A 288,358-nucleotide genomic window follows, 5' to 3' on the forward strand; every position below is an offset into this window, starting at 1 on the left:
GGGGGAGGGGGCCAAGGACACTTGGGCCTAGTGCAAGGGGGCTTCATCGACACTCGTGGTCTTCCATCCCCTCGAGTTACCTAGTGGCCATGCCCAGTATCCCCAACAGGAACGTTGCTCCAATACCGTAAAGAACAAGAATGGAAGGTTTTCGATATTTGGGCCATACGAGAGCTTGGAAAGAGCATATTTTTAACCAGTGAGTGTTGATTTCCCCAGACACACACAAACCAATGAAAAATATTTCCATCAATAATAGATGAAATGTACAACTAGACAAAGTAAGAGAAATTCTGCTTGAGAACTTAGAGTTTGATTTAACTGGGCAGTGAGGCACAAGACCATGTAAGTGACTTGACCGCAGTCACTCTGGAGGGCTGGCTAATCTGAGAGTTGAACCCAGATCCCTGGCCACTAAACTCTCCTGTGTACAAGGATGCCCATCCTGTACTCAGTCAAGCTGTCTCACCAACACCTACTTGCCTGGCTTTTCCTCATAAGTAGACTACATTTCTGTAGTCTGTTGGAGGGAGTGGCTCCTCCCCCTCTGGGTCTGTGGGCAGCAATCTGCCCCACTACGTCTCTGGAGGTCGCCTGATGTGGGGAATCAGCGGGGCGATGGGAGACGTCAGCTCGGGCCTGTGATCAGGGCCGAACAACAAACACAGTTACAGAGCTGAGCCCCTGGTTGAGGCAGCAAAGAGTCTCTGTCTCAGGCCTGCACTCATGCTGAGCGGCAAACAGTCGGGCCTCCTAGCTCTGGCAGAGGGCCGACAAGCACCAGCTTCTTGCCTAAGAGAGGGGGAGACAGACACCCACTCCACTGGCGTGGCAGGGAAGACACTGGCTTACCCACTCCACTGCGTCCTGGCCCAAGGCCCTAGCAATGGCAGAGCGGTCTGCCACTGGGTCAGTGGGGATCCTGACCGCGGCACGCTGCCTCACTTGCTGGCAGCATTGCAGCCAGATTGGGGTCAGCTACCCCGGGGCACTTCCCAACTCCCCCTCCAGACATACCTGGCTCTGCAGAGGGTCATCAGGGAAGAAGGCCTCTGTCAGCACCTGCAGCTCCTCCATGCTCAGGTCTGTAAATGGCCCTGGTCAGCCCTCAGCACCCTTGGGGTCTGCAGCAGCCTCCCAGCTCAGGAGCTCGCAGCAGCTATCTGGCTTCTCTGGCAGCTACCTCCAAACTGAGATCTCCGGCCCGCCTTTTGTACTTCCGGTCCCACCCACTAACTGCCAGCAGGAGGGTTGAGTGTGGTGTGGCTCCGCCCACCAGGGTTCAATAAGGGGCTCCTCCCCTTCCGGGTCTGTGGGCGACTAATCCGCCACACTATGATCTCCCAGACAATGATGCGATGTCAATCATCTTGCACACACACCTGCTGGGCTTACATTGCCCTTAACTCCAGTATCTATTTGGAGAGTCACTCTGTGTTTATTTATTTCCAGTATCAAACCAATTTTTTGTACACAACCCCTTGGCTGTGAAAGTGTACTGTGACCCAGCAAAGAGCTCTGTTTCTGCCTCACTGCTTTCTTCTTCAACTATATGCTTTTATATGGGGGTACCTATATATTTGCAATTTGCATACAAAGCAACACACCTTTGCAATATGGTTGCATTTAATGGCCCTTTGGCGACTGCCAATAGCAAAAATCCCCAACTGCTGGAGACGGGACACTACATGAGACAGGCTTTGAGTTACTACAGAGAATTCCTTCCCAGGTGTCTGGCCGGTGGGTCTTGCCTATGTGCTTAGGGTCTAACTGATCGCCAGATTTGGAGTCAGGAAGGAATTTTCCCATAGGTCAGATTGGCAGAGACCCTGTGGGTTTTTCACTTCCTCTGCAGCATGGGGCACAGGTCACTTGCAGATTTAAACTAGAGTAAATGGTGGATTCTCTGTAACTTGAAGTCTTTAAACCATGATTTGAGGACTTCAGTAACTTCAGCCAGAGGTTAGGGGTCTATTTACTCCTGAGGGCAATCTGCACCAAAAAATTAAAAATTCTGCACCTAAATAAATAAATAAATAAAAATTCTGCACACACTATTTTAAAATTCTGCAAATTTTATTTGTCAAATAAATGTGAAGGCTCCAGCAAGGCACTGGGGAGCACAGGCCACTGGCTGCACAGAGGTAGGAGATCACAGTGCAGATCCCGCCCCAGGGACACAGAATCAGCTGTGAGGCTGCACCTAACCCTGACACAGTGCAAGGACTGGACCTGCCCCAGAACCACCCCAGGGCCCTGCCCCTCCATGCCAGGTGCACCAGGTGTGGGCAGGCAGGCTCAGCAAGGCAAGATCCAAGTGTGGAGGGGTTTAGTGTGGGAGGATCCAGGTGTGGGTTGAAAGGGTTTTGTGTGGGGCAATCTGGGTGTGGGCAACTCAGTGGGGGATCTGGGTGTAGGGGGGATCTTGATGCACAGGGGCTTGTTGGGGGGTTCTGGGTGCAACAGTAATGGGACTCTGTGGGGGGGTCCAGGTGAAGGTGGTTGGGGCTTGGTAGGGTGGAGATCTGGATGCTGGTGGCTTGTCTGGGTGGTCCAGGTGCAGGAGGAGTGGGGGTCATGGGGGGGTTGTAAGTGGGGGAGGTGAGGCTCGGCAGGAGGGTCTGGATATGAGGGGATCTGGATGCACGGCGGTTGGGTGAATGAGGGAACAGCTCCCTGTACAGGGATCCCTCCCTCTGCAGCTGAAGAGCAATGGGTGCAGGAAGGGGGTGGGGAGAGTTTTCAGAGCTTCCTGCAGCCAGGGGAGAAATCTGGGGGTGGATCTGACCTGGCTCTGGATGCTGCACAGGGGAAGAGGAAGTCCTTTCCTCTCCATCCCAGCTGGGACTAGCAGCTGAGCCTGGTGCAGGATAGGAGCCACCAGCTGGTTCTTCCCTAGTCCCACCTCATGCCCCACAGTGATTTGCCTCTCTGCCAGCTGCCCTGGGCCCCTGAAACATACTGCTGGAGAGGGTCACATGATAACTCTTGTGGCTTCCCTTTGCTTCCCCGTCAGAAAGTCATTTTGCTGCAAGGAAGCAAAAAATCTGCGGGGGACAAATTCTGCGCATGTGCAGTGACACAGAATTCCCTCCAGGAGTATCTATTACAGGAGTGGATGAGTTCTGTGCCCTGCAATGTGTAGGAGGTCAGACTCGATGATCATGATGGTCCCTCATGACCCTAAAGTGTATGAGTCTATAATTCATGTACAACACTGCAGACCTATGGCTGGACACCTTTGTGTTGATTGCGTCCACGTTTCCCGCAAACAAAGCTAGTCTCTAGTCTGTGGCCTAGTGGACAAAGCACTGGATTGGAACTATATCACTCAGGGGTGTGGATTTTTCACCTCCCTGGTTTCCATTCCCTGCATTACCACTAGCCTGGTTGGATGACCTTGGGCAAGTCACTTTCCCACTCTGTGCCTCAGTTTCCCCATCTGTAAAACTGGGATAATGAAACCAACCTTCATAAAGTATGTTGAGATCTGCTGATGAAAAGCACCATACATGAGTGAGGTATCATTATTCCATCGCTATGCTTCGGTGTGCATTTTTACTTGGAGGTGCTTCTTTCTAATACTCACTTGGGAAACAGGGGAGCCCTGCAAACATCCACTGGCCTTATCTTCCATCCTGATTTTACAGAGGTGTTTCTTTTACTTTTTTTTCTTTATAATAAAAATTCTGTTTTTAAGAATCTGATTGGGGTTTTTAGTGTCCTAAAAACCCCAGGGTCTGGTCTGTGCTCACCTTGTTTACTCTGAAGCCTCCCCAGGAAAGGGGGTGAAGGGGTTTGGGGGGATATTTTGGAGAAACAGGAACTCCAAGTGGTGCTTTTCCTAAATCTTTGTCTAACTCGGTGATGGCAGCAGTACCGTCCAAGGACAAGGAAGAATTTGTGCCTTGGGGACGTTTTTGACCTAAGCTGGTAGAGATAAGCATAGGGGGTCTTTCATGCGGGTCCCCACATCTGTACCCCAGAGTTCAGAGAGGGGAAGGAACCCTGACATGAGCGGTTAAAAAACCAAATTGCCTTGTTAAAAAATATGCTGAGCTCCGCACACCCTGCCCTGGACCGGAGAAAGGCTGGTGCTGGTCAAGACTGAACAAGCCCATCCCTTCAGCAAAGGGTTCGGAAACGTCCTAACCCACTCGAGTCCTCCAATGAACCCTCCAGCAGGACCAGGGCAGATTTTACACTCCTAGAGCTCCTAAGGGAAAAAAGAAGCTACATTTCTCCCCGCCTCTGTCTCTTGGGGTAGGTCTTCACCACAGTCAGGGGGTGTGACTGCAGCACAGAGACCCATACCTGAGCTAACTTTGATCTAGCTAGCATGGAGACCAATAGCAGTGAAGCTGCAGCAGCATGGACTTCAGCGTGGGCTGCACACGCCCACCCGGGACCCTGGGTATGTACTGAGGTGGCTAGCTAGCTACGTCCCCTTACACAGGGTTTTTTAAACACAGGCCTTATACGTGCAGAACTCGGAGGTTTAACCCAACTCAGACAGCAACTGCCTGCCTGATCCAGCTCTCTGCCTGCCAGCCCATCAGCCCATTCTCTCTTACAGACAGCAGTCTAGTGTGAATCCCTCCCGCTTCCCTCCACGGGAGCTGTATCCCCCACATCCCTAAATACACTGATTCTCTGGGCTGGCAAGCGTGACAGGTTATTGTTGGAAAAGAAAACCCTAGTGCTCCATTCCCCTCTCGCTTGCGCTGATTTTACAGCAGTGTCACCCCATTGCATTCAGCAGAGCAACTCCTGATTTACACCCAGAGACCCCAGCCCCGGGTGGAACCCTTGGCTTGAGTCTGAACATGACTGCGCTGTTTGCTGAGAGTCCGGCCGCGAGCAGGAGGGAAGGTAGGGATCAGAGATGCTGTTCCTTTAAGAAATTCTAAAGCCAGCTCTGGAAGGTTCTTGTTATTCCATGGCTCTGGCACAGCAACCCTCTCCCCCCGCCCGCCCCGAGTCCCAGCTGTATAAATGAAGCTCTGGTGAGCTGGTGGGCGTCCCTCACTCTGTAGCCAGCAGCGCAGGAAGCAGCTCTGCTCTCCTACTGACGGGTACTGTGTGCAGTGCCGACAGGGGCAGCATCCATAACAAAGATGCTCGTGGTTTGGCTGTTGCTGTCAGTGGGCCTGGCCCGGGCGGCTCTGAGGAGCACAGCCCACCTCAGGAGGGCCAACGACAGGAACAGCAGATGCATCTACTCTTTCGTAGTCCCCAGCCTGAATGAGGCCAGCTGTCCAGAACCGGGCCAGGCAACGTCAGCCATGTGGGAACTCCAGAGGGAGAGCAACGCACAGCGCTCGGAGCTGGAGTCAGCCAAGGCCAGGCTGAGCCTCCTGGAGAACTTGGTGACCCAGCTGCACGTGGCGCTGGGTGCAGGGGGCTCCTCTGCTTCCACCGTGGAGCTCCAGAGAGAGCTGGACAGGCTGAGGATGGAAAGAGCTCAGCAGGAGTCTCAAGTCAGCAGGCTGGAGGCTGCCTACAGCACCCTTGGGCAGGAGAAGTCCTTCCTGGAAGAGGAGAAGAGGCGACTGGAGCAGGAAAAAGCTGAGCTGGGAAGGAGGCTGGAGAGCAGCACCCAGGAGATAGCTCAGCTGAGGACCAGCCAACATCACCAGGTCAGCGAGGCACCCGCCCAGGACTCCCAGCAAGGCTCCCAAGAAGGTAAGATTCATGGGAACTTACCCAGTCTCACACTGAGTTTCCCTTACTCCTGGTTCACCCACATGGCCTTGCTGTCTCCTTTGCAGCAAAGGATGCCCATACAAAGTCTGCACCTGGATGTGTGTGACTGTCCCTTGGAGCGTACAGTTGGGGTGTGGGAAATAAGTCTCCCTTGCCTAGATTCCTGTCCTTAGACCATTGTCTGGAAGGGAAAGGATGATGGTTAATGCTCTGGACTGGGAGCCAGGAGACCTGGCATCAATTACCAGCTCTGCCACAGACTTTCTGGCACATCACTTAATCTATTTCCCATTCTTTGTCTCCTCCACTGGGACGGTAGACTCTCTGGGGCAGGGGTCGTCACGCTGCATGAAACTAACCCAACGGGGTTGTGAGCCCCTTTGGAGCTTCCAGCTGCTCCAGCAGCAACAATCAACAGCAAGAGACTCCAGGGGGCCACCTCCGCAAGAGGGCTGAGGCTCTAGTTAGAGATAGGCCCAGACGCCCCCACATTTTGAGGGAGTTCAGACCCAGATCTGAACTTAGTGGCCAGAGCCCATCTCATGCTGCAGAGAAGGGGAAGGGTTACAGTATGCACGCACAGTCCCTCGGCTGCAGCCAAGCACCCCAACAAGCTGGCTCCAACAGACAGACATCCAGAAACACCTTTCTTTGGCATTCCCTCTGCTGTGCCTTTGTGCAGGTGTCCGTCTGTCTGTCCCTGCCCTGGGGACTATATCCTAAGCTGTAGTGTTGCTTTCTCCCCCATCTCTATCTCCCCAATGTACTTAGTTCACCATTGCCCTTCCAATTCCTTTCCCCTTCCACCAGCAGGAGAGGACCCATTCTTGTGCTAAGCAGTCTGGGACACATGGGATTAATGGAGCTGGGAGCCAGCAGGCTACAATTCTTACCTGAGATGGGAGCTATGGGACAGACACCCTATGTGCAAGTGTCTTGGGCATTTAACAGAGAAACCCTGCTGCAGGGCAGAGAAGAACATTGCAACCTCAGTGAGACCCCGATTCCTTCCTGTGAACATGCGGAGCCTTGCATGGGTGGTGGGTATATAGGCCAGGGGAGGCTAAGCCTCCCCTGGCACAGCCATCGCCGCACCACCCTGCTGCCGGACACCTGGGCTGTGGTGGCCCTGCTTATTTTCCCTCCCTGCTGGGAATGGGCTTCTGCTGGAAGTTTTTTCTTATTTATTATGTGCCATGCAGTTTCCCCAGGCGGCTGAGAAGGTGGTATCTGCTACTCAGCTTCCCGGGTCCCTTGGACTCCCCAGGGAAATTACTGATGAACCTGGACACTGAGTAGCAGATACCGCCTCCTCAGCCGCCCAGGAACCTGCATGGTGCATATAAAAGCTCAGTGTTCTTTGCCCGCTGCTGCCTGGCTGCTCCTCTCCACCACTCCACCCCCTTCTCCAGAGGTCCCCGCCCGCCGCCGGTTCCTCCTCTCCACTTGGCCCCCTCCCTGTTCAGCCCGCTCACTGCTGCTTGCTGCGTCCTCCTCTCCCCACCCCCCCACTTCCCCTCCTGCCGCTGCTCAAGTGGGGAGGTGGGGGGAGGTGAGGAGGGATGCATATGGCGAGCAGTGCTGGGGGGGCCGAGTGGGGAGGAGGGGGGAAGGAGGAAAGGAGGGATGCACATGGTGAGCAGGGAGGGGACCGAGCAGGGGAGGGCAGGGGAGGGCAGAGTGTGGGTGTGGCTGCAAGCGGAAGAGGAGGGACGGGGAGGTAGCCTCCGGCAGGGGAAGCTTCACCCACTGCCCATGGAGTCTTGGGATGGGGGCAGTGACTTCCCAGTTTCCAGATACCCCCAAAAGGGGAAGTGCTGGAACTGCAGTGCAGGTCGGAGCAGCCCTACAGGGGCCTTAACTTGCATCCCAGCTGTAGCAACTCTCCCATGGGTTGTGTCTCCTGATGATAACTGGGGCATAGGAAAGCCCACAGGTGCTGATTTTTGTTTTTGCTGGTCTTATTGGAAACCTGGGAGGTGGGTGGGCATAAACCCACCCACTTCTAAAGGCCCCTCCCCCAGCCTAGCGGGAGGGACCACTGGACCCAGGGACCAAGTAAATGTGGGGGACAACTACTGAAAAACCGGGGTTGGAGTGAAGGTCAGAGGTTCAAAAAACAGATACCGGATGGGGACACCGAGCAGAGAACTCTGGACAGCGCCCACTGCTCCTCAAAGCTGTCAAGGGAGCCAGTGGATGCTGCCCAGTGGAAACTCTGCCCGGATGCGTGAGACTAGGGAGGAACGGAAATAGGCCCCGCAGTCGCAGAGCACCCCCTCATCCAACATCCTCCTCCTGGTATTATAGATGGAAACTTTGGCCACGGCCAAGAGGAGGTTGACGAGGAGGTCTCGTGAATTCGTGGGGCCACAGATAGGGTGTGCAAAGAGGAACAAGTGTGGGGAGAAGTGCAGCCAGAACCTCAACAAGAGATTCTGGAGGAGCCAGAATAGGGCTGCAACCTGGCGCATTCGAGATAGGCGTGCGCCAAGTTCTCCCTCACGCCGCAAAAGGGGCAGGCCTCGGGTAAAGGGGTGAACTGCACCACATGCACACCCGGGCTCACGGCTCCATGAAGGAGCTGCCAACCGATGTCCCTGGAGGGCTGTGGGACCAAGGTGGAATAAAGGCTGGCCCACCGGGGTTCCTCACCCTCTTTAGGTGGAAGATAGTCCTGCCATTTGGTGTCGGGACGGGATGCGAGGGTGAGGAAGTGTACTTTGTGGAGCACGAGCGTGTACAGATGGTTTCTGGGCGCAGTTCGAAACCGGACCGGCTGCAGGGTATGCAGCCGGCTTGGAGTGTGGAAATGGGGAGGCCTCGGGGGCTTGCAGAACAGGGGCCCAAGAAAAATGTCCGGAGGGCCAGGGGTGAGGGGTGGGCGGGGAGTGCCCTCTTGCAGGGTTTGCCACAGGAAAACGAGAGAATCAGGTGACAAGGTGGCCTTCACCTCCTGGAGTACGCGCCTAGGGGTCGGAAGGGTGGAAAGTCCCATGCATCGTCCGAGCACGCAGTGCTCCACCCAGTCCCCCCGTCGTAGTCCAGGAGGTCTCCGACTCTGGTGGTTTCTGCCAGGACCAACCTCCAACACACCGAGGGAGACTCCGCCACCTGCACACATAGATCGAGGTTGTGTAGCAGGGGCTCCGTGAGGAGGTCCGCCCCCTCGGTGGCCACAAAGGATCTGGTGGCCGAAGAAAGCGTCCAGGTCCGGAGGAGGTCGTGGTAGAAGACCGGCAGCTCGGAGAGGTCTCGCGGAAGACCTCTCGGATGGAGAAAAAAGAGCTGCCGGTCATATCGGAGCCCTTGGAGGCGGCAGAGGAAGGCGTGTGCCAACATGCTCCATGCCAGACTGCCTGCACCATAAAGGAGCCTCTGCAGGGCCTGGAGGCGGAAGACATGGACCTGGCTGCGCAAGCAAACCAGGCCCTGTCCTCCCTCCTTCAGGGGAAGACTCAGGACCCCTGCAGAGACTCAGTGCAGCCCCAGCCAGAAGAACTCCAGAGCCATCCTCTGGAGCCTGGCCAGGATCCTCTGGGCTGGGCTCAGGGTGTTGAGCCGGTGCCAGAGCATGGAGAGGACTAGCTGGTTTTTGCTGGTGGGTGTGCCTCTCCGCCTCCTCCCTGCCCGTGCGAGTGGTGGGCAGGGCCTCAGTAGGGTTTCCAACTTTCTACTGGCACAACACCAAACACCCTAGTCCTGCCCCTGCCCCAAGGTCCCACCCCTGCCTCGCCCCTTCCCAGAAGCCCCACGCCCACTCACTACATTCCCCCTCCCTTGGTGGCTCATCTCCCTCCCTTTCACTGGGCTGGGGCCGGGGTGCGGGAGAGGGTGAGGGCTCTAAATGGGGGTGTGGGCTCTGGGGTGAGGCCAGAAATGAGGGGTGCAGGAGGGGGCTCCAGGCTGGGGGGTGGGGATGAGGGATTCAGAATGCAGGAGGGGGCTGCGGGTTGAGGCAGGGGGTTGGAGTGCAGGAGTGAGTGAGGGCTCTAGGGTGCAGCCGGGGATGAAGGGTTCAGGGTGTGGGAGGGGGCTCTGGTTTCCAGCCAATGGGAGTGCAGAGCCGGTGCTCGGGGCGGGGGCAGCATGCAGAGCACTGTGGCTCTCCTGCCTAGGAGCCGAACCTGCTCGCTACTTCCAGGGCGCAGGGACTAGGGACTAGCCTGCCTTAGTGCCACAGCACTGCTGACCGGACTTTCGACTGGGTGTTCCAGTTGAAAACTGGACACCTGGTCACCCTAGGCCTCAGGGAGGAAGAAGCTAAGTGGGGGCAGGGCCTCAGGGTGGAGGGAGGGTGGGGCCTTGAGGCAAAGATGCTAAGCGGGGGGCGGGCCTCAGGGCGGAGCAGCTCAGTGTGGGTGGAGCCTCGGAATGGAAAGAGGCTGAGCGAGGACAAGGGCTTGGGGCAGAGCACAGGTGGAGCAGGGGGCGGGGCCAGGGGCGGGGCCACAGTCCAGGCATTGGGGCGCACAGAAAATTAATGCAGCCGTGCAGGTGCTGAGCACTACCTATTTTTTTTTTCAAGTGGGTGCTTGAGCCTGGAGCACCCACGGGGTCAGTGCCTATGGGAAAGCCTCAGCCATGCCATCCACAGACACCCCACCCCAGCCCCTGACATGCCTCCCACACCAGAGGATCCTGTAGGAGGGATGCACATAGCCAGCCACAGCAGCTGTGCCCTCCCCCATACAGGGATATTCCCAAGCAGGCCCTTAGGGCTGCTTTGCAGCCTCTGCCCAAAAGGGCTGAAAGAAATCACCCCGAGAGCGAGTCCTGTCACTCTGCAGACTCAGATTCTGCTGCACCTGTCCCACTGCAGGTATCTGAGATGCCCAGTCCTGCTCAGCCACACTTTCCACTCCGTGACATAATGCCCAGACATTAGGCACTCTAACGGGTCAACCACAGATGAGGAGCTGCCGCACGCTGCCCTTCCTGACAAGGGACACACAGGGCTCCCACACAGACAAAGGCCAACACAAACTCAGTGGCCACTTCTGAAGATTTGACCGGAACCTGAACACAAATCAGTACGGCACTCGGAATACAGCTATAGACCCAAATGTTTTTAAATGTGTGCTACACCTCTAAATGTTGAGGAGGGGCAGCTGCCATTTTGTGTTTCTGTTCAGCGGCAGAGTGTTACTGAGCAGACTGATGTGTGCTCTCCGTCTCCTCTGGAGATCTTGCTTGTTTCCTTAATCTGAATAAGAGAGTCTCCAAGGCAGAGAAACACACATGTTGTTTTGTGGCTAGGAAAATGCAGGGGGTTATCCCCTCAGCTGGGATAGATGGAAGGAGCTTGGTTGATTTACACCAGCTCATGGTCCAGCTCCCTCTATTTCCCCACATCCAGCGATGCCCCCAGAAGTGTCACCCAAGGCACCAATCCACCACTCTGCCATCACAGGAACTATTGTAAAGTGTCTCATCTTCAGCTCTGCTGGGCAAATACAGAATTGCTGCCTCATCTCAGGGCTCCTGAGATGTCGAACACCCACCCATAAGCCATAGGCACCTTTAAATGAAGTTACACCACAACGTACATTTCTCCCTGCAGCCATTTCTAGCTTAGAACTTGGCTGAGCCAAGAGGGGATAGTCAAGAGCAGCCCTGAATGCTTAGTAGATGGATCCCTGGTTGCAAAGTAGAAAACACCCAGCGAGAAAGAAGACCATGCTGCCCTGTCCAGTGATTAAAGTGTTCTGACACTCGACTGGCCCATTGTCCTGCTACACCTCTCTCTGGGGCCATGTTCTAAGGGTTTCCCTTACAACCAGGCCTGAACAGAACCCTTGAATCCCAGCCTCCCCCCCTCCCCCCCAGCTTTGGGGAGAGGGGCACTTAAAATCTGTTCCGGCCCCTGATCGGAACAGAGCAAAGTGCTGAGGGTTTCTTAGCATCTCTGTTCTGGCCAATGGAGTTAATTCATTCTGGGAAGGAGACTGGCTGCAGGGCTGGGTGGCTGTGGGTCCGTCAGGCTCCATTAACCTCTCAGCATGGCACAAGGAAGTGCAACCACGCTCCAGAGCGATCACGTCCGGGGGGGGGGAGGGCGGCAGGGGTGGATGTACCAGCCTGGACACCCCTTAGCACTGTACTGAGTCATGTGACCTGACAGCAGCCCCTCACAGCCCTTCTGGCCCATGGAGTCATTCCAGTCAGTGACTTGACTGTACTGAGAGTGAGGCAGGGGAAGGAGACAGCGAATCCCTGGGAAACTCCTTTACTCCAAGAAGTCGGCCACTTGTTTCCTCTCGTGGCTTAGACACGCCCCAGGATAGGACACCCCTCTTCCTCTCCCACGGACCCGGCTGAGGTTCAGTGCCCATACCTTTCTAGCCAGCTGTCACTGCTGTTTGCATATATATCACCCCAATAACTCAGCCCAAAAGGCGTCTCAAGTGGATTTAGGGAGCCCCTGAGCTAGCATGGCCCTCGAAGGCAGAGAACTCCACACATACCAGGAGGCAAAGTATGATGAAGCCCTACCCACTGCCATGGTAGAGGGCTGCACTCCTGCACCCCTAATGCAGACTGGTGTCTGCAACGCCCCTGCTCTCTTATCAAACCACATGCCCTGCACTGTTTCGAGCGCTTCTGGCACCAGGCACAACAGGAGGCTGCTCGCCCTGCCTTGCTTTCACACTGAGCGCCTGGTGCAATACCACCTGCCCGCCCAGAGGAGGCACTCTCCTCCTGAGTGACAGCTCCCATGGGCTCAGAGGGGTGAAACCTGCACACCAGGGTGACTTTAGCCCAGGACATTAGTTAGGTGTGCAGGAGTCTGGCTTACCTCTCTGGCGTGGCTCTGCTTCCATTGCCCTCGGAGGACAGTCGCCATCTCCCTTTCCACAGCACACCCAGGCAGCTCTTTTGACTTCCTGGGCCCTTTCCTGGAGAAGAGTCTTGCGCCTTTGTCCTCCCCAAGGGTCTGCCCTGGCTTCCCACCTCAATACAGGAGAGCAAAGGGGGGGCTTCCTCTCCCCCTCTTTGGAAGCCCCTACATGGGACCTCCCCCACTTAAGATCAGTTAAACATATTAGGCCTCAAACCCACCCCACTTCTCTAGCTCATGCTCTTTCCTTCGCTTGCTTTCACTCCTCCCTCTTCGGAGCCCCCATCCTCTAGACCAGGGTTTCTCAAACTTCATTGCACCACGACCCCCTTCTGACAACAAAAATTACTCCATGACCCCAGGAAGGGGGATTGAAGCCTCAGCCCTCCTACCCCAGGCAGCGGGGCCGAAGCCCAAGCCCCACCGCCCTGCGGGGGAGGGGGCAAAGCTTGAGGTCTGTAGCCCTGGGCAGGTGGGGCTGGAACCTGAACCCAGCTGCCCAGGGCTGAATCCGTCTGGCTTCAGCTTCCACCCTGGGTAGGGGGCTCGGACTTGGCTTCAGTCCTAGGCCCCGGCGAGTCTAACACCAGCCCTGATGATCCCCTTAAAACAGGGTCCCAACCCACTTTGGGGTCCCAACCCACACTTTGAGAACCGCTGCTCTAGGCCTTCTTTCTCTGGCCCTTTCCACTCATTTTCCAACTCATCCCCTTCCCGGACTGGCCACACAGCCCCTACTGACCCCTATCAGGGAACTTCTTGCCCAAAACACCAACCACATCCAACAGTTATCCCCACTCTCAAACTCCCAACACTGCCTGAGCAGAAAAAAGCTCTTTTATAGCCTCATCCAATTTCCCAGCAGGTCTTGCTGTTGCCTAGCATCCCATACTTCCTCTGAGAACTACAAGCCCCAGAATTCCCTTGGCCTGGGCTGTCAGGCAGCCAGGCTGTAACTGATCTGAGCTTCCTAAAGGGCCGCAAGGGCCTGCTAACAGCAGCAAAATAAAAAAAACTTTATTTCCACTTTATCCCCTCTTAACTGTCCCTGCACCGTCTGAAAACCAAACACACATTGGCCTTGCTGGGCTAGCAGTTAGGCACCTTGCATCCTCTTCTGTTGTTCTGGGGCTGTGCCTGCATGCCTCCCCAACTCTCAGGACGAGGGCAGGTAATTGAGAGTGGAGATTGAACCCAGGGGGCCTCAGGAGTTGCAAAGCACAACCCTTGACTAGCTGAGCTAAAGCCCCAGCTCTGTTAGCTCAAGGCTAGTAGCTGATTCATAAATCCCTGTGTAGTCCAGCCACTAGAGGGGGACAGAGAGCCAGAAAGATGGGCTCCTCCCACAATGGAGCGCAATGGTGCAGGTCTCTGGTAACGATGGACACAGGATACTGAGAATCGGAGTCCACTCAGTGTCCACAAAGCCCAGCTAAACCCTGTGGTGGTGGTGGTGGGGGTAGAGGAGACCCCCTGCTCCTTCTGTAGGCGGGGCAGGATTTTCACTCAGCACTGAGATGGAACCCTGCTGCTAAGTGGGCTCTGTTCAGCTTTTCACACTGGTGCTGGCGAGATATCCATTTACTCCTGTGCCATCATAGCTCAGGGCTGAATGGGTTGACCTGTGGCCCGAGGAGGAATCAGCAAAGATGGGCCCCTGGCCCATAACACCACCGCCACTTGTCAGACTAAACCTTTGGGTGGCTCCAGTTAGCGGGCAGTTCTCTTCCAACACTGTAGGAGGCACTGTGGTCAAGAGGGAAATGCCAATATTTTGCTGGCCAAAAGGATTGGCAAACCTGAGCCAGCCCCTGAAAACAGCTCTCTGTTCAGTGGGTCTTTTTAGGGCCTGCAGAATTGAGTTTGACTCATTTATAGGGAGGAACCAGCTGTGAAACGGAGATCTATGTTTAGTCAGCACACGCGCACGCAAACACTTTGGTGATGTATAGGCCCTTCTCTAATACCCCCGTGTAAAATTATTCTCCATGGCCACAAGTCACTTAAGTACAGGCCTAATTTCAAACACACAGATAGTCTCATTGATCTCAATGGATTACTCACATGCTTAAAGTTAGGCACATGCTTATGTACCCTGCCTACTTGGGGCTCACGTGGCCAAAAGAATGAAAAATCCAGGCTCTTTGGCTGTACTTTGTAGAGAGCCTGTGGAATGATTGCTTTTAAAACTACAGGGCAAGTGTATTTCCTCTCCCTGCTGCAAATCTGGGTTCATTTTCTGGAAAACAGGTGTCGGTCAATTTGTCCCAGGGCCAATTCTGAAATACCTGCAGCTGGAGTCAGCTACTGCTAATGAGCCCCTAGGGAGGTTTTCCAGCCCTAAAGCAATGCCAGGCATAAAGCAGGAGGGTGAACTATGCAGAAATGAGTTAGTTGTAAGTGTGTGATTTTCCCTTCAAGGGAAGCTGAAAGTACAACTGTGATGCATGGCCAGAAAGGGTTAAACATCCTGCAAAATAAATAACCCTCAAAAGATATATGGGGAGATAACTTTTGTGTATTTACATATATATGCGGAGGATCCACAATGTAATCAACAGTCCCTATGCTGTATTCTGATAGTTCCGAGATCAAAAGAACATCCTAGTATTTAAATAAATTGTGAACACAGGATATCTCGGTATTCATCTCTCTTTGAAATGTACTGTGAATGGTGGAAGAACAAGCAAATTGCCTTATGTTAATTCTAAAGCTACAGTGATGGACCTCCTTCAAAGTCATTCTAATTATCTTTTGTTCCTGGAGGAACTCCCAACTTGTCAAAGAGGGCATGAAATTGTATAAAAGATCCTTGGGTCCTGATTCTGTCATCTCCAATCTGCTTAAGCTTCATCTGGGGAAGTTTGAGATGCAAGACTGAGGTCCCAGTTATGCTGGTACGCCCTGAATATGATATTTGGACATTGGACTATAACCTATGAACTGACTTCTAAAAAGGAACTCTTTGCAACTACAAAGCTCACCATCTCTGCTATCAATCTAAACCTCAATGTATAATCTTTTAACCATTCTCGCTCTCTTTTGTTTTTTAATAAATTTTAGTTTAGTTAATAAGTATTGGCTGTAGCGTGTGTTTGGGTAAGATCTGAAACATTCATTAACCTGGGAGGTAATATGTCCGATCCTTTGGGATTGGTAGAACCTTTTCTTTTATATGATGAAATAAGATTTACAGAAATGTTCATCATATTTGACGTGGGTACCTGGATGGAGGCCTGAAGCTGGATCACTTTAAGGGAACTGTGTTGTTTGGACTTCTGAGTAACCAGTAAGGTAATAAAGAAGCTGTTTTATGCTGGCTTGGTAAATCTAAGTACTGGAATATCCACCAGCTTGATGGGGATTGTCTGCCCCATTCTTCGCAGTTCACCCTAATTGAGTGACCATAGCTGGCCCCCACTAGAACCCCAGTCACAACAACACTTTGCCAAGCATTAGAATTAAACAGTGAATTGTGAGAAGTCATGACTGTCAGACTCATAACTATGGCGTCTTGCATTTACACTGAATAGCTCCTTTCATCCCAAAGCGCTGGCCCGACATCTGATGCTAAAAGCCCTCAGCGACGGCCTAACTCTGCTCCAGTGGGAGTTTTAAAATCCACCCCTGCAACTTGTCAGATCTCTGTTTGAAATCTCATTGTATGCTGAGCAGGCCCTGGCAGTGCGAGCTGAAGCGATTGGTTCAAAAGGCCGAGTAGCCCGTGGTGGTTTGCCATGGCTTTCTCTGCCCCTTGGATTTCCAGCATGGCTTAGTTAAAACAGTTTATGATGTGTAATAAATAGCTGGACCTGACCTGTCAGCTGGAATTCTCCATGTAATGCGGGAGACATTATCCAAGTTGATAGGCTCCCAGTGTTACCTGTATTAAAGATAATATGATATAGAATCATAGAATATCAGGGTTGGAAGGGACCTCAGGAGGTCATCTAGGCCAACCCCCTGCTCAAAGCAGGAACAATCCCCAACTATAACATTCATCCAGGGGGGAACAAGGGTCACTGCAACATGCTTACGATTAGAATCACGTTCCTCTGGGACCCTGTAAGAGGAACCCCAAGGTACTAGATTTTGCTACAGCTGTACAGCCCTGCTCCTTTCCCTACTGCCCTTCCTTGCTGAGTCTGCCTTGAGTCCCCTGGCCAGCAAGACACCAGTTAGCTCCAATGCGCTGCCTTGTCTCACAAATGGAGCACACAGGCTCAGTGGACAGAATGAAAGAGAAACCGAGGACACTGCTGGTGGTGTACAGTGAGTTGGATTTATGCGGTTAACGAGCCTTGACCTTGTCCTGAAAATGACTTTCCGAAGGAAGGAAAGACCCGCCCTTCCCACTGCCGTGCCCCAGTGCCCGCTGACATTAAGCGGGAATCTGAAGAGAGTTAAATGTTTGTTTTACACAGAAGCAAAGGCTTCAGGCTTTTTTGAAGCCACTGCATGATCATTCTCTACCAGCGAGCAGAAATAGGGGAGCTATCCGATACTCCTGCCAGTAGCCGGTAAGGATTTTGAAGGACACTGCATCTAGACCTCAGCAGCAGGGTAAAACCGTAACAAGCATCCACAAAGCCAGACACACCTGCAGTAAACACACCATCTTGGCTGCAAGCAGAACTTTCACTGCAAAGGCAAATGGTGTTTGCAGACCAACAGAGTGGCTTCCCTAGCCTGCACTGAAGGTGGGTAAAGAATAGTGTTTGCAAAGGGCTGGGCACGGTGTGACAGACCCACAGGGAAACATTACGGAGCACAAGGCGTGGGCACATATACCACCAAGCCGTTGGAGAATAGAGTTAGTGGCCTGGTCCGGGACAGGCGCTCTACTGTAATACACAATGTACAGCACCTAGCGCAGTGGGATGCTGGTCAACAACTGGCACTCCTAGGTGCTATCGTAATACACCAAATAAATAATGTACAGCTGTTATCACACATGCGGCCTTGGGGTGCGATTGACGCTCTTAGATGCTAGGATAATACAACTAAATAATAACTGCTTATTATCCCAGGACAGGGCAGGTCTTGGAGTGATGGGGAGAGGCCATTTTGGCCAGCCAAGCATGGGTTGGGCTGGACGAGGAGACCTTTACGGGGACAGATTTCTCCCTCCTCCCCCACCTATTATGGGGTTCTAACATTAGCATCCAGTGTTGGCGTTGCTACGTGGGGGGCAGAGGGGGAGCAGTGCTTGGATTCAAAGAAAGCCTGCTCCCTAGCTCCCAGGACATAAGGCAGAAACGTGCTGACCTGCCTACCTTGCCATGCTAATGGCAGGGCTAGTGGATTGCTGAGTGCATGTGAAAGAGAGTGCGCGTGATCATTTGTGCAACTGTGCTTGTGCCCAGCTGAAAGGGCATGTCCGGCCATGCCCAGGAGCGTGTACACACCCTTCTACACTCTGCCAAGCCACATCCTCACCCTGTTCCTGTCACCACCCTCACCGTGTCTATTCCCATCCCTCCCTGCAGTTTCCAAGTGGGATCTGGAGAGTTTTGACTATCAGGAGCTGAAATCTGAGCTGACGGAGGTGCCCGCTTCCAGTGACTTCGAGGAGCACCCCTCCCCCAGCCACCCTGCCACTGGGGACACGGCCACCGGTACAAAGATCACCTTGATGCCTTTCCTTCCTTGCGGGTTCATAGAGCTAGGCCTCATCCTTCTAGCACCATCGCAACAGATACTTTTCTTCTGCCCCCGCCCCCCATCACCTTCACTCCCAGCACCAGGGGAAGAGCCTAGCTGTGGAATCTTCTCTGCCTCTCACCTCCTTTATTTGGTTCTATTTCATCAGTGCTTCTTACTATGCCTCCTTCTCTCGCCCCACTTCCCCACCTTGCCCTGGCCAGCCTGTCCATCCTGACCTTTGCCGAACCCCAAGCCATCCAGGCAAGGGTATTGCCACCTGGTGCCAGACCCAAGAATGGAGTTCAAACCCCTGCTCCAGCAGCCAGACTGACTGTGCGCACCTCCAGACCATGAGCACAGGCTGGAATCTGGCTAGCCGCAGGTCTGCCCCCACGGCAGAGAAGGGAGCAGGGCTGAACTTGTCCTCTGGAAACGACAGTCTCTTTTGGCCAACTTTCTCAGGCACTCACTGACTATTTCCTTAGGCAGCCCCCAAACAACTACACCCGAGAGGACTCCAAATACAAAATTCAGAGCCAGGTCTGCATGCCCACCACTCTGCAATTCAGGGCCACTCGTAACCTGGGGGTCAGGCCCATCTCTAAGTAATAAAGCTTAGTACAGAACATATGGGGATTTCCCCCTAGCTCTAAGAGCTAATAGAATCAGGAGGCTGCTCTTAAAATGAGGTCATCAGGGGTGCCATGCCATGTTTCCTTCTGGTTAAGCAACAAACTGTGAGCTCGAATCACTTTTCTTTGATTAGCCCATCCCTGCTGTGCTGCCATCTCTTGTGATTTCTCACACACTTTGGCATTTTCCCAAAAGCCCCAGCTCCTGTAGGCGTGGGATTGCACGAGCAGCTCAGCTTTACTTTAAATACAAGTAAATTGCATGGCAGTGGAGAAAGGCTTGAAAAGGTGAAGTGAGAGCCTGCAAAAGGCCCAGAAACCCACAGGCAAAGAGGAAGCAGCCACAAATGTTATTTAAAACCATAATCTCATGATTATGGAGGGTCAGACTCAGGATTTTGGAATCCGCTGGGTTGGCGATACTGAAAATGCCCTTATGGCCCATGTGCAATGGAAACAAGCCCTGGCTTCAGCTTTGGTGTCACACCACAATGGACCTCCACCAAGACGGGGCGGGCACTGTCCACAGCTATGTCAGCACCATTGCTGGAAGGGGGTCACTGACCTGTTTCTTAATCCCAGAGGTAGAGCAATGGAAGGGATGGTGCTGGTTGGGTGGCTTGTAGCTAAGCGCTCTGCATTGGAACACTGGAGGCCTGGGGTCCATTCCCAGCCCCAGTTCACCAACCTGTGCCTGGTGCTGTTAGACAGAGTATGACAGGGGAAGAGGGAAGGCCTCCTGCTGCTTGTAAACCACCTCTTTGGCCATCGAAAGGAACACCCCAGTGAAGTCCAGCTACGGAAGGGTGGTAGCAGATGGTGGACAGGAGAATTGTTAAAACACCCTCTGAACTTGCTTCTCATTGACTTAGTTCATTGTGGCCAAAGACTCCTACGTTTTCTGGGCTGGTTTCCTGTAACTGTTTTCCTCCGTGCCGGTGCTTTATACGTTGTCCATCTAGGCCCTGCAACCCAGCCTCTGCCTTCCAGAAATAGAGCAGGGCCCCAGGACATTCCTACCCTTGGCTTCTGACTTCCACTGGCTGGACATCAGGAGCCATTTCTAAAACTAGGATTTAGCAGCTGACACTCTCTGCAGCGGCCTCATCAGATCAGAGTTCATATTACGGATTCTCCCTCATCCTACCTGAAATGGGTCATCCCCAAGTGGGTCTATTAAAAAAGCTGAGGTCCCACTTGAAAGACCAAGACATTCATCTCTTTTTTCATCTTAACCACATTATGAAAACCTTTAAATATCACCAGGGCAAAAAAGTCTGTGCTGTGAAATCCCCTTCCAAACTATTCACCTCCTTTCTTTCCTTCTCTCTTCACAGAGTGATCATTCCTTCTTCTTCTCTTCCTTTTCCTCAGCTCTTTTTTCTCCTTGTCCTCTCCTCTTTTTTCTGTCTGCCTGCACTACCCGGAGGAACATAGCCTAGGCCAGTGGTTCCGAAACTTGTTCCATTGCTTGTGCAGGGAAAGCTCCTGGCGGGCCAGGCCGGTTTACCTGCCGCGTCCGCAGGTGCAGCCGATCGCGGCTCCCAGTGGCCGCGGTTCGCTGCTCCAGGCCAATGGGAGCTGTTGGAAGCGGCGCGGGCCAAGGGACGTACTGGCCACAGCTTCCAGCAGCTCCCATTGGCCTGGAGCAGCGAACCGCGGCCAGTGGGAGCCGTAATCGGCTGCACCTGCGGACGCGGCAGGTAAACCGGCCCGGCCCGCCAGGAGCTTTCCCTGCACAAGCGGCGGAACAAGTTTGGGAACCACTGGCCTAAGCAATGCTGGTGTGTTGACGAGTGCTGGAAGGCTGCTGTTGGTAAATTGAGGGGGGGGGGGATCTCCTCCATCAGCTTCATGGAATTATTTACTTACTTAGAATCCAGTAAATGATCTTTCCTGCTAGTTATTGCTGGGTTAATGCAGTATGAGTGTGTTAGAATCCAGTAAATGATCTTTCCTGCTAGTTATTGCTGGGTTAATGCAGTATGAGTGTGGTTTTCATGGATTTTAGCCTTTCGGTAGGAAATCTGCCACTGGTGACAGACAGAAAATAACTGAAGGTCTTTTTCTCAACCCTTTGCCCCCCCCCCTTTTTTCTTCCTTGAGCAGGGTGCGGACAGCTGGTCTGGGTGGGGGAACCCGTGACCTTCCGCAGGGCTGAGACTATCGCTGGCAAGTATGGGGTGTGGATGAGGGATCCAGAGCCTGTTCCCCCCTACACCCCCGAGACCACTTGGAGAGTTGATGCCATTGGCACTGACATCCGCCAGGTCTTTGAATACGATGACTCTGATCAGTTCATGAAGGGCTATCCCTCCAAGGTCCACATCCTGCCCTGGTCCATGGAGAGCACCGGAGCCATCGTATACAGGGGATCCCTGTACTTCCAGCGGCGCAAGTCCAGAATGGTGGCCAAGTACGACCTGAAGACAGAAACGATCACAGTCCAAAAGGACATCCCCAGTGCTGGCTACCATGGCCAATTCCCCTATTCCTGGGGGGGGTACACAGACATTGACCTAGCTGTCGATGAGATGGGGCTGTGGGTGACATACAGCACAGACAAGGCCAAAGGGGCCATCATCCTCTCCAAATTGGATCCAGAGACCCTGGAGGTTGAGCAGACTTGGAAAACCAACATCCGCAAACAAGCTGTGGCCAACTCCTTTATGATCTGTGGCACCTTGTACACCATCAGTAGCTACTCAGCCCCAGATGCCACGGTCAACTTTTCCTACCATACAGCCACCAGCACCAGCGAGCCACTGAGCATCCGCTTCGAGAACCGCTATGGGTACAGCAGCATGGTGGACTACAACCCCACAGAGAGAAAGCTCTTCGCTTGGGACAATTTCAACATGGTCACCTATGACATCAGACTCTCCAGGCTATGAGGAGCCTCAGGGCGGGAGGAGGACACGCCACGCTCATTGCTAACTAGCTGCTCGTGGGTTAGGGGCAAGTCTAGCCAGCTGTCAATCTCATACACTCACTCTTCCTATTCTTCCTGAGCTTTCCTTGGACTCAGCCCTGAGCCCCTTACTCAGGCAGAGTGCTCATTGAGCTGGGCAAAGACTCCAGGCTTGGCCCTAGATCAGAGGTTCCTATTCTGAGAGCACTGGTGGGGCTTAAATAACAATAGAGTGGGAATAACCTTGTGCCACTTGGGAACATACATGCAATAGGTGTTACAGCCCTGTTGTCGCTCCCCTTGCCTCTCTCTGAATTACACATGGGATTAATTTGGACAATATAGGAAAAAAAAAAACGAAACAAGTTGTTAAGGGTTATGCAACATTTGGAATGTGTGGGCCAACTGCACAGGGATAGATCTAGAATGACTAAATTTGCCTGCACCCTTGGCTAAAAGACACAGATTCCAGCCAAGCAGACCAAACTGTTCACAGCAAGAGGCAGATAATATTTTAGGGGAGGGAGGTGGCTGGGTACCACCTTCACAGAATGGCTAATAAAAACCCAGTGACTATCAGCAAACCATATTCCTGCCCAGCATCAGCTGAGACAAGGGGAATGTGCTGAGCAGTCAACACCGGGCATTAGCCAAGGCAGCATTGACAGGAGGAGATTGTGCAAAGTTGTATCATGCCCAGATTCAGTAGGAGAACATCAAGGCCTAAAGACCTAGCTCCAACACCCAAATAAGCCAATGAAAAGACTCCAGCTGACTTCACTGGGCTTCAGATTGGGTCCTTAGTGGGTTGACTTGGCAGAGGCAGGGGTGTCTCAGAAATGTGCTGCAGGAGTTAAAAATTACTAGAAATCCCGGGTAGTGGGCGCCCTGCAAGAGAGCTTTCAGCTGCTGTGTATAAACCCTTTAATTGCCAGCCTCTCTCCTCCTAAGCACAGTGCATGCGTCATCAGGACCACGCTTCCCTTGGGAGCCAACCAGCCACCTCTACAGATTATCATGAGCAGAGAACGTGGGAGAAGACCGGAACTCACCCAGCTTGGTATCTCTGCAGCGTAAGCAGCCTCTCTGCAGCTGCAATTGACCAGTAGCTAAAGCAGGAGTCAAAGATGGGCCCAAGCTGCAGAGAGGTGAGGTCCAATGATCCACACCTCACTTAAGCATAGGGCTGGTCTGCTCTAGGGGCTTTGAGTCTGTTCAACGTCTCACACAGTTACACAATAGTCATTGAGCATGCAGGGCTCCGGCCGAACTAGCCCCCTACCTGCAAGAAACATGGCCGCTTCAGCTCCCCTTCCATAAAAGACAAAAATGAAGCAAGACTTGTTTAACACAATTCTGTTAAGTCATTAGACATTATAGCAAAATAAATGTAAGGAGGGTTGTTGTTCATGAACAACGGGATCCTAGAATTTAGGGCATGATCTCAAACCCACTGAAGTCAATGGAAAGTCTCCCATTGACTCCAGTGAGCAATAGAACAGATCTCTATTTATCCCAGACTATGGTTATTAACTCAGAATGAGAAGCATCATCTAACTGTTCTTGCTGTTTCTAGCTTTCAATCCAGACAACTCCACTGATTACACTGTACCTTAGACACCCTTTGGGATAGGCATGGCATTAGATCAGGTATGGCTAAGCATACAGCTGTTTTTAAGAACACACACATTTAGTATATAAATCCTGTAGCTGGCTTGGTTTTTCTGTTTGTTTTAAAAGCCTAATCTATGCAGGTTGCATTGAAGCCTCGTGGATGAAAGTGAAGGTCTGATGTGCTGATGATTACGTGGAAGTAGTCTGTGATAATAATCGATAATAAACCCTCTCCCCCCACAACAATCCACAGTGGCAGCTTCTTGTTTGCAGATTTTTCATTTCACTGCAACATGCTGGAGGGAATTCCAGGCTACAGGAAACTATAGGCCACCTTTCCAAGAGAGTTCAGTCCCAGCAAACAGGGCTCAATTTTCAGGAGCTCAGTTCCCATTTATGCACTAAAATAAGAGGCCTGGTTTCTAATTTAAGCTCTTCCACAGGCTTGCTGGGTGACTTTGCTGGGTCACTTCCCTGCTCTGTGCCTCAGTTTCCCATCTGGAAAATGGGAATGATGATATTGACTACCTTTATTAAGGTCAGTAGATAAGAGCTAGGTATTACTATTATTAAAGCCAAGGGGAACTTTGCCATTGACTTCAATGGAGCCAGGATTTCATCTACTGAATAAATATCACCATGACTACAAAAACAAATGCCACTGTAGAATAAGGGGAGGCAGAGAAATGGAAAGATTTGCAGCCATTAGTAGAGAGCTGACTGATTACAGAAAAGCTGGGAAACCAACATTAGCTGGTTTAAAAATATCTAATTGATTACCTTTTACAGTCAATAGAATATATGTTAGCTGTAACCTCTAACTGATGGTGCCTCAGATCATCTGTATTTGATTATCTTGAGGGGATGGAAAGAAATAACTTGCATCAGCCCTTTCAGTATAAAAAGGTCTAAATCAGCATTAAATCTTGGAAAGTTGCATGTTAACACATCTCTCTACATCACCCGGGAGCAAACCACCTCTTTGAGCATGGGAGCTAAACCCAGCATTTCTGGACAGCCTCTGGCTGAGAGCAGGACTGACAGAATCTTGTTTTGCATCTATGGGCATAGCCTCACTGCAGCCCAGCCCCGAGCAACCCCACTGCAAAGCCATACCCAGTTACTGCATTCTCACTGCAGCTACATTCCCCTGGGCATGGCGCTAGGGCATCTGGGGCACATCCCATGAGTCTTTGTGCTGCATTAAGTGGGCTGCTATTTGTCCTGGGGAATTGTGGGAGAACTTGTCTGCCCTTTATGTGGTTTTAAGCTTCCCTTGGTCTGAGTAGGCTTCAGCATGGCCTCTTCTTTGGCCTCTCTGACACCCCTTCATGGAAGAGAGACCCTGTGGCCCAGCTGCCCTAGGCCCCCAGGACCTATGCTGCCCCCCAAGACACCCCAGTAACATAAGCACACCATTTGCCCGAGCTCCATCCGACTCTGGTTTACCGTTTACCCCTTCAGGGACGCACTGTAGTGGAAGCAAATAGAGCCAGGCTTGGCCTAAGGACCTCTCACCCAAATGCACACTTTACTCAGACAGAGCACAGACCATCTAGAAACCAACCCACACCTGAATTCCCTGCCCTGCATTCTAGCTCCCCCGCTTCCCTTGTGAGACTGGGAGGGAGGGAGAGGGAAGTCAGATTCTCTCTCTCCAGCCATTTCACCACCTCACCTGCTCAAGCTGGGGGGAGCTGCTGCAGCAGAGGGGGAGAGGGAGAGAGAAAGAGACATTGACAGAGACAGACACACACATCCTTTTATGAAGTTCTTATCCCCTATCATGTGATTCCCCGCTCAGCCTCATCAGGCAGTTGGAGTCTCCCAGCCCATGATTATTTGGTTACTAGCCCACCTAGCAGAATCTGTTCTCTCCATCTGGCCAGCTTTTTTCCCAAGGAGGCTTCCATTTGAATAGAAGACCATTGAAGTTTAATGACCCTGCATCATGGCTGCAAGAATTTCTCCTGAGGGTTTTAGCTCACTCTGGAGGCTATAGAGCCAAGGGGAAGGCACAGAGGGGTTTGACAATTGGTTTGGATATAATTACATGCAAAGTTCATAATATTCAACAGAAGCCATAAGTTGTATGTAGGTCCCTCTCCCCAACTCTCCTCAGGTACTTAGCCCCAGAAGAGTGTGAGGGTGTTTGCTAGCTTGGGGAAGCTGCCCCCTGCCGGTACGGTCAGCTGTGTACCAGCTCTTGCTGGTATGTAGTACCGGACCATACCAGTTTACTTTCACTTCTGTCTGTACCAAATGACTGGCAGCTAGCTAATGTGAGGGCAATTTCTAAAAAAGGCTCCAGAGGTGATCCCAGCAATTACAGGCCAGTAAGCCTAACTTCAATACCAGGCAAATTGGTTGAAACTATAGTAAAGAAGAGAACTGTCAGACACATAGATGAACATGGTTTGTTAGGGAAGAGTCAACATGGTTTTTGTAAAGGGAAATCATGCCTCACCAATCTACTAGAATTCTTTTGGTGGGCGGGGGGGGGGTGTCAACAAGCGTGTGGACAAGGGGGATCCAATGGATATAGTGTTCTTAGATTTTCAGAAAGCTTTTGACGAGGTCACTCACTAAAGGCTCTTAAGCAAAGTAAGCTGTTATGGGATAAGAGGGAAGGTCCTCTCATGGATCGGTAACTTGTTAAAGATAGGGAACAAAGGGTAGGAATAAATGTTCAGTTTTCAGAATGGAGAGCTGTAAACAGGGGTGTCATCCAGAGGTCTGTACTGGGACCAGTCCTGTTCCCATATTCATAAATGATCTGGAAAAAGGGGTAAACAGTGATGTGGCAAAATTTGCAGATGATACAAAACTACTCAAGCTAGTTAAGTCCAAAGCAGACTGTGAAGAGTTACAAAGGGACCTCACAAAACTGCAGATGAAATTCAATGTTGATAAATGCAAAGTAATGCACATTGGAAAACATAATCCCAACTATATATATAAAACAATGGGGTCTAAATTAGCGGTTACCTCTAAAGAAAGATCTGGGAGTCATTGGGGATAGCTCTCTGAAAAACATCCATTCAATTTGCAGCAGCCATCAAAAAAGCTAACAATGTTGGGAATCATTAGGAATAGGATAGATAAATCCATGGTACGCCCACATTTATGTGCAGATGTAGTTGCCCCATCTTACAAAAAAAAACAAACCCAAAAAACGAATTGGAAAAGTTACGGAAAAAGGCAACAAAAATTATTAGGGGTATGGAACGGCTTCCATATGAGGAGAGATTAATAAGACTGGAACATTTCAGGTTGGAAAAGAGAACTACAGGGGGATATGATAGAGGTCTATAAAATCATGACTGGTGTAGAGAAAGTAGATAAGGAAGTGGTGTTTACTACTTCTCATAACACAAGAACTAGGGGTCACCAAATGACATTAATAGGCAGCAGGTTTAAAAGAAACCGAAGGAAGAATTTTTGCACACAACACACAGTCAACCTGTGGAACTCTTTGCCAGAGGATGTTGTGAAGGCCAAGACTATAACAGGGTTCAAAAAAGAACGAGAAATTCATGGAGGATCGGTCCATCAATGGCTACTAGCCAGGATGGGCAGGGATGGTATCCCTAGCCTCGGTTTGCTAGTAGTTGGGAATGTGCAACAGGGGATGGATCACTTGATGATTCCCTGTTCTGTTCATTCCCTCTGGGGCACTGTTGGAAGACAGGATACTGGGTTAGATGGAGCTTTGGTCTGACCCAGTATGGACGTTATGTTCTTGAACAACCTGAGTAAGAACAATGGACAAATATGATTCTAGGAGCTGACCTGAAAGAGCCCAGGTTTATACCAGGCTCTACCACTGACCTGCTGAGAGCTGGGATGCGTAACTGCACCTCCCTCTGGCTGTTTCTCTTGCCACCTGTCTGATTATGTCTAGATGGTAGGCTCTTTGGGACAGATACTATCTTGTGTTCCTACAGCACCTTCCACAACAGGGCCTTTAGGCGCTGCTATAACGCCAGCAATCAGCAGTTCTGCTTTCCTGCTGCAGCAGCTCAGACATGCTACAGCGCACTGTTGCTAGGCAGCTCTTTATTGGGGAAGGTCTGAGCTGGATGCACTCTACCACAGGACATTTGATTTGCCTTCTCAGCAGGCTCTCCAGCCTACGAAGCGAGTCAGTCTCCACATTCCTCAGGCAGCCGGCTAGGTCTCAGGGCAGCCATCAACTGGAGATGGGGGAGGTGGCGGCGGGAGAGTGGCAAGAGGAGAGGGGACTCCGGAGAGAGTGCATTCCAAGTAGGTTACATAGGGGCCAGCATCCATCAGGCTGGGCCTCTTCACCACTCCTCCTCCTTTCCCATTGTAGTGCATGATCCTGGCAGCAGAAAGAGTGAACAGCAGGACTCATGGCAAGAGCCAGGGGGAACCACCACTGACACATCCTAGCTCTTATCTTTATCCCCAGGTTACAGCTGGGGAAACTGAGGCACAGAAGGGCAGTGACCCAGCAGAGCACTGCCTTCAATACCCCTTATGAACAATTAGTTCCTGCCTAAGCCCACCTTTCTGCCTAAGGCTCCCCACGAAGAGGGAGGTTTGCTTTACCTGTGAAGGTCTTTGGATGACCAGCTAGACAGTCTCCCCATTCTCTCCCTCCACCCTTGATCTTTCCAGTCAGGCAGGCCAGTTAAGTTGGAGTGGTTGGTGTCACCTCCAGCTAGACTGCACCAGTGGGCTGGGGCCAGAACATGGGCTGCAAAGACAGCAGGGGAATGGTCATACCTCAAATGAGTGGTGAAGAGTCTCATGGAGACACATCACTGTATAGCGTGAAGCTGGGAATACCCCCGATATCTCCACCCCTGGAACCTCAAGTTTGGGACCAAGTGACTAGATCCAGGCAGAGTCTGATTTTCAGCTATCGTTCCATAGTTTTGGGCTGTTCCACATCATTCAAATTCAATGGAGACCAGCTTCTGGCCCTGTTTATACGGCCAAGGAGCCACGGTGCTGCCCTCAGACATGTCCCCAAGTGCCATTCCCAGTAGAGTTCAGACACTGTGGTCCAGGTTTTGTCCTGACTCCTGCAAACTGCCCTGCTGACTTCAGTGGAGTTGTATGGGAAGAACGTAGCCTGCAATCTTTAGCCCTCCAGCCCATTGGTAAATGTGGCTAACCATTGACCTCAAATGGAGGAGGGAGTAGGGTGACCAGATGTCCTGATTTTATAGGGACAGTCCCGATATTTGGGGCTTTTTCTTATATAGGCTCCTATTACTCCTCACCCCCATCCCAATTTTTCACACTTGCTATCCGGTCAGCCTAGGAGGGAGGTCCGATTCCCTAGTCAGAATAAGTTGTTTTGCCTTGGTAGCACAGAGGTACTAAAGTTTGCCTATCAGAGTTGGGCCCCCAGCTTCTTGGGCCTGTTCCTTTAGCTGGTTAGTTACCCAGGGATCACCAAATGGACAGAAGTACAAGTTTTGCACAAGGTCAACTCTTCCACCCTCTCTACAACAGCTGTACCATGCTAGTGCCCAGATCCTGCAGCGACAGGTAGGTTAGAAATAGCTGCAGATCTCCCAGTAGCTCCTCTTGCCCTTTATTGGAAGGCAACTGTCACCCAGGGAACAACCAAAGACAAATCAAATCCTTTTGACCAATTGCACATTCAGCTCCTTCCTCTGGCCCAAGCCTGGAGATGCAGGTATGCTTCCATACATACCGTTGGCACATGGTCGATCTGCGGCCCAGCATAACCATAGTGAAGTCCTTGTAAGGGATGGTGCTGCCTGTGTTCCCTGTGATTTCCTGGACCAGCGCCTTGAGCTCCAAGGGGTTTTGGAAAACCCCAAACTCCTGCAGTATCCTGCTCATCGTTGGATAGTCTGAAACAACACCAGACTCAGATATGGTCTGTATCACATGATCACAGGGGTTAGAGATGGAAGAGACCTATTTGGTCATTTACCACATCCCCCTTCCCATCGCTGCTCCAGAACTGGTTCTGCATTACTCAGATGTGGGCCTGGAGAGTTTTGAGCAGCATCTACATTGAGCATAAGCCCAGAAGAAACAGCAGGGGTGGTTTTAGGTAGGTGCTTTACAATGAAGGAGAGAGCACTACAGAGTAGTTTCGGTGTTACTGGATTCCTTAGTCTAAGGAGTCAAAGCAATCTGATATAGTCTTCCAATCTGGGTAGTCCCCTAAAGGCTTTAAGCAAATAGAGTGCAACTTGAACTCCAAGGTATCTACTCCCCACTTTTCACCCACAGGTTAAGGCTAGACCTTTGAAGGTGGCATGATCTCCCTCTCTGGTTCTAACACATCCTTCAAGTTCACGATTGTTTTTGTGGGAAAGAATGGGACTGTATATGTACTTCATGCATGTAGAGAGGCCATGCTCTCAGTCATCCAGGAGAGGCCATGTTCTTAGTCATCCAGGATTAGTCTACTGAAATGCAAAAGCACCATGGGCAGTGGGGGGTGGTGGAGAATTTCAGATTCAGCAATAGGAAGTTGTATAAGTGTGCAGCTATAGCAGAGACTTTGGGACTGGCTACATCTCAGAGAGGCATACCAACCTCATGTGTGAGGACAAAGGCAGCCCACTGCCACCCCCTCAAAAGTGCCTCTTGAAAGTAGGTGGGAAATGACTCATTACCAATAAGTCTTGCATCAGCTAGTCAAGGAAGCCATCCAGCAAGTACCTGAGCATGGCTTCAAAGTTCTTCCCATCTCAGGGCACCAGGCATTTTTCTCCCTTGTTAAGAAGCATTAAGGGACCCACTGGCACAGGAGAGCTGGGGGACCCACCTTTGTGCCCCTAGGATGGTAGCTGCCAGCCTCACCATTCAGTTACCATCAGCATGAGTGCTAAACCCTAAGCACCAGAGACCTGATTCTCTGGCACCAAGTGATATCTAGTTCTGGGGGAGGAGGAAGACTGAGGCAGGCAGTGGGATAGACTTAAGGTGCCCATGGGCACAAATAACCACCATTGGCATATTCTGCTTCCACACAGGGAGTGAGTATGGGGGGGAAGGGATCTTCTTGTGAAGGTCCAATGAGCTGCCTAGGGCCCCCACCCCTGTGAAACATGGGGATGTTCACTATTCTTGGATTCCACCAACACATGGACACATCAAACCCCAATAGTTGGGAGTGCAGCAGATGGGCCTTCAGATCTGGTCTGGCAGAGGAGGAGGAGGGAAGCAGCAGTCACAAGCAAAGAGTTAAGTGACAATTTACCAATTTCTCCTGTGCTTGTGGCATCATATCCCATAAACATGCCTAGGAGAGAGAGAAGAGTCATCATCCTGCCTACCAAGACTGAGTGCAGCATCAACTCATTGATTTACAGCAGTAGCCATTCTGCACGCATGTCCACGGTGACTGCCTCGTCACCTGCAGCGCCAACGTCCCCCACGCTCTGCAGGGGCCTGGCCGAAGAACGGGAGCTGTTTTCCCCAGGCTAGAGTCACTTAGTTCAAAATTTCTCAAGGGATTTTTTTTTTTTTTTACCCCAAAAAAGGTTTTTTGTCCCCTGCCTCTCTTGCCACTGAAAGAAGAAGCCTGGCTTCACGTACACTATTTTCGTTTTTAAAGGCTAGATTTGACCCAGTGGCATCTGTAGGTCACGAATCAATTCAAACATAGCTCTTCAGGAGCATTCCCTCAGATTAGTTGGCTTCGCTCTCAAGTGTTTGATAATTTCATCTAGGCCTCTTTGATAACAAGAGCCAGATCCTGAGCTGGGATAAGCCAGCAATCAGCAGAACGGTGCCAGTTCACAGCAAATGAGGAACTGGCCCAAAGGCTGTGATGCCCCCACATCACCAGCACTTGCCAACTCAACAGTGAAGTTATTTTAACCAGGGGATAAAATCACGGTCTGCATTTGGCTTGTTCAATCTCAAGTCACCAGTTCCCCAGCGAGCAGGGTATGGCATTGGGGGCCAATCTCAACACAGGCTCTGTAGGTATTGACTAGTTCTTGGAGGGAGGGGAGTGGGATTAGAAGAGCATTTTGCACCAATCATTACACCTCCTGCTGCTTTAGCAATGTTCTCCCCTCCCCCAAGCCCAAACACTCAGCTGCATTTTTAGGGCATTAAACCATTTCCTTCTCAGCTCCATTCTCCCTGGGACAGACTCACCCTTCAGCTGATCAAGCTTTGCCTGTAGATTTGGAATGTCTCGAAATGGTTCATCAGCCAGGTACTCCTGTCCGGGCAAGAGAGATGAGTTGGTCACCAGATCTGGCAATAGCTCATGTTAAGCAATGAGCAAATATCAGCACTCATGTAGGGGGCCATGGTGAAAACCTATCCAGGTGTCCTCTGGATCAGTCTATTTCAGTCCGGGGTATGCCATCTACCAGGACTCCTTCAGCCTGAACTCCAGCACCCCCTGCTATGCCAGGCCAGCTGTGAAATGCCACAGGCTGAAAATTTTTTAGCCATGAAGAGACTCCACACAAATACCTGGAATTACTATGAGGAATAATGACAAATTACAAAACTTTCTTCCTTGTGTTCTCCTGCTCTAGCCATTGGAAACTAACCACCACATGCTTCCCAGCTCATTGGCCCTGAGTTATCCCAAACCTCCCAGGGCTCAGTTAAGTTTGATGTAAGATTTCACTTTGCTTTTAGTCTTGCTCCCCCTTTTCAACCCAGCGGCAAGTCAAAGTTCAGGGGCCTGCCCCCCCCCTCCAAGGGCATTCTAGAGGCAAACAGAAATTGACAGAGTCTGGCATTTTCTTGGACACAATCTTGTTTATTTACAAGGAATGTAGAAAGTCCTGCTTCTCTAAATGCAGAAGGGACCAAAATCAGGGGAGAACTTCCTTGCTTACAGGCCAATTCTCTTTATCCAGCCCCAGAAGCTCTCACTAGCATCTTGCAGGGTCATGCACTGTGCTTGTCCTTCCATCTCCCCCAGGGGCCAGGCCCAGCTGGTCCTGCAGAGTGTCTCTCAGGCAGAGATGGGGGAACTGAACCTGGGTATCCCATGTTCCAGGTGACTGCTCTAACCCCTGAGCTAAAAGTTGGGGTCCTCTTCTAGCCAGATTTGGCCAGGACCCGATGGGATAGGTGGCATCTGGGCACACCTTCCAGATCAGGCCCCACAGGTAAGAGAGGCAGAGGACCACCTCCCTTCTCTCAGTCTGTGCCTCGTATTAGCGCTCTAGGCATCCAGGTACCCACAGAGAGGCAGCAGCGCAGGCATCAAGGGAACTTCCCCCTGAAAATTCAGGTACCAAGTGAGTTCAGGCACCTGCAGGGTTTGGCAGCAGCCAAGTGGGGGTTTTGTGGACTGCAGAGGCACCCAAATACCATTGTGGATCTGAGCCTAAATGACTTGCCCAACACGGCACAGGAAGTCAGTGACAGAGTGAGGGATTGAACCCAGGTCTCCCCATTCCCAGCCTTGAGCCCTACCCACTCAACTATCTTTCCTTTTCGGCCCCAGTTCCTACATCCCCCTTTATATCTGGCATTTGTGAGAGCTTAACATGAAGGGGGATCCATTAGACAGCCTCAGCTTCATAGATAACCTTATTATTTTACATGAGGAGAGCAGGGAGGTGATTTGACCTCTGTGCACATGGCATTTGTGAGAGCAGACCCAGAATATTGTTTGCAGTTGTGGGGGCCACATTTTAAAGAGGACATGGAAGTGTTGGAGAGGGTGCCAAAGAGAGCCACAAAAATGAGTCAAGGGCTGAAGAAAACACATGGTTAGACCTGTGTCCCTATTTCCAAATGGGAAGAGTCTGGCTCCAGCTGCCAGCCACTGCGTCTTGTTCTGCCTTTCTTGATTAGATTAAACAGCTCCGTAGTCCCTGGCGTTTTCTCCCAAGGAAGGTGCTTAGGCACTGTAATCAGGTCACCTCTTAACCATCGTTTTGATCAGTTAAAAACAGTGAGAGATGGAAGAGCTCAATCAAAGGAGGGTTAACAACCACTAGAACAAACTCCCAAGGGAAGGGGCAAAGCCTCCACTTCTGGTAGTCTAGCTGCATTTCTGGAGGAGATGCTGCAGCCATACAAGTTCATGGCTCAATATTGGGGGAACCGTGGGAAATCTAAGGACCCAATAAAAGGCCAGAATAGATCACCCAATGGTCCCTGCTGGCCTTGAGTGCTGTGAAATGGGAGAGAAGGCCTGTCACTTTAAGAGGCTGTGGACTAGGAAGGCAGCTCATGGCAATGGGCCTGAAGCCACGCCCCACTCCTCTGGAAGGCCACCCACGCTTTGGGAACATCTGGATGCCGTCTGAATGGCAGGACTTGGGCCCATTCCTTATTACCAGCATACACCTCCACTAGGGCTCATTCCCCCATTATACAGAGAGACCAGCACAGCAGCAGACCACAGCAGAGCCTCATTTCATGCATGTGGAGGCTTCTTGCGGCTGCTAACAGTGCTCATTTACCAGCTTTCCAACAAAGTCACTTGGGGAGCAGGGCTTCCATGAACAATGTTGGTACAGAAGTAAAACTTCGCCGAGCTCACAGCTAGCCAACAGCTGTGTTTCTATTGCTGACTGCCTCACAGGTCAATAATGGAGCATGAAATGGTGTGAGCCAATTAGAGCACATATGCAAATATCTGCATCCTGATTGGCTTAAAGTCAATTTTCTACTCATCGCTAGCATTTCTAGGGCCTCCTCTACCAGAATAGCTAATGCTAACTTTCTGGACCATGAACTTTGCCTCCTAATGTATTGGTTATAGCTCCTGGGGACAAGGAAGCTACATCACAATGCGGTGAAGAATGTATTCAGAACCTACATAATACAGAGAGACTCAATTCCACTCTCATTTACACCAGCCAGAGTTACTCCAGGGTAAGAGAAAGTAGAATCAAGTCTTTTTCTTGGCTTCACTTCATGATTTGCTTTCCCTCAAGGTGTCTATTGACATTAGCCAGTACATATGCTTTTGTTTAATAAATCTTCTGGTGTATTACAGTTGAGAAGAGACAATAATTAACAGATGTGTATAAACGGGGTGACATGAGCTGGCATGGCATCAATGAGAATTCTACTAGCATATGGGAGAGCACGAAAGGTTTTTTTTTGGTGCTAGAGATTAGCTGAAATCTCTTGGCAAGCAGTTCATGTGCTTTCTACATTATCTAAAATGTATCTTAGCACAAGAAGATTGCAGAGAAATTCCCTCAGGAAGATAATCTTAATGAAATAGGATTTTTTTTTTTTGGGAGAGTGAATTTTTATCTTACCTTACTGTCACAAAGTTGATGACAAAAAGGCAAAATACAGACCACTTTATCATAGTCTGAAGACTCAGGAGTCCTTGATTTCATCTACTTTTTGTTTGTTGGTTTGTTTTTTATTATTAAATCTTGTGTTCCTTATATAAAGGAAGTACATGGTAAAAGCTAGAAAATTTACTGCACCTACCTTGTTAACTAGACAAAATTCTTTCTCCTGTTTCTCCTGCATGTCATGATCCTTTGCTACAATACATACATGAGAGAAAATTTAAAAAAAACAAAGCCTAAAAAATGTTAAAACCCAACAGAAAATTTAGTTTTTACCAGCCATTTTTTCCTTGCAAAAGAACGAACAACTCTGTTAGCTTAACTGAGCACCCTCCCCTTTATACACTTCAGTAGCTGGCTTGACTTTGGCCTGGGCTAATTGGAGGGATTTGCCTAGTTGAAAGGCAGCTGTCACATTAAGCATGCCAGAGTTAAACTGAGGCAACTGAGAATAACAGAAGCAGGGGGGACTAGGCCCTTAGCATGATGCATATCAGCTGTTTGCTCTTCATGGGTTGCAGTGTTGTAGGGTCCCAAGATATCAGAGCGACAAGGGGGTCACTTAACTCACATAATTGTGTACTTGGTTATGGAAGAGTGACTAGCTCTGGCTAGTAGAGGGGCATCTGAGAGATACTTTAAAAACATTGCAGGGGGTTTTATCATTTAAAGCATGCGCGTGAAATGTTGGGACATAGCTGCAGTGTGTGTTCGGGCTAACAGGGGTAGGGTACGGAGGCTGGGAGAGGACAGCATTCAGTGGGCTGTTAGTGGAAAACTCCTTGCATGTCAGGCAGCGGAGCAGCTATTGCTTTGTCTGTTAAGCTCTGCCTGGGTTAGGAGGGCTGGTTATACTCCAGAGGCACCAGCCAAAGATCAAGGCAGCAGCAGAGCGCTAGTTGCTGTACAAATACATAGTAAGAGACAATTGCTGCCCTGGAGAGCTGCTGTAGACAGACATCACCAGCAGGAGGCAGGGCTGCACAGAGGGATTCTGGGGGCCCAGGGCAAAATCTGAACCTGAGGATCCCCACCCTTCCCAGAATATTACCACTGAGGTGGGAACTGCAGCTCTGTCATTAACACCCACCCACCTATCAGAATGATCACAAGGAATGTTGGTTGGATCTCGTCGGTGCGATGCTGTGTTGGGAGCTCGCACAGGTGCGTGACAGAGGCCCAGCCAGAAGGCAGTTTTGGGCAAGCGGCGTGCAAAGCCCCACAATGCAGACCGGGGGCCAATCCCTGCTCTCAGTCGCTGCAGGGTAAATCGGGAGTAGCGTGGGGGACATCAGCGATGCTGCTCCGGAGGTACACAGGTGTGGCTCAGAGCCGGGGCTGGGATGTCATGACTTTACCATGTGATGAGGGGCTCAGAACCTTCTGCCACACGTGTTGTGGAGGGAGCTGACAGCTTGGACTGGAGCAAGCGGTAGAGAGAACACCTGTCAGTCTGGGAGGGCAGCTGTGTGGCATTTGGGTCTCCGCAGCCCCTCGCGTGGGGTGAGTTCGTTTCTGTTCTGTTGTTACCAGGGAGAAATCAGCTAGGGCCAGTGTGGCGAGCAAGGGGTGATACAGCGGCCCCAGCATCAATGCTCTTAGGGGGTAAAAATCCCCAGACCCACTAAGTCACACTCACCGCCAGGAAATCTCTCTCTTTGGGGCCAGGATGCGCTTCACAAGGGTCAGTAGTTAGCTGCACCCACGCTAAACACTACAGAAAGCCATAGCTAGGGGAGGCTGGGGAGGTGCAGGGTACAAAGGGTTAATGATGCAGTTTAGAGCCAAAGGAAGGTTCAGTGTGTTCCCTGCATGGAGGTGGCTGGGCCCTGTGCTGGCAGAACGTCCCTGTCTCCAGAAGGAGGCTGGAGCATGGATGAGGTCTATGAGGCTGCTAGTGCTGTGTTGAGGTGGGTTTGATCCCACCGATGAGCTGCATAGGGGGATAATGGCAGAGGTGGTGAGACCTTTTCTTGGGGAACGTGGGGCAGTTCCAGAGCAAGATGTGAGCAGAGGGGTGGGGACTGTGTTTCCCGAGAGATTAGAGTGTTCCACGAGCTAAGGAAGTAGGAAGGCACGTGTCTTTTCAATCCCACCCATTCAAAGGAAGAGGCAGGCATGGCTGGATCCTACCCTGGGAAGACAGCAGAGCAGTCCATGCCATAGTCTGAATAGCCCCAGACTGACTGGTGAGTCATTACCCTATCCTGAGGTCCCACATATTCTACGATACCAGCAAATATTGCTTAGCAAAGCCAGAAAGGGCGTGGAGGCAGACAGGCCTGGTTCTCCACTTGCCTGCCTAGTGCATGGGGTCAGCATGCAGCTCTTTTAGCTGTGGTGTGGAGAATGCCTCCTGGGCTCACCTTGCAGACCCACCTGAGCTGGGATGAGAAGGGGACTGGTGCCTTGTAACACAACTGGCCTGAGCTGTGCTCTGGCCTGGGCGTGGGGTGCACGCACGGTGCTGGGTAGGGAGTAGAGCATGTACATTTCTGTGCAGGGAGATGGGGATACGCCCCGACTGGCATGTGAAACTCCAGCAGGCCATACTCTCTCTCTCTCTGCATGCTGGGGGCTTGGCCATTCAGGGCAGCGAGGTGGAAACAGACCCTCGGAAGTGCCGCGTGACCCATTTCTCTTTCCCCCCACAGGCCGGGGAGCAAGGAGCTGAGACGCAGACGTGAGCTGATCACGGCGGTGAGGGACGGAGGGCGATGCACTGGGACACCTGCCATGGTTCCCCCTGGTCCGGGTCCCGCCAGCCATGCTGCCTCCTCCCGGGACCCAGGTTCCTCCCTGCGAGCGCTGGGGAAACAGCCTCCATTGCCCAGCAGATTCACGCTTCACCCGCTGGGCCGCAGGACATGCCCTCACCGGGAGCTGCTGGCTCAGGTTGACCGGAGTCCCACTTCCCCTGTCCCTGCAAGCTGTGCTCTCTACAACCGGCCCCTGAATACACCCCCTCTGGTGGGGCCATGGGCTCAAGTCATGGCGAGGCCCATGCCTCCCGCTGCAGGAAGTCGCTTTGTCTACTCCATGGCCAGGCCTGCGCCCACATTGTCCCACGTGGATCAGAGCTGTACGCCTCCTCTCTCCACCAGCTGGGCCTTCTACTCCAGGAATCAGAGCTTGTCCCCTCCCTGGGAGCCGACGGAGCGAGCTAAGCAGAGCCCCGCACTGCCTGTGCCCAGATGCTACGCGGTGTACTCCATGGACAGGAGCTCAGCGCCTTACCTGGCCCCGGGGGCTCCAGCTGGCCGGAGCCCTGCTCTGCCTCTGCCCAGGACTTATGCTGTTTACTCTCTCGAGCGGACCTTGTTTTCTCACCTGGACTCCTCAGTGCAGCCTGGGCTGGGATCCTCTTCTGTCCCAGTCAGCTGTGCTGTTTATTCCATGGACAGCCCGTCTCCCAGCCCAGCCCCACTAGCTCAGCCTTCTCCCGACTCCCCTCTATTCCCACCGCTTCTGCTGGCGGTGTACTCTGCAGGCCAGAGGTGCTGTCCCCCTCACCTGGAACTGCTCTCGCAGATTGACCGCAGCTGCACTCCCCCGGTCCCAGCCAGCTGTGCTGTCTACTCTCGGGACGCTCCACTCGATCCTTTGCCCGGATGGCTTGCGCCAAGCACTTAGCCCGGGGGGCCGTGCCGGCTAATCGCTGGAGCAGCACCTGGCTCCTCAGCTAGACCCGTCAGTTCCCATTCCTCTGACTCACCAGGCTTCCTTCCTGCCCTTCTGTCCTGACCTGGCCCAGGCTCCCCTGGCCATGTGGCACCGTGCACAGCCTGCAGTTCCCCTCCCAGAGGGACTTTCCTCACCTCCTGATGCAACTCTCCTGCTTCAACCTCAGCACCTCAGAATAAAGCAAGAGCAGCTTGCCAGTGGGCTCCACTGCCTCTCGGGTGTTCTCGGTCTCCCACAGGGTGCTGGCGGGGCCCACACTGGATCCTAAGCTTCTAGTGATCCACGGAACAGGGCAAACGAACCAGGTCTTCTGCCCCCTCCCCGCCCTTCTAATGGCCTCATCCCGACCTAGCAGGGCCACAAGAGGGTCACGCTGTTGCCAGGTCCCAGTCAGTCCTTAGGTGTCTCTGCTGGGGAAGCACCAGGTGTGCCGTGGGGTTAGTGATGTGACCGCCTGGCCCGCAGAGATAAATAGAACTCGGAGCCATCACTGCATTTCACCCAGGGCCCCGAATGCAGAGCAGCTGGGGGTGATGGGGGGCTTGACTGCCCGGGGCTGGATTTCGAACAATGGCCTAAGGGAGAATGGCTCCCTAAGCTAGCAAGGCCTTCGACAAGGCCTCCAACACACCTGGCGTAATATCCGCCCAGATGCTTTGCCAGTCCTGTACGCCTCAATCGGCTCCCTAGTTAGAGGTGTTACAGTAGCCCAGTAAGCCACATAAGGGGGTCTTTTCCCACTGGCAGAGTGCCCCAAGATAAAGTTATGGCAGGAGGTGAAAATGGAGAAGGGAGGAGTGTGAGAACGGAGAAGGCCTCAAGGGAGAAGGAGAACTAGGGGCATGGCCACTGGTTGGGCTAAAATAACGGCGATTCAGAGAGTTTCTAGGTGAACCGTTGCCCTCTACTGAATTGAAACAGAACTGTCCAGTGGATATCATAGACCATGTACTGCTAGACATGAACAAATGGAGATTCTCCCTTGAGCGGAGGTGGTGGGGACGGGGGCATGATTTTAGAGCAAACAGGCCTGAGGCCTAACAGTGCTGCAGCTGTGAAGTTTCAAGCAATTGCAGTGACCTCTCTGCAATTACTTGCTGGCAACAGATCCACTGCAGTAGCCAAGACAAACCTTTGCCCCCCAAATGGCTCGAGTGCTGAAGCTGCGTGAGCCATCACAAATGTTTGGGTGACTTTTTGGAACCTCTGCACAGCTTAGGGCCAATTCAGAGACAGGTTTTACACTGGTTTTTTGGATGCAGTTATGCTGGTACGGCCAGGTAACTGATGGGAACTAGCAATCGCGACACCAGCACCTGTAAGGCAGCGTTGCTGCGTCCCCAGTAAGGTTTCCAAGCTGACGTAGGTCAATCAGTACAAACACTGGCTCTGTCTCCACTGCATTGCAAACCCGGGTCTGGACAATTGCTGGACCTCACCGCTATGCTAATGCGTCCACACTGCACTGTGAAGCCTTTCTGACTCGAGTCTGTGGTTTGAGCTGTGTCCCTACTGCAAAATGACAGGGCTTGGACCTGAATCTTGGCACAACTCAGGCTCTGACACCCCACCTCACCAGCAGGAACCCAGTCAGGCTGATTTGCGTGTGGACGGAAGTCAGACTTAGGCTCAAACCTGAATCAGAACCCACACTTGATGTGCAGTGCAGACATACCCTCTGTGTCTAAAGCAGCCCTTCATTTCTTTTGGCAACAGGAATTCTCAGGTCCCAAAGATTTCCAGCCTGGCCCCTAGCTTGGCTCAGCATCTTCTGGTGCCAGTCAGCTGGCTGCTCACAGCCAATTGCTTGGACCTGGAGACTGTATTGAGGGGTGCAAGCAGAACAGATGGCTTTTCTACCTGCTAAGATACTTCCAGGGCCCCCACAACCCACAGTATCTGAGTGTCTATCTTTAACGTATTTCCTCTCACATCATCCCTGTGAGGTAGAACAGTACTGTTATCCCCTTTTGAAAGCCAGGGACCAAGGCACAGACACCCCAAGGCCTGGATCCTCAAAGGTATTTCGCACCTAATGCTCAACTGGAGGGTTAGGTACCTACCTAGCTCAGGGCCTGGGCCTTAGTGATTGACCCAGCAAGAGACATTGTGGCCTACTGCTGGTGCTGCAACCCACGGGAAGCCTGTTGCCAAGCCAGCAATTGAGCCTTTGTCTCCCTAACTAGAATGTGATCCTTCCTCACTCTAGAAGACTTGAACTCACCATACAATAGTGCTGCTCAGGTTCAAAGGCCGCAGCCTGTGGCCAGGAGCCACTCAGTTACTGTTGCTAAGCCCACACAATTAGATTTACTGCCATACTTGGGAGTCTCTTCCCTAGATCTGGTTTCTGACTCTTTAGCCTGACAAACCCCAGCTCCTGCAATGGGAACGCATCTCAAGGTCTATCACTGTGCAGGAGCAATAACTGCTTTGTTCAGCAAGGGTCCCTACACCACAGCAACCAGCAGAGTAAATGTACAGCAAACTGGCAAACCTGCAAGGGTAGAGATTTGCAATGTCAAGAGGCCTCCACTTCCTGGGATCACTATACAGAGTTGCTTTGCACTCCTATGTACTACCCACCATGTCTAGTTGGCAGCCGGTGTCAAGTGGAGTGCCCCAAGGGTCGGTCCTGGGGCCGGTTTTGTTCAATATCTTCATAAATGATCTGGAGGATGGTGTGGATTGCACTCTCAGCAAATTTGTGGATGATACTAAACTGGGAGGAGTGGTAGATACGCTGGAGGGCAGGGATAGGATACAGAGGGACCTAGACAAATTGGAGGATTGGGCCAAAAGAAACCTGATGAGGTTCAATAAGGATAAGTGCAGAGTCCTGCACTTAGGACGGAAGAACCCAACGCACAGCTACAGACTAGGGACCAAATGGCTAGGCAGCAGTTCTGCGGAAAAGGACCTAGGGGTGACAGTGGACGAGAAGCTGGATATGAGTCAGCAGTGTGCCCTTGTTGCCAAGGCGGCCAATGGCATTTTGGGATGTATAAGTAGGGGCATAGCGAGCAGATCCCCTACCTGTTAAAATCACACCACTGTTAAACCAGTCACACTCTTAAAGCTATGCCAGCAAATGCCTAGTGTAGACTCAGTTGTATTGACAGAAGTCCCTTTGCCAGCATAGCTTTTTTTTTTTTTTTTTTTTTTCGGGTGGGAGCTTCATTTGCAAAAATACTTTCTTTGCCCATATAAGCTATGTCTCAACAAGGAGGGTTTGTGGGTATAACTGCACTGGGCAAACCCTTTTGTATGGAGACAAGGCCTTTGGTCTCCTAAGAATCTGCAATGACAGGATTTTTAATCTGATCGTTTGTGACCACGGTTGCTTGCAATCCCCATGGCTGAACAGGACATACCCACTTACATATGTTTCAAAGGTGTAAGTAGCAGGAGGAAGAGCTGTAGTACACCACTCCTCTTTTTGTCTGCTGGTTATTGCATCTTTAGCCCCTACTGCTGTAGGCCTACTGAAGTGCTGGCTCTTCTTGTCAGTAACATGCCCCTCTTTCAGCGCTCTGCATAGGCTAAACTTCCTGCTTCTACTTTAACTCTTTCCAAGCCATTGCCTTCAGTCTGGGTCCTTTTGGGTACAGGGAAGACCAATCCTTCCATACACTTTCCCCTGGTACCCCAACATGGTGTAACAGAACAGGCCATCAGCTTCTGCAAAAGCAGCTGCTGAAATCTTGCTATTGGCTTATTTCTTAATTTTGCAGTTTGGTCACATTCTTCGGAGGCCATGGGCAGTAAGATAAATCGATACATTTTCAGGTAATTGGTATGAAGCAAGGGCACACTCTAGTGGCCAGTTAAAGAACATACACATATGTTTAACTAATTTACTATCATTTTAGGGATGCATTCCCAACCATTTCACTTAATTACCTTGTGTTTCAGATACTAGTTCCATCTGGCTGTCTGCAATGGAGGGAAGGATGTTGCAACTTGCAGGGTAAGGGGGATGAACATCTTGGCAGTCAGACACCATGCTGAAGACTACATTAGAAACACTAAGAATGAACAAAGCTTCTGGGTTTAAAGTGAATATTTGCTTTATACTCCTAGCAAGGGCTTCCAAAGGTGTCATCCAATGGCACATTTTCATGCATTTAAGGTAGATTGTGTAGTGGCGAACTGGCTGCCGGAATGTAGAAAACCTTCATATTACAGCAGCTTGGGGAAATGATGTAAGTAATGTAGTTGGAATTTTTGTACTTTTTACTAGTCTTGAACATGTGTTTATATCGCGACCCTCTCCTGCTTGAGCTGGCAAATCATGATCTTGTGTTTAATAGTCCGTCACTATGAATATGACTGCAGTATTTGGATGACCACAACTGTCGTTATAAACATGTGATGACCTGATCTCTATGGCAGTCAAAGGAATTCTCCCCTCCTATTTTACTCCATGAAGTGGACAATTGCCCAGAAGCATTATGGGAGATTTACTTCATGCTCTTAAGCATCAGATATTAGCCAGTGCTGGAGGCAAGATACATGAAATGATAAACTAAGAGTCTGATCCAGTATGGCTAAACTATGTCCCATTAGCTCTTCACTGTAGGATTAATAGGAGAGAAATGTACTGTGAGGGAGGCAAGCCTTGTTGACCATATATAAGTTGTTTTAGAAATTCAACTGCTATAAGTTTTCTTCTTAAAGCATAACGTATGCCATCCATACAGCAAGAGTGATACTTCACACATTCTTTTTTGCCTGTAAGCATGTAGACTAATGGTTTATAAAATTACCAGGATACTTTATTTAGAGAATATTTTATTAGTTTCTGTAATCAAACCCATGTAAATAAGACCTTACATATTTAATACAGTATTACCCCTGTACAAATGGAAAAAAAATTAAGTTGAACATTTCTAGACCAATATGGCTGTTAATTTCTGTACAATGCCAACTCACAGTACAAGTGGGATACTTTTTTCCAAAGTTGACATCACAGCTAAAGTTTCCAAAAATTCAAATTATATATATATTTATATAAAAAGATAACCAATAGCAATTCACTAGGCATCAATAGCAGCAACAGCCTTTCCAGCTTCTGCAGTCATCTGAACAAAATTATACACATTAGACTTTCAGCATACTTCCTTCCAGAAAGTAAAAAAACAAAAAATCCCAGAAAAAAACAGCAAATTCTGTTATTGATGTGGTACCTGGTGCCTTTTATTAGCTTCTCAATCATTGTCTGGGAAAAAAACATTATTAAAAACAGCTCTGGTATAGCACAGTCACTACTACATATCATAAGCAGGTACAGGATATCTTACATTCACAGAAGTATCATACAGTACTGTCCTACAGCTATAATAGAGGATACAATTAAAAAGGCATTATTTGACTTGATTCTACTTTCCAGCACACAGTGGGCAAGGAGGTGCGATGCAGCTCTGACCTAACAATGCACCTTTTTAAGATAAGGTTCTCTTTACTCTGATAAAGTTTCTCTTTAATCTAGCAGCACAGTTCTAAGTGCTCATTGCTCTACACAGACAAAAGCTGGAAACTGGTTAAAGACTACTGGCTTCATATACGGATAGCCAAACAGAGGTGAACAGAACTCATTTGACTATTAATGCAATTAGGCTTTTAAATCCAAGGGGTGAATGTCTGAGGCGGTGTGGGTATAGAGAGTAGCCTGTGTGCCAAGCGACACTTTACTGTCGTGATCTAAGTACATCATCATATCAAACAAAAGCAACAGCAGTCAAACACTGCCTTTTCAGGGAAATTTGACACAATGTTGATGTCACTAATTGTGTTCTATTACTTTAGATGCCATGTGGTGAAGGATAAACTACTCTATGTGACTTGCCAATTATATTAATTCCCATTTTTTTATTGCGAAACAGCAGCCTCTCAAGTCACTAAAAAAAAATAAAAATAAACACACCTTACTCTGTCCAGCACTGTCTTCAGACTGCATGATCGGAGAGAGACAGCTTATAAAAGATGAAATAGCAGCTGAAGAACAGCAGAGCATGAATAAAAGTGTTCACCCTCCCAGTTCTTCAGCCATCTTCTCCCCTGCTGTGCTATTTCCCATTATGTATCTGGATGGCATATAGATGTGTATGTCAATATACGCACATACACTCCACCAAAAGCAGACTTCATGCTATATTAGAGAAGCTGCAAGCCCAAAGAGACAGAGCGTTATTGGACTTGCAGCTGTTTATGTCTGTCAATGCCAGTAGCGTCTATCTTCCTTTATACTGTTTGGCGCCATGAAGGGATAGAAGACTACTGTTTTGCCCTTTGGGCTACAGGTTCACGCTGTTGCCCCCCACCCCCTCAGCATCATAGAAACACAGCCTTTAAGATTTTGTTTCTTCTGTCTTGATTGCCTGAGGTTTGATTGGTCCAGTTCTAACAGGTTTTGTGGTGACAGCAGGTGCAGGGGCAGGCTTTTCCTCCACTTTGTCCTGGCAGACCCCCGAGGAGTCCGTCATTGCCTCAGCAGGTTTGCTTCCACTTTCGTCCACTTTTTGAGCTTTGCCTCCTATTGGTTTGCTCGGTTGTTGCTGCTCAGAGAAAAACCTGTGTGTGGACTGAAGAACCTCTGCTCTCTGCTTCGCCTTAAAGAAGGGAAAACACACATTTACTGATAGAACGTTAAGCTAAAGGTATTTATTTCTTGTAGGAGTTACATTTTAAAAAGTTTCATAACCAATCAGATCGATCACGATCTCCCCAAAGGGCAACATCTTGCTGCTTTTAGTTTCTTCCCCAGGCACCCCTGGGCTTGAAAATGCTTCTCAATATAAAAATTAAGTGTAGTGTTATGCCCAATCTTCCCTTGCCCTTCCTGCAGCTATTTCTAAACACCTTTCCCATCTGGGTACACTTGGAAACATTTTGCTGACCTAGATCCCACTAACTCTAAGTCCAAGATCTATTTTTAGGGAATGTTTAGAAACTGTGAAAACTGCAAAAAAAAATCTTCAATTATAAATAAGTGTTAGACATCATAACAACATGCAAGCCCTTAATGTAAGGGCTCCTAGTACACCCCCCTACCCTTCCAGCCTTGTTTGATGCTGGGGACTTTGACATTGTCACCTACTTGCTCTAGCACTGTTGTGACTCTGTCAGTACTAACAAGGGTTGTACAAGTGCAGACCAGCTGCCAGCTTTTTGCCATTGCATCCTCTAGACTTGTTCTGAGCACGGTTATGTGATCGTGGCAAAAACATTGGCAACTGGCCTACACCAACCATCCCACTGTCACTAGAGCAACAGTGGGAGAATTTCAGAAAGTCTACAGTGCCAATATAGCCACAATATCCTGATTCAAATTCTCCCCACACCCCTCACAATACACAGAAGCTGCTGCCTAGGTTGAGTTAATGACTGTTTCTCTCAGGCTATATACACACTACAGCTTAAGTCAGTATAAGCTATGTCGCTCCGGGGTATGAACAAGCCACCATCCTGAGCGACATTAAATTACCATCTTACTGTGGACAGCAGGGGAGCTTCTTCCAACTGACACAGCTACCGCCGCTCGCGTGGGCTGGAGCAATTAAGTCGGTGCGAGAGTTCTCTGCCATTGGCTTAGAGAGTCTGCACTAACAGCGCTACGGCGATAGACTCAGTTACCGCCATTTTCCCAGGCTTGCAAGGTATGTAATTTAAGCCACTTGGTTACATGGTGCAAACTGCAACTTTACCCTTGCTCCTTTCTCTGTAAGGAATAGTACTATGCCGACTAATGGCATGATTATATAACCCTTCGTCACACTGAGCAGCACTCATACAAAAGCCCACTAAAGTCAAGGGACTGCTCATGGAAGTGCCACTCAACTCCAGTAGGAGTTGCACTCCTCAGGCCCTCTGCAAGCAAGTCCACTGTACAACAGAAAAGTAATATGCTATCAAGAATGCTATGCATTTATAAGCAGGACACCAAAGCACTTGGAACATGAATTAAGCCTCAATACTCCCGTGGATAGGTATTCTATCGATTTTCCCTCGGTGTAAGAATTGGAAAACAATCTGAGAATCCCAGCCCCCAGTCTACTCTACTGTAATGACTAACCAACTTTTCATGCAATTAATACAACAAACATTAATATTTATTAGTGATGGACCAACAGACTGTGGAAATAGTTGCATTTTAAACGAAGCAGCATGCGGACTTAAAAACTCCTCTGTGCAGATTTGTCTGTTAGCTAAATCAGGATGTCTGAATGCTTTAATCACAAGTGACAAGGAATGAATGTGAAATAATTTAAAGAATGCATATGGGGAGGTACAGAAAACAAGACTATGTAAGATTTATGCTTGCTGTCTTTTGAGGGCAAACTCAGATGTGACTGGCCTAATTAAGGATCAAATTTTATAGATAGATTAAGAACTAATCAATTACGGATAACATTAAGTCTAATTTGTTAGAAGTTTGGAGTAGCTGTATCCCTAACAAGTAATTATTTACAAACTAAAAATATCTACAATTTAAGTGAAGGGCAGTGAAAGTAACATCTCCCCAAATGCCTAATTTTTTTTTGAAAAGCTTGTTACATTATTTCTACACCCAGACACTGAAAGTGGCAACACAACTGAAGAAGAGTTCCTTTCGACGAAGCGCTATCCACATTGGTAACCGATTCTGCAGAATACAGGCAGATGTGTAAAGTGTATTATAATCTTACGGTGTCCCCACACAGACTCCCTGTGCCATTGCATCTGCTTCAGGAAATAATATCTTGCCTCATCATGAAGGGTCCCAAAGTGCTTTACAAGTTTTTGTGTGTATATATATATATATATATATATAATATGTATGATTCACATAATCTACTACTGAAATGCAGCCACCTCTTGGGTGGAATATGCCAGCTGTTTAAACAGTTTATAACAGGAACTGAGAAACAGTATATCCAGTTAAAACTACAGGTAAAATATATTTTGGCCACATCACCAAAACTGGAAGTTGGCCAGTACACTAGGGGCTCATCTGGCTACATCCCCCTGCCCAAAAAAGGGTTTAAGAGACCTTGGGTTTTACATCTCATTCAAAAGATGCAGTCTCCTGAAGCCTAAACTTCAGATTTCCCTCAAGAATGATAATGGTTTTATGGAGCCACTGGTCACAAAACCACCTGAGAATGGAAGCCTGCTGCCAATCACTATAGTTGCAATTCTTAAAAAAAAAAAAAAAGGTGGTGGGGGGGGGGGGGGGGGGCTAGTTTTAGGTTTTAGTCTGTACTAAGACATTAAAGGCCTGGATAAAGCAGTTAAGGGTCCAGAGGCTTCTTAAGACATGGTTCATAGACACATTCTTGCCCTATGAGCTGTCAAGACTGAACTGGTGTTAACAGCACCGCTGTTCAAAATACTAACCTTTACGTCTTGTTCAGCCTTCATCGTAGCCTGGGCCTGATTGCCTCTGACTCCAGATAGTGATACACAAGGACCTCTGGCCACATGCTGTAAACGAGGGTGGCTCATAAGGCCTGTGGTCAGCTGAGGTGGCATCTGACTAGCCAGTGCCATTGGCGGCCTCTGAACAGGCGCTGGGAAGGTGTTAGTATGTGGGGCTCTTACCAATGGAGGGATCAGGTTAGGCTGAGAGAGGATCTAAGTGGGGGAAAAACAACAACAACAAAAAACATTTAGCCATTAGAAAACTGCCAACCAGATCATATGTTGGCTTTTCCTTAGAGGGGGAAAAACATGCCTGCTCTGCCATTAAACTAATGCCAAGAAAGTAGGGGGATTTTTTTTCTCTGTTAAAACAGGCCATGCTTGGACTCCAGGAAAAACAGAACCCCCAAGATGATGCTGTTGTGCTTAAAGTTGCACTCACAACTCAAAATTCTACTAAAAAAAGGGGAAAAATACCCCCCCCCAAATTAAGACATGTTACAAACCCTAGCAAGGCAGCACCTAAGGACATCACTAGTGAGAAAGAGTTCTCCCTGCATCTGGCAGCATTTAGTGAACCCTTCAATCAAAAAAACCCAGACACGCAGATCCTTAAGTCAAACACTGAAACCAAACAGACGAATCCCAAAGAGTACTTATCCACAGCATATATCATTTTCTCTCTAGTGGCTCAATGATATCCAGTTATAATCTGGAACAGTTACCTTTTTTAGGTGTTCACTGGAATATTTGAAAAAAACCCATACTTTGGATCACTTCAGAACTGCATCTCAGACAAACGACTAGGAATCTGCTGAAGTTTTTAGAATCTTAAATATGCACTGGGACCCTTCGGAGATACGGAGTCCCCCAATCCCCCTCTAGTAGGGTGTATAGAAATGAGGTTATCTGGAGCTGTGTGGGGAAGCCTGCAAGGCACCTACCTGTACTAGAACTACTCAATCTAGTGCTATTAAGTGCCTCACTTTCAGATGCGCAGATGTCCCTGAAAATTAAAATGCATGAAACACCAGAAAACCTGCATTAACTTGCAAGGCTGAAGACAAGTCTGCTTTAACTTGAATTCAGTTGCTTGATAAACAACATTCTTTATTAAATTGAGGGCTTATACTTTTAACCCATCAAAATAAAAACAGAGCCCACAGGTGAGTAGAGTTATAAAGTCACAGGATTAACTGAGGTGTAGAAAAGCAAGTTTGCTTTCAGGAAGCCATCAGTTTCCCACCTGGGGAGCGAATTGTGCAGGAAATGGCTGTGTCATTCTCACAGCAGCAGCTGCTGACTGAAACTGCTTCTGGTAGACAATGCTGTTCATTTTATTGGACTGGTTGTTAGGACTTGCAGAAGCGGCCCTTGAAAAGAAACCAACACCAATTAGAATCAAGACATTGCTATCACCACAAGGATGCTTTTGTAATTAGCACTTCCAAGCTGAAATCTGAGCTCAAAGGAAAACTACCATCAGATACCCCCTAGCAACTACCATTAGGATCCTCAAGGCAAATGAAGCCAGAACGGTAGCAAGTTAACATGGCAACCCCAAGGGGAAACAGTTGAGAGTCAGAATTACTGAACAAAATGAGCAACAGAACACAGAAGGAAAGTAAGTGTTTTGGTCAAAGACTTTACCTGGTGCCCCCACCATAAACGATCTCAGACTCAGTAAGCAAGACTGTTTGCTGTGTATGTCTAGGCCCCCTTGTTTGCTGTGTGGGGCCAGGCTCCCCCCCCCCTTTTTTTTTTGCCCATTCCACTCCTTTTGTATTGTCTGATTCAGATCCTAAGCTTTTCAGCACCAGGACCTGTGACATGCACCAAGCACACATGCAGGACAGTTGATGCTCCCTAATTGTTTCCATTCTGACCCCCTCTCTTGCTCATAGATTTCTTTTGTTTTCAGGCTGAAGTTTTCCAGGTGTAGGATGCATTTTTTTAGTTTTTGTGAGAAGAAAAACCATGTCCCTCCATTACAATTTTTTTCTGTAACGTTTCGAACAGCGAAGCCAAAACAGATGAAGTCTGAAAGTTGATTTTTTGAGAGTGCAACAGCCTTCACTGAGGAGTAGTGCATGGTCTCGATCATGAGGAAATGGGGTTTGATTTGCTTTAAATATCATGTATTAAACATGCGCAATATATTTTTGTTAAGATTACTACATGAGCACTGATGCAGTGCGTGTGCGCGCGCACAGCTAAACTAAGTCACCCGAATTGTTATTAGTTTAAGTCAATTTATTCCTACAATTTTCAACCTGAACAAGTTTAAATTATTACGACTCGGTGGCTCTCTGGAATCTTCCAGCTCATCTGCCCCAACTGCACGCTGGCCCAATGAAGATGAGTAGGCCCGAGGCCCTTCATCAATATACCTCGGGATCTGCTAAGGTGTGCAGGAGAAGGGATCTCTGTAGCAGACCATAAAGTGCATGGGACAGGCATTTCAGTAATTCCTCAAATATTTCCTGATTGCTGATTTTACACATTAACTGCCTTTTCTTTTGCTCTTTTTAATATTTTCTCCCTCCTCACCCCATCAAAATCTTCTTGCAATGAAAAATTGGAATTTCCATTCAAAATCTGTATTAAACACTGAAGTAGTACACGTCAAGGGATATTGTCAACTCGAACAGTCCATTTTCTAACTACAGAAGGTACAAAATTTTCAGTCCAATTACCATAGTGGAAAGAAGCTACTCAGATTTAGATGGTTTAATTTGCATATCTGAGAACACTGCGTAGCTAGTATTTTCTCCTTTGTATAAAACAACCAGTTTCTATCTTGCTGAAAAGACCTTAAGCGAAGCAGGGAACTGAAAATCTGTTGAGAATCTCTCCCCTCTATCAGAAGGTTTCAGGAAATAATATTAAAAAACCGGTCGAACAGAAACTGGAATTATTCAATAAAAATCAGAAATGTCAAAATTAAAGTTGCACTTTAAGCCTTCATCACTGAATGCTTTTAATTTAGTAGGCACATGCTCAAACACAGTACTACACACATTTCCCCCTAGAATCTTAGGATACACATGAACTATTAAATCAATAATTGTGTAAGTATAAGACAAAAAGATTACTAACATGATGCTGAACATTAGACTCCTAAACTTCTAGGAAAAAATTATGGTAGTACTGTATTTAATACAATATAATTGAAGACCATCTTAAATGCACACATACAGGGGGAAGAACAAGTGTGTGCATACGCACTTAGCTTTGCCATTTCCCAATTCAGTACGTAACTATGCAATAATATACATACATTTCTAGCCTTGATGCAGTCAAAACTCCCAAGCCTCTCAATGGGAGTTTTGTCTGCTTCAGAACTGCAGGGTCTGTCAGATGAGTAAGGATAGACAATTACAAAGATACAGGCAATGAATCAGTACTGTAATCACAATTTTTTTTATTTCTGAATAAAAACAAATTACCTTATGTGTTATACAAAAAAAGAAAGCAGAAATGCTCTTCGCACAAAACCCTAAAACATTCCCAGACAACTGATTCTGTACATAAGAATCTTAACACAATTATTGTCATCTAATAGAACATTAAGCTTCAGTGACTGAAACCAAACAGGGATTTTGGAAGCGAAGAAGAGACTATATATAAGGTTAATTACCTGCCCACTAAATTTCAGCTATCTTGATGTCAACAAGCAATGTACCAACATGTGTTGATGCATTCAGAACCTGTATAGCCACAATATTAAACAACAAAAAAAACCTAGAAATGATTTGAGACTATTTAAAAAAAATCCAAGTAGTTAGATATTAAGGGTACATTGAGACTAAGTGGGCCCCATTCAGAACCAGACTTCTGCCCTTACAGGCCATACATTCAGCAAAGATCTAGGTACTAGCACATGCCTGCGTTAACACTAGTAACATTAGATTATGTGAATGCTTGGGACTAAGATATACTTATTTCAAGGACACAATCAGAACATGTCAATACAAAAATGCTTTGAGGATGTTCACCAATTGACATAACATTCGGGATCCACCTGAGCTCTTACGTTGTATTCAGGGGGAAAACCACAGTCAAGTCAAATGGATCAGCTCACAGAAATATAACCTCCTGTTAAAATAAAGCTCACAAAACACTAAGGGCTGATACAGGTGAGATGTCCACATTGTGCAAAAGTGAATTTGAATTACAATTCATTTGTAGTCTTCATAGGCAATGTATGTTTACATTCCTCTGAAATCTTCAGAACGTTCTAGCTCTATGTCTGCATTGTGGGTTTTTAAAAACTTTTTAGTGCCTGCAAGTCATTGCCACCTCAGTTTCTGAAAATACACTCTTCTCCTTAACTCCACATGAAGTCAGTCCGGGTTACAATACAATCTATTTCAGGCCCCAGTAACTGGGGAAAACAACAAACCCTTTCCAGAACCAAAACCTCTTCCTCTCCTGGAAGTGTAATGGAGAGGTAGAATCTGAAGTCATTACAATCTTCATCCCCTGTATGTTGAAGGAGCCAAAAATCCTACTGGTTTTTATGAATCTCCAAATTTTCACATACCGGAAGATTAGTATGAAATAAAGAGGATCCTCTCCTTTCGCTACTTTTGAAATCTCTGGCCTGATGCAATACCAATTAGTGTAGGATTTCTTAAATTCAATTGTTCAGATGGCCAATAAAAACTCCTACAAAGTACTTCAGATTTTTCACTAACTCCTAGTAGCCATAGAGGATTACAGTATGTCTGGTTTTCTAGCCTTTTCTACTCTATTAAAGGCTTTTCCCTCAGGTAGCATTGTGAGCCGTCTCAAAAAGTTGTGTGCCAGCAACATACATCTCAATGTTACTAAATTTTCCTGCAAAATCTGCTACACTTTTTCATATATCAGCCAAATAAACCTGCAAGCCAGTCTATATACTAATTTCAGAGTTTAAGAACAGTTTGTAAATCCTGCACTGAAGCATAAGACTCCATCAGAATTGCTGTCACTAGGTTTACTTTCTAAGGCATGGGGTTTTAAGAAAGGCTTTAGTTTATGCCCTAGGTAATGACTACAATCTTCAGTGCAGGTAAGACTTCTACCCTTAAACAGAATAACTTCTAAAACCTATCACAGTGCCATCCCAAAGTCTTTTCACCACTACGCTCCCTGGAATCACTTCTAAAAACTGTTCAGTTATATTTCAATTTCATTCACAAATTAAAAAAAATAAACTTCATGTTTCGGGGTAGTACCCTTCTGGCATAACCGTTAGCAGACCTGATGACATACTGTAATGCTGCTTCTGCTGTGCTAAGCTAGTTGATTGTTTAAGCGTTATCATTTTGAAGTATTCATAGCCTTCCCCCTCATCCCCATTAACATTCATCTCTTTCAAAGAATTGATTGCTCATGCATGAGCAAACAGCTAGTTACAATACTTAATACAGAACTGATTTTATATGAAATTCTGGGCTTAAAAAGGCTCATTTACCGGAAAGGACTGGAGGTTGGAGTGGTGCTTCTACCAGTAACTGGTGGAGTTCCTGGTTTAACATCAATGCCGCTTCCAAAGGCCTTAAGATCCATTTCTGACATCTGGAGAAAAATTATTAACAGCAGTTTAGCCCACATGCATCACTTGTGGTTTAACCCAAATGCATCACTTATAAGGACAACCACAAATGACCCATTCTATTAAGGCTGCTATTACAATGGAAAAAAACTAGCTTGCAAAACTATCTACTTGCAACCTAAGAACATCGAAGCACATGGCTGTCCTTCCCTGCATGCAATTACTCCACATGACAGGGAAAGAGGTTACTCACTCTGTGCAGTAACTGTAGTTTGAGATGTGTCTCCCTATCAAAGCTCCAACTTTAGGTAAGCATGTGCCCTATGCGTCTTCAATTAGAGATTTTCATTAGCAGTGTCCAATCAGCCTGTGCACACGCTACTGACTTCCTCAAGCCCCATGCTGAGGCTAGATCAGGCTGTATGGGTGAACCGCCTTCAGTTCCTTCTCCATTGCTGAGTCTCAAAAGGAGACTTTGAAGAAGGAAAGGAGGATGGGTAATGGAGCACCCAGAGGGGGACACATCTCAAAAACTAACAGGTTTCAGAGTAGCAGCCGTGTTAGTCTGTATTCGCAAAAAGAAAAGGAGTAGTTGTGGCACCTTAGAGATTAACAAACTTATTTGAGCATAAGCTTTCGTGAGCTACATAACAGTTACTGCACAGAGTGAGTAACCTCTAAGTACTGTCCCTATGAGTGCTCAACTTCAGATGGAGCAGTAGCCCCATCAGGTGGTGGGAGCTTCAGAGTCAAGTCAATTACAGAGGAAAGAAATGCATTGCCAACTGCTGCATCAGATCTGGAGGCATCGATTAAGGCAGAGCGTCTGGAGAAGGTATGTGCCGAAGACCATGTAGCAGCTCTGCAGACTTTAGCGACTGGGACATTTTTAAGTAGATGTAGATTGTCATCTTGTTGAGTTAGCTGACACCCCAATAGGAGGTTGAGATGTTGACAGCAGTGTAACAAGTTGTATGTACCCAGAAATCCATTTTGAAAGCCTTTGGGTAGAAAGAGCAGAGCATTTTAATCTGTTTGCAAACTAAACCAACCGTTAATGGAGTTACTAAATGGTTTAGTCCAAGGGTGGCCAACCTGGGCCTGAGAAGGAGCCAGAATTTACGGACGTACATTGCCAAAGAGCCACAGTAATAAGTCAGCAGCCCCCATCAGCTCCCCTACCCCACTCCCAGCTCCTCCCACCCACTGGCAGCCCCACCGATCACCAGCACCTCTTCCTCCCTCCCTACACCTCCCGATCAGGAGCCTGGGGGCGGGGAGGAGCAAGGGCACTGTAGGCTCAGGGGAAGGGTCAGGAATGGGTGGAGTGGGGGCAGAGCCAGAGGCTGAGCAGCGAGCACCCCTGGCACACTGGAAAGTTGGCACCTGTAGCTCCAGCCCCAGAATCTGTGCCTATACAAGGAGCCACATATTAAACTTCAGAAGAGCCGCATGTGGCTCCAGAACCACAGCTTGGCCACCCCTGGTTTAGTCCTACATACATAGAAGGATAACGCTCTTCTGACATCTAGAGTATGGAGCAGTCTCCACAATGGACTTGAGGTTTCTGAAAGAACACTGTCAGGTAAATGATCTGATTCAGATGAAACTCAGAAGACACTTTAGGAAGGAACCTGGAATGCAGATGTAAGGAAACCTCATCCTTGTAGAAAACTGTGAAAGGAGGATTTGCCATTAAGGCCCCATCTCTCTGACTCTGCGGGCCGAGGTAATAGCAACCAGGAAGCCTGTTTTCATAGAGAAATTTGATAAGGAGCAGGTTGCCATCAGTTAGAGGGAGAATTTAAGACTTAAGAACCAAATTAAAGTTTCCAAACAGGAGTATGGACTTTCACTGGTGGAAAGAGATTTCCCAGGCCTTCCATGAACCTTGCAGGTGTTGGCTGAGCAAACAGGCAGAACCCCTCAATAGTGGTATGAAAGGCTGTTAAAAGCTGCCAGAAAAATCTTGAGAGAACTAAGTTACAGCCCTGTTTTCTTTAGATGGAGCAGGTACTCTAGAAAAAGAGGAGTGGGGCAGAATGTGGGACTATCTCCTGGAGTTCACACCAGTGACTAAATAGTCTCCACTTGTGAAGGCAAGTATTTTTGGTAGTATCTTTCCTACTATTTAATATGTGCGGTACCTCTGCAAAACAGAACAGCTCTAGCCCTATGAACCATCAAGGAGCCACGCCTTGAAGTGAAGAATGCTCAGATTGGGATGCAACAGTCCTGAGAAAGGAGCTGAGGTGTGATTGGGAGATTTGTCATCATACAGTGAGCTAGATGAAACAGGTAAGTAAACCATGCTTGCCTTGACCACATCAGGGCTTAGAATGACTCCGATCCTCTCCTGTTTGATTTTGTTAACCATTCTGAGGATCAAACGCATCCCTCAGAGGCTTGGGACCTAAACTCCCCCTTGAATAAAACAGGTGGCATTTTCTTTTTGTAGCTGTTGTTAAAACATCCACTTCTGGAAATCCCCAAATCTGAAAAATGTCAACCAGGTTCTGGAGGTTCAGCTCCCACTCATAGTCTTGGCGGATGCTCTCAGCAGGTATTTTTCTCCTTGATGTTTTGTCTGCATGGAAGATACATTGCTGGGATTCCTCTGTGATGTTTTATGTACCCAGTTCCAATACCTTATTGCTTCGGGACCGAAGGAAAGATCTTGTTCCTCCCTGCCAAATGATTTAGAACATGCAGGCCATGTTGTCCATCATAACCCTGATAGATCTGTGCCTGATGAGAGGCAGAAAATGAAGGCACGTACTCTGACTGCTTTGAGCTCCAGTAAGTTGATATGAAGGATGGTTTCTTGGGTGACCATTTGCCCTGTATTGTGAGAGCACCACGTGTGCCCCAGTGTTCCCTCTAATTTTTCCCACCCACATGCAGAATGAATTTTATGTGCACCAATAGGAAGGTGATGTGTCACACATCACCTTCGTATTGGTGCACATAACAAAATTCATGTGGTGGGGGTGGGGCTGGGGGTTCAGAGTGTGGGAGAGGACTCTGGGCTGGGGCAGAGGGCTTCGGGATGCAGGAGAGTGCTCCAGGGCTATGGCGGGGGGGGGGGGGGGGGTGGGGTGGGGTGGGGGGGGAGGGAGAGGGGGACGGATGGACGACTCCTCCCCAGCTCTCTCTCCCTGCAGCAGCATGGGAGCTCTGGGGCTGCAGAATAGGCAGCCCTCCCACAGCTGGTCCAGGCTGGGAGAGGGTTAGCCCAGGCCACGCTGCCCCGGCTGTGCCTGGGTCAGGCCACAACAGCTGTGCCTAGGCCCAATCTGGCCACACCACCCTGGCAGGCCTGGGCACCCCGGCTGGTCCAGGCCGCAGGCTGAGTTGGAGGAGGGGTGCCCCGGCAGCAGCAGGTCTCTGGGTAGGTTCCCTGAGCAAATGCGCATCCACGCAGCTTACAGGGAACTTAGATGTGCCCCCATCCTAACAGAGATATATCCATGGTTATGGTTACGGTTACTGCTGGTGTCCACTGAAGAAAAGAAATCCCTGCCCCTACCATTTCAATGAATGTTCCACCAGTCTGGGGAATGAGTCACCTGCTGGGGAACTGACACCTTTTTGTCCAGGCTGTGTGTGTTTGGCGGGTAAGCTGATCTGAGCCACCCCGGCAACAGCAAAGCTGTAATCTCGCATGTTCTGTCACAAAGGTGCAAACTGCCATGTGAACAGGGAATTGAAGACAGTTTCAAAATGAAGTCTGGGGGCTCCCTGCAATAACTCTGAAAAGGTCTGATAATGTCACAAATCTGTCCATGGGAAGGAAGGCTCTGGCTGCTAAAGAATCCAAGGATGCTCCTATAAATTGTAGGTTCTGAACAGGAGCTGGTGTACAGTTTTCCACATTCAACTGCAGACCCAAGTCTAAGAACAGGGAAAGCATTTCGCTGTGGCAGATGACACCTCTTGGTACGACTAACCCTTGAGCAGTCAGTCATCAAAGTAGGGGAGTACGATTGCCTGACTATGCAGGTCGACAGCCATCACCGATAGAACTTTTGAAAACCTTCAGAGCCGAACAAGAACACCTGATACCGAAAACGATCCTCACCTACCACAAAATGCAGGAACCTTCTGTAGGATGAGCGTATTGGTCAAGGGCCAAAAACCAACCCCCTGAATTTAGAGAAGGAATTATAGCTGCCAGAGAATCACCATCCTGAACTTCTGAGGCTTCACGAGTTGGTTTAGGAATCTTAGATCTAGGATTGGTCTCCACCCTCCATTTTAATTTGGTACAAGTAAATAGCTCAGTAGAAGCCTCTCCTCCATGTTGACCGGGGACAAGTTCTATTGCTCCTGAACAAAGAAGGGAGCTTATTTCCTGTCTGAACAGCAACTCATGAGAGGAGTCCATAAAGAGGGATGGAGAAGTGGAATGAGGAGGCTGGAGGTAAGTAAAATGGATGGTGTGGCATGAGGATATTTCCATCACCCATTTGTCCAAGGCGATATACTCCCATGCTGGTTGGAAATGGGAGAATTGGTCTCCAAATGGATGGAGGTGAGCAAAACATCGTAGTTGGCAAGTGAACGGAAGTGGGGGCTTCAACCGTTAACCATCCCGTCAAAACAGCCACTTTGATGATGAAGACTTCTCCGTAGACACATCGGTTTTGTTAGAAGGTCTCTTTCTTTGGAAGCTGTCTCTCTCTAAGAGTTGGTCACTGAAACCTGGAGAATCGCATCAGACCATGTCTTTGAACCGTTCCTGATCTACTAAACTTCCTTTGGTTTGCAAGTGTAGACACCTAATGAGTGTAACGTGGCCCCACAATCCTTAAGGGTACACAATGACACATTGGTATTTTCCGCAAACAAACTGAGTCCATCAAATGGAAAGTTCTTTATCATATTCTGGACTTCTCTGGGGAAGCCAGATAGCTGTAAACCAGGAAGCCCTAATCATCACCATTGCCATAAAGATACAGTGGGCTGTGCTATCTGCAGCATCCAGAGCTGCCTAAAGAGATGTTCAGGCTAGTAACTGTCCCTCAGCCACTGTGGCCTGAAACTGGTCCCTTTGGTCCAGTGGAAGTGTTCAATAACCAATGCAAACTGTTTATATATTATGTAGTTGTATTTTGCCATCAGCACATGGTAATTTACAATACACATCTGTAGGGCTGCCAATTAATAGGATTTTCTCTCAAGCAGGTCTAGGTGTTTCTGGTCTCAATCGTATGGGGTGGACTTATGACGATGTTGCTTGCCCAGTTCATTAATTGCATCAACCACAGCGAGTTCTTATTTTCCCACCCTCCACCTAACTCTGAGTCCTTAATGGACATGTAATTTTTTTTGAAAAATCGGTCCTCTTACACATTGCCACTTCTGTAGCCGGGGTTTGCCAAATGGTTTTCACAGGTTCCAGGAGAGCCTTGTTGATAGGAAGGACAATTCTGGATGGTGTCGCAGACGACAGAGTATACAACGTCTGGTGTTGGTATTATCAGTAGAGATTCTGTTACCCGCCTAGCGAGATCAAAGTCATCTGCCATAGATGAAGCAGGAGGCACTGCAGCTTCAACTGGACAAGATGACAAAATGGTAGCTTTAGGAGTGGCTTCTTCATCTGCCCTCGTTTCTTGGGCTTCAAATGTTTTCTCCTGTTGCTGGGGAGGAGAAGCTTGAGCCTCCCTACCATCCCAATAGGAGAGGGTTGGAGCCCCAGAGAACTACCTGCAAGAAGCTGCCCAGGGATCCCAATCTGGCCACTGAGGACCACAAGCAGGAGGGAGTGGCATCCAGGGTTGCTCTCATCAGGAGTGGTGAGGTCCTTGAGTATCATCCCTCACCTCTGAGAAAGGGGGTATTGGAGGAACTCTCTGCCTCCACGGTACCGAGCCTCAAGGACATCATCTCTGAGGATGTGGACCTAGTCAGGCAACAAGGTCTTTTTGAGGGGGGTTCCTTGGGAGGCGAATTAGAGCTCCTCTTCTTAGAATGTTCATAGGAGGACTGAGAATCTCCCTTTTCTGGGAGACTGCTGTGCATAGGTCAAAGGGGCCACTGAGGAACAACGTACGGGGGGGTGATCTGGCTCTGAAGCAGGGCAAAGGGAATGCTCCATCAGCAGCAGTCAGCCTGGTTTCTTGGTTCTTCCAAGCCTTAGATCTGAGGGCTAAACAAAAGTTACACTTCTGAGGGAAGTGCAATTCTCCCAGGCAGCAAAGGCACTTTGAGTATCCATTGTTGATTGGAATAGCCTCTCCACATGAGAGGCAAAGTTTAAACCCCAGTGACCTGGGGCATGCCCTGCACAGAGAGGATTCCCCAGAGGAAAAGAATTTTTTTTAAAAACACAAACTACCACTACAAACTAAAAACTAGCTAGCTAAATTGGGAAAAACAAGCACAGAAAAAGCGGACGCAAATACCATGCAGACACGCTAAGGTCCATCTCAGACTGAAGGGGGTGAGAAGAAACTGAGGATGGTTTGCTTATACAGCCTGAGACAGCCCTGGTGTGGGGCACGAGGATATCAAAGGCGCATGAGTGGGCTGAATGGACACTGCTAATGAAAATCCCCCATCGAAGGCATGTGGGGTACACAGGCACCTGAAAGCGGAGCACCCATAAGGACACTATTCAAAGAACAATTGCTTATTTGAAGTTACCGCACAGGATTTCCAACTCCAGTCTTCAGCTTCCTGTGTGTAGGAAAAGGATTCCTGACCTAGCTTAAGTTTTTGGCCTTCAGAATCTTAGTTGAGCATGACCTTTTCCCACCTCTACTCAGGTACCGTGCAGACCAACAGCCAGTATCCTAAGCATCTATACTCTAGTCAGAATTGTTCAAAAATGAAGACATCAAATAAGCCATTGATGGAAATAAACCAGAAAAGAATGTACACGACCACATCTAAAAGGGTAAAGAAAACAGAGAAGCAATATGTCACCTCAACAGCACAATCCCCAGACTTAGAGTGGAACAATGGATAAATGTGAATCTTGTGTGATATCTTCAAAACAGCAGAATTACAAAGACAGTCTCTAAAAGGAAATTATTATCAGCACTTTATTCCCATGGCTGGGAACTGAACAGTTTGAGGGAAGTATTGGAATAAAGCCAGACAATCGCTACACGCAGTACGCGAAGAAAAGCCCCGTCAATGTCTAACAGCAGGGCTAGAACGAGTTATTTTTGTATGCACAAATGTGAGGCACAAAACAAAAATAATAAATCTGTAATAGCTATTTCCAATACACCTGTTGCCATGGTACCCAACAAGCAGGGGATGCTGTCAGTGCCTCTTTAAAAAAAAATTAAGGTTTCAAAAACTGACCAACTCTAAAAAAAAAAAAAAAGACAGTTGCCTTCTCCATAACTGGTGTTCTTCGAGATGTGTTGCTCATGTCCATTCCACATTAGGTGTGCGTGCTCACGTGCACTGGTGCCAGAAGTTTTCCCCCTAGCAGTACCCGTAGGGGTGCGCCCCTAGTGACCCCTGGAGTGGTGCCTCTATGACGCGGTATAAGGGGTGCTGTGTACCCCCCCCACCCTCAGTTTCTTCTTGCCAGACAACTCCGACAGAGGGGAAGGAGGACGGGATGTGGAATGGACATGAGCAACATATCTCGAAGAACACAGTTACAGAAAAGGTAACTGTCTTTTCTTCTTCGACTGATTGCTCATGCGCATTCCACAATAGGTGATTCCAAGCTATATCTACTGGAGGTGGATAGGAGTTCACAGTCTCTCGGGACGGAGTACAGCCCTGCCGAACTTGGCGTCTTCCCTGGTTTGAGAGACCATCGCGTAATGCGAAGTGAATGTGTGAACGGAAGACCACGTGGCAGCCCTGCAAATGTCCTGAATGGGGACATGGGCTAAAAAGGCAGCCGACGAGGCTTGCGCCCTAGTCGAGCGTGCCCTCACAATCGACAGCGGGGCGATTCCCGCTAGGTCGTAACAAGTACGGATACATGAGGTGATCCAGTTGGAGAGCCACTGAGTGGAGATCGGCTGACACCTCGTCCTTTCGGCTGAGGCAATGAACAGCTGCAAAGACTTCCTGAACGGCTTAGTCCATTCCAGATAAAAGCCAGAGCCTGTCTCACATCCAGCATGTGGGGGTGGCACTCCTCACTGGACGCATGGGGCTTGAGACAGAGGACCGGCAGGAAGATGTCCTGACCCATGTGGTAGGTGGAGACCACCTTGGGGAGGAGCAAAGGATGTGGTCAGAGCTGGAACTTATCCTTATGGAACACCGTGTATGGGGACTCAGAGGTCAAGGCCCTGAGTTTCGAGACCCGTCTAGCTGACATGATCGCCACCAGGAAGGCTACCTTCCAGGAGAGGTGCAACCAGGAGCATGTAGCTAGCGGCTCAAAAGGGGATCCGTCAACTGGGCCAGCACCAAGTTCAGGTCCCACTGTGGGACTGGGGGCCTAACGTACGGGAAGAGACTATCCAATCCCTTAAGAAATTGGCCAGTCATAACAAGGGAGAATACCGTGTGCCCCTGCACCGGCAGGTGGAAGGCCGATATGGCTGCCAGGTGCACCTTGTCGGACAGGGCACTAGGCCTTGGGCTTTAAGGTGAAGGAGGTAGTCTAAAATGAGTTGGATTGGAGCAGCCACGGGTGAAATGCCCTGCTCAGCTGCCCACTGGGAAAACCGAGACCACTTCGCCAAGTAGGCCTGATGCGTGGAGGGCTGCTTGCTTTCAAGAGGACGCGCTGAACCCCTTCTGAGCACGTCCTTCCCTCCTGGACTAACCACTGAGCAGCCATGCTGTGAGGTGGAGTGCCGCTAGGTTGGGATGGAGGAGGCGGCCCTGGGAGAGCAGGTCCAGGTGGGATGGCAATGGCCACGGCGGGGTGACTGCCAGGCTCATGAGGGTCCTGTATCAATGCTGCCTGGGCCACGGCGTGGCAATCAGAAGGACCAGGGCCTTGTCCGTTTTTATCTTCTCCAAGACCTTGCCGATCAGTGGGATCGGGGGGAAGGCATAGAGAAGCTGGCCCAACCAGTATAGGAGGAAGGCATCAGAGATGGTGCCCACTCCCAACCCCCACTCTGGAGCAGAAATGGGGACACCGGCGGTTCTGCCAAGTCGTGAACAGGTCCACCTGGGGAGTTCTCCACTCTTGGAAAATCCTGTGCACCACCGTGGAGTGTAGTGACCACTCGTGCTGAGAGGAGAAATCTCGGCTCAGAGTTCCGCCCGTGAGTTCTGGGCGCCCGGTAAGTGGTGGGCCTGTAGGCAAATGTCGTGGGCTATACAGAAGTCCCACAGCCTGAGGGCTTCCTGGCACAGAGAAGACAAATGGGCCCCCGCCTTGCCTGCTGATGTAAAACATCAAGGCCATGTTGTCTGTGAGAACTCTGACCACTTTGCCCTTCGGATGAGAGTGGAAGGCCATGCACACCAGCCGGACTGCGCTGAGTTCCGGACTGCCCTGAGTTTATATGCAGGGCAAGATCCTGAGCGGACCACAGACCTTGGGTCTGAATGTTCCCCACATGGGCTCCCCAACCCAGGTACGATGGGTCCAGCTCCACCAAGGGGGGGGCCTGCGGGAAGGACCACCATCGTAGGGAGGCGATCACCGTCTTGGGCACAGTGAGGACTTTGTCCATCCTGTCTCTGGACTGGGAGAACACGGAGGCCAACCAGAGCTGGAGGGGCCACATCCTGAATCTGGTGTGGCGAACCACATATGTACATGCTGACATGTGACCCTGTCTATGAGCCCTCTCAGGGTCTCAAATCTGTCTGGTGGGAGGGAGGCCCTGGTCGATTCCATGTCCAGGACTGCCCCGATAAACTCTATGTGCTGCACCAGGACTAACGTGGACTTGGTGTCATTTACCAACAGGCCCAGGGTGGTGCACGTAGACAGGAGGAGCGCCATGTGATCCCACACCTGTGAACTGGAGCTGCCCTTGACCAGCCAGTCGTCCAGAGAGGCGAGATCTGAACCCCACGATGTCTGAGGTAGGCTGCCACCACAGACATGCACTTTGTGAATACCCTGGGAGCAATGGACAGGCCAAATGGGAGGACCGTAAATTGGTAGTGCTCCTGCCCAACTGTGAAATGGAGGAAACGCCTGCGTCCCTTGAATATACGAATGTGGAAATACGCATGCTGCAGATTGAGGGTGGCGTACCAGTCCCCGGCATCCAGGGGGGATGATGGAGGCCAAAGAGACTGCGAAACTTGAGCTTTACCATGTACTGGTTCAGGCCCCACAGGTCCAGGATGGGCGTGGGCTCCCCTTTGGCCTTTGGGATAAAGAAATAGTGGGAGTAGTACCCCTTGTGTTTGAACTCTGTTGGCACCACTTCTAAGCCAAGGAGCTGCCCCACCTCCTGCTCGAGCAGGGCCTTGTGAGTGGGGTACCCCAGGAGGGATGGGGATGGAGGGTGGTTGGGCGGGGTAGAGGTAAACTGAAGGGTGTAGCCCTGGGAGACGGTGTTGAGGACTCAATTGTCCGAAGTCAGCCGCAACCACTCTGGGAGAAAAAGCACACAAGCTGGGGAAGGGAAGCTTTACTGTGGGTGGATCTTTGGTATGAACTGGTAAATGGCCCCTGGGCGTCCTGTCAAAACTGACGCTTCCCCACCTGTTTACCATTGGAGGGCAGACCGGGACCGCCTCTGCGGGCATTTCTTATAGTCCTTTGACTTTTTATAAGGGGGCTCATATTTAGAGTGGATGGCCTGGGTGGGAGCCTGCTGAGGCTTAAACTTGGTCCTGGCTGGAGCTGGGATGTAGAGGCCAAGTATCTTAAACGTTGTGCGGGAATCTTTCAGGCCGTGCAATTTCATGTCTGTCTGTTCTGCAAACAGGGCCTTGCCATCGAATGGAAGGTCCTGCAAGAAGTTCTGTGCCTCACGGGACAGTCCAGACAGCAGAAGCAATGATGCCCTCCTCATGGACATCACGGAAGCCATAGACCTTGCACCCGTATCCGCGGCATCCGACGTTGCCTGCAGGGTTGCCCTGGCAGCCGCTGTGCCCTCCTCCACCAGAATTTTGAACTCCTTCTTGTCACGCTCCTGGAGAAAGTCCTCAAATTTGGGTAGAGCGCCCCACAAATTGAACTCATACTGACCCATGAGGGCCTGATGGTTCACCACCCTTAACTGGAAACTTGAGGACGAATAAACCTCTCCCCCAAGTAAGTCCAGCCTCCTTGAGTCTTATTTTTCAGAGTAGGGGCTGGTTGGCCCTGCCTCTCCCTGTGTTTGATCCACTCAACCACGAGGGAGTTGGGGGCAGGGTGGGTGTACAGGTATTCATGCCCCTTGGTGGGCACAAAGTACTTCCGTTCCACCCTTTTAGAGACGGGGGGCAAGGAAGCTGAGGTTTGCCACAAAGCGTTTGAAATTTTTGCCACCCCTTCGTGGAGTGGGAGGGGCCACCCTGCCCAGTGCTGAGGCTGAGAGGACACTGAAGAGGGAGTGTGAGGGTTCCTCCACCTCCTCGGTCTGAAGTTTGAGGCTTGATGACACCTTTTTCAATAGTTCCTGGTGGGCTTTAGAGTCCTCCTGTGGAACAGGGGGAGGAGGGGCCGTAATTGCCTCATCAGGGAGGATGAGAATGCAGTACTCTGTGTGTCCACCGGTACCGGAGGTCTCACCACATGGTCACCCTCCGGGTGCGGAACCAAAGATGCATGCCCCATTGACTCCTTTCTGGGAGGCTGGGAAAGGGAGGCCGACTCTCTCTCCAAGGCTCCGGCCCCCAAGCGAGCCACCACCGGCTGCGTCTGAGGCCACAGGGCACACTGGTGCCACGGTGCCAGCCCAGGAGCCAGCGGCCACTGCACCTGCTGTGGAACCGGCGGAGCAGGCTGTTCAGCCTGACTAGCCTGTCCTATCAACTGATGACTACAAAGGGAGGCCGGGCTGGCATATGACCTGCCGCTGTGCCTGGACCAGGAGGAGTGGTGGAGTCGGGAACAGTGCCGACCACGAGACCATGATCCCGACATGGAGGAGTGTTTCCACTGGTAGCAGCTGCTCTGTGATTGGCTCCGGCAGGCAGATCCGTGATAGCGAAGTGCCGGTGGATCAAGGCCTGGGACTGCATGAGCAGTGCTGCAGCGGGGTCTTGGAGAGAGACAAAGAACAGGAACGGCACCGATGCCCATATCGCGATGGACTACGGTAGCCTCTCAGAGACTAGGACCTCCGGTGCCATCTCTCCCGGTCTCGACGAGGCCTGCTCCCCTTGCAAGGTCTATGGTCCCTCAAGGCGGAGCAATGCTTAGAACCAGTCAGTCATAACCCAGCCAGACAACCTGGTGGGGGTCAACAGGGACCAGCGAGGATTGTGCATGGGGTTGTTGCTGAGCGGTGAACGGTGTTGGGAACATTCCTTTGACTGTTAATGGTACCGACCAGGCGGTGATTGTGGAGATCCAAGTGGTGGCTTGCTCTGGACCGGGGAGACAACAGTGGCGGTGCCTCTGGTACCAGCAGAAACAATGTCCTGGGCCATCTGCAGGGCCTCCGGTGTGGAGGGCACCTGGACATCCAGGGAGGCCTGCGCCAAGTGGGCCGGGCTACTCCGCTCAACCTGAGTGGGAGGCCTGGAGGCCGACGGAGACCGAGAACTGCCCAATGTGGGTGCATTCATCCAGCCCATACTACTTTAACTTGCTGACAAGAATACTGTGGGAGACCGTGTCAAAAGCTTTGCTAAAGTCAAGAACCAATACATCCACTGCTTTCCCTTCATCCACAGAACCAGTAATCTCATCATAGAAGGTGATTAGATTAGTCAGGCATGACCTTCCCTTGGTGAATCCATGCTGACTGTTCCTGATCACTTTCCTCTCCTCAAAGTGCTTCAGGATTGATTCCTTGAGGACCTGCTCCATGATTTTTCCGGGGACTGAGGTGAAGCTGTCTGGCCTGTAGTTCCCAGGATCCTCGTCCTTCCCTTTTTAAAAGATGGGCACTACATTAGCCTTTTTCCAGTTGTCCGGGACTTCCCCCGATTGCCATGAGTTTTCTAAGATAATGACCAATGGCTCTGCAATCACAGCTGTCAACTCCTTTAGCACTCTCAGATGCAACGCATTCGGCCCCATGGATTTGTGCACGTTCAGCTTTTCTAAATAGTCCCTAACCACTTCTTTCTCCACAGAAGGCTGGCCGCCTACTCCCCATGCTGCGTTGCCCAGCGCAGCAGTCTGGGAGCTGACCTTGTTCGTGAAGACAGAGGCAAAAAAAGCATTGAGTACATTAGCTTTTTCCACATCCTCTGTCACTAGGTTGCCTCCCTCATTCAGTAAGGGGCCCACACTTTCCTTGGCTTTCTTCTTGTTGCCAACATACCTGAAGAAACCCTTCTTGTTACTCTTAACATCTCTTGCTAGCTGCAGCTCCCGGTGCGATTTGGCCCTCCTGATTTCATTCCTACATGCCCGAGCAATATTTTTATACTCTTCCCTGGTCATTTGTCCAAGCTTCCACTTCTTGTAAGCTTCTTTTTTATGTTTAAGATCCACAAGGATTTCACTGTTAAGCCAAGCTGGTCGCCTGCCATATTTACTATTCTTTCGACACATTGGGATGGTTTGTCCCTGTAACCTCAATAAGGATTCTTTAAAATACAGCCAGCTCTCCTGGACTCCTTTCCCCCTCATGTTATTCTCCCAGGGGATCCTGCCCATCAGTTCCCTGAGAGAGTCGAAGTCTGCTTTCCTGAAGTCCAGGGTCCGTATTCTGCTGCTTACCTTTCTTCCCTGTGTCAGATCCTGAACTCGACCAACTCGTGGTCACTGCCTCCCAGATTCCCATCCACTTTTGCTTCCCCTACTAATTCTTCCCGGTTTGCGAGCAGCACGTCAAGAAAAGCTCTCCCCCTAGTTGGCTCCTCCAGCACTTGCGCCAGGAAATTGTCCCCTACATTTTCCAAAAACTTCCTGGATTGTCTGTTCACCGCTGTAGTGCTCTCCCAGCAGATATCAGGATGATTAAAGTTGCCCATGAGAACCAGGGCATGCGATCTAGTAGCTTCTGCAAGTTGCCGGAAGAAAGCCTCATCCACCTCATCCCCCTGATCCGGTGGTCTATAGCAGACTCCCACCACTACATCACTCTTGTTGCTCACACTTCTAAACTTAATCCAGAGACACTCAGGTTTTTCTACCGTTTCATACTGGAGCTCTGAGCAGTCATACTGCTCTTACATACAATGCTACTCTCCCACCTTTTCTGCCCTACCTGTCCTTCCTATCTGTCTGGTGATGTTCTCCTCCTAATACAGCGTGGCAAGAAAATCCTCCGAATATTAATGACTAACTTGTTGAACTGGAGATATTTATGAAGTCATTGGGAGGTGAACTATCTGCTTTAATTACCTTTGGTAAATGAAATAACCAAACAATCATTCATTTTCTGATAGAGCTGTAAAACTTATCTGAAAAGTTTTCAAAATAAATCACTGTTTAAAAATGTATAGTGTGTACCTTCTAAAAATGAAACCTACATCTATCTCCGAGTTGTGAAGAATATGTATTAAGGTTGTAACAACAAGAATGCACTTTTATGTAGAAATCCATGATTAAATTGAGTCTTCCTGACCAGCGATTTAAATCAGATCCACCCTGGCAGGCTAGCTGAAAACTCAATGCTTTTCAAAAATGCTCACGTTTGTGGTGGTTGTGGAAAGAGGGTTGGATACTTTGCTTTTTGCAGTTGTGAACTGAAGCCCCAGAAGAGGCACTGCCAGCACCAGGAATTCCGTCAAAGTGAATACTGTTCCTCCCTTCCTTCTATAGTATGTGGTAAGTGAGGTACAATGCACTTACCGCTCAACAGAACATAACCTTAATTTCCTTCATCTTTTCTAAATTTGTCCCCATCTGATTTCCAGAGATAAATTCCTTCAGCACTACCACTCTCCTTGTCACTGAGGTTCATAAGCTGAAGGTCATCTTTGAATTCCCCCTTCTTCACACAGAACATATCCCAAACCAGTAATTTCTTCTACAATATTTTAAAGATCTGCAATTCCTCATAATCCCAACAGCCAAAACATGAATTAGTGGGCTGATCATTTACTCTTGATTACTGAAACCCCCTCTTCTCTCATCTCCCAATTCTGGCCCCACTATTCAAAAAGCACCTAAAGTTTTACTCACCCAATCTGCCCCTTTTAATGGCTCCTCCCTTCCTATTGCATTGTTTAGTTTTCTCCTCTCCTTCAAAGCTCCAGAGAACTCAACCTGACCACATATAAACTCAAATCTTACCCCACAGCTCCCGAACCCTCTGATCTACCAATACCACACTCATGCCCTCTTTGTCTGTTTCTGCCCACTTATGTGCCATTTTCTGCACTGTTCCCGATGTATGGAAATGCCCTCATATGCCAAGCCATCATCATCTTATTAAAATCCCTCTAAGATTAACTTATTTCAAAATGCCACGAGAAGGAAGTTAATAATAAAAAACCTTGGTTGAGCCACCAAGGTACAGCCAGGGTTTAAAGTGCCCTACCTCCACATGCCTTTCCAGCTATTTGCTATCCTACCCGCTTTTTGTCACACCATGTTTAAAACTAAATTTTAAGATCTGGACAGGGATCTCAGTTCTTAAAAAAGAAAACCCTGTCAACATGCTCACAACACTGCTGGATGCTGTAAAAATAGTGTACATTAGTAATGGAACACTTTCATTATTGCACTCTGGGTTTAAACACATAATTACCTTTCCAGTAGCCGCAATCATGCTGTGCTGAGTTCCTGCAGGGATCAATCCTCTGAAAGGCTGGTTTACTTGTGCAGGCCTAGTCAGATTTTGAGCCTGAGCCTGTGGTGGGGCATGCTGCAGTGGAGGCTGTAGGGACTGGGGTAGAGCAATTAGTGGCTGTCCTGTGGATCCAAAGTTGGGCAAAGAAAGCTGCGAGCCTGGTAAAGGTACAGTCACCTGGAGACAATAAGGAAATATCAGTACCACAGTACAAGCTTAATTACTTAACTATATCAAGATGGCTTTGACATTAAATTATATTCAGACTAAATTATATTTCAGATTAAATTGTATTTCTCTTAATTAGTGAAACTATCACCCAGAGGGATGCAGGCAAATCATCTCTTAATTTGTTAGAGACTTTATAATTAGTTCTTAATGCATTTGGATACGTGAACTTCAGAAACAGTTACAAATGCATCAAATTATAGGCTGGATCCTAACTGTACCATCATTTCAACAGCACTTCACAGTAATAAAGTAAATTAAACTCAACTGATAATTACAAGATAGTTACAAAAATGGCAATTTTTCGTCAAACACCTCAAATGACCAAGCTGGCTGCTGGGTATTGAGGTTAGACTTTACTTGCCAAAGAGTACACAGAAATGGAGTTTTAAGATTAAAAACAGAAATGGTGGACTGTACTATCCAACCACCTATGACACCTCCTTGTATTAACAGGGGTCACTGTAACCAAATGTGAACACTAACTGCTGGATGGAAGTGATGAGGACTTGAAAATATTAGATAGTCAAGTAATTATGTTAGTTTTGACATCTCCTAATCTGTTTGTATGATGCACAATCATGAACCCCTCTCCCATCACACACGAAAAATGTTTTGAGGGCCTCTAAAAGACTGACAATATTCTTTGTTCCTTCATTCAGTGAGTCAAGTTTAAACCAAAATTTACTGTAAGCAGCATAATATTGGTTACAAGTAGCTATTTCACCAGAACATCTGAAAACATTAAACAAATATGCATAATTTTGACCTCTAAAGTCTTTCATTTGGAGGGGATAACAACTTTTTAAGATGCTTCTAATCTACCAGACGATGGATTTTCCACTGTGTTTCAATAGGATTTAAAATATTACTCAGTTTTTGGAGGTCTCCCTCATTCATACGGTTAATGTTTGACAGACTTGTCATAAAATAGCCAATTGTTTGCATATGTTACAAATAAGTGTTAGGAACAGTTTATAAAAATCTAAACCTTAAGTTGTCAAAATGTGAGCCACTAAATGGTACTAGATTTGCAACATCCTACAGTGCTTGCACAAGACAAAATCAAAACAATTTTTTCTAATATAATCTTAAATTACTTGGAAATACTCTGGCACCACTTAAACTTCAAAACTGGGAAGTGCTACAGAGCTACAGGTTAAGACTAGATATACACATAAGTATGACAGACAACTGTGCAAACTATCAACTTTGCATATTTGGGGTACACATTTGGAAATGTGACTGGTCTCATAGGTTTCAGCTAGTCAGTGATGAGCCATATGCCATCATTAGCAAACAGGCTATTTTGTTTGTCTGTTTTCTAAATGCTGTAATTACTTGGCTCTCTGTGAAAGTGCTATTACCTCTGACTTGCCCCCACGAAAGAGAGCAGATACTTGTATTACTTAACTGTTATGTAGGGTGTTGCTTCTTTCATCATTAGAGCAGGGGTTCTCAAACTGGGGGTAGGGACCCCTCAGGGGGTCGCGAGGTTATTACATTGGGGGGGGGGGGGAGTGGCGGGGCGTCACAATCTGTCAGCCTCCACCCCAAACCCAGCTTTGCCTCCAGCATTTATAATGGTGTTAAATATATAAAAAAGGTTTTTTTTAATTTATAAGGGGGGCGGGGTCGCATTCAGAGGCATGCTATGTGAAAAGTCACCAGTACAAAAGTTTGAGAACTACTGCACTAGAGAGACAAGGGTGTAGGAAAAAACTCTTTTGCTACTTAGACTTAAGTCATTAATATGAACTTGTATATCACTTTATTTTCTTGCAACTTGTGTCTCACTATGGTGGCTCTATTCCGCCAATTCTCAGGTATAGGATCATGATCATAATATCTTTATTTCCCTACTTTTAAGTATACATCAGAAAAAAAAACAGTCCATAAAATTAATAAAAAGAAATGCAATTTAGGAAATTTACCATGCCATAGTTTACCTGCTGAAGAGCACTGGGAGACTGAGCTGTATTATAGAAATTGCTCTGGCCAGGCTGTTGAACCTGTCCAGAATATAGACTTGAAGCCTGGGTGAGAGTAGCTCTGGCCTAGAAAGAAAGAATGACAAATTGCAATAGGATACTATTAAATTACTATCAATAACCAGGATTACTAAATGTTAAGAGCATGGAAATTTATTCTGGATTTAAAGTCAGTTCAATTCCAAAATTGCTACAGCATAAGAAGTTGGAAAATTAGAGACATTTCAAATTTGTGATGAAGCATCCATTTCTGTTTAAAACCATCCAAACACAGGACAGTGTCTTTACTGAAAAGTCAAGCCTTTATGTTTGTAAGCTGCAGAAGTATCCTCGAACTACACAGTTTGTTACAAGTGAATTGGAATGTTGGGGCACAAAACAGATTGCCTGGTAAAGATGGTGAAAAGGAACCATTAAGATTTCCTGTAATCTTGCATCAATGCTACCTAGATATTATAGAGCTGGGCATATCAGAATACAGATGAAACCCGATATTACAAAGGTCTTGGGATTTCATAAATTTCAGTTTAAATACAAATTTCAGTTAACAGATATGGATATTTGGCATCTCATCTATCGAAGATGGTTAGAAGCAGGTCTGAATAATATAGAGCCCCAAAGACTGCATTTTATAGTATTAAGGTAACAGAAAATTCCTCCAGTGTTCTTTACATCCTATCATTACTTGTTCCAATAAGTGATACAGACCTCAACTTGAAAAAAAAATTCTAACCTGGAGAAGATGAGTATCAATGAGCTGAGAGCCTCCTAGTCCTGAAGCTTGACCAAGCTGATGCTCATACAAGATGGGAATAGGCTGAGTGTTAGAAGTCTGCTGAAATGCAAGACTTGATTGTGCCTTGGCAAGTTCCTGGTGCTGCACTGCTGGGAAGTTGTGTAAGGCTGTGCCAGACAGAACTACTGGCGATGGTTGAGACAGACCACTTTGCATAAAAGCTTGCTGTGATCTACAAAAGAATAAGTTGTGTTATTAGGCTTTAGTTTGCATTACAGATACAATATATGAGAAACTGCCTTTGAAATTTAATACACAAATATATAATATTAAGAACAGAACTAGACCTTTATCGGCATTAAAATCAGAGAGCCAGATATTCAAAATGGCTGCACACACAACACATCCCATTGAAGACCGTATGAGCTGCTAGCTACTACATGTATGGGAAGTCAACTAAACTTCATATCTGAAAAAATATTTTATAAGTTATTTTAGTTTCTTTAGTATTAAAGTATATTAAACTATTTTAAGTTATATGAAAAATGTTGAAATTAATTGCACTGCCACATGTGAAATCTGTCTGCTTCTAGTTTTCAGTCTTTGTCCTGTAGCATCAGGCAGAGGGAAGTACTACAGAGTTTAGTAGCAGCACCTGAACATGAAAAAGTGTTTGGTTCTCTTGACCACAGATGACCCTAAGTACATTAATGCTGACTCCATAATACTTACCTGCTTAGTCGCTGGGTATCAATGGGTATTTTTAACAATGAATGTTTGGTATTATCTGAGACATTGACTGCTGGGAACAAGGTCCTTAATATTTAAATTGATATTTGGTTTCCTTGCACATTCTTCCCATACTACTCATTCTGGGTTTTCACACAGGAATACAGCAAAGCACTACCTAAAAGCCTCTCAGCCAGCAGTCAAAGACTAGAGGCTGCTTTCTTAGCTCATCTGGAAAAATCTGCCTTAGTTTTAGGCACAGGAGGGAGTCTCACTATTATGAACAGCTTAGAAACTGCAGAATAGGAATTCCACTCCTGTGCATACAGGGCTCAACTCAGCTTCATTAATGTCAATACAAAAGGCTCCCAATGAAACGCTAAGAGAGGCAAGAGAATCAGTTGTGAATGAAAGGATTTGTGGACACTGAATGTTAGTGTAATCTTTCAAATCTACTCTACAGAGTCTACTACCAATAGCCGCTGTCTCATGTTGACCACAACAGCACCCAAGGTTCTTTTGATTAAGCCATGTACGTGAAGGCTAACTTTCAATTTCCATGGAAGTTTTCAACAACATTCTGCTTGTCACAGAATTAGTGACATTTTGAATATGTGGAATTTTTGAAGGGGTAAAAAGGGTGAGAAAATAAAATGTATAATGAACTCTGGCTGGCAAGTTAACTAGGGAGAGCCCATAGTATTTCTAACCAGTAGCAGGTTTTACTTTTTTAGGTCATCCACTGGTCCTTAAGTTTTGTAGCTCATTTTAAGTCGAATCTCTATTACTGGATCTCACGTCTGAATTCACAAACTAACAAGGATTTTAAAGTTGCTATTAGACTTCAATGTTGGTCTGAAAAAGTGGGAGTGGTGAAAGAAAGGAATACTACAATGGACTGATCTAATTTGTTGCTTTTCCTTACTAAAGCTAAAACATTTACCTATAAGGTTGTAAGGAGGAGTTGAACAATTCCTGAGCCTGGGAAACAGCAGGTGCTGCTCCTAAACTCAGTTGGGCTTGGTGTTGTCCTTGTAGAGGTGCATAGATGGGGATGGGAATCTGCTGAACTGAAGTGGGCTGTAACAAAAATAAATAATTAAATAGTCAAGTGTAGAAACTGTCACATAAAAATCCTGGTAGCTGAAAACTGCCAATTCAAAACCATTAAGGAAAAAAAATGTACCTAACGTGCAATGGGATTTATAAAGCAATTAAAAGAGATTAAGAAGTAGTTTGACGTCAAACACAAAGGCTATACAGTGAACACATGACAACTTTCTAAACTGAAAGATAACTTAACTGAAGAGTTGACAGATTTACCATTTCCAAATAAGTTGTAGAAAGATATCACAGTTCATTTCTTGCTGAGGCAATGAACAGCTATTTAAAAGTTAATTTCCATCTAAAAATTTGTTATGATACAAACTTTAGACATTTGATTCTGATGACCAACAATAAAACTGAGAAAAAAACCCCAAAAATCATGCTCAAGAAATTCAGAACCATTACGCATGTGCAGTTGCTGTAATATAGCAGCGAATGAGAAGTCAGAGTGCGTGATGATAGCTGAGCAAAATATCTGTAGTATATTTATTAAACGTAGGCCATTCAGCTGTTACTTTTTTAAAAAATTGGCAAACATTTAATCTATGGACTACATGCTGCATTCTTAATACTTGATCTTTATTACTCATACTCTGAGCAACTTTAGTCAGATATTCCATGTGACCTGAGCACTATTTTTTTTACAAACCAGTACCGTAAGTCACTTGGACTTGATTCTCTCAGGCAGATGGATGGAGTACTTTAGAAAGTTAGCAGGAGATAAATCTAGGAGATCTAAAACACTTTTAAACCTTTTCCTTTACTCTTCTACAAGAGCTTTATATTTTTGACCTATATGTGGATCCCAGATTTAAAAACACCTAGATTCCTTCCTGATAGAAACTGACCATCACAATAGATTTATTGACTATTTACAGCAGAGTTCACATTCACTTTTCTTGTTACATACATGAGAATTACTGCATTTATGTGCACAGGTTTTCTTTATGCAGACAGCTGGTACACTTCATTAACTAGTTCACTTATTAAATTTCCTTAGTACCAAACTTTTGGCTATGGCTTTCAATAGTACGCAGAATAGGAACTCTGAGTTAGCAGACAAAGACAACAAGACCCAATGACAGGAAGTCAATCTAGAAGAATTCAAACTGGGAATGAGGGGAACCAACCACTGGAACAAATTACAAAAGGAGCTGGCTAATATATCATAATTGGAATTCTTTAAACAGAGGCTGGACCACTTTCTAAATGATATGTTCTGATTCACCCACAAGTTACTGGACTCATTAGTGTTCTTCCCTACTATTATGTAAGCAAACAACGTCCTCAACTGCAGGAAGGAAAACCATAGTGAGCGCTTCTGGTGTGAACATATATAGTCTTGTATGAAGCAGTACATTTCTGAGAACACAGGCTTCTACTGGAATACTGTTATAAAGAAATCTTTGTTCACATGAATGTTGACTGAAAGACCATAAAAGGCTGTGTACATGGTCAAACTGAACTATGATAGATTGCATTTCACTCCCAATGTAATTTAGTATTTACAGATCTCTTTCCCTCCTGCAACTATCAGGTCCACTCAAGTTATAACAGCTTTACAATGAAGGTTCAGTAAGATGAATCCCCAAATACCTGTGAAAGTCCTGGTTGAAAACCTTGCTGTTGAGCCAAGGAAGGTGGAGCCAGACGTGCATGCTGAGTGCTGAATAAGTGGCTTGTGTCCATGTAGAAAGCTGGGATCTGAGCTGCAGGACCTCAGGAAAATATGAAAATTAGTGTCTGAATGTAAAACATTTTCCTTCTGGGCAGATTTCCAAGTAGTGCTGGAACTGCAGCCAGAGAGGACATTTTCTATTTCATATTTACAAGTTAGATTAACTATTTGCCTGACTGTTAGCATTGGGGGTGGAGATCTGATGTGAGAAGAGATTTTCAGTGAGCTAGCGAACATGAGAGTTTTGTGAGGGAGTTCTCCAGGTGAAGGAGCAGCAACTACATGACCCTTGGGGTAAGTCTATTTTGTGTTTGCTTGCTTGAAGTTTACAGTGTGGTCTGTTTGGGGACTGTGTGCTGACCCTAGCAGCCTGCTAGGAAGGCTGAGAGCTTCCTAAGGAAGCTCTAGCCTGCCATCCTTGGATCCCTCATCCCTTCAGAATCTCTTGACAAGGGGGCAGAGCAAACTCATGGAAAACAGGGGTTTAAAAAGCCAGCACATAAGTGACCGGAGGAGCTAGTGAACAAGAGAAGTAAAGGGGACTTTTACAAGGGAGTTGAGAGAAAGAACATGAAGTCCAGATACATCTTATAAACATCCTTTAAACTTGGGCCAATAAAGCCTGCTCCCCCACAACCCCCCAAAAAACAAAACAAAAAAAACCCCATACAAGAGTACAAAGAATGTAGGCAGAAGTCCAGCTGCAGAGTGGGCTATCCAGTATATTGCCCTGAATGGAGCAGGTACAATTACCTGCCTTCTAGGCAGGTGGCATTAGCATGCATTTGGTGTAAGGAGCTCCTGGCTCTCAGAGATCAAGTACAGGCTCTTGAGACCAGAGTGGCTGAACTGAAGTAGCTAAGGGAGACAGATGTACATAGATGAGACTTTCTGGCTCCCTCCTGTCTGACAGCCTCTGGGCTGTTGAGAAGGATTAAAGTCTCAAAAGAGGAAAATTATCCCACAGTTGGGACTCTCCTTCCAGATGATGTCATGGTATTCTCTCACACGGAGGACACCTGATAAGAAGAAATAGGTAATAGAAATGAGGGCTTGGATTATTAGAAATATCGATAGTTGGGCTTTTGATGGGAGAACTGCGTGGTGAATTGCTTGCTGGATGTGAAGGCTGCAGATCTCTAGAGACATCTAGACAGATGTATGGGCAGTGCTGGGGAGGAGATGGTAGTCATGGTACATGACAAAAACTTCAAATCCAGACTCCAGCGAGAAACTGCTGAATTGGAATTCATTTGCAAATTGGATACAATTAACTTAGGCTTGAATAGAGACTGGGAGTGGCTAAGTCATTATGCAAGGTAGCGTATTTCCCCTTGTTTTTTCCTCCCCCCCTCCCCCTCCCCCCCAGACGTTCTGGTTAAACTTGGATTTATGCTGGAAATGGCCCACCTTGATTATCATACACATTGTAAGGAGAGTGGTCACTTTGGATAAGCTATTACCAGCAGGAGAGTGAGTTTGTGTGTGGTTTTTGGAAAAAGGGGGGAAGGGGGGTCAGAAAACCTGGATTTGTGCTGGAAATTGCCCACCTTGATTACCATACACATTGTAAGGAGAGTGATCACTTTAGATAAGCTATTACCAGCAGGAGAGTGGGGTGGGAGGAGGTATTGTTTCATGGTCTCTGTGTATATAATGTCTTCTGCAGTTTCCACAGTATGCATCTGATGAAGTGAGCTGTAGCTCACAAAAGCTTATGCTCAAATAAATTGGTTAGTCTCTAAGGTGCCACAAGTACTCCTTTTCTTTTTATGGTACATGTAGATACCAATGAAATAGGGAAAGGTACGAGAGAAGTCCTAGAGGCCACATATACGCCATGGTTGCATTCTCTGAAATTCTACTTCCATGCCCAGGCCAGTTAGGCAGAACTATAGTGTCTCAATGCGTGGATGAGACGATAGCGTTGGAAGGAGGGATTCAGGCTTATTAGGAACTGGGAAACTTTTAGGGAAAGGAAGAGTCTACAGAGGAAGGATGGGCTCCACCTAAACCAGAACAGAATCAGACTGCTGGTATGTGAAATTTAAGATTGTAGAGGATTTTCTAAACTAAGGGCTGGGTGAAAGCTGACCGGTACAAAGGAGCACATCATTCAGACAGACACATCCCCTAGAGGACGATTTATTAAAGGAGATTTTCTATATCCTAGTAAAGAGGAGAGGACAGATGTCAATAAAGTACAGGTAGGAGCTGAAGAGAAACAAACAGCCATACGAAAAAGAGATCCATTCAATTACTCACCTTGAAGGCAAACACCTAAATATTAACACATTTTATAAGTGCTCATACACAAATGCTAGAAGTCTAAATATTAAGATGGATGAACTTGACTACCTGATATTAAGTGAGGATACTGACATAACACGCACCGTAGAAACTTGCAGAATTATGATAATCAATGGGACATGGTAATACCGGGGACAAAATATATACAAATGACAGAGTAGGTTGTGTTGGTGGGGGAGTGGCACCGTGTGAAAGAAAGCAGAGTCAACTAGAGTAAAAAAAAGTTGGTGAATCAAACTGCACCATAGAACCTCTACAGATAGAAATTTCATGCTTGAATAATAAGAATATAGCAGTAGGAATATACTGCCAACCCCTTGACCAGCATGGTGACAGTGACTGAGAAATGCTGAGGGAGATTAGAAAGTTACAAAAACAGTAAACTGAGTAATAATGGCGGATTTCAACTATCCCCATATTGACTGGGAGCACATCACCTCAGGATGGGATGCAGAGATAAAATTTCTAGACACCATTAATGACTATTTCTTGGAGCAGCTAATCCTGGAACCCACAAAGAGGGGCAATTTTTAATTTGGTCCTGAGTAGCACACAGGATCTGGCTCAAGAGGTGAATATAGCTGAACTGCTCAGAAAGAACAACTGTAATGTAATTAAATCTAACATCCTTATGGGGGAAAAAATACCAAAAAGAAATCAACCACAGTAGCATTTAACTTCCAAAAGGGGAACTACACAAAAATGAAGAGGCTAGTTACGCAGACATTAAAAGGAACAGTGACAAGAGTGAAATGCCTGCAAGCTAACATTTTTTAAAAACACAATAGAGGCTCAAACTAAATGTATACCCCAAATAAAAGTAAGAGAAACAAAAAATGACACCATGGTTTAAAAACAGAGTAAAAGAGGTAGTTAGACACAAAAAGATACCCTTTAAGAATTGGAAATCAAATCCTACTATGGAAAACAGGAAGAACAAACTCTGGCAAGTCAAGTGTAAAAGTATAATAGGGCAGGCCAAAAAAGAATTTGAAGAGCAACTAGCAAAAGACTTGAAGACTATTAGTAAAAATTTTTGTTTAAGTTCACAAGAAGCAGGAAGCCTGACATTCAGTGTGGCAGGCCACTGAACAATCCAGGTGCTAAAAGAGCACTCAAGGAAGACAAGCATGAGGGAGATTCCGACATCCAAGCCATTCTTTTTAGGTGACAACCTGAGGAACCGTCCCTGATTGAAGTGTCAGTAGAGATGGTTTTGGAACAAACTGGTAAATCAAACAGTAATAAAAGTCACCAGGACCAGATGGTATTCACCCAAGATTTCTGAAGGAACTCAAATATGAAATTGCAGAACCACTAACTGCAGGATGCAACCTATTGCTTAAATCAGCCTTTGTACCAGATGACTGGAGGATGGCTAACGTGACACTGATTTTTTAAAAAAGCTCTAGAGACAATCCTGGCAATTACAGGCTGGTAAGCCTAACTTTAGTACCAGGCAAATTGGTTGTAGCTATAGTAAACAGAATTATCAGACACAGCTGAACAAAATCTGTTCGGGAAGAGTCAACATGGCTTTTGTAAAGGGAAATCATGCCTCATCAATCTACCAGAATTCTTTGAGGGGGGTCAAATAAACGTGGACAGGGGTGATTCAGAGAGTGTACTTGGACTATCAGAAAGCCTTTAACAAAGTCCCTCACCAAAGGCTCTTAAGCAAAGTACCCAGTTACGGGATGAGAGGGAAGGTCATGCCACAGATCAGACACTGGTTAAAAGATAGGAAAAAAAGGGTCAATTTTCACAGTGGAAACAGTTAAATAGCAGGGTCCCCCAAGAATCTGAACTCTGACCTGTGCTATTCAACATATTCATAAATGACCTGGAAAAAGAGTTAAACAGTGAGGTGGCAAAGTTTGCAGACAATACAAAATTATTCAAGATAGCTAAGTACAAAGCTGACTATGCAGAGTTACAAAGGGATCTCAAAACTGGGTGACTCGGAAAGAAAATGGCAGAGAAAATTCAATGTTGATAAATGCCAAGTAAAGCACTCCAGAAAACAATCCCAATTATACATACAAAATGATGGGATCTAAATTATCTGTTAGCATTCAAGAAATTTCTTTGAGTCATCGTTGATAGTTCTCAGAAAACATCTGCTCAATATGCAGACAAAAAAAGCTGACAGAACGTTAGGAACCATCAGGTAAGGGATATATAAGACGACAGAAAATATAATGCCACTATATAAATTCATTGTATTCCGCATCTTGAATACTGCATGCAGTTCTGGTCACCCATCTCAGAAAAGATATATTAGAACCAGAAAAAGTACAGAGAAGGGCAACAAAAAGGATTAGGGGTATGGAACAGCTTCCACAGGCTATGTTTACACTACCACAGTAAGTCGACCTACGCTATGCAACTCCAGCTATGTGAATAACGTAGCTGAAGACGACGTACCTTAGGTCAACTTACCGCAGGGGGTCAACGGGAGAAAATCTCCCATTGACTTACCTTACTCTTCTCTGAGGGTAGAATACAGGGGTCGACTGGAGAGCGAACTGCAGTTGATTTGGCAGGTCTTTACTAGACCCGCTAAATCAACCGCCGGTGGATTGACCTCAGAGTGTTGATCCACGCTGTAGTGAAGATCTGCCCATAGAAGGGGAGGGATTGTTCATCTTAAAAAAGAGACAACTGGAGGGGGCGGGGGAGGGCGGAAGGGGAGGAATATGATAGAGGTCTAAAATCATGAACGGTGTGGAGAAAGTGAATAAGGAAGTGTTATTCACCCCTACCCATCGCACAAGAACCCAGTGAAACAACAGGCAGCAGGTCTAAAACGAACAAAAGGAAGTACGTTTTCCCTATAACACACAGTCAACCTGTGGAATTCATTGCCAGGAGATGTTGTGAAGGCCAAAATTGCAACTGGTTTCAAAAAAGAATTAGAGAAGTTCTTGAAAGATAGGTCCATCAATGGCTATTACCCAAGATGGTCAGGGATGCAATCCCATGCTCTGGGTGTGTCATACAACCCCTGCCTTCCAGAAGTTGGACGACAGGGGATCTCTTGATAAATTGTCCTGTTCTGCTCATTCTTCTGAAGTATCTGGCTCCGGCCACTATTGGAAGACAGGATACCGGGCTAGATGGACCACTGGTCTGAACCACTATGGCCATTCTTATGTACAAGTGGAAGGTGGGTCCACCTGCCCTTTGAGCTTTTGCATAGTTATAAATTGTGCATATGCATCCTGAATCCCATGAAATTTAGTGGTACGGTAAATTCTGTGCAGACCTCTAAATGCCCTACTTCAGTCAACTAAGCATTGTGTGAAGAACACGTTAATGTATGCAATTTAAAGGAAAAAACCCATGTAGTTTCTTTATAGTTAGAGAAAGGTATCACTGAAGAGAGACACACTGCTGTAATAGTTTATAAAATTAGATTAAAACTAGAGATGACTACATTTAAACAAACAGATTTAAAATTAAAAAAATGCAAAGCAGGTTACAGAAGAAGGGATTAATACAAACATACAATACAGAGAAGATACAAACTTGTTCTATTTAGTGGAAGTTTCTTTTGAGTATGTTGGTCAATGTAACACCATTCCATACACTAGTGTATAAGTAGGTATGTAACCTACCCTCTAGTCATTCCGTTTTTGCTGCAGGTAGTAAAAATGGAATAGAGTATGTAATAACTTAGAAGTATATCACTAACTTCAGAAATAATTTCATCTGAGTTGTACTATGATTTTTTTTTTTTTTTTTTTAAAGTCCTACCAACTTGTTTAACTCCAAAGAAAACAAAGAACTGGCTAGCACCTCTCCCTTCCAACCTCACAAACATTATTACCTGCTGCAGACTGAGACACATAGACCTGTGGACTCTGCTGCTGCTGGGCAATGAGGGATGGCATGCAGCTTAGCTGGGAGAAGTGACTGGCTGAAGCAAGGCTGTTTGTCTGCAACTGTTGTGGTTTCACTTTACAGATATTAGGAGGATCTGAGGCGGTTGTAGACTTTGTACTCAGTGAAGAGGTAGTGTATGTTCCAGCTCCTGGATTGGGTAAAAAACACGTATCATTCAAAAACTTATCTTTGAGTAGGTCTGACAAAATGTTGGAAGCACTGACTACCACAGGCAAGGGTGAATAATAAAGAAGTACTTATATAGACGGCTGTGTGGCTGAGGTGCCAGAACCTTAATATTTCTTAACACATGACTGCGCTTTCTGTTCCAGTTATCCAGAGAATGTCAGTTCACCATAGTAAGAAACTTTCTTTAGTCACCTCAGCTGGGATTAGAGCACACATTCCCTTTAATGGCCACATGAGAGAAGATTTAATTGGATATCGAATTTTTTAATTGTTTACTACTTTTGTAAGCTATAGTAGGAGACAACACTTTCTCACTAATGTTTGTGCATAGCAGTAGTGAAACCTGTGTTATTTGAAAGTCTTGTGGGATACTTTCATATTACGTATGTTTGTATAGCACCTACCACAAAAAAAGTCCTCAGTCAGCACTACTGAAAAACAAAATCTGGAGATTTTCAGACAACTGTGGGAACTGGGTAGCTGCCACAGCTACTGGTTTCCCCAAGGCCAGCAGCATGAAGACTACAAGGTGGGAGAGAACAGCTATATTATACACAAATATCTGTGTAGCCAAGAGAGGATCTTCCTGAAGAGGAGCTTCCTAAACTGAATCTTCCAGATCCACCCTACTGGAAAAGAGACCAAAAACTCCTCTCCCCAGCTAGCTATGCAGCAAAAGCCTAGGGGAAATATCAGACCTTCCAAAAAGAGGGTTTTGGTAGACCATGGCTTGTACTGAACAGAACAGAACCTAATACGTAATCTCAAAGAAAGCAACGAGGTTGGCATGATCAAAGGGTAACAAGTAAACTGGATAAAGGGGGTGATGCAACACAATATGCAACGTAAAGCCCTATACCTGATAATGAAGTTGTAGGTGTAACTGATGCCACAGGAATAGGAGGCATTGATGCACTTGAGAAAGAGCTGTAAGTGCCGCTGCTTGGTGCACTGCTGCTGCTACTGCTTCCACTGTTACCTCCAGTTATGGGAGATGCTGTTGAGGTTATTGGCGAACTCTTCTCCCCCACATTTGGAGAATTCTCCCACGCTTTACGTGCGGACTCCATCTATTTAGGAAAAAAAGGAAGGTGGCTTTTTTATTTTTGTTTTTTTAAAAGAGAAACAGGTTAGCTATTTAAAAGATTTTAGCTCTTCAGTTAGTCCTTCTGTTAACAATTCATTTTAGTTAAAAAGGAAATACAGGCTACCGTGCGAGCCTCCTTGCTTAACATTTGATCACTATAATTGCACAATGCTATGTGTTCATGCAAAAAACCCACAGCCCTAAGTGGGAGCTCCCAAACAGCTCCAACTGACTAAGTAATCAACCATTTTAAATTTTCCGTATCCAAGATTAAATTTGCTCACACTGATTTGTCTCCCCACGAGGGGAGTGGGAGTTAGGGAAATATATTGTTTCATACATGCTTAAAATACCATAAAATAGGTTCTAAAATAAAAACATTCACTTTAAAATTAAATGGTTTTGATAAGTCATTGGTGCAAAAAGGTAAGAAATTGGACATAGCTGATGCATGTTTCAATGAAAAGTGTCACAACAGCAAGTTTCTACCTTTAGTATGATCCGAAACCATTTAAGGGAGTACAGACAGATCATTTTTGTCAAAAAGGTATATTTGAACACAATGTCCATTTTATTTTATAATTTTAATACAGGACTACACACCATATAACTAGTATGCTTGTTTCGCTGCATATTTTAAGACCTTAAAGAAAATAATTTGGAGATAAACTGTGCCACAAAGTGTCTCATGCCCACTACTCATGTTAGAGGAAAAAATAAATACAAAAAATGGTCAAATCCTACTTTCTGTAATCATGGATGTATGTAACCTTGCATAGCAACAAACAGTCAGGGTCAAACAGTCTTCTGAAGCATTTAAAAAACGTATTTCTAAGCTGTTCCACAAACTGATCTAAACAACCTAGTGGTTGACTGGAGCAAAAAATGACGATTTTAGCACTGTTATTATTTAACAGCAAATCTTGGAATTCCATGCAATAATTCTAGGGAGAATATTGAGGGACTATGCTAAACTGACAAAGGGAAGGAAATTTTACTATAAATTTTCGAACTAGACATGCCACAAACTTAAATCTTAATTATGGTCCATGAAGTTCTACAATGACAATGGTCCACATATTTAAAGTTGAGGGTTAGCCATTGAAGACTATGGGTTCCATGCTGCAATTATTCATTTATCAGATTACAAACTGTTGAGGGCAGGAACTATTTTCATTTGGTCTCTTGTTCAGAGTCAAACTCATTCAGTGCTGAAAATGCACAAGTCTGATCAGACTGGCCTAGTCACTTGAATTGAGATGTAGCACTTTTTACTGAACAAGTAGTCTCTGACGGCCACACCTCCAATTAAAATGGAGCATGGCTGCAACTACTTCATTTTACAGAAATTAGGTCCGCATGCCCCTAATTTAAGTTATGTTATTTGTCTACACATCATAGAAAATGATGGAAAAACCAATATAACTTGTATTTAATTTCCATTGTTGAAGTGTAAAAAGACATCAGACAGGAGGAACTATTTCAAGATTTTTTTCCCCTCCACACAAGTGCTTTTGAACACTTCATAGAAAATATGTGACTTGACTACTTCCCTTTTTGGGACAGACTCCTCCCACAAACACATGCATTGAGGCCGAGCCTCTTCTAATAAATATATCAGATGCAGGCCTGGTTTGTCCACACACCCTTCCACCCTCACACCAGATGAATATTTCCCAAAGCTGTAAGGAAACTATATTCTTAATTGTAAATTAAACTCCTTGAAGCATTCACATGTAGTGTTTTACATGGAGCAATCTCTGAGCGAGACTAAGACCTAGCATCTGCAAGTATGGCTGAATGACGCTTTGTTCCTTGATACCTCAGAGTTCAGTGCCTGGATCTTGTGGAACCTTTCCTGTAGGGGAGCCACTGTCTCACCCACATGCTATTTTGATCCTGAGATAGACCATCTTCATAGGGAGAACAAGTCTGTCACAAACCTGGTAAGAACAGCTATATCTAAGACCTTGGATTCCTCAGCCAGGTTATATCACTATCATTACCTGTGTAAACACCATAGGGGAAGATGACAGACAGGTAGTTTTTTGAACTAATATTGGCAATTTCTGGAGACCAACAGGAAAAGTGTCTGTGACAAGGGTCTGACCAGAATATGTAAATAAGCTTCTGCCAGGTCCGTTGATGTTGGAAGGTCTCATGGAGTGGTTCCAGTGAGAGCAGAAGCAAAAGTCGCCATCCTGAATTTTGTCTTTTATCAAACGTATTCACTGTCTGTGACCAAACTGGCCCAGACTCCACCTGACCCTTTAACTATGAAGAGCATGTAGCAGAGTCCTGAACACCTTCCTTTTTTAGACTTTGTTTCCCTAGCTGTAGGATTAGGGCTCCTTCAGAATTAAGTTTCTCATCACCTCTCAAGATCAGAGAAAGGATGAAGGGATGTGAAAGAGCCTATAATTCCAGGGAGTATCCATGCTGCATCTTTCTCACATACCAGATGTTTCAAACATGTTTGGGAGAAAGAAGTTCTCTCAATTCTAAGACCTTGGGGAAGCAGCAAGAGCATCCAGAATGATTTTACTTTCTTTCTGTGTTTTTTGAGCCTCTGTGGTTTTTTTCATCTGGGGGAGAGGGAGTGTGTTGGATAGTGACTCCGACTGGGCCTTAGCCCGCTCAAGTGCTCCAGGGTCCCAGCACTCAGAAGTCAATAAATAATTGCAGAGGAAGCAAAAAGACAACTTCCCTAAGAAAAAAGGTTTTCTGTGAGCAAGGACAGAAAAACAAAGGCAGATTCCTTGCCAAATGACTTGGTTACCCACTTAGAACCTTTAGATGTGACCCTGGAATTTAGAAGCACAGTAGGCAGGGAAGTTTAAGAGGATTGTGGACTTTCCCTGCCAAAGAGACCTTGATCAGCAAAGGCCTGGCTAAGTCCTAACATGGCTGACCTGTCTTTGCAAAGGTGTCTCCCGAGAAGACTTGGTTGATGTGAGCGAAGCAGAGATCCAAACAAGCCTTCCACTCAGAGTATCTTTCCCTGGCAGAGTGAGGCCCAGAAAAAGGAGCAATTGTGGCAGAGTTCCCCACCCCCCATTTCTTGAGAGGAACTCCTTGCAGATGGAATGCTATGACAGGGGATGGAGGAACAAGAGAGAAGACTGGAGCGTTATTCCATTCCAGAAGAAAAGCCTGGAAACTCTTGTTCCTCTAAGGGAGGAGGGTTGGAAGATAATGCTCACTGCTGCCCTCAAAGCAGCTTTTAAAAGCAAGGATTACATTCAGTAGGATGGGAGAATAGCAGCAATGTTCTGTTTGGGTACCAGAGACTCTGGCATAAAGATGGTAGGGGCATAGTCAAGTCCTGGAGTGCCTTGAAAAAGTGTGAACTACCTTTGGTATTTGCAGGAAGAGATGCAAATCCTGAATGTCTGAGTAGAGGCAGAATACGGGGGGGTGGGGTGGGGGAATAAAAAAATAAGCCTTCCCAAAATGTTTGTGGACTCTCAGCACAGATTTTAGACAAAATTTCTCATCATACCTACTGTGGATATAGCTATCATCTATCAAGTGTTTATTAGGACAATCAAATCAGCCTGGTAGAGAAGTGACCCAACAAAGTTACAGGACAAGAAAATATACACAAAAGGAACTCAACACTCTGCTCAGCAGGCTAATGCTTAAAAGGTGTGAAACTGTCTCAGGATGGGTAATATTCCTACCTGTACCAAGTGTTTAGTGAATGAGCTACTTATTTCTAGGTGTTGTTCTATTAAGTTTAACATTTAAAGGTAACAATTTTAAAAAGTGCTTCCAGACACCAGAAAGTTAGATCGAAATGTAATATATTATTTCTCAAATTTTAACCAGCTAGCAGAGTTTCCCTTGCTAGATTACTCTTCCTTCTTTATTACCTTCCCCAAATTAAACCACTCTTCTGACCTCACTCATTTTTTCCCCTTAAAATAGACTAACATTTTTCCTGGCTGAGACACTTTAAACATACAGAAACAAGAAGAGGGGAGGATAATAAAGGAGAATTAACAGTAACTAGGGTTGAACCACTGGGTTGTGCTGTATGCAGTCTATGAAAACTGGAAAGAAACTTTCATCTATCACAAAACCATTTCAGTGAGAAATTCTCATGGGGAGTTGCATGAAAATTCCTTGAAAGCCAGTTAGCTATGCATCCAACCCTGTTTCGCGTGAGTTCTAGTTTGGACAATATTGTGCCTTCTGAAAATTAGAGGAAGTTGCAATGCTTTTACTAGTTCAGTGTACACAAGCACTATCACATAGCTCATCTATGACACTGGAAAGGACAGACCCTCCTAAAAATGCTGTAGCCAAAGGACAGAGACCAGCTTAATAATGTTAGTGAGTTATAGAACACACAATCCAAACCCTCCCAACATCAGACTACATACATGCCATAGAACAAATGCTCTCACATACTTGCTCCACACTGCACAATAAAGGAGCATGAAATGTCAACCACCACAAGTATAGCAAAGCACTTTTGTACTAGTTTATATGAGACAATAGCTGTTGACATAAAATAACTTACTGCCAACCTACTTTTCATTATTTACTACTCCAATCATCTAACTGTACAAGTCACACATCACTAAGCAAAAGGAAAAAGAGCTAAGAAATTCAAGTACTGCTTGCTGAAGTTAATGCACTACTCAGTTTTTAAAAACCTGTACAACCATCAATCTGTAACCAGCTTGTTTTAAACAGACCTATCCACCAATACGTCAAAATATGACAGGTTTCTGTCATGAGCAGCATGCCACAATATTTACACTCTTACATGTGCCTCCCTAGAATTAACTCTCAGGGTAGTGGGAGTCAAGATTGAGGCCAAGTGTTAATGCAAAATGGGGTTAAAGAGATTTAAAATTGAATGCATCCCCTTTGATACACCCTTTTGTTTCAGCCATCTGTTTATATGCAAAAGCAGTTCAGAAGAGGAAACAAAGGAAGGCTCTAAAAAGGTTCGCCAGCAAGTTCTCCATTATCTTTTTCCCTTGCATGCAAGAAAATGACCCTTAGAGGGATGTGGTACATACCTTGAGGGTGAGGTCCACGGTAGCGGGAGAAACTGGAGTTAGGCTGGAGCTCTGTTGTAGAGTCTCCCTCCTAGGGAGGGGAAGGGTGTGGGGCAGGGGCACCTGAAAGGCAGGCAACACACATCACATTCTAACTAAGTCTACTACAAAAGCCCCTTAAGAGCAAAAGCTCAAGCAGTGCTAATAAATTAAATTTTCTTCAAGGCTTGAGCTTTTGGCAGGGATGTTTTGACAAACTAGGATGAAAATTTGGAGGGGAAAGGTCATTTAGTATGTGTTCAGGTAACACCTGTCATCTCTGAGAGTGACTGCAGGCTTATTTGTCCATGCACCAATGCTTTCTGTATAGTTGTGCGATTTAGCCATTTGGGAATTTAGCCCAAAATGTACTTTTAGTTCAATGGGGGTACAAAATTCTTCCCAAATCAAGCCTGGCCCTATTAGGATCCAAACTCTGAGATGCAACTTCTACCAAAAAAAAAAAGAAAAAAGAAAAAAAAGAAACTATGTTCTTCAAAAAGTCACAGGACCACAAAATAAGCAAAACTATACCTGGCAACTAATGCTTGCATATGGCTATTTCTAGTTTCCTAGCTCTCTTTCAACAGGACTCTCATACAAAGGCAAGTTTAGGAGAAAGAATGCAAATTTGACAAAATGCAATCAATTGTTGCACAAGAAAAAGCTAATGATGGATTTACTCAAGGTCCTAAACGCAAGGTCTGAGAAAATGTTGCTATGATCCTTGCTATAGTAATAGTCTCTTACTCCTGTCTATCACCAACTCTTAGTTTATGCACAGAGCATACAGACCTGCCACTAAGGTGACCGGACAGCAAGTGTGAAAAATTGGGATGGGGTGGGGGTAATAGGAGCCTATATAAGAAAAAGACCCAAAAATCAGGACTGTCCCTATAAAATCCGGACATCTGGTCACCCTAGCTGCCACAGAATGAGATTAATCTCAAAATACATGTAATGAAACTTTGAAACTAGACAAAGCACAAATCTCTGTTGTTGCTCGGAGACCATATTTCCTGTGTGTGGATCCAACTCTACCAGGCAACAATGCAATACACCAAAATCAGCAGGACCAAGGAATTACAAAACAAAGTATCATACTTTGCCTAGGATTTGAGTCTACCACTAACAAATAGCACAAAAAATGTCACAGCATTTGAACGGAAGAGGTGCGCAGGAGTAGCTACAAACAACATTGCCACAAAAATGCATCAAGGATGTTATCACTAAATCCATTTAATAGGAATACATTTTATTTTAAATTGTAAGCTCTCTTGGGAGAGATGTAGGAGTAGGACCTGTCACAATTCCCCCAAATCCAGTCAACTCTGAGCTAGTTATATTTGCATTGTTCAAACTAGCAGAATCACAAGGTCCAGGTTCCTACTCTGACAGAGAACCACCAAGTTCAAGACACATTTGAAGTCACTATGAGTCATGCACTATTTGGTACTCTCTCTCACCATGTAAGAAAAACTAATACAGACGACAAATCCACAAAGCCAGTATTGCTGGTTTTGTGGGAAGTACTTCAAGCATTATGATTGAATTCTGCTGTCTACTTTAAATACGCCACTAAATTGGTTCCCTCACATTTGATAGCCACAATTAATTTCAGGATCCAGATCAAAATAATTCTTTTAAAACAAGTCTTTTGGGGACTTCCCTTCGCTTATCTTACAGACTCCACCTCTAACTACTACTACAGGCCTCTTCTTTCCCTTAGTCTCACAAATGCTGTTGAGGGTAACTTCTCTGTAATTCCTGCTATCTGGAACAGTCGTCCTGAATCTTGACACCATCTCTTTTCAAGTATCCTCTAAAAATATCTTTACTTTACATAGGCTTCCAAATTTTTCGTTGTTTTAAAAACAAGAAACACCATGTAACACATAAAGAACTCAGAGACAGACACTAACCAAACTGAAGTTATTATTATTATTTTTTTTTTTACAGTGGAATTACACAATGAACACCTGGTTAACATAATGGAAACCATACTAATAGCTAACTGAATGCAACATTGTGTGCTTTTAAAAAGGAAGACAAGAGTATAAATACATTTTCCCTGTTCTAGGTCAAGAGATTCACTACAATAGACTTACATTAGTCACCAAAGTCTCCTCCATTTTTGTACTGCTAGCAGCCACAGTGTTAGGATGAGAAGAAGGTGTAGTGTAGTCTGTCACAGACTCCTGTGAAGAAAAATAAGTCCATTAAAATGAACCCCCTATCTAAACTAGGTTTTCTAGTCTCAGGTGTAGTCTTTTCAGATAGTGGTTTGACTATCTTTTACATAGAAGCAGTTCACCAAGCAGTATGATGACAGAATTTCATCACACATATTAATTTATTTTCTTAGAAGACATGTCCAGCAATTCTCACTGCTGAGTTACTTTGCACTAGAAGAATTTGGGGAAGATTTCAGCTCTGTGAGAGGCAACATATCCCAGGAAAGCCTTGCCCTTAATCATGTATGCGGTCCAGATGATAAATTTTCGAAGCTAAATACAACTTTTAATGGCTTTTAATATTAGGCACATGGCTATAAAACACAGAAGAAAATAGTATAAAATAAGATCAGATGTTTCTTAGGTAAGCATATGAAAGATAAGGCTCTCCAGGTTAAAAAAAGAATGGAGGGGATGAATATGCACTTTTCTCTAAAGGGCTGAGACTTCTTTTCTGAAAAGATGAACAGATGGAGAAATCAAAGTGCACATAAGAAATTTCACTGGTGGCAAGTGGCCAGTGAAAAACTGATCTGGAAATGGCAAGATCTTATCAAGTTTTAAAAAGGTAACTAAGACGTCAACTCAAAGCAAAAATGAAGAATTTTTACTAGCTCATCACAGGATGGAAAACTCCTCGCACTCGTTCCTGAAGTCATATTAAAATTCTTGTATGAGCATTCAAAGCCAACTCTTGGGAATATAAAGACAGGTTTTATGCCCTCTTCCAAACAGCATTTCTGTCTCCATGATTCCTTTTCTAAAGCTATACTACCATACTTAGTGCAACTAGACAGAGTTGTAGAATTAGTCCTTGCAAAAGGATGTTGGGTCTTGTTTGGAACCAAAAGGAAGACCAAATTGCCATTTCTAGGTCTGCTAATTACTATGTGAGATTAACTTTTTAAAAACATCTCGAGTTCAGAAATATTGGGAAAAGGTATAAAGATGATCCTTGGCCCAATACTAGGGGAGAGAGTCAATGGCTATTGTTCCTGGATTCCTTCTGGAAACTACCTCTTATGATTTTTCCATGGATGAGACAAGCTCCCCCTTGGATTTTTCTGCACTGGAAAGTGATTTCATGAAACGGATGAGGATGAAAGTTCCAGTCTTCCTTATCCAGGATCATTCTGCTGTGCTCACCTGCCCTCCTATTTAGGTTTCCCTGCACTAAGATCCAAGGTCCACTTTGAACTAGCTGCTGCTGGGGATTACCAGCATACTGTACATACATCCCCCTTTGTTCAAGAAAGTCGTTGTCCTTAATCCTCATTAGGTGATGACTTCCAGCAGAAACATTTTCAGGGAACAAGCTAGGTTTGTTGCTTGATATTGATCTGAAATTCCTGCTCTGTGTTCTCTGTACTGATATTGGCTTCCAATGGGGTCTCTCCATTAATATCCACTGCCACCACTCCCTGCTAGGGCTGGTGAAGAGAAATAACTTGAATAATATGGTTCAGTTCTTGTCCTTCTCTGGTTGTCAAAGTACATGGAATACATACTTCTGACCACACTCTTCCAAGTACGGTCTCAGGATGCATTAGTCACTGGAGTGGTCACTTGTGGAACCTAATCCGAAGATCCTAGCAGCCTGAACAGAGTGATGTTCTAGCAGGCATTGTAAAGTTAGACACTTTAGATGTCTGCATCTTTTAGAAGTTACTTTGGTTTTAAGAGCCTGCACCAGGCTTCTCATTATCTTCACTCTTACAGGGCTGAACATTGTTTGGGACAAGACTGACACAAGTTGACTTATAGAATTTCACTAGCAGGGTTGTTGTATTTGCCACTTACTAAGTTACAGGTCTTTATGAATTTATGAGGCCTGATTCTTCATATTATGCCAGTGTAATTACACTGAATTAGTAACAGTGAAGATCAAGCCCATTGCCTGCCTATGAAAACAGGTGTATACACCTGCATTCTCAAGGCTGTGATGGTCACTAACAAGATATTGATTAAACCCCCAAGAAGTCAGTCTCTTGACAAGATGTTCTTATTTCAGAAAGAGACTTGAGGAACTTCATCAGGAATGGTGCGAATCAGAATGCAAAAGGTACATGGTCACTAAATCAATGAATGTCAATCTGCCACAGAGATGGCAGGCAGAACTGACAGTAGATGCTTCACATTTAAACTTCTTCCTCGTGAAGCTGTTGAGGCATTTAAAATCTAGGATTTCTATCTACCAACAATTCTTTGGGATTATAAATAAAATTGCACATATGCTTGAATTTGACAATCAAGTATATTTAAATAACCCAATGGAAGTTAAGTGATGGATAGCCTTTAGGATGTTGGCCAAATTCCTAGAATACAAATCAAGTGCCTTAACTACAAGAAACATTCCACAAACTGTGTGTTTAGGCAACACCCCTCTTGTTGGAAGAATTTTTTTTACTGAACTAAAAATTAAAGGTTGCTAGAAACGCAAGGTGGGTGAGGTAAAGTATTTTATTAGACCAACTTGTGTTTGTGAAAAATACAAGCTTTCAAGCTACACAGAGCTCTTCAGGTCTGTGAAAGGTACTCGGTGTCATAGCTAAATACCAGTGGAACAGACTGTTTAGCACAAGTAGCTAACATATTGTAACCTGTCATATTGTAAGAGACAATTTAAGGTGAAGTGGCCAGTTAACACCTCAGCAGTCAGGACAAAAAATGGAGGCTAGCAGGCTAGATTGATCTAATGAGCCATAAATCCAGTGTCTTTATTAAAACCATGATTTTGACTGTCTAGCAAAGTTATGAATTGAAGCTTCCAGGCTTGTCTTCTGACGGTTTTATGCAGGTTCCCTTTGAGGAAGGGGACAGAGACGGAGTGACAGCTGGAGCTGGAATATGGAATAGCCAATTTCACTGCTGGTAAGCTCCCTGTCCTGGGGATGGGAGCCTACTAGAGCCAAGAATCCTGCTTGCAGATGAGACTCCCAGGGCTGCTGCTGCTGTGGTGTGGAGACAGTGGCAGCCCCCAGAATCCTGGCTCCAGCTGGGCACTCGCAGACCGGCTACTGTGTTGTAGGGAACCTGCCAGCCTACACTCCAGCTGTGAGCCCTGTGCTGGGCTGCCAGCTTGGGCTGTCAGCCTCAGCTCGGGCTGCCAGCCTCAGCTCAGGGGGGCTCCAGTTGTGAGCCCCAGGGCGGTGGGGCTCTAGCTGTCAGTGCCCCACTTCAGTCAGTGGAAGCACTCCAGGTGAGGACACGCACAAATGACAGAAGGAGCATAGTGTGGATGTGAAACACTGCTTTAATTACTGCAGATGGCTGTACCTGGACTTAAGTCAACTTAATTTAGTAGGTTTCAGAGTAACAGCCGTGTTAGTCTGTATTCGCAAAAAGAAAAGGAGTGCTTGTGGCACCTTAGAGACTAACCAATTTATTTGAGCATGAGCTTTCGTGAGCTACAGCTCACTTCATCGGATGCATACCGTGGAAACTGCAGCAGACTTTATATACGCAGAGAATATGAAACAATACCTCCTCCCACCCCACTGTCCTGCTGGTAATAGCTTATCTAAAGTGAGCATCAGGTTGGGCCATTTTAGTAGTGCAGCCAAGCCCTAACCCACTAACTGCACTTTTTGTCCTGCAGAGGTGTAAACTGGTCACTTCACCTTAAATGATCTTTTACAATGTGTTAACTATTTACACTATATGCATCTGAGGAAGTGAGCTGTAGCTCACGAAAGCTTATGCTCTAATAAATTGGTTAGTCTCTAAGGTGCCACAAGTACTCCTTTTCTATTTACACTAAACCATCTGTTCCACCTTTTATTTAGCTATAATTAAGGCTACATTTATGTCACAGAACCATTCCAGAGACCTCCCTGACATTCTCTGCTTCAGCCCCAGGGGTTGCAGGACTCTGGAGCTGGCAGCCAGTGGGGCCCTGGCAGGGTTCCAGTGACAGGCAACAGCAGGGACAAGCAGCCCTTTGCAAAGTTCCAGCAACAGACTCCTGAGGGGGCCCTCTCGAGGGTTCCAGCAATGGGCGACAGCCTTGCGGGGGGAGGGAGAATACCTTGGGTGAGTGGCTGGGGGTGTCCAGTTTTCTCTTTGGGATATATGGTCACCCTGCAGCTTCCAGCTGCCATAGTGGTGGGGGAAACCATGGAGCCGCAGTAGCAAGAGTAACAGCCAGGTCATGGCTTCTGTGTATTTTTGTTTATTACCTGTGACATGTCCATGACTTTTACTAAAAATAACCATGACAAAATCTTAGCCTTAGCTAAGACGACACAGAGTACCTTCTCCAGATCCAAAGAAGCTGTGCAGCTCAAAAGGTTGTCTCTTTCACCAACAGAAGTTGGTCCAATAAAATATATTGCCTCACCCACCTTGTCTCTCTAATATCCTGGGACCAACAAGGTTACAACACTAAAAGCAAAAGTTCAAAGGTTGTCTTTGAGGCTAAAAAAATACTTCTCTTGGCTCTACATGATTGTCTTGAACTACAAAAGGCTAAGGATGTTATTAATATTTATTAATGTTATACTGAAGAAACCAATAAAATAATTTCTATTTATCTAAATAAAATTCCAAAGCAGTATCAAGAAAAAATGAGAAGTATATGTGCAAGCTTTCTTTTAACTTGTATGGGCAATCAGAAGTTGAAACAGAGGGGCCAACTTTCCCAGCTACCCTAAGTTGCCTAAAAGGAGGAGAATGTTGTACAAAGCTGAGATGAATCTAGAAGACGAGAGACAGAGAAGAGTTGGCACTGAGAAGAGAACCTGCTGTGAATGAAAAGGCTGGTTTAAAGCTACATTATGTATTATCTGAAAAGAAGTTTGATTTGTTTCTGTCTTGAGGTGATTGTCCAAGCCAAGGAGGTTGTTAAATGCTCATCCATTTTAGGCTGCAAATGAAGCAATTTCCCAGGCCTATTGGGACATTTTAGCTTCTTTTAAAGAGCTAGCTTCCATTAACTACAAGTCAGTACCAGGTGGATTCCATTACTTTCAAAACTGGTAGGACTGATCTTGTTGACTGTACCTATGAATTGCAAGATGTGGTTTACATACCATTTTAATGATTTCTGGGGGAGGTGGAGAGGCCAGTGTGGTTTGTTTATTTAGATTTAGAAGACAGCAAGAGTGGTCTCACCATAGAAACATAAAACTGTTGAAACAAATGAGATGCAGCAGCAACTCCAAAAAGCAAGTCTCTTCTCATATTATATGGATCATCATCATCCTGACGTTCTATATTTATAATGCAAAGAGCATGACTAAACAACATGGGTGCTCTCATTATGGAGCTTTTTTTGAATGGGTGAAGTACTCTGCTCTGCGGTTCTGGAGTTGCAGACAAAGTATACTTGACTGTTGCAACCTGACTTAGAGGGAAAACTCACCATCCTCTTACATGAGCAGTAGGGGGTTTTTTTGTTTGTTTTTAAGAGACTGCTCACTGTGTTTCGCTTAAACACTTTAAAATCACTTGTTTGAAAATTTACTTTTAATGCTATCTAAAATTAATACAACAATAGAGGAAAACTTTCCCCCTATTTTTCATTTGGTTATACTTGTGCATTTTAGAGAACTGTATAGCCATCATCTGTTTTTCCTTGTACAGTCCATTTCACTTTGTCTGGCTGGGTCCTCCAAGGAATAAGGAGAGAAAAACATTTTAAAGACACAAAAATGTGGCTGGAAAACAAAAGCTGGCAGAGGAACTTAGGGACAGGCATGATACCTAAAACTACTTTAAAAACTAGATTTGAAGTTGATGGCGCCACTACCTCAAAGGTGACCTGCAAAGATTTGTGTTTTGCTTTGGTAATGTTTTAAAAAAAGCCTGAAAGTTTCTCTTCTAAATACAGTTTTCCTGCTTGGTTTTATACTCAAAATTAAAGATTTGTCTACCTGTTTTTCATGGAGGACTCTATGGGTGACTTGAGAACACAATTATGACATCACAATAATGAGTGAAATTTGAACAACTGAGAGGGCAAGGAATATTTAGGTAAACTGTAGAAAACACTGTTTTGTTAACACCTATTTAACTCAAACAGCTGGGAGAAAAGATCTGTGTGAACATTTCAGCTAAGGGCTGGGATAGCTCCCATTTCAGCACTCTGGTCCTTTAAGCTTCCTGCAGACACCAGACTTGATACTCCTGATAGCTTCAACTTACGTTTAAAAAAACTTAAAAGAACAATCCCACCCTTTCAAGTCTTCTTTATACTTAATAAAGGAGCCAAAATATCACAAAAACCAATTTTTCCCTTTGTGGGTTGCCTGTAACTTCTTGGGATTAGGGAGAGGACAAAAGGATGTCAATGTATGCTGCTAGTGCTATTATATCCAGGGCCTTCCTTTTGGGTAGTCAGCTGAGGCATCTTTCCCATTCTGAATGCTTCCTGGGAAGAGTCAGGCAAAGATGATTATGTTCTCCTTGCCCTGATAGGCCTCAATGGGATGCTCTGGTCCTAGAACAAGAGGTTACAAAAAACCCATTGGGCTCTGACAATAAAAGGAACTAGGCCCAAGCCAGGATGTACAAAGTAAGATGCAGTCATGGTCTCCCCTGCCAGTCACCAAAAATACTACTTCAGCACCTCAGAGGTTACACTTTTCATCTTATCAGTTTTTGGTGGGCTTAAGACATTTAAGTCTGCTGGTTCAGGGAAGCCAATACACAGATACAGACAAGATTAAAAACAGCAGCACCCACTATTTACTCAAACTCACCAACACACCTTAAAACAAACTTTCCACTGCTGGCAACAGGAGAAACATTCATTAGGCTAGAACAGAGATTTCAGAGACTACCTCTTCTCCATGGCAGAGGTTATGTACCACCCCTCATGTCTCTCAAGAGTGAATCTTTCCAAGGATGTGCAGCCTCCAATAACTGCTCTGCAGATTGCTTCTAGTTCACTGGAGAGCATGTGGCAACTCAGCTTAAAGGATCACAGATATGCTCTCAGTTTTTTTTAAGTTGTTTCGGCTAACTATTTAAACAACATTCTTGGAGTCACTAGTATCTCAGATTCCTCAGCATATCAAGTACAATGTCACTGCTAGCAACAGAGCAATACTTCCAGCTCAAGATTGACTATCTGCAGGCAACTGAGACAGAACATTACAAACTGGAAGTCCCGAGTCATTAAATTGTCTTGCCAGCGGGTGGTATGTGCCCACCTTCTACTGAAACAACCACCAGTTCCTATTTAAAATGTCCACTTCCCCACCTCCAGTTGATAAGGAGCTTAATTTCTGCAGTCGCGTTCTCAATCTTTGTGCTCAATCTTGCACTGGCTGTGTGCTGGGCTAGTCCTTTGGTGTAAATTCAAGTAATCTGTAGGCCGCTTTAAAGTTAAACTGGATTCAACAGACCTCAGAGGAGCTATCACAACAGCAGAGGATCACTGGGAAGCCTTGGTTATTCCTACCCCTCCCCCCAATTTTGTGCTGTCAGTACAGCATAGCTAAGGATCAGGACTGAAAGCAAGCAAAGTAGAGGTCTTCCTGTTAAGTGTTATTACAAAAGGTCTCCATAAAATCAAAGAGCAATCTGCAGAGAATGTACAGTGAAGCTTAAGTGTCTTCACCATGTTCCAGCAATTTTCAAAAGCACTGAAGTCTCATTGAACTCAATAGGATTTGGACATCTAAATTCTTTACGTGCTTTTGAAAATGTTTCCATACCAAAGCTTATCTTGAAGCTTGATATATGCTGTTTCCTTTGCTGTGATACTCAAACTTGCAAACTGAGTCTCCCTCCAACATTTGGTACAGCTCTCTGATGATGGTTGACCACCTTGCTCTTGTGTAACTTGGATACACTCAGTGCCTGATTTGAAGTTCAAGGCTTCTGCCTACTCCAACCTCTTTGGTGCTATTCCCCACAGACCAGAACCTAGGGCTCAGAGCACAGACTTATTTTCTATAGCTTAGTGAGCACTTGTAATCACCGATGAGGCAGTGTAACAGTTTAGAACACGTCAACCACAGTCACATACAGGGCACATGATCCACAGCAGTGTTCTATTTTTAAATATTACTTCCTGAGAACAACTACAGGCAAATGGTTTAACTTTTCAACTCCAATGTTTTGTAAGTTCTTCTATGTAATACTTGAATGATTTCATCAGCAGGCAACTAAATGTCATAGCTGATTCAGACATTAAATGACCAATAATGGGTTACAGTTAATGAAATATCTCTTTTACACACATTGTTCAGTAATGTTCATGAAATGTGCCACTTTTTGTCTTACCTTTGTATTTGTTCCAAACTCTGGAGCAGAGACAGAGATAATTGTTCCTATTTCAGTACTCAGTTCATTTGCGGCTTTGGTTTCTTTTGTCGAAACAGGGTCTGGACTCCTGACAGTGGTGGGACTGGGCTTCTCCTGTCCCTCGGGCTCTCCCTGCTGGGCATCCTTCACCTTTCTGTTCTTTAGCGAACGCTCTTTCCCAATAGGACCAGGTTTATATTCTTTGTTTTCTACTGGACTCAAGTCTGGAAGCTAAATTAGTGTTTTAACTTGTCAGTGTTGGCTGTTTAGTCAAAACATTTTGTTGACATCTACCAAGACTCAAAAAGTCTGTGACCGCTGCTTGAGGGTGTAAACAGTATGTCTGGGTTTTTTTTGTTTTAAATAAAAGGAAGGTTAGTCTAGTTAGAGATGTTAATCTGGCACCAGATGAGTATCACACGTCTCTTAAAAGCACTAATTACCAGCAGGAAGCCAAAGATCTAAGCAGAGCTACTATGGGTGCTATATTAAATGGCATAGGATTAAATAGTCAGTCTAAAGATTAAAAGTGACCTGCAAAGAAGAAAAAATTGCACTAGTGAACTTTAATATACACTGTCTAAAGAGAGCCCCAAAGGTTTTTTCTAGCAATGTTGAACGGATTTTTTTTAGCTTTAGTAGTATCAGGAATATTGAGTCTTCTGTTTTTGCTGGAGCCCTAAAAAGCTGGAGGTGGAGGATTCTCAGCCCTAAGTTGAAGAGACACTGGGGTATGGATGTTTGCCAGTCATTTCCTCCACAGTTTTGTTTGCACTAAAAGGGTTTTAAACACAAACTCAAATTTGCAAGTGTTTCCCTGTCTTCTTTTGCAGGAGTGGTGGCTGCAATGGTATATGGCTATATTATCATCAATGTTTTTAAATGTAAAGTTGATTTCTCTATAACTGTGTGGAGGGAGAGCGCTGAGGGGCTTCTGGGAGTCTGTGGCCACAAAGGAAGAAAAAGTTTAACACCGTGCCATGACACTCAGAAGATACTCCCTTCTTCATAGATGGTGACACCCCCAGAGGGTAGACTGCTTGAAGCAGTTCAGTGGCTACTACTGTGAGGCAGCAGGAGCAGCATAATGTCTCTTTAAAGCTAGTGGGCTAGGGTAGGCAGCGCAGCCCTCAATGCATTAATGGAGGCTAAGGGTGGGCAGGGGAGAGACTGGCAGTTTCTCTCTCACCACAAGTACTTCATGACAAGGAATGAGGAGGTTAATTGCTCCAGAGACAGGTAAAGGAAACCCTTCTTTACAGGTCTGTCTGCTGGGGAGGCCCCTAAATGGAGACAAAAAACAACTCCTACCCAGAGAGTTTGCACCTGTAGGGCTCAAAAGCTGTTGAGAAAGGAGGGGGAAATGTGTTGGCTAGAGTAGCCACTTAGGTTCATCACTCCTACAGCAGACAGTTCTGCCTCACCCTTCCTCTCCTCTCCCATCTCATCCCCAAGCACACTACATTGCAGTATAGTTAAAGCAGTACAACCTTCTAGTGAAGAGAAGTCCTAAACATCTAAGACTTAACTAAAAAGTTTGCATTTAATTTTACTGAAAATCTCTTCCCCCATCAATAGCTCACTTAATTCTCTTGTCTTATGAGGTTATAGTCCTACCAGGAAAAACAAAGTAGATAAGACCTGATATTTGTAAAGTAGAAACAAGCAGAAAAAACAGACTATCTATGCAATCTGTATACTTGATGAAAACGTGGCATTTTTTTACCTTTGCAGATCACCTTTACGTAACTCCAATATAAGTGATTTGACACACATACAATATACGCATGTTCTTAATGCAAGACTGAGTTCAGTTATATTTTATAAGGTTGTTGATTACTAATGTATTTTCATCAAGTCAATTATATGAACATTTAGTCTGAGTAGTCCTCTGCTGCTATTAACATTAATTATGCAAATGTCACTGGATTACAGGCTGTCAGTGTAACAGTTATCAAAACTATGCTGGCTCTTTAACAAGTAGATGCACTCTAATGACCTTCAATTTTCTAAGTCATGATGGGGTAAGTAACCAATTTGTCTTCAGAAAAAAACCTAAGGGGTTCCCAGTAGACAAGTGTACTGGGACCACTACTGGGACTCAGGCAACAGGAAGAGGACCTGGGAACTCAGGGCTGGGGTCAGTACCTTAACCACCAACTTATTCCAAAACACTGGAGAGGGTTGCTGCAGTGTGAGAAGCCAGTGTTCTTCCCCTATCCCCCAACTTTTCCTGTCCCCCTATTTCCTACAAGCCTGTGTATTTGATGGTGAGGAAAAGAGGTCAGTACCCATTTGGTTAGCAGACAATCCAGTCAGTCCTATACCACAGGAGTTTTCTCCTCCATCTCCCTCTAGACTGCTAAATATTCCTGTAGGGACAAGCACTTTAGCATGCAACTAGCAAAGGAAGACCAGATAGGGGCTCTAAACATGACAGTATAAATAATGTAATGTCTATACACAATTTTTAAAGGAAAACCAAGATAGGCCATTTATTGTTATAAAAAAAGTGATTTCAGAGACATCCCCACTTTAAAAAAGTAGGTTTGGATGTTCTGAAGGAGGCTTAGATTGCTCAGACAGCATATATTTATAGGTTCTTTCTACATGGCTGATTTGGTAACGGTGTAAACTGATGCACAACATCTTCTCTGACTAACACACAGCGGGAAACGAGGTCTGTCTTATTTGGATTGTACCTGTAACAGTTCCTTTAATTTTTTTCAAGCCACAGTTCTGGTATTTTTCCTTTTGACTGGACTTCTCTGCCACCCAGGAGCCCACTATACAGGCTTCTACTGTTAACTAAAGATCTTCTCCCTTACCTTTTGTGCTTTGATGGGTCCTGCCCGAGGCTGCTTCTGTCTTTGCTCTTTTGGTTCAGGTATTTTGTCAGTGGGCTTCTCTGAAAGCACAGGGCCAACTTCACTGTCACTACCACTAGAAGCTGGGGCTCCAAACTGAATAGTTTCTATTCCAAGCTCGACTCCACTTTCCTGTCCAGGTTTTGTTCCCTAGTTAAGGTATCAACAGCATACATTAAAACTTCAACAAATTCTCAACCAGAATGTTGCCTTAAAATAGGTTTTTACCTTGATTTTAATGTAGTTATATACTTAAGCATACAAAAGTCAGGAAATGGAAGTTAAGCACATGAAAGGCTGGTTAAAATTTGATGCAACCCACATTATCCTCATTTTTAAAAACATTTTTAGTTCTCATTACTTGAGAATGTAAGACCAGAGCCAAATGTAAAAATAGCAGGTTGAAGCTGGTTTTGAGGCAATATCTAGGTTTCTTCTAAGAAATATTTGCTTAGCTACTTGAATTTAATACTAAACAAGCATACACCCTTTCGTTAAAATTTTAATTCTCATAGTATTTATCCTGTTGCTGGCATTAGGGAAAGTTGTAATGACAAACATTTTAGAGAAATTACGTAATTTTTTCAATTTACGAATACTTGTTGCAAAATGCATTTTTAACTTTACTTTTTTAAATTACACAATTAATTTAGTATATTACTTTCTGTTTAAGAAGCTTTACAGATCACCTATGATGTACAGAAAGTAATCACCCTTCATGAATGCATGCGTCACAGCAGAAAAGTTTCTATGGTACAGAATACCAGTGAGAGATGTGTAGAAGCTTTCCTGAAGCTGCTTTATTAAAAGGAATACTGTTGGTTTTAAAAAGTCAGATGTATGAATATTTTTGCTGACAACCTAAGATTACTGGAATAGATTTGATTAAATAAATTGAAGAGCTTCTTGCATTTGAAAATATCTCGTGTATATTCACTTTCTGCTTTGAGTGTGTCAGTCAACAGGAGAAAGAAAAAACATTTAAAAACAGTAAAATGTGGTTGAAACCCATTATAATTGGATGGACAAGAGGGGGCATGTACTGCACTTGACTACTTTCAATTGTTTTGAAGTTCAGTGTCTCTTTAAAACCAAGTTAATACTTAATTCAAAGGAAGTCAGCAAAAAGATTGAGAAGAGTTGTCTCATCTGCTGGAGCTATTAAGGTCAGTCTATTTACAGACTTACTGTTTTATATTGCGATAGATATCTTGGACAAGTATCTAGAGAACTACAGGAAAGGTAGATATGCAATTTTCAGGAAGCATATCTATTGTCCCTTTTTTGGGAATATGAAAATATGGCCTATGGATGAAAGAAACCTTAAAAGTACGACAATATCAAGGGAATCTGTATATTATCTTGCTGACTATGAGCCACAGACAAGTATGCATAGAGCAGCTAAACAAAATATTTTAAAGTGTTTTAACTCAAATTAAGCTTACGTTTAATTTTTTTTCTGAAAAATCAGCTATATTTATCCAATTGCTAAGTTACAACTGGTAAATCTGAGGCTGTTTAACAAATTCTAGTCAAGTTAGCTACTGAGAGTTGAATCTTAAAGCATTTGCTAAACTAGAACTCCATAATCAAACGAACAAGTTAACTGCTGCAAGTTTATTGGTTTAAGTTTTATAATTCTAAACTATGAAGTTTACAAGTTTTTCTAATTACTAACACTGTCTCAATAAGCATTTTTGCTGTAACTGCTCTCAGTAAGAAATTAGATAATGTCAGTAGCTGGCACTATCTATATTATTCAGTAATTACATCTAGCTAAAGAAAAAACGCAGTTTGAAAACACTGGATAATTGTGACAATCCCCTTGGCAAAAGGTCCCCTGGTTCTTTGCAAACAACTCTTGTCTTAGACCTGATAACATTGCTTACAAGGTATTTGTCCATAAAGGGTAACATATAAGGCCTCTATTGAAAGCTTGCAACTTATTGATGTTCATAATCATGGCATGGTATATGTACCGATAACATCTGAGGAATAATGTAACTATATTGAAGTTTATGTCGTTATGGTCTTAAGGTTAAAAGGAGTCACGCTGGAGTAATATTACTTGGTGACAGCCTATTCATGTAGGATTGGGTTACCACTCCTCCAAAACTTAGCCAGTGATGTAATGCGAGGCTCAATGGTCTAACATTGCCACATCATGGAACAGTCAATAGAAAACCATCATCGGCAACTGCAAACAATCAAAACCACTTGGAGGTGAAAACAACATTGTAACAGACCATGGACTACCCTGCCTATGAATAAAGACAAAAGACTGTTTCAGTATAAGAGTGGGGAGAGGCACTCTGGATCCATTCACTGAGGAGACATCTTAAAGGGGGAGGGGGGAGAGATTTTTCATGAAAGATTGGTTCTTGGAAGCCAGCCAGCTCTACAACAGATGGAACTTTTGGGGAGGAGGGGACCTACTTTATTAAATAGGAAAGCGTAGGTCCCAGTTCACATTTTATGATTTTGTTTTGTATTGTAACCGTTTCCACCACTATCTTATTACTAGTGAAATCTCTATTCTTTCTTAAATAAACCTTTTGTTTCATTATAAGTGTTCTGTACAGTGCTCTCTGCAGTGGTTTAAGTAAAGCTGGTAACTGGAGTACAGAGGATTTTTGTCGGTAACTGGTGTCACAGTCTGGATATCACATGGGAGCACTTTAAGGAAACTTGGAGACTAGGGTGCACCTGCTGTTAATCTGCAAGGAAAGGACAGGGCTGGCATAGCTGAGAGAGGAGAGGAGAGGGCTGGTGGTGATAGGGAACTAAACATTCAGTTACTACAAGACTCCTTCACTCTGGAGGCAGGGGCTAAAAAACAGTTACTCACCTTTGTAACTGTTGTTCTTCGAGATATGTTGTTCATATCCATTCCAATTTAGGTATGTGCGTGCCATGTGCACAGCTGCCAGAGAATTTTTACCCTAGCAACACCTACTGGGTCGGCTGCGGAGACCCCTGGAGTGGCGCCTTCGTATACTTCATATACCCCAGCCAATCCAGCGCCCCCTCAGTTCCTTCTTGCCGGCTACTCTGACAGAGGAGAAGGGGGCAGGTTTGGAATGGATATGAGCAACACATCTCGAAGAACAGTTTAAAAAGGTGAGTAACCATTTTTTCTTCTTCGAGTGCTTGCTCATATCGATTCCAATTTAGGTGAGTCCCAAGCCTTACCTAGGTGGTGGGATCAGAGTGAAGCAAAGTGGATTGTAGGACTGCTCTACCAATCGCTGCGTCGTCTCTTGCTTGACAGACAATGGCATAGTGCAAAGCAAAAGCTTTTACCGAGGACCAACTTATGGCTCTGCAGATCTCCTGGATCGGCACCTGGGCCAAAAAAGCCGCCGATGAGGCCTGGGCCCTTGTGGAGTGAACAGTGAGGGGCAGGGTTGATACACCAGCCAGATCATAGCAAGCAGGGATACAGGACGTGATCCACGAGGAGATCCGCTGAGATGAAACCGGGAGGCCTTTCATCCGGTCTGCCATGGTGATGAAGAGCTGGATCGTCTTCCTGAACGGTTTTGTACGCTCAATGTAGAAGGCAAGGGCCCTACGTACATCAAGGGAGTGCAGCCGCTGTTCCTAGTGACTGGCGTGTGGTTTTGGATTAAAAAACGGAAGAAGTATGTCCTGGTTGATATGGAAGCCCGATACAACCTTCGGAAGAAAGGTCGGATGAGGCCGAAGCTGCACTTTATCTTTATGAAAGATAGTGCAGGGTGGTTCGGAGGTAAGGACTCTGAGCTCGGAGACATGCCGTGCCAACGTGATAGTGACAGAAAAGCTGTTTTCCAGGAGAGGTAGAGGAGGGAGCAGGTGGCCAGTGGCTCGAACAGGGGCCCCACGAGTCTGGAGAGGACCAGGTTAAAATCCCATGCGGGGACTGGCTGTCGAAGCTGTGAGTAGAGGTGGTTCAGGCCCTTGACAATCTCATGGCTGACAGGTTTCTCAAGACAGAGCGGCCATTCACACCCGGGTGAAATGCCGATAGGGCCGCAAGGTGAACTCTGATGGAGCTCTCAAGCTGGATGACAGACTGATGCCAGCCAGGCTTGTAATGGGCAGAGTCGAAGTCTGGCATGCCTTGTCACGTATGTGCAGGAAGCCATGTGGCCGAGAAGACTCAAGCAACTTCTTGCTGGCGAGGTTGGGAAGCTCTGAAGGCTCCAAATAGGGCCACTATAGCCTGGAAACAAGCATCTGGCAGGAGGGCTCGTGCCTGCAGAGAATCCAGAACTGCCCCAATGAATGCTATTCTCTGGGTCAGTTCTAGTGTCAACTTTGCCACACTGAGAAGGAGGCCTAACCGAGGAAACGTGTCCTTGACCAAGCGGAGGTGGGACTGCACCTGTTTTTTGGTGCATCCCTGGATAAACCAGTTGTCGAGGTAAGGGTATACCTGCACCTGCTGACAACGAAGGAAGGCTACCATGACCACCATACATTTGGTAAACACTCGGGGGGCCATGGAGAGACTGAAGGGAAGGGCCGTGAACTGATAAGGTTCACGGAGGAAGTGTCTGTGTGCCGGATGAATCCACGGAGAAAGCGTCTGTGTGCCGGATGAATCGCTATGTGGAAATACACGTCCTTCATGTCGAGGGCGCCGTACTAGTCTCTAGGAAAGGTATGATTGTGCCCAAGGAGACCATGCGGAATTTCAACTTTACCATGAACTTGTTGAGACCACGCAGGTCCAGAATGGGCCAAAGCCCTCCCTTTGCCTTGCGGATTAGGAAATATCAGGAATAAAACCCCTTACCTCCGTTGGAACCTCCTCAATCACCCCCATGGCGAGGAGCGCCTGAACCTCCTGAATAAGGAGTTGCTTGTGAGAAGGGTCCCTGAAGAGGGACGGGGAAGGAGGGTGGGAAGGAAGAAAATTGGAGAGAGTATCCCGCTTCCACTGTGCGGAGGACCCAGCGGTCTGCACTTATGTGGGAGCAGGCACAGTGGAAGCGGGATAACGATTCAAGAAGGGTCGGGTAGGATCCTGAATGAGGTCCGGTACATTGTCCTCGAGGGTCCCTTCAAAAGGTCTGTTTTGAGCCCGAAGGAGGCTTCGACAGGCCCTGGCCTTGCCTAGACTGGGGGTTGGAGGGCTTCCTCCTGCCATTACCCCCCCGTCTCCTATAAAAATCCTGCCTTGGACGAGGAGGATAGGAGCGTTGTTGTGGCTGCTGGGGTTTGAAGGTTTCCGCTGGGTAGCCGGTGGGTGCATGCCCAGGGACTTCATCATCACCCATGAGTCCTTAAGGTTTCGTAGCCTGGAATCAGTCTTGTCCGAAAACAGGCCCTCTCCATCAAAGGAGAAGTCCTGTAGCATTTGCTGAAGCTTCGGTGGCAGGTTGGAGGCGTGCAGCCAGGAGATACGCCTCATCGCTATCCCCGAGGACAAAGTACATGCGGCAGAATCCACACCATCCAGTGAGGCCTGCAACAAGGTCCATGCCACTGTTTTTCCCTCATCAACCAAGGCCCCAAACTCCTCTCTGGACTCAGGAGGTACTAACTCCTTAAATTTCAGCATGGGGTTCCAGGAGTTAAAATTGTATCGGCTCAGGAGTGCCTGCTGATTAGCGATCCTGAGCTGAAGACCCCCCGAGCAATAAATTTTGCACCCAAACAGATCAAGGCGCTTGGTGTCCTTTGATTTGGGAGCTGGGGCCTGCTGGCCATACCATTCTCTCTCGTTCACCGATGCTACCACTAGTGAACAAGGCTGCGGGTGGGTGAACAAATAATCGTACCCCTTTGAGGGGACAAAGTATTTGCACTCCACTCCCTTAGCAGTCGGTGGGATGGATGCAGGTGTTTGCCAGATTGTTCTGGTGGTGGATTGGATAGTGGATTGGATTGAATAAAGGGTAGGGCTACCCTTGATGGAGCTTCCGCTGACAGAATATTCACCACTGGGTCCTCCACCTCTACCACCTCCTCTGCTTGGAAATTCAGATTACGGGCCACCCTGCGCAGGAAGTCCTGTTGGGCATGGAGGTCTATGGGAGGGGAACCCGAGACTGCAGTGCCTGCCACTGTCTCGTCGGGCGCGGAGGCGGTCACAAGGGGGAGAGGGTCATCTAAGGCCTCTTGGGGAACTGGGCCCAGCTGTCCTGTGCCAGCGACCTCAGGGCCCGGAGCAGGAACCAGCGCTGGAGGAGGTCCTGTAGCAGGAAGAGGAGCCACCAGTCTCCATGCCTCCCGGGGCGGACCGAGTGGCGACAGCCTCTGGCACTTGTGGCTTGGACAGGGCTGAGCGAGAAGCCCCAGACGGAGCACCCTGGGTCTGGTGGTATGCCCAGGGTGTCCAGAATGGCCATTGGGTGGGCCCTTAAGCGGGACCCTGCTCCTGCCAATGCCCAGCCCGACTCCAGGAGGCTATGGTCCATACTGCGGCAGTCCGAGAAGCGCGACCCTGCCTCCGATCCCAAGAAATGGGAAACGGAACGGGAAGGCCACGGTGGTGCCGAGTCATGCTGACGGGGCAATGGTGAACAGCGCCGCAACACTGGGGAGCGGTGCCGGGACCTGGATCTAGACGGTGAGCGGCATCGGGTCCGGGATCTGCTCCTCGACGGTGATTGGTGGGCAAGCAGCACCAGGACCAGTGCCGGGAATCGGAGCGGTGCTGCAAGTATGACCGGTGCCGTGAAAAAGTGCGGTGTCAGGACTGCGAGTGGTGTTGGGAGTGAGAACGGTGCAGAGAACAAGATAGGTGCTGTGGCTCGACCGACGGTGCTGACGGGGAGACAGGGCCAGCTTGCCTCGGGATGGTGCTGCACGTGCAGGTACCAGTGCCTTGGCATGAGGCTGAGGGGATGCTGATGCCATCATGGCGGTAAGGTCCCTTGCAGCCACAAAGGTATCCAGGGTGGACAGCAACTGGACCTCAACCACGCTGTGTACCGGGAAGTCCAGGGGCACTGGACTCAATGGCTCTCCCTCCCAGGGCCGGAGTCAACTGTGCCAAGGCCGTAGACTGGGACGCACCTCCAGAGGCGGTTCCAAGGAGGCTGGCCTCTGTGGGAGTGGGCCAGCCTTTTCCGGTTTCTGGTGCTGCTTCTGGCCAGGAGAGTGGGACCGGTGCCAGGCCGATAATATCGGCTGCAGTGCTAGGGAGTGCCAGTGCCATGGGTCTTGGTCATAGTCCAACCGCGGTGCTGCTCCTACTGCTGCTGCCGGAGCGCTGCGCACCAAGGCGCTCGGTGCTGATCTTTGCACACCACAGGAGGTTGCGGGCTAAGAACTGCCTCCATAAGGAGCTGTTTGAGACGAAAGTCCCGCTCCTTCTTGGTCCGGGGATGAAAATCCTCGCAGATCCTGCACTTGTTTGCTTAATGAAGCTCACCTAGACACTTTAGGCAAGAGTCTGCGGGTCACCCGTTGGCATGGGCTTAGAGCAGGAACCGCAGGGCTTCAATCCCGGAGCTTTGGGCATGAGCCCAATAGAAAATCGGGAAGGAGGGGGAACCCTGTAACCCACTAATACTAACTAACTACAACTATAACTATGAACTACTATAAACTATCAACTATGAACGGTTATAAACTAGAAACTGCAAGTGCTAGGGAGAGGGGAGACCAGCGAAGCAGAACTCCACAGTTCCAGTGACCGTCACAGGCAGTAAAAAGGAACTGAGCGGGCGCTGGGTCAGCTGGCGTATATATCGAGCATCATGAAGGCGCCACTCCAGGGGGCTCCGGAGCCGACCCACCGGGTGTTGCTAGGGGTAAAAATTCTCCGACGGCTGTACACACGGCGTGCGCGCACACCTAAACTGGAATCGATATGAGCAAGCACTCGAAGAAGAACAAGGTGACTCCCAGTCCTGGGTACTTTGCGAACCATCACAATAATCATATTTCATTTGTCCCACCACCTGCAAGACACAAATTGAGCGATCTTCAGATGTTCTTGATTCTTACCTCTGGAGATGTAGCTGATCCAAATGATGTCAAAGGCTTATTCCACGCACTGACTGAAGGGGGTTGTGGTGGACTAATGGGTCCCACTAAAAGTCCAGAGAATACAGTGGAGTCAAAACCACAATTAATCCATGGTTATTCAGATTCATAAGTACAAAACTGAATGGACAATGAAACTTCAGCTACTTGATTTCACAGCATGTTTGATTCTAGAACTCCATTTCAGCTTTTAACAGTAAGTCCCTTATTAAGTCAACCGTGATTGCCCTAATTAGCATATTTGGAAACATGCACAAATTTGACAAAGAAGTCCAGGTTTGAGACCAATGGCAGTTGCTTATATACTGGGGATATAGAATGTGGCGACAGTAGCAAAGAAGAGCTCTCATCTCAGGGAACCTGGGAGACTATGGCTCAGCAGTCTTGCAGAACATTTCATAGCAGCATATTCTCTGTGCCATATGAGAACTATACCGGCAGGCCAGGATGTTTGAGACCTCCAGAAAAATCTCTCACCAACCCAAACGCTCCAACCACAATGTTTCTCTTCTATCCCTCCCAGGCGCAAAAAAAAAGGTCAAAAAATACCACTTACATTTCTTGGAGATGTCGTTAACAGTTGTTGATGCCACCTTATTTTCCCATAATTCAGTCCCTAGAGCAGGATGGGACTGTGCATTCTGCAGAGCTTTGCCTGTTGCTGTATATTCTGTGCTGCTTGTTCCTCCTGCTGTCTGGGTTTGAGGCTGAACTGAAGCCTGTGGCTGGCTCGGAGCCTGGGGTGCACTCGGGGGCTGTACCTGAGCTTGTGCCTGCTGTGCTGCCGCCGCTGCCGCCGCTGCCTGCTGTTGCTGCTTTTTTGCAAACCTGGGAGGAAGCTTGGAATTCTGACCTCTTCCTTTTTCACCTGAACTCTTTTTGGTCCAAACCTAAGAGTAAAGTTGACATTACGGAAGGGTAAGCCCTTTAGAAAGTCTGTATTTTTCTGTCAGTTGCAGAGTACAGGAGAAGGACAAAGCAGGAATATTGAACGTTTTCTCAGACTTTTTTCCCCTAATGTACTTACTTTTACTATTTGAATAATGAAAAAGTTAACACATTCCATGTTTTTGGCCAAGAAATTTTCATATAGAATTGTGACACAAAGGCAATAGCATAACAAAACCCAGTGTACGCCCAAAAGCAAGCTTTCAAGTTAGTTACAGTAGCCAACATTTTAATTTTGAAATACACAAATTACAGCAGCAGTGGGTATTGAAGGAGTAAGAGGGACAAGAGGAGAAACATAAGGGGAGGCAATATGACATGCATAACTTAGGCCAAACAATTTCAATAAACAATTAACTAGAATACTGCAATTTGACTGGTAAAAACAGCTGTTTGGAAACAGATTTTGCACCGTTGCATAGTCCTTTACAAAAAATATTTGCAAAAAGTGTGTAACTGCTTGTAACAGGTGCAAAGGATGACGTTCTTTAACAACAAACCTGCACTGTTTGTTCCTCCTTCTTTCTGCGTTCCTCATCTTGCAAACGTTTTTGTTGTTTCTTTGACACCACTTCAGTAAAGCCATCATCGTTCAAGTTAGACGGAAAGTCTTCAATTACTGTCACTTCAGGGTGGTCATCGATTATCACAACACCTATAGATGAACCAAAGATGTACATTTTTTCTTCCATTTCAACAATTTCAGACACAATATTCAGAATTTTGGAATAAAAACAAATTCCACTAGTGCTGCATAGCTTCATACAGTTGCAGCCAAAGACGACCATCCTAGTTCAAGTTCCCTCATGCAGACCATCCTTTTGCTGGTGGACTTCAAGAAAAAGGATTTAATATAAAAGCCTTCAATTACTGGCTCTTCAAAAAGACACCATACTTTGTACAAAAAAGTTCCATAAAACCAAGAGCTAAAGAAAAACAGTTTGAGTAGTTTAAATAGAAAAATAATACATTCTGAACACTAACTGCAAACCTGTTGGCGTTATTTATTGAGTTTACAACAGTAACATCCTCTCCCATTTTCCACGTGCAAAGAGATACAAAATACCTGATGCCAACATCGGGTGTGGAATGATTGAATGACAGCTTGAAAAAAGTTACAGGAATGAGATTGTACAAAAGAAGTGTCCTTAAAATGGATAACTATTTTATATATATATATATATATATATATTATATACACACATACAAATATAAAATTGTATTACTCATTTTTAAAAGGGACACATGCCACAGGACTCATTCATTGCTGCAAAGAGGGCAGCGTCTGAATACTGGGATATAAACAGCCTTTAAAAAATATGCATCAACTTTTCTTCTTTCCACAGTTCCCAAATATATCCAATTCCAGAAGGAGGAACGCTAATGTATTAATAGGTTTTTTTGGTTACCACAAGTTTCCATCAACACATACTTGCATAGTTGTTGAGGTCAAATTGGGATAGAGCATCCACCTTCTCCTTGGGTTTCTTTGGACCTGGTTTGGGCTCATCCCTCTTTTTGGCACTGGCATCCTTGGAGGTCTTTTGCATTGCAGCACTACCACCACCTTCTTCTTGATGCAAGGAATTACTGATGGTGGGATCTATAGCAGTCATGCTTCCTGTTTGGTCTTCAAATGGCCTACATCAGACAAAATTATAGACAGAACTAACCACCATCCCCAGAGTACCCTCAGAAACAGCAAAACAACATCTGCATGCAGATCACATTACCGCGTTAGAAGTGTCTACTGTGCATCATCATTAGCTGCCTGAGATGTGTGGCTACTGCTTTATTAGGTCTCCATTGAGGCTGCACCTATCTGCGATGCTTACAGATTTGGATCACAGACCAGTCAAAAAATCAACAAGCACAGTAGACACTTTAGTCATATAGGTGTAAGCATCACTAATGGGCGTAGCCTCAATGGGGAACTAATAAAGCAGTAGCCATACATCTTATCCAGCTAATGAATGATGCCCAGTAGACGCTTTAACCATATAGAGAAGGTGCAACATTTTCATTTCAACTGCCATTCTTTCACTACACTGAATAAGTGAATGACCCATATTCACTCCAAATGTGAAGCTAAAGCCTCCACTGAAAAAGTTGCTGTGTAACACACCATAGAAATTTGTAAACTTTGCAATATATGCTCCATATTTAAATTTGGTTTGGTATAACTGCACCATGGACTTATTGATATTAGTAACAACTACTGCAGCCAGTTGCAGGCCAGTGGAAAAATTCTGCCTTTTTGTTGTCGAACACTAGAAATTTTTTAAGTATTACATAAAAACTTTTTCAAAGTTTTATAATGGAAGGACCAACTGCTTAGAATATTCAGCAAAAGTTTTCAAGAGAGGACACTGCTAAAGTAGCCAAGTCTTCAATGTGGAGTTCAGCAGCCCACTCCATAGCACTCCCTAACCTGGTGCAGAAGATGCTGTCAAACCATCATGCAATTGCTACAAAGCATGAGAAACCAATCCCAGAGATGAAAGGCAGGCTTCAATTTGATTCAGCATGTAGATGTAAGCATAACAAATTCATTTCTAATACTGAGCAACATGCCCAAGTGGAGCTAAGAAACTCTCCTTAACGGGAAAGTACATGCTTCATTTAGTTAACTGATTTTCTACTAGAAATGGACATGGGGGCCCTGAAGGGATAAATACAGTGAAAGGATTAAAGCAATAGACTGTAGAGTTGTGATTTAAATCAACTGGATCATGTTTAATGCTAAATTTCATGGGGATGAATGTAGTTTACACCTCTGACAACAGAGTTGGCATTTTTCTGCCAGACAGTTTTAACATGGTACAGTGACACTGGAAAGCTCTGTTCTTTTCCCCCTCTACTCTCACAGGCTCGAAGTGATTCAGATGAAAACTTCTTTTCTGTACAAAAGGCCAGCATTGTGGAGCTGTCTGACACTATCCTCCACTGACCAGGGTTATGAACCTTACAGATTATGAATGGCTATGCAATCTGCAACAGGAAATTAGTGAGCGTTAGAGCCTTTTGTGTTTATACAGTAACTACATAGTGTGGGTGCTACTGGAAACAAATAGATACTTACCCTCGTTTACCACTTCTTAATGGAGGACCACTCCGCCTTTCACTCCTAGGCCCTGAGAAATTCCTTCCAGCCTTTGGTGGCCCATTGTTGCCACGGCGATTCTGGCGATCTATTCCAGGCCGCTGACTAGAGAAACTTCGCTTAGATATTTCTCTTTTTGGAGCTACGGCATTTTCTCCTGCTTTGGCAGCTACCTGTGTGGTCACATCTGCCATTTTCTTTTCATCCCTCTCTCGCCTCTCATTGAAGTCACTACTTTCTGAGGCAGTTTCCCATTCTTCATTTGCCTGGTCTGAAGAATTTTGATTGGACAAGTCTGGTGTCTTACTCCCTGAAATATCCAAAGCAGTGCTGGATGCTTCATTAACTGCATTAACAACTGTAGCACTTGTCGATGAGCTAGCTGCGGCTTCATTTATTTTTGATGCAGCTTCCCTTTCTTTTAGGCGTCTAAAGCGTGGTGGTTTATCTTGCCTTGGTGGTCGTGCAGGCCTTTGCCTTCGAGGCCTCTCTCTAGTTGGATCAAACTTCCTCTCAAATTTTGGAGGTCTCTTATCCATGGGCACAGGACAATAGTGTTCATGTCTTCTTGGTGGTTCCTCCTCTTCTGGTTTAATGGTCTCTGTTTGCCTTGGATTCCACTGACTCTCTCTGTAGCCTGGCCTCCTTAATGTAGATGGTCTTGGTGGGCGCCCACCTGGATCCCTACCACCACGTCTGTACATTCCCCCTCTGCCACGTCTTGAAGGTTCTCCTTTAGGAAGGAATCCTGGTTTTGGTTTATCCTCCTCCTCCCTGATGTAAGTTTTCTCCAGGGATCTATTGTCGACTCTGACATTGTTTTCAGGTTTGAAAGACAGCAGAGGCTTTGAAGGTTTCTTGCCATCAGCCTTCTCCTCTCTCTTTGGGTGTTTACCTTTGCTTAAACTGTCTTTGTCTGAAAGAAGAGTATCACTAGCACTTTCATGAACTTCGCTGTCAGAATCAGTTTCTGAGCCTCGCTGTCTTCGCCGTTTGGGGACTATTTCAAAATCAGAACTCTCACTACGAGTTTCACTTTCTTCTCTCTGCCTAAGAGGCCCCAAAGGCACATGGTCTGCCCTAAGCTTAGTGTCTCTATAATGTGGATAGTCTCTATTATGGCCTCTACCTCCCCGGCCTCGTCCTCCATAAGACCCTCTGTAGCTGCGACCCCTAGAGTAATACTCTCCACGGCCTCTGCCCCTATATCCCTGATCTGGGAACCAGTCTCTATCCCGAGCCTCTTTCCAGTACGTTCTGGGTGGTAAACCAGGTTCTCTCTTTACTGGCCTGGTTTCTAGGCGAGGTTTCTCAACAATATGTTCTTTGCCAGCAGCTCTCTCTGGTTGTTTTTCTTCCTTAATTGCGTTAACAGGTTGCTGAACAGGTGGTGGCTGGACTGCAGGTGATGGCTGCTGAACAGTAGGTTGCTGAACAGGTGAAGGCTGCTGGACCACAGGTGAAGGCTGCTGGACAGCAGACTTAATGGCAGAGTCCAGCTGATGGCTATCTGTACTTTCTGAAATCTGAGCCGTATCTTGTGGTATCTTTTTAGCTAAAGAAGCAATGTCTGGGGTGGACTTTTCTGGCTCTGACTGGGGAGGTGACAGTTGTGCCTGATCCTTCTTTTCTGTCTTTTCAGACTTGCCAGCTTTTTCATTAGCTAGTTTTTCTCCTTCTTTTTCCTTCCTCTGCTCACGTTCTTCCCTCTGCTCACGCTCTTCTTTCATATCTCGAAGAACAGGTTTTTTAATAGGGCCAGATCTTCTTACTGGTCTATCGCTACCTTCTTCTCTTCTGCCGTAGCCTGGCCTGGGACCCCATCTGGTTTCAGATTTAGGCTTGAAAGGTTTTTCAGATTTTGGACCTTCTGATGTTCTATTACTCATGAAACCTTCTTTTTTTGGCTTAATCTCTGGTCTTTCTATAGTCTCAGCATACCTACTACTTACTTTAGGGACATTTGGTGTTGTCTCATTCTTTTGCTCTTCTGATTTTAGAGAATGACTTGAACCATGGGAAATGCTTCTCTTCAAAGCAGAATGACTCTCTCCTACGGGTACCAGCTCTTCCTGAGGGCTGTGTGCAACATTCTCATCAGCTACTTCAAAGCCAACTGCTGGATTAGGCATGTCAGTTTGGAGAGGTCGTACGTCTTCCAAAGACCTGCTTGGGAATTTTTGTACATCCACCTCGCCTGGCTCTCTAAAAAAGTCTGTCTTTTGATGAGAATCCAACTGGTTGTGTTCTACAGGGTAAGCAGCAGTAACAGCAATTTGTTCTTCTTCCAAATGTGCTTCAGGCCTAAGTGAAGAAGCAATTAAACAGGTTTTTAATGGAACAAAGTTTAATTTAACCATATTTATAACTGGATTCTCTAACATCCCTGTAACATGTTAAAGGACTTTTGCCTCATCTACAGAAGTTTTAAGAGGAGGAACAAGGTATCTGTCATGGTGTGAGAGGATTCCGATTGGTATGTGCACGCGCATTCTGGTAACTAGAAATTCTGGAACTCATGACAGTTAAAAGGGGTGTATGCGACATGCACACAGCCCCCTTTTAACTGCCGTGAGTTCCAGAATTTCTAGTTCCCAGAATTAGGAACCTCAAATAAGCATTTAGCATTAGGAATCTAGTATTGTTAACAGTTAAGTCAAAACTTTGAATGAGCCAGCATATCAGTGAATTAACATCACAAATACAACATCAGTTCAAAGTAAGTAAAAGTTAATTACTGGGGTCACATTTAAGAAAGTGTCAACAGAAGCTCAGAGGCTGACTGTGAATAAGGATCAAAATAACTGCCTGACCAAGTTTTATTTTCATAGTTAGCTGATTTATCAGTGTGAAGGGGACTAGAGCTCTTCAACGTGGAGACCACATGCAGGATTTCCCGCCTGATTCCTGAAACAAGGGAATATATCACCGTTCCCACCACTTGTACCTGCAAACACCCACTAATAACTAAACCAATCTCCATTTATTAAGGATTAGGATGAGACGTTCATAGGACCAGATTACTTCACATCTGCCTACTATGGGGTTCTTGGGATACTGTCAGAGACAGGATACTAGATTAGATGGCTCAAACCTGTTGTCCAATATAGAATTCCAATGCACACACAATTGTTCAGTCACAGAACCTTTGAGCTAGTTTGAGCCGTGTTAGTCTGTATTCGCAAAAAGAAAAGGAGTACTTGTGGCACCTTAGAGACTAACCAATTTATTTGAGCATAAGCTTATGCTCAAATAAATTGGTTAGTCTCTAAGGTGCCACAAGTACTCCTTTTCTTTTTGAGCTAGTTATGGACTCTTCCTTGCATCTTCCTTAAAACCATACCTGTCAGCCAGATGCCATAAAGCATAGCTGATTAAATTTAAACAACTCACATGTCCCTAAGTCATCCATACCACCCCACTTGGTAACAACAATTGATCATGAACACTGACTAATTCACAGTTGCAAGTATGGCCTACATATCTAAATAAACATAGGAGGAGTCTGGTGGATGTGAGCGGCATATGGAAATACAGAAATCAGGCAGGACTCACCTCAAATCCTCAGTCTCTTCTAGCACTTTAGGAGGAGTCCTAGCCTGTTGAGGTTCTGCATGGGGATAAGGATCTGAACCCCACATCATGCGGGGCTCTGACAGTGGTACAGTATGTTCTCTTGCTGATCGAGCAATATGTTCGAATGAATCTGAACCAGTTCCTGACCCTTCCATCTGGTCTCTTCTCATTAATGGTTTGGGAGGCATAATTCCTGTGATCAAGAGATTCAAGTTAAACAGTTAAAATTAACAGCTCAAAATACATTGATTACTGTGACATAGGGCCAGAAACGGTTACACAAAACTAGCAGACTGACTGACCAGAGTCAGCCTTTAGAGACATATTAGTAGATAATGTTCGTGTTGTGTGTGTTTACATATACAGTTAGAGGTTGACAATGTAACCAAACAGTTCCTGTCTATCACTGTATTCTGTTAATTCAGAGATCAAAAGGAAATATTAACATTTAAATCAATTGTGAATGTAATGATATCAGTCTTAATTTCTCTTTGAAGTATATAACAAACTACATATAAATGGCGGGAGACAGGCAATTGCCTTATGTTAATCCATGTAGCTAATCACTGGTGATGCTTAGGAAATAGGAGGTTACTTCAAAAGACACTATTCTTCACACAAGGAACACCTGCTGTCAAGAGGCTGACAATAGCCTGCAAGGGGTCTACAAACTCTTGGGCCCTGATCCTTTTAATCTTAGATCTGCTTAAGCTTCATCGGGGGAAGTTTGAGTTGCAAGACTGAGGTCTCCAGTCCCATCTGGATCACTTTTATATTGGATATTTGGGCACTGGCCTATAAACCTGATGAACTGATTCTGGGAAGGACTCTTTCCAACTCTAAAACTCACCATCTCTACTACAAAACTGAGGAAAGAACGCCATTCAAGTCTGTATGTATAATAATCTTTTAACCAATACTCTCTCTTCCTTCTTAATAAATCTTAGTTTAGTTACTAAGAATTGGCTGTAAGCATGTATTTGGGTAAGATCTGAAATACATGTTAACCTGGTGGGTAACGTGTCCGATCCTTCGGGATTGGCAGAACTATTTTAATATGATGAATAAGATTTTCAGTATCCTCATCATATTTGACTTGGCTGCCTGGAAGCCCAAGACTGGACTAATTTAAGGGAACGGTGTTTTGGCTTCAGGGTAACCAGTAAGGTATTGCAGCAGCTGTTTTGTTGCTGGCTTGGTGAATCTGAGTATTAGAATAACCACAAGTTTTGGGGATGGTCTGCCTCATTCCTTGCAGTTTGCTCTAAATGAGCAATCTCAGCATGGCAACCCTGGAACCCCGGTCACAATGATATAAAAGACAGGATTTGAAGAATTTAAAGCTCTGGCTAAGCTGAAATAAATCAGCAGGATGATGAGCAGAGAACTCTTATACAGATGTCCCCTCTGACACTTCCCTATCAAGTACAGGGGCTGCAGGAGCCACTCCCACCATACAGAGCCTTCTGCTCATGTTTTTGCTGCCACTATTGGGCCTCCTGTCCTAGACATCCTCAACAGCAGCATCCGATAGCCTCTCCACTATTCCACAACAGCAGCAGCATACAGTAATCTGTTATTTAGGTTTGGAAAGTGTAAGGGCTAGAGTTTCACTTAAAGCTTTGGTTCTGCAGAAATTGATGGGACTTGCCCAGGATACACTCCTGATCACCTTGGGCAAGAGGATTTTTCAAGCCTTGAATATCAAGTAATTAAGAGGGAAAGAATATTCTTGTTACACTACTTAGAACAGATATTTCTACCTTTGTTTTGCTTCCCCAAATTCTCACCCACCCTGTGAACGTCACCCCACTATCCCTTCTCTTTTCACATTCCAGCTAGCTGGAGAGTCCCCTTTATCAGACATTTGTTATCTTTAAATGCTGGCTTCAACAGGGATGCAAATGGAAATCCTGGAGATTAAAAGCATGTTCTGTACTGAGATAATAGGCTGAAAATTTTGAAATTATTGCTGCAATGTTTCATAGGTGCTAATATTTGATTGCTAGCATGTGAAAACGATGTATCCTAGCACTGTACGCTATTCTGAAAAGTCAACCTGCATTACTCACATTTTCCACAGATTCCACAAACTTGGGTCAAACACGAGATGGGTGGGCAATGGTGGTGAGGCTTATAGCGAAGCTTTTAACACAAACATAACCAGTCACTACCACTTCACTGTAATACAGTACCAAACTGTGGTTTCATTTTATAATCATGTATGGGAATGCAGTAAGATATAAGTATAGTGTACCATTTTTCTAAATGAGATTGCCTTATCTGATATTTACACATAAAGAGAATTTAGTACTTATGTACTAGCTTGATGTTTCCAGTCAGTGGACAAACAGTGGCTTAGGGAAAGAATCTTTTACTGATCAAAAATACTGCGAGAATGTTCACTGGGAATGCAGGCTGGGTTTTACCTGGATGCATAGGAGGCATATCCATAGTAGGCCTTCCTGACATCATTCGTGGGTCCATGTAAGGCTGCATCATAAGCCACCGTGGATCAAAGCCCATAGAAGCTAAATGCTGAGGATGTGGTTGCATGGGCTGGTAAAGGGGTCTATGCTGGGGAGGAGGGACAGGACCACTGGAAGGTTGTGATGGAGCAGACTGTGGAAGCACCCCTTGCTGCTGCTGCCACTGTTGCTGTTTCATCTGTTCCTACAACGTTACAGATATGCAACATTAAAAGAAGGCTCATTCATAATATTAAGTGACTTGCATGCCATTCAAATAAACTAGCGATAAGAGCCAGTTATCTCCATAAAAGGATTAGAATTAGAACTAACTAATTAGAATTAGTTACCTTAAGAACAAGGCACAATAATCCAGAATGTGTCAAATGCATGGGGATAAACTGGCGTAAAAAGATTAAGGGGGGAAAACAGGAAATAGAACAAATGAAACTGAACCCCCACCCGCCCCCAAAATTAGCTACAAAGGCTGCATGGCTTTCACTGAGAAGCAGGGCAGGGCAATCTGTACTGTAAAACGTACATTTTGCAGAGTAACTTTCAGTCAGGTTATTTTATAGATTTAATACTCAAAAGGTATCAACATGTATGAATCCTTTAGGAAATACTGATTAACATCACATTCTACAACCTCAACATTCTGCAAATACAGATCAGTGGTCTACACACAGAAACCGGTGTAAAAAATCCTGCTACATTTTAACAACGCTTTTATTTTTGGCTCAATTGGACACCTTGCCATCACAGAAAAAGGCAAATTGCCTCTCTAGAAGTATCCCTGCCAGTACTGCAGACAACAAATACACGACTGAAAACATTCTAGTATCTTTATAAAAGATATCACCCAGTAATGAGTTTCATCTCCAGTGTGAGAATTAGGAGTTCCAAAATCAGACCTGTATTCCATTACTCAGAAGTAAATAAGCCCCTCATCCTCTGATGCCAACAGATTGGTTGCTTACCTGTTGCCTCTGAAATCTTGGTGGCAGCGACTTCTGAAACTGTTTAGAGTAGCCTGAGGAAACAGCAGGTCGAGGCTGAGACCCTGAATCTGGTTCACTTTCATGAGCCACCTGGGAACTCTCTTTTTCATTCCGACCACTGTCTTGTCTGGTAAAAATTGGCTGTCCCTCTGCTATAAAAATATTGAAAATTAGTTCGCACCTACCACATGTATTATAGGTCATAAGCTAGTCTTCACTTTCACATGAATCTATCAGATAGTCAGTGTATCCTAACTTTAAAAAGACATGGCTTTCTAAAACGAAAGCACCCTGGATACTTATCAATTTATTATTTTAGTGCTCTGCTAGGCTAATTCTATTAATGGAAAAACAAAAAGGTTACGGGCTGAAATGAAAATTAGTTGCTGGAGACCATAGATCAACAGCTACTAATTCATCTCACATATGGAGTATATTCTACTGTTTACTTAAGTAAACTGTGTGGCTAACCACATTGCTGTTTATGTTGTAAAATGAATATATATAGGATTGCTATGCAGCCAAGTTTATGCTGATGTACAACTCAAGTTCTGAATTGCCTGACTTATTTTGATTGTGCAACCTATAGGCTGATTTACAATAATTTTGCACTTCTGAAAAAAAGAAATTTGCCTGTGCTTAGTAAGAACTGGTATGTAAACAGTCCCAATTTTGGTCTTCAGCACCTAATAAATGGTGGAAACTAGTGGATGCTCTCAGCACCTGAGGGTGTGGGAGGATTAAGACAAAGAATAGAATTAGGTGCTTAAACTCACAATTTACTACAAGTAATGGATGAAGTTTAAATGTTCCCTTGTAGAGGATTTGGGGGGGGAGGGGGCGAAGGGGGAGGAGAGGGGTTACTGTTCTGCAAGGCTGGATTAACAGAACACAGTACAGACCCGTTTACACACAGATGTCGGGAGTCAAGCCATCACGACCACATGTTAATGGACCACAGGTTAAGAGGGCCATGCTGAAATAAGTATCTATGATTCACTTAGAAGAAAAAAACGCTGTTATTTTCTGCTCTTTCTGGCTCGCATTTTCCCTCTCTCTTATGCATCATTCGCCGCAGATGAACAATTTCGATATTTTCCACATTTTGCTCCACATTTTGCTCCTTGGAATGATTCATCCCCGGTTAAATTTCCAAATTTTGTCGCTTGGGCTTGAAAGAATTGGCCCACTTAGCGGCATTCCTTTCAGACTTTCCTGAGCAAACCACGTGTGCATAACTTTGTCTATTGTGCGGTTTGCTGAATAGCGCACACATTTTCGCTTAAGCCTCACGGCAGAACCGAGATTTTGTATAAAGTCGTTCACTTTAGATTCATTTTTTAGCCATCCTCTGAGAGTAGATTCGGCAATCCCAATATCTTTTGAAACTTTGGCCTGGGTTCCTCCACTATTTACTCGATCTATTGCAGCTAGCTATTCTTCTACAGTGTAGGAACGCTGATGCTTTCCCTCTGCCATTATATTAAGCCTATGGTTAAAATTTTCTAATGTAGTATATATATTACGTATCTCTCTAGTGTGACAATGACTAAGCGTGCGTGATATGTCTTTACCAATATCGGTGAAGATGTACAACACGTTTCTGCTCTGCACTTTCTGTTGATTTCTGTGTCAGTGAATTAGTGAGCAAATCTGTAGTGCTACATAGAAAGTTCCTGTACCGTGTGTTAACGAGTCTTGCATGTTAAATAGGTAGCACTGGGAGGCATGGCGCTACTGCGCATTAAGCGGATTCGTGCGTAAACGGGTCTGTACTGTACCAACATCATCAAAACATCTGTTTACTTATACTATGCTGCCTGTATCTTGGCAAGGCTGATTGCTTTTTTCCCCTCTCTTTAGTAAGAAGAAAGCTTAGATTTTGCAGAATGCAGCAAAAATTGCAACGTGTGGGTTTCACAATTTTTTCCTGATGAAATACAGCATTCTAACAGGTCTGGGTCCTGAATCAAATAATGAATTGGGATTGCAATGTGCCCATGGCAATGTGTGCTGTATGTGATCTAAGATAACGGTATAAATTAAAACCCTAAATTGTATTAATCCCAGGGGTTCCTTATTTTTAAAAAAGGACAGCCTGTAACAATTCATACAAACCTTTCTCTTCCTTATTACTGCAGTTTTCACTTTCTTCTTGTTTTTCTACTATTACAGGTGCTAGCACTGGTTCTTGAGGCTCAGGCTTCTCAGGCTCTGGTTTCTCTTCTGTTTTTTCTTTCTCCTCCTTCTCTCGCTCTTCCCTCTCCTTCTCCTGTTCCTTTGCTTTCTCCTCCTTCTCTCGCTCTTCCCTCTCCTTCTCTTTCTCGCGTTCCCTCTCCTTCTCTTTCTCGCGTTCCCTCTCCTTCTCTTTCTCGCGTTCCCTCTCCTTCTCTTTCTCGCGTTCCCTCTCCTTCTCGCGTTCCCTCTCCTTCTCGCGTTCCTTCTCTCGTTCCCTCTCCTTCTCTCGTTCCCTCTCCCTCTCCTTCAGAGGGTCTTCCCGGGATGGTTTGGTCACACAGCCAAATTTCTCGTTTAACCGTTTTAGCTTCTCAGCACAAGCTGCTTTTCTTTGTTCTTCCATTCTTCGCTCCTCCTCCTCTCGCCGCTTACGCGCTCGCTCCACTGCCGCTGAAATTTCTGCTTGCTGTCTTCGTCTCTGCTTCCAAATTTCATCTTCATCTGGTACCAGTTTAGGGGGTAAAGGGCCCTGTCTTCCAGGTCCTGCCTGGCGATCTGGAGGTGGGTGCTGTAACATTAATATAAGTAATGCAGTACATATCAAACAAACCTTTAGTATTCAAATCACCTGGCTATATATAACAATATGCAGTAATCTGTATTCGGCTGGCACCTTCAAAACAGAAGAGCCCAACCTGTGAGTTGCTAGCAGGTTTGTGAGGCATAAGGCTGGTCCTAATTTCCTGCTGTAATTCAGGTCTATTGACTGGTGCGCTTGTTTTTTCTGCTTTTAGGGCAGTGGTTCTCAAACTTTTGTACTAGTGACCCCTTTCACATAGCAAATCTCTGAATGTGACCCTCCGTATAAATTAAATACACCTTTAATATATTTAACATTATTATAAATGCTGGAGACAAAGTGGGGCTTAGGGTGGAGGCTGATAGCTCACGACCTCCCATGTAATAATCTTGCAATCCCCCCCCCCCCGGGAGCTGTGACTGCTACTTGTGAAATCAGGAAGAGCAGGAAGTAATGTTTGAGAATCCCTGAATCCCCATTCACTCCTGCAGCAAGAATGGGAGACCTGGAGCGCTCCCACAACTTCTAGCAGCTGGGCACAGAGGGTGTGGATGAAAAAGACAGGAAAAAAGGAATTTTACCACTGTCAGAAATTGTCTCAAGAACCTCAGGAGTTATTAGATTCTGGGACCCATGATTAGAGAAGAGTTGAGAATTATTGCCTTAAAAGTTTCAGATGGTACATTTAATTTATTTTGATACCCGCTCTCACAAATTTTGTCTCGTGGCCATTTATTTTAAACAAAAAATGTGGGCGTGTAAACCACAATGGGGTTGTTGAAAACTGGATTTCAGGTAATCTAACAAGCACTGTATTGCTAAACTTGCTGGGGATTACCAGTGAATTTATTTCAGCTGAAAATAAATGAAGGTGTATACATATGAATGGAAAGAAACGGAGATAAAGATCAGGCCCGGCCAGGGCCAGATGTAAAACCGTGCAAAAGGCTGTCCCTGAAATCCCCTTTGGGAGTACGTAAAATCCACAAAGCACCACAGGGGAAAAAAATTCTAGGCAGAAGCCAGAGAAATTTAAGCCAGCAGGAGCAGACACTGAAGCAACCTCAGCAGGGATTCTTAGACACTGATGCTGCCAGACTGCATTCTAGTTTACATACTGGACATTCTTTTCCCTGTGTTGACCGTTTGCTCTAATCCCTTCATGTCTTTTTTTTCTTCTCAATATCATCACCTCAGCTGCACTCTACTCCTATTTTTAGTCTCCTCTCCTTTCCCTTGGTATTCCATTGAGCTAGTCTCCACATAAAGCTTCACTCACTGAATTAATCTCTCCTCACCCATGTGTAAAAACTAACAATCATGAAACATACAACATTTGCAAGCCACCACTCTGTTCACTCTATTTTTGTGTTATATCCCTTTTCCTGAGCTTTTGTCTTGCCTATTTAAACTAAGATCTTTGGGGCAGGGACTGCTTATTACTTTAACTTTGTAGAGTGTCCTGCAACAATTTTCAATTATTGGCACCTAGAAGCTACTCTAATAGAAATAATAAATTCTGCATCATTCTTGTTAATCATCATACAAAATGCCCATCATCATCTTTTTCCCTTACAGGTGTGGAGCATACAGTCTGTTAATTCTCCCCCTCAAATTCTCTCTGATACAGTTAGGCACTTGACACTGGGAATCAAGATTCTCCAATGTAAATCAGATCTTCTGTGTTCTCATACCTGTTGAGGAATAGATTTTGGATGAAGTGCAGAGCCGCCCCTCTCATGTACAGATGACTGTGTTAGTGTCGGACCCCGCTCCTATTGAACAAAGAAAACAGTGTTGGAGTGACTAGCTTGATGGAATGTATGGTCAACCTTGCAGATCCTCTAAATAGAGACTGGTTTCAGGCTGCATTTAACCATGTCAGCGTGGACCACATGCGTTCTGTGAAGAAGTTTAGATACAAATATAGAAGGGCAACAAAGTAGTTTTCACTTTTATGGGCTAAGTAACAAAGTAGTTTTCACAAGGGCTAAGTAACAGTCATATATCCAAGGAGCAAAATTTGGATTTAACAGTGAAAAAAATCTCATATGTTTTTTATAATTCAGATAAAATCTTTCAGGAATTGTCACTTAAGTGCACCCCCCCTCCCCCACCACCTTTTTAAAATTAAATATATTAAGTAAAACTTGGATTAAGTCAGGCTCATTTGATGCACATTTCACGCCTCCTTGTCTTCACTGTAACTGGTGAAAGGAGGGGAAAAATTACTTTTTCAGTGAAATTATCAGACAAAGCCATAACTTACTTCCCTGAAAAACAAGACTTAAGAGTACATCTCCAGTTGGGACCTGGGCAGAACTTACATTATGCACATGCAGATCTCTCTGTGCTATGGGGTCAGTTAAAAAAAAACAACTCAACACTTCAGGGTTTCTACAGAATGTGTGTGTGTGTGTGCCCACGACAGGTTGTCTGAGAGGGCTCTATTTAGAAGCAAGCCAAGTAAAAGTTCTTTTCTCCCACTGGCCCAATCTAGCAGCAAGCTGTAACAGGCTCAAGGAAAGTTTAAAAAATCTTGAGAAATAGAGTGCAGTGAGAAGAACTAAAACAAAGTTTTTGATATGCATCAAAGGAGCTTGAATTGGCTATTCAGGGAAAAACAAAACTTGCTCCTGAAGTATTGGAAAAAGGAAGTGAGAGACAGACTGCACTTGCTGTTTTAGTTACAGTTGACAATTTTTGGAGTACGCAAAGCAGACTTACTCAGGTAGGAGAGATGCCATGATATCACAGTGGCTGCCACTGAGTAGTTACAATAAGTAAAAGTGACTTCATAGCACCCTGTGGTAACTTTGCTATTAAAACATATGCTTTTACCAATCACTTGAGACTTTCAAAGTGTCTAGGGAGGAAGAATAGGGAAGAATCCACAGAAAGGATTCTCAAGGCACAGGGGACACCCTCGGAGGTAAAGGGAAGAGAAAATAAAACAAAAACAAACCTGGTCAAATTGAGTGCTTTTGCCATAGGGACCTCTGGCTACTGATGACTGTGGAGGAGCCTGGGTAGAGGATTTACTGTTATACTGTTCTTCTGCTTCTTTCTGTCTGTCAGGGCTCTCAGAGTCTTTTGAAGGCATTTGTTCATCACTGCATATAAAGAAAGAAATGAAACTGAGGGTCTGTTTTGAGTACACTCAGTAATACTCCCTTTCTCCCACAGCTTTTTAGACTGCAAGCTCTATAGGGCAAGGACTGTTCTTTTACTACATGTACATATAGCACCTCACACAATGGTGCCTCAATACTGTTTGGGGTCTCCTGGCATTAATGTAACCCAAGACAATCAATTCATCATTTGAGAAACTAAGTTGTCAGCACTGATGGTCCACTGAACCTTCCCAAAGAATTTTTTCACCTACACTAGAGTGGCAGCTCACAAGGCTTGCAACATCAAATTACCTGCTTTCCCTTTTATCTTTCTGATTACTTCCTTGCTCATCATCATCGCTGAAGTTCAACTGCTCGGTGTAATCTACCTCACTCTGGGCACCTATAATATGAGCAAAAATTCAGATTAATATATTTAAAGTGTTCAGCATGGAAAGAGCAAGAGTCTTCATAGGTTCAATGTTCTCACCAGCCCAGCCTTCATCAGCCTCAGCATCCAGATTATCAAATTTATCAAGTTCCTTGAGTTCACTAGCACTAAGGATAGACGGACGCTCAACAGGTTCTGAGCACCAAGAGGGCCCTCTTCCCCGTGGGCCTCTAGAACAAAGGAAGAACGTAAATAAAAATCAGTTTTTAAAGCAATATCTGCTATCCCCAAGATAGCAACTAAGATCTTTAAAAATCACTATATAAAAGATTAATTTGTAGTTGAAGACTAAAGCAATAGGCTATTTTAAGTATATATTACTGCTTTCCCCTTATTAGCAGAGGCACAGTTTATACTACTTAGTCATATTTAGCACATTCTGTATTAATTTATGTATCATTACCAATTAAACAATCATTTTTATTATTTGTGAATGTCTAAAGAAAAGGGAAGGAGGAATATTTCTGAATCAAGTAGTTTTATAATGGGGAAAATGAGCAAAAGGGTCCAAGTCTCCCTTCTTTACCATTACATGGTCAGTAAATACTGTTCTGGTGTTTATAAATACTGAAAAAGGGCTCTCTAAAAAATTGCTGAGTGACCGTTTCAATCTAATCTCTTAGAAGGGGAGAATGAAGTTTATATTAGATAATTTATATATGCTAGATCAGGGGTGGGCAAACATCTGAGAATAGAAATTATATGGCAGGCCATGAATGCTCACAAAATTGGGGTTGAGTTGCGGAAGGGGTGAAGGCTCTGTTTGGGGGTGCAGGCTCCGGGGTGGGGCTGGAAGTGAAGAGTTCAGGGTGTAGGAGGGTGCTCTGGGCTGGAACGAAGGGGTTCAGAGGGCAGGAGGGGGATCAGGGCTGGGGCAGGGGTAAAGGAAGGGGTGCATGCTCCAGCTGGGGGTGCAGGCTCTGGGGTGGGGCTGGGGATGAGGGATTTGGGGTGCAGGAGGCTGTTCAAGGCTGGGATTGAGGGGTTTGGAGGGCAGGAGAGAGATCAGGGCTGGGGTAGGGGGTTGGGGCATGGCGGGAGGTTCAGGGGTGCAGGCTCCAGGCGGCGCTTACCTCAAGCAGCTCCGGGGAGCACCAGCATGTCTCTTCTCCAGCTCTTACGGGGAGGCATGGTCAGGTAGTTCTGCACACTGCCCCGTGCACAGGGACCACCCCTGCAGCTCCCATTGGTTCCCGGCCAATGGGAGCTGCAGGTGTGGCACTTGGGGCAGGGACAACGAGCAGAGCCCCCTGGCTGCCCTTACATATAGGAGCCAGAGAAGGCCATGCCGCTGCTTCTAGGAGCTGCATGGAGCGGCCCCCAACCCTGCACTCCGGCTGGAGCAGGGCAAGCCCCAGACTCCGCTCCCCAGCAGGAGCTCGAGGGCCAGATGAAAACGGCTGGTGGGCCGGATGTGGCCTGCAGGCTGCAGTTTGCCCACCTGTGCTAGATTGTATATGTAGCCCTGCTTTTATCACACAAAATAAAGAGCTGCCCTACTGGGTCAGATCAATGGTCCATCTAGCCCAGTATATAGTGTCCAACAATGGCCAGTACCAGAGATTCAGGGGGAGTATACGGAATAGGTCAGTTGGAAGGATTGATCCTAGCTTCCCCCTCCCCGCTTCTGGCAATCAGTGCTTTAGGGTTGCATCCCTGACCATCTTGGCTAACATATATTGTGGGAAAGGGAAAACAATACTTCTCTGTTCACTTTTTCCACGCCATTCATGATTTTATAGATCTCTCATATATCTCCCCCCAATTGTCTCTTTTCTTAGCCAAACAATCTTTTTAGTTTCTCCTCATATAGAAGCCATTCTAAAGACAAAAAGATAATCTTCAACGCTCCGCTCTGAATCTTTTCAGATCCATTATATCCTTTTGAGATGGAATGACCGGAACTGGACACAGTATTCAAGGTGTGGGCGCACCATGGTTTTACTTAGTGACATATATTTGGTCACTACTCATGCAATTCTAGTATTTATGAAAGTTATTACCTGCTAGCCTCAGATGAAGTAGGGAACCTGCTGGGACCCTGCATTGCAGGATATGCCATTCTAGGATATTGATTAAACATCTAGGAAAGGAAGCCAAAAATTACCAGACTGGCTTTTAGATACAGGAAAAATTGATTTAAAAATATAGCTTCATTAGAACTGCCAATGCCACTACTACAGCAGCCCTTATGAAAGGCAGAGAAATTCTGTCTTACAATCCAAGGAGACTGTTTACCTTAAATAGTGGGCTGAGCTCACAAATTACAATTCCCTCACTTAAAGGTAGGTAGTTGCCCTTCATGACAATGTTGAAACTGAAGACAGATGGAGTCATGACAGGGCTCCGTATACATTAATGCTTGTCAGTGGATATCAGCTAAGGCTGCACACCAGATTCTCTTTCCACAGGAAAGATGTGGTATAATAGGAAGATCAGGCAGTATGAGACTGAATTACAAACCAAGTAACCTCCTGCAATAAGGGTGGGGCTGGCTTTAATATGGCAACAGAACTTGCTCTTGCAAAAGGCAGTGTGCAAGCTTTCCCCTAGGAATAGCACCTATAAACCACCTTAATGGGAAGAGAAGAAGAAAAATCCACAGAGTTCCAAACACCTCTGTACAAAGAAGAACAAAAAGTTAACATTTTTTCTTGATTTTTGCACTGTTTAGAAACCAAGCCAATAAGTGCCCCAGAGAAGGAGTAAGATGTTTCAGCTTAGCTATCTAATGCTAATATTTTATTGATTCAACTGCTCACACTGATATTTATATAAGATACAGCAGTTACTTACATAGGGTGGCATCATTGCTTTGTACTGGGAAGAGACAGCAGGTTGTTGCTGACCATTCAGCTTGGGCTGAGGTGGCTGTGCTACCCGCATATCCCTTTTCTCTGCTGCCTTGGGGACATCATTTTGTTCTACTGGTCCTACTGCACTACCATCTTCTTGGCCAAGAGGCTTAACTTCTTGATCAGTTGGAGAATTTGGGGTGTTGAGATTCTTAACTCCACCTTCTCTCCAACTAGCAACATCTGCATGGAAGGAACCAGTCAGGGAGAAAGACAAGCCTAGCTTTAAATAAGTTTCTGATTTGTAACAAAGTAAATGACACTTCTTATCTAATCGTTTTCTCTGATGTAGCAACACCAGTGCAAATGATGAACATGCTTTGTAGTCTGTCATTCAGGCAGGTGGCAGCCACTGCAGATAAAGGGATTGCTGACTCCCATTCCTCCTCAGCCCATCTCCAGATTTCTCTTCTCTAACTGAGAGCTTCCAACAATGAAATTTAAACTGGCTAGCCTGCTCTATGCTCCACAGCTTATGGGATGACTTAGGAGGGGTATCTGTGCGGTATTGATATAAAATTATTTTCCCCAAGATCTCAGTGTGTAGGTTAAGTAGATTGCTGTAGCAACTTGAGGTCTAAAAGGTCCCTGAAGAGAGACAGTGTCAAGTGGAAGTTTGGACTGCTTAGAATGCAAAGCCATGGAGTAATCCACTTTTGAGTGGCACAGCTCAAAAACCATGGAATGCAGAACCCTGTACGTAGAGTTTCTTCAGTTTTCCAGGCAGAATCAAAGTATCTAGAAGCTCCGAGACAGATTCCACCATCTATGATACAAAGGGGTGGACAGGAAGCTCTAGCTATGCTTAAAGAAACATGGAGATCTAGCAAAAAAATCAAAACAACTATGCAGAAGAAACTGAGACTGAAACATAAGACAGGCAAGGCAAATTTTCCTACTTTCTCCCACTCCTTGCTGGTTTATTCTTCACCCGAAAACCAGCTTAGATTCTGATCAAATATACTGCTTCAGTCAGAGGTACCCAGTGGCTGGTTTACAGATGACAGGCAGGAAAAAATGGAGAAGTGAATGCTAAGGGAAGGGGGAGAAAGGTTTAAAGGAGCCTTGGATGTCAAAATCCCTTCTTCTGGAACGACTACTACCTGCCTCAGGCCTGGTTTACCCTACATTTACATTGACCTAATCTGCCTTATGTCAGTCTAATTAGGTCAGTGTACACATTACAGCCGTGTCCCGCCGATGTAAGTACCCTACTACATCAACATAATAGCTCCACCTCCATGAGAGGCACAGGGCTTATGTTGGTGTAGTTAGGATGATGCATTGTCTGTGTAGACACTGCATTCCTTACACCAGCTGTTGGCTGTCTTGTCAATTTCATGGCACTACTGAAGCTATGAAATTGACAAAGCCTAGCTCCCCAGCCAGGCTGCTGAAGGGTCTCTGCTCCAAACTGGCCTGCCGCCTGGGCTCCCCATTAGGGGCCCTACTGCCCCCTGGGGTTCCCAACTTCCCACTGGGAGTTCAGCTGCATTAAGGCTTCTGGCTCCCCGCTTGCAGTCCAGATGCACTGAGGCTCCCTGTTGGGAGTACCGCTGTTGACCGGACTCCAGGCGTGGATCTCCCCACCAGAGGTGAGAAGCCTGGGTGGGAGGGAAAACTGGCCCTGGCTCTCAAACCAAACCCCCTCCTCCCCGCGGCCTTTCAATCAGTGGAAGCGCTCTGGTGAAGATGTGCACCACTGACAGGAGGAGGGTAGTGCGGACATCAGCCACCGCAGTAATTACTGTAAGTCCACCTAACACACGTCAGCTTAAGACTGTAGTCTAGACAAGGCACCGTCATCTGCACAGGTGGCAGCTACAATACAGAAAATACTTCACATGATCATTTGATTGGATGATGAATTTTAGGTGAAGAAAAAAAAGTCACTTTGTTTTCCTGTAAGGAACAGTACTGCTGGAATCAAAAGTGTGGTTCCCAACTCCCAGACCCCAGAGCTCACTCATCTCAGAAGTAGTGTGTAAAAGCAACCTCCTGTAGGTGCTGTGTGGCCTTCATTTGTTCTGGCCACATCTAGACCTCTGCAGCGGAGAAAGGTCCAGCTTATTAAAGTCTTAGTCAGACTGTCTTAAACTTTCGAAGTATGGACCATATCTTGACAGAGACCATCTTGCAGACCAACTCTCCTCCCATTCACAGTTCTGCAGACCACACTTCCTCCCATTTGTAATTATGTAACCAGTCACCCTTTGGCAACCCTATAACTGCTCACATGGTGAATAATATTAGCAAAGTATTTTTATTTGTCATGACATTTAGCAACTAGAAATAAGAAGGTGCCAGCACCATTTGAATGTGACTAGCAAGTACTCTTTGGACCATGAGTGGACAATTGACCACAGTTTGGAAACCTGTGAAGGGAACCATAGCCTAGGAATAAGGGAAATATTAATGTATCTTATTTCTATATGTAGACATTGTGCTGGAACAGAAGTGAAAGTGTGAAAAATTCCCCAGAGTAACCTCTCAGTAAATGGTAAACACACATACTGAAATAAGACAAACACAAGGTTGTAGATTAAAAGAAAAGTAAAATGAGTAAACAAAAAAAGCTGACAATATACTGAGGCAGGCAGGCATGAAAATGTAATCTGGAAGAACATGCTTAGATAAATCTGCAAGTGTATGTAATGTAGATTTTAGGCCAATTCACGTTTGTCAATTTTCTGTTGAGTGTTTGAACTCCTAAATGACAACATTCTATCTATTTCATAGTGCACGCCAGAAATCCTTAGTAAAACCCTCTACCAAATTGTGGTGGGCAATTGTGGTGAGATACTGCAGTGTTGGGCAGGGTAGCGGAACAACAGGGGAGCTCTTGGCTGACCAGGCCAGACTGAGGCTCTGCAGCAAGGGCAGGGAAGGTGCTAGGGCTATGGAGGAAGTGGCCCAGGAAAGTAGGCAGTGGGAATATGAGGAGGCAGCAGTAAGTGGTTACCAGCTAGAGAGTCCCTGGGCCAGGACCTAGAGTAGCAGACAGGCCTGGGTCCCTGCCCCCCCTTTACCTGTACTTGCCAATGAGGAGAGTGGCCTAAATCCAGACTGCAGTTTGCCCTGAAGCCAGGGGCTAGACTAGAGACTGCAGTTGGCTACTGAGGCAAGTAGAAGGACTGAGGACTGTCTGTCCCCAGAAAGGAGAGAGACAGCGGGCTGTGTCCCGAAGAAGGCACTGCGGTCCGGGAGCGACGTGGGTCCAGACGGTGGACACGGTGGAGGAAGTGGAAGTAACGGTGAGTGAGACACTCCTAGTAAAAGGTGCCCTGGTGGTCCAAGAGAGCCAATTCCCAGCATGACCAGCAGGAGGCGCCGTAGTGGTGAGACTCGCTACACAAATGAAAATTCGGCATGCATCTTCACAAGACTTTTAAGGTATACCTACTTTGTGGCCGTAAACTGGGTCCAGGTCCATAGGGCTCTTCAGGTGCATCTTTCTCTTTCCCTGACTTTTCCTGATCCCCAGCTGCCTGCAGACTGGGAAACTCTTGCTGGAAATAACTGTTTACTGGGACACTTGGACCTAGACAATTACAACAAAACAGTGTTACAAGTTTCAATAATGAATATAATTTAAAAAATAGGACCCTGTAGCTTGCCAACCATAAAGTTTACTTTAAAAAGCTATACTATTTTTCAAATAAAACAAGCTGTGTATTTCATCCATGTGTAAAATAATCCTTTGTGAAATTCCATATTCACTAGTGAACAGGCGTAGTTAAATCCACTGATCCAATTTACTTTCTTGTTGGATATAATGTTAGATGGATCAAGATAAGAGAGACAGAATGTGCGAGAATAGCAATAATGGATCATTTGAACTACCTAAAATGTGAACTGGTACGTCACATGGGGACAGCTTGGATAAGCAATTTCTCAACACCATGAATGCCAGCTTCTTAATTAGCTACTTCTGAAGTATGCAAACACTACTCTTGGCTTAATTTAAGGTAGCATACAGAAGCATGTTTAAGAAACAATCTGTAGTTGAGTAATTAACAGAGATCACAATAAAATTTAAGCTTAAGATCCTCTTGGAAGAAAGCTACTAAAAATTAGTGAGGTAACATTAAACCTTCAGAAGGGCAATTTTTAGGATGTTAGGTTCTTTCTAACTAGCTTCCTCAAGAAAATAGTTCAATAAAATTGAGCATGGAGGCTAGCTTAAAATTAACTGCAACGAGGGATAACAGTGTTTGTGCCATTGTTTGCTTTATGATATGTAAAGAAGCTGTACATGGTTTTTACTAAACACAAATTTAAAATTGGAAATTAAGATAATCTTTCTTGGTTATTTATATGATGATATGAACTGCAGATCTAGTAGGACTATAACATTCCAAATGCCAAGGAAATGAAGTTTGATTGAGAAAGGAAGTGACTTTTAGTCAAACTGTTTAAACCTTTTTCTTTTTGTCAAAACTGCCACCTCAGACTATTCTATAACTAGTTAGAAGGACAGATCTTTGAATGTTTCCAAATCCCCAAACCTTCAGCTGAAGGTAAAGAAAGCTTGCAATCATTCTCTGGTCCTCCAAGGAACCCTTTTTTGTTCTGAAGGGAAGACTATATTCTTGATGTTGTAAGGTAAGAATCAAGCACAAACCGAAGCTCTGAAAAGAATCTTTCATGTCTTCTTTAAACAAGAAAAGAGGGAAAACACCCAACAGTTTCCCCCATGACTAACTGTTTGGGGATCTTGAAAGCTCTGGTATAACCAATCCTCACTTTGCCAAGACGAATATTATTTATTTAAAGTTTTATCATGGGGGGGGGGGGGAGGGGAGGAGACCAGATTGGGGTTTCCAGATACCCCACTATTACTGAGAAGACACTTCCCACTGCTAACAACACGTGGCAGGCAGTAGAAATCACTCCATAAAGCTGCTCCTATGAGGCAAAAGCAACTTTTCCAGGATGTCCTACAGTAAGCAGGATGGGGGGGGGGGGGGGAGAGAGAGAGAGAGAGAAGAGAACGGGACGGGGACACACGCATTTATTCATCTTCAAAATACTGCCTGATGTGTAACCATAAAGTCTGAATCAAGTGATTCTGTCTGCAAACTAACAGTTTCCTTAGTGATAAACTTGACAATCTAAGCAAGTGGCGTCAACCTGAAATAACCACTGTCAGCTAGTGAACAGTTCAGCTGTTAGAGACTTTAAAGATGGTGTTGAGACAACTACATTTTTCTTTATCTCCTACACAACAAGATCTAAAGATATACTGTAACTGGTCAGGCATTGCACAAAACTTCTGAGCTCTAGAAGTCTTTCCTTCTTACTTAATTTTTCACATTATACACACAAACCATAGCGAGAGACAAGAATGGAGCTGGGGAGAGGGAATTTAAGGAAGATTTATCAACAGACAAGAAAAAAATCCTATTATATCATAAAGGATCAGTCAGCTGAATTTTATTCTCCCCAAGAGACAGCTAGAAATGCACAAGTTCCATCAACCAAGAGCAGGCCAGAAATAAGTTCATAACTTGTCTGGCAGGTGCATCTGGAATCTCAAACTGAAGGATACTGGAATCAGTCCAAGACAAAAACTATAATTTTCCTATTCTCCAAAATCTCAACTTCCTGTCCAAACACCATATCATGGCTAGTTGCATGAGATGAGACAACCATCTGGTTTAGTTCTCAAAGCAGCCATAAAATCATTAACTAAATTCAAACAGACATCATCTGTATGCATCTCAAAGTCACCAAGCATAGTCTAATTCCTGTGGCCCCTCAGCGAAGAAGGTTTTACTGTAGAAGTGTGATTTGTACCCCAGTATGAGTCAGATCTTATCCCACTCACAGGACACTCACATAAGACAAACTATCAGATCTAGTTTTGGAGTGGGAGAGTTCCTATATTCAAGGATGGATGCCATATTAAACTTTAGGAAGGGAAGTGGGATGCCAACACAATCTAGAATTGCCAACTTGATCCTAATATTTGCCCCACAATACAGCATCCAAAGACCTTATGAACAAGAATACATTAACGCATGCAAAAACTAGGTCTATGCCTACAATAACAGAGGCTCAGAAGTTATTTCCATTGATCTTTCAGAGTAAGTTCACACTATGAGGATGGTTTGGACAAAGACAGATCAGCACAATGCTGCAACCGAGTCCGTTATTCGGTCAGAAGAGGCTTACAAGCAGATCTTTCAAAATTAAGCCAATAAAAGGGACCATGACTTATTTTCTGTGTTGTAAACAAAACTGCTTCCTGCTTCATTGTGTGCACTTCGTCTAATAAAAGTGTGTTATTTCTCTGGTCAATTACTGACAGTAAAAGGTCAAACTTTTATCCTAGAATAGTAATGAAAATGCTGAAGAACTTAAGGTTCACATTCATGGACACAATCTACCATTTCTTTCATAATGTAAGATATGGTAGAAACTAGGAAGAACTAGTAGAACTGGTAGAAACCAGGAAAACTACTTGAGTCAATACTCTTCGGCTTTACAAATACTGCAAGAACTATACAGCGACAAGTGGGAAAAAAACACCGTCTTGTAGCAGATATGCTGTTTGAACTGCAGTTGCTAAACTTCATGGTTCCAGATTTTTGGGTTATGCTAAACATATACACGATTAGCTTGACCACTGGGTGTTTACTGTTCCCCCTCCCATGCCAGAGAAGAGCTACACACATCCCTGCCACAGGCTGAGGATTTCTTTATTTTCCTTCCCCTCTTAACCCTGCCATATTCGACGACTTGCACCCCAGCCATCATCTTCCCCTGGAACCCCAGCAAAGGAGGGCTGTACAATTCCCTGTGCAGCTGAACAACACTGCTGCTAAGTTGGCTTCAGGGATTCACTTGAGTGACAAGGCACTCCCTCACCTTAGGGGCAAGGAAGTTGTCTCCACAACACTCCCAGCCCCTGCTGTCCCAGGGAACGAGAGACAGGACCAAAAGAATATTGAGCCCAGATCTCCCACGTAGCAGTGCCAAGCACAACTACTAAACCACTGGGCCAGCCTAGGTTTCCTCCACTTTAAACTCCACTTACCATCGCCTTGCCCACCTTGCTTGGTACTGGCCCAGGATTTGGCAACAGGGGCTACTTCTGGAGGAGGGGGAACCACAGGTTTTGGCTGTGTCTGCGGCACTTCTGGTTGTCTGAAATTAAAAGAAACAAATTCATTCTTCACGGACGGAGGAGAGATATTTTCAGGACAGAATGAGCAATTTTTTCAGAGGTATTAACTTATTCTGCTCACTTGTGCCTGTGATAATTATGGCATTAGAAGAACTAAGAACTGAAGTCCTAATCTGCAACACAATTGTACACCCTGTATGAACACAAGTTAACTTATTGTCCTAAAATCCTGATATGGAGGCAACGTTCTGGAGATGAACAGTAATTTACTCTACAAGCGTTCTCTCCTAAGCAAATCGTAAGACATAAAACTGAATGTTTACCCCATATCTCTTGGTGTTTAGCCATGCATCAAAATACTTAAGATGACATCACTCAAAGGTAAATATAAGTACTTTATTAATCACTCCCTCCCATCCCTTTATACTCCTCCCTTTAAGTGATGAGAGAACTAATACCAGAATAATGAAGCTCTATGGTCAGTAAATTATGTGAGATTTGATGTTATGTAAGAAACAGCGGCCAAGATGAGACGTCAATACTATATTTACAGTATTTTGGTGCACAGGTAGGTAGCAATTAAAAGTAGGCAGGATACAAAATTACATCTAAAATAAAGCAGATTCCCCCCCCCCCTTTTTTTTTTTAAAAGATGACTGAAAAGGAGTTTTAACCTATGAATCCCTAAATGATTTGAGACCTGGTTAACACTTAACTGCCTCTCCTCTAGCAGTATTTCCTTTAACAGTTGTAATATAGATAAACACAGCCATAATAATTAAATTTGTGAACAGCGCAGAAAGGAAAAAGTTATAGCCCTTCATTTGGAATATATGTAGGCATACTGTCTCCAGTGTAAGAATAATGAAATTCATTTCAACCAGCCTCATGTGGTGAAATCCTCCCTGCCAACAATTAATATGGCATTATTTCCTCCATGATATCATCTCGACATTTTAGGCTTATTGTCACACAGCCACCAACTTCTTATTTTTCCTTTGGCCTTCGTTAAGGTGTTTGCAGTATGACAGGACTTTCACAAGTTATACTGAATTAAATCAGTAAGTTGTTCTGTTGTAGCTTACTTTTCTTCCTCATGCTGTTCTTGTTTAGAAGCCCATCCTGTGCCATCTTTAGGCACAATGATTACATTAGGATCATTGCCTTTGTTCTCTGCTTTGAGACTAGGGAGGTTAGCAGGGGGAGGCATCCTCCGTGAAATGGCAACTTTTCCAAGACTCTGTAATCCATGACGTGCAGCAACTGTATGCCAAAAAGAAAAAACATTAATTTTTCACTTTTTTCCTTAAAATTCAAACTGTTCATGTAACGCTACAGATTTAGTAGAAGAAAAAATTGTTTTACCACAATATTAAAACAAACCAAAAAAAGGGCACTAAAGATTAAAAATCAAGCCCCTTGAAATCTACAATTCACTGTCAAGCAGGAGTTATAAATTCCTTGCTTAGAAGAGTTCTGAAATAGTTTTCGTAGTTTTGAAGCTAATGTATTCTGATGTCCTCAGGATCAAACTGAAAATGGATTATATCAGCCCCAAATTTACAGTAATTTTTCAAAACTAAAAAAAACATTAAAAATGGCAAAGATCCTTTTGCAGGACTTCAGAAAGAACATGTAGATGGGTTTCCCACCAAAGTGTGGAATGAAAGTGATATCACTAACAGGAATTGTAACTGACCAAAACAATGAAAGTGACCGTATACTATTCAAAGGCACAAATAAACTGAAAAAAATTCTCTAACATCTTCCAAATTATAGTAATCTCAGAGTTTATTTGGAACAGATTAATTGCAATTAGATAAAATTTTTTGAAGTTAACGGTCCCTTTAAATGTACTTAAAAGAGAGTCTTCAAAGATAGAACAGTAACTTAAAAATATAATGACAGGTTTCAGAGTAGCAGCCGTGTTAGTCTGTATCCGCAAAAAGAAAAGGAGTACTTGTGGCACCTTAGAGACTAACCAATTTATTTGAACATAAGGTTTCGTGAGCTGCAGCTCACTTCATCGGATGCTCTCAGTGGAAAATACAGTGAGGAGATTTATATACACACAGATCATGAAAAAATGGGTGTTATCATATTGAAGCACTAGGTTACATATAACCAGAAGTAATATTACACCTAAATCCTTTGCTATCATGTTTTCCATCTAGCATCTTTGTATAACATACAATTTGACATCTTGTTGCATTTAGATCACACACTCCACATGACCAATCCCAAACATGACTGTACTAGCAGAGCTACAGAACATAAAATAAGTCAACTCAATCTACTCACCTGTGGTTTTCTGCGTTTCCAGTGACTTTCCCTTGTAAGTATTAAATAGACTGAGTGTTGCATACTTTGTTTTTCCATCCTTTGCTTTTGTGCTCTGACTTGACTTTTCCGACATTTCGATGGAAACTCATCGAGTCTGGTACCTCCTGTTCACCCCTCAAAACCAATCTTAGTATAAAAGAAAGGAAGAGTCAAATTCAAATCAAATCCCATATTAAATTTTTAAATAAAAAGTTAATAAATACTCAAGTTAATTGAAAACATATTCTTAGTGCATTGGAAGTTACTGATATTTCACCTAGAACACTCTGGGTACTGTCATATTAGAAGGCATTAAATTCATAATATCCATAATTTTTGTAATACTAAAGCAACTATTTTGAAGGATTTCAGATTTAGCAATTTGAACTTTTTAACTATCTAACTTATAAAGGGGCAACTTCTGGTCAATACAAAATCCTACGGAAAAAGGTAAGTCAAAAGTGATCAGGTCATGCAATGGTTATTCCTGCTGAGTTGGATCCTCTCTCTCAGTATTTTTGTCCAAAACTAGATAATGGAAGGAGAGCTGCTCCTGGTACTTCTGCCCAAACACAGCGGATGGAAAGAGTGTGCTTTTTTGGAACATGAAACCAATTCCCACTGGCATATTTGTTGAACGAACAAACATCCTCCCTACACTCAAACCCTGTTCTCTGTGGAGGCAGGTTTTTTTTTGTTTGTTTTTTAAATTTGGGCATGCACACCTTTGGAAAGGATTATTTTCCACCGGAAGAGGAGTTTCTCAAAAATTCTGAATGGGCTGCACTGCTTACAGAAAGGGTAAATGCCCCCAAAACATTTCTAGTGTTTCACCCCTCACCAGCAATGTTCAGTGAGTTCACCCACTGCAGCAGTCAGTAGCATTGCTACCCCCAACTTTGCTGTAAAATACATTGGAAATATTTGGAGGTTCAGGAAAACAGCTCCAGCTCCTGATACCCAGCTTCCTCCCCGTAAGGATCTACAATGGAGACAGCAACAAACCAGTTTCTGAACCAATGTTTCCAGTCTGTTCCCTATCAAAACCTGAGTCATAACTGAACTTGTTTGCAGGCTTTGTGTTAAGGGGAGGAAGACTCCTTCAGTGGACCTCCACATAGGGAAACAACATAACTATTTCATTTTGTCCCAAAGGCTTCAGGAAAAGCATCAGTACACCAATACCAATTTTTCCCTGCTCCTGTACCTCCTCCCTCCCAAAGGCCAGTAATTCTTGTCAAAGTATGTTTGTTCTGTGCTGGATGCACAGCTCACTAACTGGCTACAATCCAGTCAGCAGAGGGAGGGAGAAGTTTGCTGAGGATGCATTTGTGCATGGACCAAGACTCTATGGTTCTCAAAGCCCTGGGTACCTCCAAAAACGTACACATCCTTCAGCTCAAACCAACTTAAGTGGGCAAGGCTAATCAGCAAGCTTTTTCTTCACTTCCAACTTCTCTCAATAGTCCTAAACAAGGTTGTTTTCAGGGGGGCAGAAACTTAGAATATATGTGGAACCCCACAGGTGGTTAATGTAGCTGGCGGGGTCTCCTATGGTCAGGATAAATTCTTCACATAAGGGTCCTTTCTCACTTAAAATTGTTCTCAACCTCTGCCCCCCAAGTCACCAACACCCCCTTCCTCCCAGAAAGGAAAAGAAAAGGAGATAGAGAGATGGCAGCACTCCCAGATCAGTCTTGAAATGGTGAATTGGAGTGATTTACGCCTATAACACAACAAGCAGCTATTATTTTCACTGGTCCCCTTCTACGAGCTTCTATGCTGGCCTGCTAGCTTCATCTGTATTCTTTTTGTCACATGATGGGTTTGAGCTACAAAGCGCTGTGATCTAGGAGTTCATACCAGTTACGCTATTCCTTCTTCAGGGCTATCTGGCAGTAAAGATCAGGATTGATAACTAAAAGTGTTATCCCAAATATGACATACCTTGAAGATCTTGCAACAGGGCCACTGGTGTTTAGTGAGTTTTAATGTAGAGATGCATCCCTAAGCGGCAGTGTTCCTGCTCGATGTGGCTGCCTGTGTTCCACACCAGTGAGCATACAATTAAGTGAAACACTTTTACACAGATAATTTAATCTTAGTGAAACTGGAAATACGGCATGTGCCTGACCAAGCTCTGATCTAAGATATGCTGTTATCCAACCTATCCATTTTTCAACACTCAGGGAAAATTTAATTTATATTTGCATGCTAATTAACTCAATGTCCAGTAACCTATGTCCCCTCCCCACACCTAGCTGCCATAACTTATATAAACAACAAATTTAACTCTTTAAATTCCTTTTACCAGAAATTAAAAAGCAGGTAAAAGCCTATTGCACAGATCATAGGCCCTCACCTTCATATCCTCTTCCATCACCATTGCCACAGGCAATGTTAGCAGTATCACTTTTTTCTATCCACATCTCTCTATCCTTTTCCAGAGTATGTTCTCTCTTTTCCTCCTATGTATTTTATTTTTTATACAGCATTTTCTGCTCACTTTGACATGATGGCTCCTTCTGGGTTCTTCCCTTGCTCACCAGAAGACTACATGCTGCTCAGAGTAGTTGCAGGCACCGCTTCACAGCTGAGCCAAGTAAGTGAAGCCTAGGCCAATCAGATGGATGATCCTACAGCCCCGTAAATGGGAGCTATTCTTGCAGAAAAGGAAGCAACATTTCAAAGCCTTAAGAATCATTTCTGCTCTCAAGGCCAACAATAGCACTACTGGAAGGCATCTCCTGCAAGCCTTTACAGACTTGTGGGTAGAAAGCTGTCACACCAGGTTCCCAAATCAATCTGCAAGATAATGGAGCTACCTAGCTCCAATGCTTTTGAAGATCTCAAGAAGGATACACTAAGCTGCAGAAAATGAAAAGTATGATATGCATGTACATCCCACACTATTCCTTAGATATGCACTTAAGCCTAGCAATAATGTACTATGCATACTCAAGTATTCATCTATCCTAACAGACTAATTAAAAACTAATTTCCTCTTTACCAAGGTTCACACTGCTCACTATTGAGAGCTATTTCCACACCAAAGTTCAACTTTCAAACCACCATTTTAGCTGTAGCACCGTTCAAAAATGAGGATTTTAAAAAAATTATAATTTGTATTATGAAACAAGCAGACAAAAAGGGGAGTGAGAGGATGAGGTAATGAAATTAACAGAGTTTAGCAGAAAAATAAGTCTCATATCACCCCTTGCCTAACCAACACCAGAAGTAACTTGTAGGCATCATAGCAGAGAGCGGACTTAAAATAATGTAAAGTTTTTACTCAAACTCTCCAAAAACTTTTCCCTTTGGGCAGAAACCAAGCATGGAAAACTTTAATCTATAAAGTGAAAATTACAGAAAGTTATGGTTTAGTGAAAACAGGGAATTGCAATAGCAACAGTTAGGCAACCTTAACAGCAATTCTTGCTAGAATGACTGTTACAACATAAATGCAGAGTTTTTATGCATTCCCATAAAGCTTTCTTTATGCTGATTTTTTTTTAACTTGCCATAGATGATTGTTCTGTGCTCCCTTATGTTTACTTTTACACGATATTTTGCCATAGTTGGTTATATTTAAGTTCAACTAAAAACTTCATGAAGATGATGATGATTAAACTGATTAAATTCACCTTCCTCAGTAAACTGGTTTGTGGGAAACTTTTTGAATTAGGTCAGTCAATACATTTTCATATTTAACTTGGTATAGGCATGCAATTGAGTTCCAAAGAATATGGACTTCTAAGATAAACATTTTGACCAGGTCCTAAACCCACACAACCTCTGCTCTTATTTATGCTTGCAATCATCTATGCTGCATAGTGCCATACACTGGATGTGTTAAGTACATACAAACATATGCTCAGCTGAGGTTTTTAGATTCATTCGGTACACCAACTTCTTCAAAGTTAGTCCTTGCTAACATTGGTACATTTAATCAATTAAATAGCTAGCCTGCTTAATATCTGATTACTTAACTTTTAATATTTACTATCAAATGTGCATCCATCAAGAGAAAACTATGCCTATCTGTTATTAGACATCTGAATCACAGTATCAAACAAATCAGTTAATTAAAAGGATATGAGATAGCTGCATGCCCTCAGGAAGCAGAAGCATACAATTTAAAGTCTCTAATCACTCACTAAAATTAAATAATTAACCTGATAGGAAGGAAAGGGATGTGCTACAGCAAATGAAGTAATAGCAACTTGCAGGGTTCACTGCATCCAAAAAAAGAAAAGTTTTATATGGTCAATGAACCATTTCGGGTCACTATAGTTACCATCTGCACAATTACATAACGCATTATGCTTAACTTTTGGAGCAAAAATAGTACTTTCAGCCACTTAAGTTAGAACATCAAAAGTTAACTGTCATAACAAGACTTATACAAATAAATGTTCATCAGTTAAACCTACAGAAATTAGTATTTTATACTACACTGTTTTTCAGATTACAAGAAGTTTTCTGTCACTTATTTAGGTCCAGTGTTAAAGCACAGGGTATGTATATCTCCTGTACGCTGAGATCGTTCTAGTATGTAAAAGCACACCATATCAAGGCCCCATTATATTCCATTATTTTATGGCCATAGATTACTGCAGAATTATGGTCCAGAAAATAAGCTCATTTAAATGAAATTTCTCTCTCCCCCAAATGTGAAGGAAACCTTCCAAACATGAATACAGCAGAGAACAATTTAACTGTTAGAAAATTTTAAATTTTGCACTTTGCAAGATTAAGACTAACTGCAAACTAATCAAGGAAGAACTTGTAGCACGTGCAAAGGGTTATCTTTTCTTTATAGAAAACCACAAAAGGTGAATTCCATATAAAGAAGTTCCTTCAACTATTAGGAGGATGTGAATGCCTCTAGCAAGTCCCTTTTCTTGAAAGTGGCCTATGTAGAGGAGTTGATCTAAGCATAGTATCTCTTAAGGATAGTCTATCCCCTACGTTTTGTAGTTTAATTACTTCCTCTATATCAGGGTACTCAAATACGCAGGCCGTGGAGTTATTTCTTGCGTCCCTCCATAGGTGCCGAATCCAACAGCAGCCAAGCTCCCCGCCGAGCGCACCACATTCCCGCTCCTCTGCCTACCTCCCAGCGCTTTCCGCCACCAAACAGCTATATGGCGGCCCTTAGGACTTTCCAGGAGGGAGGAGCGGGGACACGGGGAGGCGGTGCAGGGATTTGGGGAAGGGGTTGGAATAGGGACAGGGGCCTCATGGAAGGGGCGGAGTGGGGCGGTGCCAGGGACAAGGGGGTGAGGGAGCTATAACTGAAGTAATTCTAAAAGTAAATGTGTGTTTTGTCGTTTGAGTGAGGTGCATTACTGAGTATTTATATTTTATTAAAACTAATGGTTTCAGTGATGCAGCCTTCGGGCCAATGTACTAGTCATCATGTGGCCTTCACGAGGATTTGAGATTGAAATCCCTTCTCTATATTTTTTGTCACATTTCTCCCACAGAATGGCAGTTTTATATACACACTTCTCATCACCTTATGTTAAAGTGTCCAGTAAGATTTCTAAGTTCTAGTAGTCAAGAGACAGAGCATACACATGCTAAAGACAGAAATGAAAGGGGGAGATGAGAAATGTTTGCAGCAATGCGAAGGTAAGATGTCAACTCCCTCACCAACAGCTTCTGATAAAGGGGAGGATGCTGGAATGGGACTCCTATCATGGTGCTGTCCCTGGGGCATGCTCAGGGGCTCCATATCTTATGATCCTTCAACTAATAGGTCCCTGATAAATCTGAAGTGCAATTTACTGCAAATCCCTGACTACTAAAAATCTCAATTTCCTACCACTGGAGTCCTCCTGGTTGGTGCAAGCAACGGCTGGGGCACTCTATTACTCCACCCCTACATATTTTATATATTTATTTATTTTTAACTCACAAAATAGAAGTTATACTTTAAAGAACTGCATAACACATCAGGGACCTTCTCTGAAACATTAGTCAGGACTATCTAATTTGACAACATTTTGGCAAAGGGGTTTTATTTGATGTACAAGTATACAATACTCTACGATAGTTAACTAATCATATGCTGTACTTACATCACGATTTCTTCTCAAGATCTCTCAAAGTTTTACAAATATTAGCTAGATAATCACCACAATAATTTATAGAAGATAGGCAAATATCCTCATATTATAGAGTGGAAAAGAAGTGGAGCGGTTAAATTGCCAAAGGTCACACAGTAAATCAACGCCATGGCTTGGAAAAGAAGAATGGTCTGTAGTGGACTGAGACTCAGAACTAGACTCAATACCCAGCTCTGCCGTAGATTTCCTGTGCAATCTTAGGCATCTCACAATTCCTCATCTTAAAGAGGGCCTCATGATATTCACCACATTATGAAAATAAATTCATTAATGTCTGTGAGGGACACACATACCACAATAACAGAAGCCATATAAGTATCTAGGTAAATTGCACAGAAGTCAGTATTCCTGGGTTCCTTTCTATATTCTTTTCTAATTACTTCCTCTAGAAAGCGTAATCTTTCCCCTCTTAGAAGTAAGGTATTGATATCAGTTTCACAGTCATGTCAAGCTACACTGCCAACATCCTTAAAACACACCCTCGTTAATGGATACCCTGAAAAATAAGTCTCAGGTAAATCTTCAAACTACTGAGTAAGAGTAGTATCTTTCTGCTACATGGGTAATTAAATGTAATGGCCTGTGTTCCTCCAAACCCATTACTGCTGGCTTTAGGAGAATGGTCCTGCTGCTTTACTGAACTGTCTCACATGCAGAACAGCACAGATGAAGATTAAGGTGTTAAAAACTGCAACAAGAATGGAAAATTTTCACTGTAACTGTAAATCTGGCATATTTCCAGATTCTACATCTTTAACCAAGCAGAGAAGTTGCTTCACAACTGCAAAACTTCACTATGATCTATGGCTAGAATGAGCCTCACTATATCCTGAAAAGTATGTGAAATCTGGTAAAAAATTTAATGTGTGGGTCATCTGAAGAACAGACTGTTTACTATATCACAGCAACAGATCAAGACTTAAGAAAGTGAATTCTGAGGACTTGGAACCAGAAGTGACTTGATTGGGGAGGGGGCGGGGGGGAGAGTCCAACTTTAAAGCATTCCTGGTTTGTGGCTCATTTATAACACACTCTCTTTAATAAATACACACAGATTCCTGATATGTTATTAGGATTTTAAAGTTTTATCAGTAACTGCTAACGGTTTTTAGATTTTAAGCCTATGTTGCAAACAAATATTTTAATGTGATATCAGACTAAAAGTTTCAAAGGTAAGCAAAAACTGAATGCGGTGTGGGGTTTTCCCTGTTCTAGCCACAGACCTCACAGCAGCTACAATCCACATCAGCATAAAGTTGGAGAAAAAACACTGAGAAAACACTAGAAGTAAAAAACAAACAAAGTCCTACATTAATGCTAACATTAAGGTTGCACATGGTTATTCAAGTCACAAAAAGCAAATGGTTAAATATAAATATTAACCCCGTTGATTTGTGCACATACACTGCACAATAGTCCAACTGTGTGAGATCTTATTTCCAACTACCAGGTTTACAGTGACTTAAGCTGCCAAAACTTTCACTTTGGGGACTGAAATTTTCCAGGCTTAATCTCAGCCCAGAGATGAATTTTGATCAAAAACGGTTCAGCCATTGGAAGTATGAGGTGAGCATGTTTTGGAGGGAGAACAAAAAACTTTCCCTATTAGTAAGAGGCATCGTTCTCTAACAGGCACCAAAATGACTTGGGAGTAGAAAGCTGATGTTTGGCATGAAAATAGCCCTCATTAAGTAATACCTTTCAGCAGTGAAAGGTGGCTTTGATTGACAGTATGAGCCTCTTCAGCCAGAAATTTTTCAGCACTTGTTTAGCAGTGTTAGGGATAAGGTAGACTGCACCTGTACATCCAATCAGGCTAACTTACCTGAAAACTATAAAAACAGACCCAATGAATGACTAACCACTTCCCAGAAGCCCTTGGTTAACTTATTCCACATTTTATTAGGCAGAAACTCCCAGGACTTGGAGGCAAGCAGCTCTTTCCTTTGGACATCGTAAGATACATAAGGATAGAGTGTTCTAGTGTTATCTAGACAGAAATCCCAGGCTGTTGAACTTTTCCTATCATTTATTTAAACAAAAATACTGGGGAAAAATCTTAAGATTATCAGAGCAAAAAAGAGCCAATTTTAGGTCACTGATGACACACTTTTAAATGCAGGTGTATGTTTAAACTGGTTTAACTAAACTGATGCAAGTTTGTGCATAGCCATTCTTATTTTGGTTTACAAAAGTTTTAGCTTAATCAGTGGTTTAAAAAAAGAACAAAATAAGCATGCCTACACACAAATTTGTGCCAGCTTAATTTAAAAAAAACACGTCTTAATTAGTGTCTTACACAAGATTTTTAAAAACAGATTGTGCAGTGTTTTGCTACATCTTTAAGATGTAGGGAGATCCTCTTTCAAGTTTTCTTCCCTAAAACATCAAGAATCTCAGGTCTCGCATGAGAGTAGGTCCTCCAGCAAAACTATGGACATCTCAGATCACGCTCATTAAGAGCTCTTGAGCTTAAAGTGTGGTGGTAATGGTGTCTTTAACAAAGATATAATTTATTCAATATAAGACACTGGAATGAATAGATTTAAAGAAAAACAAGAGCTTTAAACAGGGACTAAAACTGCTTGCCCCGTTCAACAATCACTTTCATTCTTGTAATGTCATTGTTTCACTAATTCTACAGTCATTTTTCAGAGAAGACAAGATATGAATTTCTAATGTAAGAACAAGCGGCTTAGATCTCATTAAACTGCTAACACACACAATTGCCAAAGAACCCATAACCAAAACAAAATCCAAGTCCCCTTACCACCACCACCACCACAAAAAAAAAAAAAAAAAAATCACTCAACCTCCCCCGACAAGGGTTGAGAAGAGGGAACAAGGAGTTGAAGAATTTACCCCTGGGGGAATTCTGCAACAAAAAATTTAAAATTCTGCACACAATATTTTCAAATTCTGCAAAACAATATAATCACACCAGTTTCAATTATTTTTGGTCATTTATTTCAAAATACCTGTCAGCAAGTATGTCTGGCAACAAAACAGATTCCTTACTAGGCATATTAATACAGAACTCTGAGTAATAATTCATTTAAACCACAATACAGAATTCTATTTCCTGCACCCCTCTGAAGCAGTGCAGAGGCTTGGGGGAAGTCAGTGATAATGGAGGAGCTGAGGGAGAAGGAAGTAATTGCTGGGAAGGAACTAGAGTGTGGAGGGTTGTTGGATATGGGTGGGAAAAGTATGGAACAGGGTTTTTTTTTTTTTTTAGGGGCAGGAAGAGATTGTTAGGGAGCTTTCCCCATGCAGACCCTGGCTGACCCCATGTATCCCTGTACCCCCATGTGTCCCTCCACCCCCACTCAGACACCCCCTCCCCCCATCCCCATGTGGCCCTACACCCCCACCCTGTCCCCATGTGTCTGTGCCCCCACTCAGCCAACCCCCGTCCCAATGTGGCCCTGGGCCTCCACTCCCATTCAGCCCCTGTCCCAATCTGTCCTCCCCCACTAGCCCTTATGAGTCCCTGTCTGACCCCACAGCAGCCCCATGCTGTCTGTCTCCCCCTATCCCCTGTCTCATGATCTGGCCTGACAGGCACTGTGAAGAAGGCAGGCCCTCTATCTTCCCTAGCTGGCTGGGAGCTGCTGCTCTGTTCTATCATCACAGCACCCTCTGGTGGGCAAAAGGCAGAACTGCAGCACCTTTCCAGCAGAAGCTTTTTTCTGTGCAAAAAATAAAAATGCGTGGCTCATTAATTATGCAAGCAGTGGCACGGAATTGCCCCAGGAGAAAAGAATTAATTGGTCAGGGATGGTAAAATGCAGGTAAAGAAGCAACAGATGAGCAAATCTCACTTTATGCTTCTAATAAAGCGCCACTGCTACAGTTGTGTTCAACATGCCTTAAACATGCCCTCTAGCTTCGTTAAAGCCAACTTTAAATCTAATCAGTTTTTAAAATGGATTAAGAGTAGTTTACTAAGTTCCCCATATAAATTTACTGGTTTTACAAAATCATATGGTCTAAAAGTGCTAAATATTAAGAAAAGGGGACAAGAGTAAGGGTACATAACAGAACCTTTTAATAAAACACATCTGTAAACACTTGTGTCCAAGGTGCGAAACTTGTACTTGCTCTACTAGTCATGAAGCATCAATGCTTCACCACATATGCAACGAATAGCAAGCTTCCCCTACCATTTCTTGAATTACAGTTAAGAATGTTAAAGTCTACACAGTTGCCAAACACTGCAGCAGTTACACAACCTATGCCAGATATACAAAATAAAAACACCCTGTTCAAAATACAATCTCATACCTATGAATTACAAGATTCCACCAGCTGAAGAGTCTTGACTGAGGGGACTGGTAGTGGCATAGTCTGTTTTGTAGAGGTTCTTATATCACTCATCACTGTAGTATCTGATTGTCTTTCTGTAGTTCATTATACGATATCCAGTATCGCCAATCCCAATTGTTCAAAATGTGTTTAGACCCCAAAATTATAAGATTGGCTTAAAAAGTAATGAGATCTTGAAAAATAATCAGCTGGGGTTCTTTTTAATTGCCTTCTGGTTTCTGAGCCTTTAGGGCAGTGGTTTTAGGGCAGGACTGGGTCATGGAATGTAAGGCACTGGGCTGTTAAAAGTCCCATTGGTGGTGCTGCCCAGCTAAGGCAGGCTAGCCCCTAGCTGTTCTGACACTGCACTGCGCCCTGGAAGTGGCCAGTAGCCAATCCATCTCCTAGGCAGGGGGGCCATGGTGCTCCACACACTGTCTCTGCACTCCAATTGGCAGGGGCGGTGCCTGCAGGCGAGGGCAGCACATGGAGCCCTCTGTCCCTACCCTCCCACAGGGCCCGCAAGGACATGGTGCCAGCCGCTTCCGGGAGCGGCAGCGGGCCAGGGCAGGTAGGGAGCCTGCCTTAGCCCCACTGCGCCAGGGAACTAGCAATCCCATGGGCCGGACTGAAAGCCTTGATGGGCTGGATCCAGCCCATGGGCTGTAGTTTGCCCTCCACTGCTCTAGACTCAGCTCCCTTCAGGAAATTTTTTCAGGGCAGCTCCCATGCCCAACTGCAAATTAAACTTTATTCCAGAATTATTTATATCAATGCACAAAAGATGTTCTAGTGGTTAAGTATTTAAGCCCTTCTTTCCACTCTAGAAATGAATTTGCCAGAACAAACATGATTTGTGCCCTGTATGTCCCCTATCTACTTTTTACCTTCTCAGTACATCTATGCTTTTGGAGAAGGTGCTATTCAAAAGGAGATGTGCACAGTAAGTGCCTGCATACGTGGGGAAATTGACTGGACTAACTATTCTGGGGGAAAAACATAAGGACACTAATTTTACTGGAATAAAGTGACATTCTTGAATGGTGTGTTCACACAGGGAGCTATTATGGAACTTCAGAACAGTTTATTCCAGAATAGCTATTCCAAATATCTACTTGTAATATCTCACTCTATTCTATATACAATATTTTGTTTTCGTTTCTGTTTTGTAGAAAATAACCTGACTGCAATATCCTCTCTGACTTGTGAGGGTGGAAAGAATTTCATGTGGACTAATCCATTGCTTTCAAAAAATTTGCCAGATGTCGTGTGTAAAAAACACGTAATTTACATTTTATGTAAAATCAAGCTTCAGGTACTTTTCCTGGACTTCAACCACAAGTATAAACAGTATCACACGGCAAGACCCATAAATGAAATAATTTATCTTTGACAAGTGAAAAAGTTGTCAGAGAGCATTAATCTGGAAGGGAGTAAAATACTATAAGGGACTACACATCCTTACTTGGAACCCATCAAATTACGTTTCGTATTTTATTCTTGAAGCAATGAGCAGTCAAACAACTGGGGGGAAAACTTTTTCCAAGAAGTTCTTCGCCACTAACATTAGTCTTCTGATAGGGTGGATAAAAATCAATGTTGTTTTTTTTTAAAAATTAAAAAAAAAATCAGTTTTTAAATTAAATCAGTTTTTTTTAGAAAATGCTTTTTGAGGAAAAACCTATCTAAAGATAGTTTTAATTAAGATTTATGATGAGATATTTTTGAGCTATAATGTAACAGGGATTATAAATTCTAATTCTACAGTATGAGAATATATTCATGTAATTTTTAAGAAAAATTTTGTAAGCGAGTTCCACTAGGACTAAGGACAAAAGGAAAAGTATTAAAGATAATCGCATTTTTTTTTTTAAAGCTGGGCTTGTGCTTTTTTGCTACTTTATGATGCATGAGGAAGGCCTGAAAGGTCTTCTTGTCCCTTTTTTTTTTTTAAGTTAATTTTTCTAAGCAAGCAAGCAAAGAAGTCAGGAATATCAAATATCAATTCAGAGGTTCTCCCCCCTGTGAAGCACCTGGCATTGGCCACTGTCGGAAGACAGGATACTGGGCTAGGTGGACCTTTAGTCCGATCCAGTATGGCTGTTCCTATCTCAGAGGATGTCTACTTCAATCTTACACCTAAATGAAATATTTGAATCTTTAATAAAGCCTTCCTCTTACTAAAGGCTCTGTTATGATTTTAAGTTGAAAAAGATGTTTAACAGTAAGTAGCATTTAAAATAGTCCAAGTAAAAATCCCTCTTCTTCTCAACTGTCCAACACCTTTGACTCTTGTGATATTATGATTTATCAGTTCTCCAGCCAACCACCTTTCAGGCTAGATGGGACCTGAATTTCCAGTGTTACTCCTGAGGGCATTCTGTACCAAAAAAAAAAAAAAAAAAAAATTCTGCGCCAAAAAAATTAAAATTATGCACACGATACTTTAAAATTCTGCAACATTCTGCAAATTTTATTTGTCAAATAAATGTGGAGGGTCCAGCATGGCATTGGGGAGCACAGACCATTAGCTGTACAGAGGTGAGAGATCACTTTGCAGCTTCCCTTCCCTATCCCCCTGCCCCAAGATCTCGATTTAATGGTGAGGCTGCACCCAACACTGACACAGTGCAAGGACCGGGCCTGCCCCAGAAACACCCCAGGGCCCTGCCCCTCCATGCCAGGTGCGGGCAGGCAGGCTCAGCAAGGCAGGATCCAAGTTTGGAGGGGCTTAGTGTGGGGGAATCCAGGTGTGGGTTGAGAGGGTTCTGTAAGGGGCAATATGGGTGCAGGTGGCTCAACGGGGGACCCGGGTGCGGAGGGGATCTGGATGCACAGGGGCTTGGAGTACAATGGTAATGGGACTCTGCAGGGGAATCCAGGTGAAGGTGGCTGAGACACTGCCATTGGGGGGGAGGGGGAGTACTGAGTGTGGTGGGGATAGAGCTCGGCACAGGGACTGGGTGTGGGGGGTCCAGATGCTGGGGGAGTGGGACTCAGTGGATGGGAATCCAGGTGCAACTGATTGGGGCTCAGTGGGGTGGGGATCTGGGTGCAGGTGGCTCAGCAGGGTGGTCCAGGTGCAGCGGGAGTTGGAGTCACTGGGGGGTGAGGCTTGGCAGGACGGTCTAGGTATGAGGGGGTCTGGATGCATGGGGGTTGGGCAGATGGGGGAGCAGCTCCCTGTACAGGGATCCCTCCCCCTGCAGCTGAGGAGCAACAGCTGCAGGAAGCAGCGGGAGTTTGCAGAGCTTCCTGCAGCTGGGGAAGAAATCTGGGGGTGGGTCTGACCCGGCCCCGGATGCCGTGCAGGGGAAGAGGAAGTCCCGTCCTCCCCAGCCCACCAGCTGAGTCCGGCACAGGGTAGGAGCCACCAACCAGGCCTTCCCCAATCCCCCCTCCTGCCACACAGTGATTTACCTCTCTGCTGGCAGCCCTGGGCACCCAAAACATACTGCTGGGAAGGATCGCATGAGCATTTTTGTGGTTTCCCCCATTAGAAAGTCGTTTTTCTACCAGGAAGCAAAGAAATCTGTGGGGGACAAATTCTGCGCATGCGCAGTGGCACAGAATTCCCCCAGGAGCATAATGTAAAAACAGGAGCAGGGAAACATACAAAAAAAATCAGACCTTCAATCATAAAATATCAAACAGTGATGGTCAGTTTTTTCCCTTGCATGGGTAATCTTTTAAGACTTGTTTTACACATACCTTGGACTCAAAGGTACAGTGTTTGCTTTTGACCTGTGTTTTTGCACTAGTAGTCTCATTTTGCCATTAACTAAAAAAGTACTACATTAAATTTAAAGAGTACAAATGATAAAAAAACCAACATGCGTTAGCGCAATCTGTAACTAACAGTTTATAAAGAAATGCTAAAAAATTAATGTTATGTAGTGTTGAGGTATTCATAATAAAAACAGTAGTCTATTTGTTAGTTTGTATACTATAGATATTGAAACTATTTTCATCTCTGCATTTTATTACGCTATCTTCGTACTTCATTACAATTTCTATCTCCATCTTCTGCTCCTTGTGTTTTTAACGCTTGTGCTGTCACAAGTTTAGATCCCCCTCCTCCCCCCAGTTTTACAAACCTATCCAGTGTTCATCTTTTTTCACATCTTTCAGCCGTGTTCTTTTCTGTCTTGTTTCTGTTCATGTTATAGCTAATATATTAAAAATTCTGTGTCAGGATCTATAAAACTAAAACTAAGGCTTAAAAAAATTACAGGGCAAACAGATTGGACTACGAAAGCCTTAGATCAATACAAACAACAAGGAAAGGTTCTACCAGTAAGCAACGTGGCAATTCCATGATGTCGAGTCCAGCCTCCATCCCTAGCTAATGGAAATAGAGAGGGTGTTATAAGGTTACTTTTCTCTTGTACCCTGCCTGAAGACACCATCATTTACAGCAAACTCTGGATTTAGGGTGTCTGATAAATTTGAAGTTCCTGTCCTTCTCCCCCAGGTTTGTTGCTAGAAGAGGGAAAGAATTCTCTCAGTGTATAACTCTAAATCCTCATTGCCAGGGTGAGGGCTTCTTCCCCCTCAATATCTCCATCATCTTGTCTTTTCAGCTTCATATCGTAAACTTGGTCTAGACTAGAGTTAAGTCTACATAAAGCAGCATATGTCGACCCAACTATGTCAGTGTCTCCACTACAGACTTCCTCCCACCTATTTAAGTGCCCTATTACACCATCATAACTCCATCTCCATGAGAAGCATAGGGCTTATATCAGTGTAGTTGGGCAACACAGTGTCTGTGTAGACACTGCATTCCTTACATGGGCTGTTGGCTGTCATTCTTGTCAATTTCACGGTTCTGACACAGCCGTGAAATCGACAAGAAAGTCGGCTCCCAAGCCAGGCTGCTACCAGGTCTCCACGCCAAGCTGGGCTGCTGCCCAGGCTCCCTGCTCTGAGTGCTGCTGCCCGCCAGGTCTTGGATCCCTGCTGGAAGCACGGCAGTTGACCAAGCTCCGGGTGGCATCTACCCACCAGAGGCAAGAAGCCCCAAGTGGCTGTCCCCCTGGTTCTGGCTGGGATCAGGGAGGCAAGAAGCCCCAAGGGGCAGCTGGGCTCCAGTGCAGAGCTGAGAGCTCTCACTCTCAGCCCACCCCAGTGCCCCTCTTCAGTCGGTGAAAGCGCTCCTAGTGCACCACTGACAAAAGGAGGGTAGTGTGGAAGTGGTGACTGTAAGCCAACCTAAGATAAGTCTATTTAAGACTGTTGTGTAGACTTGCCCCAAATCTTTTGTCCAGGCCCTCATAAAAACTACACAGAGCCTTTTTTTTAAATCAGATCTCAGAGTGCTTTATAATCTTGAATGTAGTTATCCTCACAACATCTCTGTGAGTAGGGAAGTATTACCCCCATTTTTACAAATGGGGAACTGAGGTACAGAGAGAATAAGTGACTTGCCTAAGATCACACAAAGTCTGTGGCAGAGCAGGGAACTGGGCTAGTGCCTAGACTAGTGCCTCCCTGTATATCCCACCTTGAGTATTGCAACATCTTTCATTTGGCTGCCCTGATAAACGTAGCCTGTCCATACAGAATAGAGCCACTAAAGTCACCTGCCTTGTCTATCAATTTGATGTCACTTCCCCATTTAATTAAATAAAGGTATTTGGGATGAAGACTTCACAACCCAGATCCAGTGTAATACTACACAGTATGCCCAATCTACCTACTTACATACCTTTTACTGATTGAAACAAAAACCCACCCAGGCATAGCAATACCCTAGACAAGCTGTCCTAAAATGTGCAATCTTTTACTTGCAACCATTTCACTTCTCAGAACAGACTGTTATATCTGATTTTCCCACAGGCTGAAGATGCATTCTATAAATCTATATAACCAGAAGTACTCCAGTAAAACTTCAACTCAACTGTAACTTTTGCAACTATTTTTGCAGAAGTTTATTCCAAAAGCAATGTTTCCATTTAAATGGTTTAAATAACGAGTAAAGAGAATTTATGCTACTACTGCATTTGAAAGGTACAGTCCTCAAAGCAGGGCTTGTGAAGAATGGTTTGCATATATATCTCACATTTTATCTATCTTACTAAGGACTTTACAAAAGTGGTGATCTCCATTTTACAAATTAAGAAAATTAGGCAGTGCAGTGACTGGGTACACTCAAGGCCACAGCATGTTAGTTCTAGCAGAAGACAGGTGATGAGTCCCAGTCTCCATTAGATATTAGATCATGCTGCCTCCCATTTTAGCTCCTTTGAAATCCATTATAAAAATACCTTCTTAAAAGGTAAATGTCACCTTTTAATGTTTATCAGAGAATATGCTGTACTCCATGGCACAAGCCATGCTTTTGTCAAAGGCGCACCAAGTCCTAAGGACTGAAAATGTTCATTTCTTAATTCAAAGAACAACACTGAGTAACAAACATACTATAATGCCCCTATATTAAGCTTGATAAAAAAATGACACATTTTACTCTGAACTTCATAGTATGGAAAGAAAAACTGAGAACGGACAAGCTTCTAGCAGCACAGATATTAAAGGTGACCTGCCAGGGGAATAAAATTAATTTTGTGCCCATTTTGCTTCTCTACTATGTAGGAAGGAGACGGGAAGGTTTCTTTAAAAAAAAAATTTACATCAGAAATTCTGCAGAAGATTGAAGGACAAGTGGAACTATATCACACTGGACAAGAGACTGAAAACTAAACTATTGAGAGGGAAATGGATTTTTAGTCTAACTGTTCAAAAATTTTGTAGTTTATTTTTTGCCAACACCTATTTGACTCAAATGCTTGAGAAATACTTGGGAAGGAAAAAAGGCCTTTGAATTAAGTGGTGAAAAAACCTCCCATTACACATCTGAGACCAGAAAGAACTGAGAAGATCTGACATTCCTGTTATTTAACACAAAAACACAACAATTAAAAAAAACCAAAACCCACAGAACATCACTGCCTTCACTCCCCAAAAGACCCCCTTCAGGCCTTTTTCATACATTTCGCTCTTTTCTTCATGAATTCCTATTTCCCTTTGTAAGTCACTTTTAAAAACTTAAGTCTGGAATCCTCTGAGACAGGCTGGGCATGGGCAATGGGATAACGAGAAACACACTGGAACAGCATGTATATTGGACAACACTTCTGACTACAGACTGGGATGCTTCCTGTTGATTAGTCAGCAAAGGAACATTGCACTTTCTTGGAAATCTGTTGAGCTGCGTCGATAATTAATCTTTTCCCCCAAAATTTCCAACCATCGCTTCCCTCAATGGTGACGCCCAGAATGCTTAATGTAGACCAGCAGCAGGTCTAGACAGCTCCATGTTAAAATGCCAGCAGCCTCCTGGAACCATGTCTACACTAGCACTCCTACTGCTGTAACAATGGCATAAACAAGACTTTAGTGATCTGGGTTTTATTCTGACACTAAATGAAATAATCCTGCAATGTCTGCTCACCCTGTTCACCTCAAGTAGTACAAAAACGTTTGTCTCATCATAACCTAGACATTATAGAGCATAGGACCTTGGAAATGATAGCCAAGTATCCCATAATACAGGCATAAAATTGGAACAAAAACTGCAACTACAAACTAACATTAACTGCATTAAGTGCATAGCCCATGCCTTGACCAGTGATAGATGAGAAAACTGAAATATTTTAGAGTAAGAGGAAGAAAGAGATAAGATAACTAAACTGCATTGACCAAAAAGACACTGATGCCCCATGCCTCCAAACTTGCAACAACCCATTTGTGAGATTAGTTGCCTCAATAGGGAGGAAAAAGCTCAGTTTCACCATACAATATTCCTGTACCAAGTGCCTTCCCCTTCGTGGCTATTCATACAGCTGGGGGTGAGCAGGGAAGAGATGCTGCTTCTGCAGCGCCCCATGGAGCTCACAGTGCCTGCAAAGAGCAGAACCAATCGATCACTCTTGTCATGGAGCCAAGAGAGAAATACAGGTTCAACCCAAGCCATCCTCAAAAAAGGGAAGAAAAAAGGACCCATTACTCACTGCAAAGAAATAAGGCCCCTTTGCTCAGCTCCAGGCACCAACACTATAGGGCTGGTATCCCTCCCCCCGCCCCGGCTCGTTTCACCCTCCCCCGGAACAGCGCTATGGGGCTCGGGTCTCTTCCCCCCGCGCCTGACCTCACCTCCCCGCAGAGCACCACTGTATGCTGGGCCCCTTACCCTCGCCTCATCTCCCCCCCCCCCCAGCAGCACGATGGGGCCGGGCCCCTTCCCCCACAGGAGAAAGCAAAAGAGGGCTCACGGGGAGCCCCCCGCAATCATCTCCTCCCGGGAAGGTCTCGGGGAGCCCTCTCCCTTCTCCATGCCAGCGAGCAGAACCCTCTCCCCTCGCCGCAGCCCCTGGGCCCTCCAAGCTCCCCCCACGCCAAGCAGGAGCGGGGCCCAGACGGAGCCCCCCAGGCCATGCGGCGCAGGCCGCTCTCATCTGAGTGCCGCTCCCACCGGCTCCAGGGGCCCGGCCCGGCCCCGCCCGGCCGCGGGGGAAGCGGCGGCGAGCTTCGCTCCCCTACGGGAGGAGCCTGCCGGCCAGCTCCCCTCTCCCGGCTCCCCTGCGGCCTCTTACCTGGCGCGCAGCGTCCGGGGCCGGCGCTGTGGCCTGTACCCGGCTGCGGGACTCGGTGAGGCCGCTACCACCGCGCGAACCGCCTCCACACAGAGGCCAAGATGGCGGGCGGCCAAGCCGGCGCCAACGGCGTCTGACCTCACCGCGCAGCGCCCACGCAGCACCGGTCACGTGATGCCTGGCTGCCGCAGTAGCCTGGGCGGATTCCTCCTCTCCACGGAGTCGATAGCTCCACCTGCAGGAGCCTGCTGGAACTGTCCTTCCAGGGAGGCAGGCGCTGCGGCGGGTGTGGGAGGGGCAGGACAATCAGGTCACTCTAACCCCCAGGGGCACCTCGTGGCTTTTGTTTCTCGAGGTTCTCTTTTGGGGTCAGCCCAGAGGAGGTTGGAGAAGCTCCAGATTCCTCCCTGGCCTTCCTGACTCTTGCAGGACACAGCAAAGTTTGCAAATCCCAGTAAATCTGAGGCCCCTGCTCAGCTTGTAAGAAAGCTGTGCTGGTTGAATGCTGGATTAGGAGCTATCGCACACCTTGGCAAAGAGCAGGTATTGCCAGCCTGCCAACATCCAGGAATCAGGCTAAAAAAATCATGAGATTTTAAAAATAAATGGGAAATTATTTCCCTTCCCTTCTGTTTTCTGAGTTTGTGAGGTGCACACAGGTTATGTTTCCAATCTGTTCTCTACAAGGACAAGAGCTAGAAACTAAGACCTGCTATTCACAGAGGGTATGTCTATACTGCAATTAAAAACTTGCAGCTGCCCATACCAGTTGACTCATGTTCGTGGTGCTCAGGCTAAGGGGTTGTTTAATTGCAGTTAGTAGACATTTGAGTTCAGGCTGAAATCCGGGTTCTAGGATCCCAGGTGTGGGGATGCAACAATTAAATAGCTCCTTAGCCCAAGTCCCTCGAGCCGGAGTCGGCTGACATGAGCCAGCTGTGGATGTCTAATTGCAGAGTACACATACTCAAAGTTTTTCTACAGTATAGCTAGTTTAGATAGGGGTGAGATTTTTTTAAAAAGTATATATTTATACCAGTACGGCCAGTAGTGTGGAAGCTATTATATTGGTGTAAAGGCACCATATAGCAGTATAGTGGATTCTCCTTCCTGTACAGGAATAACCTGTACTGGTGTAACCGAGCCCAAACAAGGAGGTTGTATCATGTAGTGGCCTAGTGGATACAGCACTGGACTGGGACTCAAAATAAAGGGGCTTTTTTAGAGATAAACCGGTGTAGCTAAAGCAGTACTACTATTGTGTGCAGGCAAGGCCTCACTTTATTTTTAAAATGAAATATGAGATTCACATATAATTGTTTCCGTGAGCTGTGGTTTAAGTAAACTACCAAATACGGCGAGATGCTGGCACTGCTGAAGAGAGCCTGTAAAAACTCTCATGAGGTTTGATGTTTTACGTTAAATCCCCAGGTCCTAGAGTCAAATGATTACATAAACAGAATTGCCAACCAAAAGCATTCAAAAATCATCAGTTGGGCCATAAAATAAATCAGAAGACTGGTTTAAAAATAAGATTAAAATTTAAATTTGGAGTCTTTCTATCTGCCTTCTGATGTTTGAGCCTTTAAGGGTCATATTGTCCAGATTTTCTCTGCAACCATGAGGGCTAGAAGTGTATTTTTTTTAAAAATGAAAGCAGAGATTCTCACATAAACACAAGTCTCCAGGAGCTGGGGCTATCAGAAAATACTGCAAGACTGATGCAAAAATTGCAAGAGCTGGCAAAACTGACAAGGTAAGTTTCAGGCCTTTGTGCGTGCTAAAGACTCAAAGGCCAGGATGAAAATAAAAGGAATCAAAAATGTATTATTTAAAAAAAAATCTTATGATTTTTGTGGGGCCTGAATAATGAATTCTGAACATTTGGGGGCTGGCAATGCTTTAATGGGGCACCTGTACCACAGTAGTAATTTTCTGTAATATTTTTATGAATGATATACATGACAGTGACTTACTTGACTAGGGATTGTAACTCAGTGGGTCCAAAACGGTTAAAAGCTGCTCTTGGGGCATATCAGGAGACTGGAGGCATTGAGTCACATAGCTGTCTGAGATGGTATAAAGGGATTGTTAAGGACTACCTGAAACTGACCTATAGAAGAGGAGGCTCTGAGATGACCTTGAGAATGCCAAGGACTGAACAACTGACACCTACCCACAGGAAACTCTGGCAGGTGGAACATGTGAACCCACAGGAGGATAGCAGCCCGAACCGGGCAGGTGGCTTGGATAAGAGCTGGCCTTTGGAGAGACCCAGGGCTCTCACCTGGAACAGACAAAGAAATAGAGGGAGAGAGCCAGAAATGGATTTGACTGCAGCTTGGAGCACTGGGTTGGTCAGGATGGATTATGTCGTAATCGTTGCTTCTCTAGGCCAACCCAAGGACTTTCCGCTGCTGTGTTTCTGTTGACTGATAAGTCCTACTTTGTTTTGAGAAGGCTGCCTGGTGTCACCACAACCACTTGTGAGGTGCATTGGTCCTTGAAGAATGAAAAAATCTCTGACTAGGAGTCTTTCTCAGTTGGACTCGCTGGGCAGAGTTCATGGTGTGAAACGGGCCTGCTGGAGCCTAGCAGCTCAGTCTTGGAGGTGTTGAGGCCATGTGGCCTACCCTGGAGAAGAGTGGAACCTTAATGGGCATAGCACACTGAAGGTATTTCTCCAAGGGACTGTTTAAAAGCTGGAGAGTAGAACCAATCCTTCGGCTCCATCGCAGTACCAAAACAGATTTAGGCCCTGCTTCTGCAAATCTTATTTCAAGGCACACTACTCGTTTCACTCCCAAAGTTACCAGCATCCCACCACAAATGTGGCGACCTCACTTTGATTGTTGAAAACTCTTGACATCAGAAATAAAGACTCATAATTCTGAGATAACAGAAGGAGTCATTTACATAAAAGGAAGAAACCCTGCAGCATTTTTCTTACTAATTATTATTTGAATTATGGTAGTGCTTGGAGGTCTCAGCTAGAGATTCAGGCCCCATTGTTCTAGCACTGTAAAAACACATAGTGAGAGATGGTCCCTGCCCTCAACAGCTTGCGATCTACATGGACAAGACAGACAAAGGGTGGGAAGGGAAACAGAAGCACAAACAGGTGAAGTGACTTGCCTAAGCTCATACAGCAATCAGTGGCAAAGCCAAGAATAGAACCCGGAGTGAAATCCAGGCTTCATTGAATGGCAAAATCTCCATTGACTTCAATACAGGCAAGATTTCATCCTAGGTCTCCTGACTACCAGTCTACTCTTCTATCCACTAGACGGCATGGAGATCTGTGGCCCCACAAAGTTGTGAGACCTCCTGATCAACCTCATTTTGATTTACCAGACCCTGGGGAAGAAGCATACCTTGGATTCCACAACCCAGTTACTTGTTACAGAGTCATCCCACCACCCTCCCAGCCCCGAATGTCCCCAAAATTGTCTCCCTGCAATGTCCACCTCTCTCACTGACCACTTACAAAAGTTACGAAGTTTGTTGCTCCTTTAAAGAGACAATGCACTGCAGCTTATTAATTTAACTGGAGTTTGACAAACACTCTATTTCAATCACAGCACTGAGCTGGTTTATAGGAAAATTAAAACAAGGTCATTAAACAAAAAGCTATAGGTTTATATGATACCAAGTATAAGGAATAAAGATAGAAAGGGTTACGAGCAAACAGAAGTAAAAATATACATCTAAGACTAAAACCTGCTTTAACAAAGTAGGGTATCTTGTACAAAGAAGTGTTTTTCACCAAGTCTCTTTTCCACCATGGTTAACCAGACCCTCTGTCCAGGACCCTACACACAGAGCTCAAAGCACTGGGCTTCTTTGACTCCTCAGGATAACTTAGGGGCTTGCTCCCCCTCTTTTTGTAGGCCAGTAAACATTGGAAATGTATTCTTCTGAAACATATCTCCAGATAAAGTTCCTTTCCCTGCTAGGTGTGGATGCCATGCTGTCTGGTATAGACTTAATGCTGTCTCTTCTCCCCCACTGATGATTTTTACAATGCAAATTATCTCTTCCCGTAACCTCCAGTACAAATGAATAGCCCACTGAATTTGGCCACACCTGGTTTCAGATGTTGGCCTTTTTCCTTTGTCTGGAGAGAACCTGTTTATCAATTCCCCTAACCTGCCTGGTTTAAAAATATTTTAGTCACATATTTCCAGCATATGTCTATAAAGTCTTTTGGGGATGTACCATACATGCATCATGGAAAAATATTAATGATCGCTGAGTTATTAGTTTTCCAGTGGTATATTACATGCCACCTTTTGGGTAAATATCATGACAACAATGTGCCAGCTGTCACTGGGGAACTTTTAGGATCACATGGGTGCAGGAGTCTCTCTGTGTAATACTTTTGCAGAATCAGGGTCTTCAAAAGAAATCTGATGAGGTTCAATAAGGATAAGTGCAGGGTCCTGCACTTAGGACGGAAGAACCCAATGCACAGCTACAGACTAGGGACCGAATGGCTAGGCAGCAGTTCTGCGGAAAAGGACCTAGGGGTGACAGTGGACGAGAAGCTGGATATGAGTCAGCAGTGTGCCCTTGTTGCCAAGAAGGCCAATGGCATTTTGGGATGTATAAGTAGGGGCATAGCGAGCAGATAGAGGGACGTGATCGTCCCCCTCTATTCGACATTGGTGAGGCCTCATCTGGAGTACTGTGTCCAGTTTTGGGCCCCACACTACAAGAAGGATGTGGATAAATTGGAGAGAGTCCAGTGAAGGGCAATAAAAACGATTAGGGGTCTGGAACACATGACTTCTGAGGAGAGGCTGAGGGAACTGGGATTGTTTAGTCTGCAGAAGAGAAGAATGAGGGGGGATTTGATAGCTGCTTTCAACTACCTGAGAGGTGGTTCCAGAGAGGATGGTTCTAGACTATTCTCAGTGGTAGAAGAGGACAGAACAAGGAGTAACGGTCTCAAGTTGCAGTGGGGGAGGTTTAGGTTGGATATTAGGAAAAACTTTTTTACGAGGAGGGTGGTGAAACACTGGAATGTGTTACCTAGGGAGGTGGTAGAATCTCCTTCCTTAGAAGTTTTTAAGGTCAGGCTTGACAAAGCCCTGGCTGGGATGATTTAATTGGGGATTGGTCCTGCTTTGAGCAGGGGGTTGGACTAGATGACCTCCTGAGGTCCCTTCCAACCCTGATATTCTGTGATTCTATGATTCTATGATTCAACTGTAAGCTCTTTAGGGCAGGGACCGTGACTTACCATGTCTTCTGAGAAGCACCTAAATCACATTTTGATGCCATAAAATAATGAATATGAATAAGAGCAATATTTTCATTATTTAGACTGAGGCAGCACCAATGTGTGTGAGATCCTTTCTAAAGAGAGGAAGACACAGGCACTGCTCAGAGAACTTACAATCTAAAAGCAAGAAAATAATATGTTGAGGAATTCTAAATAATTTGCCAATAAACATGCATCAAAAACCCTGGGGTCCCATACATGCTCATATGTGTATTTCCCACCAGACAAAAAATACATTTCAAAAAACCACATATCTTGGTTTTATTTGTTTTGCTTATTTTTACTCATGTAGATGGGAGAGGGAGCTGGGTGACCTGGAATTCTCATCCTGTATATGCTACTGAGGACGGTGGCTCCACCCACACTATAAATACTCACATGTCCAGAAATTGACTCAACAGTTCTAGGAAACCATTTCAAAAATCAAAGTCAGTATGCATGGCAGGGAGGAGGGCAAAACCTTTTAAGTGTCCATTGAAAGCTGTTCTTGAGCCTAGCTAGCTCTCCTCAAGGGCTTTGTTGGAGGCGGCATTATGATATCAAGATTCGATGGCCAGAAGTCAAGATCCAATGGCTGGAAGTTGAAACTAGACAAATTCAGACTGGAAATAAGGCACACATTTTTAACAATGAAGGTGATTAACCACTGGAACAATTTACCAAGGGCTGAGGTGGATTCTCTCCATCACTGGTGATTTTTAAATCAAGATTAGATGTTTAGAAGATATGCTCTAGTTCAAACAAGAATTAGTCCAGTGACGTTTTATGGGCAGTGTTGTGCAAGAGGTCAGGCTAGATGATCACAGAAGACTCTTCTGGCCTTACAAACTATGAATCTCTGCTGTTTCTTTTATGTTGTTGAAGGAAACCGCCACAGGAAAGCTGGTCTCTTTAAAGAGATCAGGAACTAAAGTATTACAGCTATTCCAAAACAAACAAACAAACAAACAAACAAAAAAGGTATTCATTCTGCTAGGGCTCAATCATGCAGATTTGAGGGCCACCATCTTGACTGACACTAAGGATCTCCAGAACTGAAAACATAAATGTCTACAGCTTCGTCCTTGAGCTAAAGAGCCAGGTTCTTTAACTGAGAGCTGTAACAGATCCATATCCTCTGTGGATCAGGATCCATTCCACACACTGACCAGGGGTTTACACAGATATTTACTGCCAGGAACGAAGTTTACTACTTCTCATAGACATGGTCTTCCCTGGAGATTTTACAGAGTGTGAACTGCAAGTTTCCTCCTTAACATGCTTCACATTCACACCCTTCAGACCTGCCACACCATGAAGCAGCCACCAAACCTGAGGGAGAAGGCAGGAGTAGATTTAGCTTACCTTATGTTTTGCTAACACCAGGTGACTGCAATGAAAATGCCCAGCCACACCCAGCAACAACAGTCATTGTTTAATGGTCCACCAATCCCTTCCCCTTGGTCCCCTGGGAACCAATCCCATGTCCTAATATATAAAATGGGGAATCAGGACAACCCAGGGAATTATAGATCAGTCATCTTAACTTCTTACCCACAGAAATAATGAAGCAAATAAACAATCAATTTGTAAGCACCGAGAAGAAAATAAGATAATAAATAACAGTCAACATGGATTTGTTAAGAACAGATCATGTCAAACTGACCTAATATCCTTCTTTGACAAGGTAACAAGCCTTGTGGATGGAGGGAAGTAGTAGATGTCATATCTTGACTTCCAGAAAGATTTTGATACTGTTTCACATGACCTTCTCATAAGCAAACTAGAGAAATATAGCCTAGACAAACCTACTATAAGGTTGGTACAGAACTGGCTGGAAAACTGTACTCAGAGAGTAGTTATCAATGGTTCACAATTGAGCTGAAAGGGCATATCGTGTTGGGTCCTGCTGATTTCTGTCCTGGGTTTGGTTCTAGTCAATATCTTTATAAAATGATTTAGATAATGGCATAGAGAGTACACTGATAAAGTTTGTGGATGATGCTAAACTGGGAGGGGTCGCAAGTTCTTTAGAGGATAGAATTAGAATTCAGAATGATTCTGACAAAATGGTCTGAATTAAATAGAATGAAATTCAGTAAGGACAAATGCAAAGTACTCCACTTGAAAGGAATAATCATTTGCACAAATACACAATAGGAAATGTCTGCCTAGAAAGGAATACTGCAGAAAAGGATCTGGCAATTATAGTGGATCACAAACTAAACGTGAGTCAACAATGTAATACTGTTGCAAAAAAAAAAAAAAAGCAAGCATCATTGTGGGCTGTATTAGCAGGAGTGTTATAAGCAAGACATGAGAAGAAATTCTTCCACTCCATTCAGCACAGATAAGGCCTCAGCTATAGAATTGTGTCCTGTTCTGGATTGTAGTGAAGCAGAGTGGCCTCCTTCTGAGCCTGACGGAGAGGAACCACTCTCCACCCCCTGTTGGGCAGAGTTAGGCAAGTCCCGCCTCCATGCCAGAGGCAGAGGGGAGGAACAGGAAGTATAAGAGGTGCGGTCTCTAGCTCAGGTGGGCCAAAGCCAGGGAAGGAGTCAGATGCCTCTGCCTTGTGGCCAGTCCCAGACCAAGGACCGAGCTGTGCCAATCTCTGTCCCAGAGGAGAACCCTGAAGGAGGAGAGCTGCCGAAACTGTCACCAGATGAGTATCCCGAGGAGCTGCCAGGACTGCTGCCAGACGATTACCTCAAGGAAATTGAGCATCCACGAGCAACGGAGCCCTACAGGCAGGGGTAGGAAGCAGCCAACAGAAACCAGATATTAGTCCGGTTATGTGGCCAGAAAATGAGTCAGTGTTTTTCAGTGACTGCCCTGCTGACCAAGTGGTGGGACCACCCACCACTGTTAGAGGCCTGGGCTGGGACCTGGTGGTGTAGGATGGGCCCAAGTCCTCCCACTCCTAGGGGGGATGGTGGCTTAGTCACCTGAGGCTAGCAGGCCTACTCACGTAGGCTAAAGACTGCCTATTGCTCTGCCCACCCAGAGCCCCAGATGGTGTTTGCTGCCTGCTCCAGCATGAAGGTTGTAGCTAAAGGGTCAGAGTTTTTAGACTGTCAATGGCTGAGTTCCCAAGCCAGGAGGCTTTGGGCTACAGACTGCTTGTTGCTTTGCCCGCCCAGAGGTTCAGAGCCCTAGCCTGCTAATTGACTCCTTTACTGACATAGTGAGACAGAGTAGCCTCCCTCTGAGCCTGATGGGGAGGGACAGCCACAGAATCACTACATGGACAAATTGGAGAAAGTCCAGAGGAGAGGAACAAAAATGATTAAAGGTCTAGGAAACACAACCTACGAGGAAAGATTGAAAAAAAAATGGGCTTGTTTAGTCTGGAGAAGAGAAGACTGAGGAGGAACATATTAGTCTTCAAGTATGTAAAAGGTTGTTAAAGAGGAGGGTGATAAATTGTTTTCCTTAACCACTGAAATCAGGACTAAAAGCAATGGGCTTAAAATGCAGCAAGGAAGATTTAGGAAAAACTTCTTAACTGTCAGGGTGGTGTGGAAGTATAACATTGTATAAGTATAACGTTGTATAAGGGGACATGCTGGATACATTGTATATGAGAGTGCATGCCAAAACATGTTACAAAGTATCTGAGGGTGCACACGTAGGGACAGTTAGCTTTTGAATGGAGAAGCAATTAAGATAGAGCCAGCACGTCTAAGAAGCAGGCATCAGAATGGAAGGTGTGAAGGGCAATTAGTTCAGTTAACTGGAAGCTGTTAAAGGAGATTGTTAAGGGTGGCAGGTAATTGAAGATACGTGACTGGTCTCAGGGATCTCGAAGGGTGGTGACTAAAATCTTTTTCTTCTTTTGTCTGTAACTTCTCTGTAACTTGTTCTCCAGCAAGCTGTATAAATTAAGAGACACAAGCCCCACTCGGGGGGCTCACTTCTAAATGTATTAGCAGAGCAGCTTTGCTAATAAAACAGAGTGGTCTGATAAATTGTGAGTCTGAGTCAAACTTTGACAGTGGTTAAGCACTGAAATAAATTACCTAAGGAGGATATGGAATCTCCACCGCTGGAGGTTTTTAAGAACAGGTTAGAAAAACACCTCTCAGGGATGGTCTAGATAATTCTTAGTTCTGCCTCTGTCCAAATTAGTGTAAAATGCTACTAAAATCAGAATGCTAAAGATTTTCATCCTCTTTGTATTGTTGGAAATTTTATTTATTTAATTATTTTGCATAGGCAATCTGATTGAGCCAAGCCACAGTGTTCTTATTGATGATGTTCAAGGCACGAAGACCTCCAGGAAGTTGAGTCATTTGGCAGTCCTAAACAATATATATCATGGTTTGTGGATGCCCATATTGACATAATGGACTGTCTCTAAAATGCCACCGAAATTCCGCTGCAGCACAAATTCCATGTCCGGTACAAAACCAATTCAGAAGGCTCCATTGCCTTTGCGGTAAATCAAACCCAGGTTGACGGTGAGTGGGGTCTGAGTCAAGATAATTATTTGTTGGAAATAACTACATAAGGTGCAGGGCACCAGGAAGTGTGGCTCATCTGCTAAGGTAAGCACTACACCCGCTAGCAAGCACAAAATGGGAAAGAATCAGAAAATGAAAGTGATTAGAAACTTGTCTATACAACTTCTCTCTGTACAAAAGAGCAGCTGACTAGTCTATTTTCATAATCCAAGACAAACAATATGCAATCAGTAAACAGGTAGGGTCAATGGTGAAAGACAAATGAAACATCTGACATCTCAGCTGTAATAATCTGAGGCATTGATTGAGTTGGTAATCTCTATAGTCTCTGTTGCTCTCTGGTTCTGCATTGTCAGGGCTTCCTCAGCCAGTGGTTGATCTCAGGACCAACTTCACATTAGCTGGAGAGCAAGGGTGTATATTCTCAAAGTGTCAAGGCCAGAGGTGGTTTCCGGTGTCAATCTGATTGGGATGAGCTGGGCGGAAGAGTCTGAATTTTTCTGGAAACTGGTGAATGGTTCCAGTCATTGAAGTTATTGTCTTCTAGCAGCACATTTTAGAACCTTCACCAGCTACTCAGAGCCCTCCTTTCATAAAGCCCATTTTACATATGGGAATAGCACCTAATCTTACCCCAGGGAACCACAGTTGAGGGGAATATTTACAAATAAATAAACCAGCACAAAGGAGTGCAGGAAGGCCAAGAATTGTAAGCAAATGGAAAATGGAAGAGTGATTGGAAGAATCATCAATGACTCGAGTTCTCAGGGGCTTCAGAGTCCGGTGCCACTGGGTCAGGATGGTGTTTCTGGCTCCTACCCATTTTCCTGGTCCAGCCAGGCGATACTGGCAAGGGGTGCACGGCCCAAAGAAAACTTCCAGGGCCAGCTTGGGATCCTTCAGGAATAGCAGCAGTATGTTGGGTTTTACACCAACACATGATGCAATTTCATCCATGTAGCCAATGTAACTCGATATGATTTTGCTCTGCTTGTTGGAAAGACCCCTTCATTAGGAAATAAAATAAAGAGGTTATTGTATTTCTGGGTATATAAAAAATGCGTGACTGAAACTCCTTCCCATTTCCCTGATTCATACAAAGCTCCGTGCAGAGCAAATGGTCAGACATGCAAACCATTAAAGACATGGCTATAGAATAACACTGAAAACGTAATGCCATCATATACATCAATTTTATACCCTTCATCTTGGTTCAGTTTTGGCCACCCTATCTGAAAAAGGGAGTAGCAGAAATAAAAAAGATCCAGAGAAGGGCTATGAAAGTTAAGAGGGTTCCCCTCTGAGGAGAGTTAAAAACATAAGGGACCATATCCTCCCACCTCTGTCTGCCTGTTTTGCTCTGCTCAGGTCATTTGTCACCAGTTCATTAAGAGCTAGACTGAGATCATCTGCTCATCTCACAAGAGTTCACCGTCAGCCATTAGTTAGGTGATTTTTTATCTTGATCACTAACTTGATCTTAATTTGAACCAGAGCCCAGGTAATGAAATCTACACAAGTTATTTCATGAGTAGGTGTGAGTCACTGGGATTTGGAACACATCCTCACTCTTTCTGCATTAGGTCTTGTTGTCACGATATAAAAAAAGAGGTGTGTTAGCTCACTGGAGTTAGTGAAGAGCTTGTCTTCATTGCAAAGTTCACTTGAGTTATTACTCAAGTGTTGCTCCTCACTTGAGTCCCATTCATGCAGAAAGTGCTGCGATGCTTTTAACTTGAGTTGGTTAGTCCCTATAGGCTAAAACTCACCTTGGCACAATTTGCCATCTGCTAACACAACTACTCTGTGGTGTGGACGCAGGCTAGCTCCCCTCGAATGCCAACAGTCCAGTGCCTTCCCACAATTCCCCCGTGTGTTCAGACAGGACAGACAAGTTCTCCCACAATTCACAGAGCAACTCAGTTTACTGCAGCACAAAGAATCATGGGATATGTTCCCAGAAGTCATTGTGCCATGTATGGATGTAGACTCTGCCAGTCTAGTGCTGCAGCGCAGGGAGCAGCACAGTGTGGAGACTGAGGCTGCCTTCCTACTGGCTTGTGCTGGAGGGCCTAGCCAGAAGTTTCATGAACATGCCGGACTGGCCTCTATGTGACTTCAGAGATGGAGCAACCCTGCGGGGCAGGTGGGGAGGGAGGGGAAGGGATGTATTCTCTTTGGTTGCATGGAGGGGAAGCCATTTTCTGACTCTCCTGGTCAGAAGCCTGAAGCTGACTCAGAGGCCCCGCACTTCTCCAGGAAGCCTAAACATCCAGAAGCTGTGGCAACTCTAAGAGCTGGAAGACAACAATGCCCACAGGCCCCTTCTGCACTGGAGGCCAGGAATCAGCCATGGCTTGATTCACTTGAGACACCAACCAGCCAACTGTGAAATTACCCACAGCGATGCCAGCCTGCCCCTTGATCTCCAGCCACACTGCGCAAATTGGGCCCAAGGAGACCCTGGGAATGGCCATTGTTGTAACACAGGCCAGGGATCCATTTTAGTGCCACCCCCAAGTGTGTCTCCTGATCTCCTCTCCTTCCTTAATTCCCCCTTTTCCTGTTCCAGGAAATGAACAGTTGTAATTCTTATCTGGGCATAGTTACTACACTAGTTAACTTATTCCTAGAGGTCCTAGCAGCGTGGCCACCTGTACCACCAGCCAATAGGTGGAGACACCATTCATCAGGAACCAGATCCCATTGGTCCCAAAGGGGTGTGTGTCAAAGAGTACCGAAGGAGGGAGGAACCAAGCCCTCCACTGCCTTTGGAGATCAGGGGTGCCCCAGAAGGGGGGTTACAATTGCTGAGCACAGAGCCAATGTGAGACAGCAGCTGGTGGGTTATTTCTGTGTGGCTGCTCTCACGTAAGCCAGGCTAACTTGAAAAAGAGTAACTCCAATGCAGATAACTCTGCCGTGAAGACATACTCTAATTCAAGGGGAAATGCTAGTGAGGACAAGGCAGGTTTTAGTTTTCACATGTGGCAGCAGATCGAATTAAAGTCTAGATTTTAAGTATAGCTCGACCTGCCAACTCATGTGAAAACTACAGACTTCCTTATAAGAACATAAAGGCCATACTGGGTCAGACCAATGGTCAGTCCAGCCCAGTATCTTGTCTTCTGACAATGGCCATTGCCAGGTGCTTCAGAGGGAATGAACAGAACAGGCAATCATCGAGTGATCATCCCCTGTTGGCCACTCTCAGCTTCTGGCAGTCAGAGGTTAGGAACACCCCAAGCATGACTAATAGCCACTAATGGACCTACCATCCAGGAACTTATCTAATTCTTTTTTGAATCCCCTGTTATAGTTCTGGCCTTCACAACATGCCCTGGCAACAAGTTCCACAGGTTGACTGTGCATTGTGTGAAGAAATACTTCCTTTTGTTTGTTTTAAACCTATTAATTTCATTGGGTGACCATGGTTCTTGTGTTCTGAGGAGTAAATAACACTTCCTTATCACTTTCTCCACACCAGTCATCATTTTATAGACCTGTATCATATTCCCCCTTAGTCATTTCTTTTCCAAGTTGAAAAGTCCCAGTCTTATTAATTTCTCCTCAGATGGAAACTGATCATTTTTGTTGCCCTTCTTTGTACCTTTTCCAATTCTAATATTGTTTTTATCTTCACTAGGATTTTGCCTTGAGTTAGCTCTTGCTTGAGTTAAGAACACACCTTTTTTTGTAGTGAAGACAAGGCCTCAGTCCTTGTGAAAGGGAGGCAATTGTTGAGATGATGGGTTTTGAAGGTCATAGATCAAAGTCTATAATGCCCAAGCAAATGGATCTTTAAAGATCATTCTCAGTGTCCTGGACAGTTCCATATTTTATGGTTCTCTCTAAGCCATGGGTGGCGCATGACTCCTGGATTTGGGGAGGCTGGGCCTGAGTGCCGGAAGCACTGGGTGGGCCACTGGTGCCTGGACCATGGCTCCACCTCCTGCTCCGCCCCGAGGCTCACCCCACTTGGCATCCTCCCCCCAGGTCTCGCCAACACTCCACCCCCACTGGGCCCCAGGCCCTGCTCCTGCTCGGCCCCCCTCCTCCAAGCCCTCCCCCGCCACTCACGTCTTTCTGCCCCCTCCTTCAAAGGCCCCCCCCCCGCTGCTCGCGCCACTGTCTGCCTCCTCCCCCGAGCCTCTCTGTCTCTCAGGGGGTGAAGAGGCATGAACGGTGGGTGGGGGGGACCATGAGGATAGGGGAGAAGAGGCACGAGAAGCGGGAGGGTGGGAAGTGGTGGAGCGGGGATGGGAAGAGGAGCAGTGTGGGCAGGGCCATGGGGTAAGAGTGGGATGCGGGAGCAGGGCCTTAGGTGGAGTGTGGGCAGGGCCATGGCCCGGGTGCCCTTTTGGTGGTGGCACTCCTGTTCCTCAGACGTTCTTGTTAATCGTTCTGGATTTGTGCTGGAAATGGCCCATCTAGATTATCATACACATTGTAAGGAGAGTGATCACTTTAGATAAGCTGTTACCAGCAGGAGAGTGGGGTGGGGGGAGAGAAAACCTTTTGAAGTGATAAACACCCATTTTTTCATGATCTGTGTATATAAAAACATCCTCACTGCGTTTTCCACTGTTATGCATCTGATGAAGTGAGCTGTAGCTCACGAAAGCTTATGCTCAAATAAATTGGTTAGTCTCTAAGGTGCCACAAGTCCTCCTTTTCTTTTTGTGAATACAGACTAACACGGCTGCGACTCTGAAACTCCAAAGGCAGTAGACTAGTGGCATGCCTCCAGAGGGAGGCACGCCACATCCTGTTTGGGGAGGCTTAGGTTCCCCTGGCCTATTATACCCACTGCCCATGGTTTAAGCCCATGAGAAGATTTTTGTTGTCATGTCTTCCCTGCCACTTTCTCCCTGAGCTGGATTCCAGGTACAGAGAGGGAAGCAGTGAGAATTGCAACACAGCCAGGAAAGCACGAGGACGAGAGTGGGCCTCCTGGAGCTCCAGCGTGGTCATGAAAGGAAATTCTTTTGCAACTTAAATGGGGTCAGCAGATAGGACCCCCCCCAGAACTATGGTGTGGTTACTAGAGGGACACTTTGTACGCAGTGTTGTAATTGCCAGAGGATGCCCCTCCAATCCTGGCGGGCATCGTTTTAACAGGCACTAGTGTAGGATGCTGCACACGCTGCTCTACCAGCAGCCTCATCAGACTGGGCTGCAATGAGAACTCTTTCAGTTTTACAGTCAGTGGTTGACTCTCACTCCTGTTTTTCCTGAACTAGAAAGAAGGGGAATCCAGGCACAGGAACCAGCTGCCATTTCTTCCTAGCCACAAGATGGTGCCACTGCTCTAGAGGAAAACATTAACTTCAGGTTTCAGAGTGGTCGCTGTGTTAGTCTGTAGCAGGGTTAGAGCCGGATCAAATAAATCCCAAACTGTTCAAAGCTCTCCTGTTTTGTTCTGTTGCAACTCGAGCCTTGGTCCAGGTCTGTCAAGAAGTTTGTGATCCCTTTGAGCTCACTCAGATCTGGTTCCCAATAGAAATGGATCTATTTTGAGTGCTACTGTGCCAAACTGGTACCATTTCTGGGTGATTTTGAATCTGTGTGAAACTCAGTTTCATTCAGTTTCAAAAACTTGGAGGAGGGCATGAATGAAACAAAAGAAATGTTTCAAATGAACTCCTGCGAGTCCAACCCCACTCTATTCAGGAGCATTGGTTAATGGCATTCTAGGGTCCTGTTAGCCACAGAAATGCATGTCTCCCTGCAATCGGAGGCATCAGTGCAGGATGTGTGGACACACCCGAGCTAGCTGGTACCAGTAGCAGTCCAGCTGTGGCAGCGTGGGCTTCAGTGTGGCCTGTACAAGCCCACCTGGCACCCTGGCTACCTACTTGGGAGGCTAAGCTGTGCTGCTGCAGCAGATTACAGCTAACACGGTATGTCTACATGTCCTGTAGTCACACCTCTGACTGCAGTGGAGACATAGCCTCTGTCAGAAGAGTTTCCCCTGACTCTCTTCGTCACCTGTTTGGTTCCACAGAAGGAGAATTAAAAGCCAAAACCCAAACAGATAGGGAAAAAATTGCACTAAAAAAGTTTTTCTATTAATCTAGCTAGTCGGTGGAAGGAGGGTCCAGTGGTCAGAGTGTTTGTCTAGAACAGGGGTTGGGCAACCTTTGAGAAGTGGTGTGCTGAGTCTTCATTTATTCACTTTAATTTAAGGTTTCACGTACCAGTAATACATTTTAACATTTTTTAGAAGGTCTCTCTCTATACGTCTATATATTATATAACTAAACTATTGTCATATGTAAAGTAAACAAGGTTTTCAAAATGTTTAAGAAGCTTCATTTAAAATTAAATTAAAATGCTGATCTTACACTGCTGGCCTGCTCAGCCTGCTGCCAGCCTGGTGTTCCATTCACCTAGGCCGGCAGTGGCCTGAGTGGGGCCTGCGGCTGGGACCCCGGCTGGCCAGGGGCCGGCAGCCAGAACCCCATACCAGCAGTGGGCTGAGTGGGGCCAGTGGCCGGGACCCCAAACTGGAGGTGGGCTGAGTGGCTCAGCCCGTTGCCATTCAGCCCGCTGCCGATCTGGGATACCGTCCCTGCCCACATACAGTGGGTACCTACCTTCTCCCTGGTTCTAGCCCCCTCTCTTCCTCTCTCTCTCTGCACTGAGCTGAGGGTGGGAGTGCACTGAACATAGGGCTGGGGGTGGAGGAGTAGACTGGGGGTTGGGGTGTAGGGCCTGGCCAAGAGCTAGAATGAGGGAGGGGGCTCAGGGTTGGGGCAGGAGGTTGGGATGTGGAGCGCTTACTTGGGCAGCTCCCATTTAGTGCTCAGGGTGGGGGTGGGAATGTGGGGGTGTGTGTGCGCAGGAGCTCCCGTTTGGTGCTCAGGATGGGGGTGGGAATGTGGGGGGTGCAAGAATCAGGGCATGGGGTGTGGGGGGTGCTGGAGCCAGGGCTGGGGTCCTGCGGGGGTGAAGGGGTCAGGGCAGAGGGCTGGTAGTGTGTGTGTGTGTGTGTGGGGGGGGGGGGGGTGCAGGGGTCGTGGGGGTGCTCCCATCCCCCTGCCCAGAGCGGCTCACGGCAGGGGGCTGGAGGGGATATGCCCTGATTCCACCCCCCTTCTCCAAGGCCCCGTGTCCCTACTTCTTCTCTGCCTCCTCCCCAGAGCCGCAAGTGCGCTGCGGCTCCGCTTCGCCCCCTCCCTCACAAGGGCCATCAGCTGATCAGCGGCAGGGAGGGAGGAGGAGGAGGAGGAGGGGCAGGAACCCAGCACGCTGGGGGAAGGGGGAGCTTGCCTGCCCTGCAGCAGCAGCTGCGGACCAAGCTTCTTCAGCCTGCGGGGGTGGCAGAGACGAGTGGGCCGGGGCAGGCAGGATTTTTAATGGCAGGCTGCTGCCTGCCGGGGTCCTGGCCCCGGCCCCGCTCAGCCCGCTGGGTTCGGCAGCGGGCTGAGTGGGGCCGGCGGCTGGGACCCGGCAAGCAGCAGTGTGCTATTAAAAATTGGCTCGCATGCCGTCTTTGGCACGCGTGCCATAGGTTGCCAACCCCGGGTCTAGAACTTGAGAGACCTGAGTCTCTGCTCCTCCACACACTTTCCATGTGACTTTGGGCAAGTCACTTGGTCTTGAGGGCCCAGATCCTCAAAGGTATTTAGGCTCCTCACTTCCTGAAAGCTCTAGCTGAGGTGCCTCAATTTCCCCATCTGTAAAATTGGGATAACAGCATTGCCTTGCCTCACAGCATTGTTGTGATGATAAATACAGCAAAATACTGCAAGGCACTCAGAGGCTCTGGTGACAGGGATAGATAGAGGGGCTACCTCCCCCTGTTCAGCAGTGATGTTACTGACTGGAGCATCATGCCTTGAATATGGAATAGAATAAGTAGCATTTTGTACTGTTTGATTAGATGCTGCTGCTTCTTGGCAACTTCAGCCATCAGCCTGCTGGCAGTAGGAAGCTGGTTCAACCCTGGGAACATAAGAGAAACCAGAGAACATACTAGCATTTTTCACAGATGATCCCGAAGTCCTCAAACCAGTCAGTCCACTCTGAGCTCCTTCACTGATTACATCGGAGGCTGGACATATTTAGCAAGAGCTGAGCTAAGTATTAGGAGCCAGATCCTCAGCTGGTGCAAATCAACACCGCTCCACTGAAACAAGCAGAGCTAGGTGAGTTTACACAGCTGAGGCTCGAAGTCATGTGTCACAGAGAAGCTAGTGTGTTGATTCTTTGTGGAATTATGCTGTGTCTAGGGTCACATTCTACTAATGGCACCACAGCTAGTGGGAGGGGCTAGCTGGGACTGTACACAGGTGGCCAGCTCACACTGCCATGGTTACGCTGCTATTTGAAGCGCACCAGCTAGATCAAAGCTAGCGTGTGTATGTCTGTGCGAGCTAGGAAGTACAGCTGCAGTACAGACAAACCCTCAGTCTGCCTACCTTTAAAGACCCTTGTGGCCCAACGAGCCTGGAGTTCCGTTCCTGCCATGATGGAGCCACTTAGCTGTATAAGGCCAAGGACAACCAGAGTCGGCTTTTCCAGAGCGGGTGGGAAGATGTATTTGTAAAGGGCATACTTGCTTCTGCAGATGTTGCGAACAGACTCTTCAAGGAAGGGAAAAGAGAAAGTGTATCCGGTTGCAAAGACCACCACGTCGATGTTCTCCTCTACGGTCCCATCTTCAAAGACAGCTGAGCTTTCTGTAAACTCCTTCACATTTGGTTTTACCACAACAGCACCGCAGAGGATGCAGCTTGGCAGCTCGTCATTCACAATTAAGCTTAGGTTTGGACTGCCACATAGAAGGAAGGGAGAGAGAGAGATTCAGTGCAGTGTTTGCTCTGACATGGGGTGTGAAAAGAACCAAAGCAGAGTTGGAATTCTGGCTACACTACAATGAATTGTGAGGTGTGGAAGAGCTAATGGGGTAAGACCAGACATGGAGCAGGTAGGTGCTCAGGGGTGAGGTGTGTAGATGGGGAAATGTGGAGGGAACTTGCCCTGTTCTGTGGATAAGCAGAAGCAGGCAGAATCCAGATCTGTTTCTCCAGTACCAGCTGGGACTACCATTTGTCAGCTAGATTCTCTTTTGCACCAAGGTGTACTTCATGTAGAAGAGGACGGGGAACGGTTGGTGAGCTGGTATAGCTTCCTGATCCTCAAGGCGCTGTGGCATAAGTTAGAGCTGCCTAATTTTGCTCTAACTTATGACAGCTGGTTCTGATCCCTAGGCACCGCACTGCAACTGGGCCAGGAGGAACAGAGCTGTGCTCCATCCAACCCTCATCCCACCTGGGTTGTGGGTGGGGTGGTCAGTGGAGAAGCTGGCTGTGCTGGCTTCATGCCCACTGAGAGTCAGCTGGCCAGGTGTAGTCAGATTCCATCTTCTTCATGCTGCTCAGGCTGTGCAAAGGAGAATCTAGCCTTACAATGGTGTTTTTCATGTCAATAGTAATGTTTCTTTGAGTGGAAAGCTGAGCCAGCAACTCATGTTATGTAGACCAGTGCTACTCAAAGCGGTGGCCCGTGGACCGGTGCCGGTCTGTGAGCCATCGGCTGCCGGTCTGCGCGCACATTGGGGAAAAAAAATGGCCAGTCCCCCACATCAGATAGCTTGAGAAGCACTGCTGTAGACAACCAAAACAGCACTCAGAACTTAGTGATCCTAAATTCCTGTCACTGAGCTAGGCTGAATTTGAACTACTGACCTAGATGCCAAAGGGTCTTTGTCAGCCTCCTGAGTAGGGTTGGGCAAATCACTCATTTTTCAGTTTGGAGGTTGAACAGAAAAATTGGAAAAAAAATACTTTCAGGTTGAACTGAAACCATTTTTTCCCCCTCAACAAAACAACCCTCATCCCAAAACAGCTCCCAAAACACAGTTTCGGATTGAACAAAACATTTTGTTCAACCTGAAACAATTGTTTTCATTTTGTTTTTAGTTTTGGGGTGGGGGGGATGTTAAATGTTTTTTAATGTTCTTTTAAAATTAAATCGACATAAATTCCAAAAGAAAACCACTTTCTAAAAAGTGGAAACATTTCAATTTGAATATGCTAAAATAAAAACATTTTGATTTTTCCAAAAATTTAGTTTTTTCATTTTTTGGCCAAAACTATGTGTCAGATTCGACCCGCATTAATGAATAGTTTCAGTTGACCAAATCTGCATTTTTGCAGTGAAAAAACTTTGCATAAAAATATTCACCTCACTCTACTCCCGAGCTATCCAGTCTCCTGCCTTCTGTAGGGTAATGTTCTAAGTCCTTAAATTATAGATCCAAATGGGAGTCTGTTACACTGTTATCCAGAAGAGGCAGCTGTCAATCTGATAGATTCACACCAACGTATTACATGGAAACAAATGTGAAAAATTGCCACCATTGGCAGATAGGTGTTAAACCCTAAACTAGAAGTGCCTATGAGCACGGCAATGTAGGGCTTTGCTAGTCTGTAACTATTCCCCAAATGAAACGGGAGATTTACACTGAAAACAAAGAAAGCACCTTTTCTGAGGAATCAAACCATAATTTGCATGGTCAAACCATGTATTGAACTTCTTCATCCTCAGCAGTCTCATGAGGGCTAATGGGAGGAAGTTTTCGAGACAGTTGTGAAAGCGAGTGGTGAGCATCATGTCAAGAGGAAAGCCATGGTCTGAAATACGACTAATCACCCATGTGCCACTTCTGGTGCTGAGAAACACCTGGAAAATAATTGAGGCTTGAGAAATGTATTGCCCGGGAATCTGGTTTCCTTTTTTTTGGTTCTCACTGTCAAATCATATCTTGCATGTTTGCTAGGAGGTCTTCAGCATGGAAGGGTAGAGAGCTAACCAGAATATCCCAAGATAAGGAGGTTGGGGTAAGGAACCAGGCTCCAGATTAACAAGTCAGTTCAGTGTCTCTCTCTGACTCCTAGTGGCTGCAAAACCACCAGTTTATCTGCTGAACTGACTTGCAGAACGGTCCAGGAAATTGAAGTATATCTTTTTATAGCCCTTGATCTGAACCTCCGTGCAATTCGCAATGCCTAATCTCGGCATGTCCTCGGCTACTAATTTGTTCATGCCATTCTAATATCATCTTGCATCCTTCCTGAGGCACTTTCCAAGGGCAGTAATTAGGGCTTTTGAAGAGCTCAAGATACTAGCTAGGTTTCCTGACTTGGGGGATGGGTGGGAGAATAGTCACAGGCCCTGCTCATGAGTGCAGGACTCTCAGTGAAACCTTTGCAACATTCTGCTTTCCATTTCTTTCAAAGAAGGCTCCTTCGCAGCCTACACAAAGGATTCTGGGGCACATCTAGGACTGAAGGTGCCAGGTTGCACGTGGCTGATCTGGAAACAGCAAAGCTATTTTGGAGATGGAACTGGGTAGGTGTGAGATGGGACAAAAAAGGATGGTGGAATTAAAGGAAGAAAACTGTCAGGGAGGGAGGGGATGGTTGGTGGTCACAGGAAGAGGTGTTTTCTGTCCAGGAACCTTTGATCTACTTAGAATTCTTTGCCAATTGCATATATTCTGGTTTCAAAAGGGTAGCATGTGTCTTTGGGGCAACCCACTCTACAAGTAGTAACAGTAGATATTGTAGTTATAGTGTCGAGAGAGAAACCACGATCAGCACGGCTGGTGCTGCCCAGGATTTGATCGGCCTTTGCTTGTGGCCCACTGGACTTTTGTTACAGCCACCCCAAAGTGACAGTGTGTGTGCGCATGAAGAACTCAGACTCCAAATCTCTACACCGTCCCAGAGTTGTACCTGAGCAGCCACCCGACTGATCTCCGCGGCGATATCTCCTCCAGAATTCCCAACACCGAGCACAAGGACTCTCTTCCCTTGGAAACTGGCAGAGTCTTTGTATTCCCAGCTGTGGAGATACTGGCCTCTAAAGCGATTTTCTATACCTGTGAAGAAAGCAGGGAGCATCTCCTGCCATTAGATAAATGTGCTTGTTACACTGAGACAATTCTGCCTGGACAGTATTGCTTTTGACCCTTAATTCCTGTTGAATGACGCTAGTCTTCCCACTTCGTGTCCAACCATTTTTCCTTAAGTGTCAGATTCAAGTGCACTTGAGATCAATGGGAGTCTTTCCATTGATTTCACTGGGTGATGTGTGGAGCCCTGAGTACTCTGAAAGGATCCAATACCCTATCCTTCAGGGCCCCCTGGTTTTTATTCCTATGCCAAGGTAATGCCACCTTTTTAAATCTGGAGTTGCTAATACGTTGACATCAATGTTTCATTTGCATCATGCTCCTCTCATGTGGAGTAGGTTCAACTCAGGCCTGGGGGTTTACAGAGATCATGAAGTAATAACAATGAATTGTTTTAGCTTATATATTAGTATCAGAGGGGTAGCCGTGTTAGTCTTTATCCACAAAAACAACAAGGGGTCCGGTGGCACCTTAAAGACTAACACATTTATTTAGGCATAAACTTTTGTGGGTAAAAAACCACACTTACATCAAAGAAGTGGGGTTTTTTAATCCACGAAAGTTTATGCCTAAATAAGTCTGTTAGTCTTTTAGGTGCCACCGGACTCCTCATTGTTTTTCTTATATATATCAGTGCTTTCCATCATCATCCCTCAGAATCTTTGCAAATTCTGTGCTAGGTCCTCAGCTGATATATATCAGCAAAGCTCCATTGACTTCAATAGCTACATCAATTTACACCAGCTATGGATCTGGCCCTTTAGATTTTCATCTTGTCACGGGAGAAGGTGCGGCCAATTGCATGTTCCTTTAAGGGGCTATGACATCTTCCCCCCTGTGGATTCTAATCACTGCAGGTGGGGCTTCCCAAAGTGAGGCATGGCAGAAAACTCACGGAAAATGGGTCAGACTGATTTTCTCCTTAGTTGCAAAGCTATACATTTTCTCCCTGTAGATCTGGGAAGCTGTGTATTAGCTCTACTCTGCGATGTCATCCTGGTGATCCCTCAGGCAGTCAGTTTCAGTTTGTGCTTCACCTGTGTCACATTAAACCACGCTCATAGCTGGGGCTAATTAATAACCTCATTGGCAGCCTCATTAGCGAGGCAAGGGCTGAAAGGACATTAGGAATAAAATATCCTCTTACTACAGAGACCATCTCTTCTGGGCAGATCAGAAGGACACAGGCAGGGCACTGCAGGGAAGCACACAGGGAGTCATATTCCAGTCCATTAATGAATTCACCTTATTCACTAATGCTGGTATTCATCCCGCCACAGACTGCTTCGCCAGGGCTGAATTTCACCCCACAAGCCATGTAGCTTTCTGTAATATGTTCAGCTGTAAATGCAGGACTTACCAGGGAAAGAATCCAGTGGTAAATGGGGCTCTGCATAGTGGCCACTGCAAACCATAACAGCGTCAAAAATGGCCGACTCAACCGTCCCATCAGTCTCGGTGACAACATCCCACTGGCCAGTGGTGGAGAAATCTGGGCGTTTCCTTACACTGTGAACTGTGGTCTTACAGGAAACCACATGAAAATCAAAACACCATTATGGATTGTTCTTTATGGTAAATGGGTTCCATGTGTGAATGGTTAGACCCAGATCCCCAAAGACATTTGGGTTCCTAAATCCCACTGGGAGTTATGAACTCCACTGGGAGTTAGGCATCTACAGACCTTTGAGGATCTGGGCCTCAGTGCTCGGGTAAGCCTGGAAGTACAGACATTTCTTTCTTCTGTAAGTATGCAGGACCCCTGCTCCAGCCCCTTTGCACCAGGGCAGTAATGCTAAGGAGCTGAAAAGGGTAGCTGAGGGGGGTGTGACCTGTCACCAGACACCACAGATTAGGGCAGCCTTGAGCCTCCTTTCACTAGCACTGGGGGTCAGACTTCCAGCCTAGCTACCTCCAGGATTGGGGGAGCACAAAGGTGACATTAAATGTTAAGCCGTCTTTGTCCCCACACCTCTTTGGGTCCTGCACCAAACGTAGCTTGGGCAGACCTGAAGGCCTGGCGTGTCAACTGCAGCGTTGCACACACACAAACCTTTGACTTCCTTCTTACCTTGAAACGTATGTATCTGAGAAGGCTGAAGTGCTCGGCGTACATTCTGAAATACTCCAGGAGCCTGGAGTGGTTCATGTAGTTGGGGAAATCCTCTGGGAAAGGGAAGTCGCTGAAACACATCATCTCCTTGGAGGTGTTGGTGATCACCGATCTGTAGACGCTGATCCTCCCAGCTTCCTGTGTCAAATGCAAAATACGCAACATGTTGTCAAAAAGTGACTGATTGAGAGGGAGTTGCTTGACTTGGGTCATCAAAGCAGGGTTCAACAGCCCACTGGTACACAGAACAGACACATGGGTTCCACACCACCACCTCAGGACTTGTCTACACTGGGAAGTTATTCCAGAATAAGGTAGGGGGTGAATTCATAGGTGCCGACTCCATGGGTGCTCCGGGGCTGGAGCGCCCACAGGGAAAAATTGATGGGTGCTCTGCACCTACCGGCAGCCAAGCTCCCTGCCCTGCCCCCCCCACCCCAGTTCACCTCCGCTCCGCCTCCTCCCCTGAGCGCACCACATCGCCGCTTCTCCTCCCAGCGCTTGCCGCCACAAAACAGCTGTTTCATGGTGTAAAAAGCTCCGGGATAGAGGGAGGGAGAGAGGAGGAGCGGGAATGCAGCACACTCAGGGGAGGAGGCGGGGAAGAGGTGGGGCTGGGGCGGGGATTTGGGGAAGGAATCCAGTGGGGGCAGGGAGGGGGAAGGGTTGGGGCAGGGACTTTGGGGAAGGGGTTGGAATGGGGGCGGGGCAGGGGTGGAGTTGGGGCGGGGGCAGGCGGGGGGGTCAAGCACCCACTAGCGCCAGGAGAAGTTGGCGCCTATGGGTGAATTTAAAGGGCTATAGCTGTTCTGGAATAACTCTATGTGGACACTCTTATTTTGGAAGAAGAGTGCCTTTTCTGGTTTAGCTTAATCCACTTTCAAAGTGGATTCAGATAACACAGAAAAAAAAAAACCCAACAACAAAAACAAACCAGACATGCTTATTCCAGAGTAAGTGTGTCCATATGGGGAGCTATTCCAGAATGTTTTGGGGTTTTTTTTGCAGTAGCTACTCTGGTCAATTTCCCCATGTAGACAAGCCCTCAATCTCCTCATATCCCTGTCTTTATAATGGTGTTACTGAGGGACTGGATACACCTGATTTCCAGACTCTGGTGCATTGCTCCAGTGTAAGTACTGACTTTACTGGGGAAGAGTAGATACATGTATGCCAGAGACTATGGCTCTTGTCATTCCATCTCCTTATCCCTGTGAAGTCAGAAAGGGAAGCCCAATGAGTCAGGTCTGAAAATTTGCCTAGGTCCATGGGTACAGTCTCTTCCTTGGCTGCAAATGTAAACTATGGTAATATTCAAAACAACACATAGCCTGGTCCAAAATAAACACCTTGTTAAGAAGTCACTGGATAAGGAAATCCCACTCACTGTGAACCTCCAGAGGCCCCCGATGTCATGACTTTGCTCAAAGCAGGTGGGCTCCAGCCCCTCATCCAGACAGCACTTGATGGAGGCCAGTCCACTGGACCCAGCTCCAATGATTGCCACCCTCTGGACCATGCTGTGCTGTATCAGGAGAGAGTCAAGTTGGTGTCAACGTCAATGTCACAGTGCCTCGCATTGTGAGAGCTTAAGCTGGAGTACAGCAGGGAAATAAATGATTAAGTAGCTGGAATTTCTGCAGCTCAGTAAAGGACAAAGGTTAATACATAGGTTCAAATTTGTATTGCTGTGCTGCTGCAACAACAGGGATTTTTCAGGGCAGGGAGTAGGGCCGGCCTTAAGGAAAATGGCGCCCTGGGTGAACTTGTATTTTGGTGTTCCTGGCCCCCATGGGCAAGGTGCTCCGCCCCATTGCCCCTGGCTCCTGTGGGCTCCCGACCCCTGTAGGCTCCCCACCCCCCAGGCCCCTGCTGCCTCCTTCAATGCTTAATTTGTATTGGAAGAGGTGCCGTGACTCAGCCCCAGCAAGCCCCTGCACAAATTAAGAACTGGCTGGGTGGCTGGAGAGTGGTGGCGGCTGGCTGGGCGCCTAGCTCTGAAGTGTCAGCAGCAGTGGAGAAATAAGGGTGGCATGGTATATGGTGTACTGCCACCCCTACTTTGTGCTGCACTGTTCCTTCTGCGCCCCTAACTCCTTTGCTCCCCTGAGCCCCTAACCCCTGCTGCGCCCATGTGGGGAAACTGACCTGGATACATAGAATGGCTGGCATTGCTGCTCGCTCCCACCTCAAATGCTGCTCCTCTGTGCCCCCCTAAGGGGCTGTGAGCAAGAAGCAATGTCAGGGCTCTCTGAATCCAGATTACTTTCCCCACCTGGGCTGCATAAGGGGAGGGCAGCAGCTCCTGATGCTCGCTTCACAGCACAGCCCAGGTGGGGAAAATGACCTGGATGCATGGAGTGCTTGATGTTTCTCTTCACTCTCCCCCCCTTCAGACACCTAGGGAGGAGTTGGGAGAGCAGTATCTGTGCATCACCACTCGTCCTCCCTCCCCATTGCGCGGGGAGGAAGCAGGGAGAAATCCGGGCACTCCCCCACCCCATGTGTTGCCTCTGAGTTTGTGGCGCTCCCATGCCAGCCAGCAGTCTGTGCTTCTGTACTGCTGCATGGAACCCCCCTGACCACAGCGCCCTGTGCTCAGGTGGCCCACCCCTAAGGCTGGCCCTAGCAGGGAGAATGTCCTTAGGACTAAAGGCAATGCCCATCTGTGACTAACAACTGTGGTTAACTTAACACCCCTGCTTTTCAGCAGCACCAGGCACTGGTGTCTTTTAAACCCTGACCAAAATGTTCAAGTCTGGCTTGCCTGAAGTCAGCCTCTTGAATCCGTAAGTGGGCCCGGCAGCAAACTAAGATTTATGGATGACAAGTATCAGGGATAGCCGTGTTAGTCCGTATCCACAAAAACAACAAGGAGTCCGGTGGCACCTTAAAGACTAACAGATTTATTTGAGCATAAGCTTTCATTGGTAAAAACCCCACTTCTTCAAATGCATGGAGTGAAAATTACAGATGCAGACACAAATATACTGACACATGAAGAGAAGGGAGTTACCTCACAAGTGGAGAACCAGTGTTGACAGGGCCAGTTTGATCAGAGTGGATGTAGTCCACTCCCAATAAGATTTATGGATGAAATCCTGGTCCCACTGCAGTCAAAAGCAAAACTCCCATTGATTTCAATGGGGCCAGGATTTTGCCCCATATGGCCAATTGCTAAAATTATGTTTGAGGACTCATGCGAAAGGCAAAGGGGTGGAAGCTCTTTTGTGGAGGAAAACCTTCCCAGGCACTTTCAGACCCAGCCACCAACTCAGGGGATGAAGTCGTCATTGGGGTGAGACATGGACATTAAGATCCAGTGACAGTTTGGAACTGCTCTGCAATAATTTATGAATGCTGTAGGTTGACCTGGTTATTGGCATGGTCACTGTAGGAAGATAGTGGGTTAGTCTAATAGGGGCCTGTCAGAAAAGACAAGCAGAAAGAGCAAGAATGGCTCAGGATAAGCTACCCCTCAGTAAACAATTAAGGGCTGTTAGAATCAATGCCCAAACTATTAGCTTTGAAGATTCGGCCTCCTGGCAACCTATAGAACTGGTTGGGACCATGAAAGGAAAGGGGTCATGAGTACAGAAGACCAAAGAAACTTTCTCTCCAGGCTGGAGTAGTAGTTGTTTGAGAGAATCTGACTGAGAGCCAGTCACCCGCTGAGGGGTGCCTGAGGAAGTGAAGCCTGCCTAGTGTAACCGGGGTAATGGTCTCGCTATTGTGGGGAACTTTCCTGGTTTCTGCACTACCCCAGTGAAATGGGCTAGTGAAAGGATCTGAGTCCTCGCTCCCACTCCCTTCACCCAGAGGCCTGCCTGACCTCAAGGGCTCCCCTTTCACTCTCCTGTGTGGCAGAGTCCACGTAACCCCAACAAGGCTGGGCCCAGAATTCCTGTGGGGCTTGACCCCCAATTGTGTCGTGGTCACTCAGGATAGGGGCTACGGTGTCCCCATGCCAGGGTGCTCTCTCCTCACTGGCTGCTTCCCTGACACACTCAGCACTGCTCTAAGTTTAAACCAAATACAATTAAAGAGCAACTGGAAGAATGGAAACAGTTAAAGGAAGCAGGCCCCTCATGGGCACTGGGAACACCATGAATAGCAGTGTCTGGGACATAAGGAAAGTTCAGTCCATTCCTCACACCTCCCAGGACTCCCTACCAGGCCCTGGCGGTGCTGTGGGGATACCACAGATCAGAGACTGCTCTGGTGGTGGATACATGCTCTCAGGCTCTAACGAGATCCTTCTTCCCAGCATCGGCCCTCCCATCCAGGGGCATGTCCCCACTCCGACTCCAGCCTCAAGGCTTCTTGGGCACTCCAGCCTCTTCTGGGCCCTCACTGCCCAGGGTCCCCCATCACCCTCCTCAGCTGCTCGCCTCTCTCCGCTCCAGTGTTACTTGTGACCTGTCCGGTGGCCGCTCTCTGGCTCTGGGGCTCCCACTGCAGCTCAGCCCTGGCTCACCCTCGGCGTGGCTGGTCTGTGCTGCCCCAGCTCCTGGCTGCTCTAGCTCCCTCTCTGGCTTACTTCTGCCTCCAGCTCAGCTCTGGCCCCCACAGCTCAGTACTGCTGCTGCTGCCTCCAGCCAAGCTCCAGCTGCTGCTATCTCCTTGGCTCTGCTCTGGCAGCCCCAGCTCACACGGAGGGGGACCAGGCTCTTGACTCACTCTTTGGCCTGCTCACCCTGTCAAGCTGGCTGATTTGGAGAACAAGCTTCTCCCCAGTGGCCCTGGGGACTATCAGTCTCAGGATCCTGAGTCCTCTTTGGCCCTTCCCCTTTCTCCTGGTGTGGGAGAGGGTCAGCCAAAGTCTCACTAATCCACTAAGTTCCAGTAGGGGGCCAGCAACCCCAACATTAGGTTACCATCCACCACATAGGTAGGAGAGACTGCCAAGATGGACGTGCATAGGCTGTTTTCAATCCTTTCTCTCTCGGGTCTTTGTTCCTGCTGCAAAACAGACGATGCTTTGGGTGAAGCCAATGCTCTGACTGTACGAACACTGGTCACAGATTCCCAAAGGGAAGGACCCCGGGTGCTGAACCTAGTTGGTCCTGTTGCGTAAACATGGTTGTCACACAGGGTGCTGTAGCCTAGTGCCCAATCTCAAGAGTGGGTAAAGTGGCTGAATCCACCCCAGGAGTGGTGAAGGCAGGAAGCCTGGTGCCTGAGGGGATGCACTCGGAGAGACCAGAAAAGTAAAAGAGCGGCAGCCAGTCCTGTAATTGGGATATTATCTAGCTCTCAAACTATCACCCGTGTGGAGTAGGCGGTAATCTCCTGGAATGCATTTGCCTGCCTTGATAATAGGAGGTCGTTAGCTAACCAGGACTCCTGTATTAGGCAATAGGATAATGGATTCCGACTGGAATAGCAGGGTGTATTTTACACTTAAAACAAGACACACTTGCACAGCAGGAAGCCGGCAAGGACAGACTGTCAGCTGCGACCAGTGTGGGGCACAGGAGGATCGTTGCTTATAAGAGAATGAAAAGGTTCCTGTAACGACCCCTGGAAGTAGGCCATCACGGGGCGGCCTTGGGTCCAGGCAACCCCAAGCAGTGTTGAGTGTTTAAGTTTGTTTTCTGTTTGTCCTCTTGCTTGTAACCAGTGGTGAGCTGGAGCTGGTTCGCACCGGTTCGTGTGAACCTGTTGTTAAATTTTGAAGCAGTTTTAGAACCAGTTGTTAACCTGCTTCCCTGCAGGGGACGCTGAGGCTTTGATAGGCTCCGGCCGGGAAGTGATGTAATTCCTCCTCCGGCCCTGGGGGCGCTGCGCTGCAGGAGCCATGTGGGCTGCCGCCTGGCCCTGGGCACAAGCCCTGTTGCTGCTGCTCCCCTGGCCCTGGGGCTCCCGATGCTGCCTGGTGGGTCCCCGGCTGCTCTGCTGGGCCTGGGTTGCATCCTGCTGCTCTCCCTGTGAGTACCCGCCACCCTGCCCGCAGCCAGCCCCTGCCTCCAGCCACCCCCGCACCCCCTGCCTGCAGCCAGCCCCTGCCGCACCCCCTGCCCTGCCCGCAGCCAGCCCCTGTCTCCAGCCACCCCGCACCCCCTGCCTATATAAGAAAAAGACCCCAAAATTGGGACTGTCCCTATAAAATTGGGGCATCTGGTCACCCTAGCACACCCCCAGGGAGTGGTGGGGACCCACACATGTGAAACGGAGCTCATTTCTAGTTCAGGCCCATCTTTTTAAAAAAGAACTTTAGGCAGGGTTAACATACATCCATATTTTCCTGGACAGGTCAGGCTTTTTGGTTCTTAAATCGCCATCTGGGAGGCGATTTAAATTCCTCCCGGGAAAATACGGACATATGGTAACCCTGTTGGTACAAAAAATACATACTGGGGCACATCCCTTAAATCAGAACTGCACATCCACCAATGTGATCTATGCCATCATGTGCCAGCAATGCCCCTCTGCCATGTACATTGGTCAAACTGGACAGTCTCTACGTAAAAGAATAAATGGACACAAATCAGATGTCAAGAATTATAACATTCATAAACCAGTCGGAGAACACTTCAATCTCTCTGGTCACGCAATCACAGACATGAAGGTCGCTATCTTAAAACAAAAAAACTTCAAATCCAGACTCCAGCGAGAAACTGCTGAATTGGAATTCATTTGCAAATTGGATACTATTAATTTAGGCTTAAATAGAGACTGGGAGTGGCTAAGTCATTATGCAAGGTAGCCTGTTTCCTCTTGTTTTTTCCTACCCCCCCCCCCCCAGATGTTCTGGTTTAACTTGGATTTAAACCTGGAGAATGGTCAGTTTAGATGAGCTATTACCAGCAGGAGAGTGAGTTTGTGTGTGTATGGGGGTGGGGGGGATGTGAGAAAACCTTGATCTATGCAGGAAATAGCCCGACTTGATTATGTAAAGAGTTGTCACTTTGGATGGGCTAGCACCAGCAGGAGAGTGAATTTGTGTGGGGGGGTGGAGGGTGAGAAAACCTGGATTTGTGCTGGAAATGGCCCACCTGTTGATCACTTTAGATAAGCTATTACCAGCAGGACAGTGGGGTGGGAGGAGGTATTGTTTCATGATTTCTGTGTGTATATAAAGTCTGCTGCAGTTTCCACGGTAAACATCTGATGAAGTGAGCTGTAGCTCACGAAAGCTCATGCTCAAATAAATTGGTTAGTCTCTAAGGTGCCACAAGTACTCCTTTTCTTTTTGCGAATACAGACTAACACGGCTGTTCCTCTGAAACCTGTCATTATGCAAGGCACTGCATTTAGCCGTATGGAGTGGAAATCTATCAACTGCATGAAGAAACTTGTACAGATACAGACAGACATCATCTTCCTTTCCAAATGCAAACAGATGGACATCGTACCAAAAGGACTGAAGGTCAAAAATCCATTACAATCTACATACCACACAGACTATGCTGACAGCTTGTGCCTCACGCTCTCAAAGAAACTGCGGAATCACCTGATCAAGATCCTCTACAGCAAACAGGGAAAGATTAAGAATGAGCTCTCAAAAATGGATACTCTCATAAAGAACCAACCTTCCACACAAACTTCCTCGTGGCTGGATTTTACTAAAACTAGACAAGCCATTTACAACGCACACTTTGCTTCTCTACAAAAGAAAAAAGACACTAAACTTTCTAAACTACTACATGCTACAAGGGGCCACAGCAATGGTTCCCTCACCCCACCTAGCAATATTGTTAACCTATCCAACTATACTCTCAGCCCAGCAGAAGCAGCTGTTCTATCTCGGGGCCTCTCCTTCTGCCCCTCCACCCCCACGAACATGATACAGTTCTGTGGTGACCTAGAATCCTATTTTCGACGTCTCCGTCTCAAGGAATATTTCCAAAATACCTCTGAACAACATACTAATCCACAGAGGTCTCCCTGCCAACACTACAGAAAAAGGGATGGACTCCTCCTGAAGGTCGAAACAGCAGACTGGACTTCTACATAGAGTGCTTCCGCCGACGTGCACGGGCTGAAATTGTGGAAAAGCAGCATCACTTGCCCCATAACCTCAGCCATGCGGAACGCAATGCCATCCACAGCCTCAGAAACAACTCTGACATCATAATCAAAAAGGCTGACAAAGGAGGTGCTGTTGTCATCATGAATAGGTCGGAATATGAACAAGAGGCTGCTCGGCAGCTCTCCAACACGAGTTTCTACAAGCCATTACCCTATGATCCCACTGAGAGTTACCAAAAGCAACTACAGCATTTGCTCAAGAAACTTCCTGAAAAAGCACAAGATCAAATCCGCACAGACACACCCCTGGAACCCCGACCTGGGATATTCTATCTACTACCCAAGATCCATAAACCTGGAAATCCTGGGCGCCCCATCATCTCAGGCATTGGCACCCTGACAGCAGGATTGTCTGGCTATGTAGACTCCCTCCTCAGGCCCTACGCTACCAGCACTCCCAGCTACCTTCGAGACACCACTGACTTCCTGAGGAAACTTCAATCCATCGGTGATCTTCCTGATAACACCATCCTGGCTACTATGGATGTAGAAGCCCTCTACACCAACATTCCACACAAAGATGGACTACAAGCCGTCAAGAACACTATCCCCGATAATGTCACGGCTAACCTGGTGGCTGAACTTTGTGACTTTGTCCTTACCCATAACTATTTCACATTTGGGGACAATGTATACCTTCAGATCAGCGGCACTGCTATGGGTACCCGCATGGCCCCACAGTATGCCAACATTTTTATGGCTGATTTAGAACAACGCTTCCTCAGCTCTCGTCCCCTAAAGCCCCTACTCTACTTGCGCTATATTGATGACATCTTCATCATCTGGACCCATGGAAAAGAAGCCCTTGAGGAATTCCACCATGATTTCAACAATTTCCATCCCACCACCAACCTCAGCCTGGTCCAGTCCACACAAGAGATCCACTTCCTGGACACTACAGTGCTAATAAACAATGGCCACATAAACACCACCCTATACCGTAAACCTACTGACCGCTATTCCTACCTGCATGCCTCCAGCTTTCACCCTGACCACACCACACGATCCATCGTCTACAGCCAAGCTCTGCGATACAACCGCATTTGCTCCAACCCCTCAGACAGAGACAAACACCTACAAGATCTCTGTCAAGCTTTCTTACAACTACAATACCCACCTGCAGAAGTAAAGAAACAGATTGATAGAGCCAGAAGAGTTCCCAGAAGTTACCTACTACAGGACAGGCCTAACAAAGAAAATAACAGAACGCCACTAGCCGTCACCTTCAGCCCCCAACTAAAACCCCTCCAACGCATTATTAAGGATCTACAACCTATCCTAAAGGATGACCCAACACTCTCACAAGTCTTGGGAGACAGGCCAGTCCTTGCCTACAGACAGCCCCGCAACCTGAAGCAAATACTCACCAACAACCACATACCACACAACAGAACCACTAACCCAGGAACTTATCCTTGCAACAAAGCCCGTTGCCAATTGTGCCCACATATCTATTCAGGGGACACCATCACAGGGCCTAATAACATCAGCCACACTATCAGAGGCTCGTTCACCTGCACATCCACCAATGTGATCTATGCCATCATGTGCCAGCAATGCCCCTCTGCCATGTACATTGGTCAAACTGGACAGTCTCTACGTAAAAGAATAAATGGACACAAATCAGATGTCAAGAATTATAACATTCATAAACCAGTCGGAGAACACTTCAATCTCTCTGGTCACGCAATCACAGACATGAAGGTCGCTATCTTAAAACAAAAAAACTTCAAATCCAGACTCCAGCGAGAAACTGCTGAATTGGAATTCATTTGCAAATTGGATACTATTAATTTAGGCTTAAATAGAGACTGGGAGTGGCTAAGTCATTATGCAAGGTAGCCTGTTTCCTCTTGTTTTTTCCTACCCCCCCCCCCCAGATGTTCTGGTTTAACTTGGATTTAAACCTGGAGAATGGTCAGTTTAGATGAGCTATTACCAGCAGGAGAGTGAGTTTGTGTGTGTATGGGGGTGGGGGGGATGTGAGAAAACCTTGATCTATGCAGGAAATAGCCCGACTTGATTATGTAAAGAGTTGTCACTTTGGATGGGCTAGCACCAGCAGGAGAGTGAATTTGTGTGGGGGGGTGGAGGGTGAGAAAACCTGGATTTGTGCTGGAAATGGCCCACCTGTTGATCACTTTAGATAAGCTATTACCAGCAGGACAGTGGGGTGGGAGGAGGTATTGTTTCATGATTTCTGTGTGTATATAAAGTCTGCTGCAGTTTCCACGGTAAACATCTGATGAAGTGAGCTGTAGCTCACGAAAGCTCATGCTCAAATAAATTGGTTAGTCTCTAAGGTGCCACAAGTACTCCTTTTCTTTTTGCGAATACAGACTAACACGGCTGTTCCTCTGAAACTTTTTATAGGGAACCGGTTGTTAAGATTTTGGCAGCTCATCACTGCTTGTAACTCTCTACATAAAACTTGTTTTTAGGAAAGAACAACTGGCTTGTCTTGGACAATTTACACAGTCTTCTGTCTGAGGAGAGAGGACTCCTCAGGGACCCTCATGCAAAGGCCTGCAAGTTAACAACATAAGCACCTCCCCTCATTTCAGTCCAAAAGAACGGGGAACATAGGAGTGAGATGCAAAAGGCAAAAGTAGCAGAGAGGAAGAACAGCCCAGTGGTTAGGTTGCTAGTCTAGGACTTAGGAGACCTGGGTTCAAGTTTTTTTTTTTAATATGGGCTTCCTGTGTGACCTTGTGCGACTCCCTTTGTCACTCTGTGTGTCAGTTCCCTCTCTGTAGAGCGGGGAGAACAGAACACAATACCTCCCAGGGTATTGTGAGGATGAATACAAAGATTATGAAGTGCTCAGATTCTACACTGATGGCCACTGTATAAATACAGCTTGCCGGCAGGCACTTGAAAGATAAAGGTGAAAGAGGCTGCAAAGGTCACATGTAACTACACAGAAGTGGCCTGATTGCCAGTGGGATCTGTGGACCTCAGCGTTCCTGAAAATGTGGGGTTCTGATTCTCTCTTTTTCATCCTGGGGATTTACATTTGAGCCTTCTCACTTGCCTTTGTTGAGACAGTTTCATGAATAATTTGTACTCACAGAGTCAGGGAAAGGGAATTCCTTTGCTCTTTCAAGTTTTGCACTTGATAACTGGAGAGAAACTGCAACTTACGGTGAAAGTGCCAAGAGAGAATGGTCTCAGATGATATTCTGTGGTTTACTAGTGACCAAGTTTAATAAGTTTAATCAGCTGTGTGTGTAAACAACTGAAGCATGAAGACATCAAGAGAAGACAGCCGTGGCTTGGGAAAGGGTTGATTGGAAAAGGCAGAGTTCAGAAGATGATAGAAATTGTGCTGATGTGTTGAGATTGGAATAAGCTGCACTCCTGCATCTGAATCTGCCTGGAGTTTGGATCTGAATCAGACCTTGATGGCTAACTCCTCTCTATAACAGGCCAAACCTAACCCCTGACATTTGGGCAAATGACATTTGGATCCAAACATAGTGACTCATCTTATCTTTGACCTAATGGTATGGTCAGCAAATGGAGAGTTTCTGATAACATAATGCTCCTTACTGGTGCTTCATTGACTGCATCTGCAGCAATTTGTGCAGGATGGAGTTGTCTGAGTAGCTGAGCACTTTTCCTGCAGCAAGTGCAGTTCATTGCAGCTCTCATTAAACCCAGCTATTAATTTTCTGCTAGGACTACACTCCATAGCACAGTGTTTCTCACCCGGTAGGCCACCAGCAAGCCTTTGTGGGGTTCCCCGATGCTGTTCCTGCAGCACAATGCCTTGCCTTAGGCTGAGAGAGTTGAATGCCTATGTACACAGGTACGAGGAAGTGAAAGAAAGTGCAAAGCACAGGAAGTGGAGGGCCCCTGGTTGCAATAGCCTAGCTTTTTTATTAGCCCTGTAGTCCCAAAGCCTTTTCCCAGCATTCTGCTGGATTTTTTAATTTGTTCATTAAAAAACGCCCCCGTACCCAATAAACCATTATTTAAATAACATATCCTAAAGCCTACTCATACCCCGAAGGAGCTGTATTGGTTGGCAAGGATAGCCCCTCCTGTTTACCATAGCGACACCCTCTGCTCCAAGGTACCAGGGACAGCACTGAAGCTGTTACCACTCTGTACCATTGGAGGTTCCCCAATGCTGGAGGAATCAGCCCCTGACCCTTTAAGCCAGGTTTAAGGCTGCTTTGTGCTGCTGCTTGAGCATGGCCAAGGATGGGGCCATGTATCTTTAAAGTAAGGATTCACATAGTGCCATACTGACCCAGTGCTGGACTAACCCAGAGGGTCTGCTCCATCCCAGAGACCTAAGTGAAGGCCAGGCAATAAAACTGTTAAGCCACAGCAAATGATGGTTAAAGGTTTAAAGGTTAAATAACATGGCAAGAATATTGCCATTATTACAAAAAAGCCCCAAACACTGGAAACCCAGGAAATTCAGAGTTAATATTTAATAAAACTGTACATTAACATGTTCTCAACTGTTTGGGTTTCTGTTAAGGCACCCAATAAAGCAATAGCAAAAGACCTTGTGGGGGCAAAAAAAAAAAAATGGAAAACGTGTAATTTTTGCTTACGTAGCAAATAAATATCTAATCCAGCACTTTCCAAATGCTCAGTAAGAGACAAAGTCTCATACCCTATTGTAAGCTTCCCAGGTGTCAAACAAATTGGTTAATTCAATCAACAGTTGGAGGGAGATAAGAAGTAGAATGATTTCTTTGACACTTGCTAAGCAAATTCCCCAATCTGAGACATCATGAGAAAATTCAGGAGGACGTTTAGTACTTTTCTGTCCAGAAAGTTAGAAGGCAATTAAAAAAATTGAGCATATCAAGTTGCAGTGGGGGAGGTTTAGATTGGATATTAGGAAAAACTTTTCACCACCCTCTTAGTGAAAACACTGGAATGCGTTACCTAGGGAGGTGGTAGAATCTCCTTCCTTAGAGGTTTTTAAGGTCAGGCTTGACAAAGCCCTGGCTGGGATGATTTAACTGGGAATTGGTCCTGCTTCGAGCAGGGGGTTGGACTAGATGACCTTCAGGGGTCCCTTCCAACCCTGATATTCTATGATTCTATGAAACCTACCTACAACTTTAATTACTTCTTGTTCCATAGGAACTATGGGCACTTTGAACAATTTTATTGAGTCCCATTTTCAAACTGAATGTAGGTATTTAGGAGCCTAAATCTGATTGAAAGTCAATGGAACTTGGGCTCCTACGTGTCCAAGTCACTTTTGAAAATGGGACTTATTTTACTCCATAATTTGTATACAACTTTAGCTACACATATGTATTATAAACTATATCAGTAAGTGTCATTTTAAGAACATAAGTGCCCTGCGGAAGAGCTCCATGAAGCTCAAAAGCTTGTCCCTTCCACCTACAAAAGTTGCTGCAATAAAAGATATTGCCTTACCCACCTTGTGTCTCTTATGAGACAGAAGCAGTAACAAATAGAAGAAAAAAAAAGCTACTTACATTTATCCAAAGTCGTAGCAAAAAGTACACGTCTGGATGTGTGCCTTCAGCACATGGTGGAATTAATACAGAAATGTTGCTCTGTATGTGTGCAACGAGTAGTTGTCAAACAAAGCATAATATTTCCCCACCACACCTTTCTTTCACACTTGCCAATCACAGTCCTCCCTGGGGTTCTGGACACAGCCAAGTTTGCGGATTGATTGTTGAAAGCATGAAAAATGCAGTCAGGAATAAGGACTCTAAGTAAAGAAACTCACCTTTCTGGTTCTGTGGTGTCTTTTTCGTTTTGCATTTGACTGGGTTTTGAGTTAACTTTGTCTGGTTATAGATTACATTAGAGAGTAAAGTCCATATGGTTACAGCTCATTCACTCCTCAGCTCCTCTGACCTTTACACCCTTCCTCCCTCCCCCTGTGTAGCATTGAAATTCAAATGCATTCCTATTCGCTCTCAAGAAAAAAGGAAAAATGCACTAATTCTAAATGGCTAACCATAGTGTCATAAATATAAAGGGAAGGGTAACCACCTTTCTGTATACAGTGCTATAAAATCCCTCCTGGCCAGAGGCAACATCTTGTTACCTGTAAAGGGTTAAGAAGCTCAGCTAACCTGGCTGGCACCTGACCCAAAGGACTAATAAAGGAACAAGATACTTTCAAAGCTTGGTGGGGGCTGGGGGAGGCTTTTGTTTGTGCTCTTTGTTTACATGTTTGTTCTCTCTTGGGACTGAGAGAGGCCAGACAGAAATTCATCTTCTCCAACCCATCCTAATCCAAGTCTCTAATATTGCAACCAGTATAGGTAAGCCAGGCAAGGCGGATTAGTTTATCTTTTGTTTTATGTGGATTTTCCCTGTGTTAAGAGGGAGGTTTATTCCTGTTTTCTGTAACTTTAAGGTTTTGCCCAGAGGGGGATCCTCTGTGTTTTGAATCTGAATACCCTGTAAAGTATTTTCCATCCTGATTTTACAGAGGTGATTCTTTTACCTTTTCTTTAATTCAAATTCTTCTTTTAAGAACCTGATTGATTTTTCATTGCTCTTAAGATCCAAGGGTTTGGGTCTGTATTCACCTGTACCAATTGGTGAGGATTCTTATCAAGCCTTCCCCAGGAAAGGGGGTGTAGGGTTTGGGGGGATATTTTGGGGAAAGACATCTCCAAGTGGTCTCTTTCCCTGTTCTTTGTTTAAAACGCTTGGTGGTGGCAGTATACTGTTCAAGGACAAGGCAAAGTTTGTACCTTGGGGAAGTTTTTAACCTAAGCTGGTAAGAATAAGCTTAGGGGGTCTTTTATGCGGGTCCCCACATCTGTACCCTAGAGTTCAGAGTGGGGAAGGAACCCTGACACATAGTAACCAAGATGACTGAGCCATGCAGGCAGATCAGGCGGTTGCTTGGGTCTGCAAAACATTTAAGGCCAGATTGTGGCTGGGGGGAGGGAAAAGGTGAAGTCACAATGTACATGCCCTCACTCCTTTGCAGCTGGGGTGAGAGCAGGCCCATGACCCCCCTCCATCTATACTGGCCAGCAAACCTGCATCAGCATGGGGGTGAGAGGAAGGAAAATTTATAGACTCCACCTCTATGAAAAAAAGACCATGGTCTAGAGGAATTCTGGCTGGGTCATTCCCACTTGGTGTGGCTCCTCTCCACAAATACACTCCACTTGACAGCTGAAACGTAGCTATCCAGCCACACCCTTGAAGTTTTAATCACATAAATGTTTGTGGCTTTGTATTGTCCACACTAGAACTTACAACTGTGGGAACTAAGACATGTTAAAGCACCACTAAGACAAGGTAGGTGTGAGCTAATATCTTTTATTGCACCAGCTTCTGGTGATGGTAGAGACTAGCTTTCAAGTTACACAGAGAAGAATTCCATGTTGCTTGAAAGCTTGTCTCTTTCACCAATAGAAGCTGGTGCAATAAAAGATATTACCTCCCCTGCTTTGTCTCTCATATCCTGGGATCAATATAGCTATGACACTGCAAAAAGCATGACAACACAATGACAATCTTGTCTAAATTATGAAGGGTTGTCTACGGCAGCCAAAACAAAACAAAGAAGCCATAAGTTTCAAGGGCTAATGCTACAGCCTGTAGTAATCTAAGGTACTTAAATGGTTTCCATTGCTGTTGCATCTGAGCACTTCACAGTCTTTCATGTATTTTCCTCGCCAAACTCCTGTGAGGCCAGGATATGTTATTATCTCCATTGTACAGATGGGGAACTGAGGCAGAGAGTGGCTTCCCAAGGTCACACAGGAAGTCTGAGGAGGACCTGGGCCTTGAATCCAGCAGGCAGAGGAGGGAATTGAGCCTGGGTCTCCCAAATACCACCCTAGCCCTCTAGTCACAGGACCATCCGTTCTCCCACAAAGCATGCACACAGAAGAACTGGCAACCAACTCAATAAATTCAAAGCAAACCCTCTGGAAGAGCTGACATGTTTATTACTTTAAAGAGATTGTTAATAAAGGAACAGAACTGAGCCAACTGCACAAGATCTTCAGGACCTAAGACTTCCTGAAAGAGCAGCGCAGCCACAGACAGGAGCAATCATTGCCATATGGATGAGTCTGCTGGTAACTAGCCCAGCCTCAAAAGCAAATAACCAAAGATTTTTCCCTGGGAGGTGCTGAACACCCTTGATGCTGATAGGAAAAAAACCCAGAAAGCGACCCTATAATCATGTAAAGCTACGCTGCTGTCTTTTTTCTATGCTTATCTGTCCTTTCTACTTTGTTTATGGATAGAAAGAATGCGAACTGTGTGTAACCTGCACTCCCTGCTTTTGGGGAGAGAATTCCTTATACAGATAAGCCTCCATGCTCTTACCTACCCCAGAACTTCAAACAGACTGGGTTAACCGGTTCGAACTGGAAGAGATATCACAATGTATGTTGAACCAAGCTATAAAAGCTCATCCCTGTTCTTTGTTCGGGGCTTCACCATTTTCCTCTGAAAAGGAATTGGTGAGCCCTTCAGCTGTCGTATTCGCTAGCAATAAAGTGCCTCACTTTATCTAAGAGCCAAGACTCTGTGTTTTGTTTGGCTAATACAGAAGTCCAGGGAAGGCTACCCTCCTAACCCTAGACGGGAGGGGAACCCTTTTTCCCTAACAATGCCAACTAACTCCAGAGAGATTTGAGGGATCTCAGCGCCTTGCAGGTGAGGGGCCTTGCGATTTTAACAACTGATTATTAAAACCCAGGGACTTTAAATTTCCCATTCCTTTATCTGAGAAATGTCAATGTAAGGGGAGAAGAGACAATTATGGTCTCCTAGCCTGACCTCCTGTGTAGCACAGGACAAAGAATCCCACCTACTGATTCCTGAATCATGCCCACAGCTTCCGGCTGAGCTAAAGCGTCTCTTTCCCAGATGCCCATTCCTAACAGATTTTAGCTAGCCCTAATAAATCACTTTTAAAAGAAATGAGTGTCCACACAGGGGCCTGCACCAGTTTACCATCACACGTTTAGTTAAATCTGTGCAATGGTCTCAGGTAGACAGGTCTTGGTATATAGTTTAGTTAGAGGAGAAATGTTTTAGTGACATTGCTTAAAGTTTGATTAACTTTAGAAACCCTTCTGTTTTTCCAGGACCTTTGTCTGTTTTGCTTTCCTGCTTCCCCATATAGAGACATTGTCTAGCCAGAAAAGATTTATCCATGCAGGCTTGTACATCACACCAGGACTACTTGAAACCAAGAAAAATTGCAGCGAAGAGAGCAAAAAGGCCGATTAGTTTAAGCAAATTGAAACAGAAGTTTAGAGGCTCCTCTACAACTCATGTTCTTGTGGCCTTCACTATCCGGTCCCATTGGGTCAGGATGGCATTTTTGGCTCCATCCCACTTCCCTGGTCCAGTCAGGCGGTACTGGTACACTATGCATGGACCAAAGAAAATGTTCATGGCCAGGATTGGATTTTTGAAGAGCAGAGCCAGCACATTGGGTTTTGTGCTGATCAAGGAGGCAAGTTCATCAATATACACGAGGCAATCAGTTTTCAGGATATTGTCATAGGACAAACTGAACCTTATCGAATCAGAAAAGAAGGGGAAGGGATGTCATTCTGATCAATAGGTAAAACAGAGGAGATGCTATTGAAATTCAGTCCCATTTTTTTTTCATTTGCAGTTTGATCTGCTTGATCATCAGTGGGTTTCTTTGAATAGATATTCCAAACTTCCTGTATAATTACATAGCTCCTAGCTAAAAGATGGACTTCCAACACACTCGATGTAGGCTAATTGAATCCACATCTAGATTTTGGACACCCCAATAAAGAGATAGGGAGCAGCCACCAAATTTGGAACTGCATTCTGATAACCTCCCAAAGTTCAGGGGTTTCTAAATCTGGCTCAAAGTCTTTTGCATTAGGTGACAAGGCTTACCAGCGAATTTTGTTTTTCTTCACCTCGTTGATCTCTTCCACCATGGTGCTCACTGGAGGCAGCTGACACAAGCCTAGAAACCAGAAAAGGGATTGTCGTCATGAAGTGGTGGACCTGTTCAACTTCAGTTGGGATTTTAAACCAATTTAGTTACACCGGTGAAAAGGCTGGTGTGGACGCTCTTATTTCAATTTAGCTTACTTCAGTTATGAGCAGATTTAAACAATGCTGAAATAAACCACGGAAATAAGAGCATCCACACAGGTGTTTGTGCCCATTTAGCTAAACTGGTGCCAGAGTCATTTGGAGCTTGTTCTCAGATTGGAAACCCTGGCTCCTGTTCCCCGAAGGAGAGAGAACTCATGGCTTGTCAGCTGGACAAGTGGCCTAATTGTTCTAATGAACCATCTCAAATCACATCCTCTCTTACACCTTGTCTAGTCTAGGATTTAAAGAGGTGCTCTCTAACCTTCTGGGAGAAAACTGAAGCCAGAGAAATTCCAATTAGATATAAGGCAATATTTTAACACTGAGGGTGAGTAATCATTGGAACAAACAAAAGAGAAATAGTGGTTTCTCTGTTTCTTGATGTCTTCACATCTGAAAGAGATGCTTTAGCCAAACACAAGTTATTGAGCTCAATATGGGGGCGGAGGTGAAATTTAAGGCCTGTGCTGTACAGGAGGTTGGACTGGCTCATCTAACATCTCTTCTGCCCTTAAACTCTTTGAATCTGTGAAGATGTTTGAGAAGTCTACTGTTCAAATCTACACTGATTTGTCTACAAGAGCTAAACTGGCTGAAGCTTAGGTTCCCCCTAGACCAGTGGCTCTCAACTTTTCCAGACTATTGTCCCTTTTTCAGGAGGCTGATTTGTCTTGCATACCCCCAAATTTCACCTCACTTAAAAACTGCTTGCTGACAAAATCAAACATAAAAAACACAAAAGTGTCACAGCATCCTATAACTGAAAAATTGCTCACTTTCTCATTTTGACCATAGTTATAAAATAAATCAGCTGGAATATAAATATTGTACTTACATTTCAGTGTGTTTTTCACTTGTGAGCCTTGTCTAATGTCGAGCCCCAAGCAGCAGGGCTGACGCCCAAGCCCCAGGTGGTGGGACTGACGCATATAACTCAGCTTCATGGAGCCCCTTGTGGCATGGGGCCCCGGGCAATTGCCCTGCTTGCCACCTCCTAATGCTGGCCCTGCACTTGTGACCCCCCCTCAAACCCATCCTATAGCCCCCCTAAAGGTTGCAACCCCCAGGTTAAGAAACACTGATTTAGATTAGTTGAGTACCCCCTGGAGAATCTCTGCGTACCCCTAGTTGAGAACCATTGCCACAGACTACCGGTATCACCAGGGCTTTGTCTGCACCAGACTTCTGAAACATCTTAGTTGGAATGTGTTAGCTAGTGCCTTCTAACAACCTCCTCTATTCTAGTCTAGACACTGCTTTGGAGGCTCTTTCTCTGATGACTGGGATTTGAATCCTCGTCTGTAGGAACCAGGGACCAGAACATTATTTCAATCACACAGTGTGATTTTGGAGTAACCCTGTTAAAGTCCACAACATTTACTCTGAAATTACACTGATATAACTGAGATCAGGATCTGCCCCAAAGGAGCAACACTGGCGTGAAACCAGTGGATGTGAGATCAAAATCAGGCCCCAGGTTGTCCTGAGTGTAACACTGTTCTCTCCGGTGATGAGAAACTGCCTCCCTCCACGAGAAAAGGATGAACCAGCCTGTTGGATTCTGCCTGGTCTTAGTGCAGCAGTGGAGAATCCCGGTTATTACCGGCTCTGCCTGGTAACACAAAAGCTCTTCCATTTTTCCTGCCCCTAAAGGGATACAGCTGCCTATCAGTGGGTCAGGAATGTACCTTTAAGGCCCAGGACTGTGGTGGGCCTCAAGGGGACACAATGCCTCCTGAAACTCTTGAGTGAGTCTGGCCACTGCACCATCCACAAGGAGCTGACGTGAGCGCTCATGTCATGGCTTCCCAATTGTTACAAACAGAGGGCCCTCTTCTCTCACCACTGAATACAAATAAACTTCCCTTTTCTTCAAGGGGAGTTACCTGTATCTTAGAGGATAAAACAGGGCTCTGCAATTCTATTCAGACAGATCCAGCTCACTATTTCCAAGATGATTCTTGGGGTATTTTGCTTGTTCATGTATTAAGGATGCCACTGGGTTGTAAAATGTTCTATAAGATGGTAAAGTGTGGAGCAACCCAATTTAGATACCAGTCTATGAGCACTACCTTTCCTAGTCCTGGATGAATCCCTTTGAGGTCTGCATCGCCATGGGGCGACATACCCACTTGCTCACCACCTGTGTCTGAAACACTGCCTTTTTCTTTGAGGAAGTGCTCACGTCGTACTAACCTTCCTGCTCCACCTACCCTTAAAGACTCGTGTGACCCAGTGAGCTTGAATTTCTACAACTGGCATGACTGCGCCAAGTGGCTTGATGAGGCCAACTATGGCCAGGGTTGGCTTCTCCAGATGGGGGGGGGGGGGAAGATATATGTGTACAGGGATGCCTGCTTCTTTTCAACTTTGACAAGAGATTCCTCAAGGAAAGGGAAGGAGAACTTGTATCCTGTGGCAAAGACGATGACATCAACAGGCTCCTCTGTGGGGCTATTCTGAAACACGACTGAGTTTTCCTTGATCTCCTTCAGACTGTTTTACTGAGACTTTTCCAGTGATGATACAGCCTGGAAGGTCATCATTCAGCACAGGCTCCCGTATCACATCTCTGCATTGAAACAGAAACAGTTAGAATGCTGGGGGCAACCAGGGCAACCCCATGTGCTTCAGCAGCGAGCTGGAGAATGACCTCCAACCTGGAAGACTCAGAAATGTGAAAGCAGGGTTCTGTTTACCACCCAACTCCGAACGAGACTCCAGGGTCTTGAAGTCTTTAAAGTCACCCCTCCTGTAACCTGCTATATTCACGCAAACATCACTGTCAGCTCTCCTGGGTTCTGGTCCGTTCGCCCACAGTACTTTTACAGAGTCACTTTTCAGAGCAGAAATGCACTTCAAAAACTGTCTGACTCTTTATGAGTCTCTACATAATGAAAGCTTAGTGGGCAGGACTAGCTCCTGGCCACAGGAGTGGCAGAAGGTCCCTAAAAGTGGGGGGCCACTGGTGCCCGAACCATGGCTCTGGCTCCCGTACGCTGCCCCTTCCCCCGAGGCCCTGCTCCCATGTGCTGCCCCCTGCCCCAACCCTCAGGCCCCGCTCCTACGCGCCACCCCTACCCGCCCTGAGGCCCTGCTCCTGTGCACTGCCCTTTCCTCCTGAGGCCCCACTCCCATGCTACCTCTTCCCCCAAGACCTCACCGCGCTGCTCACTCCTCTCCGCCCTTCCCCCCACATCACTCTCCCTTATAGCTGGTAATAAGTGGGAGGGCCATGGCTCCTGCCCACCCCATTCCAGCACCCCTGCCTGGGGCTGTACAATGCTAGTGTTCCACACCTCTACACAGAGCAGGCCAGGAGACCCACTTCTTCAGCTGTCCTATGAAAACCTAGCTGATCACATCTCGAACCCTGCCTTCTGGTGTAGATTTATACATTCCTATGTTACATCTAGGGTTGCCAGGTATCTGGTTTTCAACAAGAACCCCAGTTGAAAAGGGACCCTGATGACTTCAGCCATTAGAAGTCTGGTTGGCGGGGCTGGCAGGCTCCCTACCTGGTGCCGTGCAGCTCCCAGAAGTGGCGAGATGTTCCTCGGCTCCTAGGCGAGGGGCAGCTGGGTGGCTCCATGCACTGTCCCCGCCCTTCCCCAAGCACAGGCTCTGCAGCTCTCATTGGCTGGGAAACGTGGCCAATGGGAGCTGTGGGGGTGGCGCCTCTGGGCGGAGGCAGCGCGCACTGCACAGAGCTGCCTGGCCCCTCCACCAAGCAGCCAAGGGACATGTCTCCACTTCCAGGGACCCCCCAACCTGAGGTCAGCACCACCCAGAGCCTGCTCCCATTCTCACACCCGCACTCTCTGCCCCAGCCCAGAGTCTCCTCCCTGAGCCTGCCCCATCCCCTCTCCTGCACCCCAACCCCCTGCCCCAGCTCAGAGCCCCTTCCTGCACCTGGGCCCAGGGAGGGAATTCCGGATCACATTTATGAAATGAGTTAGGAAGACCATGTCCCATGGGTAACCATTGTCAAACACTCAACTGATCACCCACGCACCTCGGCCAGTGCTGATCATCACCTAGAAGACAGAGCAGCAAAGCTTTGGAGGGTGAATTGCTTTCCTTGCATTTACGAAACTAATCCCAGACAAGGATTGTCCCCTGACTTTACCCAGCTAACCAATGAGCAAAGACTTTGAGGTCTCTCAGAATTGTGTGAGGGAGGTGTAGGGGTAGGACAAAGCCATATTGGACTCCTCAGTCCAAGTGCCGCTACCTTGGAAGCCACAATGCCATAAAGACACTGTTGGATTATGTTAAAGGACTAGAGACTGTTGGGTCTGGTAGCACTTTTCATTGCCTCATGGGTCTCTGAAAAAGCAATATTCCAATTCTGTGCAAATAACCTCTAGAACAGTGGTCGCCAAATGTTGAGGGTCACTTCCCCCCCCTTACCCCATTCCCCCCCCCCTCGGGGCCAGGAGCAAGCCCGTGGCTCGGGGACGCAGACGGGGTAAGGGTGTTGAGGCTAGGGCCACAGCTGGGGGTGGGTCTGGGGTCGGGAGCAGGGCTGGAGCAGAGGCCAGGGGCTGAAGCTGGGGGCGGGGGTGGGAGTGGAGCTGCAGTTGGGCTGCGGTGGGAGCAGGGCCAGAAGCCTGGGACACAGCTGTGGGTGGGACCAGAGCCGAGCTGGGGGCAGGGATGGGATGGATAGTGCTCCCCCTCCGCCCCCTGTGGGGGCCGGCCCAGGCCCTGCTCTGCCCCCACCCGAAGGTTCCTCTGCACCCCCACAGTTTGAGGTTCTCAGTTCCTTTCTCCTGACAGTTTGCTTGGTGTGATTTCTAAATGGCTTCATTGCTGCCTGTCACTGCATATAACAAAAATTAACATCACTCTCCCTGCGGACTTGAAAGGAACTGGAAGAACTGTACCTTTTTAGCCACATGACTGGCCTCAACGGTGATATCCACTCCAGAATTCCCCATGCCAATCACAAGGACTCTCTTCCCCTCAGACACATCTGGATGCTTGTAATGGCGGCTGTGAAAGTACTTGCCTTGAAACGTCTCTGTCCCTGTGAGGAAGAGGGGAAGGGTCTCACTGACACGAGGGATGATCAATGGCACTTTAGGGTATCTGGCAAATATCACTTAAATAACTGTCAATTATAATTTGGGGCCATATTCTGGAGTCTGTTGGCGTTAATGGGAGGTGTGTTTTGGTGGTGAGGACAGAAAAAAAAAACAGATGACTTCAGGATTTGGCTTGTTGCTATTATATTTTTCAGGGGATAAATAGTCCTAATAACCTTAATCTTTGCCCTTTCTTGGAGACTTGCTCCTGGAGAGGGGAGGGGGCCTAAGTCCTAAGGCCCTTCCAGAGAAATGGAGCGACTTCTTTAGGGATATGGTAGATTCTCCCATACTTGGAACCTTCCTATGCACACTGGATGCCTTTCTAAAAGGGAGGCTCTAGCTCCAGTTCAAGTGATGGGCTGGATGCAGACAGTGTCTGGGAGAGGTTCCATGGCCTGTATTATGCAGGAGGTCTTGGAATCAATGAAAAGTGATTGCCCTGCAGACATGGTGATCAGCAGAGCCAGGGAGGAGAAAGCAGATAGAACTGTCCCTGTCTCGCTTCTCCTCCCACAGAAACCAGAACTAGGAGAATCGCCAAGGGTCATGGTGGAGTCTCCGTCACTGGCAGTTTTTAAATCAAGATTGGATGTTTCCTTAGGAATTATGTTGGGGAATTATGCCAGTGCTATACAGGAGGTCAGGCTAGATTATCACAATGGACCCTTCTGGTCAGGGAATCTATGACTGGAGCAGGGGAGAGAAGGAACTACCACCTCCTTATCCCTCAGCCCCCAACAGCAAGTAAAGGAAACAGGATTGGGCCCCAAATGTTTTAAAGTGATTTCTATGGCTTTGAGTGGGTGTGTGTAACTAACAACGCTGGAGTTACTATACCGTTAAAAAAGTGCTACAGTAGAGACCCGACAGCACTACATTATTCTGGATAATCACACTGGACCTACTGTAGCTCATGAAAGCTTATGCTCAAATACATTTGATAGTCTCTAAGGTGCCACAAGTACTCCTTTTCTTTTTGCGGATACAGACTAACACGGCTGCTACTCTGAAACTAGACCTACTGTCGATCTACGTTTGTAAGGGCAACTGGTTCAGAAATAAACAAGACATTCTAATCCATGGTCAGCAATGGATTTGGTGACAGGACCCTAGTCCCACTGCAACCCGCTTAGGAATGTACCACTGGAAACTTTGTTGTCCATTCCTCCCCCTCCAAAGTGAGCTCTGTGGTTAGAAAATCTGAGATAATGCAACTGCAGCCAGTGTTTAAAAACTGATGGTAGCACAGAGCAACACCCAGTTCCTCCTGGTGGTCCAGAGAGATGGCTGTGTTTAACACACCAATTGGGAGAATGCAGGTTATTTAAAAAAAAAACCAAAAACCAGCAAAACCTGCTGTGAATCTTTCGTCCTCATTCTTGAGAAGCACTTGACAAAGTTAAATGGTGGAGAAAGATTAGGGAAAGGCCTACAACTTCTGTTTGGTGATTATGTGCCAAATTCAAATGCGGCTGTAATCAGGTGCAATTCCACAGAAGCTTTGTCTGCTTTCACCACAGATTAATTTGGCCCCGCGCTATTTTTGTTGCCCTAACCCACACCAATAACGCTTTCTAACTTGTTAGTGCAGCCAGCTTCTCTGAACAGCCTTCTTAAGAGAAATAATCATGTCCCTTGGAAGCATGCCTATCAATTAGCCAGACCTGAAAAAGGGATAGCTGGAAAACAAAAGCTTTTCCCTAATTATGCATGTCAATATGATGGCAGTTGCCAGATCCAGGAAATTAGAACATGGAAACAAAAATGTTTCCATCTGTGGATTTGTTAGTCTTCTTGCCAAACACACGCAAATACTTAATAGTAAACACTAGACATCCTGTACCAGGAAAAGACTCCAGCAGTAGAGATGGATCAGAGAGATAGCCAATGCAAACCATAACAGCATCAAAGACAGCTGACTCCTGCTTCCCATGAAACTCCGTGACAATAGCCCACTGGCCAGTGGCAGAGAAATCTGGGCATTTCCTTACACTGATGACTGTGGTCTGAATCATTGAACCAAACAAATATCGTCCATCAGCATGAGATATGAGTGTAACAAATATAAGTAAACAGTCTACGAAAATGTGTGCTTAGGAAAATTTTCTGGACCATTTTCCAGATAGGGAGGGGGACAGCCCTGACTTTGGCCTGTAGGAAGATTTATTTAAATCATGAGTAGAGCTGGTCAAAGTTTGCCACTTCTGCAAAACCAGAGTTGTCCACGAGAAAGTTTCCATTTTGCAGAAAAAAAATTGAATTTCTGACGGGAAAATGTTTATGACAGCCTCCTGGCTGCTCGCCTGGAATGCTCTTATCAATTTAACCTTCTGCCAATGAAAGAGACAAGCTTTCCTTGAAGGCTGCAGAGGCCTCCCTGCCTCTCCCCCACCCCACAGCTCTGGGAGCCAGAGATGGAGTCTGAGTGGCTGGGTTCTCTGCCTCTCTGACATCCCCAGGGAAGCTGCAAAGGTTTCAGTTCCGAGGTGGATGTTTTTTCTTGAAAACTCTTCCCACAACATAAAAAACCTGCATTTCTGACATTTTGTCCCAGTTTGGGACTTTCCCCCCCTCCCGAAAATCACCACATTTTTTGTGAGGGCCTTCCATTTTGCAGCCAGCTCTGATTGTAAGTTTCTTGGGGCAGGGACTGTCTTTGTGTTGTATATTTGCACAGTGCCTATCACAGCAGGGCCCTGGATCACATTTTCAAGGGTATTTAGGCACCTGAGGATTCAGATTGGCACCTCGTGGGGTTTTCAGAAGTGCCTAACTCCTGTTGATTTCAGTGGGAGTTAGGTACCATGATGCTTTAGAAAAATCCCATTAGATGCCTTTTTGCATCTTTAGGCACCTAAATACCTTTAGAAATCTGGCCCCTGGTCTGGATGGGGGCTCATAAGCACCACAATACAAGTTATACATAATAAATAGCCTGACTCAGAGAGGTGTCTGATTCCTGTGATCCTTGTCTGACCCCATCCAAGCTCAGCACTTTCGGCGCCAAAGGCATGAGCCTAGACTGCTTACCTGAAGAAGTTCCTCCGTCAGCTGGCAGTTCTGGTAGATTGTTATCTTCTCATGTGGACCAGCCGCTACATTTTATAACTCATCTTGAACTGGCTGTGCTTCAGAAGGCCAAACTGCTTGGCACACATCCTGAGATACTCCAGGACTTGGGAGTTGGACAGAAAGACTGGAAAATCCTCAGGATACAGGAAGTCTGTGAAGGCCGACATCTCCTTGCAGGTGTTACTGACCATGGATTTATAAAGGCTGGGCCTCCCATCTTCAACATGTTCCTATCGGCACAGTGTCACAGGGAAGGGTGAATGCATTCTATGCATGCAGCCCGGGAGAGCATACGCCTACCAACCCCTTTTTGTTCACAGCGTTTGGTTTCCACTCAAGGCGGGACACAGACGAGATTAGGAATTAGAATTTGGCCCAGGCTGTTGCACTCACAACAGAATTAAACTGATCACCGCTGATCTCTGCACAAATGTCACGGAGGGGGAACAGCAGGGCCCCTTTCCTCTGCCGTGTGCAGCCGCAAAGAGGGCAGGGGGAATGTCCACACTGGCATTCCCTAAGGATCCAGTGTGGAGGGAAGCACTAGACACTCCAGAGGGAGCACTGCCTCAGGAGTCATCTGAGGCCAGGGCCCTCTTCCCCTCCACATCAGCTAGCACTCTGATAGGAGGCCATTCTACAGCCTTTTATGATAGCTGTGTCCATGGCAGCACTCTGCCTGCGTCACCACTCCGTGGGCGGAATGCCTCCTCCAGAATGCATGTCCCCGCCGTCCTACTGCCGCTGTGGCTGCAGCATCTACCACCCGAGCCTTGATGTTGGGAAGGAACGTTCCATCGTGGCACATTGGCAGCAACCTTTAGGGCCGTTTCCCCTTTCTCTGGGGCACCGAGGGTATGTCTACACTGCAATTGAAAACCCATGGCTGGCCCGTGCCAGCTGATTTGGACTTGGGGGGGGCTCTGGCTAAGGGGGTGTGTAGATCTTTGGGCTCAAGATCGGGCTCTGGGGCCCCATGAGAGGGGAGGGTTCCAGAGCGTGGGCTCCAGCCTGAGCCTGTCTACACTGCAATCAAACAGCCCCTTAGCTTGAGCCCCGTGAGCCAGAGTCAGATGACACTGGCCAGCCACCAGTGTGTGACTGCAGCATAGACACATCCTGAGGGAGCATTTGAGCATGTTCCACATAATCAAGTCCCTGAGACTATGTGAGGGACGGACATCTGTGACTCCTGTCCTTCCCACCTTCCCTTTCTTGTCCCCATGGGCTTTCAAGGAGGCGGCTTCACCAGACAGAGAGGAGTCTGCCAGGATCTGAAGTGTTTTCTGCACTCCCTGTGAATTAAAGCACTGATTTTCCCCTTCTCACACAGGGACAGCGTGAAAGACAATGGACTCAAATACTGGGGAATTTGTTGCTGATGTTTTCACTTAGGCTTGCACAGCTGAATTCTTATGCATTGCGTGGCACTTTGTCACATGAGCTGCTCAGGCCAATTACTAGGCCGCTCTGAAGATATTTTGCCAACTCCAGTCATTTTTTAGGAAGAACTTCCAGGACGGGGTGTGGATTAGAAGAACAGACATGGGACAAGGGAGTCAGGGCTCTTAAAATTCTGTTCCTCAGCTGCCAACTAATTTACTGGTATGACCTTGGGCACATTTTGACTTCTCTGTGCCTCAGTTTCTCCACCCATCAGGTGGGGTTAATAATATAGTGGATGCCAATCATTAGCAAGCTTAATAAAGGCAACTTGTGGTTATTAGCAACATTTTCCCTGAGAACTGATCCCATCCCCTTGACCTTAATGTTAACGGCTTTCAGATATTAGCAACTGGCTTGTTGCTTATTGACTATTCTTTTGGAAGAGACATTCCCCTTGTAATGAATTTGCTGGCTTTGAGTCTGCAGCCCAGACAGCTGGTGGGAGAAACTGTGCAGCCCTGTGGACCCCCACGGCCTCCTACTGTCCATGGAAAACCCTGGCTGCAGGCAGATTTGTGGGCTGCAGCCAGGGAAGGAAGCACTGGGACATGCTGAGCCCAGGTCCCTGATGCCAGGGCAGGGTGCAGGGCAAAGAGAGAAGGAGGAAGTACTGTGCAGCCCCACCCTTGCAGAAAGCCCCAGCTTCTGCTGTCACAGCTTGCATGGGACTTTGGCCATTATTCAAAGGTTGCCAATAAACTGCTTTTTGCTGGTAAATGAGTAGTTGCTAATGACCGACATCAGCTGTGGCGTCTAACTCGCAGGGGCTTCTGAGGATTAATTAGTTACCAGTACAGCAGTTTGAAGATGCTAAGTATCATTGTACAATAGGGATAGACTGGGATGCAGGGACTTAGGACCTACTTAATGTAATACCTCTCTCCCCCCCCCCCCCCCCGACAGTGCTGGGAATATGTCTGTGTAAGTTTCAGAATTCCATTTGATTCTATGAACTCCATTTTCTACTCTAACCCTCAGTGTGGAATAAAACTTTTGTTGTGGTACAATACAGATCTGAAAGAGGGAATGCAAAAGCCCCAGGGTGAGAAGAGAAGCAGGAAGAAGTGTTAGACCCTGCTTTTAAAAGAGACACGTTCCCTAACAAGAAAGCAAGAGCCCATTGCTAGAAGCAGAAAACTGAGCAGGAGGAGGGGCAGGCTGGAGGGCTCTATGCCCTGAAGGACACTGATCTCGCCACTCCCTTTGGGGTTTGGTCGCCAAGGCAGGGTCTTACATTCAGGTGTTCCTTGTTTTCCCATAGATCTGTATCTCATATGTGTTCGAAAAGTATGTCTACACTGGGGCAGGGAACGTAATCCCCATACCCATGCTAGCTTAGATTGAGCTAGCACATGAATTACAGCAGTCTAGCCATGGTGGCAGAAGTGAGGACAGGGGCTAGCCACCCCAAGTATGAAACCATCCATGACCCTAGGTACGTACTTAGGTGACTAGCTCTGCTCATGGCTCATGCCACCATCTCTCCATTGCTATTTTTAGTATGCCAGCTCTCCCAGAGCGAGGGCAGGTATGTCTGCCCAAGCTGGAAATAACAGTTCCAGCTCCAGTGTAGAGATACCCTGAGAGTAAAGTGTACGTGCTTAAGGTGTTCCTTCGCAAGGGCTGAATTCCTCGCTTTATCTGTTACGTGTCCCCGAAGGATTAAACTCCAAGTGCCCATGTGTGTGGAGCTCTGGTGAGAGTGGGCATAAGCTACTTGAGGGGGGCCAGCACTGGTCTTGAGGCTGAGGGCAGCATGGAGGGTGCCAGCCAGAGAGTTTGCATCCTGGCACTGTGTCTGAACGCTGCTCAAACCTAGGGGCCTGGGGAGCATGCGGGATCCAAACTTTGCATCCAATACAGAGGCTTGTGACTGCCACACCCCAGTGTTCGAATGGGACACTGCCATTCTTTGAACAAACTAGTTCTGTTTAAGGCTGTTGAGCTAGATTGACTTCATTTCTTGGTTAATGAAAAGTGTCTTCTGGTTACTGGCCTGGGACGCACAGGTGTAGCTAGTGACATGTAAACAGCTTACTCCACAGGCAATGAACCGCCCCACTTACTGTGAATCTCCAGATACCTCCGATGTCGTCGCTTCTCTCAAAGCAGGTGGGCTCCAGCTCCTCATCCAGGCAGCACTTAATGGAGGTCAGTCCACTCACACCAGCTCCGATAATTGCAACTCTCTTCACCGTGGCTGCCCTTTACTGGGGGGAGATCATGCAGTCTTGCTGGTGGGTAGAATTCAGGGCATAGAGTTGGTATCACTTCAGTGAAAAGAATCAGCAATTTATATTATAAACAAAGAGGACAGTGTTATGGAGAAAGTAATTACCAGTTTGCCTCTCAGATTCAACAGGCACATCTGCCATTCCTGTTCATTATACAAAGGGGGTTGGATGATCTTAAGTAGCAGATGCTCATGTGTGGTTAAAGAGCAACAGAATTCAGTTAGTATTTGTGATACTGGGGACTGTGCCTTTATGGGCTGAGCTTCCCAGACAGAGAGCTTGAGCGGGGGCACTGTGAATCTCTTGTTGTTATGCACAGCCATTTGGGGCCAGACTAAAGGTTGCCAACCCTCCAGGATTGTCCGGGAGCCTCCAGGAACTAAACATTAATCTTTAAAGATTAAGTCACGTGATTAAATCTCCAGGAATATGTCCAACCGAAATTGGCAAGAGACACAGCCTCAAGTCCCTCTTGCAAGTACTAAGTGATCACTGAACATTGCAGTGATAGAGTTCTCCTCCAAAGACAGAGACATGGTCCTATTAAATCGAATATTGCAACAAGAATATGTGTTTTTCAACAGAATTACCCTGCATAAAAATAGCTAACAAACATTTAAGGCCAGAAGTGATCACTATCATGATCTAGCCTGACCTCCTGCATAAACACAGAATTTATAATTTTATCCAATAATTCCTCTGCATTGTGCCCAATATCTTGTGGCTGATCCAGGACCTCTCTTTTAGAAGGACATGGAGGCTTCATTGAAAGAATTCAAGTGATAAAGCCTCCAGCACACAGTTTGGTAAGTTATTCCAATAGTTAATTACCCTCACTGTTAAAAATGTGCAACTTATTGCCAGTTTGAATGTTTCTAGCATCAGCTCCCAGCCACTGGAATGTCTTACGTCTTTCTCTGACGATGAGTTTTCTGTTAATAAGTTCAAGTTTTAGGAGAAAACGGATTTTTTTCCCGTTCACGTTTTCAATTTTTGGTGAAAACCCAATTTTTTCATGGAAAAATTTCAACAGCCATGAGGTTTGGGGGGGTTTTGCTTGTTTTCACTGACTTTTTTTAGGAAAAAAAGATCATGTCCTGACCAGCTCTGTTGCTTCGGTTCCTACCTCCTAGCACAGAAGTTGGAGCGTACACTACAGAAACACATCCTGTTTACCTGCTCTTGTTTATTAAATTAGCACTTTTTCTGCCCAGTAATTGCACCTTTTTGCATCCATTTGTATTTATTAAGGACTCTCTAAAGCCATCTGCCAGGAAACGAATACACACGTGTCAAAACTGAACAAAGTTTGCATAAGGCACATCCTAGCTTCTATTGTCTCAAGTGCTTTTCGGCTTGCCTGTCATAGAAGTTCAGCTGTGCATGAAAATCTATATCTATATAATTCTATATCTAATCTATCTATATCTGCTTCCAGCTGGTCTATTAGTCAACGTAAAGTTGCAGAGGTGATTCTAAAGTAAACCAAATGCATTGCGGGAAAACCATCCCCAGTCATCTGTACTAGTTAAAGAGCTGTGCCTATTAACTGTGTCCCTATCATGTGGTCCCACTTTACCTTCTGTGTGCATAGATTGATTTAGTTCCCTTACCTCACATATGTGTCTTGTTTGTGGAAGCCACGTCCCTTCACAAGGGTGTCTGGGCAGCTAGGGAAAGCATCACTCGCAGTAATTCAACTTCCACAGCACTGGAAGAATATTGGACACACAACAATATGTGCGGGGAGTTCTCTTAATGTGGAACTGCCCCCTTTCCCTTGGCAGTTACATAACTGATCCTTGCTGGCATTGGCAGGAGCAAAGTTCTCAGATGTGGGAGGCTGTCTGATTGCTTTTCAAAACCAGCAAACAAGGGACCCATGCAATCTGAGCTGTGGGACTAGATGGAGACCCAGAGACAGCAAGGGCTTATTGCTGTTAGGTGGAAATAGGTAAATAGTTCCCTAATCACAGCAAGACATGAATTTGGCAGGAAGGGATGCTGACTTGCAAACTGGTTCCACAGCCTGCATTGCATTGAGGAGCTAAAGGGCTTTGGGCAAGCTCCGTGCTACTGATGACACTGGGCCCTGCAAAGGAGAAGCTGGGCTTTTGTTTCCAAAAGGAAGAGAGGTTCTGATTTTCTGTTTTGGCTGAGCCTGCTCAGGGTACGAAATGTGGGGCAGCAGTAGAAGGCTGAGGAGACTCACCTTGTGCCTCCCGGATTGCAGACCAGGCCCCTGGTTTACATTACAGCACCTTCAGGGCCGCTGTAACTTACACAGGGCTGCCTATGGCCCCAAGAGGCCATCTGGGCAGCTGACAGGAGCCTGGCTACAGCAGATCATGTCCCTGTGTGTTTGCTATGCCGTGGGGTGTAACAGGAGGCCCAGATCCCTTATGTTGACTGTGTGCCACTACTGGAGTGGATGAAGTGGTTGGATTTTCCATCACAATACAGCCCCTAAGTCTCTAGCCCTTTTGCCTGTCTAAGGCAGCCCCCCAAATGAAACCCTATTGTCATGGTATCACAGTTCAGGGCAATTGCCCCTGTGTTTCCCCTCCCTGATCCCTTGAGGGCACCTACTCTAGCCCCCTGACTCCTCAGCCGTCACCTCTTGTGCAGAGACTTGCATCTCTCCCCATTCCGACAGGGGTCTTTCCCATGTTGTACAGTTCCCTGCCTACAGTGCAATATCCCCTGTAAGCCAGACTGCCTGACGAGGCCAGCATCTTCACGTTGCTTTCTCTCTGTGGGCTCTGAATGGCTGTAATCGCCAGCAGTCACAAGTTCCCACCCAACTCTAAGCAAGCACTTTTATCCTTAAGGTGAAAGCATGACAGAGAAAACATACAAAAACATTAAGAGTTACTATACATGTGCTATACACACATATATATGCAAAGGTTACCAGAAGTCACCCCTCAGTCTTATGGAGTCTCAGACAAAAGTCCTTCCAACACTTCCCAAGAAGGATTGGGTGCCCCCTTGGCCAGAAGGTCCTGTCTGTTTGCAGGATCTGCACTGGCGTCAGTTTAAACTCAGGCTATTATTGTAAAAGTCTTGTCTTTGCCCGTTAGTCTCTGGAGAATCCAGTTGAACCAGTTTAGGTGAGATTCTCTGCATGGTGACATCTCCTTGGAGGTGTTACAACCTGTGTGAATTTGCCTAATCACCTCCACCATTCTCAGTTCCTCTCCCCTATGGAATTATATGCAATCCCTGGCCCATGGTACATAAAGCTAATGCAGTAAGATCTCACAAAGACACTGCAGAAAATAGTCATCTCTGTTGCACGTGGTTCCCGAGGTAACTGCACTGGCCCTCCTTCTTGGCCTCTGAGGGCACCCCACTAAGGTGTCCAGCTGCTAGTCATCACCTTTCTCAGGTTCCTCCAGACTGGTGACTTATGCTGCAATTTACCGTGATCAAGTCAGAGTGTAGTTCAGCACCTGCTGTCCTGTTGTCGCAGGGGCAAGGACAGGGTTAACCAGCTCTCATGATGAAAGGTATTATTTAGTCAGGACAAAAGCACAATGGAGAGAACATATATTGGAAACAATAAACAGCTTCCATGCAAAGCTATCTGACCACGTGTCACTCATCTGCCACATGGACACCTTGGCAAGCTCCAAAGTCCTTGAAACCCTTGCTGCAGAATATGTCCCTGTAATGGGGTTCACTCACCACTTTAGCTCCTCCTGCTGGCTGTCTTAGGAATTAGCCCTGTGTTAGTGGTTCCTCACTGCCATCACTCCTGCGCTAGGACCCACGTCTCTCGAAGGACCGCAGCGTCCACTTCAGCGACACAGCCCTCTGGCCACGCCACACACTGTGCTCCCCGCTTCCGGGGGACCTGCAGTCCGCTATTCAGCCACTTCCCTTAGTGGCTACTGCAGCGAATTGTCTGACCACTTCTTCATGGCCCTAGCATCCTCTTTGTTCTTGCGTCAGGGTCTCAGCCTGAAAACACCAGCAGCCAGCCAGGAATTGTCTCTCACTCTCCTGATCCCGGCTAGCAGCACGGCTCTGTCCAGGGTGCTGGCAGTTCTCTGCCCTCCAGAGACACAGTCCTTCCTCCCTGGGCTCCCAGCAGAGAACTGCCTTCCTCTGCTCTGCAGCTCCCTGTTAAAATGGGCTTGCTTGGCCCTGATTGGCTGCATCCTGTGCAGCTTCGCTAGAGCTCTTCCCTTAGAGCCCAGAGTGGGGCAGGTGCTCCATCACAGTCTCTCTTGGTCACTGTAGCATATCAGGCCTTGGAGCGGGGAAGAGTGACCCCTCTTCTCTGCCAGGCTGGTCACTTTATCCCATCCTCAGTTCTTTGTTTGATGTCCTTCAGCCAGTTCCAATCACGATGTGTCGTTCTCTCTGTGCATGCGTGTCTGTGTGTGTGCACGCTACCTGGGTTTGTGGGATTCTTAAAAAGAGGTGCCAAAATTATGGGATATGGATGGCATTATGGGATGGAAAAAGTTGCATGGTGGGAACTTGGCCCCGCAGTCAGAGATCCCTGGGCTAGTCCCTTCTAGCCCCCAGCCCACTGAGAAAATTTCCCAAAAGACATTGCACCGATGGCAACGCATGGCATACAGTATACCTATTCGTGGTGCACCACACTTCATATCAATAGAGGCACTTCTCGGGACTACCTGCAGTGCTGATGCAAGCAGCCAAGTATGCACGTGCTTGAGCAACGTCCAAGCTTTGGTGACTATGTGTTGTGATAACTTGGGTTGACCACAGTTTGTAGACATGGCCCTAGGGAGGAAATCAATTCTTGCCCCTCACTGGGTAGTGACACCAGTGATAAGTCCAGACTAGTTACGCAGATAGTTCATTAAAATATTACAGACAATTCCCATGTTTGTCACAGATGTACAGATGTCTAATATGCATTGAATATTTTGGTAGTGAATTACTAGGGCCTAGTTCCTCATGTGTATTTAGGCACCTAACTCCCATTGAAATCAATGAGAACTAGGCATCTAACTCTCATTGAAGTTCTGGGCTTATGTCTCTCTCTCTCTGCCCCTTCCATCAGGAAGCAATCCCTCTATTCTCCTGTCCACAAGGAGGGTTTCAGTAATCACCTCTTTGCCTATTCCACGTTATCTCCTGCTAAAGGAACTTAAGACAATGAGAGATCAACACCCACTTCCCAAACTACAAGACATATTGTCGAAGAAACCTCCAAATCCTCAGATAGGAAACAGAACATAAAAACAGGATGTGTCTCTTATTTTATTGCAAGCCCTAAAGGATGTGCAATGCTTTATACATTCTTTGGTTATATAAATGTATGAACTAGGTCCTCTATAATGGATTCTTGCTGATTTTCTTTCTAAATGATTGCTGCACTCTTAAAATTATTGGACTTCTTTAACAGAAGGAGGAAAAAAGACCATTGAAAGACATAAGCAACTTTTGAAATATTAAATGAAATTGCTTGACAAGCAGGAAGGGGAGGAATTCCAGTTAATAGCAGACATTAATAGAGAAATACAATTCTTAAAATGCAAAGATATGAAAAGCATCGAAGAAATTTGTTACACGTCAACACTATCAACAAAAGCCACTGAGAAACCAGGAGCGTGGAAATCTGAGAGCACATTCAGCAAGTTGGCAATAGAAACAAGAGGATTGACCTCTTCCACCGGACCCCAAACAGGGTATATAAACCGAGGTCAGCATGGTGAGGGTCAGAGTGTGCTTAACCCACATGGACAGTCTCTTGCCACCTTCAGGGCCACAGGCTCAGAAGAATTTGCTGAACCACAAAAGCTGCAGAACCCAGAAATGCCACCAGACATGTGGACAGACTCTCCAAGAGCTTCTAGGCCTGAGAGGTGGCAAGACTCATTTCAGGGACTGTATTTCTCTCTGTTAATTCAAATCAGTATAGGAAAGTCCCCTTGTAGAATCAGCTGTCTTTCTAGCAAGAGACCAAGAAAACATATTACGGATTTTAATGGACTACTGCTATCTGCATCTTCTCCTTCGTAAGTCCAAGTACATTGGCACAAGAGAACTGGGAACAATAACTTTAAGCAATTGTTTTTGATGTTTTAAACTTGTTTCTTCCATACCAAACATTAGAACAAGCAGGGATCACATTCCTAAGAGCGCCTTAAGGTAAGTGCAGCCTCACGCCTTGCAGAAGTACTGGAAGTGTGATGATATAGATGCTAAAGGACTGATAATTGACGATTACAAGGAAATGTAATAAGAAATCTTGATGATTTGCATTGCTCTGGCTGGTCTTGGCGCTATTTATGTCAATTGGTTGCATGCCAGCATGTTATATTCAGTGTATAATTCTCAAAAGCACCAAAATGACTTATATGCTTAAGTCCCATTTTCACTGTAAGGCACAGTGTACAGCGTACACAAAAGGAAGTGCTAGGATCTCAAATTCATAACTGACGTTTTCACAACGGTTGAACTTTTTGGACTCCCCTCCCCTGCTGTGTTCCCTCAGATTGTCAGTTTGAGACCCTGGCTGGCTGGGGTTGTCATAGTATGGGGCAGGCAGTTAAGTTGAGCCCTGGTCCATCCAGACCCCTGAGTCTTTAAAGAGGTTGTGATAGGGTGCTCTACTCACCGCTGGACAGCACCACCTCCTGGCAGTTCTGGGGATTAGCTCCGTCAGGCCAACACCCCTTCCTGTGGTCACACTCCATCACTTTCTCCCTCTGCAGGCCTTCTCGTGCACCAGGAATTGCAACCTCCTTCTTTGTGATTTGGCCCTCCGGCCAGATCACTCTGTGGTTTCCCCTTCTGGGGTAGGGCAGTCTTTTGGGGCAAACTGTCCCAGGCAGTCCACTCTCCACTGCCTGGTCTGTGCCACTTCCCCAGTGGCAGGTAAGGGAACCCAGGCCCACCCTCTACTCTGGGTTCCAGCCCAGGGGCTTGCTGATCAGCAGCCTAGGTCTGCACTATCTTATGCCTTGCTGCTTTCCCCTGAGCCTTTCCTACTTTTCTGGCTCTCCCTCGCTCTGGGTTTGCCAGCCCTACAACTCCCTCCTCCCAGAGGGCAACTGTCAGGTACTTGTCTCTATAGCCTGAACACATCTCCCTTCTCCCAGGAAGTGACTGCAGACTCCTTCCCTGCAACCCCTCTCTGCTATCAGCTCCCTGGCTTTATACAGGCCCCTCTTGTTCCTGTCCACCTGAGCCTCATTTAACCAATCCCCGCTCCCTGGCTCCTCTTCCCTGCCCACCCCTGGCCACCATAACCCTTCCCAGTCTTGTGTGGGTGGACACCCCGGCACAGAGGTCTAAAACGTCTATTGCTTAAATATAAAATAGTTCAAAGTACTTGGAATATGGTGATTACAGAAAATAAGTTGCAACTGTTTTACTCTGTGTTAGGCCTGGTCTTGACCACTACGTACTGTACAGGAGTAGAAGAGTTTAAACCATGTTGCCCACTGTGGTGCTACTGAGTCGAGTTGTTGAGCCGTGTTAAACTGTGTTTGAGAGATTTTAGTTTGAACTCTTTCATCCAGGCCCCCTGAGCCTCTCTCTGCTCTGCACTACAGGTGTTTGTACTCTCAGAAGTAATACAGAATCCTGTGCCTTCAAAGAACAGGCTCTGAGTTTGAAGAGCATTACAATAGTTCCCTTCCCTGAGCCCCTGGAGGTGGGCTCCTGAAGGATGCTAGCATTTTAGCCATCACATGTCATCTAGACCTACTCTCAACAGGGTTAGACAAAGTGATAACATTGCTGGCAGCTGAGCTCCTCTAGCATTCCCACCATTGCTAGCTGTGGTAGCGACAGTGGGAGAAACTTGCCTATTTTAGCATAATCTGGGGAAGCAACTTTCCAATGCGTGATCTCTGCTGGATCTGCAGCGGTCAGCCAGAACTGAAGGGGCAACAGGACCATGGCTGCTGGCTGGAGAATTGGATGGTTCTGCACAGTAGCCACTGTGACAAAGTTCCTCCTGTGCCTTGGTGGGTCCTGCACCTATTCGCGGATTTGCTCGCCTCAGAGATTCATGGCAGCCCTCAGTTTGGCCACTTTTGCTAGTGGCTCAAACCTGCCGTTCACTCAGCTAACCTCATTGTTGGCCAGCGTGGGGAAAGGGAGAAGAACAATCCCCGCAGTCTCTGCTGACCCACCTAGTGGGTCAGGGGATAGGCCAGGGACCTTCCCCTCTTGTGGGACCCACAGTCCAGGTCACCTCCTCTTGTATCAAATAGGGAGATGAGGGGGGATGGGGGGAACCCGGGCCCGCCCTCTACTCCGGATTCCAGCCCAGGGCCCTGTGGATTGCAGCTGTCTACAGTGGCTCTTGTAACAGCTACGTGACAGCTACAACTCCTTGGGCTACTTCCCTATGGCTTCCTCCCAACTCCTTCTTTATCCTCACCACAGGACCTTCCTCCTGATGTCTGATAACACTTGTACGCCTCAGTCCTCCAGCAGTACACCTTCTCACACCTCTTGCTCCCAGCTCCTCGCACAAACCTCACTAACTGAAGTGAGGTCCTTTTTAAACCAGGTGCCCTGATTAACCTGCCTGTCCTAAATGATTCTGGTAACTTCTTAATTGGCTCCAGGTGTCCTAATTAGCCTGCCTTAATTGGTTCCAGCAACTTCCTGATCGTTCTGGAACTGCGCCTGTTAATTGCGAGGCCGTTTTCCGGCTCTCAGTACATTCACGTATCCGGGCGGAGTTCCTCTGGGCAGCGTCCACCGACTCCCTTGACACCTTCGAGGAGCGGTGGGCGCTGTCCGGGGTTCTCTGCTCGGTGACCCCGTCCGGTTCTCTCCGTCTGACCCTCTGATTGAGGGAAAGAGCGAGAGCCGCCAGTCACAGCCGTTAGTTGCTGTGAATACCATCATTATTGTTTTCTAGGAGGGGTCCTATAATACATGGGTGTACCCCCCCTCCCTCCCAACCACCCACCCCGCAGCCGTGCCCATTTTGTTGGGCACTCTCAGGAGAGGGAGGGTCGGTGACCCTGGGCGCGGCACTAGGTACCTCGAGAGGGTGGAAGACCACGAGTGTCGAGGAAGCCCCCCCGCTCTAGGCCACCAGGTAACTCAGGAGGGTGGAAGACCACGAGTGCCGAGGAAGCCCCCCCGCTCTGGGCACGGGCTAACCTGAACACCTCTCCCTCCTGAAAGCTGTTGTGTTATACCTCTTGATTGCGTTGTTTTGTTACTAAGTTTTTTTTTCTCCTTTTGTATTCTCTGTAATTGTTACAAATAAATTTCCTTTCTGTTTAAAAAAAAAAACAAAAAACAAAAAAAAAACAAAAAACTGCGCCTGTTACCTTACCCAGGGAAAAGTGACCTGCTTAACCTGGGACCAATATCTCTCCCTTTGATTGCCAGCTGCCTGCAATCTGGCAGGACCTGTTGAGGAGGGTGCGGCAGGGATACCGCTGGGCATAGGAGAGGGCCCGCCCCAGAAGGAATCTTCCCTCCCTCGTGCTGCCCCACCATTACTGCCCCGAATCCCTGAGCCATCGCCCCTGCCCTCCAACCTGACCCCTGTTAGCCAGCCCCCAGATGATACCATGGAGGGCTGGGCCCTAGTACAGGGGAGGCAGGGCAAGCGGAAGGCTCGAGCTCCGCTCCTTCCATCCGATGCGGAAGCCCCCTGGACGACCAGGAAGGGGGGCACTGATGCTGAGCCTTCTGCCTTGCCCACGGGTTTATTCCATCCACCGGTGCCGGCTGGGGAAGACGTGGCAGCACCGGAGAGAAGCGCCACCCCTCCACTGGAGTCCCTTCCCATGGAGGCCTCCAATGGAGCCCCTCCTGCCCCGGTACCATCTGAAGCCCCTGCAAGCCCCGAGGCGAGCGATGCTTTGGGTGCTGGCGGGGAGAACTCCGGGGTGGTGGAAGGCAATCTCCCTTCCATCTACGAGGAGATCGAGGCCCTGGGACTGACCCCGGTCACTCGGGGGGAGGACGACCCTCTGCCAGCGGGCCTTGATCTGCGCGATCTCACCCCTGCCCCCCTTTCTCCATGCTTCCTCCCCCTAACCCTTCTTCCGCTCCCGCCTCTGAGGGTCCCCTGGATTCTTCCATCTGCCCGGCCACAGGTGGCATCCCGCTGACAGCCGCCGAGCCTACTGAGGTGACGGCTGGTGCCTCGCGGCCGGGACCTGAGTCACCAGGGGCATCCCTCAATGGTGTGGGGCAACTGACCTCCTTCCCGGGCAGTGGCCCCACCGCAGATCGTCCACCTCCTGATGCCATGGCTGTCACACCCGCCATAGAGCCTGAGCCCGGCATCACGGAGGGCCCCTTCCCACCCCCCAGACCTCTGAGCCAGACCCAGAGGGGCCACCTCCCAGTGGCCCGGCTACTGGGACCCAGGATCCCGCCTCTGCCCCCTCCCCGACCCTGTTCCTGACCCTTGCCCTGGCCCTACTCCTGACACCTTCCCTGCCCCTGATGCCAACCCTGTCCCTATCCCCTCCACCTCCTGTGATGCCATTGCCGCCCCTGAGGCTGTCTCCTTCCCTTTCCCAGAGGATGGCCCCCAGGGAGCGGCCTTCATGTTCCCCTGTCCCGACCCACTAGGGGCTGCTATCTTACCTCCACTGCTCAGCAATGAGCCAGGGTCTGAGGTGGGCCATGTGGCGCCAGCCTATTGGGCGCCATGTCGGGGGTCTGCCCTTTGCTTGCCCATTTTGGTGGGCCACGGGCTGTGCCAGGAGCCCCTCCAGAGGGAGGCCAGAGGCCAGTGACCCTGGCACCCCATACGCTGAGAGAAGAGCTGTGGGAGTTTCTAGAAGACGTCCGTGGCTCCCGCAACATGGTGCAGCTCGCTCTCCAGCGATGGGGGGATTTTCATCAAATCCTCCGGGCCGTGAGGGCCCTTATGGGGGAGGGTGAAAGGACCAGGAAGCAGGCCGCTACTTCCTACCAGCGGGTCCGCGGCTTCCGTGACTTATTGCTCACCTACGGGGTAGGTCACGCTTTGCTGCGTGGCCCAATGGGGACTGTGAGCGACCCTGCCGGTGAGGATCCCTCCCAGCCCTCCTCATGGCACCCATCATCTTTGCAACATTGAACACCTGAGGCTGTAGGATGGTCTGTGCAGGTGCCAGGTGCTCTCCTTCCTCTGTGGTTTTCCTGCAGGAGACCCATACGGATCCCGCCACCGAAGACAGCTGGCAGCTGGGGTGGCGGGACAGGGTCTACTTTAGCCATCTCACAGTTCGTACAGCTGGAGTGGTTACTCTGTTCTCCCCCGAGGTGCTGGGGCTGGCTGAGGCTGTGCCGGGCTGCCTGCTGCACTTCCGGGTCCACATGGAGGGGCTTGTGGTCAACCTCATTAATGTTTATGCCCCGACATTGGGCCCGGAGTGGCTGCATTTCTATCAGCAGGCGTCCGCCTTCCTCAGCAGGCGTCCGCCTTCCTTGGATCCTCGTGAGTGCCTGGTCCTGGGCGGGGACTTTAACACCACCCTCGAGGAGCGGGACCGCTCAGGGACCGAGCAGTGCCCAGCCGCTGCGGACGTCCTTCGGGAGATAGTCGACCATCACTACCTGGTGGACGTCTGGCGCGACCACCACCCGGACGATGTCTCAAAGTTCACCTTTGTCTGGGTGGAGGCCCATCAGTCGCACCACTCCTGGTTGGACCGCATCTACTTGTCGTGTTTCCACCTTTCACAGGCCCACTCCTCCAGCATCCGGCTGGCCCTGTTTTTGGATCATGATCTAGCCCTGCGACAGCTTCTCTCTGTGTGGAGAGGCCGGGGCCAGCCTATTGGCATTTCAATGACAGCTTGTTGGAGGATGTGGGCTTCGTGGTGTCCTTCCGGGAGTTCTGGCTGGCCTGGCGAGGGCAGAGATGTGCCTTTCCCTTGGCACAGCAGTGGTGGGACGTGGGGAAGGTGCGCGCCCTGCTCTTCTGCCGCGACTAGACCTGGGGCGCCAGCCAATGGAGGGATGCGGTGATAGAGCAGTTGAAATGGGAGGTCTTAGCACTGGAGAGGTGTCTGCCTGCCAGCCCTGAGGATCCATCCCTCTGCGGAGCGTGCCGGGAGAAGCAGGAGGAGCTCCGGGCTCTCGAAGACCATTGGGCCCGGGGTGCCTTTGTTCGATCCCGCATCCGCCTCCTTCGGGAGATGGATCGTGGCTCCTGCTTCTTCTACGCCCTGGAGAAAAGGAGGGGGGCCAAGAAGCACGTCACCTGCCTTCTGGCAGAGGGCAGCACCCCCATCACGGATCCGGCAGAGATGTGCGGGAGGGCCAGGACCTTCTACGCAGGCCTTTTCTCCTTGGATCCGACCGATCCTAACGATTGCAGAGTGCTCTGGGATGGACTCCTGATGGTCAGTGTGGGCAACTGAGACCGGCTAGAGCTGCCTCTCACTCTGGTCAAGTTCTCGGAAGCCCTCCGCTGCATGCCCACCAATAAATCTCCGGGCATGGATGGGCTGACCGTGGAGTTCTACCGCGTGTTCTAGGACGTCCTCAGCCCAGAAGTCACCATCTGGGCCGAGTCTTTGGTGAGTGGGGTCCTCCCTCTCTCCTGCAGGCAAGCCATGCTCGCCTTTTCGCCGAAGAAGGGGGACCTCCACGACTTACGGAATTGGTGTCCCGTCTCGCTCCTCAGCATGGACTACAAAGTCATAGTGAAGGCCATCTCGTTGCGGCTGGGGTCCGTGCTGGTGAACGTGGTCCATCTGGACCAGACCTACACTGTCCCAGGCTGTACCATCTTTGATAACCTGTATCTGGTCCAGGATCTCCTGGAGCTTGGGTGTAGGGATGGTTTGTCGTTCGCCCTCCTGTCCCTGGATCAGGAGAAGGTGTTCGACAGGGTAGACCATGGGTACCTCGTGGGCACTCTGCAAACGTTAAGCTTTGGAACCCAGTTTGTGGGCTTTCTCCAGGTGCTGTACGCTTCCTCAGAGTGTCTGGTCAGGCTCAACTGGACCCTGACTGAACCGTTCAGCTTCGGGCGGGGAGTAAGGCAGGGGTGCCCGTTCTCAGGCCAGCTGTACGCTCTGGCGATCGAGCCCTTCCTCTGTCTCCTCTGTTGGATGCTGATGGGGTTGGTGCTGTGGCTGGTCCTGTTGGTGTACACCGATGATGTGCTCCTCGTGGTCCAGGACCCGGGCGACTTGGCGTGTGTGGAGGCTTGCCAGGTCGTCTACTTGGCAGCCTCCTCCGTCCTGACAACTGGGTCAAGAACTCTGGCCTGGTGGTCGGGGACGGGTAGCAGGCAAGGTGCCACAAGTACTCCTTTTCTTCTTCCCTCCCACCTGTGTTTCAGGCCATCTGGTGGAGTGCAGGTCCGCTGTTCTATCTCGGCGTTTACCTTTCTGCCATGCATCTGTCTCTGCTGGAGAACTGGCATGGTTTAGAGGGCAGGGTGACAGAGCGGCTCCGGAAATGGACAGGACTACTCCAGTGCCTCTCCATTCGAGGGAGGGCACTGGTGCTCAATCAACTAGTCCTGTCCATGCTCTGGTACTGGCTCAACACCCTGGTCCCAGCCCCGGGCTTCCTGACCAACCTCCGGACGACGATTCTGGAGTTCCTTTGGCCAAGAGTGCACTGGGTCTCTGCAGGGGTCCTCCACCTGCCCCTGGAGGAGGGAAGGCAGGGCCTGAAGTGCCTACGCACTCAGGTCCATGTATTCCACCTCCAGGCCCTGCAGAGGCTCCTTTATGGTGCCCGTAGTCTGGCGTGGAGAGTACTGGCGCATGCCTTCCTGTGCCACTTCTGAGTGCTCCGATACGACCAGCAGCTCCTTTATCTCCATCCAAGAGGTCTTCTGTGAGACCTCTCCAGGCTGCCGATCTTCTACCAGGACCTCCTCATTACCTGGAAACTGTTTTCAGTGACCAGGTCCGTGGTGGCTACTGAGGGGGGAGATCTCCTCGAGGAGCCCCTGATACACAACTCCCAGCTCTGTGTGCAGGTGGCAGAGTCCCCCTCAGTGCACCAGAGGTTGGTCCTGGCAGAAGTCACCAGAGTCGGAGACCTCCTGGACTATGTCCGGGGAGACTGCCTGGATCCCCTGATGCTTGCTTGGCGCGTGGGGCTCTCCAGATCTCGTACTCCCCGGTGCGTACTTCAGATGTGGGCCGCTTTACCGCCTGCTGTTTGGGCCTACCTCGACTGGGTCCTGCGAGAGGGCACGCCCCACCCACCCTCCACCCCAGACCCTCCGGACCTTTTCATCGGGCCCCTACCCCGTGGACCTGACCAGCCCCACCCCGAGCCCCTTCTCCGTGAGTCGGCTGCATGATTTGCAGCCGGTTTGTTTCCAGACTGCGCCGAGAAAACATCTATACGCGCTTGTGCTCCACACCCTTCACATCCTCACCCTCGCATTCCACGCTGACACAAAGTGGCGGGACCTCCTGCCACCTCTGGAGGGTGAGGAGTCCCGGTGGGCCAGCCTATATTCCACCCTGGTCCTGAGGCCTGCCGGGGATATCAGTTGGCGGCTCCTTCAATGAGCTGTGTGCACGGGCGTCCCGGACACCTGCTCCTTTTGCGGCGTGAGGGAGACCCTGGCTCACATTTACCTGGAGTACGCCAGGTTGCAGCCCCTATGCTGGCTGCTCTTAGACATCCTGTTACATTTTTGGTTGCACTTTCCTCCTCACCTTCTTATCTATGCACTCGCTATCCATGGCTCCACAAAGTCACAGGACCTCCTCCTCAAACTCCTCCTAGCCCTGGCTAAAATGGCCATCTATAAACCCAGGGAGAGGAGGTTGGCCGAGGGGGTCTCCTTTGACTGTGGGGCCTATTTCCGATCCTCTGTCTGTTCATGCATCCGGGCAGAGTTCCTCTGGGCGGTGTCCACTGGCTCCCTTTATGCTTTCGAGGAGCAGTGGGCGCTGTCCAGGGTTCTCTGCTCGGTGCCCCCATCAGGTTCCCTTCGTTTGACCCTGTCAAGGTTCCTTCCCCACTCTGAACTCTAGGGTACAGATGTGGGGACCTGCATGAAACCCCCCCTAAGCTTATTTTTACCAGCATAGGTTAAAGCTTCCCCAAGGTACAAACTATTTTACCTTTTGCCCTTAGACTTTATTGCTGCCACCACTAAGCGTCTAACAAATATATAACAGGGAAAGAGCCCGCTTGGAAACGTCTTTCGCCCCCAAATCCTCCCAAACCTTACACCCCCTTTCCTGGGGAAGGCTTGATAAAAATCCTCACCAATTTGCATAGGTGAACACAGACCCAAACCCTTGGATCTTCAGAACAATGAAAAAGCAATCAGCATCTTAAAGGAAGAATTTTAATTGAAGAAAAAGTAAAAGAATCACCTCCATAAAATCAGGATGGTAAATACCTTACAGCGTAATCAGAGTCAAAACATAGAGAATCCCTCTAGTCAAAACCTTAAGTTATAAAAAGACACAAAAACAGGAATATACATTCCATTCTGTAAGATGTCATCTTGGTTTCCTTTTTCTTGAGAATGGCAGCCATCATGCTGTGCTTGGAAGGCAACGTACATAACCCTGAAAAATAAAATTAACTCGTCCCTAAGCTGTGATGCAATCTAGTGTAAACTCACTGTAACTCATTCTGAAGAGAAATTTTATTGGCATGGGCAACCATAATTCTGGCATTTCCTAACTCTTGAATGCTTGATTATGAAGTCTTTATTTTCTTTTAATGTGGTTTGTTTTATGCAATATCTGAGCATACAAACAGAAATTCCATCACATGGAACCATATTGACTGCTACCTATTTCAACAGTGGGGTTAGAATCTTTAGCTTCACTGCACATGCCTCTGCCATGAGCTAACAGAGTTAACTGGTAGCAATAGTAAGTTGTCATCATGTGGGTTGCACAGCTATGTGCTGCCTGCCCAGGAATCCTGGGTTCTAGTTCAGGCTCTGAACAAAGCATGTTACAGACCTTTCTGCTCCTGCCCCACCCAAGACTGACCCTTTCTGCTCCAGCCTAGTCCCTATCTCCTTGACCCAGTCCCAGTCTCCCTCTCCCATCATTTCAGCACAGCTCCATCCTTTTGTCTCCTACTTCCTGTCCCCACCAATTCCCTTTCCTTGACCCATTCTCCCTCCTTCCCCATCTCTCCTCAGATCCTTATCCCTATCCCCTAGCCTTCTCATGACTTAGCTTTTCTGGATTTAGCCACCATGCTGCACTCCCTGAGGGAGAAACAGGGGATGATAATCTTTTCTCTGCCCCTTTGCATATTTGCACGTCTGATGCTTTTTCAGAGGTGGGAGTGAAACTGGGCTCAGGGATTACCCCCCACAATACTTCAAGTGACTGGGGCTCTCTGTGCTCTCAAAGAGGTAAGGTTCATAGTCTCCTGTCCCCACAGGATAGACCGATTGGCTGTGTGAGGCCAACAACTGCCAGTGTTGATTTCTCCAATTTGAGGGAAGAGGTATTTATACAGTGAGACCTGGTGTTGTTGTCTCCTCCAGCAAGGGCAAAGAGGAGTGGTGTCCTGTGGTGAAGATGGCAATATCCACCTTCTCCTCCACAGTCCCATCTTCTAAGATGGCGGAAGTTCCGGTGAACTCCTTCACATTGGGCTCCACCACCATGCCACCACAGAGAATATGGCTGGGACGGTCATTGCTGACCCTTGGCTCTTGGTTCTGCAGTACAGAGGCAAAGTGAGACAAGAGGACAACCCGTTAGCCAATGGGAGTTGGACAGAACAAGTCACGAAACAGGTCTATTCCCTGCAATCATTTTTCTTTGAAGAGGGAGCAGAGTAAATGGCATCCAGCTATTGCCAGGATCATGAATTCCAAACCGAGCAGTCATCTGCAGGCATTCTTTAGTCCACCAGGCTGCTTGATGGCTGGTGAAGGGGGCATCCTGAAGGAAGTACTTTGCAGAGAGACTACCCATGGTTGCTGGAAAAATCCTGCTGTGTACACAGGCTGCACAAATGGCTGTAGTGAAGGAGCTTTACTAAAGTGAAGCCTAAAGGATGATGATGTTAATCATCATCCCTAGCTCTTACATTGCACTTGTCAGCCATTAGATCTCAAAAGGGGCCAGGATCATCACCCCCCATTTTACAGATGGAGAAACTGAGGCACAGAGACTTGCTGAAGGTCACCCAGCAGGACAATGGCAGACCTGGGATTAGAACCTGGCTTTTCTGAGGCTCAGGCCAATGCTCTAGCCACCGGAAACAGTGCTTTGTAGAATGTACTCCCATTATGTGGGAAGCAACAGGTCCCCTTCTGGATATTTAGTTATGATTTCCCCCCACTCTCTGCCTTGTAATTTCCGATTCAGAAGGCCAAGTTACAGGGAGAACACTGTACTTGGAGAAAGAGGTCTTCCACCTTCAGATTCACCTCTGCACGGCTCCACCAAAATATCCTTTGGCCAAAGATTAGGTTATGAAAAACTGAACATAAACATATTGCAGAAATGGCCCAATATTTGGCACAGTCCATTATCTAGCCCTTCCCCAGTTGCCCAGTGGGCCTGCTGGCCAGGCTTGTGGAAAATAGCTGTCTTGGGGCACCAAGCTGTAAGTTTCCATGGCTAAATCATTGATTCATCTTCTCATTCATCCAGCTGAAAGGGGGGAAAGAGAGAGTATTCCTGATGACATCAGTCAGGTGGGTATTGTACATCATCTCTGTGGGGTTGCCATGCTCAGAAATGTGGCTCATCACTCCAGAGCCCCTGGTGGTGCTGAGAAACACCTGAAAGCCAAGCTAGAATTCAGCTTCCAACAGTGAGTGTAATTCTCTCACCCAGATTCACCCCAATGTGAAACTAAGTGAAAGGAAGCAAACCTCTGTCATCTCCAAACGCTCCTCTCAGAGGACAATGCCGCTCTTCGGATCTTTGATGATGCTGTTTGGAGACTTATGGATGAGACTGACAAAAGAAGACACCACCCCTACTGGGCTGGCAACATCTGGTCCGAGCTCATGCTCCGCTTGCACCTGTTGCTGTCTCTGTTCAGAAGCTGCCCTCCGGTTATACTTTGAGGTATACTGGAGGTCCTGGTGATGTCAAGGAACTATGACGTGATCGGAATAACAGAGACTTGGTGGGATAACTCACATGACTGGAGTACTGTCATGGATGGTTATAAACTGTTCAGGAAGGACAGGCAGGGCAGAAAAGGTGGGGGAGTAGCACTGTATGTAAGGGAGCAGTATGACTGCTCAGAGCTCCGGTACGAAACTGCAGAAAAACCTGAGTGTCTCTGGATTAAGTTTAGAAGTGTGTGCAACAAGAGTGATGTAGTGGTGGGAGTCTGCTATAGACCACCGGACCAGGGGGATGAGGTAGATGAGACTTTCTTCCGGCAGCTCACGGAAGCTACTAGATCGCATGCCCTGATTCTCATGGGTGACTTTAATTTTCCTGATATCTGCTGGGAGAGCAATACAGCGGTGCATAGACAATCCAGGAAGTTTTTGGAAAGCGTAGGGGACAATTTCCTGGCGCAAGTGCTAGAGGAGCCAACTAGGGGGGGCGCTTTTCTTGACCTGCTGCTCACAAACCGGGTAGAATTAGTGGGGGAAGCAAAAGTGGATGGGAATCTGGGAGGCAGTGACCATGAGTTGGTTGAGTTCAGGATCCTGACGCAGGGAAGAAAGATAAGCAGCAGGATACGGACCCTGGACTTCAGGAAAGCAGACTTCGACTCCCTCAGGGAACGGATGGCCAGGATCCCCTGGGGGACTAACTTGAAGGGGAAAGGAGTCCAGGAGAGCTGGCTGTATTTCAAGGAATCCCTGTTGAGGTTACAGGGACAAACCATCCCGATGAGTCGAAAGAATAGTAAATATGGCAGGCGACCAGCTTGGCTTAATGGTGAAATCCTAGCGGATCTTAAACATAAAAAAGAAGTTTACAAGAAGTGGAAGGTTGGACATATGACCAGGGAAGAGTATAAAAATATTGCTCGGGCATGTAGGAATGTTATCAGGAGGGCCAAATCGCACCTGGAGCTGCAGCTAGCCAGAGATGTTAAGAGTAACAAGAAGGGTTTCTTCAGGTATGTTGGCAACAAGAAGAAAGCCAAGGAACGTGTGGGCCCCTTACTGAATGAGGGAGGCAACCTAGTGACAGAGGATGTGGAAAAAGCTAATGTACTCAATGCTTTTTTTGCCTCTGTTTTCACTAACAAGGTCAGCTCCCAGACTGCTGCGCTGGGCATCACAAAATGGGGAAGAGATGGCCAGCCCTCTGTGGAGATAGAGGTGGTTAGGGACTATTTAGAAAAGCTGGACGTGCACAAGTCCATGGGGCCGGACGAGTTGCATCCGAGAGTGCTGAAGGAATTGGCGGCTGTGATTGCAGAGCCATTGGCCATTATCTTTGAAAACTTGTGGCGAACCGGGGAGGTCCCGGATGACTGGAAAAAGGCTAATGTAGTGCCAATCTTTAAAAAAGGGAAGAAGGAGGATCCTGGGAACTACAGGCCAGTCAGCCTCACTTCAGTCCCTGGAAAAATCATGGAGCAGGTCCTCAAAGAATCAATCCTGAAGCACTTGCATGAGAGGAAAGTGATCAGGAACAGCCAGCATGGATTCACCAAGGGAAGGTCATGCCTGACTAATCTAATCGCCTTTTATGATGAGATTACTGGTTCTGTGGATGAAGGGAAAGCAGTGGATGTATTGTTTCTTGACTTTAGCAAAGCTTTTGACACGGTCTCCCACAGTATTCTTGTCAGCAAGTTAAGGAAGTATGGGCTGGATGAATGCACTACAAGGTGGGTAGAAAGCTGGCTAGATTGTCGGGCTCAACGGGTAGTGATCAATGGCTCCATATCTAGTTGGCAGCCAGTATCAAGTGGAGTACCCCAAGGGTCGGTCCTGGGGCCAGTTTTGTTCAATATCTTCATAAATGATCTGGAGGATGGTGTGGATTGCACTCTCAGCAAATTTGCGGATGATACTAAACTAGGAGGAGTGGTAGATACGCTGGAGGGGAGGGATAGGATACAGAAGGACCTAGACAAATTGGAGGATTGGGCCAAAAGAAATCTGATGAGGTTCAATAAGGATAAGTGCAGGGTCCTGCACTTGGGACGGAAGAACCCAATGAACAGCTACAGACTAGGGACCGAATGGCTAGGCAGCAGTTCTGCGGAAAAGGACCTAGGGGTGACAGTGGACGAGAAGCTGGATATGAGTCAGCAGTGTGCCCTTGTTGCCAAGAAGGCCAATGGCATTTTGGGCTGTATAAGTAGGGGCATAGCGAGCAGATCGAGGGACGTGATCGTTCCCCTCTATTCGACATTGGTGAGGCCTCATCTGGAGTACTGTGTCCAGTTTTGGGCCCCACACTTCAAGAAGGATGTGGATAAATTGGAGAGAGTCCAGCGAAGGGCAACAAAAATGATTAGGGGACTGGAACACATGAGTTATGAGGAGAGGCTGAGGGAGCTGGGATTGTTTAGCCTGCAGAAGAGAAGAATGAGGGGGGATTTGATAGCTGCTTTCAACTACCTGAAAGGGGGTTCCAAAGAGGATGGCTCTAGAGTGTTCTCAATGGTAGCAGATGACAGAACGAGGAGTAATGGTCTCAAGTTGCAGTGGGGGAGGTTTAGATTGGATATTAGGAAAAACTTTTTCACTAAGAGGGTGGTGAAACACTGGAATGCGTTACCTAGGGAGGTGGTAGAATCTCCTTCCTTAGAGGTTTTTAAGGTCAGGCTTGACAAAGCCCTGGCTGGGATGATTTAACTGGGAATTGGTCCTGCTTTGAGCAGGGGGTTGGACTAGATGGCCTTCTGGGGTCCCTTCCAACCCTGATATTCTATGATTGTATTCTTAGGGTTCAATTTTTAGAGTGAATTTGGAGTCCCCAGAGGGTTCTGGAATGACAGCCCTGAAGACAGGCACAGCACAGGAACAGCCTGTCCAAGTGTAACCCTCCCTGCTCTGTCATGGTGTGTCAATCCTGAATGGAAGGGGAAGGGAAGACAGGAGACAACTGGGTAGCTGATTTTCCATGCCCATTTGGCCACGCTTCCGCAGATTGCTTTGGGAGGGGGCCAAACATGGTGATGGTTTATGGGAGTCGGACATCTGACCATTAAAATATGGACTGAGACCACCAACTACGTCATATAGATCTGCTGGCTGTTTGATGATGGCAACTCCTGATCCCAAATCTGGGCTGCGGTCAGAAAAACTATGGGAAAGACCTGTTGGGTCATTAGTCCCAGCCTCAATAAAAGCTCTCCCAGTATAATGATGTTTTGGTGCTTGGTTTGGCAATAGATGAATGCACCAGCATATAAACATTACCTCTCTCCAGTAATTCGTAAGCAATGTCAGGAATTGTATCTGCTCACCTCTCTGACTTAGCTCTACAGCAATATCTGCTCCAGGGTTCCCCTCTCCAACCACAAGGCCTTTCTTCCCCAGAAACCCTTCTGGGTTCTTGCATCCCTGGCCGTGAAAGTAGGTGCCTTTCAATTCGTTCATACCGGCAAGGAAAGTGGCAATCTCAGCTGGCATGCTTAACAAATTAGCTGCAATGCCTGGGCAGCGCAAGGCAGCAACTCATTGTCGCTGCATGAGAAACGGGAACTCCGGAAGGGAACAAAGTAAGCTCAGGAGGAATGGCAACAAGTAGACATGCTATAAGGACTATAAGGTGGATAGAAAGCTGGCTAGATTGTCAGGCTCAACAGGTAGTGATCAATGGTTCCATGTCTAGTTGGCAGCCGGTATCAAGTGGAGTGCCTCAAGGGTTGGTCCTCGGGCCGGTTTTGTTTAATATCTTCATAAATGATCTGGAGGATGGTGTGGATTGCACTCTCAGCAAGTTTGCAGATGACACTAAATGGGAGGAGAGGTAGATATGTTGGAGGGTAGGGATAGGATACAGAGGGCCCTAGACAAATTAGAGGATTGGGCCAAAAGAAATCCGATGAGGTTTAACAAGGACAAGTGCAGAGTCCTGCACTTGGGACGGAAGAATCCCATGCACCGCTACAGACTAGGGAGCAAATGGCTCGGCAGCAGTTCTGCAGAAAAGGACCTAGGGGTGACAGTGGACGAGAAGCTGGATATGAGTCAGCAGTGTGCCCTTGTTGCCAAGAAGGCCAATGGCATTTTGGGATGTATAAGTAGGGGCATTGCCAGCAGATCGAGGGACGTGATCGTTCCCCTCTATTCGACATTGGTGAGGCCTCATCTGGAGTACGGTGTCCAGTTTTAGGCCCCACACCACAAGAAGGATGTGGAAAAATTGGAAAGAGTCCAGCGGAGGGCAACAAAAATGATTAGGAGACTGGAACATATGATTTATGAGGAGAGGCTGAGGGAACTGGGATTGTTTAGTCTGCGGAAGAGAAGAATGAGGGGGGATTTGATAGCTGCTTTCAACTACCTGAAAGGGGGTTCAAAAGAGGATGGCTCTAGACTCTTCTCAGTGGTAGCAGATGACAGAACAAGGAGTAAGGGTCTCAAGTTGCAGTGGGTGAGGTTTAGGTTGGATATTAGGAAAAAGTTTTTCACTAGGAGGGTGGTGAAACACTGGAATGCATTACCTAGGGAGGTGGTGGAATCTCCTTCCTTAGAAGTTTTTAAGGTCAGGCTTGACAAAGCCTTGGCTGGGATGATTTAGTTGGGGATTGGTCCTGCTTTGAGCAGGGGGTTGGACTAGATGACCTCCTGAGGTCCCTTCCAACCCTGATAGTCTATGATTCTATGATTTAAAACTTATACTGTATATGTATATAATGCCTTTTGTCTGGCAAAAAAAATTTCCCTGGAACCTAACCCCCACATTTACACTAATTCTTATGGGGAAATTGGATTCGCTTAACATTGTTTCGCTTAAAGTAGCATTTTTCAGGAACATAACTACAAAGTGAAGCGAGGAGTTACTGTATCTCCGCAACAGGACCAGCCTGGTAGGTGTTATCAGAGTATGACTAACCTCTGTGCATGCAAGCCCATTCTCCCTCCCCCAATAGCCCATGGTTAAGTCATTCACTTGGGACATGGGAGACTTAAATATTTATTAGAGCAGGAACATGAACTTGACCCTTCCACAACCCAAGTGAGTAGAATAAGGGCCCTACCATCAATCAAACCCTAACCCCGCCTCTTGACCCCTTAGCACCACCCCTTGACCATTAGCCCCACCCACCGGAAGTCCCGCCGTCATGAGTTATTACTTCCGGGGTCAAGGCTGCCACATGACCGGAAGCAAGGTGTGTCATGTGACACCCACCCCACCCCTTGACCCCTTAACCTGATTGGTAGCGGGGTCGGGGGAGGAGTTGTTAGAGGGGTCACAAGACCCACTTCCAGAGAGGACACCCCCACCCCGGAACTCGCCCTGATTGGTCAAAGCTCCTCTTGAGGGAAGTCCTACAGGGTGCAAAACCCATCCTGATTGGTAGAGGGCAGTGGGAGGAGTTGTTAGAGGGGTCACATGACATACTTTGCTTCCGGTCACATGGCAGCCTTGACCCTGGAAGTAATACCCCATGGGGTGGGACTTCTGGTGGGGAGGGGGCAGAGGTCAAGGGGCGGGGTTAAGGGGTCAAGGGGTGGGGTGAGTGTCACATGACACACCTTGCTTCCAGTCATGTGGCAGCCTTGACCCCGGAAGTAATAACTCATGAGGGCGGGACTTCCGGTGGGTGTGGCTAAGGGGTCAAGGGGCGGGGCTGAGGGGGTCAAGGGGCGGGGTTAGGGTTTGATTGATGGTAGGGCCCTTATACTACTCAAGTGGGTGCCCTGGCCTCCAGACTAGAGGGTCAATCTCTTGCTGATTCATTGAATAGTTAAAAGAAAAGGAGGACTTGTGGAACCTTAGAGACTAACAAATTTATTTGAGCATAAGCTTTCGTGAGCTACAGCTCACTTCATTGGATGCGTTCGGTGCTTATGCTCAAATAAATTTGTTAGTCTCTAAGGTGCCACAAGTACTCCTTTTCTTTTTCTGAATACAGACTAACACGGCTACTACTCTGAAACCATTGAATAGTTAATTATTTCTATAAAGTGGATCAGCACTCCCAGCCCCGAACACCCTATAGATCAGTAACCGGGGCATTCAAGTGGGAGCTCTGGATTCAGTCCCTGCTCTGAAATCGGGCAGAGCAGGGATTTGAATCTTGGTCTCCTGCATACAGGTGAATGCCCTGATCATTGGGCTAGGAGCTATAATAGGGGCTAACTCCAGGAGGGGGTTCCCACCTGAGAACCCCAGCTGCAGATAGGCACCTCTCTCTGGCTCATCAGTCAGGGGCTGAAGGTGCAGATCAGCGGTAGCTAGCCACCTAAATACGTTTGTGAATCTGGGCCCTAAACCTCCTCTGTATTTCACTCCTGGCTAGCTAATCTGCCTGGCTTCAGCAGATCCCTTTCTTAGCTGCCTAAGTCTCCATGAGCATTGCAGGGGAAGCCTGGGTGCTTGACTCCAGGCTGTGAATTCCACTGGCTGGCAAGGCGCCCAAGGGCTTGTCTGCACCAGCCGTGGTGGAAATTCTAGTGTGCACCAGCGTGCTGAGCACTAACTGCCCTGCAGACCCTGCTAGCGTGCACCGGAAGTTTCCTAGTGCACATTGATGCCATCCTGTGTCAGACTCCTATGTTAACATGCACCAGGGAACTTTTTGTGAGCCCTCGCAGGGTCAATTAGTGCGCAGCACACTGGTGCACCCTAGAATTTACACCCCAGCTGGTGCAGGCTAATGTGTCATGCAGACCCGCCCTGCGTCCCCTCTGTGAATCTAGCCCCCAAGTTCCGTAGCTGGAAGCAGTGTCAGACACATTAAACCAACCCCTCGATGGGGACAGAGACCCATCCATACCTAGTGTGCGTTAGCTAGTACCATTAACTCTTCACTAGTAACAAGTAGAGCTGGCTGAGAATTTTCAGACAAAATGTTTTCCCATCAAAAATGGCCTATTTTCAAAATTTTCAAAATAGAAAATTTTCACCAAAAATGGGTCTGTTTTCTAAATGTTTCACAAAACTCTTTATATAAACTCTTTTATACTATATATTCTATAAATAAGTGAGAAACGAATAATTTACTTTAAAACCTGTGTACATTTTTTTTCTCATCACTTTTTCCCTTCTTTTCTCTTTCTTTTCTTTCCTTTTTTCCTAGTCATGGGCGGGAGGGGAGGGGAGAGGGAAGCAAAAGGGGAAAAAACGGGGGGAAATAACCAAGGAAAAAGGAAGGGAAAGAGAAAAGAAGGAAATTTTGAAAAAGAAATATGTTGAAAAAGCAGGTTTGTTTAGAACTTTGCAAAACAAAAGCAATGTCAATATTCCCGCCCCCCGCCGCCGCCCCCATTTATCTATAAGTTTTATTAAAAAATATGTTAAAAGGAAGATTTTTCAAGGGCACCCATTGCTCCAGAAGTAAAAAGTAGTAGGGTAAGACTTTAAAAATGGGTGCTTAAGGTTAGGTTCTTGAATCTATAGTTAGCCACTTAAACAGATGGGCTGATTTACAACAGTATTATGCAAATGATTGCTCCCATTGCAGGAAATGGGACAAAGCTGTGGCCGCAAAACAGTGTTGCAACATAGAGATTTCAGACACTGCAGGAAAATATTTATATCCAAACATAAAACTGTTTTCATAAACATTTTAACAAAAATACATAGAATTGACTTACATAGAATCCAATACATTAGGAATGACCTGGTTTTTGAACAAAACAAAAAAAACAAAACTACATTTGTGACCTAAAATGACCTGAAGATGTCCCTTTAAAGACACGATTAACAGAAAAGCTCCATATTTAATTAAGATTAAGTTATTATTCAAGCCTACGATGATCTCAGTGTCTGACTATCAGCATAGCATCTATATTATCTAACATTTTGCCTGAGCCAAATTCTGCTCATCATTGAAATCAAGGAAGTTAGTCTGGATTTACATGGGTTAACTGAGAGCAAAACGTGCATGCTGCATCTATACATAGCTCTAATCTCTTCTCCTTGTCCTGTTTATTTTCTTTTTGTTTATTCTGTTATCTTAGTACAGGGGTGGGCAAACTTTTTGGCCTGAGGGCCACATCGGGGTTCCGAAACTGTATGGAGGACCGGAGAGGGAAGGCTGTGCCTCCCCAAACAGTCTGGCCCCCATCCCCTATCTGCCCCTCCTACTTCCTGCCCCCTGACGGCCCCCCCTCAGAACCCCAAACCCATCCAACCCTCCCTGCTCCTTGTCCCCTGACCGCCCCCTCCCGGGACCCCCACCTCCTATCCAGTCCCCCCGTTCCCTGACTGCCTCAGCTCCTATCCACACCCCTCTGACAGGCCCCCTGGGACTCCCACACCTATCCAACCGCCCCCTGCTCCCTGTGCCCTGACTGCCCCCCAGGACCCCCTGTCCCTTATCCAACACCCCCCCCACTCCCCGCCCCCCTTACCATGCCACTCAGAGCACCGCCCCCTTACCATGCCACTCAGAGCACCAGGACTGGCAGCCGTGCCGCCTGGCCGGAGCCAGCCACGCCACCATGCAGTCTAGAGCACCGGGGCAGGCTGGCGGCTCTCACAACCGCGCTTCCAGGCAGGATCTTGCAGCTCCGTGGCTAGAGGGCTGGTGGCATGGCGAGCTGAGGCTGTGGGGGAGGGGGGACAACAGGGGCAGGGCCGGGGGTAGCCTCCCCGGCTGGAGCTCAAGGGCCAAGTAGGAGGGTTCCGGGGGCCGGATGTGGCTCGCAGGCCATAGTTTGCCCACCTCTGTCTTAGTATTTACTAGGGCTGTCAATTAATTGCAGTTAACTCACGTGATTAACTCAAAAAAATTAATCGCAATTAAAAAAATCGCAGTTAATCAAACTGTTAAACAATAAAATACCAATTGAAATTTATTAAATGTTTTTGGATGTTTTCTACATTTTCAAATATATTGATTTCAATTAAACACAAAATACAAAGTGTACAGTGCTTACTTTATATTTATTTTTTATTATAAATATTTGCACTGTAAAAAACAAAAGAAATAGTATTTTTCAATTCACCTAATACAAGTACTATAGTGCAACCTCTTTATCATGAAAGTTGAACTTACAAATGGAGAATTATGTATAAAAAACCCCTGCATTCAGGAACAAAACAATGTAAAACTTTAAAGCCTAGAAGACCACTCAACCCTACTTCAGCCAATTGCTCAGACAAACAAGTTTGGCTAAAATTTGCAGGAGATAATGCTGCCTGCCAGAACCCATCATCACCATGGGCACATGTCCTCTGGAATGGTGGTTGAAACATGAAGAGACACATGAATCTTTAGTGCATCTGGCATGTAAATATCTTGCGGCGCCGACTACAACAGTGCCATGCAGCTGTATTGCCTGCAAATGTAAACCAACTTGTTTGTCTGAGCGACTGGCTGAACAAGAAGTAGGACTGAGTGGACTTGCAGGCTCTAAAATTTTACATTGTTTTATTTTTGAATGCAGTTTTTTGTACATAATTCTACATTTGTAAGTTGAACTTTCATGATAAAAAGATTGCACTATAGTACTTGTATTAGGTGAAATAAAAATACTATTTCTTTTGTTTTTTTACAATGCAAATACTTGTAATAAAAATAAATATAAAGTGAACACTGTACACTTTGTTTTTTATGTTGTAATTGAAATCAATATATTTGAAAATGTAGAAAACATCCAAAAACATTTAAATAAATGGTATTCTATTATTGTTTAACAGTGCAATTAAACGTGCAATTAATCGAGATTAATTTTTTTAATCGCTTGACAGCCCTAGTATTTACACAATGTGACTTTTTGGATCCTTTTTTATTTTTCATCTTTGATCCAGCAATCTTGCTCCCTCCACCCACACGGCCCACGAAGTAAAGGGCGAGGCTGGGAGAATTAGTTTTCCCTGGTGCTGACACAGTTTGAATCTGTGCTATAGATGCACAAATATGCATTGGCTTCACAGTCTCTCACCCTGAGCCAGATGTATTTCAGAAGATCAAACTGCTGGACATAGAGTCTCAAATACTCCAGGACTTTGGAGTTGTGGAGATAGTTTGGCTAGTTGTCTGGCATTGGAAAGTCACTGAAGCACGGCATCTCCTTGGAGGAGTTAGTGGTCACAGATTGGTGGATATGGGCTCTGCTTTCCCATTCAAAGCAGAATTTGTTAGAACTTCATTGGTTCCAGGCTACTGTGATCATCTAGTCTGATTTGTATAACACAGCCCCTAAAATTCCCCCCAAATAGTTCCTTTTGAACAAAAACCTCTCTCTTTTTTTTTTTTTTAAATCCAACCTTGATTTAAAAATCGCCAGTGACAGAGAATCCACCACGACCCTTGGTAAGTTGTTCCAATAGTTAATCACTCTCACCATTAAAAATTTACACCCTGTTTCCAGTTTGAATTTGTCTAGCTTCAGCTTCCAGCCACTGGACTTTGTTATGCCTTTGTCTGCTAGACTGAAGTGCCCATTATCAAATATTTGTTCCCCATGTGGGTACTTACAGACTGTGATGAAATCACCCCTTAACCATCTCTTTGTTAAGCTCAATGGACTGAGCTCCTTGAGTCTATCACTATGGGTACGTCTACACTATGAGCTGGGGATGTGAGTCCCCTGCTCGTGTACACATACTCTCGTTAGCTTTCATCAAGCTAGGAGGAGTATAAATAGTCAAGTAGCCATGGCAGTGGCAGCAGAGGCCTGGCTGAGCCATGAGTCCATACCAACCCACCGGTTTCAGACATACCCCTTTGCTACCAGGGCTACACTGCTGTTTACACTAGCGCTAACTCAATGAGAGCTAGTGTGAATAGCAGAATACACCTCTAGCTGGAAGTACAGACTTACACCCGCTTGGAGGGAAGTGATGACATTGCGGGGCTCTGGAGATGTATAGTGAGTGGGGGGTTCCATTGCCTGTCTTTTGTAAATTACACCATCTTCTGTTCTGTGTCCTTCCTAAAAGCCTAGGGCCAGAGATGAGCTGGAGGCACAGGGCCCCTGCCCTCAGCTTCTTGTGGTCCCCAGTGATCATGTGGGATTCCTAGCACTACTCCAGGTTTGTGTGTGGGGGGGCACCTATTCCATAGGAAACAAACAGGGCCATCACGGAGGATCTCTGCAAGGAAGTTTCTAATCGAGAGAAGCGAAGGCTTGGGCAGGACGTAAGTCTACAAATACCTCAAAGACTGCTATAAAGAGGTTGGTGATCAGTTCTCCATGCCCACAAAGGGTCAGACAAGAACTAATCAGCTTAGTTTGCAGCAAGGGAGATTTAGATTAGATATAGGGAAGAAATTTCTAGCTATAAGGATATAGTTAAGCCCTGAAAAGGGGTTACCTTGGGAGGTTGAGGCATCCCCGTCATTGGAGGTTTTTAAGAACAGGAAAGACAAACACCTGTCAGAGATGGTATAAGTAACCTTGCCTCAGTGGGAGGGGATGAACTGGATGATCTCTCAAGGCATAGGCGCTGGCTTCCTCATTTCCTTGGGGATGCTTGACCTCTGCTCTGCCCCAGGGCCCACCCCCACTCCACACCTTCCTTCAAGACCCCACCCTGCCCCACTCCTTCCCAGCCCCACTCCGCCTCCACCTCATCTCTTCCTGTCCTGTTCTGCCCCCTCCACAGAGTGTGCCCTACTCTCGCTTTGTCCCCTCCACCCCCAGCGCCTGCTGCACGCTGCTGAACAGCTGATCTGCAGTTGGCAGGAGGTGCTGGGTAGGGGGAGAGGGAGCAGCTGATTCACAGGCAGCTGATTCACAGGGCTGCCGGTGGGTGCTGAGCACTTACTATTTTTTTCCTGTGGGTGCTTCAGCTCCGGAGCACCCATGGAATTGGTGCCTATGTCTCAAGGCCCTGTCCACCCTGACATTTCTATGATTCTCAGGAAGCGGGTGATCCAGCCCCTTATGAGCTGTGTTGCTTAGAACATGAAATTCTCACTGAAAGCTTGCAGATGATGCACAAATTGAGGGAGTGGTAAATAATGAAGAGGTCAGGTCACTGATACACAGCGGTCTGGATCTGCTGGTAAACTGAGTGCAAGAAAACAATATGTGTTTTAATATCGCTAAATGTAAATGTCTACATCTAGGAATGAAAAATGTAGGCCAGACTCCCAAGATAGGGGACTATATCCTGGGAAGCAGTGACTCCGAAAAAGATTCGGGTGTCATGATGGATAATCAGCTGAACATGAGCTCCCAGTGTGATGCTGAGGTCAAAAGGGCTAATGCGATCCTGGGATGCATCAACAGGGGAATCTTGAGTAGGAGTAGAGAGGTTCTATTACTTCTGTAGTAGGCACTGGTGTGACTGCTGCTGGAATACTGTGTCCAGTTCTGGAGAAGGTCCAGAGAAGAGTCACAAGAATGATTAAAGGAGTAGAAAATATGCCTTAGTGCTAGGGCTTTCAATTAATTGCAGTTAACTCACACAATTAACTCAAAAAAATTAATTGTGATTAATCACAGTTTTAATCACACTGTTAAGCAATAGAATATCAATTGAAATGTATTAAATATTTTGGATGTTTTTCTACATTTTCACATATATTGTATTCTGTATTCTAATTGAAATCAAAGTGTGTATTATTTTTATTACAAATATTTGCACTGTAAGAATAATAAATAAAAGAAATAGAACTTTTCAATTCACCTCATACAAGAACTGTAGTGCAGTCTCTGTGTTGTGAAAGTGCAACTTACAAATGTAGATTTCTTTTTGTTACATAACTGCACTCAAAACCAAAACAACGTAAAACTTCAGAGCCTACAAGTCCACTCAGTCCTACTTCTTGTTCAGCCAATCACTCAGACAAACAAGTTTGTTTACATTTACAGGACATAATGCTGCCCTCTTCTTCTTTACAACGTCAGCTAAAAGTGAGAACAGGCATTTGCATGTCACTTTTGTAGCTGGCATTGCAAGGTATTTACGTGCCAGATATGCTAAACATTCATATGCCCGTTCATGCTTCAGCCACCATTCCAGAGGACATGCTTCCATGCTCGTTAAAAAATAATGCGCTAATTAAATTTGTGACTGAACTCCTTGGGGGAAAATTGTATGTCCCCTGCTGTGTTCTACTTGCATTCTGCCATATATTTCATGTTATATTAGTCTTCAGTGATGACCCAGCACATATTGTTCATTTTAAGAACACTTTCACTGCAGATTTGACAAAACACAAAGACGGTACCAATGTGAGATTTCTGAAGATAGCTACAGCATTCGACCCAAGGTTTAAGAATCTGAAGTGCCTTCCAAAATTTGAGAGGGACGAGGTGTGGAGCATGCTTTCAGAAGTCTTAAAAGAGCAACATTCCAATGCAGGAACTACAGAACCCGAACCACCAAAAAAGAAAATCAACCTTCTGCTGGTAGCATCTGACTCAGATGATGAAAATGAACATGCGTCAGTCCACACTGGTTTGGATCGTTATCGAGCAGAACCCATCATCAGCATGCACGCATGTTCCCTGGAATGGTGGTCGAAGCATGAAGGGACATATGAATCTTTTGTGCATCTGGCACATAGATATCTTGAAATGGCGGCTGCAACAGTGCCATGAGAATGCCTGTTCTCACTTTCAGGTGACACTGTAAACAAGAAGCAGGCAGTATTATCTCCTGCGAATGTGAACAAACTTGTTTGTTTGAGTGATTGGCTGAACAAGAAGTAGGACTGAATGGACTTGTAGTCTCTAAAGTTTTACATTGTTTTATTTTTTTAATGCAGTTACTTTTTGTACATAATTCTACATTTCTAAGTTCAACTTTCATGACAAAGAGATTGCACTACTTGTATTAGCTGAATTGAAAAATACTATTTCTTTTGTTTTTTACAGTGCAAATATTTGTAATAAAAATAAAGTGAGCACTGTACACTTTGTATTGTATTATAACTGAAATCAATATATTTGAAAATGTAGAAAGCATCCAAAATATTTAAATAAATGGCATTCTATTATTAACAGTGTGATTAATCAAGATTAATTTTTTTAATCGCTTGACAGCCCTAACATAAACTAAACTATTTCCCCATCATACTGTTTAAATCTGTAAACAGACTTAATCTGTATAGTAAATGAACCAATGAATTCACACTCCTGTGGCCCTTTTGGGTAATGTTGGTCATTAATTTGGCTCCTGTACCACTGAGGTCTGAGCATCACTGGTTTAGTTAGTTTCTGCCTCTGTTACTCACTATAAACATATTCACAACAGTTAGTTGTTTCAGCAATTACTGCTGACCAATCCCAGAGAAGTTACTTGTTCTGGCATGTCTTGACTTGGGCCTGTTCATGTCAGCTGAGCCCACCCGACAGTACTCGGGAAACCTGGCTTCTACCTCTGTCTCTGCCACTGAGCCTGTTGTGTGATCTTGGGCAAGTTGCTGCACTGGTCTGTGCCTCGGTTTCCCCATGTGTGAAATGGAGATGGTTCTTACCTGCCTTTGCAAACCACTTTGAGATGCAGGATTGAAAAGTCCTGTGTAAGAGTTTGGTATTATGGACTGTTGAATGTTCATCAGAAATGATGTCTGAGATGTGCTATTCAGTGAGACTCTATTGCAGGGTCTGGGGAGCCTGTGCAGGGACCATAGGAGCCCTGTGTGCCGTGGAGCACTGCCCTGTAGGAACTTGCTGCATAGCCCCAGGATCTGGAATGGAGGCACAAAAGGATCAGGGGTGAGACTCATGTGGACCCCTGTGGAAGAGCAACAGGGGATATTGCAGCATCAGGCCTGCAGTAGCAACCTGTAGGCAGCTCGACTGTTGCTATTCCTCCTGGGATGGAGGAGTCATCTACTTCTACCCAAACCAGTTACTCTTCTAATCCTGTAGCCACTTCTTGCAGCCCAGGGGAGCATCTATAAACGGTTGTGTTTAACCTGCTGCACCATATCACAGTAACCAGTGCAAGCTGCAAAACATGCACAGAGGTCTGAAGGGTTAAAAGAAATCTGTTCTCCTCATTCTGTGTCAAAACCACTGGCAGGCAGTCCAACCATGCATGGCTCTTCCCTTTGGGCCACAAGCTCCCCGTCCCACGTGAAGGCAGCCAGTGTGAAATGCGCACCCAAAGAGAAATGAGCAGCAAAACAAAAAAATCTAAAACACAGCAATAATGGCCCAAGCCCAGGGAAAGAGGTCACTCAACGTTCATGTTTATAGATGCTGCTGGGTTAAACCAGCTGCAGTGATTAAAATCAAACCCCGCACCCCACCCCAGGGGCTAATCTTTGTAGCTGAGGTGCTTTCCAAGCAGTAGAGGCATGATTTGCCAGTCATTTGCAATAGTTATACAGCAGGGTAAACCCACTGGGCTGAAGTCCTCAGTTGGTATAAATCAGCATAATTGTTTATTTCAATGGCGCTAAACTGAGTAATACCTGCCCGCGATCTGGGCTAACGACTCTAGTACAGATACTATGGATTTACCCTAGTGTGGAGGAGAGAATAAAACCAATAAAATATGACCCACAAAACCATTCCACTCCACATGATCCAGGCTCTGCTCTTTGGTGATTCCGTACACTGAGCACCCTGCGTGACCCTCCCCTGGGGCAGGAGGCCACAGCCAAGAGTGTTGCAGTTATTGGAGCTGGCATGAGCGGACTGACCTCCTTTAGGATACTAGGCCACCTGCTCGAAGAATACACCCCTAGCTCAAAGTACAGATGTTAGTAACTAGGAAAGATTTCTATAAACTGTGCAGCGTGTGACATGGACTGGAACTGTGGTATCACCCAGTACCTAACCCCTTGTGTCTCGGTCTAGCCAGCATGGGCAAAGAGCTGTTACATGCCTTCTAAAGTAAGGAATGTGGAGGTGGAGTCAAACGACATTTTTTTTTTTGGAGTTCAGAGAACTGGATGAAGTGTTCTCCCAAAACTGGACAAGACATTCTGGATAAGCTGAGTGGAAAGGTCTCAGAGGGAATCCCAGCAGGTAGAAGGCTAGTGCCCTACCCATTGGATGGTGTTGCCTTCAAGAAGGCAGAACTGGTTCTCCACAATCCACGGGCTGATTCTAGCAATACAGTCTAGTCAATTTCACTTCTTCCTTGGATAATTATTATTAATCATGTATATTACGATAGTGGCTATGGCCACCTATTGTGCTAGATGCTGTACAAATACAGAGGATCAGGTGGGCCCTGCCCCGAAGTGCTTACAATCTAAACCAGTCCTTTACATTGCTTTCCCCATTTTGTATGAGAGCCTCTCTCAGTTACACAGAGAGAAAACCATTTATAGAAAAGTCATGAGGGTGGCGGGAAATTAATAGGGAGATCAAGGGCATGGTCACTATCTGAACCTACTTTTAACTCATTTAAAAAAGAAATTAGTTAGATTTTAAGCTGATCACTTGCTTTTCATTACAGGAGCAGGGAAAAAATGAAATGTTTTATTTCTCTCTGGCACTTCCTATGCAGAACTGGTTCCAAACAGCATACCTCACTCTGGCCACCCTGTTTATCATTAAAGGGCTAAGCAGAGGTCATCAGAATAACGTTTTCCACCTGGAGCAAGGCTCCTTTTCAGCAGCAGAGAGAGGAACGTTTGCTATCTTGGGGAAGAGCAAGCGCCTAGAAATAACTCCACGTAGCAGCCACTGAAGCCCATGGGCAGAATTGAGCATGGAGTGCACCTCAGGCAAGGTTGCCTTTCCAGGGAGGGTTGAAAACCCTGCAAAACTGGTTAGCGCTCTGATTGACATCTCCCTGTCAGGTGCTGCATAGGACTGTTCTCCATATGTGCTGTGTGGCCTGTGATCACGGTTTGATGTGCATTCTTGTGGCACAGAGCTGCAAATAGCTATAACTAGTTGGAGAGGGGGTGAGAGAGAGAGAGAGAGGAGGTTCAGCCATAGAGGATATTTTTGAATATACTGTTTATTTTTGAATGGATACAGAGGAAAGGATACACCCACATTATGACAAATGAAGGGACTCCATTCACCAGTAGGAGTCAGCAGCATCATTGCAAAGGCCAAAGGGCCCTGGCATCCTTGCAGATTAAGTGCGGCTGGGGATTGGGCTCTGGTTTAAGGTGGTCTAGCTGTATATTCAGTTTATGTCCATCACTGGCAGTCTTATTGCACCACTGAGGCTTTTGATGTGCACATGATACAGAATGCCACTGTGCAGCCAGCAATATGTGGGCTTGATTCTCTTGGAAATGCCTCATATACCTTGTTCCTTGGAGCTCGTTCCCCATGTCAGGGAACGGAAAAAAACCTTGACCTCTTATCTGTCATCACTTGAGGTAGGGACTGGAGATTTGTTGAGCCTCTTCGCTCTTATCAGAGGAGGGAGAAGTTTCCATTCCAAGCGTAGGCGGAGTTCTTCAGGTTTCCTCTGTGGGAGGGAAAAGGGAGAGGACTCAGTGGTGAAGGGGCAAAACGAAGAGGGCAGACCAATGAACTAGTGAGAGAGTCCAACCAAACAGCAAGATATCCAGCCGCCAGCCTCTACTGTGTAAAGCTGCGATGGATACCCCATGGGAGAGATTGTGGCCCATGCAGCTCCGGTGTGCAACTACAGCATTATACAGGCACCATTAACAGCCCGATTAATTGCCCTAGTGCAGGTGGAAAGCACTGGTCACTGGGTTGTGCACCCCACTCTGTGCCCGATCCACCAAGGCAGCAAGCCTCAGCCACATAGCCAGGCTTTTGAGCTCAAGCTGTAGAGATCAATGCTTGTAGCTCCAGAGGTCCCTAGTGCAGTCCTGGCTGATGGGCGTTGCACAGGGCCTGTACTGGGTGGCCTATGGCAGCCTGTCACAGGGTGCACCACTCACCGCTTGTGTGGCACCTCCTCCTGGTCACTCTGGGGATTAGCTCTCGAGGTGGACACCCCTTCCAGCAGTTAAACCCGGTCAGTTTCTCCTCTGCAGCCCCTCTCTCCTTCTCAGGAGCTGCAGTTGTCCTCTTTGTGACTCAGCCTTCTGGCCAGCTCACTATTGTGGTTTCCCCTTCCGGGATACAGTCCTTCAATTCTCTGTCACTCCCACAGTGACCCAGGCAGCCTTCCCGTTCACTGCCCTGATGGTCTATGCCACGCCCTTGGTGGCTGGCAGGGGAACCGGGGTCCACCCACTACTCCAGGGTCCAGTCCAGCAACCCTTAACCCAGCAGTTCTGGGATTTAGTCTCACAGCCCTCACTGCTCCTTCTCTGTAGTACTGGGTTTACAATGACACCAAGGCGCTGGGCCCACACTGGGACGGGGCCCATTATGGACTCCTCTAGCCGATCCATATGGCTGGGACTGGCCCCTCGCTGGGGAAGTCCAGGCCTTGCTGTGTGAGCAGCTCCCAGCCAGCAGGTCCCACTCGCCTGTAGGGGGCTCGCCGCCCGGAAGCCAGGCTGCACCATGTGGGCTGGGCAGGGCTGCTGGCAGCGGGCATGGCCAGGCAGGCTCTCGGGGCGGTGCGGGGGTGTGGGGGGGTCACATCCCAGGGGTCTGCCCCACTTCCCAGCACGGCTCTGGCTCCGAGCGGTCTGTGCTGCCCACCACCTGTGGGGCTCTACCCACCTCCCTGGACCTAGCCTCCAGGGACCAGTGCAGAGGCCAGGTTGGTCTCAGCCAGTGGGGGGGTGGGGCAGCGTGGGGAGCTTAGCCAGACCGCGCCAGGCAAGTGGGTCCTGAGGGAGCCCGGCCCGGGCAGGCCCTGCTCCTGCTCTGGCCTGGCTGATTGCGCCGGAGTGATCCCCATCCCAGGACCGGCCCATGTTGTGCTGCCGGTGCAGCCCAGCGGGCACGGTCACCTCCTAGTGGGGCCGGTGAGTGTGGGAGTGGGCAGAACGCAGGGGAGGTCTCTCTGGCGGTCTGGGGCGGGGGTGCTGGGCAGTGAAAGGGTGGGGGATGCTGGGGAGTGGGGGAGGTTTGTGTGTTTTGGGGCACTGGGCATAGGGGGGATCTGTGTGGTGTGCTGTGTAGTTGTGGTGGTGGGGCTGTGGGGGGGGCAACGGGGGTCTGTGGGGAGGGGGAAAGGGAACGCTGACAGCGCAGAGCCAGGCTGCCCCATCCCAGCAGCAGCCCCCAGCTGTTGTCAGCTACCTGGCTTGATTGGCCCTGCCTGTCCCTGGCCAGCTAAGCCTGGTTGCAATCAATTTCCTGCTCCCTGGCTCTCCCTCCAGGTGCAGCCTGTGGAGTTAATAGGCTTAGCTGGTCACCCCTTCCAGTCCGGTGTGAGCTGTACTCCCCACCACACAGCCTTATGCTGGGCTCCCTGAAAGTCCCAGCACAGGGGGCATGTTTGGGGAGGGGTTGCTGGGCATGCTGCTCTGACCATACTATCTTGGGACTCCCCCACCCTCAGGTTGCCCAGTCTGGGCTGACTCCAGGAAGCAGAACACAAAATCTCAGCCTGTGTGTTCCTGCCAGCAGTTGAACTTCTAGATCATTTTTTGTATGCAGGCTGTCGTTAGAAAAAGACCTGAGTCCATAGGGACTATGATATGGGATCTTCCAGCTCGGGGTGAGTGAGGAGAGAGATGCTGCACTGAGCAATGTGTCAGGGTGATCTTCCAGTGCAGGGGAAGCCTTGGAGAAAAACTGGAGCTAAATAGGGATGAGCCATTACATAGTGGCCAAGATGGAGAAAAGGGCAGAAAGAGGGAAAACAGCACAAACTTCCAGAAATTGAAGTATGTGTAAAAGAGGAGTAGATTCAAAGCCGCACTGAAATCAATGGAGGTATTTTCACTGCATTCAAGGGACACTGCATTTTGAACAGACTATTATGAGAAAATTGGAACACAATGTTGCCAACTCTTGCGATTTTGTTGCAGTTAACACAACACAAGGACCAAAGGCTCACCCAATGAAATTAATAGGCAGCAGGTTTAAAACAAACATAAGGAAGAACTTCTTCACACAACGCACAGTCAACCCGTGGAATTCATTGCCAGGGAACATTATGAAGGCCAAAAGTAAAAGTGGGTTCAAAAGAGAATTAGATAAGTTCAAGTAGATCCATCAGTGGCTGTTTCATAGATTCATAGATATTTAGGTCAGAAGGGACCATTATGATCATCTAGTCTGACCTCCTGCACAATGCAGGCCACAGAACTTCACCCACCACTCCTAAAAAAGACCTCACACCTATATCTGTGCTATTGAAGTCCTCAAATTGTAGTTTGAAGACCTCAAGGAGCAGAGAATCCTCCAGCAAGTGACCCATGCCCCATGCTACAGAGGAAGGCGAAAAACCTCCAGGGCCTTCCAATCTTGCTGTTAACCAAGATGGTCAGAGATGCAACCCCATGCTCAAGGTACCTTAATCTCTGACTGCCAGAAGCTGGGAATGGGCAACAGGGAGTGGATCACCTGATAAATTGCCCTGTTCTGTTCATTCCTTCTGAAGCATCTGGCACTGGCCACAGTAGAAAGACAGGACACTGGGCTAGATGGACCATTGGCCTGACCAGTATGGCTGTTCTTATGTTCTCAACAATTTAGGTGTTTTTTTTTCTCCTGCCAACTCGTGAATTTTCCTTTATTTAAAATGGCCACCATCTCCTATTACAATCAATGGGGCTGCTGCCAGAAAGATGGCTGCCATTTCCCTATGAATGCAGATGTGGAAATGAGGCTGCCTCCCAGAAAGATGGCTGCCACCTTCCACCATTTGTTTTCAGTGAAACTAAAATCATGCCTGCAGGCAAAATAGCTGCCACTATGGGGTGTGGGGAGCTAGATGGGATTCGGGTTGCCAGGTGTCCAGTTTTCAACTGGAATGCCAGGTCGAAAAGGGACCCTGGCGGCTCCAGTCAGCATCACTGACCAGGCCGTTAAAAGTCCAGTCGGTGGCACAGCAGGGCTCAGGCAGGCTCCCTTTCTGCCTTGACTCTGCGTGGCTCCCGGAAGCAGCAGCATGTTCCCCCTCCGGATCCCACATGTAGGGGCATCCAGGGGGCTCTACATGCTGCCCCGCCTCAAGTGCTGGCTCTGCAGGTCCCATTGGCCGGGAACCATGGACGCCTGTGGATGGAGCAGTGCGCAGAGCCGCTCCTACACGTAGGACTGTGTGTTGGGGGGCGGGGGGGACAGGACATGCCAATGCTTCCGGAGCTGCTTGAGGTAAGTGCCGCCCGGAGTCTGCACCCCTGACCCCCTCCCATGCCCCAACCCCCACCCCAGCCCTGATCCCCCTCCTGCACCCCAAATCCATCATCCCCAGCCTCACACCAGAGCCCACACTGCAACCCAGAACCCTCACCCCCCAGCACCCAAACCCCGGAGCCCCCTCCCACACCCTAACCCCCTGCCTCAGCCTGGAGCCCCCTCCCATAATCCAAACCCCTCAGCTCCACCCCTCAGCCCGAAGCTCCCTTCTGCACGTGAAACCCCTCATCCCTGGCTCCACCCCAGAGCCTGAACCTCCAGCTGGAGCCCTCACATCCCAGCCCCCAGCCCCCACCCACTAGGTGGATCAGCAGAGACTGCGGGGATTGTTCTTCTTCCTTTTCCCCATGCTGGCCAGTGATGAGGCTAACTAGAGTAAACAGCAGATTTGAGCCACGAAAGTGGCCAAACTGAGGGCTGCCGTGAACCTCTGAGGCGAGCAAATCCTCCAATAAAGTGCAGGACCCACCAAGGCAGAGGAGGAACTTTGTCACAATATATACATACAGAGAACGTTATTTAGTACATCAGTACAGACCTGGCCGCTTGCAATGGGTCAGGTATACCACCTGGTGGGCATTGGTATTAGCAGGAACTGTGTTAGAGATGCAAGTTTTTGTTTCCTAGAGTAAAGCTACCTTGATAAGAAGGCAGTATGTATTTCACTTCCGCATCCTTTCCAAGTCTGTGCTTATTATTAATGCAATTAGTAAGTATCATGTGATCGTATAATGAAACCTTGTACTTTACTGCATAACTTCAAGTGGCAGAGTGAAAGGCCTGGTTTACCCACAAACTGGAAATGGCTTAATTAAACTGGTTTAGTAAAACCATTGCAATCCCCTTATTGAATTTTAAGGGTGCCTACTTTGGGTTAGCTTCAGCCTGTTAGCTTTTTCCTAATCCATTTAAACTGAACTGAACTAAGTCGCTCTTAAACCAAAATAAGAGGTTCCGTAGAGAAGCTAGCTCCAGTTTGATTAAGTTAGTTTAAATTCACACCTTTAGTTAAATTTGGTGTAACTTGCAGGGGGGCTGGAACAATTTATATAATGGGGGTGCTGAGAGCCATTGAACCAAACTGTAAACCCTGGATATAATGGAAACGACTTCAAGCCAGAGCGTGCAGCAGCACCCCTAGTTTCAGCACCTATGGTAATTTGCTGCATGGATAAGTGCAAAGTTGCTGTAGAAACTGTAGTTCTTAACTTCCTGAATTTGGCGGTTTTAAAATCTCAAATGTAGCACTATGAGTTTTTACACTGAATTCCCTCAAACACTAAGGAAAAAAGATACATTATCAAATACTTTCCCATTTCATAGGCTTCAGTCCCTTTCCACCAGGGCCCAGAAGACGATATATAAAAGTTATGCAAGCGCCATAGACGTTGTACACCTATAATGTGGTGCACTTATGGTGGTCTCAAAAACTTTTCCCTCCCTCTCTCTCCTAATCTAACAACTTTTTCAACACCTGTCTCCCTCCTTTCATATATCATAAAAATAGCATAAAAAGCTACTGTCAAAGCCAATGAGCGTTATATTCAAGAAGGTGGCTCTAAGCATATAATCATGAATAGCAGCTGTTTGGAAATCAGTATTTTGTTGGCACTGTGGAAGTGTTATTGGCAATACCATGAATATTACAAACATGCACATACATCAACCATCAGGAGTAGGTCTCAGTCAATTTTAAAAATTTGTGTATTTTTTTAAGACAATCAAAACAATTAGGCCCCTTGATAAGCACTAACCACACATCCCTTTACACTTACAACAAAGTGCTTTCAATTACTAGTCTCTCCAAATGCATCTTGAACTCAGATGAACTTGTGTTTTATGTTCCTGTAATTAACAACAACAAAAAATGACCAAACTGACATTTTTCGAGCTTGCCAAAAACATGTTTTCAGACCGAGTCGGGAGTTTGCCAAGTTTCAGCCTGAAAACAACCCATTCCGAGCAACCAGAGATAGAGATTTGTGCTGAAAAAACCCTCCCATCTCAGTGTTGAATATAGCATCAGTAATGCCACACTAACAAAAGTACAGCTTTTGCCATGGCTTTGAGCCAGACACTGTTTATATCAACTGAGAATCTGGCCCTTTATTAACAGGCTAGCTGATGAGTGACTCAAGCTGTTGTTGTATCTTTTCTCAGGAAACAAGAAGCAAGTTACCCAGCAGGCCAAGTAGCTGGCAACATTGCGCATGAATCATGGAAGCGCCAGAATAGATTACAAGAGTTATCCTACCCACCATACATTTGGCAGCTTTGCTACCGTGTAATTCCCACAATTTTTTTGTCTAAGTATTGGAGAGCTGCAGTGATGGAGGTGGCCCGGTATGTTGGTCAATGAGGTGTTTTATGACAGACAAAGCTAATGGGGGTTAAAGTGGAAGGTGAACTTCAGTTGGGTCTCTGAAATCCCAAGACGTCAGCCCTGGATTGAGAGGCCTTTGAGAAGTCAGCTTGTGCAAGAAGGGAGTTTTATCCTTCTCTTCGGTGGGAAGAGAGTTAGGCCAATGCTGAGTGCTTCTGAAAACTCCACCCAGCCTCTTTCAGTACTGGGCTGGACTGAGATTTCTTGACTGGGTTGATTGAAGTTGGCTGGGGTTGATTGAGGCTCCACTTCAGGTCCAACTTTAGGTTCAAACTAAATGTATAATTAGAAAATTTAGAGGGTAGGCCTCACTTTCTTGCATTGCAGGGAGAAGGACACAGCACACTTACAGATATTGAGAGGGCCTGGTCTGTACAGATATTGATAGGGACTGGTCTGTAATTGCTGGCTTGCAAAACCTGGTCTGTGTTTCTGCCCCTACTGTCATTCCAGATCTTGCTTTCAAACATGAAATGCGGAGGTTTGGGGTAACAGAAACAGTCTCTCACGCTAAGGCCTAGTCTACTCCCAGCTTTTGTACCAGTATAACTATGTTGGGTAAGGGAGGAACTATTTACTAAAATAGTTATACCAGTACAACCGCCAGTGTGGAGGCAGTTATAACAGTATAGATTATTCCCCTTCCCATACATAGGAAGCAGCAACAGTGGCATAAAAGGTGCCTTATTCCACGAAAGTTGTGTCAGCACTGAGGGTTGTACTGTTATAATGATATCAGTACAGTCAAAGGGGTACAACTTTTGTGTATAGACACGCCCTCAGCATTTAAACAGAGCCCAAATCAAGAGATCAAAGTGAAGCTGCCTAAGGGATTTAGGAACACAACCTTGTGTTAATTGAAATGGGAGCTGCGTGAGCAGAGTTTAGGCCCAGAAGGGACCACCCAACCATCTAGTCTGACCTCCTATATAGCCTGCTTTGAAAAATCTCAACCCATAGCTTTGCTAGAGAGCTCCAATCAAATGGGCTGATTTTAAAAAGTGATGATGAGCACCCACAATGTTCGCTAGCACCAGTCAGCAGCTGCAGATGCTCAGCACTTCTCTGGATCAGACCCATGGACTGGTATATGGCAAGGAGGTTGTTATTTTTAAGGGAAAGCCTTCTATAGTGGGCAGAGCATCACATCACATTGCTGAGAGCTCAGGACTAATGGAAACTAACAAAAATTGCAGCGAAGAGAGCAAGGAGACCAAAGATTTTAAGCAAATATGAAAGCAGGGAGTGGTTTGAAGAGTCGCGCAACACGCGCGTTCTTGTGGGTTTGATGATCCGTGCCCTTTGGGTCAGGATGGCATTTCTGGCTCCATCCCACTTCCCCGGGCCGGTCAAGCGGAACTGGAAGGGGCTGCAGGGGCCAAAGTAAATAGTCAGGGCCAGCTTGGGATCCTTCAGGAGCAGCGGAAGGATTCTGGGTCTCGCATCCGAGCCTTCGGCGAGCTCATCCAGATATTCAATGTGATCGGTTTGCAACGTCTGGCTGCGGCTGGTACCAAACCTTAGGAGAGAGCAAAGAAACTGTCAGAACTATTCAGTGATCCATGTACATTGAACCTGATACTCCCGATTTATACAGTTCTAAAGGGATGTCATGTAGAGAACTGGCAAATACCACGCTAACCTATTGCTAAGAAGGGAGAAAGACAGGGAAGTGGACAAGATATGGGAAGATTGAGAAATAATGGAATTCAGAGCCACAAGAAGCACCCCAGAGAGACTTTTGGGTAGCGCAGCTCTCTGATGTAGCATCCAGTTAGAGAAAAGCTAGCTCGAGTGAAGCTGTGGCAGCATGGGCAGCTGCTCGGGTCAGCCCCCCAGCTCATGACTCTAGGTACACATTCAAGCTGCCATGATTACATTGCTATTCTTAATCAAGATCAGAGCTACCTCTGGTATGTCTACACGTGCTGCAATCCCATCTCCACATTGCAATGCAGACATACCCGAAAACTGGCTGAATTGTAGTTACCTCCATGCGAAAAAACTGTAGACCCCAATTTTCAGAGAACAAGGCACATTTACCGAACGTTGGTGTCAGCAGGTTACGTACTATTTCTGAAGAAGCCGGCATGTTTGCATTACAAATAATATCATCCTACCTAGTGCATTTCTCATACCTTAGACAATCTTAATCCCTTTCAGCTGCAGTTGAGTCCCCAGTATGGGCCTACAGGGACAGATTTTCAGAAGTGTGTGCACACAAACCACCTACATCTAACAGGTCATTTGGCATGTGCAATAGTGCTGCTCTGACTGAAGTGGTGTGTACAAATGTGTTCACATTTTTGCTAGCAAACCCTAAGGATCACAGCTTCGTAGTCAGAGATGGAAAAGAGCTGTTCTACTCAGACCATCTTCCTACACGCCCCGAAACTCTATAGTATGTCATCAAAGGCAAGATGGGACCACCAATCTGCTAGTCTGACCTCCTGTACATCTCAGGGCACCAACACCACCCAACAACCAAAATTAGACCACAGTATTACAGCCCACAGGTGACTACCAGTGATTTCAGGTTAACATTAGAAAAATGGAAAACTTTTCAATTCAAAAGACACCCTGTGAAATATTTCATGGGCTGGAATGAGCAGAACTTTATGCAAAGAATTATTGCTATGCATTCAGAGCTTGGATATGACAGCAATGGATGCTACAGAGAAACTCCCAACTCCAATTTCTGCAACCTGCTGAGCCCTTAACTCTTGGCACTTCAAGTATTAGGCACACAGATTAACATTTCCAGAGGACCAGCATGTGGTATAAGCTTCACATTTTTGTGGGATAAGGAAGCTAGTGAGCCTGGCCAAGTTCTACTGTAGCTGCCTTCAAAAGAGGTCTTTCTCTGATCAACAAAATAAACTATGTGAAAGACCCTTGGGGAAATTCGTATAGGCTCTCTGATGAGGATTTGTAATGGACCAAAAGGGCATGTGGTTTAAGGCTGATGAATATAATATCCAACACCCACCAATCTGAAGGAGGATAAAACCCACTGCCATTCTTACACAGGAGTGAAAAGGGAGATGGCAGACACACCACAGGGAGGCTGGATCTAAAGACAGTGGCAGCAGAGTTCTGGAAAGTGGTCTGAAAGGTGTCCTGTTTTCCTTTCAGCGCAAGCATGAGAATTGCATATCGTTGCCACAAAATAGCAGAAGGCATCCTTGGCTAGTTTGGGGTGATGTTCATCACTGGCTACTAGGAATAATCAAGAGACTACACTGATATATGTGGTTGACATGGTTCCATAATCCTTTTTCCTGCGGGCAGTGGAATTGTGCAAGTGTGGTTAAAGTATTCAGTCTGGAGGGAATACACACACAGGTCTGGCAGCCAGAAAAGAAATGAGGGGAACCCAAATACTCAAGGCATTTGTAATATCTGCCAGCGAGCTAGTCATTGAGCAGATGGAGTATATTTTAAACACATGAAGACATGAATGCCAGTGAAAGCTTCTAGAAGACTTTGGACTGTATTTTCTGAGAAGGAGCATGAGAGGAAGGAGAAATACAATTTCCTCCATAAGTATAAACTGCTCCCATGATGAGTGGAGAATAGTTATATTAATTAGGTGGTGTTTCATACCATTTGATCCTCTTCTCTTTCCTCTTGACAATGTCAGTCATCATAGTGCTCTTGGAGGGCAGCTCAGTCAGCCCTAGAAAATTAAAGTGGCTGTTACTTATAAGTTACAAGAATTACAGAGGGACCCAAGCTTTGAAGTTCAGAGCTGGATTTGGGAAGCTTCCTGCCCTGGTCTGTTACATCAAGTAGTTTGCACATTCCACTACAAATGCTTAAAAGTGTTGCTTCCCCGAGGCCTCTGCCGCAAAGGGGACTGAATTCTCCATCCTGCTGCTCTAGTTTTGCCATGGGGACTGTGGCAAGACAAATTCATTTAATCTGTCCTTATGACACCTGGCTCCAATTCAGCCTTGGGTCTCTGCGGCCCATCCTCCAAGTTACTTAGGCTCCTAACTTCCACTGACTTTGTGGAATACCTTGGCAGATGTGGGCCTCAGTGCTTTCACAAATACTCATTAAACCTTACAGCAGAGCACTCCTGTTAGACAGGGAGATATTGTTACTTATAACTAGCAAATCCTAATTTATGGCGGGCTGAAATCAATCATGTGGCAAGACAGTGCATTTTTCTAGTTGATCTCCTCAGTGAGGAGTTTGGTTTAAACTCTCAGAAGGGGAAGAAAAGCTTTTTCTGCTCCTCTAATTCCACCTTTCCTTTACAACGTTAGTTTAAAAGGATAATTCCTAAATTACGGTGCTCTGCCAGCAGCTTTTGTTTCTGTAGCACCATCAATGCTCATGACGCGGTACAGAGAAGCCCTTGCAAGTTTACAGAGAGCTGCACAATGAGAGAGAATTCTAGTGTAGCTGTCTGAAAGATTGTTACATGCACCCAGAGCAACAATTACATGTATTGACTTTTCTTTTGGTTATTTTCAAGATTTGTTGTTCCTTAAGATAAGTTTTGACCCAAGAGGTGACTAAGTCTTGATATTTATTTCAAGAAGGGAAAAAATGTCTGAATATTATACAAATTTTACAGCTGGATAAATGGTCACTTGGCCAAAATCCTATGGTAGTAACTCAGTGCCAGAGCTGGAAATAGAACCCAGGACTCCTGGGTTCGACTTCTGTCCTTTAACTATTTGATAAACCATTAGATGAAACTGCTGCCTAGAAAAATATCAAAGCTGTTCATTCTTAAGTGAAACTTACATTTAGAAAGATTCAACCTAATGTGGGAATGCCTGTCTGTTATGAATAGGAGTCGGAGATTGACCTGTGCACTTCAGGAGACGAGTGCTTTAGTTTACCTTTTGTTCTTTCTGACAGCCCAACTGCTTTGCGAGATTATCAGAGAAGTAAGAGATAGTTGGGGTTGGTCCTGCTTTGAACAGGGGGTTGGACTAGATGACCTCCTGAGGTCTCTCTTCCAACCCTGATATTCTATGATTCTAAGTAAGAAATCAGTGATGAAAGCAGTGGACACTAAACAGCTGCTTCAGAAGACTGCTCTGTAAGAAGCGGAGCCTTGTTCCCTTTCCAGGTAAATATGCTTTCAGCTGTATTTCTGTGGCAGAAGCAACTCAGGGTCAAACCAGTTGCAGCTCACAGCTCTTGCTTTCTCCCCTGGTCCCTAATTTTACATATTTATTATAATGATCATATCCCATTGATATTCTCTGATCTCTTTTACTGATTCTTATTGGCTGCAGTGACACTTGTGGATAAGAATACCAACACCACAGTTCCCTGCTTTCAGATCTCTGGCAGTAAGCTACATTAGAGATTAATACATGTTAAGGCTGATGGGACCATTGTGATCATGTTGTTAGACCTCCTGCATCACACAGGCCAGGGAATTTCTGTTATTCCTGTATCCAGCCCATAACTTGTGGTTGAGCTAGATTAGAGCAGTTAATTACCCTCACTGTTTAAAAAAAATATCAGAAGTGGTCTGTGCAGACGGAGCATGCTAAGGAGGGATATTAAAGAGTCAGTCCCATGAGTGGGAGTCAACAAATGTGAAACTTTTGAATTGAGAACCTGCACTGGTGTCCTTTGCCATTTTCTCCCTGTCCTGTATTCCCATGTATCATTCTTATCTAAACCAAGCATGTAAACACCTTGCAGCAGGGACAATAAGCCAAATTGAACCCTGATGCGAAGGGCACTAGTACTGATTTCAATGGCAGTTGTGCCCACTTAAGGTTAAATCTGGTCACACGGTTGGCACGTTGGCAGTTATTATGCGTGGATCACAACATGCCCATCCACTTACCTTTAAAGACTCTTGTGGCCCAGCGTGCCTGCAGCTCTGCATTAGGCATGATGGGCCCAAGCGGCTGTATGAGGCCAATGACGGCCAGCGTTGGCTTCTCCAGAGTAGTGGGGAAGACTTGTTTGTACAGCGGAGCCTCGTTGTTCTCCACTTTGACGACTGACTGCTCCAGGAAGGGGAACGAGAAGCTGTAGCCAGTGGCAAAGATGACAACATCCACGTTCTCCTCCATAGTCCCATCTTCAAAGATGGCAGCGGTTTCGGTGAACTCCTTCACAATGGGCTTCACCATCACACTGCCACAGAGGATGCGGCTTGGAAGGTCATCATTGAACACTGGCTCTTTCATCAGGGCTCTGGAAGGACACAAGATGGTAGAGGCATCTGGTTTGTTGAGGCCATGCAAACAGTGCGCAAAGTCCTTACATCCTAGCTCCCCTAAATAACCTGGGGGCTGCGAGGACTGAGTGCCAAAGATCCCACAGCTAGTCAGCTGCAGTGAAGCTGTTATTAATTTCACTCTATCAGGCATACCATGAAGAAGAGTAAGACTGAAGGATTGGAATGAGCTGACAAAATGCATATCGATAGGACTACGGACAAGAGGCGTAGGGTAGAAATAGCATGTTAGTAATACCCATTTTACACCCTGTTATCCCTATTTTCATAGGTCAGCAGGGTCTGTAGTAATAGAGTGTCACTGAATCATACAGTCATTCCAGGTTCCACACTTTGGGGCCAGTTCTTTCAGCGCAGCCATGGTGATATACTTGGAAGTTAAGGTCAAAAGTTTCAAGCGTCCACAAATTTGATGTATCCTCAGCCTGATTTCCAGGGGTGCTGAGCACCCACAGCTCCGACTGAAATAAGTTAACAGGTGCTGCAGGTCAGAAAGCGAGGCCTAAGGACTCAAATTTGATGTATCCTCAGCCTGATTTCCAGGGGTGCTGAGCACCCACAGCTCCGACTGAAATAAGTTAACAGGTGCTGCAGGTCAGAAAGCGAGGCCTAAGGAGATTAGTTCCACATATCTAAGCCATTGGACTCTTCTCCTTTGAGTATCTAATTCTTGCCCTCATTGAAAGACTTGAATCAACTGTTTTATAAAATCTAAATAAATATTTGCTCTTTCCTGGCAGGACTTGGGTTCCCAAGAGCATTTTCCATATAGTTTTAGGACAGAGTTGAGCACTGCCAAGGACCCACTCCCCTCCACCAGCCCCAACTCCTCTCCCTCCTCCCCAGAGATTTATTTTCCTGGAGAATGTACATGTTTTGATCTTGGACCTTTTCCTGGCATTTTAAGCAGAGATGGGTCCAACCCTTCACATCTGAATCCAGATTTCAAACAATCCCAGTGTTTTGGGGGGTTAAGATTGGAGGGTTAGTTTGGTCTACTGCAGGATTAAAAAAGAATTACACGTGTTTGTGGATAATGAGAACATCCAAAAATGTATACCCTCATGCTTCAGGGCATAATCTGACCACTAAATGATTGTGGTTAGGAAGAAACTTGCCCATGATTGTCCATAATTGCCCACTACTGAATTTCTTGCACGTTCTCCTGAAGCATATGGCCCTGGCCAGTGTCAGAGACAGACTGAGGTAGAGAGCCCTCAGGTCTGATCTAGTCCTGCCAGTCCTATATTCAGTAAGAGTTTAGCCTGAGTAAGGAGTAAGTGAAGCATGAGTGAGGACAGAGTATGGCCTCATAATAATTACATGATTCAGATTGCTTTTCCTCTCCAGCTACCCATAGATCAGCTGCACGTTAAAAGTGCATACCTGTTCTGAGGCACCAAGCCATAGTTTTCATGGTTAAACCATTGGTTCATCTTCTGTTCATACACCAGTTTCAAAAGTGGCCAAGGCAGGATACTTCTGATCAGATTGCTAAATCGGGTGTGAAATACAGTGTCCCAAGGGTAGCCGTCATCGTAGACCCGGCTCATTACCCATGAGCCTCCTCTGGTGCTGATGAACACCTACAAGGCAATACAGAATTCCACTTTAAGCAGTGACAGTCTTCTGCAGCATGTGCATTGTTTGCATTGCAAATCTCAGCCTAGTTTTATCTCCAGACATTGAACATCTTCTCCTGCTTGAGGCTACCAAGGTCAAAACAATAGAGAACAATGTCTCAGAACAGAGTCAGGGGGCTGGGAAAAAAACACTCACTTCAGATTGCTTTTCATAGTGGAGGCTGATACTAGATGTACCAGTCTCAAAGGAAAGGTGATCTTTTCTAACTCAGGAGAGCTGGATTTGGCTCCAGCCTCCCTTTGTGACCCTGGGAAATTGCTTAACTTCTCCATGCCTCAGTTTCCCACCTGTACAATGGGGATAACACCACTTCTTTTCTCCCACCCTTTGTCCATCTTGTCTTTTTAAATTGTTGGCTGGCCTGAGTGCAGGACCTTTTGCTGTGTGTATGTACTGGGCCTAGCCCAATGGAACTGTGATTGCAGTTGGGGCCACTAGGCCCTACTGAAATGCATAGAATAAACAATCAAAATAATAGCAACCAATCGTTAGAGGCCTTTTTCCTACTCTAGAGAAGCAAAGATTTGGGCTTTAATGCCTGGGATGCTGCATATTCTAGGTGATCGCTATTCTTAATAAGTCTCTGGGCCACAGTATACTGACGTGGCGTGTAATTTACTTACATGCCACATCAGTATATGTTATGGATGCAGTATATGGATGCCTTCTACCGCCCTCACCCCAAATCACAAGGGTAGCAGGCTAAGTGACACTACCCGTTTGGCTATCTGACAGAGGTCCACAGCAATATCCGATGCAGAGTTCCCCATTCCAATCACCACAACCGTCTTCCCCTGAAATCCTTCCGGGCTCTTGTACTCCCGGCTGTGGAAATATTGGCCCTTGAACTTTTCGATACCTACGAGGAGAGAAGGAAGGATTGGAATCTCAGTGCAGAGATGGATTTTAAACTGCTAACGCTCAGGGTATGTGATTGTTCCAGGGTCCTGGGTGGGCAGGGCTAACCTGCTTGTACTGCCATGGCTTCACCGCTAGTGTTACTCAATCTAGCTTTGATCTAGCTGGGCTACACATGCTGCAATCACACCTCCTGATTGCAGTGTAGACATACCCTCAGCAACAGACTTAGAGCATCTTAAAATTCTGGGGCATTTGGCTGCAGGTTTTGTGGGGATGTCAATTGGTTCGGCCTGTTATGAAGATAAAATTCAGATCCAAGTTTCAGAGTAGCAGCCGTGTTAGTCTGTATCTGCAAAAAGAAAAGGAGTACTTGTGGCACCTTAGTGACTAACAAATTTATTTGAGCATAGATGCATCTGATGAAGTGAGCTGTAGCTCACAAAACCTTATGCTCAAATAAATTTTGTTAGTCTCTAAGGTGCCACAAGTACTCCTTTTTTTTTTTTGCAGATCCAAGTTTGTATTTCAACCCTTCCTCTCCCTCCCAGAGTTTAGAGACATTGAGATGTAGGGTGTTTGGCATGAGAAGACGTCTAGGTATGCTTTACTAGAAAGAAAAATGAGAAGTTTCAGAGGAGAGCAGTGCCTTTGATTTGTGGACACATTGGGTGTAACCCTCGGGCCCTCTTCCACCTGCTGTATACTGCTCATGCAGTGAACAGGATGAATGTTGATCGAAAAGGCTGGAGATCTCCCCCGCTGCACACTGTTCTTTGGAGGTGTGGGAGGGATGTGCCGGGGCAGGGCAGAGCACTGGGTGCAGGTGGCATAACATGGCAACTCTGAAGATGCTTTAAGTTATCCCAGGGGCTATGTTCCTAATCTGGTACAGAACTGGGGGACTGGAAAGGTGGCCCCCCACTCCTGAGCTGCAACGAGTATACACTCATTGCTGTAGAGGTTTGAGCCCTTTGCCTGCAATCATTGCCTGCAATTGGGTGGGAATGCCAGCTGGCCTGTGCCAAATGTTAAGAACGGAGCAAATACTTGAGTGTGCCTGGTATGTTTGGTCAATCCACTCAAAGGCCTAGCTGCCTTCTGATGTGTGTTTGTGCCAAACTTTGATCGTGCCAACAATTTTGCTTCAGTACCAGGAAAAACCATTCCACTAAAGTAGAAACTGAACCAACCTTTGTCCAAAACCAACTGACCCCAAACTTTACTTTTACTGGAAGAGCTGAAAATATTGGAGAGGGTGAGAATTTAAACATTGTGACTGAGATTATTCAGGGCAAAAAGAAGAGAAGGAATAAGAAAGCTAGCAGAGAAAAGAAGAATATGGCAGTGGAGGTGCTATTATATATATAAAATACACACCAATATAGGAGAGACAACAGAATCAAACAGATAACAGCTTCCTGATTTGAACCCTGCATTGTTCATGGCCAGGTATTTGGTGAATGTACAGAATTTCGCAATGCTCTTCCTTTAAATTAGTCTCGTATCAGGAAAGCAAACAGCTGGGCCCTATATAGCACACATTGAAGTGAATGGAAACCTATCCATTGGCTTCAGAGGATATGGGATCCAGGCCCATCTGCTTGCTGAAGTAATGATTTGGATAATCCAATAACTGTAATGCTTCTAAGGGACTAAAGCCTCAAGAGAGACAGGAAGGAATAATCAGATCTGGAGGAATCATTAAACTGGTCATGCAGCGAGCCATAGGCTCTCATATCGATACAGGAATACAAACAATTGTCCCTAGCTGTTCCTGGTTTTGCACCTTGTTAACCTGGACGCCAAATACATCCTGTAGGAGGGCTTTGCAAACACAGCTCTTACCAGGAAAAGACTGCACCGGGATAAAGGATTCTATATGGTGACCCATGCACACCATAACGGCATCAAACATGGTGGATTCTTGCTTCCCATCACTCTCAGTGACAACAATCCACTGGCCAGTGGTAGAGAAATCCGGGCATTTTCTTACACTGGTGACTGTGGTCTGAAAGTAAACCCGAGAAAAGACATCGGTGCTTTGGCCGCAGCACCATGTGTTAGAGGTGATCTATTGTGACTCATATACTCAGAGGAGCTCAGAAGCTAGGATTGAACTGGGCTCCACATTCAGGTTTGACTTAAAGCAGGAAGTTAACTACGTAGTTTACAGACCAGAAATGGGTATATTTAATCCAGCCTGCTTGACAGATCCAGACTTTCCAGAATGCTAGCTTTCATTTAACCGACAAGGAAGATTGTAGCCCTTACTGCTGCAAACATAACCTTCCAGCCGTGAAGGGAACATAGTACTGCTGAAGCCTGAAACAGCTCAGAGATGAGTGAATTGGTCCAGTTCACCTTAACTGTGCATTAACTCCTATGCCTTATGGTGACATTTTGGCTGTGTCTACACTAGGGTTTCATGCCCAAAGTTTTCCCCCCCTTGTTCCCACTCCACTGGTGGTAGCAATGATGGCAATGCTAGGCTGATCAGGTTCCTGTTGCTGCTGGCTTTTATTACCTGTTGCCTAGCATTGCCCAGAGCAGATCTGGGTGACAGAATGGTAAAAATGTTGCTACCACTAGTAGAGTTGAACTGCTGGTAGCAACCATGAAAACTTCTGGCTACAAGCCTGGTGCAGACGAAAGCTGAAAGGGGAAAGTTTTCAGATAGCTTAGGTTGCAACTGTGCATCTTGTTTGCACACACAATTACTACACCTCTGCATGCAAAATGGCCAACTGCATGTTCAAACACAAAAACAAAGTTCAGAAATAATCCTAGTGTTAGAAGTACCATGCATCATTTATCCCCACTCCGTGATGGTGAATGCGACAGTAACCAAACTCACGGAAACATTTTTCAAACTGCCCTTTAATTTTGGGCGTGTCAGCAGCCAGGGCTGGATTTTCCAGGTGCTGAGCACTCATGTTTCCAAATGACTTGGAGCTATGGGTGCTCAGCGCTTTGAATATCAGGCCACAGAAATCTTAACTGGAATACCCCCAAATGTGAAGCAAAATATATGGACACATTGGCGTAAATGTTAGGTTGCTCTATGAGGCCCAAGGGATGATGTGCAAATTTGCCAAAGGATTACATTCTCATCACTGAGAGATCCATTCTGGAGTGATCATAGAACATGGGTCCCAGTTCTGTAGACCCCACCTATGGATCTTGTGACTTCTTGAGGCAGAGGGCATTGGTTGCACAGGGTTTTACAGGGATCCCCTTAGTCAGATATGTGCATAAGTATTCACTAAAGGGTGGTGGTATATGCTGTCTTTACCAAGTTTCAGAGTAACAGCCGTGTTAGTCTGTATCCACAAAAAGAAAAGGAGGACTTGTGGCACCTTAGAGACTAACAAATTTATTTGAGCATAAGCTTTCGTGAGCTACTGTCTTTACCAACAGTCAGTAACACACTGGTCAGAGTCATTATGAGCAGGGCTGTTGATTAATCACAGTTAACTCACGCTATTAACTAATTTTTAAAATCACAATTAATTTTTTTTAATCGTGATTAATTGCAGTTTTAATCACACTGTTAAACAGTAGAATAACAATTAAAATGTACTAAATATTTTGGATGTTTTTCTACATTTTCAAATATATTGATTTCAATTACAACACAGAATACAAAGTGTACAGTGCTCACTTTATATTATTTTTATTGCAAAATGCTTGAAGAAATAGTATTTTTCAATTTTCACCTCATACAAGTACCATAGTGCAATCTCTTTATTGTGAAAGCACAGCTTACAAATGTAGATTTTTTTCTGCTACATAACAGACTCAAAAACAAAACAACGTAAAACTTTTGCACCTACAAGTCCACTCAGTCCCACTTGTTCAGCCAATTGCTAAGAGAAACAAGTTTCTTTACATTTACAGGAGATGATGCTGCCCGCTTCTTATTTACAATGTCACCTGAAAGTGAGAACAGATGTTTGCATGGCATTTTGTAGCCGTCGTTGCAAGGTATTTACGTGCCAGATATGCTAAACATTCCTATGTCCCTTCATGCTTTGGCCACCATTCCAGAGGGCATGCTTCTATGCTGATGATGCTCATTAAAAAAATAATGTGTTAATTAAATTTGTGACTGAACTCCTTGGGGAAGAATTGTATGTCTGTTTTACCCACGTTCTGCCATATATTCTGTTATAGCAGTCTTGGGTGAGGACCCAGCACATGTTGTTTGTTTTAAAAACACTTTCACTGCAGATTTGACAAAACGCAAAGAAAGTACCAATGTGAGATTTCTAAAGATAGCTACAGCACTCAACCCAAGGTTTAAGAATCTGAAGTGTCTTCCAAAATCTGATCAGGATAGGGTGTGGAGCACGCTTTCAGATGTCTTAAAAAAGCAGCACTCCAATGTGGAAACTACAGAACCTGAACCACCAAAAAAGACAATCAACCTTCTGCTGGTGGCATCTGACTCAGATGATGAAAATGAACATGCGTCGGTCTGCACTGCTTTGGATCGTTATCGAGCAGAACTCATCATCAGCATGGACGCATGTTCCCTGGAATGGTGGTCGAAGCATGAAGGGACATATGAATCTTTCGTGCATCTGGCACATAAATATCTTGAAATGCCAGCTACAGCAGAGACATGAGAATGCCTGTTCTCACTTTCAGGTGACATTGTAAACAAGAAGCAGGCAGTATTATCTCCTGCGAATGTGAACAAACTTGTTTGTCTGAGTGATTGGCTGAACAAGAAGTAGGACTGAGCGGACTTGTAGTCTCTAAAGTTTTACATTGTTTTATTTTTTTAATGCAGTTACTTTTTGTACATAATTCTACATTTCTAAGTTCAACTTTCATGACAAAGAGATTGCACTACTTGTATTAGGTGAATTGAAAAATACTATTTCTTTTGTTTTTTACAGTGCAAATATTTATAATAATTATAAAGTGAGCACTGTACACTTTGTATTCTGTGTTGTAATCAAAATCAATATATTTGAAAATGTGGAAAACAGCCAAAATATTTATATAAATAGTATTCTATTATTGTTTAATCATGCAATTAATTTGTTTAATCGCTTAACAGCCCTAAGTATAAGATGTATGGATGGATGATATTTAAGGAGTTATGTATCTGAACCAAAACCCCCAACCGCCCACCCAAAAACCCCTCACACCCAATGTGTGGTGGGCATCCTATTTACTAGTAAAGACAATGGATTGGAAGTGTATTGCAGAGAGACGCCCTGGGCTCTTTCATTGAGGAGATGAACTATCAGCGTGTTATCTTATGAAAGGAGCGTCACAGCCCACCTGGCTGGAAAACACTGCAAAAACTTTGAGGGAGCTCAACTGCATTAAGCTAAACTTACACTTGATTTCCCTATGAGCCTGTCTAAGTGCTGGGTGTGAGGGAGAGCGGTGATCTGAGGTGGGATTGGTAAACTGGGGTACACTGCTTCTTTGGGAGCAGCACAGTGGTGAATTCTGTGAGCCTGCAGCAGACCAGGGGCTGGACACTCCAGATAGATGCTCGGAAGTTGGAGTACACCTATCACTAACCTGTGGGGAGGAGAGCACAGACCTAGAGGGCATTGCTTGTGTTGCCTATGGAGCTGGGGAGCTGATGCCAGTGCTGGTACAGTTGGGGCTTGCTCATGAGAAGGGTGGGCGGTAGCAAGGTGCCTCACAGCCCTGGGTGCTCCTGGAGAGCATCACAGACCCCAATTAATTGTGCAATTTGGCCCTTGTAAGAGAATGAGTTGGAAACACCTAGTTTAAAGCAATTTAAGAAACGCAAAGAAAAATGATGCTTTGGTCTTTTTATCCTATCCACTAGCCTGATCTCTTCACACTGTTCCTTGTCCTGACATGCTGGGGTAGAAATAGGGGTTGGGACTGAATCCACGAGAAAAAGGCCAGAATCCTGTAAGTGTCCCCTCTCACTATCGGGGGCTTGGTCAGAATTTTGATCGATCATCTACCCTGTTGAATCTGAATCTGCTCAGCATCTAATCCATGCCCCTGCTGCCCTTTCCCCTGTGGCCGCATTGTCCCTTTTCAGTCACCGTGTGACAGTCTCATCTCTCTTCCATAATATTGGGCTCTGCAAGCCTTCCCCAGGTCCTCCACCCAGCAGAGAGTTAACCTGAAGAAGAGTATTATCAGAAAGCAATCTGTTCCCCAGAAGCCAGGTCAGCTATAGTTCTAGAGACATAAGGTGCTGGAGGTAATATGGTTTATTGGACCAACTTCTGTTGGTGAGACACGCAAGCTTTTGAGCTTATGCAGAGCTCTTTTTCAGTGTAAGCTCAAAACCATGTCTCTCTCACCTGCAGAAGTTGGTCCACTAAAAATATTACCTCTCCCACCTTATTTTGCATATATCCTGGGACCAACATGGCTATAACAACACTGCATACAGTTGTAGTTCTAAACACACATGCAGAATTGGTAGGTTATGTTATGTAACTAGCCGTTCTGAAGTTGTGCTCTATCTCATGCAGACTTTACTTTTGTTCTTTCTTATTCTGTTGTTTTCCTTAACCCAAAAGACAAGTTATATAGCCTATAAGTAGGGGACTGGCTTTTGTGTATAGGAAATAAAAAAGTAGCAGGACCCTCTTTTAATAGGACATACCTTGAACCTGATGTATTTCAGAAGATCAAAGCGATTTGCGTACAGTTTCAAATATTCCAGGAATCTGGTGTTGTGCAGGAAGTTTGGAAAGTGTTCAGGCATTGGAAAGTCACTGAAGCACGACATCTCCTTGGAGGAATTGGTGAATACGGATTGGTAGATACTGGCTCTGCCTTCCTCTACCTTTTCCTAGAAAACATCAGACAAACAAAGGTGTATTTTAAAATGTTACTAGATAGTGCAAATCCGCAGAGTTTTCCATGTTGCTGTGTGACGCTCATTGAGTCTGAAGGTTTGTGATGGCTGAATGCATTGTGTGGGCTCTCGCTTCTGTTTAAGCTTCCCAATGAAGAGCCAAAGTGATCTTTCTTGCCACAAGTTTTTCTTTGTAGCAGATGTTCTCCTTTGTGAGGATGGTCTTGTAGTTAAGAGTCTGGGCTGAAACTCAGGAGACGTGAACTGCAGAAGCACTATGACACCTTGTGGAAGTCACTTAGGCCCAGATCCAATGGAAGTTAGGAGCCTAAATGCCTTTGAGGATCTCTCTGGACCTCTGTTTCCCATCTGTAAAATGGGGATAATGCCACTGCCTTTTTCCTGTGCTTTGTCTATTGAGATTGTTAAGTTCTTTGAGGATGTCTCATTTGGTGTATGTACAGTACTAACACAATGGGACCTTGTTGGGGCATCTAGATGATGCTGTGATACAAATAATAAACAATGGTACACATGAATGGCTGCTGTTGGAGCAACTCTTATGACTTGTCAGTAGTCTTTGAATGCTTGGTTCATGGTGTTACTGAAGTTTGAACAGGTCACTATTTCATGGCTATCTACAATCATTTACAGTCCTCTCCCATGTTGCAAGATTTCTGCAAGACTCATTTGTGTCCTAAGGGCTTCTTCCTCCTTCGGCAGACATACAGAAAAAGTATTAATTGCTTCAGCACAGAATTGCATGCTTGCCCTAGTGTCCATAGACTATTTACACTGGCACCATAATTCAGCTACATTTTTAACTGGGGGAATGGCAGTATAAACTGCAATATACCATTCCCGGTTGCTGTCTAATGAGGTCTGTCTCATTGCTGTCTAAATTCTTCTAGGGCAACATTTCGTCCCTGACATTACATGGTAGAGACCTCCTGTCAAACACAGCGTGGTGTACATATAATTTATATTAAAAAAAAACCCATCAAAACACTCCACAGCGTGCGCAATTCTCTCCTTTGGGAGAGAGTGAGAGAAAGAACAAACCATATGTGACAGAGCTTAGTCATGTCACTTAACGCATGACTGGAAGGTGCTCAGGTATTTTGGTAATGAAGGTATTTTGGTAAGAATCTCTCTAGAATTTCCATCAAGGCTGCATTTGATCCTTTCTATGAAGTATAAAATTAAACTCTACACTTACAAACACACATTTGGCATGATTTTGTCTCTTCTTGCTGGGGTGCTAGAGGAATTGCTGTGTATGTACAGTGCTTGCAGTGTGGCTTCTAGCCACCACCAGTGCTGGGGCAATTTTTTCTTGGCGGGTGATTATTTAAATATTGCCCAACACAGATCCCATTTGTTTATACACAGTCACTGAGACCCAGCTGAGAATTAACAGGTTATTGAATTCCAGCAGCCATAGGGTTTCCAGTTTTGGTTGGACATATTCCTGGAGGTTTCATCACATGACATATTAATCTTTAATTAAAATTAATGTTTAATTTCTGGAGACTCCAGGACAATCCTGGAGGATTGGCAACCCTACCAGCAAGTCCAGATACATTGCAGCTGGATCACTCTGCTTACTTGACATGGCAAAAAAAATAAATCTTCTTTGGGTTGGAAAGAGGGGGGACTCCAACCCAGGTTCCTCTTTGTGCCAACTGGCAGACGGCTCAAGGGTGTGAAAGGGTTATAGGGATCCCCAAACTTGTCACGCTGTGTGCTGCCCTCCACCCCAGAGCCATGGTTGGGAGCCAGGGCCAGGAGCAGGGCCACGGCTCCTGAGGGGGTGCACAGACAGAGGTAAGGGGGGCCAACGCTGGGGCTGGAGCTGTGGCCAGGAGCCAGGGGCCATGGCCGGGGGGGGGCAGAGGGCCAGCTGGGGGCTGGGCTAGGGCAGGGGCCAGGAGCGGAGCCCTGGCTGGGCTGCAGTCAGTCAGAGGCTGAGGCTGGCAGAGGGACTGGGAGCGGAGCTATGACTGGACCATGGTCGGGGCTGACTGGGTATGGAACTGTGGCCGGGCTGGGAGCCAGAGGTCGGGTGATGCTTCCTCCCCAGCCCGTCTCTGGCAGCTGGTCTGGGCCCCACTGTGCCCCCGAATGTTCCTCCACACCCTTAGCACCCCATAGTTTAGGGACCCCTGCCATAGAGTGTCATGTAAGGTCTCTACTGAAAGCCTGTGTCACACTGGTCACCATACCCACTGGGAGATGTATATATATATATTTTTCACCATAAAAGGTTTACTTTCTTAATCATTTACATCTTTTACTTTTGGCTTGACTCAAATTTAGATGTAGAGGCCCTCAATGAGGATAATCGTCGTCTCTTGGCTATCTGCTCCTGGCATTTTTCCTTGTTGCTAGGCAGACGCACAATGTAAAGTAAAACACAAGCCAAACAAGAAAACTTACCATCTTGCCCAAACTTTTAGGTTTTCTTTAGACATCATAAAGACACAGAAAAATGGCACATATCTTTTTTTGTTTTTGCAGGTTGCCTTGATTACATACTGTTCTCTCAATCTTTCCCCCCCACAAAGGTTTCACTAGGGGGTAAACAAACCACATTCGCACAATTAACTCATGGGGGGGCAGGGAGGGGAGATAAACAGTTATTCAGACAGCTGTGGAAGTGAACATAAAAACAGCCATCAGTAATATGTTTATGTTTAAAGGACAGAGGGAAATAAATGAACTCTCAGACAAAATTTAAGATGCCACATTTAGAGTTGTTGAACTCGGTTGAAATGCCATGGAGATACACCTGCTTACCCCAGGTCTGAATTTAACACAATGTCATCTTGATCTCAGGGAAATACAGCATGAGCCAGTAAATTTACTTTTAGAATTGTGTGATTAAATGTAAAATCTGTATCATGCACTGCTACATTTAACATATGTGAACACACAAAATGTGGGGAAATGCAAGAGCTAAGACCAAAAAGGAAGAAATATTGACCTTGGGTCCTTCATTTGTTGCTTTATGAAAAATGAATGAGAGTGAAAAGGGTTTGATTGGGGGGGGAGGGGGAAAGTTTTGCTCCGCTGGGTTTTTTTACACTCTTGTCTAGTCTGAAAGATTCCTGGCAATTGGAAAGCTACTAACATTACAACACTAATAGGCAAGAGAGGAAAACCTGGGCAACAGAGAGGAAAATGGACTAAAAGTTCATTTAGTCAGAGTGTTTAAATCTTCACTTTGTTTGTTTTGGCTAACACCTATTTATCTCCAGTGTTTACTGGACACTTGGAAGGAAGGATGTCTTTGTTAAAGATTGAAAATCTCTTTCCATTAGAGCTTACAATTGTAAGCAGTGTCAGGATGAGCTCCACCCTGACATCTGGTGGTGAGGTGTGGCAAGTTGTGGAAAAGAACTTCAGGGGCTGATCTCATTTGCATAGGCACACTCACCCTGCCTAGAATGAGGCCATAGCGGCCCAAATGGTCACTTTGGCTGCTGTGGGATCCCCAGTGTCTCTGTTATTGGGGCAGGAAGAATAAATTGTTATTACCCTGATTATGGGAACTGTGCTTGGAACTGTACCTGGCCTTTTGTTATGATGGAGGGACTCACCATCAACTAAGTAGCACTCACTAGGCAAAGGTCATGGGTTCCAAAACTCTGTGAATGGAGAGAGGTTGGGGACAAGTATTAATACTTGGTGGCATGGGCCCCTTGGTGAGGGCTTTACATGCTAATTGCACTTCCTCCTCTCTCCACTGTGGAATATCAGAGCTAATTCATTAGAAGTCTAGTTACAGGCTGCTGAGCTCACTTTGGGCTAATAGTGCACCAGCACTGCGGCTCCCCTGCTACAAGCTGAATTCACCAAAGAGCTGAACTGACTAAGAGCTGAAATCACTAAGCGGTGTGTTAAGTAGTGGGGGAGCCTGAAGATATATTGTGGAGCAGTTTGTGGGACGGCTGGAGTGCCTTGTGGACAGGCTGGTGGAGCAGTTCATAGGACGGTGGGAGCTGCGTGTGGGCTGCAGAGTGGAGCTGAGTGAAGCAGTTTGTGGGGTGGCTGGCAGAGCGGAGCAAAGGCCTATGGAGCTGTAGGGCGGTCAGCATCAGATCATGTAAGGTGCTTCTTACCTCCATCTCCACCCAGGTTAGGAGGTAAAGCTCTGTAGATAAACTTTTGAACTCTGGGGCTGCCCTGACCAGGGACAGAGACTTTTGGGTCATTGGACTTTTGGGACTTTGGGTGATTTGGGGTTGCTGGACTCAAGAACAAAAGGGAAAGGGCATGCCCCAATTTGCTTGGGGTGGGTTTTTTGCTCATGAGTTGTGTTATGAATCCTGTTGGTGGTGTTTCCCCAACATAATGCCACATTGTTTCTCTCTGTTATTAAAAGACTTTTTGCTACACTCAGACTAAGTGCTTGCGAGAGGGGAAGTATTGCCTCTTGGAGGCGCCCAGCGGGGGTGGTATATATTTGTCCCAGGTCACTGGGTGGGGGCTCGAGCCGGTTTGCATTGTGTTATTGGAACGGATCCCCTAGATATTGAACCCGGCCCTTGTTGCTGCCAACTCTGATGGGCAGAAGGGTTACACAATGTACATCCCCTGCAAATGAACATAATTAAACTTTCCCCACCCCCTGTGAGTCCTTCTGCAAAACCAGGGGAGAGCAGACTTGTCCTACCTAATATTTATACAGTAAAATCAAACAAAACCAAACCACCTTTATAAATAACAGCCCATTGCCCCCAGACGTTCAAGCCTGACATAAGCAGCAAAAAGTAGCAAAAAGGAGGAGACATGCTTGTCACAAAATCCCTCTGCTAGTCACTTTCCAGGCTCCAGGGGCAAGTTCAGGAGCCAGGCTGCGATCAGTTGCCCCGTCACAAAGGAAGAGAATGGAGCTGGGCAGGGGGCAGCACAGAGAAGGAGTTAAAGAGCCTTGAAGTCTAGTGATTTTCCCAGTGGTATGTCATAGAACACATGCCATGTAACTACGGCTGCCAGCATCCAGGATTGTCCCAGATTATCCTCCAGGCATACGTCCAACCAAAACTGGCAACCCTACCTATAACATGACTGTAACCATGACCACGCCCCATCACAGTTGTGCAGCCCTGCCCTGTGCCATTAGCGGTAAGGGTCAGGGTAGGCAGGCAGAGTCCTAGGAAAGAGATCTGTATTATGCATGCTGAGGCCAGGGGTAAATACTGAGGCTCCAGGGGGTATATGCAAGCAGCCTGGACCTGGCTTGCATTCCTGATGTCACACTGAACTTGGTTCCTCCTGAAGTGTGACTGGCTTTCTCTAGTTCCACTGATCATACGACATGTCCCAGTGACATGGGCATGGAGCAGCTTCTGTTAACTCCCAGATACCAGAAGGAATGTGCTACTAAGCTACTCCTCACCCCTCCCTTCAGGATTTTTCCACCCACTGTTTCCCATCTTTGCTTCGCTCTGTGCCTGACAGGAGAGGGGATCTTAGCCCTTTTAGGAAATGCAGAACAGAGGAGGGTCCAATTTACAAAAACGGCCACAGGCAACGAACCCCACACTTACTCTGAACCTCCAGAGCCCCCCGATGTCATCGCTTCTCTCGAAGCAGGTGGGCTGCAGCCCCTCATCCAGGCAGCACTTGATGGAGGTCAGTCCGCTCACGCCAGAGCCGATCACAGCAACCCTCTTGGCCATGGTATGCTGGTGTCTGGGAGGATCACGAAGTCTGGTCAATGCAAGGAATCCCCAGGGAACGGGGTCCTTGTGGCTTCAGCAGAATGGTTTAGGAATTCAAGTCAGTGAGTCCTGGAGTCTGCTCTGTGGGAGGAGGACAGAATGAAGTCTTGAGTGTTCCTTACACATTCTTGTTAAACCCTGGATTTGTGCTGGAAATGGCCCACCTAGATTATCATACACATTGTAAAGGAGAGTGATCACTTTAGATAAGCTATTACCAACAGGAGAGTGGGTTTGTGTGGGGGCAGGGGGAGAAAACCTGGATTTGTGCTGGAAATGGCCCAACTTAATTATCATACACATTGTAAGGAGAGTGATCACTTTAGATAAGCTATTACCAACAGGAGAGTGGGTTTGTGTGTGTGTGTGGGGGGGGGGGGGAGAAAATCTTTTGTAGTGGTAAACACCCATTTTTTCATGCTTTGTGTGTATAAAAAGATCTTCTATACTTTCCACAGTATGCATCTGATGAAGTGAGCTGTAGCTCACGAAAGCTTATGCTCAAATAAATTGGTTAGTCTCTAAGGTGCCACAAGTACTCCTTTTCTTTTTGCGAATACAGACTAACACGGCTGTTACTCTGAAACCTGTCATTATGCAAGGCACTGCATTTAGCCGTATGGAGTGGAAATCTATCAACTGCATGAAAAAACTTGTACAAATACAGACAGACATCATCTTCCTTTCCAAATGCAAACAGATGGACACCATACCCAAAGGACTGAAGGTAAAAAATCCATCACAATCTACATACCACACAGACTATGCTGACAGCTTGTGCCACACGCTCTCAAAGAAACTGCGGAACCACCTGATCAACATCCTCTACAGCAAACAGGGAAAGATAAAGAATGAGCTCTCAAAAATGGATACTCTCATAAAAAAACAACCTTCCACACAAACTTCCTTGTGGCTGGACTTTACTAAAACTAGACAAGCCATTTACAACACACACTTTGCTTCTCTACAAAAGAAAAAGGACACTAAACTTTCTAAACTACTACATGCTACAAGGGGCCACAGCAATGGTTCCCTCAACCCACCCAGCAATATTGTTAACCTATCCAACTATACTCTTAGCCCAGCAGAAGCAGCTGTCCTATCTCGGGGCCTCTCCTTCTGCCCCTCCACCCCCACGAACATGATACAGTTCTGTGGTGACCTAGAATCCTATTTTTGACATCTCCGACTCAAGGAATATTTCCAACACACCTCTGAACAACATACTAATCCACAGAGACCTCCTTACCAACACTACAAAAAGAAGGATTCTAGGTGGACTCCTCCTGAAGGTCGAGACAGCAGACTGGACTTCTACATAGAGTGCTTCCGCCGACGTGCACGGGCTGAAATTGTGGAAAAGCAGCATCACTTGCCCCATAACCTCAGCCGTGCAGAACACAATGCCATCCACAGCCTCAGAAACAACTCTGACATCATAATCAAAAAGGCTGACAAAGGAGGTGCTGTCGTCATCATGAATAGGTCGGAATATGAACAAGAGGCTGCTCGGCAGCTCTCCAGCACCACTTTCTACAAGCCATTACCCTCTGATCCCACTAAGAGTTACCAAAAGAAACTACAGCATTTGCTCAAGAAACTCCCTGAAAAAGCACAAGATCAAATCCGCACAGACACACCCCTGGAACCCCGACCTGGGATATTCTATCTACTACCCAAGATCCATAAATCTGGAAATCCTGGGCACCCCATCATCTCAGGCATTGGCACCCTGACAGCAGGATTGTCTGGCTATGTAGACTCCCTCCTCAGGCCCTACGCAACCAGCACTCCCAGCTACCTTCGAGACACCAGTGACTTCCTGAGGAAACTACAATCCATCGGTGATCTTCCAGATAACACCATCCTGGCCACTATGGATGTAGAAGCCCGCTACACCAACATTCCATACAAAGATGGACTACAAGCCGTCAAGAACACTATCCCCGATAATGTCATGGCTAACCTTGGTGGCTGAACTTTGTGACTTTGTCCTTACCCATAACTATTTTACATTTGGTGACAATGTATACCTTCAAATCAGTGGCACTGCTATGGGTACCCGCATGGCCCCACAGTATGCCAACATTTTTATGGCTGACTTAGAACAATGCTTCCTCAGCTCTCGTTCCCTAACGTCCCTACTCTACTTGCACTATATTGATGACATTTTCATCATCTGGACCCATGGAAAAGAAGCCCTTGAGGAATTCCACCATGATTTCAACAATTTCCATCCCACCATCAACCTCAGCCTGGTCCAGTCCACACAAGAGATCCACTTCCTGGACACTACAGTGCTAATAAACGATGGTCACATAAACACCACCCTATACCGGAAACCTACTGACCGCTATTCCTACCTACATGCCTCCAGCTTTCACCCAGACCACACCACACAATCCATTGTCTACACCCAAGCTCTGCGATACAACCGCATTTGCTCCAACCCCTCAGACAGAGACAAACACCTACAGGATCTCTATCAAGCATTCTTACAACTACAATACCCACCTGAGGAAGTGAAGAAACAGATTGACAGAGCCAGAAGAGTTCCCAGAAGTCACCTACTACAGGACAGGCCTAACAAAGAAAATAACAGAACGCCACTAGCCGTCACCTTCAGCCCCTAATTAAAACCCCTCCAATGCATTATTAAGGATCTACAACCTATCCTGAAGAATGACCCAACACTCTCACAAATCTTGGGAGACAGGCCAGTCCTTGCCTACAGACAGCCCCCCAACCTGAAGCAAATACTCACCAGCAACCACATACCACACAACAGAACCACTAACACAGGAACCTATCCTTGCAACAAAGCCTGTTGTCAACTGTGCCCACATATCTATTCAGGGGACACCATCACAGGGCCTAATAACATCAGCCACACTATCAGAGGCTCGTTCACCTGCACATCCACCAATGTGATATATGCCATCATGTGCCAGCAATGCCCCTCTGCCATGTACATTGGTCAAACTGGACAGTCTCTACGTAAAAGAATAAACGGACACAAATCAGATGTCAAGAATTATAACATTCATAAACCAGTCGGAGAACACTTCAATCTCTCTGGTCACGCGATTACAGACATGAAAGTTGCGATATTACAACAAAAAAACTTCAAAACCAGATTCCAGTGAGAGACTGTTGAATTGGAATTCATTTGCAAATTGGATACAATTAACTTAGGCTTGAATAGAGACTGGGAGTGGCTAAGTCATTATGCAAGGTAACCGATTTCCCCTTGTTTTTTCCTACCCCTCCCCCCCACCCCGATGTTCTTGTTAAACCCTGGATTTGTGCTGGAAATGGCCCACCTTGATTATCATACACATTGTAAGGAGAGTGATCACTTTAGATAAGCTATTACCAGCAAGAGAGTGGGGTGGGGGGAGAGAAAACCTTTTGTAGTGGTAAACACCCATTTTTTCATGCTTTGTGTGTATAAAAAGATCTTCTATACTTTCCACAGTATGCATCTGATGAAGTGAGCTGTAGCTCAGGAAAGCTTATGCTCCAATAAATTGGTTAGTCTCTGAGGTGCCACAAGTACTCCTTTTCTTTTTGCGAAGACAGACTAACACAGCTGCTACTCTGAAACCAGGTGAGTTCTGAGTATTACCAGTGCAGCTGTGAGCTTCCCAGCAGTGCCCTGCTCCTCAGTGGCCCCCTGTAGTCCTGTCTGATTACCCAAATGGGATCAAGGGAGCCATCTGGTGGGGTGCGGAAGATGCTGAGAATGAACTAAGCTTTGTGGAGGGAGTGGGTTAAATGTGAGCAGATGCACAAGCTCAGTGGAAAGAGAAGGAGGCTCTGACTATGCTGGGGAGGTGGCTGTGAAGGGGTATGAGGTTAGGGCGTGGTTAGGGGGACAGGATGAAGAGAATGGATGATTTGGGAGATTGGAGACATTTGGGGAACAGGAGATAACCAGTGGGAGCTGCAGGATAGGAACAGGTTGGGGGGAGGCACGTGGGGGTTTATAATAACTATACCGTGCACTCCCGGAGCGCTCTCCACCCTCAAGGTGCATCACAAACATAAGTGACTGAACCTCCACAAGAACAGTGTAAGGCTATAGATGGGGAAACTGAGGCACAGGCAGGTCAAATGAGTGGCCCAAGCTCAGAGCTCCATGGCAGCACTGAGAGCGGAGCTCAGGTCTCCAGATCCATAGCCCCGTTCACGAGTGAGGGAGTTTGGGGAGAAGGACGGGGATTGAGAGCAGGATGCAGAGATGAGTGAGAGGTGAGGTGAAGGCTGGATTTAAGGAGGAATTGGGAGGAAGACTGAAGGAGCGGTGGGGAAGGTCAGCAGGAGGTCAAGGAGACTGCAGGAAAGGGAGGGAAACAGGGAATGGAGGGTGAAAGAGGAGAGAAAAGACATGATGTGAGAAGGAAAATAAGAACATGAAGCATGAGGACCAATCAGAAAAGCTGTTTGAAAAGAAAGGAGAGCAGCAAAGAGATCGAGGCAAGGGAAAAACCGCTGGATTGTACAGCAAACTGTGATCCAGAGAAAAGATACTGGAATGAGTGCAAGATCAAGCATACAAGGAAAGAAAGAGCCAGGAAGGGAATGAAAAAATGAAGAGAAGGACGAGTGAAAGCAGAGGCGTACTTTGACTTCTATATTTGGAGGGGCAGCTCCAGCCAAGCCAACGAGGCCATGCGGGGAGAAGGGGGGCAAATGCCACACCTGCCCAAGGCTTGTGGTTTGGGGGGGCAGCACCCCACCTGCCCTCCCTGCCCCAAACTATGTCCTTCGCTGTGAAACCACCAAAGACGTGGGGCGTTAAAAATAAATGGATTTGGAGAAAGATTGCAAAAAACAACATACAAACACGGAATGCATCAGACGAAGTGAGCTGTAGCTCACGAAAGCTCATGCTCAAATAAATTGGTTAGTCTCTAAGGTGCCACAGGTACTCCTTTTCTTTATACAAACACTGTTTGAGTTATACGATGTGTGTATTCCCCCCCGCCCCATCCATGATCCCACCTGACTGCTCCCACCCCATTGGCTTGCCCCTTTTCCCCAAATGCTACCACCATTGCGTGCCCCAAAACACAACTTTCATAGGTCTACCTGCTGTAACTAGAGTCCCTCTCCGCCTTGGGTTAGAAAACTAGACGCAGCCACTCAGAAGGTAATTGTAGTTTGTAGCTAAGCCATGCTGTCTAAATCCCCTTCTGGTTTCTCCTCCTCTTTGTCTTTCCATTTCTTACCTGTTTTTCCCTTCCCCTATGGAGCAGGCAAGATTAACACACCCTAACAGAGCAAGGGGCTTTATACCTGGGAGGAGTTAACCTTTCCCTTTTGCAGTGTTTATCTCACTGCTCAGACATGTGTCCCGTGTGCTCCCTGGTAGAGACGCCCCAAACAGTCGCTGGGAGTCTGAGCACTGGAAGATCTGTCTTGTAAAGCTTGAATCAAAAGCAAACCAGCAGTCTGGAGGTAGGGGAAATGGGAGCATAGTTTGTCTACACTGAGAAATTGACAGGAATAATTTTTCTGAACGTACACAAACCCTTAGAGCTCATTGGCAAGGTGCTCTCATGACTCCTCTCAGCTCTGGGACCTTCACAGCTAAGCTTTTATTCAATTTAATACGTTTAGAATTAAATTCAATAGATGAATAAAAAGGAGAACGTTGGACTGGGAGTCCATCAAGGATCGTGTGTTGCCAACTTTTGTGAGTCTCCAAATAGTTGATGCTTGACTTAAAGCTCCAGCTCCTGGAATCAGGTGATTACATGAGAAATCTCATTTTTCTGTTCGTTTAAAAACAAGTTTCTTGCTCTCAGGGTTGCAGAGAAGCTGGAAAATGTGACCCAAATGTGCCCTCACGGCTTGAAAAAACAAAAGGCAAATACAAAGCACAAAAAGATTCTCTCTCATTTTTGGACATTTGGGGTTGGCAATACTGAAATGAGAGTGTTAGCTCAGCTGGTACGGGTGGTTTGGACTCCAGTTGACAGGTTCATTGTAGGTGTCTGGTGGTGACAATGAAGCAACTCTAAAGAAAAATATAGTTTAACCCTCCCCCCTGCTCCCAACAACCAAACTTCAGATCCACTGGACTTGAGCTCCAGTTACAATGTTTGGATCCATATTCAAATTTCCCTAGTGTGTAGTATTCATAACCATCCCTGCACCCAACACACTGTATTACAGCCTGGATCACCTAAGTTGTACCTATATTCATAACATACACTCCCCCACATTCCTTACATACCAGCATACACAAACCCTCCTAGCTTTTGAGGCAGCGTGATCTGCTGCGGCTTCTGTAAGGCTAGAATCTAGGAAGCTCCTGAGTGCTAATCTTTGCTCTGCCACAGATGTGCTTGATTCCTTGGATATGTTATGTGACCACTGTCTCCTGTGAGAAGTGCTGATAACACTGATCTACCTCACAGGGGGGTTGAGAGGTGTCATTAGTTAGTATTGTCAGGTGGTCCGGAGTGGCTCATGAGTGGGTACCAACCTCAGGGCAGACTGTTACAAATCAGACCCCATCCTGTGCTCATTCCATCCCCGCTCCCTCTGTCGCTTGCTCTCCCCACCCTCACTCACTCACTTATTTTCACCTGGCTGGCTCAGGGGGCTGGGGTGTGGGAGGGGTTAAGGCTCCGGCTAGGGGTATGGGCTCTGGGGTGGGGTCAGAAATGAGGAGTTCAGAGTGCAGGAGGGGGCTCCAGTCTGAGGCAGTGGGTTGGGATGCAAGAGGGAGTGAGGTCTCCAGCTGGGGGTGCAAGCTCTGAGGTGGGGCCAGGGATGAGGGATGAGGGGTGCAGGAGCGGGTTCTGGGCTGGGGCTGAGGGGTTCAGAGTACAGGAGGGGGCTCCAGGCTGGGGCAGGGGAATGTGGGGGGGAGTGAAGGCTTTGACGGGGGGCAAGGGCTCTAGGGTGGGGCTGGGAATGAAGGGTTTGGGGTGCAGGAGGGTGCTCCAGGCTGGGATCGAGGGGTTTGTAGTGTGGGAGGGGGATCAGGGCTGGGGCAGAGGGTTGGGTCCTGGGAGGGGGTCGGGGTGTAGGCTCTGGGCGGCGCTTACCTCAAGCAGCTCCCGGAAGCAGCCAACATGTCCCGCCCTCCAGCTCCTCCGCGGAGGTGCAGTCAGGCGGCTCTGTGTGCTGCCCTGTCCGCAGGCACTGCCCCCGCAGTTCTCATTGGCTGTGGTTCCCAGCCAATGGGAGCTGCGGGGGCAGTGCTTGGGGTGAGGGTAGTGTGCAGAGCCCCTGGCTGCCCCTACACATGGGAGCCGGAGAGGGCACATGCTAGTTGCTTCCCGGGAGCTGCGTGGCGCCGACCAGAGCCACCAGGATCCCCTTTTGATCGGGTGTTCCAGTCGAAAACCGCACATCTGCTCACCCTAAGCTATGCATTTTTCAGTGTTCAGTGAGGCCTAGGGGCCTTGGTGTGAGCTGGCATCTGGTCTGCTAGCGTCACAAGTGTCTGAACAGCACTCTGCTAATATAACGCTCTGTATAAGTGCACAGTCATTTTAGTTTCCTAGATGTAGGTGGAACTGCCCTTTACACAGTACAATGCACCATTCGGGACATGTACTCCCCTCTATAAGCCAATTCCTAGGAAGCACAAGGATGTGATTCCACCTTCCAAGAGAAGTCATTCACATCACAGGTTTTTAAAGTTGACAGTTTTTATGAGGAGACGCGATCACTTTTTTTTTACTTTCCTCTATGACCTCACTGGTGTGCCTGGTAACACGTCGACAAATAGAAAGATACTGTTCTTATCCCCGGGAGTGGGAAGAACGCCCAAAGAATCACTGGGGCAAGAAGCTCGGTGGGGGTGGGGGAGGGCGGCGGAGCATGTTAGGGAGAAAAACACTTAGCAGCAGGAGACATGCAGACCTAGAAAATGTAGGGATTTTAACAACCTGTTCCTGTTCTTTTCCCGACAAGAACAAGCACAGGAGTGGGGCGGGCCTGGGGTGCGAAGCTCTGGAAGGAAGCTTAAGGCAATATAGGGGAAGAGGCAGCAGGGCCCGGGTGTGATGTGGGGGGGCCCAGGGAGGCAGCAGGGGCTAAGGACAATGGGTGGGGAGCCCAGGGAGGTATCAGGAGCCAGGGCAATGGGGAGGATGGGCAGGGTTCTGGGGGAGGCAGTGGGTACCAAGGCTGCCAAAATACAAGTTCTCCCAGGGCACCATTTCCCCTAAAGCTGGCCCTGAGCAAGCATAGTATCATAGGATTGGAAGGGACCTCAAGAGGTCCAGTCCCCTGGACTCATGGCAGGACTAAGTATTATCTTGGCCAGGGGAGGGCAAACTTTTTGGCCTGAGGGCTGCATCAGGTTTCTGAAATTGTAGGGAGGGCTGGTTAGGGGAGGCTGTGCCTTTCCAAACAGCCAAGCGTGGCCCAGCCCCTGCCTCCATCCAACTCCCCCTGCTTCTCGCCCCCTGGGAGCTCCCCCGGGACTCATGCCCCATCCACCCACTCCCTGTCCCCTGACCACCCCCGGATCCCCTGCCCCTGACTGCCCCCCACCGCCCCATCCAACCTCCCCTCCTTCCTGACCCCCCCCCCCGGGATCCCTGCCCCATCCAACCACCCCTTCTCCCTGTTCCCTGACCGTCCCCAGAACTCCTGCCCCTGACTGCTCCCCGCCGCCCCATCCACCCCCCCTTCCTGATTGTCCCCCCTACCCCTGTCCCCATGCAACCCCCCTGTTCCCTGCCCTCTGACCGCCCCGACCCCTATCCACACCCCTGACCACCCCCCAAACTCCCCTGCCCTCTATCCAAACCCCTGCTCCCTGCCCCCTTACCACACTGCCTGGAACACCGGTGGCTGGTGGGGCTACAGCTGCATCGCACAGAGCACCGGGACAGGCAGCTGCGGCTCTGCAGCCCCGCTGCCCAGAGTATTGCACCGACAGTGCAGTGAGCTGAGGCTGCGGGGGAGGGGCCGGGGACTAGCCTCCCGGGCCAGGAGCTCAGGGACTGGGCAGGAGGGTCCCGCAGGCCAGATATGGCCCACGGGCCGTAGTTTGCCCACCTCATCTAGACCATCCCTGAGAGGTGTTTGTCCAACCTGTTCTGAAAAATCTTCAATGATGGAGATTCAACAACCTCCCTAGGCAATTTATTCCAGTGTTTAACCACCCTGACAGTTAGGAAGTTTCTCCTAATGTCCAACCTAAACCGCCCTTGCAGCAATTTAAGCCCATTACTTCTTGTCCTATCCTCAGATGTTAAGAAGAACAATTCTTCTCCCTCTTCCTTGTAACAACCTTTTATTTAGGTACTTGAAAACTGTTATGTGCCCTCTCAGACTTTTTTCTGATATATATTTGAAATATATATGAAATATTTATAATTTTTCTGAAAAATATTCCCTTTTCCAGACTAAACAAACCCATTTTTTCAGTCTTTCCTCATGGGTCATGTTTTCTAGACCTTTAATCATTTTTGTTGCTCTTCTCTGAACGGTCTCCAATTTGTCCACATCTGTCCTGAAATGTGGCACCCAGAAGTGGACACAATATTCCAGTTGAGGCCTAATCAGAGTAGAAGAATTACTTCTCGTGTCTTGCTTACAACACTCCTGCTAATACATCTGTAGCGGGGTGATTACCCTGCCCCAACTCTGAAGGGGTTAAAGCAGCCCTGGAGAGGACTGCAGCTGGGGAAAAGCTAGGCTGACTGGGGGAAGCAGCCATAGCTGGCCTTATAAGAGGGCTGTGGGCCAGAAGCTGGAGGAGTCTCACTGTAGCCCTGGAGAGGGAAGGGCTAGGTGTCTGGGAGCACGGCACGGCACGGCACGGCTGGGGAAAGGCAAAGGGAGCTGGGGAGCTCCAGCCTGGTAAACCCCTAGGCTGCAGGCCTTGGTAAAGACCCAGAAAGGTACTGGGGCTGCAGAGGGGCAGCATGGGAATAGGCAGAGGTAGCTGGTCCTAACTGCTTGCCAATGATGAGTGGCTATTACACTGCAGTCTGCCCCAGTGAGAGGGGCTGGATGACGACTGGCAGTAGCCACTGAGGCAAGGTGTGTTTAGAGGGTTGGGGGTTCCCCTGGGAGGGGAGACCCAGAGTGTGGGGGTACTGCTGGGGCAGAACCCCAGGGTAAAGGGCACCAGGGTCCGGAAGGGACACAGGGCCAGCGGCAGGTGAGACACCAGCCTGCAGAGGGTGCGCCGAAGGCTGGAAAGAGCTAGTTCCCAGATGACCAGCAGGAGGCGCTGCACCAGTGAGTCGTTGCCTCGCTACAACATCCTAGAATTATGATCTATTTTTTTTTGCAACAGCGTTACACTGTTGACTCATATTTAGCTTGTGATCCACTATGACCCCCAGATCCCTTTCCGCAGTACTCCTTCCTAGGCTGCCATTTCCCATTTTGTATGTGTGCAACTGATTGTTCCTTATTAAGTGGAATACTTTGCATTTGTCCTTATTGAATTTCATCCTGTTTACTTCAGACCATTTCTCCAGTTTGTTCAGATAATTTTGAATTTTAATCCTATCCTCCAAAGCACTTGCAACCTCTCCCAGCTTGGTATCGTCCTCAAACTTTATAAGTGTACTCTGTATGCCATTTTCTAAATAACTGATGAAGATATTGAACAGAACCCGACCCAGAGCTGATCCCTGCAGGTCCCCATTCATTATGCCCTTCCAGCATGAGTGTGAACCACTGATAACTACACTCTGGGAATGGTTTTCCAACTAGTTTTGCACCCACCTTATAGTAGCTCCATCTAGGTTGCATTTCCCTAGTTTGTTTATAAGAAGGACATGTGAGGCAGTATCAAAAGTTTTACTAAAGTCAAGATATACCACATCTACTGCTTTCCCCCCCATCCACAAAGCTTTCTTTGACAGGGTAACAAGCCATCAGGTTGGTTTGACACACTTTGTTCTTGACAAATCCATGCTGACTGTTACTTATCACCTTATTATTATCTAGATGTTTGCAAATTGATTGCTCTGTGGGGCTGGGGCATGCGCGATCCATCAGGCACATAGGAGCTATGGGGGGCTGGAGCATGCTCCGTGCAGATGGAACTGTCAGAGGTTTAGCTGCCAAAATCTAAAAAGTCTTTACAGAGCACGCTGTTGCAGAGATTTTTCAAAGGCTTATAACTTGGGTGGTTTTTTGTAGGGGTAGCAAAAGGAACATCACTGGCTGCCGGGTGACCCCCTGCCAAATTGTAAGTTCTTATTCCAACACACCAGGGTGCTAGATCTGCTCAACAAAACAGTTGTAAGAATTTTTTAACCTGAGCAAAACAACGTATGTTTCACCAACCTCATTATGAGAAAGAGCTTGAACTGTTTGGGCTGACGTTTTCTAAGGAAAGTTCAGACACCCCAAATGGAAAATATCAGTCAAAATAGTTAAAGGTGGGCAAAGCAAGAAGCAACTGAAAGCAGGGTCTTATAAAGGAAAGCATCGGGCAACCTTAACTACAGGCTGTTTCTACCTTTCAGTCTTGGAGAGAAAAGCTTGAAAGAGTGACACAAGTATGTCCTAAAATCTCAGAAGGCAAATGAAACACCCCAAATTTATTATGAAAAAAAAAATCTATAGATTTTTTTTTTAAGCCAACCTCATGATTTTTTGGGGGTGGGGCAATTTAAGATTTTTGAACATCTGGTTTTGGTGATCGTGAGGTTCGTCCCAGCAGCCTTTCCCCAGAGTTGAATTTGAAATAACATTGATCTCCCGTCTTTGGACCCAACAATGCTATCTCCTGTCAGATTGAGTGTGACAACATTTGGGGGCCTAGCATGTAGAGTAGCAGAACTAAGGTGTGAGGGAATCATCCTTTTTTGACCTTTATATACAGCTAATTATTGCTCCTTATGGTAGCAAGCAGGGCCGGCCTTTCGTGGGTGACTGCCCAGGGCACAGTGGTAGGGGGGGCATGGTTGCAGGCCTGGGATGCGAGGCAGCAGAAAGGAGCTCGGGGCAACTGGAGGGAGGCAGTGGGGCAAGGGGTGATGGGGAGCCCAGGAAGGCAGCGGGGGCTAGGGGCGATGTGGTGGGTGGGTGCATGGGGATCCCGAGGGGCGCCAGGGGGGCCAAAGTACAAGTTTGCCCAGGTGCCATTTTCCCTAAGGCCAGCCTGGCAGCTAGGGTCATTTGGGGGAAGAATTCAAGGGATCAACAGATTTTAACGTTGGTCATACATCCAAGAGGCTTTAAATAAAATCAATGGGCAAAACTGCCAGTTCAAACAGAATCAGGAGTTTAGTTTGGGTCTTGCGTACCTCCAGAGCTACCATGGCAATGAGGCCCACAAGCTGCTATATAAACAAACCTTATAAAGCTGGCACTGGATAAAAGAAAAGCAATCTACAGGACATGCAAGAGAGGCTTTCATTGTCCATACAGCAGCAACCTTGGCTTGTAAATGGTTTGTACACAGCACATATTCTGTGCAACTCTGCTGAAATATCTCATTAAGGCCAAAAGTCAAAAAGAAGACTAGCTGTGTGTATGAACAAAGAACATTAGCAGCTATGCTAGAATTGATACACTATTTTTTAAAATGTAAACTATAAACCCTTGCGTTTAAAGGCATAATCCAACCAGTAAGGGGCAGATTTTTCAAAGAAGCTCAACTCCATTTACACACCAGAGTAAGTGGCCAGATTTTCAGAAGAATTTAGCCTGTTGGGCACTGAGCATTAATGAAAATCTGGCCAGATTTGGGGTGCAGGGGTGAGGACTGAAGGGTGGAGCCAGGAATGAGCGGTTCAGGGTGTGGGAGGGGGCTCTGGGCTGGGGGTGCAGGCTCTGGGGTAGGGCTGGGAATGAGGGGTTTGGGGTGCAGAAAGGGGCTCTGGGTTTGAGGGGGGCTCAAGGCTGGGGCAGGAGATTGGGGAACAGGGTTGGGGCGTGGGCTTACCTCTGGTGGCTCCCAGTCAGCAGCACAGCAGGGGTGCAGAGGCAGGCTTCCCTCCTGTCCTGGCCCCGAGGCCTGCTCTGCGGCCTGGAAGCGGTCAGCAGCAGGTCCGGCTCCTAGGTGGAGGCATGCAAGTGGCTCTGCGCGGCTCTCACCTACAGCCACTGCCCTCCCCCGCCCCCAACTCCCTTTGGCCGGTTTCCGGTCAATGGAAGTGTGGAGCTGGTGCTTGGAGCGGGATAGTGGAGTCCCGTGGTCCCCCCGCCTAGGTGCCAGACCTGCTGCTGACCACTTCCGGGGCACAGCGCGGTGTCAAAACAGGCAGGGACTAGCCTGCCTTAGCCAGGCAGCACTGCTGATGGGACTTTTAACGGACGGGTTGGCGGTGCTGACCAGAGCCGCTGCGACCCAGTGCCTTACATTCTGCGACCCCCAGTACTGGATCGTGACCCACAGTTTGAAAACCACTGGTATAGATCATGCCATGGCTCCTGCCAATATCTTTAAGTGGGGAGGGTTGCCTTAATAACAGACATTACCACTGATTATTTGGAAGCCTGTATAGCAGTGGTGGGCAACCTGCAGCCCATGGGCCGCACACGGCCTATCAGGGAAATCCGCTGGTGGACCACTAGACAGTTTTGTTTACGTTGACTGTCTGCAGCTCCCAGTGGCCGCACTTTGCTGGAAGTGGTGCTGGATACTGATTAGGGAGAAGAGATTCTTCTGCCTGGGAGCCCAGGGTTGCTCCTAGGTGCTCTCTCATGAGAGGGTACATTGCAGGAAAGTCTCATTAGGCTGCCTGGGGAGATGGAGCAGAATTTGGAAAGCAGCAGCGGTGCTGGAAGATCCTCAGTGGGGAAGCACTCGAGTAGGCCATTCCTGTCGAAAGCATTGCCT

The 288,358-nt window shown here is 46.3% G+C and overlaps 5 protein-coding genes and 1 pseudogene across 22 annotated transcripts; 1 reads left to right on the forward strand and 5 right to left on the reverse strand.

The window, feature by feature from the left end:
* The first annotated feature begins 5,007 nt into the window (after positions 1-5,007).
* On the forward strand, positions 5,008-23,700 carry MYOC (myocilin). The gene is made up of 3 exons (XM_073356333.1): positions 5,008-5,685; positions 18,037-18,165; positions 20,935-23,700. Exons 1-3 carry the CDS (start codon positions 5,118-5,120, stop codon positions 21,717-21,719), a joined length of 1,482 nt encoding a protein of 493 aa, XP_073212434.1. The 5' UTR covers positions 5,008-5,117; the 3' UTR covers positions 21,720-23,700.
* Positions 23,701-24,999: 1,299 nt separating this feature from the next.
* LOC140915852 (allograft inflammatory factor 1-like) lies at positions 25,000-44,260 on the reverse strand. The gene is made up of 7 exons (XM_073356335.2): positions 44,228-44,260; positions 38,131-38,299; positions 34,757-34,812; positions 31,481-31,547; positions 30,573-30,614; positions 29,046-29,208; positions 25,000-27,695 (listed from the first exon to the last, which is right to left on the reverse strand). The coding sequence occupies exons 1-7, from the start codon at positions 44,258-44,260 to the stop codon at positions 27,524-27,526; spliced, it is 702 nt and encodes a 233-aa protein (XP_073212436.2). The 3' UTR covers positions 25,000-27,523.
* Positions 43,079-158,262, reverse strand: PRRC2C (proline rich coiled-coil 2C). Of its 15 annotated transcripts, none has more exons than XM_073356343.2 (35): positions 158,104-158,262; positions 139,047-139,214; positions 137,831-138,008; positions 136,671-136,765; positions 133,017-133,154; positions 129,555-129,796; positions 128,762-128,841; positions 126,798-126,928; positions 126,620-126,710; positions 126,160-126,307; positions 124,889-124,969; positions 122,555-123,182; positions 120,416-120,588; positions 119,397-119,640; positions 116,947-117,160; positions 113,371-115,695; positions 111,721-111,929; positions 110,789-110,943; positions 109,897-110,230; positions 109,302-109,387; positions 101,316-101,504; positions 98,467-98,718; positions 90,109-90,198; positions 87,983-88,084; positions 82,719-82,929; positions 81,615-81,818; positions 75,391-75,512; positions 73,631-73,767; positions 71,956-72,190; positions 71,166-71,288; positions 68,962-69,180; positions 53,165-53,268; positions 48,950-49,076; positions 47,680-47,916; positions 43,079-44,912 (listed from the first exon to the last, which is right to left on the reverse strand). In XM_073356343.2, exons 2-35 carry the CDS (start codon positions 139,159-139,161, stop codon positions 44,652-44,654), a joined length of 8,280 nt encoding a protein of 2,759 aa, XP_073212444.2. In that variant the 5' UTR covers positions 139,162-139,214; positions 158,104-158,262; the 3' UTR covers positions 43,079-44,651. The 15 variants fall into 15 exon arrangements, with proteins under 15 accessions (XP_073212444.2, XP_073212445.2, XP_073212442.2 ...); XM_073356344.2 differs by having other exon boundaries at positions 71,181-71,288; positions 75,391-75,503; positions 136,656-136,765; positions 158,104-158,261; XM_073356341.2 differs by having other exon boundaries at positions 75,391-75,503; positions 136,656-136,765; positions 158,104-158,261.
* A 3,406-nt stretch (positions 158,263-161,668) lies between these two features.
* Positions 161,669-195,739, reverse strand: FMO4 (flavin containing dimethylaniline monoxygenase 4). 4 transcript variants are annotated; one of them, XM_073356354.2, is made up of 9 exons: positions 195,646-195,739; positions 183,262-183,399; positions 181,833-182,012; positions 181,122-181,284; positions 179,583-179,728; positions 178,328-178,527; positions 176,262-176,614; positions 175,713-175,785; positions 161,669-168,841 (listed from the first exon to the last, which is right to left on the reverse strand). In XM_073356354.2, the coding sequence occupies exons 2-9, from the start codon at positions 183,391-183,393 to the stop codon at positions 168,412-168,414; spliced, it is 1,677 nt and encodes a 558-aa protein (XP_073212455.2). In that variant the 5' UTR covers positions 183,394-183,399; positions 195,646-195,739; the 3' UTR covers positions 161,669-168,411. The 4 variants fall into 4 exon arrangements, with proteins under 4 accessions (XP_073212455.2, XP_073212456.2, XP_073212459.2 ...); XM_073356355.2 differs by lacking the exon at positions 195,646-195,739 and adding an exon at positions 195,386-195,639; XM_073356358.2 differs by lacking the exon at positions 195,646-195,739 and having other exon boundaries at positions 181,833-182,008; positions 183,262-183,352.
* Positions 195,740-199,181: 3,442 nt separating this feature from the next.
* On the reverse strand, positions 199,182-222,102 carry LOC140916451 (flavin-containing monooxygenase 1-like; annotated as a pseudogene).
* A 32,360-nt stretch (positions 222,103-254,462) lies between these two features.
* Positions 254,463-274,527, reverse strand: LOC140916539 (dimethylaniline monooxygenase [N-oxide-forming] 2). Its single transcript, XM_073358193.1, has 8 exons — positions 274,396-274,527; positions 268,646-268,834; positions 263,869-264,031; positions 261,879-262,021; positions 260,905-261,104; positions 259,120-259,475; positions 256,899-256,971; positions 254,463-254,811 (listed from the first exon to the last, which is right to left on the reverse strand). Exons 1-8 carry the CDS (start codon positions 274,525-274,527, stop codon positions 254,463-254,465), a joined length of 1,605 nt encoding a protein of 534 aa, XP_073214294.1.
* Between the last annotated feature and the right edge of the window lie 13,831 nt (positions 274,528-288,358).

The sequence above is a fragment of the Lepidochelys kempii genome, chromosome 8, assembly GCF_965140285.1.
Source record: "Lepidochelys kempii isolate rLepKem1 chromosome 8, rLepKem1.hap1, whole genome shotgun sequence".
Lineage (NCBI taxonomy): Eukaryota > Metazoa > Chordata > Testudines > Cheloniidae > Lepidochelys > Lepidochelys kempii.

Bases quoted from the DNA above. Each gene is read 5' to 3' on its own strand.
- FMO4 (XM_073356354.2), bottom strand. From the start codon at position 183,393: ATGGTCCAGAGGGTGGCAATCATTGGAGCTGGGTCCAGTGGACTGGCC. The intron at 179,729-181,121 runs GTAAGTCCTGCA...CTTTCTTCACAG, and splicing joins ACCACTGGATTCTTTCCCTG to GTATAGAAAATCGCTTTAGA. The intron at 175,786-176,261 runs GTAGGCAGACTG...TTATGTTCCCAG, and splicing joins GGCCACAAGGGTCTTTAAAG to GGTTGAACCAGCTTCCTACT.
- LOC140915852 (XM_073356335.2), bottom strand. From the start codon at position 44,260: ATGCAGTCTGAAGACAGTGCTGGACAGAGTAAG. The intron at 29,209-30,572 runs GTAAATTGTCAC...GTGTTGTTTCAG, and splicing joins CACAAGCACAGGAGAAATTG to ACTATCCAACGATGAGCAGG. The intron at 27,696-29,045 runs GTATGTATGGAA...TTCTGCTGCCAG, and splicing joins AGATCGACCATGTGCCAACG to GATCATGCACTACAATGGGA.
- MYOC (XM_073356333.1), top strand. From the start codon at position 5,118: ATGCTCGTGGTTTGGCTGTTGCTGTCAGTGGGCCTGGCCCGGGCGGCT. The intron at 5,686-18,036 runs GTAAGATTCATG...CCCTCCCTGCAG, and splicing joins CCAGCAAGGCTCCCAAGAAG to TTTCCAAGTGGGATCTGGAG. The intron at 18,166-20,934 runs GTACAAAGATCA...TTCCTTGAGCAG, and splicing joins CACTGGGGACACGGCCACCG to GGTGCGGACAGCTGGTCTGG.
- PRRC2C (XM_073356338.2), bottom strand. From the start codon at position 139,161: ATGTCGGAAAAGTCAAGTCAGAGCACAAAAGCAAAGGATGGAAAAACA. The intron at 98,719-101,315 runs GTAAGGGAGAAG...ACACTAATTTAG, and splicing joins GACCCATCAAAGCACAAAAG to CTTCCAGACTTGAGTCCAGT. The intron at 72,191-73,630 runs GTAAATGTTTTA...ATTCTTTTGTAG, and splicing joins TCCTCCTTACAACCTTATAG to ATCACAGCAAGCTTTTATGC.
- LOC140916539 (XM_073358193.1), bottom strand. From the start codon at position 274,527: ATGGCCAAGAGGGTTGCTGTGATCGGCTCTGGCGTGAGCGGACTGACC. The intron at 256,972-259,119 runs GTAAGTGGATGG...TTAATTTTCTAG, and splicing joins GGCCACAAGAGTCTTTAAAG to GGCTGACTGAGCTGCCCTCC. The intron at 254,812-256,898 runs GTATGAAACACC...CTCTCTCCTAAG, and splicing joins AAAGAGAAGAGGATCAAATG to GTTTGGTACCAGCCGCAGCC.